General features: G+C 40.1%; 1 protein-coding gene across 1 annotated transcript; it reads right to left on the reverse strand.

The window, feature by feature from the left end:
- Positions 1-72,856: 72,856 nt before the first annotated feature.
- On the reverse strand, positions 72,857-185,957 carry kcnk3a (potassium channel, subfamily K, member 3a). Its single transcript, XM_069888297.1, has 2 exons — positions 185,675-185,957; positions 72,857-73,701 (listed from the first exon to the last, which is right to left on the reverse strand). Exons 1-2 carry the CDS (start codon positions 185,955-185,957, stop codon positions 72,857-72,859), a joined length of 1,128 nt encoding a protein of 375 aa, XP_069744398.1.
- Between the last annotated feature and the right edge of the window lie 102,401 nt (positions 185,958-288,358).

Consider the following 288,358-nt stretch of genomic DNA (forward strand, 5'->3'; position numbering starts at 1 on the left):
GACTGCAGCAGAGAGATTTTCAATAATGTCTGATTGTATTACAGCAAAACAAAATCTACAAAATCGAGGATGTCCAAAATAATTTCAGTCTACCATCCTTCAGAATATTCTATATAAAAGCTAAAAATCCTACGAGAGTCTTAAGATTCAGAAACATCACAGCCAATGTTTATCTCAGAACTGAAAGGAAGACCAATATTTTCTCTTAGAGTTCAGCTCAGTCACCAGGAACAAAAGGAAGGCTAGTGTCTATTGGCTGAACAAACATAAATTCAATGTGTTCAGTGTAATAAAGCAAAAAAATTACCATATAAATAAGCACATCATTAAAAATACCACCCAATCACCAAGAATTAATGGGAAAATAATCATGCAGTATTTACACTGTTTAGGAACATGTTTCTGTATTTGTGTCTCTGTTCATTCATTCATTTAATCAAGTGCAATGTCACAATATACAGTACATTAAAGTAAGTGAGAAATCACTGAATATTGTATAGAGAATAAACAGCAAGGTGATAAAGTGATAATCTGAGAAAAAAATTGCTGGAGAGCATCTGTGTTTGATGTTTAAACCAGACAATACTTTAATGAGGAATTCATTCAATATTCTGAATGCTGTTTGGGTAGAATCTTTGCTTGAAATTAATTGGGCCCTGAGTTGCATTGTTCAGTGCCAGTAAGTGAATGTGCTGAACTGCTGTCCTCTCACAGGAGAAAGTAGCTGCCTTACTGTTGTTTACCACCAGGTTAAATGAAATTCACCTCATCAGACAGACTTTTATTGCTTTAGGTAGTTTTCCAAAATGATTGGTTTTGTCTGATAAATCTGTAAAATGGGACGGTCTGTATAATAAACATATTCTGATAAATTGGTTGTATTTAAAAAAGATAACTGAGCAAATGCGGGTAATTAGAGGTGTGCTGTGTATTTGTGTGCTATACAACAAAAGCAGCATGCAATGCAAACTTTCTTCCATTTGGCAAATCTTGCTCTAACCCTTAACAACTTATCTTTCTATTCCTCCAATTTTCTCCAAATCCAGGATGTAGCCATGGACACCTCATGGGTGCTAGCCCTGCCTATCTTTTTGTGGGATATGTGGACTAGTCCCTGTTCCAATCCTTCTCTTCCTCTGCTACATCGATGACTACTTTGGTGCTGCCTCATGTACCCATGATGAGCTCGATGATTTCATCCACTTTGTTGCCACCTTCCACTCTAGCAACACTTTCACTTTCCTGATCTCCCTGTTTCCATTTCAGGAGGCAAACTCTCAACAGACATCTTCTACAAACCCACTAACTCCCACAGCTACCTCGACTACACCTCTTCCCACCCTGTCCCCTGTAAGGATTCCATTCCATTCTTTCAATTTCCCCATCTTCGTCGCACCTGCCCTCAGGATGAGGAGTTCTATGCCAGATCATAAGAGGTCTTCCTTCTTCAAACAGCATGGCTTTCCATGTACTACCATCAACTCGATGCTCACCTGCATATCCTCCATTACCCATGACTCTGCTCTGGCCCCTTCTGCCCCCACATGCAACCAGGACAGGATTCTTTTTGTCCTCACCTACCACCCCACCAGCCTCCGCAACCGACACATCCTCCTATGCCATTTACGCCACTTACTATGTGATCCTACCACTAGAGAGATATTTCCCTCTCTTTCCCCCTCTGCCTTCTGCAAGGACCACTCTCTCTGTGACTCCCTTTTCCACTCCTCCATCCACACCAATTATCCCCTTGGGTCCTTCCTTTGTGTCTGCAGGAGATGATCCACTTGCGTCCACATCTCCTCCTCATCACCATTCGGGGCCTCAAACAGTCCTTCCAAGTGAAGCAACATTTCACTTGTGAATTTGCAAGAGTCATCTAGTGTTCCTGTTGTGATTTCCTCTACATCGGAGAGGCTGGATGCAGACTGGGAGATCTCTTTGTTGAGCACCTAGACTCTGTCCACTGCAATAGTGTAGATCTCTCAGTGGCCACCCATTTCAATTCCCCATCCCATTTCCTTGCTGACATGTTTGCCAGACTGAGACCACCCACAATTTAGAGGAGCAACACCTCATCTTCTGATTGGGCACCCTCCAACCAGATGGCATTAATATCAACTTCTCTGGCTTTCATTAACACCCCCCTCCCCCTCACCACTTCTTTCCCCATTGCCTTTCCCTATCTCTGTCCCTCCATTCCATCTCTTTTCACACAAACATGATAAATTCTTGCCTTGTCCCTTATCACATCCAATTAACACTTTTTGCTGGTCTGGATTCCTCTCCATTGTTTGAATTCTGAGATTTTCTTAAATTTCCTGCTTCTGGCTTATTCTGCTTATTCCTTGAAGAAAGGCACAGGGCCAAAACATCAGGAACATATCTTTGTCTTCTATTGACTCTGAAAAGATTGGCTGAGTTCCTCCAGTATCTTGATGTATTTTTTACTACAATCACAGCCTCTGCAGAATTTTGTGTTCACTCAGTTCTACTCCATATCACTCCCCATTTTTCTCAATTATATTGATGACTGCATTGGTACTGCCTGTTGTACCCATATAGAACTTAACAATTTCATCAATTTTGCCATTACCTTTGACAAGGTCCCATATGGTAGGCTGGTCAGTGTTATGCTTGTTCTTCACCTGAGAGAGAGATTACTCTTTTTATTCAAATGGATATCATTCTTATCTGAGGATAGATTTATTTTTAATATCAGCCCATCTCCAAGAATTAATTAAGTTGATTATAAAGTAAGAATTTTATCTGATCATTCCCCTTTGTTAATGACAATTTCAGTGTTGGATCTATTTTAATCTTTACCTTTAATATCTTCTATAACACAGCAGATAATTCTATCCAAAAATATTTTACCTTTTCACACAACCATACTGAATGCAAGAAATTACCAACCTCTTTTTTACATCTAAAACATTGAGTAGAAAAATTTGGGTTAATTTTATTCAACTTATATGGTGTATAGTACATTTGATGTAAAAAAATTATATTGAACCATTTTATAGCTGATATTAATTGTATTAGTTACACTGTCTCCACATAGTTTTGTACATATTTCCTCTTGAATTTGTATATTTAAGTCCTGTTCCCATTTCAATTTAGTTTTATACAGATTTTTTTTCCTTTGTTTCTTGTAGTGTATTATACATGGTAGTTATAAACCTTCTAATAATAAAAGTATCTGTTATACATATTCAAATTCAGAAGTCTCAAATCTGTTCCTATTTTCTTCTTCAAATATGATCTTAATTGATAATATGCAAATATTGAATTTTGTAGTATCCCATATTTCTCCTTTAATTGATCAAATGTCATGAAAATTGTACCTCTAAAACAATCTCAATTTTTTAAAACACTTTTTTCATACCAAATGTCAAATGAAGAATTATTCATTGTAAATGGAAGAAGTTGATTTTGTCTTAAAGTTAATTGAACCAACTGATAATTTCTTATACCTTTTTCCACATGTATCCCATTCCATATTCGAAACAAATGTTTTAAAATTGGGATTTCTTTCCTACCTTTAAAAAATTCATAATTCCATTTATACTGTATTTGCTCTGAAATTTCTTCACCTAGATTATTCATTTCAATGTATACCCAAAGTACTTTTCCCCCTCTTTGATAACAGGAGGACAAAAATCCCAATTGAGCTGACTTATAGTAATTTTTAAAATTTGGTAGTCTAAAACCTCCTTGATCTTTTTCCATGTTAACTTTTCCATACTTACACTTGCTGATTTTCCTCTCCATAATAATTCTCTAATACTTTTATTTAATCATCTAAAAAACATTTCAGCATCTGAATTGCTAATGTTTGAAATAAGTATTAAATTCTAGAAAAAATATTCATTTTGACAAATTCACACACCCTATTAACGTAATTCCTTCCATCTTTTTAAAACTTCCTCTAATCTTTTTAAAAGTAGTAAATAGTTTAATTTGTACAAATTATTCAATTGTTTACTTATCATTATCCCCAAATATTTAACCACATCATTTTGCCATTTAAATCTTACTAACTTTTTACATTGTGTATAGTTCGCATTAACCATCGGCATCATTTCACTTTTAACATAACAATTACAGCATGGAAACAGGCCATTAGGCCCTTCTAGTCCGCACCGAACCAAACACCCCTTTCTAGTCCCACCTCCCTGCACAATGCCCATAACCCTCCATCTTCTTCTCATCCATATACCTGTCCAACCTTTTCTTAAATAATACAATTGACTCCGCCGCCACTATTTCTCCCGGAAGATCATTCCACACGGCTACCACTCTCTGAGTAAAGAAATTACCCCTCATGTTACCTCTAAACCTCTGCCCCTTAATTCTTAACTCATGTCCTCTTGTTTTAATCTTTCCTCCTCTTAACGGAAATAGTCTATCCACATCCACTCTGTCTATCCCTTTCATAATCTTAAATACTTCTATCAAATCCCCTCTCAACCTTCTACGCTCCAAAGAATAAAGACCTAATCTGTCCAATCTCTCCCTATACTCTAGATGCTTAAACCCAGGTAACATTCTGGTAAACCTTCTCTGAACTCTCTCCACTCTGTTTATATCCTTCCTATAATTAGGCGACCAGAACTGCACACAGAACTCCAAATTAGGCCGCACCAACGTCTTATACAATCTCAACATCACCTCCCAACTCCTATATTCCATGCAATGATTGATAAAGGCCAGCATACTAAAAGCCTTCTTCACCACCCTATTCACGTGAGTTTCTACCTTCAGGGAACGATGTACCGTTACTCCTAAATCTTTCTGCTCTTCTGTATTCCTCAATGCTCTCCCATTTACCACGTATGTCCTATTCTGATTCTTCTTACCAAAATGAAGCACCTCACACTTATCAGCATTAAATTCCATCTGCCATTTTTCAGCCCACTTTTCTAAGCAGCCCAAATCCGTCTGCAATACTTGAAAACCTTCTTCATTATCCACTATTCCACCTATCTTAGTATCGTCTGCATATTTACTAATCCAATTCACCACCCCATCATCTAGATCATTAATGTATATAACGAACAACAATGGGCCCAATACAGATCCTTGAGGCACACCACTGGTCACCGGCCTCCAACCTGACAGACTATTATCCACTACCACTCTCTGGCCTCTCCCTTTCAGCCAATGTTCAATCCATTTGACTATCTTAAAATTTATACCTAAAGACTGCACCTTCCTAACTAACCTTCCATTTGGTACCTTATCGAAGGCCTTACTGAAGTCCATATAGACAACATCCACTGCGCTACCCTCATCCACATTCCTAGTCACCTCTTCAAAAAATTCAATCAGATTGGTCGAACATGACCTTCCTCCCACAAATCCATGTTGAGTGCTCCTGATCAAACCCTGTCTATCCAGATGTTTATAAGTACTATCTCTAAGAATTTTCTCCATTAATTTACCTACCACAGACGTCAAACTTACCACATTAACCTGTATCCTGATACTAATCCATATTCTGTTAATCTTTCATTTAATTTATTCAATGAGATCTCTGGTTTAGCAAATATACTATAACATCATCTGCAAAAAGACTATTTTATGAGGACCATTTATCTTATGAGATAAGTACCCTCCTCTGCCCAACACCTGACCAGGGAGAAGTACAGACAAAAGTGATTGCATTGAACTGGAATTCACTGTCTGTGTGTTGTTCTGATGGCTGACTCTTCCCTTGGCTCCACTATCACCTACCCCAATATAAACCCTGGTTTTCCCACTTTACCTCAGATTCACCTGATGACTATTTTATCTACCAGCCATTGACTGAAAAAGCATGTTTGTACTCTTCACTTGTCTCTGAGTGCAGTCAGTCACATTACAATTTTAATAGCTTAACTTTGAAATGGGATGGAAACCCTGTTGAAGCCAGGCATGCTCCAGGCCAATCCTCTGTCCCCAGAGGGTCCGGAGGAATTCACCTACTGGCTGGAGTACTTCCAGTCCTACCTGATGGCCATGCAAGACGTTTTTGACTCTGACAACCTCCGGAGGTCTGCACTTCTCTCTCAAGTCAGCCCCATTGGTTTCACTATCATTTGGGTCTGTGCTACTTTCAAGTTTGCCATAAAAGGCTTGAAGGCCCACTACATGAAGCCTCAGAAGAACGTGCTGGTGAGCACTGGCCCTCTCAACATTGGCAATGTCCAGGTAAGTCACTGGATGATTATGTCCTTCAACTGTGGGCCCTGACCAGAAAGTGCCACTAAGAAGTGGTCATTGCCTGGGTGAGAGAGGAGGAACAAATCCGGGACACACTCATAGCAGGAATGAGGACAAGCTATGTGAGGCAGTGACTGATAGAGTTGGGGACCCACCACCGGAAGTGAAGCATCACGATAAACAATGCCACGAATCATGGTCGACGCCACCTAGTCCTCCTTTGGATCAAGATGGAGGGTGGCCATCTTGGTCTTATGGTCAACACCATCTTATCTGCCTGTAGGCCAAGAGGGGAGAGTTGACATCGGCATGGGGAGCAATGGGGTTTCTGGAGCATTGGCATCAGTCATCCTGGATCAGGCAATACCTCATCAGTTGAATAATTCAATGATGGAGGTGAGGGTAAACAGACACTTGACACTTGGTAGTGTTATGAGTCCAGAGGACCCCAAAACTCATCAGCAATAGAAATTCACCAAGACAAATTATTACTTAAACAAAAATTGCTTTTAATTTTCTTTAAACATAAAAACAGGATCAAATTTGAACTTATTACTATTAACTTAACTTGACCTAACGTAACCCCCTTCTAATTCTAAGTACACGTGTATATAATATGTATATGTTCAGTAAAGTTCTTTGCTTTAATAGTCCAGTTATTCACTTCTTACTTCTCCAAGTTCACCAGTATCAGACAATTCTTATACTGGGCACAGAATTTTCACCAGGATCTGGTGCTTAAATGTAAATGATTACCGCTCAAGAAGGTCTTGTTGGTTTTAGAGAGAGATTTGTTGCTCATTGGACATACACACAAACTAATTTCCTCTGATCAGTAACTTGCCAAAGATACTTGCCCCTTCATGGATTTTCCAAATGATAATTTCTTCCAGGTCACCACAGAGTTCCTCGTTTCCTTTATTTCAGGAGAAACACTCTAGCCGGCCACTTCCTCTTGTAAGGACCACAAGGGTTTTCAATAGGCTGAACTCAGAACTCACAACCCATTCTCAAAATGGGGTTTGCAACAACCCTGCCAGTTTGCCATGTTGCAGCCTCAAAAGCCACTGTAGAACTCAGTTCTCTCTCTAATATAAATCCTGTTTGTTCTTTCCTCTTTCTCTGCATGTAAAAAGCAGAACTCCTTGCAGGGCTCCAAACCCAATCTTTGAAAGATCTTATCAGGCTCTGAGCGTACATTGTTCCATTTGCACCTACTTCTGAAGTTCCTTCCAAAGTAGTTTCATTGTCTTAAAAGCATGACCATGGAGTCCTCTGGCCCACTCCCTCCAATCACAGTGCAGAATGGAGGGTCCTAAAAGCCGGACACCACATCTGGTCTCTCCACTCTATATATTGATTCCCCACCACTGTTTCTGAACCTGACTCCTGATTGAAAACCAATAGCTACAAAGAGCAGGCAACACAATGCAGAGGATTGGGAATGTATTAGAGCTGAGACACTGCGGCTGTACAAAGAAAATATAATTGAGCACAGCAACACATGGAGAGCCCAGGTGGTAGTCATGAAATGGCAAGAAAAGTTCAGGCTGGTGATTTACTATAGCCAAACAATTAATCATTTCACACTCCTGGACACATATCCCCTCCCTTGGTAAATGAAATTGCGCAGTACCGGGTCTTTTTGACCACTGAGCTGAAAGCTGCATATCATCAGTTAGCAATCCATTCTGACTACTGCCCCTACACAATGTACGCACAGAGCCTGATAAGATCTTTCAAAGATTGGGTTTGGAGCCCTGCAAGGAGTTCTGCTTTTTACATGCAGAGAAAGAGGAAAGAACAAACAGGATTTATATTTGAGGGAGATGGACGGCTTTATCAGTTCTGGAGGGTCCCTTTTGGTATCAAAATGGTTAATGAATACGGTTGAAGACCACTTTCCTTTATCTCGACAGCATCACCATTTGTGGACACTCTCTGGAAGACCACGACGCCAACATCCAGAAGTTTCTCCACATGACCAAGGCCCTGAGTCTCATGTATAACTCCAGTAAGCATGTGCTCTGGACTAAATGACTGGCGATCCTGGACTACGTGGTGGAGAATGCGTCATTGGCCCTGACCCCGATCGAATGTGCCCCCTGTTAGTCCTACCAATCCTGAAGACCATGAAGGCCTTAAGGAGGTTCCTGAGCTTCTTTTAATCACAACAGATTGTTTTTCTGAAGTGCTGTACACCAATTAATAAAAGTATGCACAAAGCACAAAATCAACAAATACGAAAGACTAGACACTGGAAAAGAGAGTCATCTTGCAGAATAGTAATGGGTTGGAGAAACAGATGGGTGGCGGCATGCTGCCTAAAGAGACTTTTGAAGTTTGATCCTTTCAGGAGAATGAACTGACAGGTTGTTGGACTGTGAAAAATTAAAGGTGGTAGGTTAGTGGAGTGGTCTGCTGAGGTTCTGTAGGGTGAATATATTGCTTGAAGGAGCCTAACAAAAAAGTTTCTCAATGCCAGGCTCCAAAGCTTTGAATTTGATCAGGTGTGTCCCTCTTCAATAATATTTAACTAAGCCTGGCATCTGCTATAAAATATAATTCCATTCACAAACCATATTTCCTGAAATTCATTAATATCTCCTAATATTTATTTTTCAAAGTTGAAACTTATTGTCAGAGTACATACATGACATCACATTCAATCCTGAGATTCATTTTACTGCAGCCAGGCAGAATTTCTACTTCTTGGTAACGGTCAACTCTAAACATAAAGAAAGATACATACACAAAAGAAAGCAACGCAAACAAACAAGGAAAGAAATGTGTACAAACTGATGACGCAATACCGAAAAAAAGTTCAGGAATAAATAAAATGCAAAGTAGGGGTCCTTAAATTAGTCTCTGAGTCTGTTCTTTAGCAGCCTTATGGTGGAGGGGTAGCAGCTCTTCCTGAGCCTAGTGGTACAAGTAATATGGTACCTACAGCTCTTTGCTGATGACAGCAATATGAACAAAGCATAACTTTCATGATGTGGATCCTTGATGATTGCTGCTGCTCCCTGACTGCAGCATTCATGTAGATCAGGGGTAGCCAAACTACAGCCGCCGGGATAACTGCAGCCCATTGCCCATTTTTAAGTGCCCCAGAGTGAATTTTAAATATAAAATGGAATATGGCCCATTAGAACATAGTCTTTAATAATAAATCATACTGCATATACATTGCACTTCTTAGTTTCAACATTAGATGTAACTGCCATTTTGAATAACTGCTAGACTGACCGTTAGAGTACATACATGACATTCACATACAACCCTGAGATTCCTTTTTCCTATGGAGGTGTCAGAACTCCTATGGTGCAAAAATAAACAGTACACAGCATGAACATGTAAGCAATCAAAAGAAATGTAAATAGATGATGTACATAAATAAATTGATTATGCAATACAGAGAGAGCAAAGAAAATCAATAAGGTGCACAATTAAGAGTCCTTAAATTAGTCCTTGACTGAGTTTGTTGTCGTGGAGTCTGATAGTGGAGGGGGAGCAGCTGTTCCTGAACCTGGTGGTGCGGGTCTTGTGGCACCTCTACTTCTTTCCTGATGGCAGCAGCGAGAACAGAGCATGTGCTGGATGGTGAGGATCTTTGATGACTGCTGCTGCCCTCTGAAAGCAGTGTTCCTTGCAGATATACTCAATAATGGGGAGAGTTTTGCCTGTAATGTCCTTAGCTGTGTTCACTACCTTTTGGAGGGCTTTATGCTCAGGGCTGTTAGTGTTCCCATACCAGACCATGATGCAGATGGTCAGCACACTTTCCACCACACTTCTGTAGAATTTTTCCAGGGTTTCTGATGTCATATCAAACCTTTGTAACTCCTGAGGAAGTAGAGGCACTGACGTGCTTTCTTCATGACGCCATTGGTGTGTTGTGTCCAGGAAATATCCTCCAAGATAGTAACTCCCAAGATCCTAAATGTGCTCACCCTCTCCACTTCTGATTCCCCCAATGATCATTGGATTGTGTACCTCTAGCTTTCCTTTCCTGAAGTCAACAATCAACTCCTTGGTTTTGATGACATTGAGTGCAAGGTTGTTGTTGATGCACCATTCAGTCAAGATTTTAATCTCCCTCCACTTCCTTTATATCACCCACTACCGTGGTATCGTCAGCAAATTTGTAGATGGTGTTATTGTCATACTGACCTCCGCAGTCTTAGATGTAAAGTGAGTAGAGCAGGGAGCACTCTGTAGTGCTTTGGTACTGGTGGAGATTGTGGAGGAGAGGTTCTTACTAATCTTCACTGATTGTGGTCTGGAGGTGAGGAAATCCATGATCCAATTACACAGTGGGGTGCTACTCATCAATAAAAATGCTTTCATCAGTTTACAAAAAAACATTTACTTCAGTTGATTAAACATGATAGAACCGAAAAGATGGAACATAGCAAGGGAATGCTGAAAATTTCAGACACTGTGGGAAAATGAATACTTTTTCACAGAATTCAAGGGAAAGTGTGCTTGCAAGGAATCTATTAATTTTAATAGCCTATCGACAGATATACACATGACATCATGATCATTGAAGTGGACACTTGGGCCATGAACTGGGTATTCACCGAGTGTTGTGGAGGAATGTTGGAGACGGCCTCGTCCCTTTCTTAATCTCTTCTCCTGTTCTTATTTTGTGCCCAGCTTTTTATTTTGCGTTGCTTTTTGAATGAAAGTTTTAAAGAGTTTTATTATATTCATTTAAATTTAATAGCAGCAGAAATGCCTACAGTAATATATGAGCTCATCAATAATGTCAACATTTAAATGCTTCAGTACTATTGTATAGATATTTTGATAGAAAATGAATTTTTGATACACAGGCGAAATCTGGTCTAAAAATATCAATTTATTTCCAGTGTAAGAACATAAGAAATAGGAGCAGGAGTAGGCCTACTGGCCCGTCAACACTGCTCCATCATCCAATGAGTTCGTGGCTGATTTGATGAGAGGCTCATCTCCACCTACCTGCCTTTTCCCCATATCCCTTAATTGCCTACTATGTAAAAATCTATGCAATCTTGTCTTAAATATATTTATTGAGGTCACTTCTACTGCTTCAATTTGTAGTGAATTCCATGGATTTATCACCCTCTGGGAGAAGCAGATCCTCTTCATCTCTGACCTAAATCTACTATCCTGAATCTTGAGGTCTCCCCTACCAATGGAAACCACTTGCCTACCTCAACTAGTTGAAAACCGCCAGGCTTTATATTGTTTGGGCCATGACTTTTGTATATTTTTCTGTATGTGGCCCACAACTGAAAAGTTTGGCCACCACTGATGTAGATGTTCTTGATGGTGGGGAGAATTTTGTTTGCTTTTTTTGTACTGGGCTATATCCATCACCTTTTGCAGGGCTTTCTACTCCGAGGTATTGGTGTCCCTATACCAGGCTGTAATGCAGCCGATCAGCACACTTTCCACTACACACCTGTAGAAGTTTGCCAAGGTTTCTGATGACATACTAAACCTCCACAAACTCCTGAGGAAGTCGAGCAGCTGTCATGCTTTCTTCACAATGACATCGATGTGTTGGGTCCAGGAAAGGTCCTCCAAAATAGTGATTCCCAGGAATTTAAATTTGCTCACCCTCCACCTCTGACCACCCCCCCCACCCCCCCCTCCCCCCCCACTGTCAATGATCACTGGATCGTACATCTCTGGTTTTCTTTACCTAAAGTCTACCATCAGCTTCTTCGTCCTGGTCACATTGTTGTTAGTACAACATTCAACCATGTCTCCCTCCTGTACGCTGACTCATCTCCCTTTTTATTCAACGAACTGCTGTGGTATCTTCAGTAAATTTATTAATGGTATGGTATTGTTGTACCAAGCCACACACACAAACCATACGGAGATGTAAAGCAAGTAGAGCAGGGGGTCTCCAGTGCAAACCTGTAGTCCTCCAGTCAGAGTCGGCATCAGAACTAATTTAATTGGAGGGCATTAGGGTAACTATGGTTTGGGAAGGGCACAAACTGCTGTTCGAGAACTCAATCTATGATGTAAATGTTTGATAATGAGTTTGCTATGAACAACCCTCAGACAAACCCAGTTCCAATTGAAAAACATGCTGCAAAGTCTCTCTCTCTCACACACACACACACACACACACACACACACACACACACACACACACACACACACACACACACACACACACACACACACACACACACACACACACACACACACACCACAAAATATAGCCTACATGCAAGTTGTCTTTCTATCTCTCACTCCGTCTCTCTTACACACACATTACACTGTGCACGCTATTAGAACATCATTTGAATTAGACAATATACTCCACACTTACCAAATAAATGCAGAGAGACCCAAAAGTCTGCATCATATGGATCATATGAGAGTATAGTGTTATGACTCAGCAATCCTACGTGTTCAATTGCCCAAACCCTGTTTTATACCATTGCCCTTCCTCACTTTCATACATATGAGTATAAAAACATTAAAATTAAAATCATGACCTGACTTTGAATTGAGAAAACAATGGTTAAAACCAAATACATTTCTACAGTAATAAATTTATCAGTTTTGTACTTCCCATTTCAGATTTGCTATAGAACATGATGAATTAGATGAAAAATGTTGCTGTACAAGCATGTACTGGGTGTTTTTAAACTTTAGAACATTGTCCAACAACAATTCCATTAGAAAAAATAACATATAGTTTAAGAAATAACATCACAATATTCAAACAATTATGGGAACCATACATGAAATACAATAGAGAAATCCTACCACGGGCCTCCACCACCTAAAATGACAGAAGGAGAAGACAATGAAATGAACTGACTCAGTGTGTAAAAGTAAAAGACAAAAATTCCTTGTTTATTTTTATTAAGTGACGACATTGTTTAACAGGTTTAATGTATCATATAGATTGAACTTTGAATAATTGGGAAGGGTGTTGAGGGAGGGAGGGAAGGGAGGGGGGAAAAAGGGAGAAAATGACACTATATATTCAAGAGAAAAATTTCTGTATGAATTTTGGTCAGTATGGTTCATAGTGTGAAAAATAAAAAAATTTAAAAAAAAATATTATGTCTACAACATAATCATAAATGCCTCGTCCTCTATTATTCATTCTTGCAGAGTTAGTATCATCATAGAAAAACGTCCCATCGATAACTCTGCGCCTCCTCAAATCACCACAGTTTAACTTTAAAACGTTTGAATCTACACAACGCGAAACAGGTGGAAGGCAAGATTAGCAAAACACCACTTAATCCTTCAGTTCTTTGCCCAGAGAATATTTGCAAATGACACCCCTGACCTTTTTAACGTAACTATCGATGGTTTTCAGGAAGACTTTAGCAACAAGAAGTGCACTATACTGAGTGTGTACGTTGGCCCAGACCAGATACCCATTATAACATGAGGCAGGAATGTTCCTTCCAACCTCCATTTCCAAATAGATGAAGGTTACTGGTTTCTGTATCATACTTTTCCCTTAGAGCAGATTGCCTGATAACCCTGAAATCCCCGCACATGCACTAATATTGCAACTGTTACCCTTTACTATGCTTGCACATGGAAACTGGGTTGGCAGCACTAACGGCTCAGAGGGGAAGAAAGAGGTAATGCAACCTGAGAGAACAAATGTCAGTTAACATGAGAGACAGTTTTATCGGAAATATGTAATTGTTTACTGAGGATTTTACATTTTCCAGTAGATTGTCGTGTGTTTTTCTTTATCTCTAATTTGCATGTGACAACCTTCCAGTTGCTCTTCCACATAAATTAAATTGTGGGTGGGTGGGTGGGGGGGGGGGGATGACAAGAACTCCTTTAGGGGGGCATGGCCTGCAAATGCCCCCCATGATGCCAACCCTGCTTTCGATACTGATGGAGTTTGTGAAGGAGACATTCTTGCCTATCCACACTGATTGGTGTCTGGAGATGAGGAAATCCAGGATTCAATTACACATTGGAATGTTGAGACCATTTCAAGAATTCAGACAAATGCAGCTCATTACTTTCTGTCCCTTATGGAACATGCTGGGCTGTGGAAGGCAACAGAATGAATAGAGCTCCTCAATGTTCTTGGAATATATTTTTCCTACAGTGTAAGTCTCAAAAGTCTGAAAACGCTGTGATTGTAGTAAAAACACACCAAAATGCTGGAGGAACTCAGCCAGTATTTTCAACATCTATAGGAGACAAATATATATATTGCTGATATTTCAGGCCTGAGCCCTTCTTCAAGGAATATTCTCATCAAGATCATTGATATAGATGACAAACAGTAATGATCTCAGCACTAATCCCTGAGGCACACCACTAGTCACAGGCCTCCAGTCTGAGAAGCAATGATCCATCATTACTCTCTGGCTTCACCCCTCCAGCCATTGTTGAATCCAGTTCACTACTTCACCATGAATATCTAGCATCTGAATTATCCTGGCTAGCCTCTCATGTGGGGCCTTGTCAAAGGCCTTACCAAGGACAATGTAGACAACATCCACAGCATTTTCTTCATCAATTTTCCTGGTAACTTCCTAGAAAAAAAAACTCTATAAGATTGGTTAAACATGACCTGCCACACACAAATCCATGTTGACTATCCCTAATCAGTTTTTGACTATCCAAATAATTGTATAGCCGATCTCTTAGAACCCCTTCCAGTAATCTACTAACTACTGATTTCAGGCTCATCAACCTACAATTTCTAGGGTTACTTTTGGAGCCTTTTTTTAATAGAACAACTGAGCTACCCTCCAATCCTCCGGCAGCATACCCATGGCTAAGGACATTTTAAATATTTCTGCCAGAGCCCCTGCAATTTCTACGCTAGCTTCCCTCAAGGTCTGAGGGAATCCATGGGGATTTATCCACACTTATTTGCTTTAAAACAGCAAGCATTTCCTCCTCTTTAATATATATAGGTTCCATGACTTCACTGTTTGTTTTCCTTACTTCCCACAAATCTGTGCCCATTTCCTGAGTGAATACTGTTGAAAAAAACATTTAAGATCTCCCCCATCTCTTTTGGCTCCATACAAAGTTAACCACTCTGATCTTCAAGGGGATCAATTTCTCCTTTACTATCTTTTTCTTCTTAATATATCTGAAGAAACCCAAAGAATTTTCCTTTACATTGTCTGTCAAAGCAACCTCATGTCTTCTTTTAGCCTTCCTGATTTCTTTCTTTTTAAAATATTTTATTGATTTTAATAAAATACAAAATACAATTTAATAAAATGATAATGATAGTTAAACAATAAACATTCAATATATCAAAAACATACATAAATTGAAAATCTTATCCATTATTCATATTCTAAATGGTATGTAAAAATAATTAAAAAATAATGATAAAAAACAAAAGAATAAAAAAGGAAAATAATAGGAGAAAAACTCAAATCCCCTGTTGAACAGCATTGCCAGATGCTGTATATAATTAATATAAAAATAAAAATGAAAGTAGAAAAAATATATAAAAAGAATGTAGAAAAGACATGAGTCAGACAATTTAATTACATTGAAGTGAAATTGTAAAGTAAGATAGTGAGTAATAAATGGCCCCCATAAAGACTGAATTCTAATATCTGAATTATAACGGAATAACAAATCTCTTCCATATTCAAAAAAGACATGATATCATGCAACCACTGATCATGAGTAGGTGGAGTAGAATCTTTCCATTTAAGTAAAATTCCATGCATTGCCAAAAGAGAGGCAAAAGAAATAGCATGACTCGGAACCAAAGATAAAGATGAATTATTCCCTCCCATTGTACCAAAGGTTTCAGTATTAAATCTATATTAACTTTATTAAAAAAAAATAAAGAATAGAAAACCTCTCTCCAGTATTTTTCTAGACTAGGTGAAGTCCAAAACATATGAATTAATGACACTTCTACTCTTACACCTGTCACAATAAAAATGAGACAATTTAACTTAGACATATGCACTATGTGTACCATATTAAATTATATTAAACTATGACAAGCACAAAATGAAGAGCTATTAACCAACTTAAGAATTATATCGCAATCCACATCCAATATAATCAAATTTAAATCCTGTTCCTATGCATTTTTAATTTTAGCTAATGAAGTCTGATTAAAACATAACAATTTCTCATAAATAACAGATATTAATCCTTTGTGAGAAGACATTAAACTAAAAAAAACTTATCTACAAAATTTGATTCTGACTCTCTTGGGAAATCAGATAATTGTGATTCAAGAAAATGCCGAAATTGCAAAAATCTAAAAAATTGAGATTTGGCAGGATAAATTTAGTTGAAAGCTGCTCAAATGATACAAAATATCCATCAATGAACAGATCCTTAAAACTCTGAATATTCTCTCTGTGCCATCTCTGAAAAATAGCATAGTGTAAAGAAGGTTTAAAAAATTATTAGATTTGATAGGGCTTGAAAGAGAGAAATTATGAAATGCAAAGTTTTTAAAAACTGTGCCTAAATTCTCATAGAATATTTAACAATTGGATTATCTATTAAATTAGTTGAAAATGGAAATGAGGAGGCAAGAAGTGCTAAATTAGAAACATTTTGGGGGGAATTCAGCTCCATTGATACCCATAATGGGTGGTCAGAATGATTATGAAAACAAGACCAAAATGTAAGACTTTGTATATTGACTTCCCAATAGTAAAATATAAGGTTAGGTAGAATCATTCCACCATCTCTTTTATTATTAAGGCGAGGATGTTTACTCTTCCACATGTAAGACGATATGGCCGAATCAAATAAGTCAAAAAATAATTTAGGAACAAAAATTAGAACAGAATGAAAAAGATATAAAAATTTAGGTGAAATATTCATTTTAATAGAATTTATACATCCATCTAGAGTTGTAGACAAAGGTGACCATTGGGTCAAGGAATGCTTCATTTGTTTAAGCACAGCAAGATAATTCCCCTTAAAAAGATGTTTATGATTCTTTGTAATTGTAATACCAAGATAGGTAAATTGTCTTTTAACAATCTTACAAGGAGAACCATCATACAATGTTGCAGAAGGATTCATTGGAAGAGTTCACTTTTATGCACATTGAAATTATATCCTGAAAATTGACTGAATTGTTAAAGTAATGACATCATATGGGGGAGGGAGGCAAATGGATCTGAGATAAAAAAGTAAAAGATCATCTGCATAAAGGGAGACCTTATGTTCAATCCATTTTCTCCATATCCAAAGATGTCCTCACACTCATGACATGCCAAGGGTTCAACCACCAGATCAAATAATAAGACTTAATGGGCATTCTTGACAGGTGCCATGTTGCAAATTGAAAGTCTGAGGTTGTTGTAAATTAGTAATTATTGTGGCAGATGGCCTTAAGTACAATAATTTAACCCATGTAATAAAATAAGAACCAAAATTAAAATTTTCAATGGTTGTAACGAGATATGCCGATTCTGCATCCAAATAAAGAATATACTCAGGAGTTTTCCCAGAGGGCAAGTACAAAATATTCATTAAGCAACATATATTAAAACAGGAATATCAGTTTTTAATAAATCTTGTCTGATCTTCAGAATTTGATTTTAGCCAAAAGTTTGGCATCAACTTCAGTCTATAGGAGGAACATTTGGTTGTGTCTTTACCTTTCTTCACAATTAAAGATATGCAAGCCTCATTAAATGAATCTGCTTAAACATATCTACAAACACCACATTCAAGTAAGATGTGAGCAATTGAGAAAATAATTTTTAATATTCCACAGGAAACCCATCAGATCCAGGGGCATTTCCAGATTGTAATGAGGAAGTAGCAACTGTTATTACCTCTTACAAGCTAGATTTATCCAGTCAGATTGGATGATCTGAAGAAATCTTAGGGATATTCAATCTGTCTAAGAAATGTTTCATCAAATTATTGTCATTTGTACATTCAGAAGAGTTTAGTTTGGATAGAATCTTTTAAAATGTATTGTTTATCTCCGAATGATCTGAAGTCATAATACCATTGCATTTGTGAACCTTTTTAATGTGATGCTTAGCACAAAATTCTCTCAATTGATTACCAGAATTATTATCATGAATGCAAAATGGACTTTTAGATCTCAAAAGTTGGCATTCGGCTAGATATGTAGAGAGAAGATCAAATTTAGTTTTACATTCAATCCATTTTTTTTATACATCTAAGTTTTTAGTTTGAGCTTATTGTGATCTAATTCTGATACAACTCCGATTATCCAAAATGGTCAGGACCAGGCCCATTTCGGTAAATGTTTTTTTTTGGAGTACAGGTGATTTTTTTAAAAGCAGCTCAGTAGCAACTTCTAATAGTGTTTAAACAACTGCAAACAACAAGATAAGGCTTTATAAGCATTAAAATAAAGTTTAAATCTCACCAAAAAATGCTGTCCACCACCGATCATCGACACCATCACCGAGGCCTTGCTTGAGCCCAAGAGTTCTGCTCTTGTTGGGAACCTGAGGTCCATTGCTGCTGGCACCAGGGGCCTGATGTTCGCTTCTGCCAGTGCCAGGGGCCTGAGGTCCGCTGCACTAATGCCAGCACTGGGGGCCCAAGGTCCACTACTGTCAGTGCTGTGGGCCTGAAGTCCGCTGCTGCCCATGCCGGAAGCCCACTGCACTGCTGATGACACAGGAGCTTGAAGTCTGCTGTGCTGCTGCCAGCGCTGAGAGCTCAAGATCCTTGGTCAGTTCAGTTCTGAAAAGAAATTGGATAACTAAGGATTTTGGAGAATCGATTTTGGATAATCGGAGTTCCATTGTAATTTGCTTAATTAACTCGGATCTTTCTTTATTAATCTTCCTTTTTTTATTAACAATATATGAAGCGAATTTCCCCCTAAAAATACTTTCAATCTATCCCATATAATTTAACTAGTATCAAAAAAGAAAACAATCTATTCTTCCATAAATTTAACAAGGTCCTTATCTGGTAACAACACTGAATTAAAGCATCACTCTCTTTTATCTTGAGCAAAATTAAGAAGAGACAGTAACATTGTAACTGGAGCATGACCAAATATTACAATACTATGGTATTCACAAGAATAAGTTAATGAAATTAAATGATGATTAATAAAAATGTAATCAATATGTAAATATGTTGAACTTGGGGAAAAAATGAATACTCTCGCTTAGTAAACAAACCCCACCAAACATCTGAAATGGCATAATCTGAGGGAAAAGAGTCTATTAATGAGGCAGATTTGTTTAATGTAGCTGGGTTAGAAGATGAAAGATCTAGGATAAGGTCCAACCAGCATTTGAAATCCCTGCCTAGAATAAGAAAATATAAACTTAAATCTGGCAAGGAAGTTAAAAAAATTCAAAAAAATCCCAGGTCATCAAAATTGGAAGCAAAATATTTGTGAAAAACCACCATTTGCCTTGGTCACTCAGTTATAAAAAGTATACACCAACAGTAAAACTAATTCAGAAATTCCAATACACATGTGCAAATCTGAGTTTGTGCAGCATGTACAACGGCGTCTGGCTTGCAGATGTCCCTGTTAAATCATAAAGTACAACTCCATAATCTAGGACCAAAAAAAGTTACAAAAAAGCACCATGGCATTTCAAAGCAAGTATAATACCACCTCTCTTCTTCTCCAAACCCACCCCAAAAGCTGTCGGAAAGACCTACAGCATTCTAATTAATTCTAGAAACCCACTATCTTCCAGAAGAGATTACATGATCCTGCTCTAAAGCAAAATAATAAAGATTATCGCCACAGCTATTCACAACAAACCAAAAGAAGCCATAATTAATCCAAATACAATACCCATCAAAAAGGCTTATTGTGAAGTTATTTTTAAATGTGTTGCAGGATATATAATTTTCTTTTTTTAATCTTGTTTTGATAGTACAATCCTAACAGTAAATACAATAAAAGTGTGAATTCTTTTCCTTCAAACACTCCAAATTAAATCAACTCACAATAACATTGCTTTCCCTATGAAAGCCTTAAAAACAAATCAATGTACCTTTAACCTATTAAAATTTAATCATCATTTCAAAGCAGCCATTCAACAACAAAAAAAGAGAAAATGTAATTCAGGAGTTGGAGCGGCAAGGTTATGAGCTTACTCCCAAGTGTCCTCTGAACCAAACCATTTCTTGCTTCCATTAGGAAGAGAGATGCAAAGATATGCTGGGAACAGCAGTGAAGGCTTACACCCATGCTTGTATAACTCTGAAAAAACCTGTCTGTTGATTCATAACTCAGGAGAGTAATCGTCCACGTCTGTAAATTTTTTGCCTTGGAATTGCAGGGTACCTTTACGACAGGCTTTACAGATCAGCAGTTCCTTCATTTGATAGTGATGTGGGCCCAAGTAACCACTGAACATGGTTTTTGCCCCAATTTAGACTTGGGCAATAATAAACAATACGCTCTGTCAAGCTCCAGTGGTGTCGGAAACATCTCATCCCTTAACACCGTTACCAACAAATTAGAGAAAAAATTTAGTAAGCATTCCAGTTTCAGTATCTTCAGCCAAGCCGACAATGCAAAAGTTCTGCTGCCTACTTCAAGTTTTCATATCAATAATTCTCACCGTTAATATCTCATTGTTGTCTTTTAGGTGGCAGACCCAGTCGTTCAAATTCTTTAAAGTAGTTTCTGTTAAGGTCAAATGCTCACCTTGTTCTTCTGGAAAATGACAGACCTGCGCAAATTGATTTTCCAGTGCCAAAAGTCTATCATCTAGATGTTAAAAATCCTGCATCAATAATTTTTTAAAAATTTGTTCAAGAACATCGGAGGAGCCCTCAGTAGTCAGGTTTGCGAGTGGAATAGGTGATTTCTTGTTTCTTTCCATTTTTTCCCCACTTTTACCAATCTTTCCAGTTCTTGTATCCATTTCAAATGTAGAATATAAAATTCGACACCACTTTAAAAGTTTCAGAAAAGGTCAACAGGGGAAAAAGTATACTGAAGGTATGGAGCTGTGATAGAGACATCTATTCCAAATCACATCCTAACTACAAGTCCACCTTCCTGATTTCTTTCTTGAGATTTTTCTTGCATTTTTTATACTCCTGAAGTCACATATACCTATTATACACCTCTCTCTCCTTCTGAACCAGATACCCAATATCCCTCTAAAATCAAGGTTCCCTATGCCTGCTAATCTTGCCTTTAATCCTGACAGGAACATATAAACTCTGTACTCTCAAAACTTCACCTTTAAATGTCCTCCACTTACATCACATAAACTTGCATGAAAAAAACTTATCCCAATCCACGCATTTCCTCAAAATTAGCCTTTCCCAATTTAGAATCTTATCCCGAGGCCCAGATATATCCTTCTCCATAATTAACAAAACTAATGGCATTATGATCACTGGTCCCAAAATGCTCCCCTACACAAACTTCTGTCTCTTGTCCTGTCTTGATCCCTAATAGGAGATCCAGTATTGCATTCACTCCAGTTGGTCCTCCATATATTGATTTAGAAAACTTGCCTGAACACATTTGACAAACTCCAAGCCATCTAACCATTTTACAGTCAATATGTGGAAAATCAAAATCGCCTACTTTCATAATCTCATGTTTCTTGCAGTTGTCTGCTATCTCTACAGATTTTCTCCTCCAATTTTCATTGACTATTGGGCATTCTATAATACAATACCATGAGTATGGTCATACCCTTCCCTTTTCTCAGATCCACTCATGCAGCATCAGTCGAGCCCTGAAGTCTGTCTTGCCAGAGCACAGATGTGATATTTCCCTGACAAGCAATGTCACTCCTCTTCCCCCAACCCTATTCTATCATGTTTAAAGCAATGGAAGCCCAGAACATAGAGCTGCCGATCCTGTCCCTCCTGTAACCAAATTTCACTGATGGCCATAATATAATTATTCTACATGCCAATCCATACCGTAAGCCAATGGTTCTCAACCTTTTTCCACTCACATACCACTTTAAGTAATCCCTATGACATAAGTGGTCTGTGATTGGTAAGAGATTGCTTAAGGTGGTATGTGAGTGGGAAAGGAAGGTTGAGAACCACTGCTCTAAACCCATATGTTACTGAAATATTTTGCATCAGAAAAATTGTCCTTTGGAGGTATGAAACCATGCATATAATGTCATTTAAGTACAATTAAAAGAGTGGTTTTCAAACTTTTTCTTTCTACCCACAAACCACCTTAAGCAATTCCTGCCTAATCACAGAACACCTATGGCATAGGGAATACTTAAAGTGCTATGTAAGTGAAAAGAAAAAGGTTGAGAACCACTGCTCTAGGCTCATCTGCCTTTCCTACTATACTCCTTGCATTGAAATAGATACACCTGAGAATATTTCCATTATATATAACCCGTTGATTTCTAATGGTGCATGCAATTTTCACATCATCTTTTCTCACCTCCACTCCTCTATCTGCTCTGGCATTCTGGTTCCCATTCCCCTTCAAGCCTAGTTTAAACCCACCGGAACAGCACTAAGCACTAGCCAACCTTCCCACAAGAATATTAGTCCCCCTCCAGTTCAGATGTAAACCGTCTCAACGGAACCAGTACCATCTTCTCTGGAGCAGAGCCCAGTGATCCAGAAACCTAAAGCCCTCCCTCTTGCACCATGTGTTAAGCTACATTATCCACCTATTTCTAACCTCACTAGCACATGGCATGGGTAGCAATCCTGAGATCACAAGCCTGGAGGTAGTGTCTAACTCCCTGTACTCTCCTTGCAGGACCTCCTCACCCTCCTTTTCCATGTCATTGGCCCCTGCATGGACCACCACATCTGGCTGCTCACCCTCTCTCCTGAAAATGCCATGAACTCAATCTGAGATATCTCGGACCCTGGCATCAGGGAGGCAACATACCATCTGGGATACTTGATCATTTCCATAGAACCTCTTAGCTGTGCCCCTGACCATGAAATCCCCTATCACTAGAGTTCACCTCTTCTCCCTTCCCTTCTTTCATTTTTTCCTTATATATGCAAATATTAAATAGTCTTATCATGTAAAGCAGTTTTTTAGATCTTTTATTTAGTTGTTTTTTTTCCAATATTCCATAATGGCTTTGTACAGCCATTTGTATTCTGTATCTGTTTCAACTCCAAAATCAAAAATATCTGATTTCATTGAACTGATGGTGGGATATATCATATGTGGGAATTATATGCTGTTTCTTTACAAATTTCTTTTTACAACTTTAAGCTGTTGAAATCCATCTTATGAAATTTTCTTGGCTCTCACTTCAAACCAGATCATGTGAGAAGAGATTATTTTATTTTAAATCACTAAATTGGAAAAGAATAATCATCCAGTAACTTTAGTAGCTATGATCGAGAAGGAAAGTGACAGCACATATACTGTATTTCTTTGCTCTGCAATATTTTAGCATTAAGTTGGGTTAGGTATAAATCAATATATTTGACTTTCTTATGACTTTCTTTTGACTTTCTTATCTTATGACTGATGAGTTATTTTGGCTGAAGTTAAGCTTTTAGGATGGTTGGGTAAAGAAATGAACTACCAGCCCTCCAGCTGCCTTCAATTGCCCTTTGCCAGTCTTGACAGAGGCAGGTTAAGAAGCATCTCACGTGCAAAGACAATCAAGACTCAATGTTTGAATTAATCCAATTTGTAGCTTCATAATAGAAAATTAGAACTGGTTCTCATCAACTCAAATAACTCTTTTTCAATTGGATAATTTTGCATTTTATTGACACTAGTTCATTCCAAAAAATACAAGATGGCTCAGAATGGAAATGAAGATTAAGTGTATAAGCTATATTAAAAGTAAAAGTCTTGTTTTTCTGATGTTGAAATTAGGAACAAGGGAGAGTATTTTAAAATAAGTGCAGGAACAATCAAAATAGAAGAGGAAATGGATCAGCAACTGAAATATTTTTAAAATGGCTAACTCCAATAAGGGCAGTCAGTCAGTACCAAAAGGGAAACCTATACTCTGAGCAGATGACAATGAACTGGGAAGATGGACATTAATGCCAAGGCCACATAAACAAAAATAATAAATGGGTTGGAGCCATTTTTTTTAAGAGGGATCCTTTAGCTTAATTAAGGACCTTTGCGAAGCCATTCGGGAGTGGTACAAATAGGTGGATTGCTTGCACAACTTTTGTGAATAATCATCAATAATCCAAGTGGGCTGTATTGTAGGCCACAATTTGCATATTAAGTGGTGCCTTCTCCTGAAGCAGCTGAATGCAGCCTCAGATGGCATTTTGCAAGGTCATTAAAGGTTACATGCTGCCATTTTCCTGGTTATGTCAAGCAGCCAAAGTGAAAAGTTAATATCAATGTTTCTTTTGCAATATCATGATGAAGTGCACAGAGGAACAATTTTTCTTTCATGCCCTTTGCTGGATTTTATTGCAATAAACAATTAAAAAAAAATGTTTTGATTGATTTTAATGTGCACTAATCTGTCTTACAAAGGCAATTAACATTCACAATGTTTAGATTAATCTCATTAGTAACTTCATCAAAGGAATCAAAACTGGTTCTTATGAAGACATATTCATTTTTGTTCATTCATGTATCATTCCCCACACATACTATTTGACTAGCAATATAAGAATGGAAATAAAGCTCTTTTAAATATTTAAATCTAAATGAAATGTTATAAGTTTGATCCAATAGACATTATTTTTTCTGCTGTGGAGATTATAAACAGGAAGGAGTAATGTTAACATAAATGCTAGAGGAATTCTAGAACAGTCATTCTCAATGGGGGTTGGGGTGGGGACTATGCCCCCCCCCCCCCCCACCCCGGGGCCAGACCACATTTAAGTAATGTGTTTTCTTTTTACTTTGCATAACATATTTTTTATATAGAGTCAGTAGGAGAGAAGTACAGAAGAAACAAAAACTTGACTGTTTCACAGGGAAGGAGCATCATAAACTTTGAACAGTGTTCTGGGGGATTGGGGGGTGCATAGCTGAAAAAAGGGTTGAGAATGGCTGCTCTAGAATGGTTATCTGGAATGAATTGTGGATGTTCAAGGCTGAGACAGAAATGTTTTTTTGTCTTGGTGTAGAGCTCGTCGAAAGAACCAAAGACTTGTTGATCCAAACCAAGGCTTTTATTAGCAAAAGACCGGAGCTCTTCACAGGTGGCCGACCAGTCCGGAATGATCCGACCTGGCTAGGGACACAACCCTTTAAGGCCCAAACAATAGGTGTGGCTTAGCTCTCAGCCAATCGCTGTAAGCACAGTCTAGATACAGTAACTATATACACTATGTACATTGGTGATAGATCTGTACTATCACACTTGGTGACTATGCCAACTGACTAGCAACAGGATTCAATAATTGATTTCCATCTTATGAATTCAGTAAGATTGGAGTTAAGGTTAGCCATGTTGAAATAAAATTTCACGAAACATTTTGGTATTTAAGTGGAAATTGTGTGAATTCATAATAAAAGCATAAAAATTGATTAAACAATGAAAATTAATAGGAGATTAAAAAAGCAAAATAAAAACTTTTTTTTCCTGTTTATCTGAAATAAATGCAGAAAATGATGGAAACAATCCATAGCAAGAAAGAAAAGCAGCGTTTCTCCACAGAGCATTTTCAGCACGCTTTGTAGTCACAGGTAGATGTTGAGGAAATCTTAGTTTTGGTGTGCAGGTACAGTAAACTGTCTTCAGTTCCATATAGCTCCATGTTATAGCAATTATTTGCATTATGCAATCCATCTAAAATGCTCCAATTTACAGATAATAGCAAACTGCAGGCCGGATAAAGCAGACACATGTCTAAATGAGAATAATGTTGGCAATTTCTATAGAAATAGAACATAGAACAGTGCAACACAGGAGCAGCCTTTCAGCCTTTGAACTTTCCTCTTTGTTTAGGTCCATTCAATTCCATGAGAGAGCGGGGAACAATGGCAGCAGAGATCCATTATGTGAGGTCTTTATCCTATCTTTGTTGCTCTGACATATGCTGGAAACACTGACAATAAATTCACTATATAGTGCTCTATATATAGATTAGCTGAGAGGGATTTTTTTTTGTCTCTTGCTAATTATTTTTTTACAGTGGCAGAGCTAGCTATGTCACAGTACCTATTTGACAAATGATGGAGACGTGGGTTCTATTCTGATTTAGTTTATAGGTACTCTCAGTTTGAATTTCCTCTGATTTCCTTCAACATGATAATGATTTTCAGGGTGCCATGTCAATTCTCCACTATAAATTGTCCCTAGTGTGTAGTGAATGTAGAATTTGAGGGAAATTGATGAAAATGTGGGGAAATAAAAATATGGGATTAATGTAAGATTAAATTTTAGATTTCTGATTTATTGTCAGAATATAGACATGACATCAAAAACAACCCTGAGATTCTTTTTCCTGCAGGGGAGAGAGAATTAGCACTTAACCATAACAATTTACGGAGCGGAAACAGGCCATGTTGGCCTTTCGAGTCCGCACCGGTTCACTGATTTTTTGCGCCCTCTTCAGGCATTGGTCCCAGTAGATCTTCATTCAATTATTGATAGAGCAAAAAAAAACTGTACTCAATGAACATCTGTAAACTAACAATGAAATGCAAACAAACTGTGTATTACAGAGAGGGAAAAAACAATAAAATGCTTAAGCAAAAGTCCTTAAATGAGTCCCTGATTTTGTTTATTGATGAGGAGTCTGATGGTGGAGGGGTAGCAGTTATTCCTCAACCTGGTGGTGTGAGTCTAAACTTTTTATATGAGTAAACGATAGGCAGAGCAGATTGGACTGAAAGATTTGTTTCCAAGCTGAATGACTCTCAATGATTCTATTTTCCACATTTCCTCGCCATTGGCTGAAGAAGCCGAATATATAAATAACCTGATCAGGCCTGGAAGCACCAAACAGAAGGAGCATTGCTGGAAATCAAAAGGTAACTGCAGCCTTTTCAGACTTGCAGCTAGGGTCTTGCTGATTCCAAACAAAAACCCTCTCAGAGTTATCCCTATACCTGCAATATCTCTGAACTAGGAAGATTAAGAGGTATTTCCAATGCATTTTATTTGTCAGCTGCCCAATGGAACCAAAAGAGAAAAATCACCAATATGATTTTGAGATCAGAGGAAAGAGAGCAGAAAGCATGATGTTGGGTAAGGAAATGAAGAGAGACAGTGAGTGAGAGAGAGAGAGAGAGTGAGAGAGGGGATAAGAGAGGTAGAAAAAGGTAAAGAGAGGAGAGATACAGAAGCAGAATTTTATGAGCAGAGACAGAGTGGAAGAGGAATAGTTGCGGCAGAACCAGTATGATTGGAGAACCAAGAGAATGCATGGAGAGAAACAGAAATAAATGTAAACATCATTCCTGAAAGTGGTGAGAAACAAAAAAAAAATCAATCTTCTGCCTTCAGGAAATGTTCCTCCTGTGGAGGCTACATGCCACGAAAGACAATGGAAATTGGATACATCCACTGTTTTATTTTTCAATTATGACCAGATTTGCAGTGTAATTTCTGTGTTTCATGTTACATTTATTTGGGAAGTGAATGCATTTTTTTTTCCTTACAGCACTTGGAATGATAATGGTGAGCCATCTTCTAGAAGTTCTTGCTCCAAGCTTTCTTGTGATTCCATTCCCACAGCACCCTTGGTAGTGAATACCAAGATTTAGATCCAGAGACAATGCAGGAACAGGAATGCATTTCCATTTGAATGGTAAACAGTAAGTAATAGTTTACCTCTATGAGGGAGGGAGGGTGAGAAGCCAGATGTTTTGGTCCATTAGAAGGACCAAAGAAGTGGATATGAAATGTGAGGTTCAAGGAGTTAGGTGCTAGGTTGAGGAACAGGGCTTCCAAGGTTGTGATTTCAGGATTGCAGCCCGTGCCATATGCTAGTGAGTTTAGAAATAGGAGGATAGTGTAGCTTAACATATGGCTAAAGACATGGTGCAGGAGGGAGGGCTTCAGGTTTCTGGATCATTTGGCTCTCTTAAAGAGAGGACAGGACAGTTTGCTTCTGAACTGGAGGGGGGCTAAAATGCTTGCAGGAAGGTTTCCTAGTGCTGTTCTGGTGGGTTTAAACTAGATTTGCAGTGGGATGGTAACCAGAGTGCCAGAGCAGATAGAGGAATGGAGGAGCGAAAAGATGATGTGGTAAATTGGATCAGCAAGTTTGCTGATTATACTAAAATTGGAGGAATTGTGGACAGTGAAGAAGGTTTTCAAAGTTTGCAGAGGGATTTGGACCAGCTGGAAAAATGAGCTAGAAAATGGCAGATGGAATTTAATGGAGTGTGAGATGTTGCATTTTGGAAGGGCATACCAAGAAAGGGCATGCACGGTGTAAGGTAAGTCACTGAAGAGGAGACTTGGGAATACAGATACTGCATAATTCCATGGAAGTGGCATCACAGGTGGATAGGTTTGTAAAGAGAACTTTTGGCAAATTGGCCTTCATAAATCAAAGTATTGTCTATAGGAGGTGGGATGTTATGCTAAAGTTGTATAAGACATTGTTGACCCCGTATTTGGAGTATTGTGTGCAGTTTTGGTCACCTAACTACAGGAAAGATACCAATAAGATAGAAAGAGTGCAGAAAAGATTTACTAGGATGTTGCCCAGACTTCAGGAACTGAGTAACAGGGAAAAGTTAGATAGGTTAGGAGTTTATTCCCTGGAGAATGAGGGGTGATTTGATATTTAAAATTAAGAGGGAGATAGACAGACTAAATATAGATAGGCTTTTTCCACTGAGAGTAGACAATTTACAAACCAGAATGAAAGGGGTAAAGTTTAGGAGGAATGTGAGTGGGAACCTCTTCACGCAGAGAGTGGTGGGAGTGTTGAACGAGCTGCCAGCTAAGTTGGTGAATTTTAACATTTAAGAAGAGTTTGAACTGGTACATGGATGGGAGAAGTATGGAGGGCAATGGACTGGGTGCAGGTCAGTGGGGCTAGGCAAAAAATATGGTTCAGCACAGACAAGAAGGACTGAAGCAGCCTGTTTCTGGGCTGTAGTGTTCTATGTTTGTATGGTTCTAACCAGAGATTTATAGAGCTGCAACATTACTTCATGGTACCTGAACTCAATAACCTGAATAATGAAGGCCAGCATACCATAATCGTTCTTAACTATCAACCTACACAGCAACCTTGAGAGATCTATGGATTTGGACTCCAAGATCCTTCTGTTCTTCCACAACGTTAAGAATCCAACCATTAACCATGTACCTGATTCATTCCTTGCAAAAGATGAAAAGATTTACATTCTTTTTACATTACTGATGAATCAATTGTCATTGCATGGTATTCCTGTCTTTGAGTAGGGCAACCTGGATAAGGCAATCAGTGCCATGAGATGAGTCTTGTATCAATGATAGAGGAATTATTGGAGAAATTCTGAAGGGGGTAGGATTAATATACATTGGGAAAGATAAGGGCTGATTAGTAATACTTATTTTGTGAGGGAAATCCTGCTCTGCTAATTGAATAATTTTTCAAGGAGGTAACTAATAAGATTGAATAAAGGGTGGTAGATAATAAATATATTGGTTTTAGGTAAGAGATACGAAGAGGAAGCTATTTAGGTTGCTCACATGGTAGACTGGTCTCAATAGTTAAGGCACATGGGATCCAAAGTGATCTGGTTAATTATTTCCATAATATAGGAAGAACTGGTGATGGAAGCCAGTGACCAGTGGTATTCTTCAGGGATTGGTACTGCGACACATGTTGTTTATGATATACATTTACAACTTTGATGATAAAGTTGGAGAAATAATTAGTAAGTGTGTAGATGATGTAAAAATTGGTGGTGTCAATAGCAGGGAAGATTGTCTTAGTTGCCAGCAGGGTGCAGATCAGTTGGAAAGATGGGCAGAGCGTTGGAAGATGGAATTTAAACTTGGCAAGTGCAAGGTGTTCCATTTTTTGAAGTCAAATAGGAATGTGACATATACAGACAATGGGAGGCCAAGGAATGATGATAAATGGAGGGACATTAGGGTTAAATCTGTGTTTTCCTGGAAGTGAGAAAGGGTGGTAAAGAGGACATATGGCACCATTATTTTCATAGATTATGGAATAGAATATAAAAGTTGGGATAATATATTGAAACTTTATACAACACTGCTCTTGTATTATTGTGTGTAATATTGGTAACCTTATTAAAGGATGGATGTGGTTGTGAAGAGGAGGGTGATGAAGAGATTCACTCAGATGCTGTCTATATTAGAGAACTTTAGCTGTGTAGAGAGATTAGATAGGCTGGCCTTAGATTCCTTGAAATGAAGAATGCCTGATAGAGGGATGAACTAGGAGTGATAAAGAATATAATAGCACAGGTTTAGGGTGAGAAGGAATTTTAAAGGGGATTTGAGTGGAAATTTTTATACACAAAATTCACACCCAGCATTTAGAATGTGCTAAAAGACTAGATGGGGGAATCAGATATAAAAACTTCCTTTAAGACAAGCTTTTGATTAGATAAGGCATTGAGGGATAACGACCTAATGTGGGTGCATGGAATTAGAGCATCAGAATCAGATTTTATTGTCATGGACAAGTCATGAAATTTGGTGTTTAGTGGCAGCATCAGAGTGCAAACGTAGCATGATATGACTGCAGCAGCCTCTCCAGATCGTGATCCTATCAAAACAGTCTAAGTGGAGTGCTGTGCTCAATTTTTAAAGGATGAAGATTGGACAGTAGCACAGTGGAGATGGGAAGCTGAGAAGAAGGTGGGGAAGAAGCAGCATAGCCTGGTCTGCTGTGGTCTGGAGGCTGTGCCATCTTGGAGTGCGGGGTCCTGCGGCGGATGGTGGAGTTGGAGAGGAGGCCATGGGGTTCTCTACCATTATGGGGCCGAAGCAGATGGGCCTGCATGGAATTATGAATTGTGTGGTGGTTCTTCTTTTCAAACCACTGGACTTCCTAAAATCTAAGTCTCTAAAATGTGATTGTCTTCACTGTTTCTATTGTCTAGTTTTTCATCTTTTACTGTATTGTTAGCACTTTAAAAAAAACTCATTATGTAGTTTTGTGTGGGTGTGTTTTAGTCCTGTGTAGTTTTTATCTTTAGTTTTGTCTGGAGCAGAAATGGTTTCTTGAGTTGTCTGGTGTGTAATTGCAGTTATGTGGGTAGTATTGTGGTTTCTGGAGGACAATTTCATTTTTAACTATGTACTGTGTACTGGTTTTAAATGGCAATAAAAGCTATTACTACTACTGCATGAAAGTAAGTTGGTTCATTGATTATTCAGGAATCTGATGGCAGCGGGGAAGAAGCTGTCCTTGTGCCACTGAGTGCTTGTCTTTAGGGTCTTGTACCTTTTCCCTGATGACCTGGGTGGTGGGGATCTTTGAGGATAGAGGCTGCACTTTTAAGACACTGCCTCATGTACATGTCCTCGACGGAGTGAAGTCTGGTCCCAGGCTGAGTCAGGCTGATGTCACAGGCTGAGTTAACAACCCTCAGGAGTTTTTCCTTGTCCTGAGAGTTGGCACCTCCATACTAGGCAGTGATGCAACCAGCCAGAATGTTCTGCACAGTATACTCCTATAAACTTTTCCAAGACATACTGAATCTCCTCCGACATCTCACAAAGTATAGCTACTGCCGAGCCTTCTTCGGGATTGCATCAACATGAGGCTTCAGGACAGATTCTCGGAGATGTTGACCTCAAGGAATTTGAAGTTCATGGTGCTCATGAGCCCCCAATGAGGACTGGGTCGTGTTCCCCTGACTTCCTCCTGAAGTCCACAATCATTTCCTTGGTTCTGCTAATGTTGAGTGCAAGGTGGTTGCCATGACATCACTCAGCGAGCTGATCTATCTCCCTCCTATTTGCTTCCTCATTGTCGCTTGTGATTCTGCCGACAACTGTGATGTCATTGGCAAACTTGTAGTGGCATTGGAATTGTGCCTGGCCACACAGTCGTGGGTGTATAACGAGTAGAGCAGTAGGGTAAGCATTATTAGGGTGTACTTGTGTTGATGATCAGTGAGTGTAGTCTTCCAATGAGAAAGTCAAAGATCCAGTTGTAGTTGCAGAGGCCCAGAGTTTGTAGCTTCTTGACCACCACTGATGGAATAATGGTGTAGTCAATGAAGAGCAGACATACACACGAGTTGCTGTTTTTGATGTGATCCAGAGATGAGTGGAGAGCCAACAATATTATGGCTATTGAGGAGCGTTTGTGATGCTAGGCAAATTGCAGTGGGTCTAGACCTTTGCTTAGGTATGTGTAGTAGAAGGACAAAAAGGTCAACGTAGATGTGGTGGGCTAAAGGATCTGATTCTGTGCTGTATTACTCTGTGACTTTAGGATTCTTAGCCTCTGGATGATCTTGTAGCCGTAGTATTTATATGGCAAGTCAAAGTTATATCAACGATGAGCCTTTGAAAATTAATGATGGGGACCCAATGCAGGCAATGCCATCAAATGAAAGTGATTAGGGTCTCCCCCTTGTGGAGATGCTCATCATCTTCATGGATCAGCCTATTGCTGGAGTCTGGCTAGATATAGACCCAGCTGTTCAATTTGCTCAGGAGTTCTGAAGTGAATTGAACATTACACAGTGAGCAGTGAACATCTCCACTTTTGAGCTTGTGATGGAAGGAAGAATTGAAATGGTTGAGTCTAGGACCAATCCTTGACGTCACCCCAAATGTAACAAAATCTAAACCAGGTCATTTTTTTTAGTTGGCATCTTTATTTCAAAATTGATAGTTTGCTTTATTTCCAAATTTGGCATTTAAAAAAATTCTACTGTGCAAACTACATTTTATCAAGAAGCAAATTGAGACATTTGAGCACTCTGGATGGAGATTTATTGCTTGAAAGAAAAAAATATGTAAATCTATACATTAAATTCAAAGGCATAATTCTCTCGTGGGGTATACAGGGCACCGAAGGAACATGCTGAATATCAAACAGTTTTGTCTGTTAAGATTCAAGAGATATATTTAAATTTACAGACAATGCAGAAATAAATTGTAGCACTCATGAAAATCACAAAGACAAATGTAGCATTTTAATCCATCTAATTCATCCTTTCTTAGAATCACTTTGCATTCTTCAGCCTTTTGTCCTCCAGATTATTTCAAAAATTTTACCACCACTGCTCAGCTGGAAGACCATGCCATATATTTGTTGTGAATAAATAAATGATTTCCTGTTTTGGAGTTTTGTTGCTGAGCTGAGTAGTTCTACTTTATTGCTTCGATAATTTTCACGGGATGGAAAAACATGGAGAGCGACAAATGTATGTGCTCTCCCATGTTTGAAGTAATCAGGGGTATGGCAGGTATTTTTTTAAAAATTGCAGATGGTGTCAGACAAAGCTGATATTATGATGAATGTCTTTCGGCATCTTCAGTTTTAAATGATTCTAACATCCTGGACAGATTCTCTTCCCACTATGAACAGGACGAGGATGGTGATGGGCAAGTAAATCCATGTTTCCCTCAATAGGCTAATTCATGGATATGGTGAAAGCATAATTTCAGAAGTAAATAAATTCAAAGAGAGCCACTCCAAGATTAGAAACATCCATGGAAATTTCATAAGATAGAGAAATAAGAGAGGAATTTTATTCTTGGCTAAATGAAGAAAGATGGATCAAGTAGATGTACAAGGTTCAGCACAACTCTCTTGTTTACTAAAATCAGCCAGGTATAATTCTTAAAACCAAGAATTATATGGTATGTCTATAGCAGAAGTACAAGAGTCATGAATGTAGATTGATTGCAGAACTGGAAAGTAATGTGGGTAGAAGAAGGCCTGTTGGCCCTCTTGAAGCTCCTGGCTGATTGGGAATTGTCTTCCCAACTCATTCACAGTTTCATTGCAGCCTTTCTTAGGTCAGCATCAGCTCCAGAACAAGAAATGTTAAACAGAAAATATAATAGTTAAAAAAAATATTGGTCTCAGCCTACGGAAGTACATTTATAGTTACATTAGAGACATATTTCAACAGTTAGCCATTTTCTCAAACTGCATCTCTGAGCAACTATCACATTGGAAATTTTTAATTTAAATCCAAACCATAGAACACTACAACACAGAAACAGATCTTTTGGCCCGTCTAGTCTGTGCTGAACTATTATTCTGCCTAGTTATGATGACCTGCACCCAGAAAAAAGTCCTCCACTCCTCCCATCCATAAACCTGGATAAATTTTTCATAAATGTCAAAAATTGAACCCGCATTTATCACTTCAGCTGGTAACTCATTCCACACTCTCACCTCTCTGTGTAAGCAAGTTCCCCCTAATGCCCCCTTCAAACATTTCACCTTTCACCCTTAACACGTCCTCTTGTTTCACCTAACCTCAGTAGAACATTTGAATTTGAATGGAAACCTGATCCAAATTTTGCAGAAAAACAATAAATTAATTATAATTCAGAGAGATTGCTGCAAATGTAGACATTAACAGGAAATAATGCTTTGAATTTGAATTAATGGAATCAAATTGCCGTGGCTCAAGTTGGTTCATTCTCCAGGTCACATAATTTCATGGGAACTTTTGAAAGGGCTGGTACAAGGGAGAACTGGGAGCATCTTTGGACAAACAGTATGCAAATTGCTGCAAAATTATTGATAATGTTGCAGAAGAGCAGAATGGTATTAGAAAGCAGCAAGGGGACAATAGGATGAAAGTGAGAAGTAAGATTCTCAATTAGAATCTCTCATGGCTCATCCTTTCGCAAGCAAAGATGAACACGGTGCCTTGGAAACCTTTTGACCTCACAGAACTTTTGTTCTGTTTCCCATGGAGCTTTAGACACCATGTGCCAGGGCAAGGACTTGGAGGTGAGTACTTGCCCAGGACAAATGCCTCCCTCTGGGTCCCATGCCACTGGGCCTGGCAAAGTGCGAGGCATTGCAGCCAGAGTGATGCGGGATTACCCCGCAGTGGTCTGTCTAAGACCTTGCTCGCTGGCCGATGTCCTTACAGATCCGTAACTGAATCCTGGTCCAACTCCTTCCTGCCCTCATCCCGCTCCCCGGCTCTGAGATGTTCTCCTTCCAGTGGCCCGGACTGCAAGCACGGCCACTCGGTGCAATCCAGGAGAAAGCGATGTGAACAGACATCAACAGCTGGGCGCAGCGCTAGGCCCGAAACCTCGAGCCCGAGTAGTTCACGCTGCCTCTTCTCCAAATTACTGATAGGTTTGTGCTCCCTTTAAACACAAAGAATAAAAATAATTGCTGGTCACTGACACTTCCACACTGAGGTCCTGCTCCTGCCCGAGAGCCCGAAGTCCGCCGCTGCTGCTTCCACTGCCAGTGGAGTGGGGGAATGTCCACTGCTGCTGCCACCGGGAGTCCATTACCGCCCCCACCGCTGGGGGGGTTTGACAATTGGTTGTTGCTGCCGCTGGGGGCGACCAAGGTCTGTTGTTGCCGTTGCCGGGGGGAACCAAGATCAATTAGAATCACCAGATAGAAAATAGAAGTACCAGGAAAGTTCAGCACCACCCCCTACCCCCTTCCAAGATGATAGAGAGTGTTTTGGGAAGATGGCATATTTAATATTGAGTCAGAGGCTGCAAGCAGTTTGAGAAAGTAAAGGGAACATGGACTAACAATGGCACAGTCCAGGAGAGGAGGAAAGAAGGGTTGGTGCCAGAATGAGTGTTAGAGGAGGGCATTAGGGTAACAGAATGAGGCACAGTCTGAAAGTTGTATCCTCTGAGCAGGGGAAGAGGGGGGTGCGCTGGTGATGGCCTACCTGCCGAGCAGATGTAAACCTCTTTCGTCCCTCTGATGTAGCAGCCGAAAGCCTTGACTTTATTGCTTGGAGAGTCACTAGCATGCATCAAGCTGGACTCTAGTGATGCTTGACACATGCTAGTGACATGGGCGTGGCAGTTCTGATGGCAAGTGATGGTCACAAGCATATGGAGGCAGAGCACCTCACAAGGGAGGCCATGCTGCATGAGCATATGGGGGCACAGCATCTTGCAAGAGGGGTCGATGTCCGTGAATGCTCCCTCTTGGCACTGACAGTGGAGTGGAACACCACAGGTAAAAGAGGTCATAGATTAATATTAATGGGAGGGCAGGAGAAAATAAAACTGAGAAGTATTATGGGTAGGGTCAGCTCTCTAAATGGAGAGAGAGGGGGTGGGGAACTTTTATATACTGCATTAAAGTCTCAATATCAGCAGACTTTCCTCTTATCCCTTTGTTTCCTATAACCCTATGGTTCTCAACCTTTGTCTTTCTACTCACATACCACTTTAAGTAATCCTATGCCCTGAGTGCTCTGTGATTAGTAAGGGATTGCTTAAGGTGGTATGTGACTGGGAAGGGAAGGTGAGAACCACTGCTCTAGGCCCAATTGTTACTGAAATATTTTGCTTCAGAAAAATTGTCATTGACCCATTTCCTTTGGAATTATGAAACCGTGCACATAATGAGTCAACTTGATACGATTAAAACAGTGGTTTTCAAACTTTTTCTTCCCACCCACATACCACTTTAAGCAACCATTTACTAATCACAGAAAACCTATTGCATAGGGAATATTTAAAGTAATATGTGAGTGGAAAGAAAAAGGTTGAGAACCATTGATGTAGACATAGTAGAACCTATTGAGTTTCTTCAGCACTTTTGTGTATTGCATTACAATCTCAGGAATTCTGTTTAATTCCTTTAGTGGTCACCTCTTTAGGAAAAGCTGTGTACTGTTACAGTTTTATATTAGCTGACAGCCCATTCTAGGCACTTACTTCTCTCAGTGTAAAATATTTGCCCAGCAGATCTTCTTTCCCCTCATCTTAAATGCAAGTCTTTCAATGTGTGATGTGTAATAAATCTGTGTTAATATTAATATTTAGGTTAATGTTAAGCTATATTTCCTATAAATATGTTTTAGCTAATTTAGTGAGTTTGGAACAGGGTTACACACACCCTAGAATACTTTCAGAAATAAGGTAATCTTTCTGAATCATGATGTCTTGCAAGCCAGAGTTATGAAGGTCACATGATTTCCATGAAACTGGAACTGGCAACTGTTAAAGATTCCAGTAAATGGTCACATGGTTTCCAAGAATTAAGACTGATCCCATTGATGTAATGTCATGTGATTTTGAGAAATGTATTGGAAAATTCAGACATTTTGAGCCAGTTCAGAAGTCAAGACCCAGTGGAACACACAGGAAATGGACCCTTTTGAAAGACAGGGTTGAATTGCAGTTACCAGAACAGGTGCTGTTATGTGTTACTTTTAATAAAAGGGGAATACAGAAATAAGTAGATTTGAAAAAGGACACCACTTTGCGAATGGTGTTCTTTTGAAAATAAAGGGTGCAGTCTCATTGTGGAAGGAAACCCTGTGACTCTTAAGAAGATAAGAGGGAGTTGAAGATCATGAGTGTGAGAGATTAACAAGAAATCTCTTTGTGGAAAATAGCTCAACAAGATTTGTGAATTTGGGAAAATTTTAAATGACAATTTAAAGAAATCTGGTGCTTTACTCTTGCTTTATAATTACTTCTGAACCATGATTTAAAAAGGATCCTCTAAGTTAAACAACTTGTTTGAAAGTGGACATTAAAATGGACTTTTTCAGAATAAAGCTGAAGCTGTAATGGTTTTGGACTTTAACACACACACACACACACACACACACACACACACACACACACACACACACACACACACACACACACACACACACACACACACACACACACACACACACACACACACACACACACACTAAATGGCTCCATTGAGAAGACAGAAAAGAACATTGAATGGGAGTGGAACCATGAGCATGAAAAGTCATGGAGCAAACTAAAGAAATTGCTCACAGAGGAACCAGTTCTGAGGTTTTTTGACCCAGCGAGACCCATCAAAATCTCATCAGATGCATCACATAGTGGGCTCGGTGCAGTTCTTCTGCAAAAATATGATGACTGGGAACCCATTACTCATGCATCACGCTTAATGAAAGATGCGGAGATGTAACACATTCAAATTGAAAAGGAGCTGCTCTCATCATATATAACCATTAAAGTTTTCATCAGTTTGTGTTAGGACAAGCAATCAGTGTAGAGACTGATCATAAGCCTTTGATTGCATTGTTCCAAAAGCCATTAAAAGAATGTCCGCTTAGAATACAATGAATGATGATTAGGCTGCAACGCTATACACTGAATGTGGCGTACACTCCGGGTAAGCTAATGTACACAATAGACACATTGTTTAGAGCTGTTGGCATGAGAGAGCCCACAAACAACAAAATGGATGAAGACGTGAATGCCTTTGTGGACATGATCCCAAGTGTACTGCCCATATCAAATGCAGAAATGGACCTTATAAAGTAAGAGACAAACAAAGATGAAACACTGAGACAACTGAGATAAAACATCTTGGATAGATGGCCAAATATGAAGCAGGACTGCTCATCTGACATTTCAGAGTACTGGAACTGAAGGATGGAACAATCAGAGGTTGAAGACATCATTACAAAGGAAGTAAAATCCTTATCCCAAAGAGTCTGAGAAAAGAGATGGCGAAAAGGATCCATGGAAGACATCTCGGAATCAAAAAGTGTAAGAGCACAAGAGGTGATGAACTGGCCAAGAATCAACAATGATATAACAAATGAAGTGTCAAACTGTACAATATGCTGGAAGTATCAAGCAAGCAATCCTGCAGAACCACAAAAGCCACACCCAGTACCATACAGACCTTACCAGAAGGTAGGCACTGACCTATTCAAATATCAAGGGAAGGTCTATCTTGTAGTCACAGACTATTACTCTGTGTATCCAGAGGAGTGTAAACTGAATGCCACCACTGCAGATGCTGTTATAACAGGTATGAAAGCTATACTCTCCAGACATGGCATGGAAGGTGAAGTCTTCACAGACTATGGACCCCAGTTTTGCAATTCAAAGTTCCAACAGTTTACCAAAGAATGGGACTTTTCTAGACCTCATTTTGTACAGTCCAATGGTCTAGGTAAAAAATTGGTAGACAGTGAAAAGTCTGATGTAAAAGGCAAAAGACAATGAAACAGGCTTCTACCAGAGCATGCTAGTATACTGCTCAAAATTGCGGGAGTGTGGTATGTCACCAGCACAACTCCTTATGAGATGTAGGCTAAGATCAAATCTACCCATTCATGAGAACCTCTGAAAAACAATAGAGGGGGAGAAAGTGAGGAAATTCAAAGAACAACAGAAAGAAAAGCTATTACTTTGACAGAAGAACAGGAAACCTACCAGAACTTCACAGTGGTGACCAAGTAAGGCTAAAAGGCAAAACAAATTTATGGATTCAGAAGGGAACTGTCCTTAGTGAAGTCCAACCAAAATCATACACCATTCAGACGGATGAAGGTGCTGTCCTGCGAAGAAATCATCAAGATCTTCAAATGATACCAGTCACAGTAGATGGAAATACAGATACTGTTGAACAACCTGAATACACAGCTGAAAAGACATCGTCTTAGACAACAACTGAGATTCAAGGACAATCAAGTAGGAGATCATCAAGACACGTGAATCCTCCTAAGAGACTCATTGAGCAAATTTAAAGTCTCCTGTTATAGAATGAAGTAGTGCTATCTTATTCGCTCTTCAAGTTTTAGTGTATATGAATGTGAACACAAAAAAGTTTTAAAATGTTAACAATGTTGATAATATTGAAAAAGCAAGTTCCTGTCTTAAAATTAAAATTGCAGAGAAAACATGTTAGTTAAAAGTAAGCTGCTTTTGTTTTAAGAAAGGGAGATGTAATGATAGTGATTGTGGTTGCATTTGCTACTAGCAAGGTCTTAATGATATAGCTCCTGTTTGATTATACTTGGCAGGGACTGACACAGAGCAGGAGATTGCAGTAGTGTAGTGAACTGGGATTCACTGGTAGGATGTTGGATGTAGGATGTAGGATGCTCCACCCCTATCTGCTCACATATAACCCTGGTTTCCCACCTAAACCTAAAACCCTTCTGAAGAAAACCTACCCTTAGTTATAAGCTAATAAAAAGTGTTTGTTCTCCCTCCAGTTATGAGAGCTTTTATGTAAGATCTGAAATGGAGGTTTACATCAATTTTAAAGTAAAGAATTTTTTCATCCATCCACGCATTGTCTAAAAACTCACACAAACAAATACAAGATCAAACAAAAGAAAGGGGAGAAAGAAGAAAATAATAATAATAATAAGGGATTCATTGATCAAGAGAATACTCAGGAGAGTCTGTGGAAGGGATCGAGGATCTTGGATGGTTTGTTGCCTCCCAAATGCTAGGGTCAGAGATGTCTCTGATCAAGTCCATAAAATTCTTGAATGGGAGGGTTGGAAGCCAAATGTTTTGGTGCATTTTGGTCCCAATGACATTGTAGAAGTGATGTGATCCTGAAAGGTGAACACAGAGAGTTAGGAAAGAAGCTAAATATCAGGACTTCAAGGGTGGAAATCTCTGGATTGCTGCCTGTGCCAAGCTCTAGTGAGGGCAAGAATAGAAAGTTGTAGCAGATGAATGCACGGCTGAGGAGTTGGTACAGGCGGCAGGGGTTCAGGTTTGTGGATCATTGAGATCTCATCTGGGGAATGAATCAACTGCACAAAAAGGAAGGGTGGAACCTGAACTGGGGAGAGACCAATATTCTTACATGCAGGATTGATGGATCTTTTGGGGAGGGTTTAAACTCGTTAGGCAGGGATATGGGAATCAGAGTATTTGGTTAAGTGAGCCGTTCTCATCCTTTTTTTGGCTATGGCCCTCCTGGGACACTGTTCATGGGCCCCCTTTCCTTAGGAAGCTGGCAAGTTTGACCTTGCCATGCTTCTCTCCTACAGATTACATTTTTAAAAAATTAAAAATTTGTTATGTGAGGTGAAAAGAAAACAAAGCTTTTATTTAAATGTTCTGTGCCCCCCAGGGTGCCGTTGGGCCCCCAATGAGAATGATGGAGCAGTTGGTGAAATGGTAGCTACTATGTGTAGTGAGACCATGAGGAAGGGCAGGAAGTGGATGGAACCTCAATACAGGATGAATTGAAATATGTGTACTTTAATGCAAGGAGTATCAGCAATAGAACAGATCAACTCAGAGTGTGGGTCAATACATGGAAATATGACATTGTGGCCATTGCAGAGACTTGGCTGTCTCAGGGACAGGAATGGTTGCTGAACGTGTTGCTCTTAGATGTTTCAGAAAGGACAAAGAGGGAGGAAAACAAGCCTTGCAAAAAAAACTGAAGAAAAACTGAAAAATTGCAGGTATTTAAATAAAAAGGGGTAAGGGACAAAAATAACGAGAGCATATTTCCTGCACCACATCCCACTTCTTTGGTCTCAATCGTTTCCCTGCTGGGACAGTTACTTAATTTCCTTTATTCCAAAGGGGTGAAAATTATGTCTGTATACCTATGAGTTTCATATAGGGTTGCCACACTCTAATGAATGGGTCATATTTCTTTCTTAAATCGTACATGATTTTCTCCAGGGGAATAAAACTCTACATTTCCATATTCCATCATGTAATGTTTAATTGGGAGTCAGACTTTCACCTGACCGCTGTAAATTTCCTGGCTACTGCCAAGACGAACTTCACAAACTGAATTTGGTACTTGGACAGTTTAAAACTCATGTCCATAACACTTCCCAGAAGGTACAATTCCAGTTGTTATGGAAAATTTATTTTGTAATTTTTTTCAGTATTTCCCCCAGGACCCCCCAGAAGGATCTTGCCTTTGTACACAGCCAGGTTGAATGGATAAAGGTTCCAATCTTCACACCACACCTAAAGCACATTTCTGAGATTTACGATTTTAGATTTATGTACTTTTTTGTGGAGTGAGGTATAGTTGATGCAAGAAATTGTATTGCACCAACATGTACCTGGCATTAATAACAGCTGTCATGCTGTCAAGACACAGATCTGACCAACACGGCTCATGGATTGTTGTGGCCAGGTCCATCCTTTCCCTGTGTAAGCCCACCTTGGAATATGAAATATGTCATAGAAATTAACTTGCGCACATTCCCCCTTCGAATTAGAATCCCCATGTTAGTTGCAGATAGCAGTAAAATGTTCTATTAGTCAAATCATATTTATTCCTCAATTGTTCAAATGACATGAGCTGCCTTTGCTTGTAACAATCCTCACATCACCTGATCCCCTTCTGGCATCAGGTGCCAAGGATGTTATTGTCCAGAGTCATGGGTATTAAGCTGTTCTGGGTTAAGGGGATTCTGGGAGATATCCCCACCTTCAATCTAATACATTGATTCATTCTTTGTCATGTCTGAAGTGTGGATTTATCTGTTTTCTTTGAAATTAATTTATTGTCCCATTTATATATAAATTCTCCTGCTATCTTTTCACCTACCACATGTAATCCAATTTGTGCCAAGGGTGGGAGGTGGTGGGGGGCGGGGGAGGAGGGCGGTGATCCCCCTTGCCTGGGCCACCCAGTGATATTTTTTTGAAATCTATCAATTTTAAACCCCCAAATTTGTTATCCCAAGTCATCTGTTCCATGGAGATTCCATAGCCACTTTACTGTTCCACAGGAACTTTCTGACATCTCTGCTAAGCATTGTAAAGAATCTCTGGGGCAATGGAATGGGTAACAACTGAAATAGATATTGTAGCCTTGGCATCACCCTCATTTTAGCACAGTTAACTCTGCCATACCAAATTATGGGCAGAATTCTCCATCTATCAAAGTCCTCCTCAATCTTCTGGAGCAAAGGGACATGATTGAGTTCGTACAAGTTGTGTAAATCCTTATCAACTTTTATACCCGGATATTTAATGTCTTCTTGTGGCCATTTGAATTGACTTCCTTGTTGATATTGTCTATAGTCCCCCTTCGTTGAGGCATGATCTCACTCTTGCCCAGATTTACCTTATACCCCAAGACTCTCCCATAATCCTGCAGTGTGGTCCTCAGCCTGGCCAACAACCCTCCCAGTCTATCATATATACTAACACTTCATCAGCGATTAGGTTGATTTTGTGTTCCACCTTGAACCCCTTTATGTCTGGATCCTGCTGAATCTCAATGGCTAGCGTGAACTGCAATGGGGACAATGAACAGCCATGCCTACTGAACCTACTCAATGGAGACATCTGTCAATTTGTAATAAATTTAGCTTGGGGTTTATAGTAGAGTGTCCTAACCCAATTAATAAATGTTTGTCCCAGTCCGAATTTCTCCAGAACCTTCAACAAAATGTTCCACTCCAATCTATTGAAGACCTTCTCTGCAAACCAGAGCTACATCCACCCCTGACTGTTCTAGGTATATTACATTAAGCAATCCAGCTATGTTGTTTGCTAATTGCTTCTTTTCTACAAATCCAGCTTGATCTGGATTCATTAATTTTGGCAATATAAGGCCAACTTATTGGCCAATGCATTTACTAAGATTTTATAATCTGCATTCAATAGCAAGATGGACCTTTAACAGGAGGGTTTTGATGGGCCCCTGCCCTTTTTTGGGAATCACTGTGATGATTGCTGTTGAGAAAGACTCTGGGATGGTATCTCTGCTGTTTGATGCACCACCTTCATAAGAAGGGTCAATAAGATATCTTTGAACTCTATAAAATTCCATGAGGAAACCATCCTCCCCCAGTGATTTATTAGCCTGAAGTGAGCCTATAATGGAAGATTTAAACCATGTTTTTTTTTACTTTTGCACCCTTTGCTTCTGCAAGGCTGAGAACCTGCTTGTTTTTTAGAATCAGCAGACATAAGCTAAATTCCACTGAGGGACCAGAGATGCAGTTATCTGAAGAAAGGACATCTGTGTACCAAGAACATTTAATCTTCCTGCTTGTTTTGGTCACAGACTGTCAGAGGCCTAGCCTTGATGCAAAATAAACCATTGTATTCAAAGTGATAAGCTGAAAATTATGTTATTCGATAGAAGCCTAGCATGCTAGCTTGCTCGCTTATCTTTTTGCTGTGCTGGGAATAGGTACTTGGGTAAGCAGTTTTTGGGTAATATAAGCCATGGTCCCGCTGCTGAAGTTTGAGACTCTCTGAGAGGTGGCAACATCTCTCAGCAAGAAGAAGAACTTCTAGAGTCCAGCCAATGTCCCAGTTAGGGGAAGTGGAGAAGCTGCTACCGGCACCCCGACAACCTACTACAAGTGTGCGGTCATTGCCTCACTTCGGCAATTGGGACCAGTCCAGACACTGATAAGTATAATTGGGAAGGGCTTGCATATTGTAGATTGAAATCAGCTTTTGAATTTGTAATAAACATTTGTATAAACTGAACTGCTCTTGGTGTGTGTGTCTATTTTCTTTCGGTAGCTCAAACACTGTGACCAATCTAAAACGAACAAAGTGAGAGATACAAGTTTACCCAGGACAGAGCCGAAGGTTTTTTCAATCTCCTCTCTAGAGAAGGGGGCATTCAGCCCCTCTTGATCTCCCTGATTTAAATTTGGTAGTTCCAATGTAAGCAAGAAATCATCTGTTTTAGTGGGCCCTCCCCTCCCCATGACTCTTTATATAACTTTCCAAATATTTCATATATTTACTTTGATTTATGTGAAATCTTGCCTTCCCCTGTTTGAATCCCACTGATTGTTCTTGAGATCTCTTCTGCCCTCATCTGCCAGGTCAAGACTTAGGTGAGGCTGTTTTTGACCTGGCATTGGGAAATGAACCAGGTCAGACGTCAAATCTCCCAGTGGGTGAACATTTTGGAGAAAATGATGATGACTCTCTCTCCTATAGCACTGGAGAAAGACAGGAATAAACAATTTGGGAAAATATTAAGCGGGGTAGGGGAAAATATGATGCTATTAGGCAGGAGCTATGGAGCAAAAATGTAGAAAATGTTCAGAGAATATTTGTATGGCCCTCTGTACAAGTATATTCTATTGAGGCAGGGAAAGGATGGAAGGTGAAAGAACCAATGTGTATAAAATCTACTTAAGAAAAAATGAAAACTTATGACAGATTTAAGAAGATAGGAATTGTTAGAGCTCCAGAGAATTACATGATTGTCAGAAGAGAGTTTAAGAAAGGACTTAGGAAAGCTAGGAGGTGCCATGAGAAACCTTGGCAAGCAAAGAAAAATCCCAAGGAATTCTACAAATATGTGAAGGACAAGAAGATGGGTCATGTGAGGATAGGACCCATCAGGGGTGTCAGTGGAAATGTGTGCATGGAGTCGGAGGAGGTAATGGAGGTCTTTAATCAATACTTTGCTTCAGTATTCACCAGAGAAAAATACTCTATCAATTGTGAGGATGACTTTAACCAAACTGAAATGCTTTAGCATGTTGACATAAAGAAACAGGATGTGTTGGAGCTTTTGAAAAGCAAGCAGATAGCTTGCCAGAACCAGATGAAATGCAATTAATGTTTCTGTTGGAAGTGAACGTGATGATTGCTGAGCCATTAATGATAATCTTCACATCGTCACTCGGGGCAGGAGTAGTACTGGAGGATTGGAGGGCTGCAAATGTTGTTCCCCTTTTCAAGAAAAGGATAGGGATAACCTAGGAAATTATAGACTAGTGACTCTTATTTCAGTGGTGGGCAAGCTGACAAAGGCGATCCTGAGAGATAGGATTTACAAGCATTTAGAGAGGCATAATCTGATGAGGGATTGTGGTGAATCTCTGCTAAGATGTCTGTCTTCCCTTTGGCTAGTCTTCCCTTAATAACATTGGCTGTGCATTATCTCTACCATTAAAGACACTCCTTAGGTAAAACTGTGTATGCATCCATTGTCTTTCATTATTGTACCATTAGTTTCTGCCTGCATAGCTTTGTCAGGGGAAGGTTGTATTTCATGAGTTTGATTGAATTATTTGAGAATGCAACAAACCACATTGATTATGGAGGAGAGGTGGATATGGTAGATATGGATTTCTCTGTGATAAGTTTCCCAAATGCAAAGCTCATTCAGAAAGTAAGGAGGCATGGAATCTAAGGAGGCCTTGCTTTGTGGATATAAAATTGGCTTGCCCAGAGAAGGCAGAGAATGTTGGTAAATAGTTTGTATTCTGCATGGTGCATGGTGCAGTGGTGCTCTGCAGGGATCTCCTCTTTGTGATTTTTTTATGAAAGGCTTGATTGGGGCAGTTATTAGAGTAGGCTATTAGGTAGGCACTACATGTCGGATGAAGTCTGCTGTTGATTTATATGTTTATTTTATGTTCTTTCACTCTACCTGACCATCCTTCCCCTGAGCCTCACAGGCCAGCTGTGCTACCAATGCTGTTACCCTATGCTAGGTCTTCCCCCCAGCAGTATATACAGTGGTAAACAGTATTTGTTGTTGTCATTCTGCCATTTTTAATATCTGAATAAATGCAAAGAATTTGTTACATACCCACCAAAAAGAATAATTACTTAGAACAGTCAGTTACTTTTAAAAACAAATTACAGTATGAAGAACCATTTGCAATTTATAAAATCTGTTAAATTATAAATACATTTAAAAAGAACACAGTGTAATTTATTTTATTCACCATTTAGCTAATCTTAAAAATGATTGCTTGCAAACATTATTCCACACTAATTCATACATCTATTCACGTGGTTTGATTTATTTTTCGAAATGTCTGTATATATTCTTTCTTTGCATGGAGAAAAGAGTTGACAATTAAAGTTCAGTCAATTGTGTAGTGTTTAACGAAAAATAGCTGTAATTAAAAACTACCATAATATTCAAGCATTATTAAATCTTAAGAAACCAAAGATCAATTTCTGTGTATAATATTTTATGGAATGGCTCTCTGACCCCACATTGAAAATAGTTCTCACAGGAAGAGAGTTCCAGGATTTATTTTATCCCTATATATATTTTTAAAATTTAGATATACAGCATGGTAACAGGCCATTTCACCCCTTGAGTGCATACCACACAATTTACACCCAATTAACCTACACCACGTTATGTTTTGTACAGTGAGAGAAAACTGTAGCCCCCCCCCCCCAGGGAAAACCCATGGAGACACGGGGAGAATGCACAAACTCCATACAAACAACACTGGATTCAAATCCCGTTCCCGATTGCTGGCGCTGTAAAGGCAAAGTGCTAATCACTACGTCAAACATGCTGCCCTGGTCAGTCTGTGGTTTTTGATGCAATGACCTATTGTATATTTTTTTAGAAACATGAAGTAGGTCTGATGACAATCCCCACCCCATTTATGACACAGTAATTACATATGTATGATGGAATCTGTTGATTTTTTTTTGTTTAGCCCAATGATTTGTGTGGCTCTACTCTTTGATACTGAGTTGCCCTACTTTAGATAACCACATTAGAGTTTAGTGGGAAGTAAAACATAGCTAACATTAATCGCCATCCAAAATTCTTAAAATCAAGGGGCAAAAGTCTTCAAAAGCTTGCAATAAATGTGTTATTTCAGAGCTGCTGGAGTAAAAACAGAATATATTGAAATATTTTGCAGGTCAGACAAAATCTTTGTTAAGTTAACTAGATTGACTGTTTTCCATCAATTTCCTTTGAATAAATTGAAGTCCATTGACTTTCACATCCAAGCCTTCAGTCTGATGAAGTCAACATATTGTGTTAATACTAGATCAGACATTTCCAGGCTGAATTTCTATTTCTTTGTTACCTTGCAGGTCAGCATTTCAGTTGTGTATTTCATTGGTCCAATAGGGCCTAACACTGAAGTCCTGCCATTTCATTCATTGCAAAGGCAGAATATTGCTCGTGTTGACTCTTTACTTTTACAGTGAGCAATGGAGTTTGACTCAGTCAAAGGATTTCCTTTCTCGAGATGAGGAAGGATTTAAACCAGGTCTGCTTTGTAACTTTTGAACCTTTAAGTAAAGTCAGTTTGTTCTGGAGATATTGTGTGGATCAGGAAGTATTGAGGAAAATGGAAAGGAAACTTGCTGATCTGGATCTGATCTATGATATAAACAGCTGAAGATTTTCTCATCCAACTGCATATATATAGCCGGCAATGAAATAAGGCATAAATTAGAGTAGCTTTTTTTAAGTGCACATTACTGTTTAGGAACCCAGCATGTTGGCCTTTCCATATTTATATATTTATATAATTGGCTTGAATGTTAAATTTACCAGATCTGGGTAAAATATTGCATATGTTATGACTTTGTCCTAGTTAAATGAAGGCATCTGTAATAATTATCTGTATATAAGATGGGCAGGAAGAGTGATTTATGACACAGGATATATTGGAAGAGATAAAGGTCATAGATAAAAGCAGAGTGTACAGCATCAAAGAGCTTCCAACCCTGATGGGGTAAAAATACAACATCTTCCTTTGAAGCCAATGCACTTTGTGTCACAGATATAATTTGTTAACAGATGGCTGGAGGTTTTACGAGATGACACAGCTTTCATTTCATTTACTGCACCAGACCACTTCTGAATTAAATCAGTGGCACTGAATTTTCCATTAAGAACATATGCTGGGATTTGATATCTTTTTGTCCCAATGTTAGAAAATCCAAAGTTAATGCAAAGTAGAAGCACCCAAATTTTGAACATTTCTTTCATCAAATATTTGAAAATATCACCATGGTACAAAAGAAACAAGGTAATTTTGAATTTATGCTTCTATATATAAAAACAACAAAAAGTTTTGCTTAGGATTTAGGAAAGCTCACATTTGAATAGATGATGTTTAAATATTATGACTTGTGAAAGGAGAATTCAGCATTGATTAATATGGAGAGCCCCCCCACATCTCCATCGGGCACACAAAACTCAAAACGGTCAACCAGTTTACCTATCTCGGCTGCACCATTTCATCAGATGCAAGGATCGACAATGAGATAGACAACAGACTCGCCAAGGCAAATAGCGCCTTTGGAAGACTACACAAAAGAGTCTGGAAAAACAACCAACTGAAAAACCTCACAAAGATAAGCGTATACAGAGCCGTTGTCATACCCACACTCCTGTTCGGCTCCGAATCATGGGTCCTCTACCGGCACCACCTACGGCTCCTAGAACGCTTCCACCAGCGTTGTCTCCGCTCCATCCTCAACATCCATTGGAGCGCTCACACCCCTAACGTCGAGGTACTCGAGATGGCAGAGGTCGACAGCATCGAGTCCACGCTGCTGAAGATCCAGCTGCGCTGGATGGGTATCGTCTCCAGAATGGAGGACCATCGCCTTCCCAAGATCGTATTATATGGCGAGCTCTCCACTGGCCACCGTGACAGAGGTGCACCAAAGAAAAGGTACAAGGACTGCCTAAAGAAATCTCTTGGTGCCTGCCACATTGACCACCGCCAGTGGGCTGATAACGCCTCAAACCGTGCATCTTGGCGCCTCACAGTTTGGCGGGCAGCAGCCTCCTTTGAAGAAGACCGCAGAGCCCACCTCACTGACAAAAGGCAAAGGAGGAAAAACCCAACACCCAACCCCAACCAACCAATTTTCCCTTGCAACCGCTGCAATCGTGTCTGCCTGTCCCGCATCGGACTGGTCAGCCACAAACGAGCCTGCAGCTGACGTGGACTTTTTTACCCCCTCCATAAATCTTCGTCCGCGAAGCCAAGCCAAAGAGAAGAAAAGAATATGGAGAATTCAGCAGTAAATACTGTGGTGCCATGATGGTAGCAGGGGGAATCAGGGGAATTATTTTTAACAGGTCCAGCAGCTGTTGTTAGATTCTATAAATGAATGCCATTGTCTCCATTGCATCAACCAAACTGACATTTTAGAGGTGAAATTGTTCCCAATAATAACATGTTCAATGATAGATAATGAATGGTAGAGAAATTTTTATGCATGGCTGTATTTTGTCAACACTGTCAATTTATTTTCAACGTAGACCTGATGACATCTGAGTCAAATCATGTTGCTCTAATAATTGAATTAGACTTCTCTGTTAAGTTTCTATAGTATACCACCTTAGATGCTATTAGTTCTGTAGTTTATTTTACTTAACTTCAAGCTCCCCACAGGATATCCAATTTGAAGTTAAACAAGAAAACTGGTGGATGCTGGGGTCAAGTGCAAGACACAAATGTGCCGTAAAACTCAACATGTCAAGTACAATAATGCTGTGTAACCTGTTAAGTTTCTCTAGCAATACTGATGAAGGACCCAGGCCCGAAACGTTAGTTAGACTTTGCTTCTTACTGATGCAACATGCATGACCTGCTGAGTTTCTCCAGCACATTTGTGTAGTACAGTGTAATTTGAGGTGTATTTAACAATCAGATTTTGCTATTGATCCAGTACCAATTTTGTGTTTTCAAAATTTAGATTTCCCCATCGATTTTTTTAAAAGGTTCTGATACGTTAAAGAAAATAAAGGAAATATTAGATAAATTATTATTTTTTAGATCAGTCTGAATTATTTGAAAATCTTATTCCGTATCTTTTTTTCTTTCTAATTTAATTGTTAGATGCTTTCCTGGATTGAAAAATGTCTCGGTACTGATGGCTCCAGCAATATGATAAAGAGAAACCACAATTTGATCACTTCATATGCCTCATTAGTGCCATACTTTTCACGGATAAAGTATGAACACGTTTCTCTTTATTTCCGAGTCCATTCATAACATAGCCTGATAATCTGATCAATTCTGATCATCTGTTTTAATTTTCATTGGGTTTTAAGTTGGCTATTGCCCAGACAAAAATCCATAAAGTTTCTGAACATTTTTACCAAAGTGTAGAAATGGTGGAAATGAATAGCTATGATCAGGGCATCTGATGTCTGGTCCATGGAGACCTTGAGTCTATCTGTTCAAATCATCTTTATAAAATCTAAATAGAAACAAAGAAACATAAATTCTAGAGTAATTTCTAGGGCAATAACAGCTCCATAAATAAAATGTTCTCATATGTACTCCCTTAACTAATGCCCTAATGCCAGAGCATAATAATTAATGAACAACCATTAAAGTAACCAATTAGTGAGCAAAATTGCCTGCAGCCATTGGAAATTATCTAACTGCAGTGGGGAGCAACAATTAAAAAAAAACTAAACCATGTGCATAAGCTTGTTGCTTTCCATTGCTAGAGTCAATATGAGGGCGAAGTGAGTGCCTGTGGTCTTCATGTTTTCTTCCATATGTCATGCAAAAGTTCATGACCTGCAATGCACTTTGCAATTATTTAATGTTATCAGTATCAGCTTCAAGGGGTAATCGTGAGAACACACCAGTTGCAAAATGGAGAGAATAGAAGTAATTCCATCAGAGCATATAATTAAAATATATGGAAATGTTGTGACATTTTAGACATAGGAAATATCAATGGAAAACAATAAATGTATTTTGCTGGATTTGGACACAGAAAATATTTATTTTTGACAATATGATACTGAAGCGAGGTTGCTACAGCTAGGTTATTGCTCTCGTTTATAGCTCTAAGACTGTACCTCGAACCCACAGAAGAAAGGCACACATGCCAGTGGAGTGTATTCGACACTGAGTTTATTCATTAGTAGCTCTGCCTTTTATAGTCAGTTCGGCCGCGTCACCACCAGGACATGGCTTGAGCAGGCCGGCTGCCAATTGGTTACCTCAGATACCCAGGCCTCATTGGGGACCCCTGCAATCCACGTGGTGATTGGCCAATTTCATCACTGCTGCCAGCCTATGGTAACAGGCATTTCTGCCTGCACAATGCTTCGCCGGTCGCCGCGTTCGATGGCCATTTCCTGAGTTGGCCCGAAGCCCGGGCCACGGGCCACGACAAAACTTAATTTAGCTCACCCACTAACATTTTGGAATATTTTGGGTTGGGCAAATAAATAATCTTAAAATGTCTGTTTTACTTCATAAAGTGTTAAAAACATGTTACAATGAAAGCACCCAGAGTGTGACCAGCTATATACAAAGTAATGATTTGAATGAGAATGTCAGGAGTGTTCAAAGGTCTACAACCATCTCAACAATGTGTAACTAGCCAATCATCATTAAACAACTTTAAAGAGCCAGATCAACCACAATAGCATCAAAGAAGAATTGTATCATCAAAGAAACTTCCAGCACAATAGAGGGAGTCCATTTGGGCCATTGTATTAATGCTGACTCTGCTATCCAGTCAAATCACATTTCAGAGACATTGACCTCTGGTGATAGAGTAATACAGGATGAAAACAAGTTCTTCAACCCAGCTTATCTAAACCAACTTCTGGGAGACACAGTTCATAATGTTCATGGGTGAACCAAATTAAGTGTATGGCCCATATCCCACTAAATCTTTCCATTCTTTGGAACCTGTTTTTAAATATGATGTATTAATATCTGCCTCTACAGCTTCTTCTGGGAGCTTGTTCCATATACTCACCATCATTTTTATGAATATGTTATCCCTCAGGACAGTTTTGAATCTGTCCCCACTCACCTTAACGCTAAAGCTTCTAGTTTTAGATTTACCTATCCGGGGAAAAAGATTATTCACCTTGTCTCTGCTCCTTGTGATTATACATGCTTCATTAAGGCTCTCTCCCCCACCCCCCACCACCCTTACACTCCAATGCTTCAGGGAAAAAGAGTCCCAGCCTATTCAGCTTCCATGTATCCCAAACCTTCTGGTCATGGTAACATCCTCAAGAATCTTTTCTGCACCTTTTTTCAACTTAATGACATCATTCTATAGCTGGGCAACCAGAACTGCACAGAACATCTTGCTGTAATAAGACATTCCTACTACTGTGGTCAATGCCTTAACCAATGAAGGCAAACATGCCAAACATTTTCTTCACCCTATTGTCTTCCTGTGGCACCACCTTTAGAGAATTAGGCATGTACCCTTCTTCATTCATGCCATTTAATGTGTAAGGCTTCCTTTGGCTTAACTTCCCAGAATGCTATACTTTGCACTTATCAGAGTTAAAAATCAATCTGTCATTCCTTGACCCATATCCCCAGCTGATCTAGATGGTGTCATAATCTTCTTCACTGTCCACTGTATCACCATTTTTGGTGTCATCCATAAACTTACTTATCAAAAATGTTTTCTTCTACATCTAATCATTTAGACAGTAAACTCTAGCTGTTCCTTCCACCATAACAACAAATCTCTCAGCCCAGTGACATGCCCTTTGCAATCTTTGGATGGATCATGAATAGAGAGTCAATTCCAGTTATTTCCATCAGCTTCCCCCCAGCTACCAATTATCCAGAGCCAACTCCCAGCAGCCACTGAACAAATAGACCCCTGAGTGGAACTGAAGGCCCGAGAGGTGGTGGGGGAGAAGAGTTTGGTTTTGGATCTGATTGCTGTAAAGCAGAGTTTGTAGATGGAAGCCTGTGGAGTGAAAAAAAACAGCCAGGAAAAAAAGTTGGGAGGTGGAAGCTGGGTTGGATTCAGCTCTAGATCAATGGAACAAACTGAAACCAAATTAGAATATAGAACAGTACAGCACAGTGCAGGTTCTTTGGCCCATGATGTTGTGCAGACCTACTGTACGTAACAACTCAGTTTTTATCTAACCCTTTCCACCTTTGCAATCCACAATACTTCTTTATTCTTACATGCGCATTCCTGAGAGTCTTTTAAATTTCCCCATTCTCTCTTCTCCTACCATCACCCCAGTAATGTATTCCATTGCAGAATTTCAAATTGTTTCAGAAAGCAAAGCAAACTATATATTACCAAATAAACAAAGAATTGCTGGAGGAACTTTAGCAGGTCAGTCAGCATCCAAGGGGAGAAATAGTCAGTCAATGTTTTGGGTCGAGATCCTTCATCAAAATTAGTATAGAAAGGTGAAATTATACATATAAAGGAGGAAAGAAGCTGTAGGAGGGCCCACAAGGTACAGGACAGAATGTATCAATAAATGATGCCAACACACAATATGCATGAATATATCAATCCTCGTCTCCTCCACTGTCAGGATGAGGCCAAATGTAAGCTTGAGGAACAACACATCATAATTCTCCTGGACAGCCTTAAACATAATGGTACACATTAATTTTGGGTGACCCCTATCTTCCTTCACCACCCACCCCCCTCATCCCAGTTGTTTCACCCACTATCTGTCTCATCACCTCCCACACCTTCAGGATTGAAAATGGCAGTGCTGTCAGAGGGGAGCAGAGTCACAATGCTCCCACAGGGTCCAACCACCCAGTCCAACTGCCATCAGGTCTGTGCGTGCTTTAAATGGCCCGTAAGTGGAGCTGACGGTGGTTTTATTTAAAAATGCTGCAACCGCGAGGTCTGTGCCCATGATGGCGACACCTATCATCGTCAGCATTCAAGAGGGGTTGTACGCTCCGGGGAGGCAGAGATCTGATGCAGGGCACCAGAAAACAGAGAGACCACCATCTCTTTGAGAAGGAGATGACCCATGGGATGGTGACCATGGTGGTGGACCAGTAAGGGGTCTGATGCTGAAGAATGAACAGTCAGCGAGCTGTTGGTGATTTGAGGTAAGGAACCCATGCAGGCTGAGGGCTGTTGGTGACTGCAGTTGAGGGATTCACACTGGGCTGCAGACTGCTGGAGACTGGCTGGAGACTGGCTGAAGCGGTCCCAGGTATTGGAACTGGATGTGAGAGAGTGCCAAGGACGTTGAAGGGTTGCTGATCATGTCAGAGGTTCTGATCTGGAGTCGGGCTGCTGATGGTTTGGACGGTACTCTGTGTGGCTGCAGGGACTGCAGGAGTGCAAGAGGCGAATCCATGGCCCTAATCCATGGCCCTCTCTAAGGGGCCTCTCTTTTGCTTCTTTTTCTCTGACTGTAAGAGCCAATTCAGGCAATTTCTGCCAACAGCCAATCTGTCTGCCTTATGGCAGATGTAAACAAATTTGTGTAACATTGCAGTCTTTATTAGATGATAATAAATTGAATTTTGAATTTTGAATCTTGAATCTCCTGTCCTATATTCAATGCCCATAGGCCCCCTCCCCCAACTTCTTTTCCCATTTATACATGTAATTTTATTTTTATTAATCTTTGTCTTGATAAAGGGTCCCAGCCCAAAACCTGATGAGTTCTTTCAAGATTCCAGCACCTGCAGTATTTATGTTTCTCTGTTTCAGAAACCAGCCTTGTATGTGAATGGACCAGCGTTGGACTTAGATGGAGCAAAAATGGAAATTCAGTTAAATGCCACTGGAAAATTGACTGATTACTTTGCAGAATGCCTGTGTTCAGTCCAAACTTTTCATTAAAGTGAGACTCTTTAGATCCAAATGAAGAAAATGCTTCCATCCAAATCAATTTCAGTAAAATGTTTTCCAACATGAGCCTCAACATATCATTCCAAATTAATTCAAATCTGCTTGTACCTTGTCCTGCCAGATCTTAAATCCCCCTGTTACTCCGAATACAGGTACCCATCTGTCGGCAGTTGGTGATTATGTTCATTCAGGTCAACATTTATCCCAGCCAAGATAGAAGCTGTAGGGACTTGGACAGGTGGTGAAGCAGAATTAACCCAGAGTACAAGAGTGATATCAATATTTTAGACTTGGCATGGTAAAAGATGGTTTCTACTTTGGTTCCAGTCAATTTACAAGGTAATGCACTTGTTTACTATTCATCAAATGTTAGCATTTCCTTCTCAATAAACATATAAGCAGGAGGCACACTGTCTTTATTGCCCTCTATATTCTGGAAAAGATAGATATTGAAGGAATGGATCCTGCACAACATCTTCAATATTCATCAGGAATTAATCCCAGAGTGAGAAGTTCCTAAGTAAATATATTTTTTGGAGCATCATAGGAAATGTTAGCTGTAATTGCTCATTGCTAATTAAGCTTGAATGTAATGGTTTGTTAAGCCAACTCAGACAGAATTTAAGGGTCGAGACTGATTTATTGGCCATGCTGGGTGAAGATGGTGGATTTCCTCCCCTGAAGGACATTATTGAACCAGATGAGGTTCTCTAACATTGCCCCAGTTTTGTGGCATAGTTGCTGATGGCATTTTTTTTTAAAGTTCCAGACCATTAATTGGGCAGAACAATGAGTTAGCAGTTAGTAGTGTAACCTTGTGGTGCCAGCAACTCCAGTTCAATTTTGACATTGGATGTTGTCCATGTAGATTTTTCACATACTCCTTGTGATTATGTGGGTTTCCCCAGGGTGCTCCAGCATCCCAAAGATTTGATGGTAGATTAACTGAAGACTGTAGGTGGATGTTAGGAGAATAAGGTTAGAGTTGATGGATTACAATGAAAGAGATCGCTTTGACAGTGGAATGGCCTCCTATGGCATAAGCATGCATAAACCACCAATGTAAACAAAAGGATTGGACAAGTGTCCTTTACCACAGTAATCTGAGCTGGTTGAGAGTGGGTAAGGGTGGGGAAAGGTGAGATTTATATGGTGAATCAAGCAGGGAGAAGAAGCATCAGATGAGTTTAGCGTATCCAACACAGTTAGAGCAGAATACATGATGGGTCAACATAGTAAGCAAAGATTTGTGGTGGCCTGCAATTGTGGAGATCGGGCTGGCACATCGCGCGGCAGCAGACGTGGACAGAGATCGCTAAAGCGACACCCAGGACAATGAACAGGCGGGGGGTAGAAGCTGGGGCAGCATCAGACCAACAGTTCTAAAATGGCATTGGTCAAGCTGCCCAGCTAACTCAGCAGAAACAGGCTGGGGAAGAAGGGCATTCATATGCATGGACGTTCCTTCCCATTATTGTTATTCAAAAGGATGACTCAGTCAACCCGCAAAAACAGCAGGGACTTGAAAAGTATAAAAGCAGCCTTTCCAACCCAGAGCGAGCTTAACCTGCCACACTGTGTGTGTATGTTTCTTTGTAGTGGTTGGCTACAGATTGATAAATCTCCCAGGCTGGATGAGGTGCATCTGCAGGTTTTGAAAGAGGTGGCTATGGAAATTGTAGATCTACTGGCAATGATCTTCCAGAGATTGATAGACTCTGGAGAGATTCCAGAGGATTGGAAGCTTGCAAATGTTCCACTGTTTAAGAAAGGTGGGAGACAGAAAAAAGGAAACTATAGGCCGATTAGTCTGACGTCGGTGGTTGGGAAGATATTAGAGTTAATCCTCAAGGATGAGGTGATGAAATACCTAGAGATGCATGACAGGATAGGTCCAAGTCAGCGTGGTTTTTTAAAGGGTAGATCCTGGTTGACCAACCTATTAGAGTTTTTTGAAGAAATCTCAAGTAGGATAGACAAAGCAGAGGGTGTGGATGTTATCTATTTTCAATAGGCTTTTGCCGCATATTAGGCTGCTAAATAAGATGAGGGCCCATGGAATTATAGGAAAGTTATTAAATTGGATAGAAAAGTTGCTGATAGGCAGGAAGCAAAAGGTTGAAATTAAGGGGTTGTTATTGGGGCTGCCGCTGTTTACAATTTATATTAATGATTTAAATTGTGGTATTAATGGTTTTTTGGCCAAATTTGCAGATGACACCAAGATAGATGGTGGAGTGGGAAGTGTAGTAGAAACCATAAAGTTGCAGAAGGATATAGATAGATTAGGAGACTGGGCAAAATTATGGCAGATGAGATTTAACATAGAGAAATATGCAGTTGTACATTTTGGCAGTGGAAATAAACAGGTAGAATACTATATGGATGGGGTGAAAATTCTGACCTTGGATGTGCAAAGGGACTTGGGTATCCTCATGCAGGGAAACCTTAAAGTTAATGACCAGGTGAAATTGGTATTGAAGAAAGTGAATGCTATGTTGGCATTCATTTCAAAAGGAATAGTGTACAAGAGTAAAGAGGTGTTGATGAGGCTCTATGGAGCACTGATGAGACCCCATTTGGAATACTGTGTGCAGTTTTGGGCCCCCTCTCTTAGAAAGGATGTGATGTTGTTAGAGAGGGTGCAGAGGAGATTTATTAGGATGATTCCCAGAATACAAGGGCTAACGTACGAGGAGTGTTTGGCAGCTCTTGGGTTATATTCACTGGAATATAGGAAATGAGAGGAGATCTCATAGAGGCATTTTGAATTTTGAAAGGTTTATATAGGGTGGATGTGGGTAAGATGTTTCCCTTGGTGGGTGAATCGAAGACAAGGGGTCATAGTCTGAAGATTAGAGGTTATCCATATAAAACAGAAATTAGGAAGAACTTCTTTAGCCAGAGAGTCGTGGATCTGTGGAACTCACTGCCTCATACAGCAGTGGATGCCAGATCACTGGGAGTATTTAAATAAGAAATAGACAAGTATCTCATTAGTGAGGGTATCAAGGGATACGGGGAAAAGGCCAGAAATTGGAACTAGTGTAGAGTAGCTTAGTGTAGGTTTACAGAACAGACTTGATGGGCCTAGTGGCCACCTTCTGTTCCTTTGTCTTGTGATCTTGTGATATCAGAAAATATTCAGATGCTACTCTACTCATCGTGCTATTTATCCTATTGAGTTGCATAATGTGACTTCAGACCCATTTGGTAGATTTGTTTTAATTAGTTGCCAGATTTTCTATGATCAATAGATATTGATGAATATTTATATAACTAATTCTGGATGATAATAAATTTATACAGGATATTATTCTACATTTTGGGGAAGCCAGTGGTAATATTCTGGTGGGTGGGGATTTTAATTTTTGTTTCGACCCTTTAAGGGATAGATCGACAAGGACTGTAGTAAAATCAATGGCAGCAAACATAACTATTTCTCTAATGCAAGAACTTAATTTATTTGATACTTGGAGAAAGATGTAGCCTAGAGAGGATTATTCATTTTATTCTCGTCATTCTGATTCATATTCTAGAATTGATATGTTCTTATTATCAGCAACACTTCAAGGTAGAGTCCACCAGGTCCAATACAAATTGATACTTATCTCTAATCATTCTCCATTGTATTTAGTTTTAAGTTTAGAAGGTAATTGAGATGTGACTTTTAGTTGGAGATTTAATAGATTGAAAAGGAAAGATTTTTGTCAGTTTATTAGAGATGCGATAAAACAATTCCTGGCTACCAATGAAGATTTAATGGATAGTAAATTTGTTCTTTGGGATGCTATGAAAGCTTTTATTCATGGTCAAATAATAAGTTTTTCTTCTAAGATCAAAAAGGAATATATAGCTCAAGTTAATATTTTAGAGAAGGATACATTGACCTTGGAGTAAGAGCTATGCGAAAGGCCGCCAAAAGACAGGAAAGCAATTTTGTTGAATAAAAAGTTACAATATAATACATTGCAATCTTATAGAATGGAAAAGATGATTTGAGTAATAAACAGAGATATTATGAACTGGGAAAACAGGCATGGCAACTGAAGACAGGAGTCTAGAGTTATTACTGCTACCTGATTGTGCATCTTACAAATTACAAGATATAAATAATTCATTTAAACAATTTTATATGAAATTATATAAATCAGAGTCAGTGCAGGAAGAGGGTAAAATTGACCAATTTTTAGATCAGGTTAATTTACCAAGACTAAATGGGAAGGAGCAGAAAATTTTAGGTACTTCTTTTTCGGTTGCTGAAGTTGCAAAAGTTTTATCCTCATTACAAAATTATAAATCTCAAGGTGAAGATGGGGTTATGTCTGAATTTTATAAGGAGTTTAAAGATGTTTTGATTTCAGTATTTATGGAAGTTTTATTATAATTGGATCAGATGGGAAATTTACCTGATTCCTTCAGAACAGCTATTATAATGGTTATTCTAAAAATAAAGGTAAACACCCATTAATGTCATCATCTTATAAACCAATATCTTTGTTAAATGTGGATTATAAAATATTAGTTAAATCGTTGGCCATAAGGTTTGAAAATCTTTTGCCAAAATTGATTGATAAGGATCAAATGGGATTGATAAGGATCAAATGGGATTTATTAAAAATAGAAAATCAGCAGATTTTGTGACCAGGGTGCCACTCTAAAGGGAAAAATTAATAATTTGAATTTTGTGACATTTAATGTTAAAGGGCTGTAACGGAGGATTAAAACCATGTGCCCAGATGCTTTTTGCTTACGTGGAACTGACGACACTGGGTCCACACTCTGGTCACCTTACTGTCAGAACTAGCAGATGTAGTTAAACTCAGCCATGGGGATTTATCTGAAGATACACTTTGAAATGGAATTCCACTGTGAGGCCCAGGGAAAGCAGTTGTCAAATGCAACACTCTGAAATTGACGAATTGGTCACAACCTGTCTTGCTCGAGAAGTTTTAATAAGTCTTTGTATCTACGAGATAAACCAGGAAATCATAACATCCTGGTTCCATAATAATTAATCTTCTAAATTGTAGGATAGTATGTTCAGCTTTGATTTTGACTGACAAATGTTAGAAGGAGTTCTTTCTTCTCTTTGGCTTGGCTTCGCGGACGAAGATTTATGGAGGGGGTAAAAAAGTCCACGTCAGCTGCAGGCTCGTTTGTGGCTGACCAGTCCGATGCGGGACAGGCAGACACGATTGCAGCGGTTGCAAGGGAAAATTGGTTGGTTGGGGTTGGGTGTTGGGTTTTTCCTCCTTTGCCTTTTGTGAGCATCTTTTGAGGGGGAGGACGTGGAGGGGGAGGACGTGGAGGGGGAGGACGTGGAGGGGGAGGACGTGGAGGGGGAGGACGTGGAGGGGGAGGACGTGGAGGGGGAGGACGTGGAGGGGGAGGACGTGGAGGGGGAGGACGTGGAGGGGGAGGACGTTGAGGGGGAGGACGTGGACCTGTCCTCGGGCCTGCGCAAAGGAGCTTTTAGGTGGAGTGCAGTGCGCGCAGTACTGGCCCCACCCTTTACACCCATGGTTCGTGTGCCGTGGCCAAGCAAGCTGGGACGTGGCAGCGAGGTCCTTGGGTCGTAGGTTTTATATCGGAGTGGCCTTCTCCTATGCAGGTTTCTTACCCGGGCTGGAGGGGCCTGCCTCCCCTCCTAGGTCGGTCCATACTGCCCGGACCGGGGCCGAGGCCGCTGCAGTTCACCCTGTGCCTGGACTGGGGCCACCGCCTCCCACTCCCTGCCCGGACCGGGGCCTCCGCCTGCCTCACTCGACCGAGGCCGGGGCCGCCGTCTCCCCCTTGCTCCTGCCCGTATCGGGGCCGCCGCCGTCTACCCTTCGCCCGGACCGGGGCCGGGGCCGCTGCTGCTCTCCCTGTGCCTGGACTGGGGCCACCGCCTCCCACTCCCTGTCCGGACCGGGGCCTCCGCCTGCCTCACTCGACCGAGGCCGGGGCCGCCATCTCCCCCTTGCTCCTGCCCGTATCGGGGCCGCCGCCGTCTACCCTTCGCCCGGACCGGGGCCGGGGCCGCTGCTGCTCTCCCTGTGCCTGGACTGGGGCCACCGCCTCCCACTCCCTGTCCGGACCGGGGCCTCCGCCTGCCTCACTCGACCGAGGCCGGGGCCGCCGTCTCCCCCTTGCTCCTGCCCGTATCGGGGCCGCCGCCGTCTACCCTTCGCAATGTAGGAAAGCATGGCATTGCAAAGCCTGAGAAGTTTTAATAAGTCTTTGTATCTACGAGATAAACCAGGAAATCATAGCATCCTGGTTCCATAATAATTAATCTTCTAAATTGTAGAATGGTATGTTCAGTTTTGATTTTTAACTGACAAATGTTAGAAGGAGTAGGCGCATGATTAATTGTTTTTGGGGTATATAAGCCTGTGGACCTGCTGCTGAAGTATAGATTCTCCGAGGGGTGGGAACACCCCTTGTCAAGAAGGAAGAACAGCCAGAGTCCGAGCAACGTCCCGGACAGGGGAGAAGAAGCTGTTACCGGCGCCCTGACAACCTACTACAAGTGTGCAGTCGTTGCCTCGCTTCGGCAGTTGGAACCAATCCAAGCGTTGATAAGTATAGTTGGAAGGGCTTGCATATTGTAGTGTGAAATCAGCTTTTGAATTAATAATTCAGTGGGAAGTCTCCAGGAGAAGGTGGATTCACAATGGAGTTTTACAAAGAATTTTATGATTTATTATTTCCAGTATTTAGCGATGTGCTTAAACAAGCTACAGAAATGGGTTCATTTCCGGAATCAGGGCGTTAATAACAGTTATTCCAAAGAATGGCAGAGATCTTTTAAAAGTGGCTTCATATATACTGATTTCTTTATTGAATGTGGATTACAAGATTGTAGCAAAGGGATTAGCTAACAGATTGGCTAATTACTTACCACAATTAGTACATGTAGATCAAGCAGGTTTTATTAAGAATAGATATTCAGCCGATAACATTGCTAAATTGATTACAATAATTAATTCATCAAGACAGCAATTCAACCAAACAATGATAGTAGCGCTAGATGCGGAAAAAGCTTTTGACTGTGTTGAGTAAAATGTTTTATTTAAAGTACTAGAAAGGTTCAAATTTGGACCACTCTTTACTGGTTAGGTGAAGGCATTATATATGAGTCTGTCTGCATGGGTGGTGACAAATGGATAGGTATCATTGGCATTTAATCTGATTAGATCAACTAGACAGGGCTATCCATTATCACCAGCCTTATTTGCACTGGTTATAGAACCATTGGCTCAAGTGATCAGACAAGATGTTGATATTAAGGCAATCAAAGTAGGCGACCAAGAATATAAAATTAATCTGTTTGCAGATGATGTGTTGATATACTTATCACACCCTAGAAATTCCTTAGGGTCATTACAAAATTTGTTGAATCAATATGGAGAAATTTCTGGTTATAAAGTTAATTGGGATAAAAGTGAGATATTAGCAATATCAGATGAAGATTATTCAGATTATAAACATCTTACAAAGTTTAGATGGTCTAATAAAATTAAATATTTAGGTGTAATAGTAGATAGAGAATATCAGAATTTGTATAGATTAAATTATGTACCATTATTAATTAAGATTAAATTTGATTTGAATAGATGGAAGGATTTGCCTTTAACTTTGATTGGGAGAGTAAATTGTATTAAAATGAAAATATTTCTTTGTATTCAATATCTTTTTCAGTCTATTCCATGTACTGTACCAAAAAACTTTTATAAGGAATTAAATATGGTGGTTTGAATGTTTTTATGTAAATTGTAGAGAGTTTCATTGCAGAAGTTGACATGGCGGTACGAGTTAGGTGGACTTCAATTACCAAATTTTCAGAATTATCATGAAGCGGCACAATTAAAATTTATCAATAGGATGTTTGATATTGATCAAACCCCAATATGGGCTAAAGTCGAGTTGGTTCAGATTTTTGAGAATAATGTACATCATTTTATATATATAAATGGAATCCTTCTCTTTTGCAAAAGTATAAATTGCCAGTATTGAGACATTTAATGGATATTTGGTATAAAAGGGATCAAATCATAGGAACTAAAGGTAAATTTTCAGCTAAGACACCATTATATCAGAATAAAATAATTCTTTTTTAATTTAATAACCCCTATTTGAAAGATTGGGAACTGAAAGGTATTAAGTTGGTGGGGGATTGTTTTGAAGCCAGTATGTTTCTTTCTTTTACTAGACTTAGAGAAAAATTTGGGATATTATTAAACTCTTTATTTGCTTATTATCAAGTTCTGGCTTTACTGTGAGAAAAATTTGGATGGGACTTGGTTTTACCTGGAGAAACTAAATTTGAGATATTAATTACTGATAAGGGAAAGAAAGGGTTCATTTCTGAAATGTATGCATTATTACAGGAAGAAGATGTTTAAAGCTGATTTCTATAAAACAAAGGATAAATGGAAGAAGGACTTATCTATTATACTATCTCGGGAGAAATGGATGAATATGTGTGCAGACAGTGTTATAAAATTAATTAATGTGAGATATAGTTTAATTAATTATAACTTTCTTCATCAGTTGTATTTGACTCCTGAGAAGTTGAAAAAATATGGTTTTAGTTCTTTGGATTTGTGTTTCCGATGTGGAAGATAGACAGGTACTCTTTTATATTCAGTATGGACATGTGAAAATGTTAAAAATTTTGGGGAAAATATTATTAAGGTTTTGGAAGATTTATTCAAGATTTAACTGCAACTTGATCTGTTATTTTGTTTATTGGGTTATACTAATACATAAACAACGGGTTTGCGATTGGATAAATTTCAAATAGCATTTTTATGTCTGGGGTTAGCGATGGCTAGAAAATGTATTGCTGTTACATGGAAGAATGATGTTGAATTGAATATACAAAGATGGCATAATGAACTAAAATCGTGTATTTACTTAGAGTAGGTAACTTATAACGTACAAAATAATTTTTTTTTGTTAAAATGTGGACTTTATATTTGAAACGTGTATGTTTGGATACAAGGTAAATGTTTTTTTACGATGTAAAGGGTTGGCACACCACACAGCAACCAATGATTTCCCAAAATATGTATTTTGCTCCAACACGGGGAAAAGGATGTAGGGAGTGGAATGGGAGGAGGGTGGGGGAGGGGGTAGTAGGGGTTTAGTGTTTTTTTGTAAATTGTTTTGTATGTATTCTATAAAATTCATATTTTTTTTAACCTGAAGAGGTATTATACAAATGGAATGAAGCATTATTAGCTAGATTGATGGGAATGAAGGGGTATGGATTAGTAAATATGCCATTGGTAAAAAATAGACTGATGCCTTTTACGTTGGGCAATAGGAATTTTATTGACTGGTCAAAGAAAGGATTAAAGTTTATAAAAAATTGTTATCAAGGTAGACATTTAATGATGTTCAATCAATTGAAAACTATTTATGGAATACAATATTTGGATATTAACAAGGCCTTTTTACCAAGAGAATTTGATTTTGCTATGTTTATTACCATAAGATGATGAATTTGAAACTACAACTAATCCAAATCTTAAACAGTTTATATCAGTTATGTATCTTTTACTTTTAAGAGGAGTTAAGAAAAAAAGACTTTTATAAATCCAAGCAGAAGTGGAAGGATTATTTAAGTATTAGTTACAAATGATAAATATTGGGCCCAGATATGTTAGATATAGAAAGATTTAATATATATTTTTTACACCAATTCAATATTACACCTCAAAAGCTTAATAAGCTGAAATTAGACCTATCGGATAAATGTTTTGATGTAAACAAGACACTAGTACTTTCTTATATTCCATGTGGACATGCCCTAAATTGAATTCTTTTTGGACAAAACTGATTGATTTTCTATAACAGGTTATAGGGACCCCACTTCCTATGTTATTTTCATTAGGAGATATATTGAAGGTTTACCTGGGGTCTAATTTGGATTGTTCTCAGGAGTTTTTAAAGATTGCATTAGCAGTTGCCATAAAATATATTGCAGTTTCACGGAAATTGGAAACAGATTTAGCATTAGAGTGTTGGATAGCAAAATTCGAAGTTGTATACCTTTGGAAAAATATTATATATAATTTAAGGAACAAGTATGGAGATTTTTTGAAAATTGGTTCCCATATATGCAAAAGATTGGTGTGGTTACTTTATAATCATATTAGGATTATCAGTTAATTTTGGAGTAATCTGTCACTCCCTGGCCTCATCTTACGCTGTAATATGTTTATTTTATGTTATTTCATACTGAATGTGTAATTTGCATTTATTACGATTTTTTGAAATTTTTATACATATTATGTATATAATATGTTCTCTCAGATCATCTCACCCTTTTTATTCAGTCTTTTCTTCCCATCTAATCCCACACTCAGTTAAGTGGTAACTAACAAAATACATAGTTTTACATTGATATCCAGTATTATTATAAAGTTAGCTTAGTTCTTCTTTCTCTTTTTTCTCTATTTCTTTTTCTTCTTTGTTTTCTTTCTTTCCTTTGGTGGGGGGAAAGAAAAATGAAAAAAAAGCATGCATGTTTTTCCTTGACTACATTAACTTTGGCACATGTGGTAATAAAATTAAATTTGAAAAAAATGTTGTAGCCATAGAATTTCTATTAATCAAGTCCTTTTGGAACTATTTCAGCAAATCAATTTATTAAATTGAGAATTTTATTTACAACAAAGTTCTACACAAACATCTTGCGTTTAATCAATTAAACAGCAATACATGGATCTCTAGCTTTATGTACTACATTATTTACAACAAAGTAAGACAATACCAAGTCAGCTAAGTACATCTCAGTACATAGTGGAAATATGCATCATAACATCAAATATAATAAGAAAACATTACCATTTTATTATGTTGTTTGAAAGGACATGTGCACTGAAATGTAGAAAGCTCAATAATCAACAAACGTGAGCATTGTGTATTAATTGTTGAACATCCTTAGAGTTATAAATAGTTTACAGTGCAGAAGATAATCATTCAATCCATAGATCCATGCTCTTTGCTTAAACATCCTTAAACTAACCCTACAATTCCATTCTGATCCCAATGCCTTGTACCTTACAGTATTTTAAGTAATATTGACATTTATATCAATGCCTATTCCATTTGCTGTTCTTCATTATTATATCCTTTATGATCCCACACTCAGTTATAAAGAAACATACAATGTATATTTACAATGTGTTGTGGTTCACTGTGCCTTATTGCACAGATTTTCAATTGGTTTTGCTTTAGGACACCTCAGAGGCCATATGCAGATTTACAAATTTTTCATGCAAAATTCATGCAATCAGTTCATCCATCTTAGTTCTTTTGGCATGAATCAATGTTCTAAATATATTAAAGCCAGAACTCACTGTTCATTTGGCATGTATGAGTTTCAGTAGTTAAATTCAACCATTCAGTAAAGAATTCCACATGAAAGATGCTGTTACATGGCTAAGTCTGAACACACTTTAAAATATGTCATGCTGTCAATCTGCATTTTTTTTTAAATGTTTTGTTAAGGTGTGTTTAAGTTAATTACAGATAAGCCAATATTTGACTGTGAGGTCTAGAGGGAGTTGAATCAGTTGTATGAAATCTTCAGACCAAAAGTACAGTTTAGGCACCACTGGAAGTGAGTATTTTTTTTAATTAATTCATGCATCTTTCTCCAATCCACTGTGTAATGTTCATGATTTTTGATCTATCAAAATTAAGTGTAGTGTGCAGCCTGATTTACCCAGTCAGGAATTCAAACTTCCCATTTAAAACACAGAAAATACATCCTGAAAATACATCTTAGCCAAAGGCTACATTGAAAGATAACCCCAGCATAGTCATCTGTTACTTACACAAGGTTTAAAAGGTTATGAACAGTTGTTTTATTTTTGATACACATCAAGCAATTACTTGTAACACACATTATACTTCCTTAAACTGTTCTCTCAGATCATCTTACCCTTTTTATTCAGTCTTCTCTTCCTGCTTCACGTTTCAAGTATTAAAAGTCAACCTAATTACTAGTGATTCTTTTGTCTCATCTTCCCTTACACTGGGTGTCCTTGATTAAATAAAACAATGCTCTAAACATTTACAGCTGCACAAAAGTATTCTTTTACTGTATGCCTTGGAGTAAAGACAGCTAGGACATTTGCAAAATGATTCCAACTAAATTAATTTTCATTTATCTGATAATTATCCAGTATATTAAATTAAATAAAACTCTAGAAAAGCCATTGTTTTCCATCTTGATTATATTGTTTGGAGCCTAGTTTCATGTTATTTTTTTAAAAATGCATAATCCTTGAAACTGTACTGGTTCAAATCTGTTTGATACCAAGTCAATATATTCTGATATTATTCCACCTTACATTTCATGACATGTTATACAAATTATAAATCTGCTAAACTCAGCACAACAAAAAGCTTAAAATACCAAAATACAAACCTGTTTGTTAGTTAATGTTGAATTAAATTAACAGGTGAATAAAAGGCCATTTACAAATAATATACTAACATATGTGAAACACAAAGTTCAAAACAGAAGACATGACAATTGACAAGGATCCATATTTAAAAATCAATATTTTGAGTGCAGATTATTAAATGGTAAATTTATTCACAATACTTTATTTTTCATTATACTGTATGTACATCTGTGATTTACAGCAGGTGTTCAGCTGGTAGCTTGAAATGAAATGTATGCATTTTTATTCAATTGTCCTAGTCAACTCATTTTGAAGTCCTCATTGGCTGAGATACATCAGCTACAAGACAGGCCAATCATCAGTATGGTCTCTAAAATAAATTGCACAACATTATTGGTTCATTACAATGTAAATTTTGAAATCTAAAGTAAATTTCTGAGATTTTACAGAGGAAGGCAACATGGCTGTGGAATTTCTGAGATATTCATTTTTCAGTCTCATATGTTTTATGGTTTAAGCAATAAAAATAATGATCTTATTTACCTCACACATGTGGATTATTGCTGGGCAACTGCATGAATGTTTTCTTTCTTAATTTTGCATTGATTTGTGGGAAAAAATTCCCATATGCAACTTTATGCTTGTAAAGTTTTTAAAAATCACAACGATCTGCTGCTTATTGTGAACCAACATGTTTGAAAGAATGCACTGATATAATCACAGCATGCAACTTAGATACCAAGCAGTTTTGGAATTGAGAAGATCGTGCTTTAGTGAAGATCTCAGAAAATTCAACACATCAAAGTATTGCATCACATATGCTAGTCTTAGAGAGCTTGAGAAGGCTGTCCATGTTTTGTGGTTGATAAATTCAAGCTATTCATTAGCATCAAATATCATGCTTTATGGTAATTAGCAAACTATCTAGTCTTTGGTTGCAGTAATTTATTGAGTCTTAGTAGTACATTGTATCAAATAATCAGGACTACAAACACATTGAGCATAAAGCAGAAATGTAAGCCACAATTTTATTATGTAGTTTGAACTGTTGGAAAGGTGGAGGGGAAAATGACCTATGTGCCAATAGCCATATTAATTTGCTGAGGAAAAATAAATCAATTTAAATATTAAATCTGAAATAATAAAATAATTTTTTATGAATCATCACTCTCTATAGGATATGTATCACCTTTTAATTTTTCAAGCTAAATCATGCAACAATTGCAATTCAATGCAGGCAGCATTCTCTGAGGGAAAAAATAATTTGGAGATTTAAGATCAGAGATTAAAGCTGGTGTTGGATGAAGAACATACAAGTATGTGAACCTGAACTAGATTTAGGTCAATCACTAATCATTTACATAGAAGCCATAAACCAATGAAAGATAGCTTTACTTCTAGATTTTGTGCCATTCTGATTGATGTTGATGGGGAAGGATGTTGTGCTGTTTGAATGAAGAACTGCAGAGCTGCAATTGCTGGATACTGTGGAAAAGAGTCAAAAGAGTTAAAAGAAAATCAGAAGTAATTAAAAAATGATTTTGCAGGGCAGAGCAAAGAGCAGAGGCTGGAATTCAGAGCACTGGTTACCACACCTCCCATCAGTGTTTCATCCACAGATCTGTGATGGGAAGTGTATGTTTTCAACAGTCCTGCTGACTCATAACAATCATACAAGGTCAAAATTTACCCATAGATTTTAGAGTTCTAAAAAGATATCAGGGTCAAATCCAGACAACAAAACCCCTATGAATATTTGAATACATTTAATTTCTGTAGCAAGATCTCCAGCATAATAAATACAATATAAAGGGGAGTTTAACAATTCAAATTTGAAGCATAAAATCAATACTTTAAGTATATTGTTATCTGACTCTGACCTTTATCAGGCAATTTGTAAATGCAGTGGTAAGATACTATACGTTGATAAAAATCAGTATCACCATTTAAAAAAAATCAGCTGATACGATCCGTACTACTCTGCATTTTGCAGCCATGTATTAATTTCAGGTCATTGTTCCATGATTCAATTTACATTTCTGGCATCTAAATAATGAAATGATATATCTGCTTCCAGTTTATTCACATGTAGGTGAATAAAAGTAGCTAAATATTTTTTTTTGCCTTTGCACTGCTGCAGGGAGTCTTTTCGCTTGTGACTGTGTTGTGAGGTCATTAGGATATATTATCAAATGTGTACTCCTTGGGATATGCATGAACATTTATTGTGTGAACTTGACTGTCAGTGACCTGACATTGTTTGGTGTAATACGGACAAACAGCTTTAAATCAAACACTTTAAACGAGATAAAATCTGAAATGAAATAAAATTGGCAATCCACAGCAAGTACCAGAAAGAGATTCTATAACTTTTAAAAATATGTCTGCTAGAGGATTTAATAGCTGAGTGAGCTTATTTTATTTGCACTTGGGCTGCTGAATCAGACAGAAAATAGTGAAAAATTGCACTTGAAGTATTCAATCATGTACAAAAGTGAAAGCAAGTCATTTGATTTGAATTGGGTTGAATCAATTTGTCAGCACTTTATTTGTGAGATTATTTGTGAGAACAATTACAATTTGCCAAGATGAAAAATTATTATATATGTTGCTTCCTAATTTCAACTGGCTCCCTGTTGTGTACAATGCAGTAGGCATAATAAAATGGCAAAAAATATAATTATTAGATTAGTTAATGTTTCCAGTGGGCAAGTATATCAGTTTAACGTCATCCTCAAGATGTCAATTCTAGATGTACAGATATCAGTGTCTCCTTCCTGTTTGAGTGTTGGCAAAAAGAAGGGGCAAAGAAAGCAGCCTCCTTCCTCAAGGACCCTCACAACTCAGGCCATGCCCTCTACACACTGCTACCATTGGGAAGGAGGTACAACAACCTGAAGATGAACATCCAGCTGCACAAGGACAAGTTTTTCTATCTGCCATCAGATTTCTGAATGGACAAGAAACCTCAGACGGGACCTCAATTTCTCTTATTTTTACACTAACATATATTTTTAAATATAATTTTATAGCAATATTTGCTCTGCAACGCTGCTGCAGAACAACAAATTTTGTGACATGTTCATAAAAATAAAGACTGATTATGAAAATCATTATATCTACAGAAGAAGAGGAAACCTAGATATCTGCAGCATAACAGGTTAATTGGGTGGTTAAAAAGGCATTCAAGATGCTTTGATGTATTAGTTTTCAGAATCAGGATTTATTGTCATGAACAAGTCATGAAATTCGGTGTTTTGCGGCAGTGTCATAATGCAAACATTCATATTATTAACCATCTTACAATAATAATATAAAAAATAAATTAGTAGTGCACGAGAAGTAAGGCAGTGTCATTGGTTCATTGATTATTCGTGAATCTGATGGCAGTGGGGAAAAAGCTTGGTGCACAAATTTAGGCTCCTGTACCTTTTTCCTGATGGTAGCAGCATGAAGAGGAAATGGCCTGGGTCTATGAGAATAGAGGCTGCTTTTTTAAGACAATGGAGTGGAGTCTGGTGCCTATGATGTGGCATTGAGGCACAGAATGCAAGAGCAGGGTGTTTTCCTGCAACCACACATAATTGTGTTAGACCGTAGATTGAGTACTACATACAATACTCTTCACCATGCAACAGGAAGGATTTGATTGCACTGGAGAGAGTGTTGAGGATATGAAAATTTGAAGCAATGAGGAAAGACTGGGTATGCTGGAGTTGTTTTCTATTGAAAAGCAGTAACTGAGAAAAATAATTGACATCTATTAAATTAGGAGGCGTCTTGATGGAGTGAATATGAGAAAGCTATTTATGGTCAAAAAAGGTAGTTGGTAGAAGGATTTAAGGAGAGATAAATCTTAAATTATTTCTTCCACACAGGCATGTATCTGAGTCAGTGCCAGGAAAGGGGGCAGAAGCATAAATCCACACATTAAAAAATCATTCAATGTGTATTTGCTGAGCCACGACCTGCAGGGATAAGGACTTACTGGAGGCTGCAATTATTCTGGATAACTTCTTTTGGACCAGCACTGACCCAAGAGGTAAAATGCCTCGTCAATTGTTGGGAAGCTTCTGGTGTCTTGGCTTTCAATTTACAGAGTCGGTGAACTATTCAGAGCTGCTACTGAATTATAATTGAAATTTAAGTGGATGTTGTGCTTGCATCTCATCTCAGACAATCATGATGGCCTCCCTAAATTATGCTTTGTTCATCATCTAACTTCAGCATATGGAGGGTGAAGCAGTAAGGCATTCAAAGCTCAAAGAGATCTCATAAGAGGCGCAGTTATTCTGACATTTCAACCTGCACACCTACCTCCAGGGCACCTATCTTTTCCATTGCAGTGGTTACTGCAGCACTTTATTCAGTATTTCGGAAGCTCTGGGTAGAACACCTTGCAAAGTGTGATTCTCAGTATGAGAATTTCTCATTCATCACATCATAGCAACAAACTAGGCTTTGCATACTTGAATCTGCACTTCTCTCCCAGAACTTTATTTTTAACTGTGTTTCACTTCAACCCCCACTCCCCCCTCCCCACCTTCCCGCAACTCTCTGATGTGAAGAACAAAGAATGTGACACCTACTTCAGTTCTGACATATTCCCCACTATAGAATAACACTGCAAGCAATATGACACCATGACATCGGAGCATTACTGGTAGTGATTCATCCAATCATGATGCTCATTAAATATTTAAGACCATGTGTCATATTTATTCAAAGTGTTATTTAATTCTAGCACCACTTCCATAGACAGGTGCATTCCTTAAAACCTGTTTCTGCCCCTGTTTCTGAAAGTGTGTTGGCTGGTTTGTTTAATACACAAAAGTGCCGGAGAAACCCAGCAGGTCATGTAGCATCTATCGAAACGAAAGGATAAGCAACATTTCGAGCCAAAGCCCTTCACCAAGGAACTTGACTTACCTCAGGCTCGAAATGTTGCTTATCCTTTCGTTTCGATAGATGCTGCATGACCTGCTGGGTTTCTCCAGCACTTTTGTGCATTGCCATACAATCACAGTGTCTGCAGACTCTTTCCTGGTTAATTTCATCACCTGTTGCTTATGTGTTTTTTTAATGTATTAGTGTGGTCCAATTGAATTATTAACTCTAAATACTGTCAATTGTGTACATGCCATTAATTATTTTTAGAATTAACCGACTGAATCCTTATTACACAGAACTCCTTCTTTTTGTCAACCCTTTGAGGGCAGACAAGCTATGAAGTCCTGTAGACACAGAGCTAATGGTGGACCTGTGCAGATTACACACGCAGCCATTAGTAAAGGTCTCTGGAAGCCTATTTGGAGATGCATCGCTATGCTCAATGCAAGTATCAGAAGTCGAGATGTCTCTGGGGATGATCATTGGTATTGAATAATGCAATTTCTCCCGACTCTTATACCAGAGACATGAACACATGGAGTGAAAATGAAGAACTTCTGCGTACATATTGCGGAAGTTGCCAGAGGTTTCTGTTGTGCGAATGGTAGTTTGTCCATTTCTGATAAGCAAGGCTTTCTGCTCTGCATCCCTTTTTTCATCTTCTGCATTCATTGTCATGAATCTCAGAACTACCAGGTTGAGGAAAGCTCCAATAACTGTCAGGCCTGTCAAAATGTAGACAAAGCTAAATGCCACATAGTGGGGGTTCTTTTGAAGGGCATCGTGTTTCTGCAGAGCCACATAGTCTCCAAATCCAATGGTGGTGAGTGTAATGAAGCAATAGTAGTAGGCGTGAAAAAAAGTCCAATCCTCATAATATGAAAATGCAGTAGCCCCAATGCATAGGGTGCTAATGCAGGAGAAAAAGCCAATAATAACCATGTTTGCCATAGAGACTTCTGTTCGTTTCATTCTAAGGCACTTCTTGATTCTGTGTAGCAGATACTTGACAAAGGTGTTGATTCTCTCGCCCATGCTCTGGAACATGACCAGGGTGAGTGGAATCCCCAGCAAGGCATAAAACATGCAGAAAATCTTCCCTCCATCGGTGCTGGGAGCTGCATGGCCATATCCTGCCAAAGAGAAATGTGCATTATCAAATTCCAGTGGTTATCCTTTGGGGTTCAATATCATTATTATTGTTCAGAATATTCAATCACATTATTCATTATTCTATAACATTAGGCAAGAATCTTCACATTGAGATGCCCAATTATATTTTTAACACAGTCATTTTCCTGAGAGTATTAAATGCAGCACTGGTGACAATTTTGTTGCAAAATCTATTTAGAGAACAAAACAGGCATTTTCGTACATTGCTGCCAATAAGAAACAGAAAACTGAAGGCCAAATAGAAAATTAATTCTTGGAATTACACTTGCAATTCAATAGAAATAGACATGTTGTAATTCTGTCTTTATCACCCTCCTTCATCTACAGAAAATTAAATATTTAAGGAGAACGTATAATATATGTAAATGTCTGGAATGGCTCAAAATATTTTCTGAGGAGATAATTCTAAAAAGTGATAGCATGCCGATCAGCAAACCCACTCACGAGAGTTATAAGCAAAATAAAAATCATAAACCTCCAGCAAGGTTGGAGATTAAAATAAAATATTCTCAAAAAGTCTTACAGAACAGTAAAACACCCCAGGCTCACCATCAAAGGTCTATCTGTACAAATCCCTTTACCAAAACCTGGTCCACAGCCAAGTCTGCCTAGCGATTTAAGTACTTATCCGAATGCTTCCTGAAAGTTGTGAGTGCATTGCATTCCAGATTCCAGCCACCCTCTGGGCAGAGAGAAAAAAATCCTCCTGAGATCTATAAATCCTTTGCTCCTCGCTTGATGTCTATGGCCTTTGGGAACAGTTGCTGATTATCTACCCTGTTCTAACAGGGTACATGAAACAAACTACAAGCAGATATAGGGTAAATTAAGACCTTTAAAAAGATTTGGACCCATATTTATTAAGAATGGTGTTGTGGATCATAGAGATATTGGGCGGCACTGATCTACTGATTCTCTTAACCTTGCCTATAGCCCATTTAACATTATGCTGGCAACAGTTCCAATCAACCTGAAGGCCTCATTGCCATGGCTACCCTATGAGATGGGGAAGTCAGTACATGACGGCCTGACCTCAAGTGGCAGCTCACTGATGTCATTGACATTTGACCAATTTTTATGCATCTCTGATGATCAAAGACATATTAAAATTTGTTCAAATTCATTCTCATAATCAAATTAAATAATTACTTTATTTAAAATCTCATTAGTCTGCAAGTAATTAAACACATCATAATTAAATAAAATGAATGAAAAACATTTACTTGCATTTAACTTTTCAATCAATATGGGAGATTTCTTCAATTAAATGAAAAGTGTGATATTAATGGCATCTGCCAGCTTTTCCTGACTTCTGTGTTTTGATGTGCAAGTCACATCACTAATGGCAAAACACCATTTCCTTACTGACCATCAGCACAGGGGCACCCTTGGGCCGTGTGCTTAGTTTCCTACCCTATTCCTTGTACACCCTTGCCTGTGTAGCCAAGTTCAGCTCCAACTCAATCTACAAATTTGACGACATCACCACCAATTGGCCAAATAACTAGAAATGATGAATGAGAATACAGAATAGAACCAGGTTGGGTGATCCCAGAACAGCAATTTTGCTCTTAGCATCATCAAGACCAAGGAGCTTATCGTTGGGTTTAGATGGGGGAGGCCAAGGGAACATGCACCTCTTTGCATTGATGGAATAAAGATGGGAGTTCATATCTCAAAAGACCTTTCCTGGAACCAGCACATTAAGGCAACCAGGAAGAAGCCACATCAATGCCTTTACTTTCTAAAGAGTCTGAGGAGATTTGGAAAGTCATCATATAATCTATCAAAGTTCTCCAGGGTGCTCTTTGGAAAGTATACTGACTGCAGCGCAGCCTGGTTTGGCAATTCAAATGTCCAGGAATGCAGAAGGTAGCAAACATAGCTCATCTATTGCATCTATTTGAGGTGCTGCCTCAAGAAGACAACGAAGATCATAAAGGGCCCTCATTGACTGGTCACAACCTCTTCTCACTGCCGTCTTTGAGCAAAGGTACAGAAGCCTGAAAACCAGCACCTCTAGATTTAAGAACAATTTATTTCCAACAGCTCTCAGTCTCTTGGACCTCCTTTAATTGTTGTGAGTTTTGATAATGAAAGCAAGTGGATTAACTTCAAACCTAGTTTATTAACTATCTACATTGAGGATGCAAAATAACAGAACCCTGCCACTGGAGTGCAGCAGCATAAAGAATTCCCCCAGAACCCCAGTAACCCAGACACAGAGGATATGAACACAATGGCTGATCTACATCCCCTTTCCTAAGCTCATGTTCCATATCATGACAAAATTACCTTGTTAAACTTCAGAGCTTACAAAGTGTCACAGAATGACCAATATTGAACAGACACATTCAGTAAACGAAATGGCAACCACATTAGGTGAGAAACACAAGAAAACACTCTGCTCCATGTAAACAATATGAAAATCAATGACCATAACCAAACAAATATATATATACTGTAAAACACGATTCAATCCCTGTATTTGGGATTTGACTTACTAACAACCTGAGCATATTCTATTTAGATTTTCAGTTGTGTTTGAGGGTGGCTCAGTTGGAGGCACTCAATCTGAAACCACTCAGTGTCCATCCTTTCCAGTCCTACTCTCTGGGAATGTTGAAGACATTTAACCCAGGTCCAGGATCCTGATAGTCAGTGTCACTTACACTGGGCTGGGCTGGCGCAGGCTAGGCTACAGGTAGAATGTGTCGGCGATTCCTCCTGTATAGCTTTCCTTCTGAGTTAATAAGATAAGATCTGGGCACCTTGCAACTCTGCTTTGCCATGCCTGTCCGGTTGTAACCTTGTGGGGTCTCCAACCTGATAACCTGTCCTTCCATTAAAAGCTGAAGTGATTGGCTTGATCTGCCATAGCAAAACTTTTGTGACAGTCTCTTGTTGATAAGATGGGATTTTACCTCTTGTGGGTTATGCATTTGATGTTCAAGTAGTTTCCTTGAGACAGGGAGAGTAGTGGGTTGCCTTGACATTAGTCTTTGTGCAGGAGACCCTAGCACTGTGTCTTGAGGCACATTTCTGAGACTTAGGAGGTTAAGGAAAACATTAGTTCTATCTGAGAGATTTCTCCATGAGTTGCTTGGCACTGCAGACAGCTCTTTCAGCTAACCCATTAGATTGGGGCTATTCTGGGCTGCTGGTGTTGTGAGTAAAAGTCCCATTGCACAGCAAAGTCCTTGAATCGCTGGCTTGTAAACTGTCTCTGGCATTGACTGATATGAGGAGGTATGGTGCTCCATGAACTGAAAAGTGTCTCTTGAGTTTTGTGATGACCGTTGCTGAGGTAACATTACAAAGCAAGTCAATCTCATACCAGCCTGAATACGAGTCCACTAGCACCAAATACTGCTGACAGCGCCATTCAAAGATATCAGTTGCCAGGGTCAATGAAGGTAGGTCTGGAACTGGATGAAGGAGAAGTCGTTCCTTTTGCTGGTGTGGTTTTGTGCTGTTATAGAGAGAGCATGACTGTATCTCCTTGTTGATGTCATCTGTCACTGTAGGCCAGTCAACTATGTCTCTTGCTCTCAGTTTAGTAGCTTCTGCACCAGGATGCCCTCTGTACATGATGCTGATGTACTCCTTTTGTAGTGACCCAGGAAAGATGGCTTTCTGGCCTGTCTATATTTAGTTTGTCTCTGAAAGGAAAATAAGGAGGAACAGCATGTGGAAGCCTATGCTGCTTGCTGGGCCACTAATGTCTGCAGGGTTATGTCATCTGATGTGTGTCTCTTTAACTCGTCCAAGCGAGAAGAGGATACGTAATTGACTGTCATCACGTCCAAGTTGTCCTCCTCATCAGCTTGCTGAACTGCAAATCTCCAAGGAGCTTGAGACAGAGTGTCAGCCAGGTACATTGCTTTCCAGTTTTATACTTGAAGGTATAAAGTTTTTTAAAGTTGTAACATCATCCTTTGTAGTCTTGCCAGTGCTGCATGTGTGGGTGACCAGACATTTCTATGGTCACCGGCTTGCCATAAATATAGTCATGGAATTTTAAATGTGCAAAAACCACTGCCAACAGATCTTTTTCAACCTGAGCATATCTGGTTTCTGTGTCAGTTAGTATTCGTGAAGCATAGGCTACAGATTTTCCTTCTTGCATACAGGCTGCTCCTAGTCCATACTGTGAAGCATCACTGATAAGTGTCTACGGCTTACTGACGTCGTAATAAGACAGAACCGGTGGGCAGAACGTGCTTCTTTAGTACTTCAAAAGCATTTTGCTGCTGCTCATGCCAAGTCCACTCATTGACCTTGTGTAGTAGTTGTTGCAGTGGAGCGGTTAGCTGACTGGAATTCAGAATAAATTTTCCAAGATAGTTGACTACCCCCAGGAATCTTTTCAGAGCTGGAACTCCTCCTGGTACTGGTATTTCACTGATTGTTTGTGTTTTCGAAGGGTCGGGTTTAAGGCCTTCACTTGTGAAAACGTGACCATCGTAGCTAACGGGGTTCAGCCGAAGCCTCCACTTGAAGGCATTAAGCCTCAAGTTCACCTCTCTAGCTTGGTTGAGCACTTTTCTCAAGTTTGCATTGTGTTCTTCCATGTTTTATTCCTCCAATTATTAAGTTGTCGATTATGATTGCACAGGGATATCCTGCAAAAATCAGTTCCATGGAGTGCTGGAACACTTCACTGAAATCTGTAGCGACCAAAACAATTGCTGAAAGTAGTTAGCAATGACGATTTGTGGTCAAGTGAAATCTGCCAAAAGAAGTTCCTCTCATCTAAGACCGAAAACACAGTTGTATTTGACATTTGTGTGGTCACTTCTTCCACAGTACGCGTAGGGCAATGTGGCCTTTTCAGAGCAGCGTTCAGGTCTCTTGGATTGATGCATATTCTGATTTCTTGTTTGACCTTTATTTTGGCGACAACCATAGATGATACCCAATCAGTTGGCTCAGAAACTGGAGTGATGACACCCAATTCCTGCATCCTGTCTAACTCAGCTTTAAACTCTGTCCTTCACAGCCACAGGAATGCAATGTGCAGGACGAATAACTGGTCTCACTTCCAGGTCAAGTCTCATGGAATAGGTTACAGGTAGCTTTCCAAGCTCACCATAAAAAAGGTTGTTGCATTCAGCTTGAATTTGATGTTGCATATTATTTTCAGTGGGCTTAACTGGTGAACGTCTTTGCTGAATGAGACCAGGCCCATTTGAATGCATACACGTAGCCTGAGCAGTAGCAAAATATCCTCACGAATAACGAAAAACAGCTATGTATATAGGCATCCTTCTAAGTAGCACGACAACTTAACCATACCAACCACCTGGATTTTATTACCCCCATATGCAATTAAGCTTATGGATTTAATACATGGCCTTTTTTTTTCTTCACTCTTTACTCACTCAAATGCCTTTTTTGACAAGATATTACGCTTGGCACAGAGCTATTAACTTGCACAGAGACAAAAGCTTCATAATTTTTGTTTATTTGTGCATCAGTTGAATCAACAGCCATTTGCAGAATTATACCATCGACATAGAATGCCTCATCTGTGTCACTATCAGATTGGTCTGGTTCTATCTGGTGAACTTAGAGCATTTTTAAAAATGATTCCATTTGTTGACCAAAAGCTGGGCATTTGTCTCCTTTAGCTGCATGATCACCTCCACAGTTATTGCAATTAGTAATAAACTGTCACAATTTTTTTTTCTGGCTAGATCTTAATTTTTGTCTCAAACTCCTGTTTCCTCGTGAACCTAGCCTGGACTGCATCAACATTTATAACACTGTGCTGTGGAGAAGCCAGTGTTTTGTTTTGCTTTGGTCATCTCATGAATTTGATGGATGGAGACAGCCTTAGCTAATGTCAAGCCACTATCACAGAGTAGCACCTTTCTCATATTTCTCACCTTTTTCATTATGAATACAACAGACTAGCCTATCTCTAATAAGGTCCTCACAGAGAACTCTAAAACTGCAACTTTTCGCTTTGATTCTTAAATCACTGACATATGAGCCAATTATCTCGCCAACTTGTGTCTTTCCATAGTAAAGTTGGTTTGAGGATTACACATCTCTCTAAATTTTCTTGAGGCATTCAGGATCCTCTTTGGTTTCTGCGCGAATGAGGATTGGTCCTCTCTCACTGACATCTCCCACGTACACGAAAGATCTCTGGTCCCGCTAGATTGAGGAGAATGTATGCTCGAGTACGGGCTGGCTTGTCAGAGAATGCCACCACAATGAAAATATCATATTCTTATTTAAAAATCTGCCAGTTTTCAGCAGTGTTATCGTCAAAGACAAGTGGGTCGGGCCTCCGGACTCCATCCACCATATTCATCCCTGTGCTGACAACTTTTAGTTGTCCCAGACAAAAAACATTAACCTTGAAAAGTCAGGGACATTCCACTTCTGACACCATGTTGAAAGTTTAGATAAATGAAAGCAAGTGAATTAACTTCAACACACAATCTCACACAAATCATTGACCTGCTCTGACAGCACAAAAGGACTGTCTGCATTATTACAAGTCACTGTTTTTGCACTAGGATTACTGTCTATCTGGATTATTATTTAGATATCAGATGTGGTTATTGTCTTTAACTTAATTCAATTAGTTTGTAAGTATAGTTTCTCTTTACCTCTTCGGCTACAACAAGCAAGAATTTGGATGTATATGTACATTTTACAATTTGTATGAAAATAAACTCTGTCATTATCATGTCCCAAAGCCAGAAACAAGCCGACCGTTGTACAGCTGTTTTCCAATAGTTCTTTATGGAACCACCAGCTGATTTGGCCATTTTAAAATGCAGCTTGAATTTCTTTCAGACGAAATACTGCAATGTAGAAGGGATGTTTCTATGCTACAGGACTTCCGATAAGCCCCAAGCTGAAATCCATGATTTATTGCATGCATTCGACCAGAGAGGACCACCCATTCAATAACCATCTTGTGTATCTACACCACCAGATTTCACAGGCTTCAATGAACGCATGACTCCAGCCTCCAGCAATTCCTTGCAACTGGATTCTGCATGCCTCCTGCTAAACTATGAACCTTGGTTTTCGATGATTCTTCTGATGCTATGTCATTTTAATCTGTTTTCCTCTTCCTCTGCCTTTGAAGTGAATGCTGTGGGGCATCAGGCTCAATATCTTTGCTTATCGTCATCACCATCGTTTCCACCTCCTCCTCCTTTATTCTTTCCCCCTGAACTTTCCTTTCCTCCTTCTTCCATATCCTGGTAAAATACTTCACCCGTAATTGGTTGAAATCATTCAAATCTGGTGAAACATTTGCAAAAAATGAAATCTTTATGCAGATCAATGACCTCGATCAAACTTATTGGCAACATTCAAAAATGGCAACAGTGGGGGGAAATTCAGCAATGACAAATGCAACTGTTTAATGGAACCAACATTGTTTATTTCAGATGTTCTTGAAGCCAGTGGGGTAATTTTGTCATTAAATGCTTGCGGAAGATCTGCTTATTTTGAGATATTGCAGTAGACTTGCTGCTTGTTCCCAATGTAACTCTACAGTTAGACCCTCCTGGAACTTTCTTTTAAGTTCTTCTTTTAGGATTAAATCCATGTTGTCATACAATTTCCTTTCCAATAATCTACCAAGTTTTCCAACAGATATTCATTCACAACTTTTAATGGTCAAAACCATGGTCAATACGGCAGACTATTTTTTTCCAAATACCAGACAATTTGTAAAAAAATAGTCAGGGAAGGACGTCAATGGAAGTGTTGTTAATTAAATCAGGTTTATGTACACCTCACTGACAAAAGACAAAGGAGGAAAAACCCAACACCCAACCCCAACCCACCAATTTTCCCTTGCAACCGCTGCAACCGTGCCTGTCTGTCCCGCATCGGACTTGTCAGTCACCAACGAGCCTGCAGCAGACGTGGACATACCCCTCCGTAAATCTTCGTCCGCGAAGCCAAGCCGAAGAAGAAAGAAGAAAAAGAAGAAGAGAAGAAGAATGTACAGAAAATAACGTATCTATATAAGAGGAAGAAATTACTCCGAAAGGTAACCTTTAGAAAAGTAAAAGTAATTGATATAAATGACCATTAGGTTATTTCTGCATAAAAAATGGTCGATGTTAGTTTAAATACTTTTATTTTTAATAACACTGAACCCTTAAGTCCCATAAAATCAGGAAAAGAAATGGAGTTTCATCCTAACAACGTGTCTCAGACTTCCATTAGGTGCAAAAAGAGGATGACCTGAAGACACTGGGAATGCTGAAACTCAAATATCAGTTTTGTTCTGTGTGAGATCATGTTGTGAGAAGAGTCTACATTTAGTGTATTATGCCTAACACACTATTCTGCACAATGGAATTCCACATGTTACACTCCCCGGCAGCAATTGGAAGGCACACAAATGGGTTAAGATTAACACAAAATTTATTAACAAGTTAATAATAATAGAACTAATGTGATAAACTTAACACCTGAACACTAGCCTTAATGGCAACTCTATATCTTCTTTGGCTTGGCTTCGCGGACGAAGATTTATGGAGGGGGTAAAAAGTCCACGTCAGCTGCAGGCTCGTTTGTGGCTGACCAGTCCGATGCGGGACAGGCAGACACGATTGCAGCGGTTGCAAGGGAAAATTGGTTGGTTGGGGTTGGGTGTTGGGTTTTTCCTCCTTTGCCTTTTGTCAGTGAGGTGGGCTCTGCGGTCTTCTTCAAAGGAGGCTGCTGCCCGCCAAACTGTGAGGCGCCAAGATGCATAGTTTGAGGCGTTATCAGCCCACTGGCGGTGGTCAATGTGGCAGGCACCAAGAGATTTCTTTAGGCAGTCCTTGTACCTTTTCTTTGGTGCACCTCTGTCACGGTGGCCAGTGGAGAGCTCGCCATATAATACGATCTTGGGAAGGCGATGGTCCTCCATTCTGGAGACGTGACCCATCCAGCGCAGCTGGATCTTCAGCAGCGTGGACTCGATGCTGTCGACCTCTGCCATCTCGAGTACCTCGACGTTAGGGGTGTGAGCGCTCCAATGGATGTTGAGGATGGAGCGGAGACAACGCTGGTGGAAGCGTTCTAGGAGCCGTAGGTGGTGCCGGTAGAGGACCCATGATTCGGAGCCGAACAGGTGTGTGGGTATGACAACGGCTCTGTATACGCTTATCTTTGTGAGGTTTTTCAGTTGGTTGTTTTTCCAGACTCTTTTGTGTAGTCTTCCAAAGGCGCTATTTGCCTTGGCGAGTCTGTTGTCTATCTCATTGTCGATCCTTGCATCTGATGAAATGGTGCAGCCGAGATAGGTAAACTGGTTGACCGTTTTGAGTTTTGTGTGCCCGATGGAGATGTGGGGGGGCTGGTAGTCATGGTGGGGAGCTGGCTGATGGAGGACCTCAGTTTTCTTCAGGCTGACTTCCAGGCCAAACATTTTGGCAGTTTCCGCAAAGCAGGACGTCAAGCGCTGAAGAGCTGGCTCTGAATGGGCAACTAAAGCGGCATCATCTGCAAAGAGTAGTTCACGGACAAGTTTCTCTTGTGTCTTGGTGTGAGCTTGCAGGCGCCTCAGATTGAAGAGACTGCCATCCGTGCGGTACCGGATGTAAACAGCGTCTTCATTGTTGGGGTCTTTCATGGCTTGGTTCAGCATCATGCTGAAGAAGATTGAAAAGAGGGTTGGTGCGAGAACACAGCCTTGCTTCACGCCATTGTTAATGGAGAAGGGTTCAGAGAGCTCATTGCTGTATCTGACCCGACCTTGTTGGTTTTCGTGCAGTTGGATAATCATGTTGAGGAACTTTGGGGGACATCCGATGCGCTCTAGTATTTGCCAAAGCCCTTTCCTGCTCACGGTGTCGAAGGCTTTGGTGAGGTCAACAAAGGTGATGTAGAGTCCTTTATATATGTTCTATATAAACAACAGATTTTTATACAAAGTATTTGGGGGAAAAAACCAGACCATTACAGTCCATGCTCAAATGCCCCTCCCCCCCAAAATCACCAGAATTCCCAAAACAAACCCCCCACATGAGTCACATCAAATCTGTCAGTCAAGAAAGAACAGCTCATAGATCTGGTTTCCAGGCTTGGGGTTATTTGTTTCCTTGCCCGCTGATCTTTTAGTTTGAGGTTGTCTCAATAGACTGTCAGAGGAACATGAGATTGGCTTGAGTTTTGAGTGTTGCAACAACCACCTTTACTTCACCTGGAAGTTTCAGTGTCCTCCTGGTCACCACACGAGGTTCACTCCTCCGAAGTCCTCTTTAGAGTTAACAAGTGACCTTCTGTCTCACAAGTCTTCTCCTTTGGACACCCTGACTTGAGTGGTCCCATGACTCCTGTCACATGAAGTCCTCTTGAAAGGGGAGAGGAGAGGAACTGGTCTGTCCCACACACTCTCTGTGTATCAGAGTTCTCCAAACTGCTGTCAGGACAACAATGCTGACACCTGTAGTCAAAGTAGCTCAGTCTTCCTTTTCCCACTGAAGCTATTGGGTGAGCACACTGACATACAGCTCCAGATGGCAGTGCTAGCACCCATGTGGCTTGCTGAAGCTGCCGGGTGAACACTCAATCAGACTGACTATTTTACTGCCTGCAGTCCAATCCACTGACTAACCTCTTCAAAATCAATGCGCTGGGGTTTTTTAAACTGCCTAGCGTGTACCTCCAGCTCTCCCCATTGGTGGAGAGAGGTTTTCAGGCTCACTCTCCTGCAAGCCCATGGACTTCCAATGCTTTGACAGCTGTCAAAGTCCTCTAGTGGTAGCCCAGCACTATTACCGCCCCAAGCAGCTGTCAAATCCCCTGCTGTAGATACAGTCCTGTCCTCAGCCAAAAAAGTAAAAATGTCCAAGGTCCGTAACACAAATCTTGTATAAATAAAAATTAAAATTGAGGAAGTATAATTTGATCAATAAGTAGTATTATATATATTTTACAGTAAACAATTCTAACCTCGTAATTATAAACTTATGGAGTTGGTGAATGGTTATGGTGAGGTGACTGGAATTCAGTCATATCCCAGCAGATGTGATATGTTCAACCAGCTCTTAAAGGAGTGTACTTCAATACAAGCAAAGTTCTTCCAGTTACAGGGAAATGCCACCACTGAATAAATGAATGCTACATGGATGGAAGAGGGGTTCAGAGAAGCCTGGGCAACTGTAAGATGACCATGGAAACCATTCTGGTAGGAAATTGCCAGATTATACTTTGTAAGGACATCAAAAAATGTTTGCTTATCACCTAAAGGAAGAGGCAAACAGTCATAGGCAGCAATTCACATTCGCACCAAAAAACATAGGTGTAAGAAGGGATAGGTCCTTCACTGTGAATTTAGGGAGCTCAGTAAGACCTCCTGGGTTATCGTCTCTGTGCCAAGTTTTTGTGAGCATAGGGATTAGAGGATAGATAATATTTGGCCAAAGAAATGGTGAAGGATTGAGAGCTTTAGATTGCAGGATCTATAGGTGTATTTACAGTGAAGATGGATCCTGTTCATGTTGGATGGTGGCACTTGAACGGGAATGGGTGCAATGTTATTGGAAGGTTTGCTGTTGTTGTTGGGAAGTGGTTAAAACTATTTCTGATAATAGCATGAATATAAAATTGGGGTGGGGGAGGTGAGGAATTGGTACCGTCAAATACGATAGTGCAGGAAGATGACATTGGGAACCATGAGAGGCAAGGTGAAAGACAGATGGAACCAGTTGGGGGAGAGAATCTGAACATGAATGTATGATTAGTAGTTGGGTGGATCCTGGAGGGGAAGAGAGATGAAAATAGGTGATGGGGGGAGGGGTGATGGGAATGGAAATGTGAATTAAAATAAGAGGACCAGAGATAGATCTGAGGAAGAGAAATAGAAGGGAAGGGACATAAGAGCTACCTAAAATTGGAAAACTCCGATATTCATATAATTGGCTTAGAGCAGGGGTGGCCAACCGTTTAATTTTACATTTTTAATTTAGACGTACACACATTTTGGCCTATGTGTCCATGGCGCCCAATTAACCTACACTCCTGGTACCTACACGTGGCCTGAAATGGCCTGTTACTGTGCTATATGTCTAAATTAAAGATTAAAAATTAAAAGGTTGGCCACCCCTGGCTTAGAGACTAACCAGACAATAAAAGGCATTGTTCCTCTAGAGGCAGAGTCTGAGGATGGACAGGTTGGTGTGGAAATAGGGAAATGAAATGGGATGCATTTAGCTTCTCAAAATTCTGATGGCATTCATCAAACTAACAAATGTTGCTCATCTCTTGCCTCCCCAAGTTGATTCATATTTGTTCACTCCATCAATGTCTCAAATACTAAATTCTTGCTTAATGTTCAAATTGTTTTATAACCTTCTCCATCTTGGTAACCTTTGTTGGCCTTAATCTTACCACTGGTAGAAATGATCTCTCAGCCTTTGCAATTCTCTTCCTGGTCCACTGACTCTTTCTGTTCTTTGACTTTCATTAAAATACTCACTTTTGCAAAGCTCCTGATCATCCCTGACATCCTATTCTTCATTTCAAAGTCAATTTCTGTCATATTACGCTTCTGAGAAATGCCTGAGGACGTAGTTCTGCTTTAAACCATAAGATCAGTGTAATTTGTTCATACAGTTCCTGTTGCTAAGCAAAAGTAAAGAGAATCTAATAATAAAAGAAGCCAATGGCTTTACTTATAACTTGTTAATTTAACTTGGCAAACACTGCAGTTTTAAAATACATAAAGATGAACAATTATTTGGCTGAAGAATTTACTGGCATTACCATATATTAAAATAGAGAGCATGTGCAATGATAAATGTCAAATCCCCTTCAAGTGTTACATTATTTATAGTGTGGACATCTGACAATAAGTTATAAGGCAGCAGTAATTCAATTAGATGGTTCTGATGATGTCATCAATAACTGTAAACCTTGAGGATTTAGATTATCTGACGAACATTAAGGAAGAAATTGTTCCAAATGCTATCTGCAGACAATTTGATATTCTCTAAAATATATGATGCATTTTAACATGTTGTGTGTATTTGATTTACTGTACTTTGAACCATTATGTAGTTGCCAAGGAAATGGAACAGAATTGATGCTGACATAACCCCAGTGCTTTATGGCAGGATGTGATTAAGGAATCAGTAGACTACCCAGTAATAAACTTGAGCCTTTTTATATAAGAGAACATTTTTTTTAAAATGGCACAATATTATCAAAACAACCCACTGAAATTTGAGAAAGTCTTGTGATCTATGTAAATAGAAGAGATTATATTCAGAAGGTAAACAGATGTGTGGAGTTGCCATTTGCCATAAACTACCAGGAGGGCATTGTCATTTATTTCTCATTCGGTTTATTCAATTCAAAGAGTAAGCAAAAGGGAAGATAATACTGAGCAGATAAGATTAGGCAAATCGATGAAGACAGTTAAATATTGAAAGGAACTACAACGTAATAGGTTACTTGATCCAGAGGCTTAGAGTAGTGATTGGAAATGTGAGTTTAAATCTGACCATGACAGATGGGAAATTTACGTTTGGTTAATAATTTGGAATAAGAAGCTTGCATCAGTAAATGTTCATCATAAAAAAAAAACAATCTGGTTCACTAATTCCTTTTAAAAAGAGGAATCTGTCATCGTGAACCAAATGGCTTTTTGTGTGATTTCAGAACAATGCAATGTGGTTGAATCCTAACAACCCTCAAAAGCGGCCCAGCAGGGCACTGGGTGGCTCCAGGCTGATGACTGCCATGTACATAAGTGTAATGAGCAGATGCAATGAATTCCTGCTTGCAGCTACGCAGGTACATGAAACACACTAACCAATGGTAAGTGTAAATTAAACGAATACAATGCATCATGAGGGAGAAAATAAATATAAAAGAATATATATAAAAATTTGCAATTGCAGTAGTGCCAAAACAATTGCTATTTCAATAATGACAATGGATTTTTAGTCATCTTGGAGTTGTGTTATGGTTATACATGTAGTAAAAGAGGGAGATTCAACTGCTGTTGAAGCTCAAGGTGCTGTACTTTCTCCCAGATGGTGGCAATGAGAAGAGAGCGTGACTAGGGTGTTTTTTTTAAAAGATAAAACATAAGAATACAACTGAATGAACATGCTACCAAAGAGTTCAGCACTGGATTAAAGGATCAAAGGAACATGTAGTCTTCCCAGTCCAAAAGGGATCTGTGTCTGAATTGGGAGAGCTGCTCCATAACTACTTGAGAAATAACTGTATATAATCTTACTCATCTTGCTGCCAAGGTCCAACTGCTCCATCTTGATCCTGCAGTATATCCTTTATTCCAAGTAGAGTGGAGCCTAACTCATGTTAATGCCATAGAAGGATAAAGTTAACATCATAGAAGGAAGTCATTGCACTGATCACATTTATGCATGTTACAAAATCTATCCAGTGTGTTCCAGTAATCTATTCATCACACTACAGGTAATGGATTTTTGCAGGTAAGAAGGAGTTGGCAATCATGAAGAAAATAAGCACACTGTATTAAGGAAACTGCAAACAGTCAAATTAGTGAAGGGTGATGAAGATGCCATGGATGTAAGTAGAAGGTGATGGAATGAGGGAAGAGAGAAGTATCAAGGCAGGAGTTTGAGGGAAAACAATGATTGAGGCCACATACAAATTGGAGGAACAATGGCTGCTATTCTATCTCGGCAGATTTAAACCAACTGACATCATTATCAACCTCCTATTTCTGGTAACCCCTCCCCCATCATTCTCTAGCTCCCCAAACCATTTCTTTACTTTCTCTGCTCAGAGACCATCTTTCTCAGCCCCCTGCCAACTCCCCCCATCTCCTCCCAGTTTCTTCCCCTTCCGACCTATATCTAGGGGGAAGAAACCCTGTCCTCCCCCCCCCCCCTCTTTTTCAGGAATCTACCTGATTTTCAGCAAACCTGAGGAAGAGCTCAGGTCGAAAACATCAGCTGCCTATTGCTTTCTTGGGATGCTACATGGCCTGCTGTGCTTCTCCAGCACTTCTGTGTACTGCACGAGACCTCAGCATATGCAGACTTCTTGTTCAGCATGGTGGACTGCCAGTGATCTCTAGAGTGGGGATGGTGGAGGAGGCAGAAATAAATTGTGTGGTTAAGGGACTATGAGCTTGGTGGCCATGGAAAGAAGATCTCTAGAGGAAATGACGTCAATTGCCTGATATTCAGTGGTACGATCATGATCTATGAGGAAGTGTCTTGTTGATTCTGCAAGGTTCACAGGCAACACCAACATTGCCCTTAATAAAAGCAAAAAAAAAAAATTGCTGGAAACACTCAACAGGTCTTGCGACTTTGTTGGAAAGAGAAACAGTTAACAGTTTTCCAAAACCCTACATTAAAACTGGGAAAAAGAGAAACAAGGTTAGTTTTCAGCAGCTGAGAAAGTGGATGAGGGATGGGTAGGACAAAGCAAATGTGTCTTGAGACCAAATGAGTTAACACCACTTTCAAAGTTGCAGTTAGGACCAGGTTGTGCTTCCTTGTTTGTTCAACATGCTGCTAATAGGAAAGCAGGCTGGACAATTGTAACAGAAAAAGGGGAGCCATAAGCATGGCAGACAGGAATGGCCAATTCTGGTTAAAAAAAAAGATAGAGTTATCCATAGTGGGTTAATTTGATACTAAATTCAGTATGTCACTGAAGTCTCTCAAAAACCTTTGCACGATTCCTGGCTGGATGCATCACTGCTTGCTATGGAGCTGCCAACACTTCAGGGCAAGAAAAAAAACTGGAGTGGGTTATTAGCTCTGCCTGCAACATTACAGGCACCACTCTTCACTACTTCAAGGACATCTACAAGAGGCGGTGCATTAAGAAAGCAACCTCTATACTCAGGGACCCCCATCATCCAGGCCATGCTCTCTTTACAATGCAACCATCGGGTAAAAGGTACAGGAGCCTGAAGCCGAGCACTCAGCAGCACAAGGACAGCACTTATTCCCCTCTGTCATCAGATTCCTGAATGAACATTGAATCACAGACACTGCCTTACTTTGCCTTTTTCTTGCACTATTTTTATTTATTTTGTAAGGTAGTTCATATAAATATTTCCACTGTGAGGCTGGTGCAAAACAATGCCTTTCATGACATGTTCATGACAATAAATTCTGATTCTGATCAAGAGGTCAGCAATATGCCAAAACAGAAGATGAGATGTTGTTCATCAAACTTGCACTAAAGCAACAGACAGAAAATTCAGAAGGGGAGGGAGTTGGGGGATTAGATTGGCATGTAGCAGAAGCTGAGGGCCGCCCCGGTGGATTGAGTGCAGATGTTCTGCAAATCAATCACCTAATTTGTGATTGCCTTTGCCAACTCTTTCTTTGTCAGCTGCTTGCTAATAAGTCCTTTATAAATGGAGTGTTGTAGATTCAGAGCAGGATAACTTTCTTTAAATAAGTGAAGCAGAAAATTTGAGATGGTTGCCATGATCAATGCCAGTTTGTGTCTCCACACTTTCAACATTCTTTCATTCATTATTATTCCTGTGGTCTAATGAACCTCCTCAAATGCTTTTATCTTGCACTTCTCCAGGTTCAATTTAATTTGCTATTTTATTGCCCAAATGACCATTCAGCTTCATCTACTTGCAGTCTAAAGCTCTCCCCTGTCAGTTAAATGCATGACCAATCTTTTTTTGACATACTGCTCTCTCTTAGCTGGTAAATCAGTGCTCCCTCTTGACAATTATTTGAAAGCATAGAGTGAACCAAGTGGACAAAAAGTACTCAGAGAGAAGGGATTCAACAACTAACAGAAAGACCAAGCCACCTATTCCTTGAAAGAGATACCTGTCAGTCTTGGTCTGTGGTAGTTGTGAGCAAACCATCACAAGGGCAGGATGATGTGATTTCATTCCCAACCATCCACCTCTTCCACTTGATTGTCTAGGATTGTTTCAGGAAGAGTGATCCTGGCCCTGACATTTCTGCATAACAAAGGACACCTGGTGGGGGCGGGGGGCTGCATGAATAATTTTAAAACTCTTCTAGAGGTCTGAAAAGATGTCCTGCAAGAAAATCTAAAATACAGACTGCAAAAAAAACAAAAATAGCTATAATTGAAGTTACAGTGATGGAAGAAGCTAGGCCTACCTTGAAGACTCAGCCTCTGATCCTGGTTCCTCTCCAGCCTTGATCTACCAAGCTGCCTCGGGTAAGGATTCAAACTCCAGTGCCACCTTCTCAGGGAGCTGAAGAAGATGGCACTGGAGCCTGAAAGTAAACTAATGAAATGACTGTAGAATCGATGCACATGTGCGGGATTTCGCGCATGCGCTCTGCGAAAGTGATGAGTCGAAGCCTGCAGACCCAACTTTAACTACGGTAGCAGGTCAAACGAGGGCCAAGCCGAAAGCCTGTCTACAATTTCAACCTTTGGCTCCATCTACAGAAGAAGAAGAAGAGGAGGTAGGAGTGGAAGAGGAAAGTCTTGTGCCACAATCACAGGGAGAGGAATCAGAAGAAGAAGGGGAAGATCAATATATTCAAGGTAAAATGGGTGCATATTATGTTACCCCAAAACATCTTGATCCACAGATTTTTGATAAAATTTTTGAAAAAAATTGAATTCGATCAGTTAAAAAATGGATGCAAATTTTGCAGAAATTAAAGCAGATTTTACTACTCAACTGGGAGCTATTAGAGAAGAAATTACTGTAATGAAGACAGATATGGCAAAGTGTAATAAAACTGTTGATAAAATTAAAATTAAAATTCTAATTGGAGGTAGAAGTATGTGAAGATACAGTTAATAAGATAGAAGATTCTTCTTCAGCATGGGAACTTCAGGAAAAGGATTTATTGCAAAAAGTTGCCATGTTGGAAAATCAGAGTAGAAGAAATAACATAAAAATTGTTTGTTGCCTGAGGACTTTGAAGTTACTAATCCAGTACTTTTTTTTTCAAAAATGGCTGCCTGAAATTTTTGGACCAGAAAATTTTCCAAATGTTTGGAACTTGATAGAGCACATAGAGCTCTAAGGAAAAAAAAAACATATCCAGGACAACCGTCATGCTGTATTTTGATTAAATGTTTATGTTATCATGATAGAGAAATGATTTTGAAAATGGCAGTTCAAAAAGTCAGAAAACAACAAAGCCCTTTTAATGATTCAGAATAATAGAGTTTTCTTCTATCCAGATTGGAGTAATGAAATTGTTAAAAGAAGAAAAGAATTTAACCTAGCAAAGTCGGTTTTGTCAAAGAAGGGATATAGATTTGCTTTTCGGTACCCAGCAGTTCTTTAAGTGTTTTTTTTTATGGATAATTTCAAGCACTATTTTTTGTTAATGAATCTGAAGCTTTGGAATTTGCCAATTCATTGCCTAATAATAATTAGACTGGAAGACAACATTATTCATCACAACAAGTGGAAGGAGATCAAGAAAAATTGAAGGGAGGGATTCCAGCAGGAAGACAGGCGACTGAGGTTCAAGTTGAAATTGATGATTATCAAGTAAACAGAGACCTTGAAGAAGCTTATCATACTTGATTGATAGATTAAAATATAATTTTGATATTCTGTCTGAGGGAGGCAGATTTTTTTTTCTGCTTTCCACTTCTGGGGCCTCGTGCCACTAGTGGTGAGAGCCACTTCTTATAATTAAGGGAGTTAGTGCTGACCTAAACAGTGCTTTTTTTTTCTTTTTTCATTTATTATTTTATTATTATTTGGGGTTTCTTACTTTCTATCTTTGGAGATGTTATATGTTTTGAAAGTTGGCTGTGGAGATAGGACAACTGGGGTGGAGAAGGGAGTTGAGTATTTTTTTTAAATTATATTATGGCAACACATAGTTTGAATTATGTAATGTTTAATGTGAATGGACTCAATAATCCAATTAAAAGCAAATGAGTTTTAGCTCATATTAAGAAGTTGAAAGTAGATATTGCTTTCCTGCAGGAAATTCATTTAAATGAGAAAGAACCTCAAAAGTTAAAGAGAAAATGGGTTGGTCAAGTTATAGCTTTGTCTTTTAATTCTAAAGCATGAGGAGTGGCTATATTAATTAATAAAAAGTTTCCATTTAAATTACAATCAACAGTTATTAATCCTGTTGGTAGATTTGTTTTGGTAAATTGTCAAGTTTATTCAGAATCCTGGATTTTTATGGATGTATTTTTATAGATGATGAAAAATTTATTCAAGATGTTTTTCTTAATTTGGCACAAGTAAATGGAAATATAATAATTGGTGGAGATTTTAATTGTTGCTTGGATCCAATTTTAGATAAATCTACAAAGTCTTTAATGAAAACAAAAATGGCTCAAAGAATATTTATGTTAATGGAAGATTTAAATTTGGTGGATATTTGGAGGAAATTGAATCCTAGGGAGAGAGATTTATTCATTTTATTCTTATCAATTTGTTTCTTATTCTAGAATAGATTTTTTAAATTTCAGCTCATTTACAAGGAAGAATTGAATATGTACAATATAAACCTAGAATTGTATCAGATCACTCACCATTCTTGATGTCATGTTTGAACTCTGATAGAATTAATTCAATTTATAGATGGAGATTTAATTCATCATTATTAAAAAAATGTAACATTTTGTGACTTTATGAGAAGTATTTAGATAAAAATATTAATTTTGTTGATAATAAATTTGTTTTATGGGATGGATTAAAAGCTTATTTAAGGGGCTAAATAATAAGATATTCATCTAAAATTAAGAAAAATTATCTTAAGGAAATGGATAAATTAGAGAAGGAAATAACAATTTTGGAAAAAAATACCAAAAAAACTCATCTAAAAAAGAGAGGTTGGAATTTATGAATAAAAAATGCATTATAATGCAATTCAGACATACAGGATTGAGAAATTAATTGATTGAACTAAACAAAAATATTATGAATTCAGAGAACAGGAACATAAAGTATTAGCTTGGCAATTGAAAATGGAGCAAGCTGTCAAAAAGAATTCAAAAATTGCTTATAAACTACAGGATATAAATGATTCTTCTAGAGAGTATTATACCAAATTATATTCACCTCAATCATTGAATAATAAAGGAGAAATTAATGATTTTTTACAGAAGCTTCAACTTCCATCTTTGAATTACCAAGCTTGAAAGCATTTAGCTTCTCCATTTATATTGAAAGAAGTTATTAAGGCTTTAAATTCTATACAAAATGGTAAATCTCCTGGTGAAGATAGGTTTAAATCTGAATTTTATTAAAAAAATTAAAGACTTATTGATGCCTTTATTAATGAAAGTATTAAAACAAGCGACTGCAACTTGTTCATTACCAGAATCTTTTTCAAGTGCTGTAATAACAGTAATACCTAAGAAAGATAAAGATTTATTAACAACAGAGTCTTATAGACCTATATCATTATTAAATGTTGATTATAAGATTGTTGCTAAAGTTTTGGCTAATAGATTGAATGAGTATTTACCTGAGTTAGTTCATTTAGATCAATCAGGATTTACTGAAAAAAAAGTTATTCTCCTGATAATATAGCTAAATTAATTAGTCTAATTCATAGCTCTCAGAAGAAATTGGATTTAGCATTAGTTTTATCATTAGCTGCTGAAAAGGCTTTTGGTAGATTAGAATGGATTATCTATTTAAGGTTTTGCAAAAATTTCAATTTGGGCCAATATTTATGAATTGAATTAAAGCTTTATATAGAAACCCTTTGGCTAGAGTAGTTACGAATGGACAAGTTTCTTCTTCTTTTTCATTAACCATATCGGCTAGACAAGGATGTCCTTTGTCTCCTGCATTATTTGTTTTAGCAATTCAACCATTGGCACAATCAATAAGGCAAGATTTTAGTATTAAATGAATTAAAGCTAATAAGGAGAAGTATAAGAAAAGTTTGTTTGCAGATGATGCATTGATTTATATTAAAGAAATTCTTTAATTTCTTTATACAAGTACGCAATCCTTTAACCGGAAACCTTGGGGGACAGTGTGTTCCGAATTTTGGACTTTTACAGATTTCAGAACAAAAGCCAGCTGCCCCAAATTTAAGCCCACACGAATTGTGCTGCTGTATCCACCTTTTTCCAGTCATGCTGATGTCTCTCTCTCCTACCACCCACCCGAGTTACGCTGCCGTCTCTCTCTCCCCCCTTGTCCACCCAAGTCTCACTGCCATCTGCCCCCCATCCACCCGAGTTGTGCTGCCATCTCTCTCCCCTCACCTGCACCCAATCTAGTGGCACTGCTGTGTGTCTGTCTCTCCCTCCGCTGTACCAGCGCCAGGAAAAAATGCCGGCTTTTGGAGCTTTCCAGATTTTAGATGTCCAGATAAAGGATTGTGTATCTGTATGAAAAGTTACAAGATTATGGGAAAATATCTGGTGTAAAATTAATTGGGATAAAAGTGAAGTTATGCCATTAGTTGAAGGAGATTATGATCAATGTAAATGAGTAGCTCAATTTTAGTGGACACAAAATCCAATTAAATATTTAGATATTAGAATTGAAATAAATTGAGAAAATTTGTACAAGTTAAATTATGTTCTGATATTTAATTAAATTAAATTAAAGATGATTTAATTAGATGGAATTACTTACCTATTGCCTTAATAGGCAGAGTGAACTGTATTAAATTGAATATTTTTCCAAGGATTCAATATCTTTTTCAATCTATTCCTTGTTTAATACCTCAAAAATGTTTCAAAGATCTTAATTGTGGAAGCTTTTATGGAAAGGGAAAATGAATAGGGTACCTTTGGAGAAATTAACTTGGAAATTTGAATTAGGTGGTTTACAACTTACACAATTTCAGAATTATTATAAAGCTGCACAATTGAAATTTATTTATGCAATGTTTGATTTAAATAAACCTTCAATTTGGACAGTTTAGAGTTAGATAAAATAGATGAGAAATCTATACCAGAATGTATTTATTAATGGAATTCAAAATTGTTAATTGGTAGAGACCATCAATATTGAAATATTTAATTGAAATATGGAATAAAATTGATTATGAGATAGGTTGAAAAGGAAAGATTTCAGTGAAAATGCCTTTATATCGAAATAAACATTTTCCTTTTACTGCCAATAATCAGTTTTTAAAGATATGGAATCAATTGGGGATTAAAAATTTGAAGATTGTTTTGAAGCAGGGAAGTTTATATTTTTTAATGGGATGAAGGAAAAATTTAAACTTCCTAGTAATATTATTTTTTGTTATTATCAGGTAAAACCCCTTTAATTAGAAAAATCTGGTCATAGTTTAATATTACCTAGACAATCTGCTTTGGAATTATTAATTACTAAGGAAGAAACAAATAAGTTTATTTCTGACATGTATAAGTTATTACAAAATAAAATGTCTAGGTTAAATGTTCATAAATCAAGATTAAAATGGGAATCTGACTTAAATGGGAAGATAGATGAAAATGTTTGAAGAAATTTGTGTAAGGATAGTATGACTAAGATTATAAATGTAAACTATACATTAGTACAATATAATTTTCTACATCAATTATATTTAACCCCTCAAAAATTATAGAAATTTAATTTAATTTCTTCAGATTTGTGTTTTAAATGTGGAGAAGAGGTAGGTACTTTTTTACATTCGATTCTGATCCGTTCTAACGTTGAGACTTTTGGATACAAGTTAAATTATTTTTGGAAAAACTATCAAAAGTGAGTCTTTCGTTTGATCCAGTGTTGTTTTTATTAGGGGATATTAAGCCGATTGGTTTAGGATTAAGATTGACTATGTATCAAATTGAATTTCTTCATTTAGCTGTAGCAGTTTCTAAAAATTATTTGGCCATCACCTGGAAATCCAATTTAGCTTTAGGAATGCAAAGATTGCATCCTGAAATGAAATACTGTTTTCCTTTAGAAAAGGTAACGTATAATTTGAGGAATAAATATCTTTTTTTGTGGAAAAGTATTAAAACAAGCGACTGCAACTTGTTCATTACCAGAATCTTTTTCAAGTGCTGTAATAACAGTAATACCTAAGAAAGATAAAGATTTATTAACATCAGAGTCTTATAGACCTATATCATTATTAAATGTTGATTATAAGATTGTTGCTAAAGTTTTGGCTAATAGATTGAATGAGTATTTACCTGAGTTAGTTCATTTAGATCAATCAGGATTTATTGAAAAAAAAGTTATTCTCCTGATAATATAGCTAAATTAATTAGTCTAATTCATAGCTCATATCTAAAAATTTTTGCTTTGAAGATTTAATATCTCAATCCACTTCAGTGGGTGTCTCGGCTTATACAGCTTAAAAACTTGAATGCTGTTGTTTTTAAGTGATTGTCTCCTTTCTTCTTTCTTAGTACGTGGAAGGGGAGGTGAGTGAATGGTAGTGGGGTGGATGTGGGAGGTTGGGGGGGGGGGGTTAATTCAATTATATACTTTCTGTATGAATATGTTAAAATTAATGTTATATGATTTAAAAATTATAAATTAAATATTAAAAAAACTCAAAGGATATCTTTCATCTTCTTCTACAGCAATACCTCTGTGCTATGTCAGACATATTCAGAGCAATTCCACCATTTCTAAAATGAAGGTATCTACAGGCACTGTGAGCCATTTGGGGAACATTCGAACATAAGAAATTGGAGCAGGAGTGGGCCATCCAGCTGGTCAAGCCCGTTGCATAAAAAGTTATCACAATTTTCAATGAAATCATTGCTGATCTCCCTCCACCTGCCTTTTCCCCATATCCCTTAATTCCCCTACCATGTGTAAAAAAATATATCCAATCTTGTATTCCATCTCCAACATATCCTTCACTCTACCATTGCTATCAGGCTAGAGGACAATGAGGAATGTGTAAAGATATGCTAACAATAGGTGAAGATCTAACCCATTGAAGTCACAACACAGGACCAAAATCCAAAATTATTCAACCATAGAAGAAGCCCATCGTGTTCATTCTGGCTTTTTACTATGTTAAGCTTCCTGTTCCATTCCCCACTCATTCCCACACACACACAAAAAATTTTTCTCATATTTTTCTCAAATTCCCTTTTGAAATCCCTGAGCTTTCACAATAACATTCCTCTATTGTAATCTAGAGACATGTTTATGAAGCCCAGTAACTTGTACTCTATAACCAACTAATCTTTAACATGTTCTGGGACTTTTGAAGATTTATGGATCTATATGCCTAGACCCGCTGTTCTTGCACATCTTTTAGCAGTGTGACAGATGGGCTATAATAGCTTGCGTCTTTCAGTCTGCAGATCTGTGCTATTTCATATTTCTCTGCACTATATTTCACTTGCCTTTTTTCTGCTAATTTTGGCAGCCCATCCATTTACTTGTGTGGTCTATTGCTTGGAAAAAGAATAAAATTTTAGTTGTTCTGACTAACCAGTACATCATTAAAAAAGTGACAGGGTTGCATTGATAAGTTATCACAATTTTTAAATAAGTAGACTCAAGGATGAAAATTTCTATATTATTGGCTAAGGCTATGGCAAATTTTAAAGGGCTCTATCTAAAGTATAACAAGCACCAATGTCCTTATGGAAAAGGGCAAAATGCCAGTGATGTAAATTCCATATATATTGGCGAACAAGTCGACCTTCAGATAAGTAAGGTCCACATTTTCAGCCTCATTTCATGGTTTTATCATATATCAGGCATATAAGTTGACCTCCAAAAATCACATTGATTGAACTGTTGGGCATTGCCGGAAAGTGGTTGTTATCATGGAACCTGCAGCAAAACAATGAACGTATGCAGCAATTTTTAAGTTGAAAGTATTTTAAATGTGTTTTTTTCAATAAAAATTTCTTTCTAATATTCTGCTAGCTTGAAAATTTATTGTTGGTTGGCATTTCAAGGGTGGTCTAATTTGCCAAAATTGACGTCGAGCATTTTTTTTAGTTGAATTTAAGGTCTCATTTTTGCATCTGGTGTACAAGTCGACCCCTGATTTTAGAGTGCTTTTTGAGGATTTTAATACTTGACTTATACACCGAAATATATGGTGGCTTTTATAGAAATGCATTCAAAATCAATTATAAGTCATGGAATTGAAGCAATAGCATTTGAAGAATTGAGGAAACACTGAGAATGCACACAAAACAAATTGGGAGTAATAATTACATTTTTCACAATATATATAAGATGAAGAGGGAAAAATAAGAGATGGAAGAACTGTTCTCATCCAAAACAGCACAAAATAGAAGCATTACAGAAATAGGATTCCAGTGAATATATATTAAAAATGATGAAGCAATAATTACACTAATAAGGCAGTCTACAGACCATATCAGTAAAGAGAGACATTTGCAAATTGAGAAAATGAGTGGAAAAAAAATGAACAGGCAACTGTTCTAATACTGGTCTAAAACTGAGTTAGAAAGGAGCCTTGAATAAATGATAGTACCCCTTTCACACCGCTGATTCCGTGTGGGTTAACCAGCTAATTTAGTGGGTCTGTTCCCGGTAATCGTGCGGTGTGAAATGTCCCAACCTGGCAGGGCAAGTTATAGTCAACCAGGCCCTGACACTTGGAGGGAGCAAGTGTTAAGAGACAGCAGAGTTAACTCACTAATCACCTTCTGGTGGTGTGAAAGCACAACCTGCTCTTTCATTGTCACTGCTGGAGGCAGGACCCCCCCCTTAAAATGCCAGGCTTCCGATTAACCAAGTAAATTATGGTGTCGTGGGAAAGGTTCCTGAGTGCAGCATCCCCGGTAAGTTTACCTGCTTCCCAAGTGTGAAAGGGGCTGTAGGAGTTCCATTTCCTTTTTTCACCACCTCTTCTACATCTCACCTGCTCACAGATATCCCCTTTATCCTATCCATCCTACCCCCACGTTCTCTACAACTTAATTTTTTCTTTCACATTTTCAAGGGAGTGACTTCAACCTGAAATGTTAACTCTTCCTTTTCTACAGATGTTGCCTGACCTGGTCTGTGTTTCCACCATTCTCTATTCTTTATTTTCCCCAAGGGTATAAACAGAAAAAAAGAGACAAGTTGTTGTTCCTATGAGCTTTGAGAAGAAAAGTAATTTCTCATTGTCCAGATACTGCCTTTACTTTTCATGGTCAACACCTGCTGTACCTTGTATTAGTTTTAGATAATGAATGCAGCCTGATCGTTTAGCGGACAGTGCAGTGCTATTATAATGCCAATAATCCAAGTTTTAATCTGGAGCTGTCTGTAAGGAATTTGCCCATTCTTCTCATAACTGGGTGGCATGGTTGGATTAGGGGCAGCACGGTTAGCATAGCAGTTAGCGTCAGTGATCGGGATGGGGGTTCAAATCCCGAGCTGTCTGTAAAGAATTAGTATGTTCTCCCTGTGTCTGTATGGGTTTTGCCCGGGGTCTCTAGTTTCCTCCCAACATTCAGAAATGGGCTGGGGGTACAGGTTAATTGTGTGTAAATTGGACGGCACAGACTAGTGGGCCAAAATAGCCTGTTATTGTGCTTTATGAATATCTAGGTCTCAACCTGTGTGAGTTTTCTCCAAGTGCTCCAGTTTCTTCCACCCTCCAAAACATATGGGGTTTGATAGATTCATAGGGTGTAATTGGGTGACATTGGTGTCATGAGCCAGAAGGGCCTCTATTTTGCTATATAGTTAATTTATAAAAAAAAAACCCTTTCATGAGAACCAACTCTTCACTCTTAGGTTTACATGAAAAAGCTCCTGTAGAACATTTGCAGTGAAGTACACAAACCAATATGTGGATTCAGAACAACTCAAAGTAGCAGGGCCACATCATGAGATTGGGACATTTATGAAACTCCATTCCACCGAATACTTAGACACGTGTGTTTCATTTGATCAATTGCCTTATAGTCTCAATAGAAGTTGCAGCCAGTCCTCCAAGACTATTTTTCCCTTAGTACATCCTTCTGTTCAGACTTTTCCACCCATGCTCTGGTACCATTCTCCTACAAAAACTCTTCAACAGAAAGACAGCACTCTATGAAGATGTATTTGAAGTATATCTATTCATCACTCCTCTTCCAGGATTCATCTTTCAACAATGTGTTTTTTAAATTATAGATATTGTGTGAGGAATGTTATTTTAATGTGTGGAATAGGTTAGCATCAACAAATCATCCACTCATTGCCAAAACGATTTCAGATCACTGGTTATAGCTTAGCCTTTAAGATTTGACTCTTTGTAGTATCAGTCTACTGTTCTCAGTGTTCTGAGAAAACACTTGTCTCCATGTTAAATCACCAGTGTAGAGGTTTTAAAGATATACAAATAAGTTAAATGAGTGGGTAATTACAAGGCTGGTGGTGTAAAATGTGGAAAAATGTGAAGTAGGAAGTTCAGAAATGTTTTTCTTAAATGATGAAAGACAAGGAAGTGTTGATGTTCAGAGAGCTCTTCACTGCTTCTTTAAAGAAAGTCTAAAAAATATAGAATTATATGTTTAGTGGCAGCGACCTTCAGAAGGAAATCCACTAATGTAATGTAATATCGATGCCAAAAGGATTCATTGATTAAGAATTCATAGTGCCCCTGCGTGTAAAGATACCCTGTACTGTGGAGTAAGGTTGTCCAATAAAATCATGGTTGGCAGATAATAGAAAAGCTTTTTCTGCTGCTGGGGTTTGCTTGGTCCAGCACCTCTTACATCTATCACTCTATCAAGAGGAATGAACTTGCCATATAAGCTGGAGCTCCAGATGCCCACTTCTGGCAATAACATAAGAGCATTAGGAATTGAAGAAAAATTAGATGGTTGACTGGAACTGACATTGCAGCCTTGATAAAGAGGAATATTCGTGGCGTGTCTGTGAGAGTGTGAATGTAAAGACTGCGGCCAGAGTGCACAGCTGAGTTAGTGTTTGAGTAACGAACTGATGCAGTGATAGCATCACTGGGTCAATGCTTGTGTGTTTGAGACAGAGAGAGAGAAATTCAGGGAGCTTGTGAACTGCAAGAAATTTTGTCAATAGAAATGTGGAAATTAAAAGAACATCACAGCATCATTTTTGTGAAAGGCTGTATCTGACTAAAGCCACAGTCCTTTAATGCCTTAGCCCTTCACATTCTTCCTATGTGAACCTAGAGCCCATAACACACTAATTTCCCAGCCATTAGCATATTGTTGCAAGACAAACCTTCCACTCCCTGTTTCTCAACTGCCCTACACCTGTGGGCTCATAATCAGTGTGTTCCCCATTAGAAGAGAGAGCGCTGTTTGGAGGAAAGCTGAGACCTCACATACTGTATGAGTGAGAGGGACAGGGAGATACACACAGGGGCAGACAAAATGAGCAGTTTGATCCAGCAAATATTTGATATTACCCATGTAGAAACTGAATACCTTGAAATATGACATTAATCAATTAGTAAATCCAATCTAAAACAAGTTCAGGGGTCAAACAAATGAAACAATATATTTGCTACAGATATTACTGAAAAGTAATTGATCCAAAATGTTAACCCTGTTTCCCTCTCCATTGACGCTGCTTAAACAATTCCAACATTTTCTATTTTATTTTAGATTTCCAGCATCTCCTGTCTTCCACTTGTCAATTCCAGTATTTCTGCAAAACATATGTCTGAGTGGACTGTGCAGACATTGTCCTTCCTTCTCACTCTGACCACAATTCTTATTTGTATAACTAATTACTCCAAATCTTTTTCTAATGGGCAAACACTATAACACAGATAGAATTAATGCACAACATGAAATCACCATCGGATATAAATTATTTGTGCTTTTGACTTGGATTCCAACTATATTCTGACATTTTAACAGCTTGTACTCTCTGACACTGAGAGTTAATTAACTTCATCACACTCTTCATGGAATAAAGTACTTGCAGAAAGAGTCATCTCCAGGCAGTATCTGCTTTGATTATTTTCATCTCTGCTTATCATGATTCTGAGTAGTTGTGCACTTCACCAGATCAGATGTAGAAGTCAATCAATCCACATGCTTTATGTTTATTGGAATCAGTAACTTTATAAGAAAATCTTAAAAAATAATATTTGACTGATAAATGTATGCACCACAGTTAATGATTGGACACTTACTGCAATAAACCACGTTGAAGTCTAGAAAGCAATACCACAACTTTGTTCTCTTATATATTATTAAGATTTCAGCATCAAGCTAATGCTAACACACAGCACATTGACAAGAGTAAGGCATCATCAAGGACTGCTGATACAATGATTGGTTGGCTACAGATCTAGCTCGTCTGCAATGCTTCGTTAGGCAAGTATCAGTTCAACACTAATGGCCTTAGCACGCAACAATGAAAAATGGGCACAAAAGATAGGAAGACAGGAACCAAAGGTTTCAGACACCATTGGTCAACCAGTTGTTTCTATGGAAATGTTGAATTGCGACACAAACATATCTGGCTCACAGTTATCAAGAAGCAAATCGGCCACCTTGACATTGGCTTATAAGGTTAGGATTAACCCTATATGTCACACTGTGTCTCTCTATCTCTCGCTCTCACACACACACACCAACATTGTTGGCTATTTAACTACCTTTGAATTGATTAGCAGGCTGGTCAGTTGTATTACATTAAAACAGAATAAAAGAGTAAAATGAGATCCACCGCCCAGCATTGATCTAGATGTAACATTTTGACAAAGTCAGTTAACTTTGCAAAATGCCTACCACAAATATTTGGGGCCTGGTATCAACACTGATTCAAGTCAAGTGACAGTCTTGCATGAAGAAGTGTTCACTGGTTCTTTGTATTCCGGTTTACCTAGACTATCAAAAAAGATTGAACAACCAAAAGCATTCTTTATTGAAGACATTCAACAACCAGTCAATAATAGCACCTGGGAACAAGAGTATATCAAAGGTCATCCCACTTGATATACAGTCTTGAAAGTATATTCACATGTTAAGTAGTGCTTTCCCTAAAGAAAATTAACAATTAAATGAAAATGATCAAAAAGATATGTACATTAAATTATGTAACCAGTTAACAATGTGAAATTATATAATTAATTAAATGCTTACATAAAAATTTCTTTCATGTAACATGTATTAGGTTGGATGGCCTACTCCTGTTCCTATTTCATATGTTCTTATATTCTTTGTTCACTATGAATTCTACTCTTAATCCAAAGATTAATAGTGGTTCACTATCGTGGCCATGCAAGTACAATTGACTCATTGTACTTCTCTAAATACATAAATCACTTTTCTTTATGTTTTATATATACCTCATGTCGCAGATGATATTGCAAGTGTTGTTTTAACAATGCATGGCCATAAGCATATTGTTTAAATATCTTCTAAACATTAGCTATAATAATTAGAGTTATCACCTTTTGCCATCCTATTTCCTATGGTTACACTTTAATTATAAATGATTTCAGCTTTTCCGGCTTTAGTTCAGCAATGCATATTGTTCTGACATCACTCGTGGGATCTCCACTACTCAATTCAGCTCAGTTTGAGCCCGATTACCACCACAGTAATTACATAAACGACAGAAGCTCATCCCACTCGTGTCTATTTCTCTGGTTCACAATACTTAACTCTGCAATAAAGGAAAATCAGATGAAAATGACAGATGCTGGAAATCTGAAATAAAAACAGAAAATGGTGTAAAAGCAGCAGGTCTAGTAGCGTATCTGGAAAGAGAAACAGATTTAGCATTTCAGGTTAAAAAGACCCTTCGCCAGACATGGAGAGATTTGACTTTCCATCCTGGGGTGGCTTCTTCTGAGATTTCAGAAATGGATTCCTTCCTTTTAAATATCTTGCAGACATTGTAATGGAGTTAAACAGGAAAGTCTGCAGACCCTGAGACGGTAGTGGAATACACAAAAGTGCTGGAGAGACCCAACACATCATGAAGTAAAAAGTAACCAAAGTAAAAGTACTTTGACGAAGGGCTCAGGCCCGAATCATTGTAGATGCTGCATGACCTACTGAGTTCATCCAGCACTTTTGAGTATTCCATATAACCATATAACCATTTTCAGCACAGAACAGGCCAGTTCAGCCCTACTAGTCCATGCTGTAACAAATCCCCACCCTCCTAGTCCCACTGACCAGCACCCTGTCCATACCCCTCCAGTCCTCTCCTCTCCATGTAACTATCCAGTCTTTCCTTAAATGTAACCAATGATCCCGCCTCGACCACATCTGTCGGAAGCTCATTCCACATCCCTACCACCCTTTGCGTAAAGAAATTTCCCCTCATGTTCCCTTTATAATTTTCCTCCTTCAATCTTAAACCGTGCTCTCTAATTTGAATCTCCCCCACTCTTAATTGAAAAAGCCTATCCACATTTACTCTATCTGTCCCTTTTAAAATCTTAAACACCTCTATCAAGTTCCCCCTCAATCTTCTACGCTCCAGAGAAAAAAGCCCTAGTCTGCACAACCTTTCCCTGTAACTCAATCCTTGAAATCCTGTCAACATTCTCGTGAACCTTCTCTGCACTCTCTCTATTTTGTTTATATCTTTCCTATAATTTGGTGACCAAAACTGTACACAGTACTCCAAATTTGGCCTCACCAATGCCTTGTACAATTTCATCATAACCTCCCTACTCTTGAATTCAATACTCCGAGTTATGAAGGCCAACATTCCAAATGCCTTCTTCACCACACCATCTACCTGAGTATCAGCTTTGAGGGTACTATTTACCATCACTCCTAAATCCCTTTGTTGCTCCGCACATCTCAATAGCCTACCATTTAATTCATATGACCTATTTAGATTTGCCTTTCCAAAATGTAACACCTCACACTTACCTGTATAAATTCCATCAGCTATTTCTCAGCCCACACCTCCAGCCTTCCTAAATCACCTTTTAATCTACGGTAATCTTCCTCACTGTCCACAAAACCACCAATCTTTGTATCATCCGTAAACTTGCTTATCCAATTCTCCTCCCCTACATCCAGATCGTTAATATATATAACAAACAATAGTGGACCCAGGACTGATCCCTGAGGAACTCCACTAGTCACCGGCCTCCAATTGGACAAACAATTTTCTATCACTACTCTCTGACACCTCCCATCCAACCATTGCTGAATCCATTTTACTACCTCCTTATTTATACCTAATGCCTCCACCTTTTTTCCTAACCTCCTGTGGGGAACTTTGTCAAATGTCTAAATAGAAAACATCCACAGCTTTCCCTTCATCAACCTTTTTTGTAACCCCCTCGAAAAACTCAATCAGCTTTGTCCTAAATATCTCTGTTCGTGTCCTTGGGAATATTTTGTCCAGTCCCAGAGATTTATCCATCTTTATCTTTTTCAACACAGCCATCACTACCTCCTTAATTATCCTTATATGCTTCATGACCTCCCCACTGTTTTTCCTTACTTCAACTGGTTCAATATTTTTTTTTTCCCTAGTGAATACCGAGGCAAAGAAATCATTCAAAATTTCCCCCATTTCCTCTGACTTCTCACTCAGCCTACCCTCACTATCTACAAGGAATCCAATTTTATCCCTCACTAATCTTTTACTTTTAATGTACCTATAGAAACCCTTTGGATTTATTTTTACTCTGTCTGCCAAAGTCTCTACGTGCCTTATTTTGGCCTTTCTACTTTCTTTCTTAAGATTCCTTCTACACTCCTTGTAGTCCTCCTTCAAATTCTCAGCTCCCTGCTCTTTATACCTCTTGTACACCTCCCTTTTTCTCCTAACCAAATTTCCAATATTCCTCGAAAACCAAGCCTCCCTATGACTTCCAGCCTTTCCTTTGATCCTCACTGGGACATATCTACTCTGTACCCTCAAAATTTCTTTTTTGAATACCCTCCATTTTTTATTTACATCCTTACCTGAAAATATCCTGTCCCACTCAATACTCCCCAAATCCCTTCTTATTCCTTCGAAATTTGCTCCAGAGCCTCAACTTTAGGCCCCTCCTTGCTCTTCCCTAAAACTACCCAAAAACTAACAGAGTTATGATCACTAGACCCAATTTGTTCTCCAACATTAATGTCCGATACCTGACCTAGCTCGTTCCCTAACAGGAGATTCAGTATTACACCGTCCCGAGTTGGTTCTTCTACTAATTGATTTAGAAATCAATCTTGAACACATTTAATGAACTCTAGCCCATCCAGCCCTCTAACTGTATGGGTATCCCAATCAATGTGAGGGAAGTTAAAATCTCCCATGATCACTACCTTATGATTCTCACACATATACATTATCTCCCTACAAATTTGTTCCTCTAATTTTCTTGGCCCATTTGATGGTCTGTAATACACCCCTATTAGCACCCTCATGCCTCCTTCACCCTTCAATACCACCCAAACAGCCTCACTGGACGATCCCTCCAGACCATCCTGCCACCTCACGGCAGTAACGTCCTCCTTAACAAGCAGAGTAACTCCTCCCCTTTTTTTTAACCTCCTGCTCTATCACATCTAAAAAAAATGTATACTGGCATATTAAGTTGCCAGTCCTGCCCCTCCTGTAGCCAGGTCTCACTAATTGTCACCATATCATGACCCCAAGTATCTGTCCATGCTCCAAGCTCATCTAACTTGTTCACTATGCTTCTTGCATTAAAATATATGCATTTCAGAGAATGACCCTCATCTATATTCTCTTTTCTACCTTTTACCCTAATCTCCATCCTACCTTTGTTATCGTTATTATTCCTATCTAGGTGGCCATGCTCCCTTGACACTACTCTCACACTCTGTTCCCCACCCCCCCCCCCCCGCCAAACTAGTTTAAACCTTCCCCCACAGCTCTAGCAAATCTGCTTACCAGCACATTGGTCCCCCTCCAGTTCAAGTGGAGTCCATCCCATTTGTACAGGTCCGACCTTCCCCAGAAAAGATCCCAATGATCCAGAAATTTTATCCCTTGCCCCCACTGTCATTGTAATGACATTTATATTTTATCAGCAGGAAAAGAAGTAAATTTGAGCAGCTCTTGCTGTCAGACACTCCAACACTGCATACCCAGGGCCTACAAAATTCACTAAGTATTCACTTTATAGCCTGAAAGGTGAATTTCTACGTTGACATGCTGAATTGGTGCCATAACACTATTTCTGGAATATAATTGTCTTTCATTACCATGTGACATCACCATACCATTTAGTTGCACACCATTAAATCATTATTCACTTTAATCTTCTCTTTAGAACTGACAAAGGGGGTTGAGGATGTGTACAAAATATTCTCCTGCTGTCATTCGTGATGAATATAATAGGAACCCAATTCCAGCCATTTAAATAAAAACGCAATGCTAGAGATACTCAACAGGTCAAACAGCATAATTTTATAGAGCAAAGATAATAATACATAACCAAAGTTTCGAGCCTGGGCCCTTCATCAAGGTATGAGAAAAATGTAGACAGGTGTCTGAACAAAATGGTGGGAGGGAGGGGCAGGGTGAGGAGCACAGGCAAAAGGTAATAGGTAGATGAGGGAGGGAGGGAGGGAGGGCATGACAGCAAACAGGGAAAGAGGGGGATGGCTCTGGAGGAAAGAAGACAGAGGAATAGAGAAGAGAAGGAGGAGGGGGAGAGATCTAGAAGAAATTGGAGAAGTCAATGTTAATGCCATCTGGTTGGAGAGCACCCAGATGGAATATTAGGCATCGCTCTTCCAATTTACTGATGGTCCTTTGTTTGGCAGGAAGAGGCCATGGACTGACACGTCAGTGCGGGAGCGGGGTGCAGAATTGAAATGGTTGCCCTGTGGGAGATCCCTGTCACTGATGCAGACAGAGCAAAGGTGTTCGGCTAAATTAACTCCCCGTCTGCGTCCAGGTTCTCTGATGTAGAGAAGGCAGCAATGGGAGCACCGGATGAGTAGCGTTGCTTCACTTGGAAGGACTGTTTGGGGCCCTGAATGGTGATGAAGGAGGAGCCATTTGCAGATTTTTGTGTTTTACTCCTGTCTACTATCTGCTGAGATATTCCCTCCACGTGATAAAAGTGCCCTCTTCCACTTGTCTTCAGGTTCTCTGCTCATTCTTCGCTACCTTCCTGTTTATTTTGGAAGTCTTTCCTCTAGCTAACTGTCACCAATCACCATTTTCCAATAAGATATTTTGCAGAGAAGGTGCTTGTGATTATCAATGACCACATTGGAAGTCCGACAATTTCTAATATTTTTAAGCAATGAGCAAGTAGCAGCTTCAATAATTTTAATGAATTATTTATTAAACTATTTTCACCAAAATCATCACTCAACAATTCAACGATGGAGGGGTAGGAGAAAGAGTTTGGGGAAAGAATCCAGCATTAACAATTCAGGTACACGATCCTTTATCCAGAACCCTTGGGGGACAGTATGTTCCGAATTTCAGAATTTTCCGGATTTCGGAAAGTCAGATTTAAGCCCACCCAAATTGTGCTGCCGTATCCACCCCCACCCCCTTCCAGTCGCCCTGCTGTCTCCCCCCACCCCCTCTCACCCACCCGTCTCACACTGCCAGTCTCTCCCCCTCGCCCACCCAACTCGCACTGCCAATCTCCCCTCCTCGCCTGCCCAGTCTCCCCCCCTCACCCGCCCGACTCGCGCTCCTGCCTCTCTCCCCGCTTTCTGGATTTTGGAGCTTTTTGGATTTTAGATGTCCGGATAAAGGATTGTGTACCTGTACTAAATATGGCTTTTCCACCAATCTATGATGGCTTAGAACTCCCACATAATTTTAACAAGACTAAAATAAACACACAAGTAGAGACACAAAAGTCTGCAGATGCTGAATCTGAACCCAACAAAAACATTGCTGGAGGAGTTCAAAAGGTTGAGCAGCATCTAGATGGGCCAAGGAATTGTTGATGTTTCCAGGCCTGATGTCGAGGTGTATCCGGAAATGCCGATAATTTCTCCCTCCCACCCTCACAGATGCTGTGATAACCCACAGATAACCCACTGAGGTGCTCCAGCAGTTTGGGTATTCAGCAAGGTGGATAAATGCAATACATTCACACTGCTTTGGAATTAGGCTACCTAGCATAATGCCATCGTACTATGGAGTTGGCCTTCAGGGATCAAAGACAGAAACCTAATTATCCATATTTACCCACTGAATAAATCATAGTTCAGCTTATCCAATGGAAGGTACAGTGGTTGGCATTGTAGTCTTGGAGGCACAGTAATCCAAATTCAATCCTGATCTTAGGTAGTGTCTGTATGGAGTTAACACTTTCTCCCTGTGACCGCATGGGATTCCTTTCATCCCACCTGCCAAAGGTACAGTGGCTAGAAGGTTCACTGGCCACTGTTAATTGACCTGAATTGTAGGTGGTCACCAGGGAAAAGGGCTAGGCATAAATGGAGTTGATGGGGTTGCAAGAGTAAAAGGTACCATATTTGATGACATACAAGACCCATGGGCATACAAGAACCCCCCCCCCATTTCAACAGGGAATATTAAGAATATTTTTTAGTGTATTTATGAATAAGCATTTAAAGCTATTGAAATATGTAGCTACGGTATAGCATTAAAAAATCTTGGACAAAACATGGAACTAGGACAGCAGGAAAAATCCTTTCAATAATAATACTGCTGTAACTTACCTTGTTTGCAGTCTGCAGCTGTTGTTCTTGCTTTCTCCATTCACGTATAATTTTTGTTGTAGGCGGTGCCCCCAAACCTCTCTCTGCTGCTCTATTACCATGTTCCTTAGCATAGTTTACCATGTTAGTTTGTATCCAATAGTATAGCTTAAGCACTTTCCTCCTGTAGCCATCTTGAAGGTAAAATGCTATCACCATGCATTTGTATTTCCATTGTTATTTTTATGAAAATACTTCTTGTACTAAGATGCCCTTATTGTGATAAACACAAAATGGCAACAGTGCGTGAGCATGGTTAGAAGTTTTCAGTGCACAATGATAGATTGTGATGATGCCACATGAAGATATTCACCTCCGAACATCCAGCTTTAATTTTTATGATAATTCCTTTTTTAATTAAAGGACCCATAATAATAATTGTCGTCGCCATCGCCGTGGTGATGATGTTTGAGTAAATAATATTATGGAGATAGGCTGGGTACAAGTACTGGAAGTCTACGGCTTCTGGGTAAATGTTAGCCTGCCAGATACCTCAACTTTGCATACAAGACCTTGGGAAAAAGTGGGTCTTGTATGCCATCAACCAGGGATATGTGCAGATGAGTGCTGGTTGTTCAGTACAGTTGTGGAGGGCTGAAGAGCCTGGCTCTATGTTCTAGAATGTACCGTGTTTTTGGGGCTGGTACATCCCAAAGATGTGAAGATTGGTGGGTTAGCAGGTCTCTATAAATTGTGAGTAGATTCTGAGAGGAGTGGAGAAGAATGAAGGAAGAATTAAATATTTATTGGGCTAGTGTAAACAGGTTCTTGGTGGTTAAGATGAGCTAAAGTGACTGTTTTCATGCTGAATGACTGTTACTCTCATGTTCCAACTTAGGCCTGTCTGCGAACAAGAGTGTTACCATGCTCCGGGCCTCTGCATCTGAAACTCCTCGACTTTCTCATTGGAAGACCACAGTCAGTACGAATTGATAGCAACGTCTCCCCCTCAATGATGATCAACACAGGTGCACCTTAAGGATGCGTGCTTAGCCCACTGCTCTCCTCATTATACACCCATGACTGTGTGGCCAGGCACCATTCCAATGCCATTACAAGTTTGCCGATGACACCAGTTGTCGGCAGAATAACAGCAACAATGCATACAGGTGGGAGATAGATCAGCACTTTGAGTGGTGCCACATCAATAATCTTGCACTGAACGTTAGCAAAACCAAGATGATGATTGTGGACCTCAGGACGAAGTCAGGGGAACACGACCCAGTCCTCATTGAGGGTTCAGTAGTGGGGAGGATCAACAACTTCAAATTCCTGGGTGTCAACATCTCTGAGGATCTGTCCTGGAGCCTCCATGTCCATGCAATCGCAAAGAAGGCCCACCAGCGGCTATACTTTGTGAGGTGCTTGAAGAGATTCAGTATATCACGAAGACTCTCGAATATTTCTACAGGTGTACCACAGAGAACATATTGGCTGGTTACATCACTGTCTGGTATGGAGGCGCCAAATCTCAGGACCAGGAAAAACTCCAGAGGGTGGTGAACGCAGTCTGAAACATCGTAGGTACAAGACTCCACTCCATTGAGGACATCCACATGAGGTGGTGTCTTAAAAAAGCAGCCTCTATCCTCAAAGACCCCCACCACCCAGGCCATGCCCTCTTCACTCTGCTACCATCAGGAAAAAGGTACAGGAGCCTAAAGACAAGCACTCAGCGGCACAAGGACAGCTTCTTCCCCACTACCATCAGATTCCTGAATAATCAATGAACCAATGACACTGCTTTCCTTTTAATGCACTACTGTTTTTTATTGTTTATATTATGGTTCAAAGATGGTTTATAATATGAATGTTTATACTGTGATGCTGCCGCAAAATACTGAATTTCGTGACTTGCTCATGACAATAAGTTCTGATTCTGAGACTGGGCTTGTGAATGCAAAGCTCATTCTACATCACAACGTCTGCATATTTTATAATGATAACTTCACAGTGCAAAAACATAATTAATCCCAAAGTATTTCCCACCGTGGATTTAAAAAAACATAGTACGTTTGCAGCATTCTAAAGTGACAGCCAAGCAGAAACAGAAACAAAGTAGACAGGTTCTGATTTTAAAATGACAGGGTTGAAACTTGTGAGCAAAATTGCCGCCAAGAATGCTGAAATATGGTGGACACTGCTAGTGGTGTAGTATTTGGTTGGGGGTGAGGGGGGCAGTTGGATGGGGAAGAGGGGGAGGCTAAAGATTTCCGTTTTAAAAATATAATGGCATATCGCAGGGTTTCCTGTAGTCAACAGCAGAGAAGGTACAAGTTTGTGAGTACAGAGCTGAACCTTGATCTCCGAAGCATTTCCCCCATTTATATGTTTCTTTTTCAAATGTGCAATGATTAAGCTAAATAAGCACCATTTCCCAGATAGCAAAAGTCATGAAATCGTTTAATATCCGAGCATTAATAAGAAGAAACCACTTAATTTGCCTCAAGCTAATTACGGAATCCAAATGTCCACGAGGAAATCATCCATTAGATCAGTTATTACCCATTCAAACTTTCAGTAAGGAGTGCAATGCAGATTTCCTCCCTTGTAAACATTAACATAGCTGGACATAACAGATTGTCTGATGAAGGACAGGACCATGTAGTGACTCAAAGAACAAAATGCATAAAAGCTTCATGCTGTTGTACCCTTCGCTGCTCTCGGAAGAGCTGTTTCTGCTCCAATATTCATTGAAGGTTACCATTATAGCAGATGGTCATATGGAGAGTAAACATCTCAACACAGAGTGCTTCCACCAAGAGGGCTGCTTCTATATTTTACTTTCCATGTAATTTGATGTAACAAGCTACATGCCAGCCTTCCTCATGAGCTGTGATTTTCTCAGGTATTCAGATTCCGGGATAGTAGTAAATAAGAAACAGGAACAGGAGTCTACTATATAGCTCTTACAGCCTGCCCTGTCTTGGAGGATGATTTTGATTTGTAAACAACTCAATTTTCCTAGCTGATTACATTGGACAATGTTGGTTCAGAAACATTTTTGGGTGTATTTTATGGATTTTGGGCTGCTGATCGCAAAAGTCGTCTTCAAACTTTCTTATCTACTGATTTATAGATTTAAACCATTTTTGTGATTACCTGTCTATTAGTAGTTTGCCCATAAAGTAAGCTGTTTTGATCAGTCCAAGCATTCCCGGGCATATACTTAGTGCATGTGCTATGCAAATGTTGTCTTAGGCCTGGGCATGGTTAGACAGGATAGATACAGACAGGCTATAAACACAGCTCACATATAACAGATGCTGCGCGTGACATTGATATAGACTGAACACATGTTTATGCACAAGCTCTTCAGGCAACAATATAGTGAGTGTACATAACAAAAGCATTTATTGTCTTTAGGAAGATTCAATAAAGCAAAAATGTATTGTCAATGATCTTGGTGCAGTCAGTGACAAACGGTGAAATGTTTCACCACGACTATCAAGGGCAACTCGAATCCATCAATGCTGGCCAACTATTGTTAGACATTGACATGAGAGGCTTCAGATGCTGAGTACAAAAGGAAATCAGCAACAAAACATCTTCAGGTCAGAAGAAATAAATCAATATGTCAGCATTTTAATGCAATTAAACATGTCAAATTCAATAAGGGTTAATTTAAAGTTTCTCCAACTTCTTACATGATAAAGCAGATCAGAAATGATCTTTGTGTTCAGCTCGAAGTTGTCCATTATACTTCTCAATTTCTTTTCAGGAAGCAAATCTTTTGAAAAAAATTGCTGTTCAAATAATTATCAGAATGCTTTAATCCATTCTAACCCAAGTATTTCATGTTCCAATAAAGTGCCTGTGATGCACGGCTGCAGCAGAAAGCAGACACAAAACACGAGAAAGACTGTAAAACAGGTTTTATTCAGTTAAAAGTCTTTGCTACAGTGCTAGCTGTACTAGTGACTGGCTCAGGAGGAGCGACTCAGGATTATATCCCGGGTGGTTGATTGACAGCTGGTCGGATGGAGTTAGGTCTATTCAGGTCGGCTAATTGACAGTCGGCCAGGTGTGGTCTGTCCTCCGGTGATATTCCTGCAGGTACAGAGATCGCCCCCTGTAGTAGGTTAATGGTGTATTACCACAGTGACATCTCATCCTCTATATGTCAATGAATATGGGCTGAGGTTATTCAAACTTTCCTCATAAGACCACCCAATCATTACAGGTATTAATTTGAGTAAATTTCTCTGAACAACTTCCAATGTTCCAGATTAACATCCTTCCTTGTACAGAGTCCATGAGATACCCCTCCAACATCAAACTGCCCAACGAACTAAAACAGGGACTAACTTAACGACACAATTGTTTTTTTTCTCCTTTCTGTATTGCATGGTTAGTTGTTGTCTTGGGTAAACTTATACCTCTCATTTTGTTCATTTTAGATTGGTCACAGTGTTTGAGCTACCAAAAGAAAATAGACACACACACCAAGAGCAGTTCAGTTTATACAAATGTTTATTACAAATTCAAAAGCTGATTTCAAACTACAATATGCTAGCCCTTCACAACTATACTTATCAACGCCTGGACTGGTCCCAACTGCCGAAGCGAGGCAACGACCGCACACTTGTAGTAGGTTGTCGGGGCGCCGGTAGCAGCTTCTCCATCTCCCCCGATCAGGACGTTGACTGGACTCTAGAAGTTCTTCTTCTTGCTGAGAGATGTTCCCACCTCTCAGAGAGGCTCAAACTTCAGCAGCGGGACCATGGCTTATATTACCCAAAAACTGCTTATTCCCAACACAACGAGAAAGATAAGCGAGCAAGCTAGCATGTTAGGCTTCAATCGAATAACATAATTTTCAGCTTATCACTTTGAATACAATGGTTTATTTTGCATCAAGGCTAGGCCTCTGACAGTCTGTGACCAAAACAAGCAGGAAGATTAAATGTTCTTGGTACACAGATGTCCTTTCTTCAGATAACTGCATCTCTGGCCCCTCGGTGGAATTTAGCTAATGTCAGCTGATTCTAAAAAACAAGCAGGTTCTCAGCCTTGCAGAAGCGAAGGCTGCAAAAGTAAAAAACACGGTTAGGATCTTCCATTACAGTTGTTCACATTTCTTTACATGTGCACATTGTGTACAGATTTCTTCTTGCACTACCAATAAGTAATAATTCTGCCTGTCCCATAAGAAAACAGAATTTCAGGGTTTTATTTGATGTTATGCATGTACTCTGACATGAACCAGAAAATGTCCTATATATTTAAAACAAAAGTTTCCTTCATTTGTATTCAATAGACAACAATATTCTTGGAAACAAACCTTTGAGAGAAAAAATTCTTCTTCACCTCGTTCTTGAGTCAGAGCTACCAGATCTCATTTTTGCACTAGTGACAACAACCTCACTAAATTTATCTTGTCAAGTGTTCTTAGAATCGTATATATATTTCAATATTATCTCTCACCCTTCTAAACTCAGAGGTTTTGTGGAAAGGTACAAGGGTTCCTCAGAAGATATGTGTACTAATAATTAAACCTTGCAAAAAACTTTTTATTTGGATTTCTTTTGGTGCAAGGCTGGCAGTGTTTTAAAAATTTAAACTGCCTCCCCCCCACCTTTCTTGCTCAATCACTTTCTCCCTAAATGGGGACCATGGTGCATCGGAGGTAGCTTGGCCCACACCAGGGAGCGAGGGGTGGCGGAGGTGGCCTGGGCCCTAGCAGGGAGTAGAGATGGTGAGATTAGCCAGGTCTGTGGCAGGGACTGAGGGGCTCCAGGGGTAGACTGAGCACATGACAGGGCAAAGTTGGGGGGCCTTACTAAGCTCAGCCTAGGGCCTGGGTGGAAGTTAATCCGCCACTGGTGAGTTTATTTACTTTTTTTTTTATATGCATGCATGTGCATTATACTTATCGATATGTTTGTGTATATTTATATCGAGAGAGAGAGAGATATCTGAGCTATCTATCGATCTATATATATCAGTTCTTTTAAACTGTAAATAATGATTAGAGCTCTACAATTTCCAAGTGTTCCCCAAAAGGGTTCCTCAGGTTAAAAGTTTGGGAAGCCCTGGTTCAAACTTTCCTTATGGAAAAGACAATGTCTTGCTCACAGCAATATATCCAGTGTATCTTTTTACTCCAGTGCTTTCAAGGCAAGTAAAACTATTCCTTCTATGAGACTAAAACTGTCCAACAAAGCCTTGCATAGTTGTAGCAAGAATTTTCTCCCCATATTCTATCCCTCATCAATCCATTAACATTTGTAGATATTTGCAATACCAACATCTAACTTTATTTCTTATCTGAAGATATCAGGATCTCTTGGAACATCAAAATTTAATTGCATCATAGAGTCAGTCATACACCATAGTGCAGATCCTTTTGCCTAACTAGTCCACACTGATGAAGTTGGCATTCTGAGCTAATCCCATTTGCCTGCATTTGGTCCATGCCTTCCTGTCTATTCATCTGTCCAAATGTCTTTTGAATGTTGTTATTGTGCTGCTTCTATACTTTTCTCTGGGACTTTGTTCCAGATACATACTACTTTCTGAGTGAAAATATTGCCTGTCAGGTTTCTCCTAAATGTTTTCCTTCTCACCTAAAACCTAGGTCTTCCACAGAATTTCTACAATCATTTACCCTAGGAAAAAGTCTGTGAGCATTTGCTTTAGCCTTGCCCCTCATGATTCTGTAAACCTCCATAAAACCTTCACCCTTCTTTGGCACAGGACCCACCCTTTCTATTCTCTCCCTATGACTTAACCCCATCAGTCCCAGCAACATCATGACCAATCTCCTCTGCACCCTTCCAGTTTATTGATGCCCTTCCTGTAGCTGAGTGATGAAGTTCAAGTTCAAATTTAATGTCAGAATACATAGAGTACATGATATCTCATACAATCCTGAGATTCTTTTCTCTGTGGGCCAGGCAGGATTTCCACTTATTGGTGATATGAACTGTACTCAAGAAAAATAGGAATATACAAAGAAAGAAAGAATTTAAATTGACTGTGCAAATATAGAAAGATAAATATTCAGCAATAAATAACATGCAAAGAGTCCTTAAATAAATCTCTGATTGAGTCTGTTGTTTAGGAGAGTGATGGTGGAGGGGAAGCAACTGTTCCTGAACCTAGTGGTTTGACTCTTGTTCCTCCTATACCTCTTACCTAATGGTAGTAGTGGGAAGAACAGAGTGTGTTCTGGGTGGTATGGATCATTGATGAGGCCTGCTGCTCTCCAATAGCATTGTCCTATATTGATTTTCTTGAAGGTGGGGAGTTTTGCCTGTGATGCACTGGGTTGTGTCCACTACCTTTTGCAGGGCTTTCTGATCAGAGGTTTTGGTGCCTTTATGTCAGTCTGTGATGCAGTTAGTCAGTTGACTTTCCACTACATATCTCTAGAGGTTTGTCAAGTTTCCCAGTGTCAGACCGAACCTCCGCCAAACTCCAGAGGAAGTAGAGGTACTGAGGCGCTTTCTTCTTGGTAACATCAGTATATTGGATCTAGGAAAAGTCCTCTGATGTGGAATTTAAATTTTCTAACCCTCTCCACCTCTCATCCCCCAATGATCACTGAATCGTATACCTCTGCTAAGCACAAAAGCGCATAGAGAGTGTGGTCTCAGAAACACCTTGTATACATAAATTATAAGGTTCCAACTTTTGTACTCAATAAGTGCCTAATGAAGAAATGAAGACCAGCATGTCAAATGCTTTTTTTTTAACAATCATATCCACTTGAGTTGCCATTTTCATGGAACTATGCATCTCTACCCTCAGTCTATCAGGGCCCTATCTTTTATCATTTTGACTTGGTTTGACTTACTGAAGTGAAACATCTCACACTTGTCAAGTCATCTTTATTTATTTATTGTTCATACCATGCTCACACAGTAAAGATGAGAACGTTTCTCCAGGACCATGGAGCACATTTATATTTGCCACTACTTGGCTCACCTACCCAACTGATTTAGATAATGTTGTACACTTAGACCGTTGGCATAGCAGTTAGTGCAATGCCTTTACAGTTCCAGCATTCAGGTCCAGACCTGGGATCAAATTCCATGCCAACTGTAAGGAGTTGGTGTGTTCTCCCCGTGTCTGTGTGGGTTTTCTCGGGGGGCTCCGATTTCCCCCCATCCTTCAAAACTACTAGAGTGTAGGTTAATGGGTGCACGGACTCGTAGGGCCGAATTGGCCTGTAACTGTACTGCATGTCTAAATTTTAAAATTTAAGAAGATATCCTTCCTCACAGTTCAGTGCACCAGCAAATTTGAATTTATCTTCATGTACTAATGAATTTAACTACACTGTCATCTAAATTAATGATTTGATTTAATTAACTTTTAAAACATTTTTTAACCGATACTGCACAGAAGAAGGCACCCACTTACATTGAATTAACCTATGAAAACCTATACATTTTTTGGGAGGGTGGGAAGAAACCAGAACACACTGTAGAAACTCATGTAGGTCACAGGAACAACGTACAAACTTGTAACAGACAATGGTGGATTCAAACCCAGGTTGCTGGGATTAACTGCTTTGCTAGCTATGTACCCAAACCCTGCAGCACACCACTGGACATAGAAAAATATTCTTCCACTTCTAATCTTCCAGTCTTTACAGGACCTTGCCAAAGGCCTTGCTAAAGTCCTTCTATACAAAATCCACTACCCTGTCCTCATCAGCCCTCTTTGTCACCTCTTCAAAAACTATCTAGCAGCTTTATGAGACATGAACATATGAATCCATTCTGACCACCTTCGATCAGTCCCTGACTATCCAAATGCTGATAGATCCTGTCCCTTAGAATCTTGTCCAGTAATTTTCCGACCACTGACTTCAAGTTGAACGCCCTGCAGTTACCTGGTTGTTCTTACTGCTCTTTTTAAATAATGGTGATAGCCACCCTCCAAACTTCTGGCACATCACCTTAGACCGGGAGAGCACGAATAGCATAGCAGTTAATGAAACACTGTTACAGCGCCAGCAACCTGGGTTTGAATCCACCGTCGTCTTTAAGGAGATCTCCTCATGTCTGTGTAGGTTTCCTCTGGGTGCTCCAGTTTCCTCCCACCCTTCAAAGCATGGAGGGGTTGTAGGTTAATTGGGTTGCATGAGGCTGAGAGCTAGAATGGCCTGTTACCATGCTGTGCATCTGCAAGTGTAAATTTAAACTGAAATTTTTTTTAAAAATTAAAGATGATGTAACTATCTCAGCAAGGGCCTCTACAATTTTTCCTTTGCTTCTTATAAAGTGTGAGAATGCTATTCATCAGACTGTCCTGGATTTGTCCACTTTAACGCATTACTAAACTGGTTCAGCACCTCACCACTTGGTTCCTTCAATTCCTTGACATCCATGATCCTTCTCCATATTAAAGATTGATGAGAATAATTCATTCAAAATCATACCTCGCTCCTGTGGCTCCACACAAAGATGGACCTGATGATCTTTAACAGGATAAATTCCTTCCCTAGCCATCCTTTTAATCTTAATGAACCCATAGAATCTCGAGATTTCCCCTTTATCCTGGCCACCAGCTCCATCTCATATCCTCTTTTTCCCTCCTGATTTCCCTCTTATGCATATTCCTACATTTCCTGTCTTCATCAAGCAATTGGTTTGATCTAGACTCAAATTCAACATCTTTTTCCTGACCAAAGTCTCAATATTCCTTCATCCACCAGGGTTCCTTAAACTTATTAGTCTTGCCTATCGCTCAGTGCCTGAGCCCTTACTGTCTCATCTTCAAAAACATTCCACTTTCCATCCATCCACTTACATGCAAATAACCTCTTCTGATCAACTTTTGCAAGTTCCTGCCTAATTGCTCCAAAATCAGTCTTGCTCCAGTTTAGGAATTTAGCTCATGGATGAATTCCATCTTTCTCTATAACTTTAATAGTTTTAAAATAGTTATAGTCATTGGACCCAAAGTTGTCCCCTAAGTGAAGGCCCAGTGTTGAGCCCTCTTAAATACATTTAACAAATTTCATAACTTAATTTAATTTTTAAATTTTGACATTTGGCATGGTAACAGGACATTTTGGCCCACAAGTCCATGGCGCCAAATTTACACCCACCTTACCTACACTCTTGGTAGGTTTTGAACAGTTAGAGGAAACTAGAGGCCCCAGAGAAAGCCCATACAGACATTGTGGTGCACTGTTAGCCTGAATCAGACACACACAAAAATAAAGATTGTACAACTGTAAGACTGGCTTTAATCCACAAAGACTTCCACAGAGCCAGGCTGGCTGTGGCTTCAGCAACTCTGAGTGAGGCCTCAGGAGGCCAGCGCAGGCTTATATCTCGGAGGGTGATTGACACCGTCCGGGTGGGGCTTGATCCATTCAGGCTGACTGATTGACAGCTGACCAGGTGTTGTCCTGTCCCCTTACACTCCTGCAGGTACAGAGGTTGCCCCCTGCAGTAGGCCAGTGGTGTACCACCACATTCACCCCCTTCTTTAAAATTGTCCTGGGGGGGGCAGTAACAAGGAATCGCACCCGCAATATTTACAGGTTGAGACGATTCGGCGGCTGCCAGGGTCTCTGTGACCATCATAGGACTGGCTCCTGATCACTGGTCAGAGGGAAAATGGGGGGCCTGGCGGCAGGGGTGTGTGTGGCTGGTGTGGTGCCGCGTGGAGGGGTGGCCAGGGTCGATGTATGTGGGTCGTATTGGATGGGTGGGGGGGGGGGGCGGGTTTGTCTCCTAAGGCTGAAGCAGGACCCTGGTGGTCAAGGAGGCCTTGCAATCCCATAGCTACCTGGGGACTGGGATGTATGCCCGGTCAGCATCGTCCTGGGTTGGAGGGTGGCGTGGTGTGGTGGGTGCTCCTGCTAGTGCCAGGTCCCTGGTTGAGACGGTGTCCTCCCTGCCACTGCTGAACCTAATGTAAGCATAATTATGGTTTGCATGAAGGACGAAATCCTGCTCTACCAGGGCTTTGGCCTTGTGTGTCCGTACATGCTTATGCAGAAGCACCGGTCCCAGGAATGTGACCTCCTCTAAAAAGTGAACACTACTGGCATTAGACTAACTGGCAGATAATTCTGGTCTTCTTCCTACCTCCTTTTTTAAACAGGGATGTTTAATATATAAATATTAAAGACAATGAAACTCAAAATTGCACTGCCGAAGTGGAGCTGAATTTATTTTTCTCTGCTAAATCCCTCAGTATGTGGTAAACCACAATGAAAAGAACCATTTAAAGTGTAAATTGTCAGTAGCATTGAAAAGATACTGCTGGAGACTGCATTGGCACATTGTGTAAACTATTGAGCCATGTAAGTGCTCACAAAATTGTCTATTTTGTGTGAACAATAATTGATCATTTGCACACAACATGAACATCTAAAACCTTGTCTGCTGTGAGAATTACTTTGTTCCATTTTTAAAAATCCTGTTTGTGAGAAAATCTTTTCTGATGTGAAACAACACAGGCATGGGATCAATGGAACAAATTACTTTCTACTTTAGTGAAATATCTTTGGCAATCTTTTGCATTTTTAAATTTTATAAATATAGAAAATTTCCATCTCCTAAAATCATATTGATGTCAATTTTAGAATATAATTTGCTTTATCTGTAAATATATTTATGCATTTCTTAACAAGTAATTCTTCAAAAAGATTTATTGTCAGGGTACATCACATACAATGCTGAGATTCTTTTCCCTGCAGGCGAGGCAGAATTATCAGTTAATGACTGTGCAAAACAAAATTGACTCAATGTACAAATGTAAAAAATAAAATATAAACAAGCTAAGTGTGCAATAGAGATAGAAAAAATAAAAATGCTAAAGTAAGAATGCTTAAATCATTCTTTAATCGACTTTGCTGTTGAGGAGTCTGATGATGGTGGAGGGATAGCAGCTGTTCCTGAACTGGTGGAGCAAGTCTTGGGGCACCTCTACTTCTTTCCTGATGGTAACAGCCAGAACAGCGTGTGTGCTGGGTGGTGTGGATCTTTAATTATTGTTGATGCTCTCTGATGTTATCATTTCCTGCAGATGTTCTCATTTTACCTGCAATATCTGTGCTGTGTCCACTATCTTTTGCAGGGATTTACACTCAGGGGATACCAGACTGTGATGCAGCCACTCAGCATCATACGTCTGTAAAAATTTGCCAGGATTTCTGAGGTCATACTAAACCTCCACAAACTCTTGAGAAAGTGGAGCACTGATGTGCTTTATTCATGATTGGTGTGTTGGGTCCAGGAAAAGTCCTCCAAAATAATGACTCCCAAGTACTTAAATTAGCTCACCCTCTCCACTTTTGATCCCCCAATGATCACTGGATCACACACCTCTGGTTTTCCCTTTCTGAAGTCAAAAATCAGCTCCTTGGTATTGAGTGCAAGATTGTTGTTGGTGCAACCTTTCTGTCTCCCTCCTGAATGCTGACTCATCACTCCTTTTTGTTAACCCCACTACCATTGTATCATCAGTAAATTTATCATATCGAGCCACACAGTCATAGGTGTATAGTAAAGAATGTAGAAATATCATGTACCTTTGTTTATTTCTATTTCCAACAAAATATCAATGAATTTCACTGACCACCACAGATCAATCCTTATCAACTTGATACTGTTAATACACTGAAGTTACTGCAATTGACTTAATGGTTTTGATCTTGCAGCTGCCAGAAACATACAAGTCTGACCTCAGGGTTCTTCTCACTTGTTTTGAAAACCTGAGCAAGACTTACAGAAGCTGGCTCCTCACCAATATATTGTATATTTTAGTAGTTTCTGAACTGCCATTTTAATTACTGTAGCTTAATCCAACATGATTCATCAGTCAGAGATGCTTGTGACGTCAAACTAAGGTAAAATGGATTCTATTTACTGCCATATTTATACCAAGTGATTCAGCTTGCCAGAATGAAAATACCAATGTTTGGAAATTGCCTTCCAAGTAGGACTTGTATTTTTACCTTTCCAAAATTGGCATGATTTTTCTTCACGTTATTCATAAACATTGGCATGCATCCACATTTCTAATTTAAGCAGATGTGATAAAGGCCTTCAGAAATTAATCCAACCGCAGGTTAAATTCCTTTCTGCCATGGCAACAGTTATACATGTACTGAATGCTGGATGGTATCTGAGAAATTTTAAGATGCTTGATTCAGTTTCCATTCAACACAAGTCTCCATAACATTCAGCATAAAAAGGATAACTGAACCCATGAGACTGTGTTGTCTTCATGAGAACAATCCAAAATTGCTCCAAATTTATAATGGCACACAAAAAAACATTAACTTAGTTTCTTCCTCCCTGTAGATTTTCCCTGGATTGCTGAGTATGTTCAACTTTCAGCCTTTCCCCCACCCCAATCTGTCTGTAGAACAGTATATTTCATTGGTTTAAGTATTTATCTTCTATATCTACCATACAGTGCCAGTCTGAGTTATCAAACCCTTTCAAGACCTACCTTAATTTCATTGCTCCATGCTTGTGTTGCTTAGAAATAAAAACTCACATCCAACTTATTTCAAAGTTATTGAGGCTATCCTCAATAGTACATTGATTTTTCATAATTTTCTGGCTTCACACTGCTCAACCTTTGGCCAAGCTCAAATCCAATATATAATCGAAGAATCGTGGTTGGTAATAGAAGTCATCACACCAGCAGAATCTTTTTTAATAAAAATCCAATTAATCCAATAGCCTTACTCTTTCTCCAAAAACCTGCATTATTTTTTGCATTTATTTATCTAATTTCTTTCTGAAGCCAATATTAGAATTGTTATCCATCACCATTCATTTAACTTGAAACAATCTTTGCTTCCCCCCCCCCACAAAAAAATGCTACTGATCGCCTCTCTTTCTGCCATTATCTTAAATCTGTATCTCTGAATGTAAGTAGTTTTGACATAGAGGTAAACAAGAAGTCTGTAGATGCTGTTAACCTGAAGCAACACAGTGTTGGAGGAATTTAATGGACAATCCACATTTAGAGCCAATTGGGAACAGTCAGAACTGGGCAGACACCAATAAAGGGTAGAGGGGAGGGAGAGGAGCACATGCTGGCAGGTGATAAGTGTATACAGGTGGGAGGGGGAAGAAAAGATATAACCATAGAAAACAGGCCACTCAATCTGTGCTAAACATTCCACTAGTCCCACTGACTTTCACCCATTCCATAACCTGCCAGACCTCTTCCATTCACATATCAATTCAATTTATTCTTAAAATTTAAATGTGACCCTACATTTACCACATCAGATGGCAGCTTGTTCCACATGCCCACCACCCTGAGTGAAGAAGTTCAGCCAATAATTCCCCCTAAACTGTTCCCCTTACACCCTAAAGCCATGTCCTCTCTTATTTATCTCTCCTAATCTCAGTGGAAAGAGCCTACTCGCATTTACTCTGTCTATACTCTCAATTTTGTAAACCTCCCCTCATTCTTCTACTCTCCAAGGAGTAAAGACCCAACCTGTTTAATCTTTCCCTGTAATTCAACCCCTGAAGACCTGATGTGACAGATTATGTTGTGTTTGTATTGTGACAGGGAATATATTTTGGGGAGATAAATTGTGGCAGGTTTTTTTTAGTGTAGGTCACATACAAACACTTCAAAACAGATCTCATTTAAAATACTGGTGCTCTGCTCAAGCCAGACAGGGTGACTCCTGGGGGCCTTTGCAAATGGATTGTTGTTTTGAAAAGCAACAGATGAAAGAGATCGGAGGAGTAGTTCGGAGCTGCAGGTTGTCTGGTGTGCAGCTTGCTGTTCTAAGAGGGTCATGTGGTTTTGCAAGGAGAGAGAGAGAGAGAGAGAGAGAGAGAGAGAGAGCAACAGCTGGGACTGGAACAAGACAAACTGGCAAGCTTGTGGAAAAACCCCATTTGGAAAATGGGTTGTGAGTGCTTCATTCAGCCTGGTCAAAGCCCTTGTAGTTCATACAAGAGGAGAGAACTGGCTGCCTAATGTTTCACTTGAAATAAGAGAAACAAAAATGAACTTTGCGAGGACCTGAAAGAAGGAGGTTATCATCTGGATAACCCTGATGTGGCAATTTTCTTCAGCAAGGCACTGACATGGCTGATTAGAAGGGATCAGTTTGTGTCCTGAAACAACAATTCTCTCTCTGAAAACTGACAAGAACCTTCGTGAGTGGTAACCATTTACCTTTCAAGCACCAAGACCTGGTGCACTTCATAAATGTTAAATTCTGTGCACAGTATAAGAATTGCTTCCAACCAGTTAACTTGGAGGAATGAGAAGTGAGATTGGACTGTGAATCAAATAACTTTTCTGAACTTACATACATGTGCTTAGAATTAGAAGGAGATTAAGTTAGGTTAGTTAACAGTGATAAGTTAAAGTGTGATCCTATTTTCATGTTTAAAGGTAATTAAAAGTAACTTTTATTTAAGTAACCATTTGTCTTGGTGAATATCTATTGCTGCTGGGTTTATGAGTCCTCTGGGCTCTTAACATGGCAACATCCTAGTAAAAGTTCTCTGCCCTCTTTCAATCTTATTGATAACCTTCCTGCAGTTCGGCAACCAGAACTGTACACAATACTCCAAACTTGGCCTTACCAGTGTCTTAATACAACCTCCCTATAACACCCCAACTCCTGTATTCGATACTTTGATTTATGAAGGCCAAGATGCCAAAAGCTTTCTTTACAACCCTGACTACTTGTGATGCCACTTTCAGGGTATTATGAATCCCAGATCCCTTTGTTTCTCCATACTCCTCAGTTCCCTACCACTTACTGTGTATGTCCTACCTTGGTTTATCCTTCCAAAATGCAACACTTCACATGTCTACATTAAATTGCATCTGCCATATTCTAACCCATTTTTCCAGTTGGTCCAGATCCCTCTGTAAGCTTTGAAAGCCTTACTCACTCTCCACAAGTCCTCCAATCCTAATGTCATCAGCAAACTTGCTGATCCAATTTACCATATTATCATCCAGCTCATTGATGTAGACAACAAACAACAATGGTCCCAGTGTCTCTGAGAGCGAACCGGCCGAGTTTGTACCGCCACACTGGCGGGACAGCTGCAGAAGATGGCACCATCAGGGCTTACTCACTGCCTCATGGCTTAGGCCACTGCCCACGCCTCAGGCCACAAAATGATGTCACCGCTGCATGGGGCGGAACTCCCATTGGCCTTAAAGGGGCACACACAAAATTCAAATAAACAGTTCTACTGGAAATCCCACAGAGTCTAGTGCTGTTTTCTGTGTGTAGCAGCCGCTACATTGGTGTCCCCGACAACTCAGATGATACGAGCCCTGACTCATCGGCAATCAGCACCGTCTCAGTGAAGTTCCCTTCATTCTGAACCCACTGGCCCCACGGAGGTTCAGTTTCGACTCCGGCAGATCACTTTGGACTCCACCGTGTTCTACCACATGGTGAGTGTCCTCAATGAAGAAACGGCGGCCAGAGTGGACAACCTGATCCATGATCCCCCCCCCCCAAGGAGGGCAAGTACATTGCCCTTAAAACCTCATCCTCAGCACCTTCAGGCTCTCCCATCGGCAGTGCATGGCCAGGTTGATGCACCTCAATGGCCTGGGGGATAGAGCCCCGTCTACGTTGATGGATGAGATGGTCACAGTGGCAGAAGGTCACAAGCCCTGCCTGATGTTTGAGCAAGCCTTCCTCGAACAGATGCCGAAAGACATCCAGTTCCTGCTAGTTGGCAAGGACTTCTCAGACACCAGGAAGGTCTCAGCCTGTGCCGACATGCTGTGGCGGACGAAGAGAGAGAATTAGGCCTCTATCAACCAGGTTGCCCACCCTGCACCCAGCCAACCACAGCCTGCCCCCAGACAGAAGATCGAGGAGCACCAGTCGATCTGGTGCTTCTATCACCAATGCTGAGGAGCACAAGCTTACAAATGCCGCCAACCCTGCTCGTACCAGGGAAATGACCGGGCCAGCCGCCGCTGATGGCTGCAACGGTTGGCCACACGAACTGCCTCCTCCATGTCATGGACAAGACCAACAGTCAGCGTTTCCTGATGGACAATGGAGCAGAGTTGAGCATGCTCCCCCTGACCGCCCTTGAGACCTGATCCTGTTTGGCATTCAAACGCCTCTGGAGGAAGACCTCCGAGTCTCGTCCGCAGAACTTGTCTACGGTGCACCGCTCTCACTGTAGGGGAGTTTCTCAGAGCAGATGCCAGGCCGGAAGGTGAGACCCTGATACTTCTTGCAGGACTCCGCAGCAAACTCACCTTGTTAACACCCCCACTGCCAACCCACCATGCAAGCACCCAATGAATGCCCCCAAAGAGCTGGACTCAGTGAAGTTCGTTTTTGTCCGGCGAGGCTCGCACCCGGCCCCCTTGCAGCGCACAAATGAGGGCCCATACAAGGTCCTCCAGCGATTGGGCAAAGCCTTTACTCTGGATATTGGGGGCAGGGAGGAACTTTACACCATCGACCGGTTAAAGCAGTGCAAATGGAGGGGATGACCGGCCAAGCGGCGGGACACGCAAGCCAGTTCTGGGGTTGGAACTCCAATCACGTTGATGGATGAGATGCTCGCGCTCATGGGCAATCACACCAACTGCCCACCCTTCCTCGACCATATGCCCGAAGACATCCAACCATTAACTGTTCCAGGAGAGCTTTGATATCCCCAGGAAGATCGCTCAGGTGCTATGGCTTGAACAATTTCCAGAGGGCTCAGCAGTCCAACTGGTTATGAGTCCTGGGCATGACCACACCAAGCCTTCCTCTATCGCTGTGCAAGAACATTTGGCCCCTGCAGGGGCCTCAAAGAACATACCCAGAAGCAAGCCATCCACTTCAGGCTTCTGCTTCTTCCACCAGTGCTGGGGAGCCAAGGCTCGGGAGTGCTGTCAGCCCTGCTTGTTCCAGGGAAATGAACAGGCTGGCTGCTGTTAATGGCTGCGGCGGCTGGCCAAGAACACAGCCTTCTCTACCCGCGAGATGCAATCAGCAGCCGATGCTTCCTCATTGACACCGGGGCCCAGATCAGCCATCATCGCGGCCACAGCCATCGAGTCCCAGATCCAGCCTCGAGGACCTCCATTCCGTGCAGCCAATTCGACGGAGATCTGAACATATGGTAACAAGACCGTCCACCTCCAGCTTGGCCAGTGGAGGTTCTCGATGGAGGTTCACTGTTTCGACCCTCTGAACCTTCATCCTGGGTGTTGACTTCCTCCTCACCCACGGGCTCCTGGTCAACCCCTGAGGAAGGCAACTTGTCGATGCCCTTTCCTTACAATCTGTTCGCCTCAACAGCTCCCACACAGAGTAGCCACAGATGGCCACAGTCAGCACACCCAAGGACGAGTTCCAGCGCATCCTGGACAAGTTCCCTTCCCTCCTCAAGCGCAGTTCTCCGCTGCCTCACCACACCACAGAGTGTTTCATTATATTCGCACCAAGGCCCACCTGTCCATGCCAAAGCACGCCGGCTCCTGCCGGATAAGCTCCAGATAGCAAAAGAGGAGTTCTCGCAAGGTCGACCTGGTGCGCAGGTATTACAAAATCCCGGTGCACCCCAAGGACATCCCCAAAATGGCCATCATCACCCCCTTCGGCTTGTTTGAATTTCTACAAATGCCTTTCGGGCTCAAGAGCACAGCCCAGACCTACCAGCACCTCATGGATATGGTGGGCAGGGACTTGAACTTAATGTTCATTTATCTGGACGATATTCTTGTTGCCAGCAGAGTGGGCACAACACAAGTCTCACCTGAGCACCCTTTTCTCCCAACTGGCCGACTTTGGCCTAATGATCAACCCGGCCAAATGCCAGTTCGGGAAAGAGTCCATGTATTTCCTGGGCCATACCATCACAGCCGAAGGAGCTACACCAGCTGCTACGAAGGTCACCACAATCAGGGAGTTCCTGCACCCGGACAACCTCAAGGGGCTACAAGAGTTTGCGGGTATGGTCAACTTCTTAACTGATTTATTCCAGGCACTGCATGCATCATGCAGCTGCTCTTCGCCCTCATCGTGGCCAAGGACAAGATTCTCGCCTGAACTCCAGAGGCCAGCAGGGTATTCGAAGCCATGAAAGGTGCCCTCATAAAGGCTACTCAGCTCGTCCAGCCACACACCAACCTTCATACAGCGCTCTCTGTCGATGCCTCCGCCACCGCCGTCGGTGCTGTCCTGAAGCAGCAGGTTAACGAACAGTGGAAACCACTGGCATTCTTCAGCCGACTTCTTCATCCGCCAGTGCACAAGTATAGTGCTTTCGACCATGAGTTGCTGGGCATGTACCTCACTGAGCATCATTTTCGCTATTTCTTGGAGGGGAGGCCTTTCACCATTTTAACAGACCACAAACCCCTCACTCAGGGGCTCGCTATGGCTAGAGACCCCTGGTCAGCCCACCAAGAGCATTATCTGTTCTTATCTGTTCACCATCGACATTTGGCACAAGTTGGGAAAAGACAACGTGGTTGCCAACACGCTCTCCCAACCGGCCATTTGCTCACTGACACCTGGCTTAGACTACGACCAGCTTGCCCGGGACCAGAAGTCCAATAAAGAGACACAGACCTTCAGGACTGCCATCTTGGGCAGTTCCAGGACCTCCCGACTCCTCTCGGTGATGATATCGTCCTATGCAATGTCTCCATGGGCACCCTGCGATCAATGGTTCCCTAGCAGTGGTGTAGGCAAGTATTCCACCATATTCATGACCTTTCCCACCCTTCCATCAGGTCCACGGTTCGTATGGTGGCAGAATGCTTCATCTGGCACAGGTTTCAAAAGCAGATTGCAGTCTGGGCCAGGACCTGCACCCATTGCCAACTTTCCAAGTTACACAAGCACAACAGAGTGCCCGGGCATGATTTCGAACACGTCGGAGAACAGTTCAGCCACATACATGTGGACATTGTCGGCCCCTTACCAGTTTCCTGAGGTAACCTTTACCTTTTCACGGTGGTAGACTGCACCACTCGCTGGCCTGAGGCAATTCAAATGCTAGGTGCCTCCACAGACTCCTGCTCCCGAACACTTTTGACCAGCTTGGTTACCCGGTTCGACGTCCCAACCCAACTCACCAGCGACTGAGGTGCGCAGTTCACCTCCGCACTCTGGGCACAACTCGCCAACAGGCTGGGAATTGAGCTGCTTCACACAACAGCCTATAACCCACAGGCCAATGGACTGGTTGAGCAATTACACCGCCACCTCAAGTCGGCACTTATGGCCCGCCTCACCAGCCCTGAATGGGTGGATGAGCTGCCTTGGGTACTCCTGGGCATCCGCTCAACACCAAAAGAGATCTGCAGGTGTCATCGGCCGAGCTGGTCTCTGGTGCACCACTAGCCCTGCCTGGTATCAATGCATCTCACAGCCCTCAACAGTCACCGCACATTTTACTTCCCCACCTCCGGGCTCAGTTGGACTCCTTCACACCCCCCACCACTGCCTAGACATGGCACATGGGTCTCCTAAGTCCCCAGTGAACTGTATTGGAATACAGCATCCCTTCAAAGACCATACAAAGAGCCGTACAGAGTCATCCAGCGTTCAGGATCCACCTTCACACTGGATATCGGTGATAAGAGGGAACTGTTTACTGTGGACAAATTAAAGCCAGCATGCCTCGACCCCAACAAGCCAATGGTCGCGGCCCAGACCAAGAAGCGAGGCCGCCCGGCAAAGAAGGACATTGGCACCTGTTCTGGAGGGGGCTGTGTGGTGGCACGCCATTAGGCAGGTGAACCGGCCCTGCATGTCTCGCACGCGAAGGGGCAGCCAGCCAAAATGGCACCGTCGGGAGTTTCTTCCCGACCTCTGCACCAGGCTCAGAACCCCACACTCTGCAGCCCATGTGATGTCATCATGGCCCATGGCACGGTTCTCAGCCAGGTCCGGGCTGGAACCATAAGACCACCCAGGCAGACCTCAATAAATTGGTTTTGCTCACTGAACTCAACCCGTTTGGTTGTGGAGTTATTCAGTAAGCAGAGTAGCCGTCGCTACAACATCACAAGTTTAATTATTTTTTTTAAACCCGCCATGCTCAAGTGAGACTCTGACATGCTGTTAGCACCACTTTGAATCCAACGGACCTCACTTGTACTCGTGGAAATCTGATTGGCTGGTAGCCATGTATTCTCATGTATTCATTGTACTCAAGGTAAGAATTAAACTTTATTTTATTCTTGAGAAACCTTCCCTTGTCCTTTGTTGTTTTATGCTTATGCTACTGAACTGGGATTAGAGTTGGGACTTCAGGTTCCCAAGCAGGTAAGACTATGGCAGTTGGGAATCGGTGACAGCGACAGGAGCTGGAAACTCAGGCTCCTGGGCAGGATCAGTGATGGTGGTGGGAAGGTGTCTGGTATCAGAGTGAGGATCTTGGGCTCCCTAGCAGGTTCGGCAATGGCGGTGGGAAGATAACCAGGATCAGCAATGACAACAGGTGCGGGGACCTCTGGCTTCCAGGCAGGTTTGACAACAGCTGTGGGGAGGTGTCGGGGATCGGCGACAATACAAAATACAAGTATTCTGCTAATGCTACTGGGAGCTGCTTAAAGCCATTTCGCAGTTATCAGAAAAATCCAGTTGACTGATACAGTCAATGTCTCGAACATTTTTGACAATCAGAAACGTATTGTACTTACATCAGACTCACTGACCTTTAATTTCCTAGCTTACTTTTGGAGTTTTTTTTTAAAATTCGGAACAACATTAGCTACCCTGGAGCCAAGAGGTAATAGGGGAATGGGGCAGAGGGCTGAGAAAGATCCACTTTGACAGGAAGGAGGTAGGGAAAGGATTGGAGGGCTGAAGAAGGCAGGTGTAGGTGATGGGCAAGAAGGAAGGGTGGGAGAGGGGAAAGAAAAGGAGGAATGGGGATAGAGATATAATAAAGTGGGGGGGGGAGGGAAAACAGGAGAGGGACATGAAGGATGGGGGCTGTTGGGAATTGGAGATCAATGTTGATGTCATCAGAGTGGAGACTTTCAAGATGGACTACAAGATGACTTTTCTCAAATTTGTCAATACCATAGCTTTGCCTTATCTGTTGCAGTTTCAATTACTTCTGTCAAAGGTTCTTTTAACATCAATTTCTCTAGGGAAAATACAAGAAACATTTCTGGTATATTCATGAAATAAGGATTTTTTTTTAAATGCTGCAAATCTGAAAATAAAACCAAATGCTGGAAACACTCCACTGAAGCAGTGATTGTGGAGAGAGAAATAGAGTTAATCTTTTAAGTCAGACACATTTTTATCAAAACTGACTAAATGAGATAATAACAGTAATTTTAAGCTGCAGTGAAAGCAGTGGGATGGATAAAATAAAGGAAATATCTGTGGTAAGGTTAGGCCTAGTGAATGGTGTTGATAGAACAGTTAGAGGGTGATTAGGTTTCCTTCTATTATGTAGCTGTGGGACATTCTGAGCAAGTCTGGCTTTACTAACAGAGAGAGAAAACAAGAACTGTATCCCCCCCCCACCCCCCAGAAATATCTGAAAGCAAAATTCTTCATTTTTTTTTCCCCAGTGAATTCATGTCATCCAAAAATCTGGTTCTCTGATTGCTTCAGTGGGTCCAAAATTGTCTTTGATAAGTTTAGCATAACTTGCGCACTTTGGGCACTCTTTGCATCTATTTGTATAGCTCAGAATCACAATTCTTTCATTAAGACTTTTAATTTTAGGCACATCATTCAATTGTATTGTGCGATTAAATGATGTGAGTAAATTCAAGACTTGATGAAGTTTTCTGACCCTAAACATTAACCATCCACCCCCCCCCCCATCCCATAAACATCTCTCGACCCTGAATTTCTCCAGCAGATAGGGTTTTATTGGCTCCAGAATCCAGCATCTGCAATCACTCGTATGTCTCGAAATCGTTATATATTTTATTAGAACATCACTTTATAATTGCAATTTAATTGACAAATTTGAGGAATTCCTGGGTTATAAACACTGAAGCTACATAAGGTTTCACAACTTATTAATGTATTCCAGAAACATCAGACAATAATTAACTCAAATATATGTCTGGCTCCAGCACTCCAGACATTGAGGAAAACTCTTACAATCATGGGGAGGGGGGGGGGGAGGGACAGGACAAAAGAACAAGAGTAGATAAAGAGATGGAAACAGTGATATCAGATGGGGAGGGGTTACTTAAAATTAGAAAAATCAATGATCACGTTGTTAGGTTTAACACTGCCCAAAGGGATATGGTTTTGTTCCTCAAACTTACATTTGGCCACAACCTGTTAATGGATGAAGAGAGACATGTTCCTGTAGGAATATTTGGGGGAGCTAAAATTATTGGCTGCAGTAAGCTTCAGGTTTAGACCCATAAATATGGTAGGTGTTTGGCAAAGCAGTCACCCAACTGCGTTTGGACTTATTGACGTAGAGGAGGCCAGACTGAGTAATACCAAATGCAGTAGATGAGGCTGGATGATGTGCGTGGAAAGCTCTACTCACCAAAAACGTCTGTCTGTGGCATTGGATGAATGGGAGGGAGGGGATGTTTGAAGAAGTTTGCACTTTCTGTTGTCACAGTGCATAGAGGGTGGAAGGAATGTGTTGGAGGCAAAGGCCTCTGTCGTCATTCTGCTTTGGTGGTGGGGAGGGGAGGTTGGGTAAAGGCAGATGTATGGGAAACAGTGGAGATGTGGGCACAGGGTTCAGCAATGATAGTAAGGTGTAATCCAAATTTCTTAAAGAAAGGGGACATTTCAGATATCCTGGGGTGGAAGGTTCATGGTGAGAACAGATGCAGTGGAGGTGGAAGAATTGGGAGAAAGGGATGATGTCCCCACAAGAATCAGGCAAGAGGTATAATCCAGGTAGCTGTCAGAGATGGTGGACTTGTATAGATATCTGCAGATAGTTTGACCCAGAAATGGAGACAGAAAGGCCAAGGGGAGAGAGGTGACCAAAACAGTCCAAGTTAATTTAAGACAGGTGGAAGTAAACAATAACATTTGCAAGTTCTGCACAGGTACAGAGATAGCAGCAGTGCAGTAGTCCGTGTAGCATAGGAATGGGGGGGAAAAAAAAACTTTTCCGCATACCCAACAAAAAGGGAGACATGACCGGGTCCCATGTGTTTACTCATGGCCACACCCTGGATCTGTTGGAAATGGAAGGTGTCAAAAAAAGGTCCAAAGGGTGAGGACAGGCTTCACCAAGTGGAAGAGAGTGTGAATTGCTAAGGACTAAAAAGTGTTCTGCATTCAAGAAAGTGGAGGGCCCTGAGGAATATCTTTTTTTCTTGCTGGTATTCTTCTCCCAACCAAGATTGCTGGGATTATTGAGCCTTGCTGTGTGCATACAATCCCCTACTGTAATATAATCCATTTTGTAACATACAGAAGATAAAATGTAAATGCAAAGCACAAAAAAGTCTCTTTCCAATTGTGTATAGAGAGCTATTGCCTTTTTCAATTACAACTAGAGGGCATCCTGCAAAGCAAAAAAAAAGAATAAATTGGTATGCTTGAAATTATAAATGTATGAATCAGGTTCCCCCGCCTTTTTGAGAAGTACAGTAATTGTGCAATTTCCAGCTTCCTCGCTCCACTAGAATTGATGAGAGTTTATTTTATTATTCATCTAAGGGATGTGCATATTGCTTGCTCAGCCCAGCATTTGATGCTTGTGACTATTCACCTTTCATAGAGTGATAAAGTCAGACAGCTCTGAAATCGCAAAACAGATATTGCCTGACCTGCTGGGTTCCTCCAGGATTTTGTGTGTTGCTCCAGCACAAACGCTTTCGCCCTCAAGTTCTTGTCAAACGTCAAGCACCCACTGACTAACTCCAAGTTTCAATCAACTCCCCCCCCCCCCCATTCTATCACTCACACACGAGGGAGAAGCAACTTACCGCTCAAACATTCAGAATGCGGGAGGAAGCTCAAATGCCAGGAGGAAGTCCATGCGGACACAGGGAAAATGTGCAAACACCACAATATCAGTGGTTAGGATTGATCCCAGACCACTAGAGTACTTGTAGCACAATCAATTAGTCCCGACAGACCAGAAGTCAAGATTAATAGGCATTAATTGCTATAAACTTACAGGGATAGTTTACATGTTGTTGGCCTGATTCCAAGGGAGCACTGAGGGAGGGGATTGGGTGGTATCGCCTTTATTAGGAATCCTGAGCAGAAGGAGTTACAGCATCAGGGGTAGGCCAACCAGTACAATGCATGTATTACAGAGTTCCACCACACTCACCCCTTCTTTTAAAACCATGTCTGGCAGGGGGAAGTATCAGAATCCATTCAGAGTCTATTTACAGGTTCAGCCTGCCCAGTGATTCCATCTGTCAACCTGACTGCCGCAGTGTCTGCTGAGGTGTAGCAGTAGGCTCCTTGGCAGTGCTCTGTGTGAGGGACTGCAATTCAGATGGCTAAACAGAATAAATTGGGGCTGGATCAGGGTTCGGGGGTGGGGTGTGGGTTGGTGCAGCTGGTGTCAATGGTGGAGTTGGATACCTGACTGTGTCCCTGGAAGTTGTAGTGGAAAGGGGGGGGTTTGCTGGACAGTCAACTGTGGGGGAGGGGGGGAGAGGGTCCAGCAAGTGCCTCAGTTGTGGAGGCTCCTGCATGTGCCAGGTCCTGGACACAGATGGTGTCTCTGTGCCCACCCTGGTACTGCTCATAGGCATACTAGGGGTTTGCATGGAGGAGGTGGACCTTCTTGAGCAGGGGGTCTACTTTGTGTCTCCGGAGTAGCTCAGGCCCTAGGGTTGTCAGTCAGACTGGTAGCATTATTCCCAATGCTGACCTCCTGGGGAAAGAGAATAACTTTCTGTGCAGGGGCACATTTGTCACTGTACAGAGGAGGGACCTAATAGCGTGGAGTGCATCTGATAGACTCCTTGCCACTGGGAGACAGGCAGCCCTTTTGACTAGAGGGTCAGGAGGACTGCCCTCCAAATGTTACCATTCTCCCTTTCCACCTGGCAATTTTCTCAGGTATTATAGCTGGTGGTCCAACATGTGGCCAGCAGGTATTGGCGCAACTCATTGCTCAGAAATGAGCCCCCCACCCCTCGGTCACTGTGGATGTAACTCAGGTATCCGAAAAGCTTGAAGAGATTACACAGAAACTTAATGACAGTGGCTGTAGTCATACCTGGGCAGGGGATGGCGAACAGGAACCAAGTCTATTCATCAGCAATGTTAAAAAAAAATACAGGTTCCAGTTCGTGAAGGAGAGGGGACCCTTGAAGTCCATACTTAGATGTTCGAAGGGGCGGGTGGCCTTGATCAGGGGAACTTTCTCTGGCTGATAGAAGTTCACCTTGCACTCTACGCAGGCCAGGCAGCTGTGGGTTAGCTCCTTGATGTCCTCAACCAAGTACAGGTGGTTGCAGGCTCTCACAAAGCAATAGAGCCTAGTGACCCTGGGATGGTGGAGGCTGTTATTGAAGGGCTTGGAGGCAATCTGCTTGCACATTGGCACAGGTACCCCAGGACTGGGCATCAGGAGGCTTGTTGAACTTCCTGGGCCAGTAAAAGATCTCATTGTTGAAGGTGGACAGTTCAATTCTCCACCTCAGGATCTTGTTCTTAATTTTTCCCTGCTGTTTGTTGTTAAACATGAATGCACCAGCACATTGGGCAGCAGGATGAACAGTTTGCTGGCTAGATAAGGCCTCCAGTGGTGCACAGCTTCTACTATGGCCTGGACCTCTTACTCTCAGAGAGGGTACAGGAGAAAAATACCACTGGCCTGCCGACCTGGTCCAACATGGCAGCTAGGTGGGAACTCAGGCACATTGCTCTCCACCCAAAATGGCATGGATTTGTTTTTGGTGTGCATCACTGCCTCGGCAATGTCGTTTTTGATGCAAATGAAGGCTGCTTGCGCTTCTGCCAATGGGGGAAAATAAGTCATTTTTTAACCAGGGGGTGGGCTTTGTCTTCATAATTAGGGACTCATTGGGCATAGTATGAAAAGAACCCCAGGCACATTTTCAGGGGCTTGAGATTATGGGGGAGTGGGAACTCCAGCAGGGGCTGCATAAGCTCAGTATCGGGTCCAATGACTTCATTCTCCACCACACACCCTAGTACAGCCTGATGCGAAGTGTGGAACACTCATTTCTTATGGTTATACATGGCTTTTGCTGTCTGGAAACATTTTTGCAGGTTAGCGTCGTGATCCTGCAGGTCATGGCCACAGATGGTCACATTGTTCAGGTAGGGGAACATGGATTTCAGTTGGTGGTCATCCACCATTCGGTTCATCTCCCTCTAGTAGACCGAAACTCTGTTTGTGACTCCAAAGGGGACCCTGAGGAAATGGTAGAGACAAATGCCATGTATGGGCTGTCCTCCAGGCAGATCAGGAGCTGGTGATACGTTGACAAGGTCAATGATGGAGAAGACCCGGTATTGGGAAACCTCATTCACCATGTCGGCTATGTGGGGGAGGGGATAGACCTCCCAGAGGGTGAATTGGTTGATAGTCTGGCTGAAGTCTATGACCATCCTGTGCTCCTCTCCACTCTTTACCACCACTACCTGTGATCTCCAAAGGTTGGTGCTGGGCTCTATAATGTCCTCTGACAGAAGTCACTTAACCTCAGCCTTGATAAAGGCTCTGTCCCCAGGACTGTATCACTTGCTCTTAGTTGCCACAGGCTTACAGTCGGGAGCGAGGTTTTCAAAAGTTTTGGGGGTGGCAGTGGGACCTGGCAGGTGGACAGACTACAGGTTGTGAGCAGTGCTTGGGTTGCTGGTTGGCTGTGTTCGGGAAATGGGTGGGTGTTTTAAAAGTGTGTGAGGGGTGGGGCCCATCATATTCCATCAGAACACTCAAGTTGGCACTGGAAATCCACCCCCAGTATGATTGGTGCACAGAATTGTGGCATCACAAGCAATTAAAAATTCTTGTACTTGGTGCCACCCACGGTTAACGTTAGAGTGCAGCGATCTCAGATTTCATTTGAGTGAGACTTGGAGGTCAATAAGACATTACACTAGAGTGGGGTCATTGTGAGGGAGCAGTTCTGTACAGTACATGAGTGTATGAAGCTTTCTGTGCTTTCTGTGTCAAACAAGCTGTTTGTAATGCGGCCGTTTACCTCAATGTCCATGGAGGACCTTACTAATTGATGTGGGCTGCTCTGGTCTAAAACAATGGATGCCAGTCTCAGTTTGTTGTCCGACCGGTTGCTTCTATATGAGTGCGTTGGCAACCTCCAAGATGTCCACCCTGAAGATAGCTGCCACCATAGTTTGCACACAGTGGTCACTAGAAGCCAGAAGTGATGTCGACCCCAACCCTCATGCCTGGGTTCCCACAATTAAAAGAGTTGCAGTATCAGGGGCTGGCCAACCAGTACAATACGTGTATTAGTGTTTCACCACTCTACAGCTACACCTCCTGCTGCCCATCCATAAATTGTGTGTTACATTTACATTATCCAGTTCAGTTTTTAATGTGTTTCAGAGTTTTTGCCATCTTATTGAAAGCCTTTTATAATGCAGAATTCTTGCATAATTATTATATTGCAAAGTGCACTGAATTGAGTTTAAGTACATCTTTAATATTAACATGGTCCTGAGCAATACTGAAATTAATGATAAATCTTTACATAAAATTAGATATCTTGTGATCCTCATGTGTGCAATATTTGATCCAGATATTTGAGCCTGATATGGCATAATCACTGGAGAGAAATAAAGATAAATTGCGATGTGAAATTTTCTCACATAACAGATGACTACACCTGAAAATTAGCTACAAATACCATTGTTTATTTATCATTTTAAAAATCAGTGTAACAGGTTGGAATTAAGTTAAAAATCACATCTTGATTTGTGAACAAATTTCCCATCTGATTGTGGCTTCTGTACTGCAGATTAAGTCAGTTTAATCTACTGTGTAAATTGTTCAGAGAACTGATTTTCTATTTTAAAAGAACAACCTCACAGTTTTATCCACTTCAATCAAGAATGCTCACTTAATCTAGAGTTGTCCAAAATAAATTCAATTGTCAAGGTTGGCCAAAGGGCCTCAATATTCCAACTATGAAATTATTTAACCTCCTACAATCTGGTTGTCCACTCATTTTAGCTGTGATTGGAAAAAAAAACTAATAATTCAGAAGGGTTTATTTGCTGAAATTATTTTTTTAAATATATCCTTACGGATAAATCCTGTGTATTTCCTTGCAACTTTTCTTCAGTTTTTGCAATGATCCACTTCCCTTTAAGTTATGAGCAAGGGAACAACATCCGAGAAGTTCATGAAATGTCCTTTGATGCCTCTTTTCTCAATCAAGTAGATCTTACTTGTAAAAGGGGAGATATGTCTTTAGGCTTCAATCCTGGGAAGTCCAGCCCTTTCACAACTCCAGAAAATATTCCAACCACCCTTAAACTGGCACCAGAACAAAGGAAAAGGATAGTGCAGGAACTAGCTTAAAGTTGTACTATAACTCTCAGCATGCTGGGAAGTGATCTCAAGGAGGTCCTGACTATTATAAATATATACCCCAAAAATTAAAGGACATTTGGTTTTTTCCCTCATCATTGCCATTGAACCAAAAAGAGGACATTCATCTTCAGATCCTTCCAATCCATCTGCCACACTCAATTCAAGGATCTTAGAAATAGAAATGAGAATAAATGAAAACAAATAAATTCAAAAAGTTTGCTGAAAAGTGCCATGCAGTTTCAAATTTAAAAAAAAAAACAATTTTTCATCCTAATTCCAATACACAAAAGTGCTGGAGAAACTCAACAGGTCACGCAGCATCTATTGGAAGGGTCACCAATGTTTCAGGCCTGAGCCCTTTGTCAAGGTCTACATCCAGCACATTGCACTACAATCCTAGCACCTGCAGATTTTCTGGTTAAACTCATCATCCTAATTGTCTTTTATAAATTATAACCAATTGGTTTATTATTTCCTTTCTTCTTGAGTTTTCTGCCAACACTTTTAATAATCATTTGGCTTAGTCACCATTCATTGTCACTTCAAAATGCCTCAATATCACTTTCCTACTTGCTGCCTTGCTTTTTTTTTCAAGTTTACCCCTGTAGAGCTCACATGACATTTCCCAACAGTAAAGGAGCTATGATGAAGGGACTAGAGTTGAGTTAAATAACTACCTGGAAAGTTGGTGGGGTCTGATTTTTTTGTTGTTGAGTACTTTAGTTATAATTTTCAACAGTGTCAAAAATCCATAATAATCCACAATAAAAAGCACACTACATTCTCCAATTATAAACAAGCTTCACTATCGAGTCCAATTTTACTCCCCTCCCATCCCCCCTTTTTCACAATTAATACATCCAAAGACAAAATTAAATAGATGGTCAACCTAAGGGGAAAAAAAGGGAGCAATAAATTAGCCCTCGTCCCTTATTTCTGTAAAATTGATCAGTATCCCTTTATCTTCCTGACAAGTTAAAGATGCAAGGACCAAAAAATGGGGACAGATTTAAGTCAGAAATTTGTAAAGTGCCATGGGGAAGAAAAGAAAATCCATCAAAATATATTTGCTGACTCAGATCCATTATTCTATGCCGTACATGTTGTTATATGTTTTAAAAAAGCTTTTGCTTCCAAGCTAATAGACAAAATGACATTTACAAAAAGATTTTCTTGCTTCTTTTGTATGAATTTATGAATTGCTTTCTGGGTTTAAAAAATATAAAAGGTTCAAAGAATGACAAAGGCTAGAAATTTCTTTCAGTAATAACTTTGTATAATAAATAATTATGTTAAGCAATCATTTGAATGATCAAACAGATACAGTAAGAAAGTCATTGGATAAATTTTGGAAGGTAATTAGAATCTTTCTAAATTTTAGTTTGAATTAATTTTTCAGAGGTTTGAGGGGAGTCACTATGTTTTTAATTACATAAATTAAAATTTAATCTATAAGTAATACAACAATTTTAATACATATTGCAGCTGTCTGAGGTAGCTGTCCAAACAATCCTCAGGAAAATATTCAAACTGCAATTCTATTTTATCAAAATGATTCTAACTGCATTTAACCTGTCATGAGGAGAAATATAGAAAGCTTTCCTGTGAGATTATTGTAGCACAGATATTGTCAGGTGGGAATAAAGTTCCCAAAAACTTCCTTTTCTAGTGATCGAAGGAGATCTTCAGAGACAGAGAATGGGAGTAACAGTACTTCAATAGGACCAGCAGCCAAAATCTTTTCACACCTTTTATTGCCACTGGTAATCAGGAAATTAAAATCACAGAATGATTTCTTGCCATAAATTGTCCCAACAACAAAAATCCATTCATATTCAAGGCAAAATTCAGGCAAAAAATTTGGACACACAACAATACAGATATATTGTAGATCAATGATTTTCAAACTTCCCCCCCCCCCCCCACCCCCCTCATATTCCATCTTGTACAATTGGTGCTCTGTAATTAGTAAGAGATTGCTTAAGATGGCATACGAGCAGGAAAGGAAGGTTGAGAATGACTGCTCTAGACCCAATTGTTACTGAAATATTTTGCTTGAGAAAAATGGTCATTGCCCATTTCCTTTAGAGTTAAGAAACCATACACATAGTCAATTAGGTAAAATTAAAACAGCGGTTTTCAAATCTTCTTTCCACTCACATACCACCTTAAGCAATCCCTTACTAATCACAGAGCATTTATGGTAAAGGGATTACTTAAGGTCAAAAGTGAGTTTAGGTGGGCAATTTGAAAGCCATTGTTCTAAATCCATTAAATGTCCATAGTAGATACACTGATTCCCATCTATGTTCGTTTTCTTATAGCCTAAGCTTTGCCCAAGATTGTCTTCTCATTTTCAAGTACTAGACTCCAGCAACATATTTTAAAGAAATCGTCCAATTTTGTTCATAGTTACAAACATAACTATTCCAATGTCAGTACCATCTCAAGTCCACTAATTTGCAATTCTTCAAAACCAAGCATTATACGGATGCACATATTAGACACTCCCATCACCCTGACCACAGAGTAATACCTAGAGAGCTTGGCCTGACATTCTTGCAATCTTGAGTTATTGCCAGTTAGTTCTGAGAAAAACAGTTTTTAAAGTGAGCCAGTCCCATACCAATTAACAAGTCCTATTCAAATGGTCCAAGTGAGGCCTTGTTTTAAAGAATGGCACCGACTCCTTTGGCTCATTAAGTACAAAGAAACCTTCAACCATCCATTTAATTAATCCTACTTTGTTTTATTCTTCACATATTCCAATCAACTTGCTGCAGGGGCAAGCACTAGGCACAATTTACTGTATACCTAACAAGCTGAGATTGATAGGAAACCAGAGTACCCATAGCTAACCATGTGGTCAGAGAGAATGTGCAAACTCCAGACAGGAATACTACACCAGACTGGCACAGGGTTAAAAAAGGACACATGCCAAATCTAAAAACAAACATGACTTATGGAGCAGCTTATATCTTAAGTTAAATGCTAAAATTTTCAGAGGAACTTCTGACAAAACTTCACAGCTCATTTCCTTAATTTGTGAAGAGGAGAGCCACTCCCCAAGTTTTATTCTGGATTCTTTCCATTAAGAGGTGCTATGGATATGATCCTCACTTCACAGCAACTGCAAGAAAAATGCAGGCCACATCGTCATTTGCTACATAGTTATTTTTTGACAAGAAATATTAATTCTGTTATCTGAAAAATTGGAAAATCTTGTTCAATCTTTCTGCTCTTATATATTTGTCTTCATTCTGTTTCTGGTACTTAATTACATCAAAGTCATGATTCCAACTAATAATCCTCTGGAGACCCAAACCAGTGGAACATGAAATCATGCAAGGCCATGATAACCCTCCAATCATCTTCTCAGTCTTCCTCACCATAATAATGAACATCTTCAAAAAAATCCCATTGAATTAGAATTAATCAATAAAGTGAATGGGAAACTGTTCAATCTTCTTTGCAACCTCTCCAGAATAAAGGACATTTTAACATCAGTCATTGACATTCAGAATACAAATCTGGCTTATATGCACTTTCAGGAATTCAAGCTCCATGTCATTGTTGACATATAAAAGAGAATAAATCTTCTGAACTAATGTCCTTGCAGTAAATAAGATCAGGATAAAGGTCTTCTACCAACCTGGCTTTGCCACACAAAACAATAGCAACAGGAGATTATAATGAGCTCCTGGAAAATCTAGATCCAGGAGCATTTTTTTTATATAAAGTGAAGGCCAACATTAGTCATAAAATCCAGCTTTACCTCTGTGCAACAAAACAGCCTTTGTCCATTTGAGAAAAGAAACATTCAAAGATCATAGGCTTAAGCATAGCACTAAGTCTTGATCTATGGAGCAACAGTGATTTACAATCTCATGTATACTTTGCAGATATGGACGATCTATATCTGGCATCTAAAAGCCATGAAGTTATGCCACCACTATTGGCCCTTCAATAAGAAAACACCATCTACCATGCACCTCACTCACTTGCTCGGATCTACTGAAGTGGAGTGGAAGCAAATAATATAATCTTCAAACTCATCCTCAACAATAAGTTGGAAGAGTCACAAAAGAGATTTACAAGGATGTTGCTGGGACTAGTGGACTTGAGGTATATAGAGAATAGATGGACTGGGTCTTTATTCCTACAACATAGGAGGATGATGGGTGACTTTATAGAGATTTACAAAATAATGAAGGGCAGAGATAAAGTGAGTGTCCTTTGTCTTTTTTTCAGGATAGATGATTACAGATGTTCAAGGTGAGATGGGAGAGATTTATGAGGGACCCGTGAGGCAGCTTTTACCATTCAGAGGTGTTCTCTATCTTGAATGAGCTGACAGAGGAAACTGCAGAAGCGGGCTCAATTTCAATGTTCAAACTACATTTAGATTCATATTTGGATAGGAAGGGCTGAGAAATTTATGGACCAAATGGGACTAGCTCAGAATGCCATCTTGATTGGCGTGGATGAGTCAAGCTAAAGGCCCTGATCCATGCAGTAAGACTCTTTGATTATCTAAGTCCAAGGGACTTTGAAAAATAATCATGAAAAACAGCAGTTGATGCCACAAGATGTGTTGTCTGCAAACATCAAGTAGGAATTGAGTGAATAATTTGTATTCATCCACAGTTACACTGAGAAGGTGACTGGCCATGTATTTCACTTGCAATAGGTGCACATCACATGTTTATCTTCAGATAAAACATGATGAAGAGTTTTACTGAGAGCAACCAAAAGACAATTAAGACACCAATGACATAATTTAAGCAGAAGATCTATTATTAATTCAATCGCATTCCATTGGTATACAGCAATGTTTTCACAGGTAGACATTTGCTTTGGAAAATAACACATCTTTCCCAGGGAATATGTACAATGTTTTCAACCTGATTTATTCAAGCATCGACTCCTCAGAGGCAAGGGTTAAGCAGTGCAGCTAAAACATCTGAGTGATCCTCATACTCTGAGTCATAGAATCAGACAGCAAGGAAATTAGCCCTTTGGCTCAACATGTCCATGCTGGTCCTCAAGCACCTCTTCCTACTAATCCCAGCTTTTCATGCTGTTCAACTTGTACATCTATGTACTTAAATGTTGTGAGAATACCTGCCTCTACCTCCTTCACAGTGCATTCCAGATTTAAAACACTGTCTGAAAAAAAACCTTCCTCAAATACCTGCTAAATTTACCACTTATTGTTTGCCTATGCCACTCACTAATCATACACATGCTAGGCTTGGCTGAGGCACTTCTTTTCAGCCTGTTTGACTCTCTGCCTTTGATTCAGACTATGACGGTCTTCCAGACTATTGTGTCTGTCTAAACTCTTCGTAATTTTGTAAACCTCAATCAGGAGCCCCCCTCCCTCCAAAATAAATAGGCATCCTGACTTCTTGAGCTAATAATGCCAAGTGGAAAGCACTTGAAATGGCTGATGCTAGAATCTGAAACAAAAACAAATGGTGGAAGTATCAGTTTAACTTTTGAGATGTTAGGACAGGCCCTGGGCCTAAAATGTTAACTGGTTTCTATTTCCACAGGTGCTGCTTGACTAGCTAAATTCTTCCTGCATTTCTCTTTTGTTAATGAAGGCAAGAACCCTGTGTGCCTTTTTAAACCACCTTAATCAACTGTGCTGCCATCATCAGGGATACTTGGACATATACAACAAAGACTCCATCTCTCATTGTATATACCCTGGCCTGTCAGTCCTTTCAAAGTGATTCACTTTATATATTTCAAGATCAAATTCCATCTTTTATTTCTTTGCCCAGCTTATGAACAGATCAATATCATTCTGCAGCTAAAGACTTTCCTTCCTCACTATCAACATCATTAGCGACTTTCCTATCATCTGCAAACTTGGTAATCATTCCCATCCAGTATGTTAGAGTATGAAACAAACAGAGAAGGACCCAGCACTGATCTCTACAGTAACCCCTGATCACAGGACTCAAACTGTCAAAATAAAAATCCTTGATCCTCACTCATCACCAAGGTAATTGTGAATGAAATTTGCTCAACTGCCCTGGATCCCAGTCTCCACAGGACAATCCACAAAACCCAGGAGTGACCTTTATGTGAGCACCCTGTGGTAAGGTCAGAAGACTTGCAGTTATTCAACCAGCTAGCCTGTCTCCAATCCAAGACAATGGCCTATTCATTTCATGATGTCATTTCAATTAGCACCTACTAGTGGCAGAGAGGATCATTGGAGTCTCCACCCCCCCCCCCCCCCATTGATGAGATCTATTGGGATCGTTGTCTGAAGAGGGCATGCAAAATCATTGAAAATCTCTTCCACACTGCATCTTTCAGCTGCTCCCATCAGGGAAGAGATACAGGAGCATCAGAACCAGCACCACCAGGCTGAAGAACAGCTTCTTCCCATGAGCAGTGAGAAGGCTGAATGACCAAAGGAACTGCTCACACTAATCATCCAAAACTATCATTTGTACAAAATAATATCTATTGCTACAAGTCCAAAGGTCCCCAAAACCCAGCAGCAATAGATATTCACCATGACAAATGGTTATTTAAACAAAAGTTGTTTTTAATTAACTTTAAACATGAAAATAGAATCAAACTTTAACTTATCTCTATTTACTTAACTAACCCAAATTAACCCCCTTCTAATTCTAAGCGCTTGTGAATGTAATGTGTGCGTAAATTTAAGAAAAGTTCTTTGGTTCACAGTTCAATATCACTTCTCCTTCCAAGTTCTCTGGTTGCAGGCAATTCTTATACTGTGCACAGAATTTAACATGTATAAAGTTCACCAAGCTCGAAAGGTAAATGTTTACCGCTCAGGAAGGTTCTTGTAGGGTTAGAGAGAGATTTGTTGTTCCAGAATTTCCACAAATGAGGTATCACCATAAGTCACCTCAATGTCTCACTGATGAAACTTGCCCCATCAGGGTTCTCCAGATGATAACCTCTTTTTTTCAGGCTTCTACAGAGTTCCTTTCTGTTCCACTTATTCCAAGAGAAACATCAGACAGATAGCACTTCCAGCCATCCACTGCTCTGGAGCTTTCTGTTTCCAACCAGCTTTTCCTGGCTTGTTTCAGCTGTGACTGTTCAGTCTCTTTCAGTGTCACACACACACTGGCTGTGAGTTTGTTGAGCTTGTCTCATCTCTCCCTCCCCCTCCCTCTCAACTCCCAACTGCTAGAAAGCCCATGTGACTCTCTCACTTGCAAAAACCCCCACCTTCTTCAGCAAACAACAGGAGTTCTCCTTCTTGAACAAGCTGTTGTCTTAGGTAAACAAAACCCAGGAGTGACGTTTTTGTGAGCACTCTGTAGTAAGGTCAGAAGCCTTGTAGTTCTTCAACCAGCTAGCCTGTCTCTAATCCAAGACAATGGCCTATTCATTTCAGGATGTCATTTCAATTAGCACCTACTTGTGAAATGTCCACAGCATTCTCCATTGTTTCTGTAAATTGCACTGAATATGAATTCTTCAGTCTTTCAAATAAGATTTGTTTTAAAATGTGTGTATGTAACCTACTCTAATCTTAACAAATTCTCCCAATATTTATCTACACCATTACACTATTTATTTATTTTTATAGATATACTTGTCCTGCATATGTATTATTTGTCCGTTTGAGTGTTATGTCTGCATGTTTTTGCACTGAGGACCTAAGAACACTGTTTTGTTGGGTTGTACTTGTACAATCAGATGATGATAAACTTGACTCCAACTTTCTTGCCCAGGGTCCTAGTCAAAGGATTGTTTGAAGTCAATGGTGACAACATCATTGCGCTACCTTCATTGACATTAAGTCACCATCTCATATATATTCAAATTAGTCTTACAGGAATTCCCTATAACAAAGCTGATCAATCCCTGCCTCATGAAGCACAGATAAGTATTTTTCCTCAGTTTTTCCAATAATTTCCAGATCACTATTTTTAGATTTCCTAGTTAAATTCCTTGGTTATCCTTTGCTGCCCTTCTTAATATATGCACCACATTCACTGTCTTCTATTTATCTGACACCGCTTGTTTCCTGTAGTAGCGAAGGATACTCAACAGTTCACAGGGATTATCCACCTTTTGCCTTTCTTTACTTAAGATAACATGTTTTGGACATATTACCACAAATCGTAGAGCACAGAAACTTGTCCATACCAAACCAATGTGCCCTCATGCAGCAGTCTCAGTTATCTGCATTAGGCCTACAACCCTCCAAATCCCTTCCCAGTTATGCAGTTATCCGTGTTCTTACCTCTCCCTGAATTTTCTCACCTCAATATCCTTTTTCATAGTAAATACATATGAAAAGTATTCATTTCAGACCTGCAAAAAGTTTGAACATTCTCCCAGTGTCTGCGTAGGTGTTGCCTGGGGGCACTCGTTTCCTATCACCATTCAAAACGTACAGGGGTGCAGGTTAATTGGGTGGAATTGGGTGGCATAGGCTCATGGGCCAAAATGGCCAGTTATCATGCTGTATATTTATTTATTTTTTAAATTGTCTAAATTTAAAAAAAAATCTCCTCCAACCTTCATTTCCACTCAGATTGTTCATTTGGTTCATAATGGGACTAACTTTCTCTGATTACTGTTTTGGCCTTAACATACATATAACATTCTTTGAATTTTCTTTAATTTTGTCAGCTGGTGCTATTCTATTCACCCTCCTGTTTATTTATTTATTTTTAAGTACCCCCTCACCCCACCTCCAACAGAAATGCAAAGGGCCTTTAGGGCTTCTCCCGTTTTCAGTTCTTTACTCTTGGTGTCTCTTGCATTGTTAGTCTTACCTTTGGCCACTAAGAAGACACACTGTCCCTAACCTCCCTCTACTTCATTTCTGAATGATTCCCATTGACCACAAACAAACTCACCTGAAAGTAGCTGCTCTCACTCCATGTTTGTCAGATCCTGTCTTATCATATGAAATAAGCTCTCCCCCAACTTGGGACTTTTATTTCCTGTCTATTTTTTCCATCTCCCTAACAACCTTAAACATTATATTTTTGGTTATTACTTTAGTAAAGCTGCCTGACATGTATTCCTTCCATTTGTCTGTTGATGTTCCCAAGGATTAAATACAATTCTGCCCCTTCTCAAAAAGGACAATACCAATAGGCTAAAAATAAATGCTTTCCTGAATGGCTTTGAATCTTTCACACCAAGATATTCCCAGTTAATCAAGGGGAAGTTGAAATACTCTTCTAGGATTACTCAATTATTTTTACACTTCTCTGAGACTCGTTTACAAATATGTTTCTCCATCTCCCACTGACTGGTTCTAGGCCTCTAATACACCTCCTCCCCTCCCCCCAGCTGAGCAAGTCTTCACCAGGGTAAGAGATACCACAAAGTCACAAAGTTGATGTGTGAACTGGCTTTCTCAGGAAACCAGCATTCCAAGGAGCTAAACCAATCATTCAGTTCACTGCACTGTTTGCAAAGAGCCAGAACAGCTAACATTATTTAGTAATGTTCATGATTATCTACTTTGATGGCAAGATATTTTGTTCTGAATAGAACTTTGTTTATGCATGTTTTCTGCTTCTCTCACTAGCCTGGTAAATATATACCTATATATCTGACAGCTGAATATTTCCAATATTCTCTATTTTAATTTCATATTTCTAGTATCTGTGGAATACTTCCAACATTGATTTCATTCCTTTTCATGTTATTTCTCATGCCTTTTGTTCTTCAATTTACACATCTTCCAGCAAATTAACACATCTATCACTACCACCACTTGTATTATCCAGTCTCTCCTGGTCTCCGTCCTGTTTATAAATGCTAACATAGAATATAGATAATTGAAATCTGCAGCACAGTCCAGGCCCTTTGGCCACAGCGCTGCATCGATATAATACATTACCAACTGCTTAGAATTTTTCTACTGTGTAACGCTATTTTTTGCTGTTCCACATATGCTCTTCGCTTTTAAATTATTTTTAGTTTCTTCTCTCCTTCCTCTGCAACTTAAAAATAAAACAATTTCAATTTTTTTTAAAATCAGTTGGAATGAAATCCTATCAACCTGAAATGTTAATTCTGTTTCTGTCCCTATAGATCACACATGTCAAACTCTGGCCCGCGGGCCAAATTTGGCCCGCGATATAATTATATTTGGCCCGCAAGATCATATCAAAAATGTATTAGAGGTGGCCCGCTGGCCGCCGTGCCAGTATAGCGCATGCACAGTAACCGCTGTGTCCCAGGGTGAGAGAGAGAGAGAGAAAAATCCTGGTCCTTGAAAAGTAGTGGTGGGTGGTTTTATAAACACGCTGTCATGTTCCCCCCACCCACACCCCCACCGCAGCGCGGCCTGGCCGGTGTCAGGGGAAGCCAAGGCCGCTTCCCAGTGCCTGGAACCCCAGTGGCACAGTGTTTCTTGGAACTGCAGATGGAGTTGGGATGCCGGAGGGAAGATTGGGGCTACCCGCCGGGCGATGGGGGCACTGGCTGCCCTGCGCCTTCCCACCGGACCAGCAGCGGGTGCCCGGAGTACACGTGGAGAGCGAGACTGGTCGGGCAGGTAGGGTGGAACCCCCCGCCAATCTCGGGAGTGGCGTGGGCTGGATCGGAATTAGCCGCGCTCACCTGCTCCTCCACCACTGACCGGGATCCCAGCACGGTCCTGAGCGCGGAGACTGCCCTGGAAAGGTCCTGGGACACCAGCACAGAAAGAAAAGGGGGTCCGGGAGAAACTCAGCAGGTCAAGGGAGGTCCGGGAGAAACTCAGCAGGTCAAGGGAGGTCCGGGAGAAACTCAGCAGGTCAAGGGGGGTCCAGGAGAAACTCAGCAGGTCAAAGGGGGATCCGGGAGAAACTCAGCAGGTCAAAGGGGGATCCGGGAGAAACTCAGCAGGTCAAAGGGGGGTCCGATAGAGAAACTCAGCAGGTCAAGGGGGAGGGGTCCGGGAGAAACTCAGAAGGTCAAGGGGAGGAGGTCCGGGAGAAACTCAGCAGGTCAAGGGGGGTCCAGGAGAAACTCAGCAGGTCAAGGGAGGTCCGGGAGAAACTCAGCAGGTCAAGGGGAGTCCGGGAGAAACTCAGCAGGTCAAAGGGGATCCGGGAGAAACTCAGCAGGTCAAGGGAGGTCCGGGAGAAACTCAGCAGGTCAAGGGGGGTCCGGGAGAAACTCAGCAGGTCAAGGGGGGTCCGGGAGAAACTCGGCAGGTCAAGGGGGGTCCGGCAGAAACTCAGGGGGGGCCTGACCTCGCCAGGACCGTTGCCCACTCCCCCTCCCTGCCGCAGGCCGATCCGCGACTCACGGTGACGGGGCCGATGATCCGCCGAGATGCCGCCCTGCAGCGAGAGCCGATGCCCCCGCACTGTCGTTGTCCAACCCGATCTTCCACAAACCCCGCCCTCCCGCACACAGGCCTGAGTAAGGATTATGAACTTTAATCTCAGGATAAAATGATCTTCCAATAGTTTCATGTCACAGAGATAAATATATTCCTGGTTAAAAATGGTCCTACACCTGGATACAAGCTCATTAGGCATAAAACTTGAAAAGTGTGTAAATCAAAGGATATCTGTACCAATGGAAAAAGGGCATGGCAAATAACCCTGCTAGAGTTCATGCCCACAATCAGTCACCCATTTGATTGTTTCAGGAATCATGTTATTCTCCCACATTCTCAATAGCCCTCAGATTTTACTATTCGACAGCACACTAGCAACATTTGACAAATCCTCTATAGAGAAATATTATTTATTGAATATTTTATTTCTCATTTGTTAATGCTTCTGGAAAGAGTTTATCCAAAACTATTATTAAACATTTATTTTAATAAGAAAAAGTTTAACATTACATTTGTTGAAAGAAGAGAAAACATGCAGATGTTGTTGAAAATTTTCAATAAATATTTAGTTCGGCCATCGACTTAGTCCAAGTTTTTAATTTTGGCCCTCTGTGAATTTGAGTTTGACACCCCTGCTATAGATGGTCCATGCATTACTGACACTCTCACATGTTCTAAACTTATTTCAGTTTCCTAACATCTACTTTTTGCTCTTGAACCACTGGATCAGGGCATTTTTGTGGGCTGTTGTATTCTAAATCATATTAAAGCAAATGAACTTCAATATTATCCATTATAAACAGCTCCAAATGAAAATAACTGATGACCACATGTTGAAACCTAATTATCAAGAGGTAAATCAATCAAGCTAAGTTATAGTTATTTCAGCCTTTATTACAGAATGTCCCCCTCCTGGCTTTGTTTTTTTTTTCTATTCATTATTTCATTTTCAATCTCCCCTGAGACATTTTAAAAGCTTGAAATGTGAATATTAAAAAAAAATGCTTTTGTGAACATTGTGATATTTTTCATTCCTTTCCATTATATGAATCTATTCACACTTTATACTGCCAAATAATATTTAGAAATATTGGAACTCTGCATCCGACCTTCTTAAGACTTAGCTTGTTTTAAAGGGAGCAATATGAAAGAATCAAGTGAGATGAAAACTGACTGTTTAGCCCAGAGACTTATTCCACACATGGAAAAACATGATATCTATTTTATTAAAAAAATTGGTTGGAATGAAATGACAAATAGCCGAAATAGAGTAAAAATTGATTTTCACTGCAATTGTTTTCCAAGAATGGAAAATAGAGGAAGAAAATGAAATTTCAGGGATCCCTCTTCCATGCCTTATAACATATGATCAATGTCTGCAATAATCCAGTTGATTTTTTTAGTGGTCTCTACCAACTGAGGCTGTCAGCTCTTATCAATATTTTACCCACCAAACCCACCTTCAATAATTTTACAATAAATTGGCAAATGTTTGCACAGATGCCTGAACAGTTACCCTCCTCAGCTTTTTATGGCAGTCACCAGGTCAATTGTGCATAAATGAGGTCCCAGGATCACCTGAATAGGTGAAAATCCTGTTTACAGCCCCAAAACTGGGTGCGAGGCTGATTTTATTTTTGTCTTTATTTGTACATTTTTCAATGGATTCATCAGTAATTACCCATCCCCCTGGTTTATGCTGACACTTTCCTTAACTTTTAGCTCTTTCACCTCCATTTCCTTATTCTTCCATCTCTACTTACTGGGTGATCATCTAGAAATTCTTTTCAGCTCTCCTATCACAATTAGTGGTGTAACTGAAGACAACAAGGCAGACACAAGGGTAAAATCTCAAGTCATGAACTAGCAGTCACAGAACATTGAACTTTGACTACAAAGGACATTCAAATTGTTATTCACTATGTTCATCCTCTGTGTCAAACATACATCATTAAAATATGCACAGTGGGTGATACATGTAAGGATGCATAAAATTCTGGGGTTTTTTTTAAACTTAATTACCTTTGGAGATCAGGGAATATTTATGTTAAATTCACTCTGAAGATTCAGAAGCCTGGATGAATTTAATTATGTTAATGATAAATTCATGGTCGGGGTGAGCTGCTGGAAAGAGTCCCTAGTCCATATCTGGAATATTGCATACGATTTTGACCTCTTTATTTAAAGAAGGCATTAATTCCCAGGATGAGGGGGTTGGCTTTTGAGGAAAGATGGTGCTGAATGCCTCTGGGACTTTGGAAAAATGTGAGATGATCTCATCAAAATATATAGAAGCCTGAGGGAGCATTATAAGGTAATGATCTGAGTAATCTTTTCTCCAGTGGAGCCACAATGAGGAGCAATATCTCAGGATTTTTAAAAAATGGCAATCTAAGAATGAGATTGAATGTTCTCTTCCACTAAAAATGGCTATTTGGAAGTTTCCACCCATGGGTGTTGTAACTGCTGAATTATTAATTTTATTCAATCTTAAAACAGTTGATTTTTGGAATATATGGGTATGAAAGGTTATGGGGTACAGGTAAGAAAAAGTGTTGAGAGAACAGTTAGATTTTCCATTATGTTATTGAAAATTGAAATAGGCTTGAAGACCTATTGGCCTATTTCTCTTTCAGTTTCTTATTCGTTGAGAATGATATTTCAATGTACTTTATTCTGTTCCATGCTTCCTTATTTTACTATAACCTGAATTTACATAGTAACTAGATCAATTTGATGGAGAATAGTTGTTATGCAATGGGATGTACAAGCAATTAATCTTGATTATCCTAATAAAAAAATGACTTGTACATTTTCTTCACTTCACATTCCTAACAAAAAAGTTAATAAAAATCTGGAGATGTTTCTCCTACTTTAGCTAAATTTTTTTTGTCCTACTTAGAAAGCTCAAAACAATAAGGGAAGAATTAAGGTCTCCACCTTCTGTTATCCAAACAGCAGTATACCCATTTTTTTAAAAATTCGTTAGCAGCGCAAAGCATCCAAACAGGAAAGCTTTGTCAGATTGAAGAGATCCGATTGCAAATTATCAAAGAAGATAAAATACAACTCTGTCTGAAGAGACAGAAAATATAAACCTTTGAAAGTCTTCAAGCTCCGCAACATATTCAAAAACAATGGCATTTACAGAGCACCAAACTCATTCAATAATTGAGAACAAATGGTGAAATGTAAATTATTAAGGACGTAATAGTGGAGCATATGACTAGCAGAGAAGGGATCGGACGGAGTCAACATGGATTTACAAAAGGTAAATCGTGCTTGACAAATCTATTGGAATTCTTTGAGATGATGACAGCTAAAATAGATGGGGGAGAGCCAGTGGATGTGGTGTACCTGGACTTCCAAAAGGCCTTCGATAAGGTCCCGCATAAACGACTGGCTTCCAAAATCAAGGCTCATGGGATTGGGGGCAAAGTATTGATGTGGATTGAGAACTGGACGGCAGGTAGAAGACAGAGAGTTTGGATAAATGGCTCGTTTTCTGAGTGGCAGGCGGTGACCAGTGGGGTGCCACAGGGATCTGTACTGGGACCCCAGCTGTTCACAATTTACATTAATGATCTGGATGAGGGGATTGGATGTAATATCTCCAAATTTGCAGATGACACTAAGTTAGGAGGGGTTGTGTGCACGGAAGAGGGGGCAGGAAGCTCCAGTGTGATTTGGATAAATTGAGGGACTGGGCAGATACATGGCAAATGCACTACAATGTGGATAAATGTGAGGTTATCCACTTTGGTAATACAAACCGGAGGGCAGATTACTATTTGAATGGCAATAGATTAAGAGATGGAGAAGATGGGAGATGGGAGATAGGGGTACTTGTACATCAGTCTCTGAAGGCGAGCATGGAGGTACAGCAGGTAAATGGTATGTTGGCCTTCATATCAAGAAGGTTTGAGTATAGGAACAAGGATACCTTACTGCAGCTGTACAGGGCCTTGGTGAGACCACACCTGGAGTATTGTGTGCAGTTTTGGTCACCTTATCTAAGGAAGGATGTTCTTGCAATGGAGGGAGTGCAGAGGCGATTCACCAGGCTGATACCTGGAATGGCAGGAATGACTTATGAGGAAAGATTGCACAAATTGGGATTGTACTCGCTGGAGTTTAGAAGATTGAGAGGGGATCTCATAGAGACCTATAAAATTCTGGCAGGACTGGACAGAATGGATGCAGATGGGATGTTTCCAATGATGGGAAAATCCAGAACCCGGGGCCATGGTTTGAGGATAATAGGACCGAGATGAGGAGGAATTTCTTTACCCAGAGGGTGGTGAATTTGTGGAATTCATTGCCACAGAGGGCAGTAGAGGCAGGTTCATTCAATCTATTTAGGAGGGAATTAGATCTATTTCTTCAGTATAAGGGTATTAAAGGTTACGGAGAGAAGGCGGGGACGGGGTACTGAACTTTAAGATCACCCATGATCTCGTTGAATGGCGGAGCAGGCTCGAAGGGTCAAATGACCTACTCCTGCTCCTATCTTCTATGTTTCTATGTTTTCTAAATGGTGAGTCTATTAGCTGAGTAAGCAATTTCCTATCATTGCAGAATTCACCCAGATCTACATTAGCTTTAGTTTTACTAGAGTATGTTAGATCAAAAGCTGTTCATAAAGAATAGTCACCTTTGTACATCAGATCCTCAGTCCACGTATGAAGCAGACTGGTCCAGGCAAAACCCAGCCTGGCATGGTGAGCAGGTTATTGATGAGCAAGTGCTGCTTTGTGACCCCCACCAACTCCTTCCATCACTTACTAATGTCTTGTTATGGACCAACTGGACAGTAATTAGCCAGATCATTTTTTTAAATTATACCTGGGTAATTTTCCACTGTGTTGAGAAAATGTCAATGTTTAAATTATCTGGAACAGGTTAGCGAGATTAGTAACCAGATTTTGAACTTGGCTTCAGTACCAAGAGTGGAATGTTGGTTTCGCACCCTTTGCTGCCTCCAGCGCTTTTACAGTAAAGGCTGAAAAGCATCGCCCATTTTTCATTTTAAGTTGAGCATAGACTCATTATGGTTCAGCCTGGTTTAATGCACTCAGATATTGAAAGGGGATGTTTCTGGGGCTTCCTCCTCCTGTAAGCTGTTTAATTGCCCACTGCTCACCAGTATTGCTGAACCTTCATCTGATTCAATGATTGGATGATCACTTTAATATTTTTTAAATATATAAAGGATCCTTACCCCATGCATTGCTGCAGACATGAAAATAGTCCCATGTTAAAGATCATTGACAGCAATTCTTTTATGCCACAGAGGTGGCAATCTCCGAGAATTAATTTAGTCTGATTTTGCACTATATAGTTTCCCCCATAGATTCATTGAACAGTGGCCTGCTAAGTTTGTAGATAAGGAATTATCTGGAACAGTGATTCTCAACCTTTTTCTTTTCACTCACACTACTTTAATCCCCATGCCATCGGTGCTCTGTGATTTGTAAGGGATTACTTAAGATGGCATGAAAGTGAGAAGGTTGAGAATCACTGCTCTCGACCCAATTGTTACTGAAATATTTTGCTTGAGAAAAATTATCATTGGCCCATTTCCTTTGGAGTTATGAAACCGTGCACATAATGAGCTTTTTCTTTCCACCCACATACCACCTTAAGCGATCCCTTACTAATCACAGAACACCTATGGCATAGGGAATACTTAAAAGTGGTATGTGAATGGAAAGAAAAAGGTTGAGATCCACTGCTCTACAAGGAATGCGCTACAAGTTTATTTTTACCAAGAATCTGCTATATCTATGTTAGCTCTTTGTTACGCAGTGTCTGAAATTCATCTGACTGCAATTAAGGTCAGGTGACCTGAGCAGTGGCAGCAAAGATTTAAAAAGGTCAATCATCACTACAAAAGAACCATGTGGTGGAGCAGTCATTGTAGGAGTGGTCTGAGTCAGAGTGGTAAGGCTTTGGCTCAAGAGGCTTTGGCAATAAGAGGCTGTGGTGGTGGTGCAGGAGTTGAAGTGGGTAAGGGCCACTCTATTTGAGAAGCAAAAAGGATTCAGCAGGTTGGTACAGGAAAGGGTAGCTTTTATTTATAATTTTTTCCTCTCTTCATGGACAGTAAGAATGGCAACCCAAGGCAGTGGAATACTCCTCGCTGAATGTAGGTCATCAGGGAAGTTAGCAGTATCCCTGACAACTTCATGTGTGAGAAGTGCATCCAGCTGCACCTCCCTACAAACCAAGTTTGGAAATTGGAGCTGGAGTTGAATGAACTCCAGATCAATCGGGAGGCAGAGAGGGTGATCTTTATCGGGTGACAGGACAGGGAAAAAGAACAGTGCAGGGAACTCAATAATAAGAATACCATTTTGGATACGGTTGGGGGGCATGGACAAGCCACGGCAATTAGGTCTCTAGCACAGAGTCTGATCCTGTGGGAAGGAAGGTGAAGGTGAGTTGTAGTGATAGTTAGGGGGTCAGATAAGAGGTTCTGCAGAAGGGATAGAGAATCCTAGATGGAACTTTGCCTCCCTGGTGCTAAGGTCCGAGATATCTCAGATTGTGTTCACGGCATTCTAAGGAGGGATGATGAGCATCCAGATGTCATGGTCCATGGAGGGACCAATGACATGGGTAGGAAGGATGACTTCCTGCAAAGAGAGTTCAGGGAGTTATGTGCCAAGTTGATGGGCAGGACCTCTAGGGTTGTGATCTCAGGATTGCTACCCATGCCATGTGCTAATGAGTTTAGAAATAGGAGAACAATGCAGCTTAACACATGGCTAAAGAGATGGGGCAGGAGGGAGGGCTTCAGGATTCCAGATCATTGGGCTCTCTTCCAGGGAAGGTGGGTGTGATAGTACAGACCTATCACCAATGTATGTAGTTACAGTATCTAGAGTGTAATGACTGTGCTTACAGCGATTGGCTGAGAGCTTAGCCACGTCTACTGTCTGGGCCTTAAAGGGTTGTGTCCCTAGCCAGGTCGGATCATTCCGGACTGGTCGGCCACCTGTGAAGAGCTCCTATCTTTTGCTAATAAAAGCCTTGGTTTGGATCAACAAGTCTTTGCTTCTTTCAGCGAGCTCTACAGTGGGTCCTGTTCTGACATGAATATTTGCATCTTAACTATAGTGGGACTAATATCTTTGCAGGAATGTTTCTAGTTCTGCTCCGGAGGATTTAAACTAGATTTACATGGCGATGGGAACCAGAGTGCCAGAGCAGTTAGAGGAGTGGGGGTGGAAAAAGAGGAAGTGAAAATTGCACATAATGTCTTAAGTCAAAGGGTTTCACATGGTGTAAATGTTCTCACCTACATCTACTTCAATGCAAATAGTATTGTAGGAAAGGCAGATGAGCTCAGAGCATGATTGGCATATGGAATTATGATACTGGCCATTGGTGAAACATGGATGCAGGAAGGGCAGACTGGCAGCTCAATGTTCCGGCCTTCCATTGTTTCAGATGTGATAAGCATGGTTGTGGTGGGGGAGGGGGGGGTGGGTGGGAGTGGTGAAAGGGGGAGAGGTAAAGGGGGAGAAGTGGCATTGTTTATCAGGGAAAATATCACAACTGTGCTCAAAAAGGACAGATAAGAGAGCTCATCTAGTGAGGCTATATGGGTGTAGCTGAGGAACAGGAAAGGAATGACTACACACTTGGGGTTGTTTATAGACTGCCCGATAGTCCTGATGAGGTCAGCATGCTGTCGAAGGGTATCCAGATCCGCAGCCGCACTGGAAGAGGAACTATTGTGTCAGAAGAGGAGGAGAGTCCAGCGCTATTGGAATCAACACAGGAAGAATATATGGGCACTGGGACCAGAGGAAGTAGGCCTCAAGGGGAAGTGATAGAACCTGGACTGTATTCTGTGTTTACAATATTGGAAGGGATTGCTCACCAAATGGAAAACATGTCAATGCAGATGTCTACTCAGTTAAATCAAGGATTCATGGATGTGAAAACTAAAATGAACAATATTTGTGAAGAGATTACCTCTATGAAGAAAGATATGACTGTAGTTAAAAGTGATGTTAGTAGATGTATAAAAACAGTGGACACTGTACAGGATAATTTTTTAAAAATTGAAGAAGCTTTTTTTGAAGGCAAGAACCAAATGGATCGTAATAGAGAAAAAAATGTAGGATTCTTTCGTGGATTGGGAGATTCAGAAGAAGGAATTACTGAAGAAGATTGATTCAATAGAGAATCAAGGTCGAAGAAATAATGTAAAAATAGTAGGACTCCCAGAAGATATGGAAGGTTCAGATCCGATAAAGTTTTTTAAGAAATGAATTCCTGAGGTACTGGGCAAGGAATTTTTTCCAGGTGGTTTAGAGTTGGATCGAGCACATAGAGCATTGAGGAAAACACCATTTCCAGGTCAACCACCGAGGGCAGTTTTGATTCATTGTTTGAAATATCAAGATAGAGAAATGATATTACGAGTTGCAGTGCAGAAGGCGCGGCAAAATCAGACTCCAATGATGGTTCAAAAAAACAATGTTGTTCTATGCAGATTTGAGTCAAGAAATTATTAGAAGGCGCCGAGAATTTAATTCAGCTAAAGAAGTGTTGTGGCAAAGGGTTTACCTTTCATTACATGGCTGTACTTAAAGTTTTTTTTAATGGAAATTTTCAGTCTTAATGTTTTGAAAATGATCAGGATGCATTAATTTTTGCTAATTCGTTGTCAGATTTGTGAGGAAATGGTTGGTTGCCATTATCGTCGCCTAAAAGGAGGATAAATGGAAATGGGAATGGAAAGAATGGGAAACACAAAGAATGGAAAGAAGGTTGAATTTATGCAAAGTCTTCTTGATATTGAAGACCCGGAACAATCATTGGGATTAGAATCGTTGGGTTGGATATCTCTGAATAATTATTTTGTGAATATCTGATGGGGGGGGGGGTGAATGACATGAAGACCTGATAGTCGTCTGCCACTAGTGGGTTTTTACCACACCCATATTTTTAGGGAGTTACTACTTTTTAGTAGTTTACTGAGGGGAAGTTTATAAATATTATTTGCTTTTGTGGTATTTTTATATGGGGGGAGGGTTTAGAATATTTAGTGAATTAGAAAGGGGAGTACATCTCCAGAATGGAGGACCATCACCTTCCCAAGATCGTGTTATATGGCGAGCTCTCCACTGGCCACTGTGACAGAGGTGCACCAAAGAAAAGGTACAAGGACTGCCTAAAGAAATCTCTTGGTGCCTGCCACATTGACCACCGCCAGTGGGCTGATATCGCCTCAAACTGTGCATCTTGGCGCCTCACAGTTTGGCGGGCAGCAACTTCCTTTGAAGAAGACCGCAGAGCCCACCTCACTGACAAAAGGCAAAGGAGGAAAAACCCAACACCCAACCCCAACCAACCAATTTTCCCCTGCAGCCGCTGCAACCGTGTCTGCCTGTCCCGCATCGGACTTGTCAGCCACAAACGAGCCTGCAGCTGACGTGGACTTTTACCCCCTCCATAAATCTTCATCCGCGAAGCCAAGCCAAAGAAAGAATATTTTATAGTAGAATTTTTACTGAAATGTCTAATTTGGACTTTGCAACTTTTAACGTCCAGGGATTGAATTATCCTATTAAGCGTAAATGGATATTGGTTATATTAAAAAAATCAAAGTCGATATTGCTTTTTTTTTGCAAGAGACACATTTGACTGAAAAAGAACATATGAAATTGAAGAGAGATTGGGTTGGTCATGTATTTTTCTTTAAATTCCAAAGCGAGAGGTGTAGCATTCTTAATTCAAAATAAATTACTGTTTGAATTAGAATGCTTTGAAGGTAATGAAGGGAGGGTTTTGAGGTTGAATTGTAAAATTTTTGCTAAATCATGGACTTTGTTAAATATCTACACACCTAATGTGGATGATGAAAGGTTTATGTCGGAGGTTTTTTTTTAAAAAATGGATTTGATTAAATGAAAAGATCTTCTGATAACATTAATTGGTCAAGTAAATTGTATTAAAATGAATGTTTTTCCTCGAATCCAATATTTGTTTCAGTCGATACCTTGTTTACTTTCAAAGGGTTTCTTTCAGGATTTGAATAGCGCGGTACAGGAATTTTTATGAAAGGGGAAATTAGCACTAGTAGCCTTACACAAATTTACATGGAAATATGCATTGGTGGTCTTCAATTACCTCATTTTCAAAATTATTATGAAGCAGCTCAGTTGAAATTTGTTAGTAAATTGATGGATATGGACCAACCTCCGAGTTGGGCGAAGGTGGAATTGGCTTGTATTTCTGAAGTTTATAGACTGCCCAATAGTCCTAACGAGGATAGTCCTGACAAGCTCTTAATTCATTATGCTAATGTACTATATTAATCTCCACATTATCTTTCCAAGTACTAGCTACACATTTTCGTGCTACAAATAACACTAAACGTACAAATGCAATTTGAAATTTATCCAACCCCAATCCCTTCAAAGAAACATATAGCCAATAAATAAATAAATTGAATTTTTTTTTTAAATTGATGGGTCTAGTGGTAATTTAATCTTAAATAAATTTTCCCAAGACCTATCTAATTCCTTCCCAAAATGGTTGTACTTTAACACAAGACCAAACAACATGTTAAAAAAAGTTCCAATATATAGTTCACATCAAAAACAAGAATCTGAATTGCTAAACCCATATTTTCTCAATTTCTCTAGAGTAAAAATGATGTTAAAAAATTTTTAAAGTTGTAATTAACCATTCCATATCTTACATTCGTCAATTTAATTACACTGTCATGACACATAACCTCCCAATTGTCTTCAGGAAAAATATAAGTTAAATCACTTTCCCATTTAAGCCTAGATTTTTCGCATTCCGGTTTATCCATACTATCTTGTAACAATTGATAATATCCAAAATATAACCTTTCTTTAGTATAGAGGAAATCAAAGACTCAAATTTCATCATCTCTTTACTATAATTATCTTTTATCAAAACTCTGAGTTGATAGTACACAAATAAAGAATTTACAGATATATCAAATTTCTCCCTCAATTGGTTAAAGAAACTGTCCTTCTTCAAAGCAATCCTGAACCCTTCCTACCTCATAACCCTCCATTCCTCAATGCAAAACATGCAGACACAACTAGACTATTCACACAGAAATAAATAATTCAATAGCAGGACAATGTTTCATCTGCACAAATAAATAAATATTCTTTTGTCCATACAAGAATCTCAGATGGTTAGTGTGAGCAGTTCCTTCGGCTATTCAGAATTCTCACTGCCCGTGGGAAGAAGCAGTTCCTCAGCCTGGTGAGGAACTATCAAATCCAGAATTGTTTTTATTAGATAATATTGTAGGGATAAGACTGAAATTGAAACTAACTATATACCAGATAGAATTTGTTAAAATTGCATTAGGAGTGGCCAGAAAGTGCATTGTAGCTGCTTGGAAATCTGATTTACACTTAAGTTTGGAACGACGGAATGCAGAAATGTTCCCCTCAAGAAAATTACACACAATTTAAGTAAAAAAATGATACATTTTTACAAATTTGGTGCCTTTATCTACAAAGGACTGAATTTTTAATTTTTTACATTTCTAAATACTCTTCTTAACATCTAAGACCTGTGTGAACCCCTATTAATGATGAAATGAATATGAATTTTAAATTAGATGGATTTTTAACATTTTCAGCGGTCCATTTTTTCCCTTCTTTTTATTCTTACTTTTCTTTCTCCTTTTTTTTTCTATTCTCACACTTTATTTTGTACCTTTTCTTTCTTCATCGTTTCTTGGGATTGCAGGGTGGGGGGAGGGGTGTTGGAGAATTATCATCAAGTCTGTAATATTTAACATACTTTTTCCATATTCTGAAATATATTTGAATGTATGCATGTTTAAAAACAAATAAAACATTCAAAAAAGTATGTGCTATGTAAGTGGAAAACTTCAAAGATGACGTTTTGAGAGTGGAGAGTTTGTACGCTCCTGTCAGGATCAAAGGCATGATTAGAAGGATGGATCTGGTTCAGAAGAGAGGTGTATAACAGGTATAGGGAACATGAGCAAATGAGGTACTTGACGAGTATAAAAAATGCATGATAAACCTTAAGTATGAAGGCTAAAAGACACAAGGTTGTTTTAGCTGCTAACATGAAGGAAAATCCTAAGGGTTTCCACAGGTGTATTAAGAGCGAAAGTATAGTAAGGGAAAAATTGGTCTCCTTGAAGATGAGATTGGTTGGCATTGTATGGAGGTAAAAGAAATTGGAGAGTATTAATTTTCTTTCTATCAGTATTCACTCAGGGAAGTAGCACAGAGTTGTGAGAAATAAGGAAAAAAAGCTGTGAGGTCATGGAACCAATACAGATTAAACAGGAGGAAATGCTTGCTGTCTTAAAGCAAATAAGGGTGGATAAATCCCTCAGACCTTGAGGGAGGCTAGTATAGAAATTGCAGGGGCTCTGGCAGAAATATTTAAAATGACAGCCATTGGTATAGTGCCAGAGATTGGAAGGTAGCTCACATTGTTCCGTTGTTTAAAAAAGGTTCCAAAAGTAACCCTGGAAATTATAGGCTAGTGAGCATGATGTCAGTAGTGGGTAAATTATTGGAAAGTGTTCTAAGAGATCGGATATATTATTTGGATAGTCAGAAACTGATTAGGGATAGTCAAAATGCTTTGTGCGTGGTAGGTCATGTTTAATCAATTTTATAGAATTTTTCCAAGGAGGTTGCCAGGAAAGTTGATGAAGGAAAAGCTGTGGATGGCATCTGTATGCACTTTAGTAAGGCCTTTGACAAAGTCCCACATGGGAGGTTAGGAAGATTCAGACTCTAGGTATTCACGGTGAAGTAATGAACTGGATTCGACATTGGCTAAACAGGAGAAGCCAGAGAGTAGTGGTGGATGATTGCTTCTCAGACTGAAATCCTGTGACTAGTGGTGTGCCTCAGGGATCAGTGCTGAGACCATTGTTGTTTGTTGTCTATATCAATATCTGGATGATAATGTGGTAAATTGGATCAGCAAGTTTGCAGATAACACTAAGATTGGAGGTGTTGTGGACAGCAAAGGTTTTCAAAGCTTGCAAAGGAACTTGGACCAGCTGGAAAAAAAGTGGGAGATGGAATTTAGTACAGACAAGTGTGAGGTGTTGCATTTTGGAAGGACAAACCAAGAAAAAAACATATGGTAATGCTAAGGCACTGAGGAGTGCAGTAAAACAGAAGGATTTGGAAATACAGATATATCATTTCCTGAAAGTGGTGTCACAGGTGGATAGGGTTGTAAAGAGATTTTGGTATAATGCCCTTCAGAAATCAAAGTAATGAATACAGGAGTTGGGTTGATATGTTGAAGTTATTTAAGACATTGTGAGGACAAATTTGGAGTATTATGTGCAATTTTAGTCACCTAACCACAGGAAAAAGAAAACGTGCAGGGAAGATTTATGTGGATGTTGCCTGGACTTCAGGAACTAAGTTACAGGGAAAGGTTAAATGGGTTAGGATTTTATTCCCTGGAGTATAGAATAATAATGGGAAATTTGAGAGAGGTATTTAAAATTATGAAGGGGATAGACTGAATAAATGTAGATAGGCTTTTTCCACTGAGATACAAACCAAAAAACATGGGGTAAGAGTGAAAGGGGGAAAAATTAGGGAGAACATGAGGGGGAACATCTTCAGAGAGTGGTGGGGTTGTGGAACAAGCTTCCAGCTGAAGTGTTGGATGTTGGCTCAATTTTAACATTTAAGAGGAATTTGGACAGGTACATGAATGGGAAAGGTTTGGAGGAACATGTACTGGGAGCAGGTCAGTGGGACTAGGCATCAAAACAAAATGGTTTGGCAGACTAGAAGGGCCAAAGAGGCTGTTTGTGTGCTGAATTGTTCTATGGTTTTGCCACCCTTTGCTAGGTAAGGAAAATGACGCCTCTCTTTCGGACAGACTGAACATCTATGCACAATTTGATGAAAAGAACAAGATGACACTAAAGAAAGCTCCATGTCCTCCTGACGAACAGGCCTCCTGTATAGCCGCAGCTGAGGTGAGGAGAACTCACACAAGTCAGCAGGACCTGACATCATACCTGGTCAGGTACTGAAGGACTGGGTAATGTTCTATGGTTCTATGGCAGAGTACAGCACAATAGAGCAGTAGCAGTGTCATGGATTTAGTACCACCAAATAGGGAAATCTTGAAGACAATCGTTTTCTGATCAGAGCAGTGGAGCAGGGAAGATAATAATGCCAGCAGTAAAACTGAAAATATTAGGTCCAAAGAGCAGAACTTCAGAGCTACACCAACATTTAAGAAGAAATTAACATTCTTTAAATCTTATGGCCTTCAGCATTGTTTCTACTTTGCCAATATCGTTTCATCACCAGTAATGCCACTAATGCCCAGGCGTTTGTCATCAGAACAATCTAGCAATATTAGGGGAAGGAAATTTTCTAAACTCCTGAAAATGCTGTTACTACTATGGGTTGGGTATAATGCAGTAGGATTTTGAGCAGAGGGCAGTAAATAAGAAAAAAAATCTGCCTGGGAATTTTGACGCACCGGTCAGCAAATCCAGAAGCAGTAGAATTCATTTCATATATTTTTCTAAATAAAAATATATTTAGCAAAATTATTAAAAAAGCATGAGGTAAATTTTAGTATTTAGTTTTCTTGCAGGATTTTTTCAATAAAGAGAGAGATCAAACAATTTATAAAGATTAGTCCACATAATTTGCAACCCCTCCAATTTTTCCAGTTATTAATTTCAATCACTAAAATGTTATGAGGCCTGATATGCAAACCTCTGCATGCCCTATGCATCCTTTTCTCCTTGAGAGCACTAACTAGCAAACTCCTTTTGTATCTGTGTGCTGGCATGTATTTCAGTGTGTACATCTCCCCATTGCTGCCTAATGCAGCAGAAAACACATTACGTGCATCAACACAGCTCAACATCGACCCATGTTAAACACTTTACACAATTTGTACATACAATTTCCATAGTTTTTCTTTTCAATTTTCCAATCATTAATTCATTTTGGATGAATTCTCCTTGACTAACAAAGTTATTTGTGGAAGCAGCCTCATTGTTTTATGAAAGCTGACAGCATTGTGACCTGGAAGCCAACCCATAAAGATGATTGACAAGGTGCTGCACACGTGTCTGCTGAACTGGCTGACTGGCAGAAGGCAAAGAGTAGGAATAAAGGGAGCCTTTTCTGATTGGCTTTGGTGACTTGTGATGTTCCACTCAAGTCAGTGATGGATCCACTAGTTTTCATATTATATGCAAAAGATCTAGATGATGAAATTGATGGATTTGTGGCCAAGTTTGCAGATAATACGAAGGTAAGTGGAGGAGGGGGAAGTTCTGAGCGAGCAGGGAATTTACGGAGTGACATGGACAGATTGGGAGAATGGGAAAGAATGTGGTAAATGGAATACAACATGGGAAAGTGTATGGTTATGCACTGGTAGAAGGGATAGAGAAGTAGACTGTTTTATAAAGAGGGAGAGCAACCATGAATTCCTCGTGCAGGATTCCCTAAAGGTTAATTTACAGGTTGAGTGACCAGTGGAAAAAGTTAAGTGCAATGTTAGCATTCATTTCATGAGGACCAGCATATAAAAGCAAGGATGCTTTATAAGGCATTGGTCAGACCGCATTTCAAGTATTATGAGCATTTTCAAGGCCAATATCTAAGGGATGTTTGGACATTGGAGAGGAGGAGAGGGTTAACCAATGAGGAGCATTTGAATGGCTCACGGCTGGAGTGCTGCCACTGGTGTGGACCATGGAGAGTGGAGACACTGCGTTCCACGGAGTCCAACCACACAGTCTGACTGCATATAGGCTTTGAATGGCCCATTAAAGGAGAAGACAGTGGCATTATTTAAAATCCCACAACAGCAGGGTCTGTGCCCAAGATGGTATGCCTATGATCGGCAGCAGGCATGAGAGGTTTCAGACTCCAAGGAAGTGGAGCATCAGCACAAGGCACCAGAAATCAGGGAGTCTACCTCCTGTCTGAGAAGGACGAGCAGTGGAGATGACACCCAGGATGGAGTCCACAGCGGCAGACCAGTGAGGGGCTCTGGGGTTGAAAGACACACATGCAACGGGCTGTTGGTGACTCGAGGCAAGGTACTCACAAAAGCTGTGGGGCTGCTGGAGACTACAGTTGAAGGAGTAACACCAGGCTGCAGACTGCTGGAAAATGGCTCAACATTGGCTGAAAGGGCACCAGGCCACAGAACCAGATTACAAGAGGGTGCTGAAGGGTTCCTGATCATGTTAGAGGTTCAGATCTGGAGGTCAGGCTGCCAATGGTTTGGAATGGACTGTGTGGCTGTGAAGGCTGCAGGAGTCCTGAGGCAAATCCACGGATATTTTGTGACTCGGGGAGGGGGGGGCGGGAAACTCTCTTTTGCTTCTCTTTCTCTGACTGTAAGAGGCATTTCAGGCAATTTCTGCCTATGATTAATCTGTCTGCCTTATGGCAGACAAAAGCAATTTTGTGTAATATGACACTTTTTAATTACATGACAATAAATTGAATCTTGAATCTCAATGCAAGCTGCTGGATATTGAAAAGGCTGGATAGAGAGGACAAGGGGATCTTTCCTGTTCAAGTTCCTTTTATTGTCACATGATAATACATAAAAATGTAATATACATGATATACTTCCAACTTTTGTCTTGCTGCAAGGCAAAAAGAGTCATCTGAGCATTGCCTGGCACCCTTAACGATAAGGGAAAGAAGCAAAAGAGAGTCTGGGGATTTGCCTCCAGTGCTCCCACAGCCTATGCAGCTATTCAGACTCCTATTCAAACGATTGAAAGCCCAAGCTCCAGGACTAAATCTCCGATATGATCAGGAAGGCTTCATCGCCCGAGGCCCTTTGGGAGCCCTTCTTGCCCTCAGCACCATATCGATCATTCTCCAGTTTTGAGAGAGTCTAAGACTAGATAACACAGACTCACAATAAAAGAATATCCCTTTAGAACAGAGTTGAGGAGAATTTTTTTCTCAACCAGAGAATGCTGAATCTATGGAATTCATGGACACAGATGCCCATGGAAACCAGGAACATTTAAAGCAGAAGTTGAAAGGTTCTTGATTAGCAAGTGTCAAAGGTTATAATATACAGGTACAAGATTATACAGCTATATTTCAGTCTCCTTTTTGTCGTTTGTATAGCTTTTTTTTTCTTATAAAATACTATTCAGTTGTAGCACCTAAGAATTTGTGTGTATATATACATTGTATGATGTACAAGACAATCACCTCATTATCATTCTGTTCAACCTATTTTATTGCTTTCTCCCCATAACCTTTGACACTCTTATTGATCAAGAACCTCTCAACCTCCACTTTAAATATACCTGGCCTCCATAGCCATCTGAGGCAATACATTCCACAGATTCACCACCCTCTGGCTGTTCTTAAGGGCTGTCCTTTTATTCGGAGGCTGTACCCTCTGGTTCTGGACTCTTCCACAACTGGAAACATCTTCTGCATGTTCACTCTATCCAGGCATTTCAATATTCAGTTGGTTTCAATGAGATTCCCCTTCATCCTTCTAAACTCTAGCAAGTACAGCTGACAGCCATTCAAATGCCCCTCACAAGGACTGTCTACTACTGCTGTTACCTTTTGCACTAGGATAGCAGTGAATATTTATTATCGATCTTTATTTTCTATTATTTATATCTTTTTAATTCAATTAAGTATGCCTAACCTTTAATCCAGAATCGCCAGGTCCAGGCTCCTGCCATTGTTCAGAATCTTCCAGGTTTTGGAATCATTTTGATTTTGGTTCCTTCAAGCCAATGCCTCATTCCTAGCCCTCGCCATCTGTTCCCACCCCAGCCATCTGCTCCCCCCCCCCAGCCATCCATTCCCTCCCCTCTCAGTCAATACCAACCTTCTGTCCGTTGCCTCACCTCCAGCTCCCTCCAGGGCCAGTGCCAGGCTATTTTGTGCCCTAGACCAGGCTGAGCATGAGGGAAGGGGTTGGGGAGTTGGCTGGGCTGAGTGGTGGTTTGATGTGCATCATACAGGAGGCTCTCGACCAACGTGTCGGTCAGATGGAGGTTGGAGGCGATGAGATGGCCCAGGAGCTCGGCCAAATAGGTGGCCAGCACCGACTGCTCAGAGCCAGCATTGAAGCCAGGAAGAAGGCCGAACACAAGGTGTAGAGCTGCAGGAGGAGCAGATGGTCGAGGTAGTGAAGCTGAGCGCCGGCAGCTTTCAAGCGCTCTATCAGCTCATCGAGCCACCACTCAGGCACACCCTGGATGTGCAGCACCATCCATCGCCCCCAACCCCACCTCCCCCAACATCTAACCCAGCGCAGCAACCGAAGTGCAGTGCTGCTGAGCCCAGAGTTTATGGAGCACCACACTGGATCACGATGACGGCTCAATGCTGGACCAATTGTTGTCCAACTCTGGCACTGACAGTGGTTCCAGCTGTGTGGGGAATTATGGGTAACTAACGAAGATGGCCATTACTCCTGCATTGAGCCAGCCATCACCTGCTTCTCTCCCACCGGGTGCTGGGGGCTGAGAGTCATGTTTCCACCGAAGGTAAGAGAGGGCACCCACAGGGGTGGGGACAACGAGGACTTGGGGGGGGGGGGGGTCCTCCCTCTGAAAATGAAAAATAATGTTAATCATGTGTAATGTCATCTACCAAAAAAAAGTGTCTGTTTTTGGAGGTTGCCAGTGTTTGGAATTCCGAATAAAAGGTTGGCACCTGTAGTAGAATTAAAAAGAACTTCGTTAAAGCAGCTTTTTTTTTAAAATCTTCTGTAACATCTTTCTGAAATTCCTTTTCCAACTCAGTAATTTGTTTCTCCAATGTTAAACTTTCCGCCACATATTCCTTTTTAACTTTCGCAGTATAGCTAATAATTTGCCCTCATAAATATACTTTCAAAGCATCCCACAGTATAAAATTACTATGTACTGAATTGACATTCTCAGCCAGAAACATAAAAGTAATAAACTCTGATTTCTTCAATAACATTGTATTGAACCTCCATCTATAAGACGATTGCACCACTTCTTGACTTACACAGGAGAAAAATAACATGGAATGGTCCGATATAACCTGACTTTTATATTCAGCCTGTAGTATTCTACCCTGTAAATGCGCCAAAACCAAGAAAAAGTCTATTCTAGAAAATGAATCATGTCTAGATGAATGAACAAAGTCTTTCTCTGTAGGGTTAACTCTCCTCCAAACATCAATCAGATCTTTCATCAAAGCTCCTATTTGTGTTGCTCCCTTTGATCCATCCAATAAAGGGTCCAAAACACAGTTAAAATCTGCCTCAACCAGATTATTATTGGCCTGATTTAACAATAAAAAAGCCTCCGACATAAACTGTTCATCATCTATATTAGGAGCATAAACATTTAACAAAGTCCATGATTCAGCAAAAAATTTACAGTTAACCATCAAAACCATCCCAGCATTTCCCTCAAAGGATTCCAATTCAAACAATAATTTCTTATGAATTAAAATCGCAACACCCCTCGCCTTAGAATTAAAAGAAGAAGAGAACACATGACCAACCCACGCTCTCTTCAATTTCAAATACTCTTTTTCGGTCAAGTGTGTTTCTTGCAAGAAAGCAATATCAACTTTAATTTTTCTTATATAAGCCAAAACTCGTTTGCGCTTAATTGGGTTATTCAAACCCTGGATATTAAAAGTTGCAAAATTCAAATTAGACATTTCTTAATCTAATAATATATTCCACTACTATAAAATTATGCTCCCCTTCTAATTCCCTTAATATTCTAATTCCCCCCCCTATATAAAAACTTTAAAAAAAAGAAAAAAAAACAAACTACTAAAAATTAGTAGTCCCCTAAAAATCTGGGTGTGGTAAAATGCATTAGTGGCAGGTGACTAAAGGTCTCAGTGTCATCCACACCCCAAACCCCCCCCCCCCCCCACAGTCAGACTTTCACAAGTACTTAGACAAAAGCAGTCAACCCAGTGATTCCAGTCCCAGTGATTGTTCCGGGTCCTCAATATCAAGAAGACTGCGTCAATTCAACTTTTTTCCCCATTCTTTCCGTGTTTTCCATTCTTCCCATTTCCATTTACCCTCCTCTTAGGTGACAATAGTGGCGATCGTCCATTTCCTCATAGATCTGGCAATGAATTAGCAAAGATTAATGCATCATGATCATTTTCAAAAAATTGAGATTGAAAATTCTCAAAAAACTTTCAAAACTGCCGGATAACAAAAGGTAAATTTACATCCCTTTCGCCACAATACTTCTTTAGCTGAATTAAATTCTCAGCGCATTATAATAATTTCGACTCAAATCTCCATTAAAAAACACCCTGTTATTTTGAACCATCATTGAAGCCTGGTTTTGCCGTGCCTTCTGCACCGCCATTCGCAATATAATTTCTCTATCCTGATATTTCAAACAGTGAATCAGAACTGCTTTTGGTGATTATCCTGGAAATGGTTTCTTCCTTAATGTTCTGTGGGCCCGATCTAACTCCAGACCATTCAGAAAAAATTCCTTGCCCAACACCTCAGGAATCCATTTCTTAAAAAACTTTACTGGATCAGAAACTTCTATATCTTCTGGAAGACCTACTATTTTTACATTATTTCTTCGACTTTGATTTTCTAATGAATCAATCTTCTTCAATAATTCCTTCCTCTGAATCCCCCAATCCATGAAAGAATCCTCCACTTATTCAATTTTTTCTCTATTATACTCCACTTGATTCTTACATTAAAAAAAAACTTCTTCAATCTTTTTAAAATTATCTTGTACGCTATCCACTGATTTTATGCATCTACTAACATCACTTTTAACTACAATAATGTCTTGCTTCATAAAAGTCATTTCTTCACACAGTGTTCATTTTGGTTTTCACTTCCATAAATCCTGGAGTCATCTGAGTAGACATCTGCATTGACATTTTTTCCATTTGATGAGCAATTCCTTCCAAGATTGTAAACACAGAATCCAGTCCAGGTTCCATCACCTCCCTTTGAGGCTTACCTTCTCAGATGTCAGTCCCCATTTCTTCCTGTATAAATTCCAATAAAGTTGAGCTCTCTTCCTTCTCAAACACAGTAGGTCCTCTTCCGGTGCCACTACGAGTTTGGACACCCGACGACAGCTCACCGACCTCATCAGCCCGCCGTCACTCGGGCTTCCCCTTAGCCCACACCTTATCCAATAATTCATGGAACCGCGATGCACCGCGCATGCCGGGCAGAACCACTGACCGCGCAGGTGCATCTTCCGATGCTACACTGCATGCCCCCGGACCACCAGGCAATGTTGCGGGCTCTCGGGTCTCTCTTTGCTTGGCCTATCTGCCCATGCGCCCGGACTCACAGATGCATGAGTCAGAACCGGCCGAGCTCATCGCTGAACCGGCACCATCTTACGATCGCCACTGGTGTAATACTTAACCAAGCAGGAGTCCTCTGAGGCTTGGGGGCTCCAGTCGACTACTTCAACTTGATAGGTAGGCCTCAATTCAACACTTTTGTAAGGTAGCTTCTTTTGCAATTGAGCTTTTGATTTTTTCAAGTTTGCTGCCATTTCAATCCTTCACTATTCCAAAATCCGTAGATACTATTTTTAACCACTTTTACAAGTTTTAAAGTCGGGTATTTAGAAGTCTAACTGGGGAAATTGGAACCACATATGTCTTCCCTCTACGCCATCTTGCCACTTATCAGTATGAGCATTTAATTTATCGATCTAAGCAACATTATTATGAATTGGGTGAGAGAGCTCATAAGTTACTAGCATGGCAGTTAAAAACAGAACAGACATGCTGTGAAAAAGAATTCAACAGTTACCCATAAACCTCAGGAAATTATTCATTTTACCAGAAATTATATACTTCTGTGGAAAAGCAGGACACTGGTTCTATTGAATCTTATTTATCTAAATTAAATTTACCTGTTTTAAGGGAGGAGGAGGTTAAAGAATTGGAAGCTCCATTTACAGATTTTGAGATAAAAGAGGCTATACAGGAGATGCTGAATGGAAAGTCGCCAGGAGATGATGGATTCTCAGATGAACTTTATAAAGTATTTTATGAAAATTTTATCTTCTGTATTTGGAGATGTATTGCAGCAAGTAACTGAGGAGCAGTTGTTACCAGAATCTTGTTCGAGTGCTATAATTACTGTGATTCCCAAGAAAGATAGGGACCCATTGAAAGTGTCTTCGTATAGGCCTATTTCCTCATTAAATGTAGATTATAAAATTATAGCGAAGGTGTTAGCGAATAGACTTGCCAAATATTTACCTCAGTTGATACATACATATCAAACAGGTTTCATTAAAAATAGAAATGCGTCTGATAATATCCTCAGATTGATAACATTAGTCAATGTGATGGATGCAGTAAAAGCCTTTGATAGGGTTGAGTGGAATTTTTTATTTAAGGTGTTAGAGAAGTTTAATTTTGGCCCTTATTTTATTGGTTGGATTAAGGCTTTATATACAAATCCAATCGCTAGGGTGGTGACAAATGGCCAAATTTCTTTACCATTTAAATTAATGCAATCAACTCAACAAGGTTGTCCATTGTCACCACCCTTATTTGCATTGGCTATCGAACTGTTAGCTCAGACAATATGACAGAACGATAAGATTAAAGGAATGAAAATTGTGGATGATGAATACAAGATGAATTTGTTTGCAGATGATGTGTTGGTATATTTGACAGAACCGGAACAATCTTTGAAATATTTACAAGATTGTTTGTTAAAATTTTGGGAGCTGTCTGGATATAAAATAAATTGGGATAAGAGTGAAATACTGCCAGTTGGGGATGGAGATTATTCAGAATATAAAAGTATTATAAAATTAAAGTGGTCAGATAGAATTAAATATTTAGGGGTTGTAGTAAATGCCAATTATCAATCTTTATATAAATTAAATTATGTTCCTTTATTAAAAAGGATTAAAATGGATTTGACTAAATGGAAAGATCTGCCATTAACATTGATTGGTCAATTAAATTGCATTAAAATGAATATTTTTCCTCTAATTCAATATTTCTTTCAATCGATACCATGTTTACTTTGTTTTTTTTCAGGATCTGAATATAGCAGTACGGGAGTTTTTATGGAAGGGAAAATTAGCACAAGTAGCTTTTCATAAACTTACATGGAATTATGCATTAGGTGGATTGCAGTTAACTCATTTTCAAAATTATTATGAAGCAGCTCAGTTGAAATTTGTTAGTAGATTAATGGATATGGACGTACCTCTGAGATGGGCAAAGGTGGAAATGGCTTGTATATCTGAACTTGAGATACACCAGTTTATATTTAAGTGGAATGGGAGTTTATTGTGGGAATGTAATATGCCAGTACTAAAACCTTTGTTAAGGATATGGGTTAAATGAAATGTGGTTTTAGGATTAAAGGGTAAATTATCAATCCAAACCCCGTTATATCATAATCAGCTTATTCCTTTTTCAATGTTTAATAATCATTTAAAGAGATGGAATTCTAAGGGTATTAAGATAGTTCAGGACTGTTTTGAAGGTGGCCAGTTTCTTTCCTTTAACCGACTGAGGGAGAAATTTGATATATCTGTAAACTCTTTATTTGTGTATTATCAACTTAGAGCTTTATGGCAATTATGGTAAAGAGATGTTGATGAAATTTTAGTCTTTGATTTCCTCTCTACCTAGGAAAGGTTTTATTTTGGATATGTATCAATTGTTACAAGATGCAATGGATAAACCGGATTGGGAGGAATCTAGACTTAAATGGGAAAGTGATTTAACATATTTTTCCCCTGAAGATAATTGGGAGGCTATGTGCCATGATAGTGTAACTAAAGTGACAAATATACAAAATGGAATGGTTAATTATAATTTTTTGCATCAGCTATATTTGACTCCAGAGAAATTTAAAAAATATTGGTTTAGTCATTTGAATTCTTGTTTTAGATGTGGATTATGTACTGGAACTTTTTTTTTACATGCTGTCTGGTCTTGCGTTAAAGTACAACTGTTTTAGGAAGGAATTAGATTGGTTTTGGAAAAATTATTTAATATTAAATTGCCATTAGACCTATCGATTTTTTTTGTTGGGATATATGGTTTCTTTGAAAGGATTAGGGTTGAATAAATTTCAAATTGCATTTGTACGTCTAGTGCTGTCTGTAGCAAGAAAATGTGTAGCTAGTACTTCGAAAGGTAAAGTGGAGACTAATATAACACGTTGACAAAATGAATTGAGAACTTGTATTATTATGGAAAAAATTACATGTAATTTACATGATAATTATTCACTTTTTGTTAAAATGTGGTTTCCTTATTTGGAGTATATGAATTTGGAAATACTTTGAAATATTCTTTATATTAACTGTTTTTATATTTGGCTCCCCTTAAGGGGGCTGGCTGAAGGGGTGGGGGATTTTTTATATATTTAAAAATTTGTTCTTCACTTTTCTTTATGTTTAACTGTATTTTGATTAAAGTCTTTAAATAAAGTTTTTTTTATTAAAATGAAACATTAAATACAAAATAAAGATAATTATAAATAATAAAATCCTATTGCAAGAAAGTGATAGCAGTAGTGCAGTCGGACCTTTTGTGATGTCGGAGCAGTCCCAGACTAGTTTAGTTTAACCAGGGAAGTCAAGACCCGGATAGCTGTTGGAAAGAAACTGTTATTAAAAGGTACTGGTCCTCAGGCTTCTGTACGTACCCCACCCCCCCCCGCACAACCCCAAAGGTAGCAGTGAGAAGAGGTTGTGACCAGGGTGATGGGGGATGCCCTTTATGATATTGGCTGCCTTCTCGAGGCGGCGTCTCACATTGAATGGGAGATTGAAGTGTGTGATGGACCCCAATCACTAATCGAATAATGGAGCAGACTAAATGGTCTAATTCTGCTCCTAGATATTCATGTTTTATGGAATTTTGGTAGCCTTTAAAGATATGGAATAATGCTACCATAAAACTGCAGACCTTGCATGGCAGAGCTTGATATATCCACACAAGAGAACAAAATTAGGATTTCTCCAACGTACTTCACTACTGAAACATGAAAATTCTATTAATTCCTTCTTTGAATATACATTATCTTTTGTTGCTGGCTGCTAAAATTAAACCATTTCTTTTATTTAGAGTGTAAGACTGCCCTTTTCTTCTTTAATTATCACCCCAAGTTAAGAAGGAGCTCAAATGTTAACCTAGATAGGAGAATACTGTGTGAATGGGTCAGAACTAAGCCCTGAACAAATAGGTGGCACAAGGATTTATGTTCTCACAATAGCACAACTGCTTGAAACTAAAAATAACAAAGCCTTCTTCTGAAGAACAAAGTAAGTAGCTGTTCAAAACAGTATTTTGTTTTATGGCTGCTGGTTTGCAATGCAAATACAGGTTGACGCAGCCAAGATGCACAAGGATTGAATAGACTATTTTGTTTCAAGTATGATAAATTCTGAGTGCAGGGTGGTGGATAGGTAGCAGTTAGGCAGGATGCTTTGTACACTGGATGATGTCAGGCTGTGTGTGGATTTGAAGCTGATCTCATCCTGACAAGTGGAGACTATTTCATAGCTCTTAGGGGAAGGATTTTGACAATGACCTCTGATACGTCCTTCCCAGTAAGGCCTCACACTGCCCCACTGGGCACTCCTTGGTACAGAAGGTGATTTCTGATGTCCCCCTTTCTACAAAACCAGTTGGAGCAGGAGAGTACTGAAAGTGGTGAATCCAGAAGGCAAGTGAAATCCAGTTCAACAAAGGCCATTAAGTAACAAAACCACAAGGTGCTAGGAATCTTCAGGAGGCAAGGCAATATCTGCAGAGCGACAAAAAGAGTAAATGTTTCAAATCAATGACCGTTCATTGAAAGGCTATTAACCTAAAACTTTAACTGTTTCCTTCTCCACAGCTGCTACCTGACCTGGTGAATGGAGTCATAGAATTGCAGAGACACATTCATACAGCACAGAATTCATCGGCCGATTGGACCTACACAGACCATCAAGAGCAGATCTTAGCTAACTCCATTTTCCTTCTTGCATTCCCTTCATATCAAATTGGCCTCCTGATTCTCCAGTCACCCACCTACACGAGGACCAATTTGCAGTGGCCAGTGATCCTGTTTTGTTATGTTGTTTGGCTGTGGGAGAAAACCAGAGCACCAGAGGAAGAGCCGTCACCAAAAGGTAGACTGAGCATTTCCAGCATTTTCTGTTTTTGCTTCAGATTTCTAGCATCTGCTGTTTTGTTTTTGCTTAAAACTTATTGTTTGACTGAGCCAGCCATGTTTCAACTATTACCATAATAATACATTCCTATATAGTCATTTTTTATCTGTAGCTAACCATCTTTGTTCACAAAAAATGTGTATTTGGAAATATGCATTCTAAATTTGTTTTCTTTTTTTTTTGTCTTTCTTATTTCTAATGCTTACGTTGAGTGTTCCCCAACCAGAAGCCCTGGATGAATTCAGAGAATCCGCAACCTGCTGAGGGTGAGAACAAGGGTGTTTAAGGCCAGGGATTGAGATCTTTGCAAGAAGTCCAGGGTACGACCTGCAGAAGGCCATATCAGAAGCAAGAGACAATTCTGGAGGAAGCTAGAGACAAACAGATACATGGCAGCTATGACAGGGAGTGCAAGCCATTACATTCTACAAAGTGAAGGCCAACATTATAGATGACTGCGATGCTTCACTACCCAATGAGATGAACACCTTCTATGCCCTCTTTGAGAAGAGTCAAACAATGCCTACTAAAATCCCTGAAAAAGGCTGAGCAGCCTGTGACATCTGTCTCTGAGGGCAATTTCAGAACATGATTCAAGAGGATGAACCCTCACAAGGTGTCACGCCCTGAAGCCGTACCTGGCAGGGTACTGAAAATCTGCACCAACCAACTAGCCGGAGTGCACACAGACATTTTCAACCTCTCATTGTGTCAAACGTTTTCATCAGCTTCAAAAGGGCAACAAAGAAGAGTAGCATGGGCTGCCTTAATGACTACTTCCAAGTAGTATTAACTTCTACTTGGATTAAATGCTTTGAGAGGCAGTCATGGCCAGAATTAAAATGTATCCAAACAAAGATCTGGACTCAGTGCAATTCACCTATCATCACAGTCACTCCACAGTAGATGTAATATCGTTGACTCCACTCAGCTCTGGATCACCTCGAAAAGAGAAATTCATACAAACAGCTGTTCTTCATCGACTACAGCTCAGCCTTCAATCCCATTATTTCCTCAGTGCTAGTCAATAAGTTACAAACTCTAGGTCTCTGTACCCCCCTCTCCAACTGGATCCTTGACTTTCTCATTGGAAGACCACAGTTAGTATAAATTGGAAACAACGTCTCCTCCTCACTGATTATCAACACAGTTGCACCCCAAGGACATGCACCTAGCCCACTGCTCTATTCATTAGACACCCATGACTGTGTGGCCAGGCACAATTCCAATGCAATCTACAAGTTTGCCAATGACTCCACAGTTGTCAGCAGAATCACTAAACGGCAATGAGAAATTGCGCAGGAGGGGAGTAGATCAGCTCATTGAATGGTGTAATGGCAACAACCTTGCGTTCAACATCAACAAAACCAAGGAGGTGATTGTGGACTTCAGGAGTAAGTCAGGGGAACATGATCCAGTCCTCATCAAGGGCTTAGTGGAGAGAATCAAAAACTTCAAATTGCTGGGGTGTCAACATCTCCAAGGGTTTGTCCTGGAACCTCCATGTTGATGCAGTCACAAAGAAGGCTTGCCAGCGGCTATACTTCGTGAAGTGCCTGAGGAGATTCAGTACGTCACCATAGACCCTCGTAAACTTCCACGGAGAGCATTCTGGCTGGTGGCATCACTGCCTGGTATGGTTGATCTAACTTTCAGGACAAGAATAAACTCCAGAGGGTTGTTAACTTAACCTGTGACATCACAGGCACCAGACTTCACTCCATCGAGGACATGTAGATGAGGCGGTGTCTTAAGAAAAACAGCGTCTCTTCTCAAAGATCCCCACCACCCAAACAATGGCCTCTTCACTCTGCTACCATCAGGAAAAAGGTAAGGGAGCCTCAAGACAAACACAAGGGCAGCTTCTTCCCCACTGCCATCAGATGCTTGAATATCAATGAACTAAAGACACTGCCTTTTTTTTCATGCATATTATTCTTCTTATTTTTTTCCATAGTAATATCGTAAGATGGTTACAATATCTAGGTTTACACTACGATGCTGCCGCAAAACACCGAATTTCACGCCTTGTTCATGACAATAAATCCTGATTCGGATTTCCCCTTTTTTCACATTTCTTTCAATGTTGCCTGCTGATTCATTGCCAAAATAGTTTACATACCATGTTTTTTTTTTGTTATCACATGGAGCAATCAAATTTGGTGAAGAATATGGATGGGAGGATCCTATAAAGGAAGTCAAAGTGGAGCATCTGTCCAACACCTTGGACAGAAGGTGGCCTCAATTGCTTCAGCATTGTCTTTTGTACGTGAATAATGATCCCTGCTATTATTGAGAATGGAAATGCCTTCTCCCATTTACTCTGTTTGTCTAACATATTCCTGAGTGGCTGGAGCATGGAGCTATAAACATATGGATTATTGTTAGAATGATGAGCTTTGTCAATTGTATCCTCCTTTTGCTGATTTAAAAGTATGTACCCTATATTGCAAATTATGCATGCTTTGAACTGTCCACTTCTGCAACCAGAGTCTGGTTTCCTAACTTGATAAATATGTGAACGTTACAGTCATGACAGGTAAAGAGATTACATTGTGGCAAAATATAAAATACTGCCACTGGCAGCCCAAAGCACCTCATGGACCCACATCTTTTAATTGCCATAGCTGCTCTGAATCTATTCCATTTAGCAGAATGCTATGAACATATAATATGGAATGGCATTGAGGTGAAGGATTGGCGCCTTCATTTAGGGGGGATGGTTCATCCAGTTTTATTCTTAATCAGTTTTAACATAGCAATTTAGATGCAAGTGAATACCTTGATGGGCTATTTCATACGCCAGTTAACATGATGACAATCATTGCAGTGCAAATGCTTATTTTTTTATTGTAGCTATTTAATTAACTGAATTTAAATCATTTAGCTGTTGTGATGAGCTCATGTCTTCAAATTGCTAGTCCAGATCTCCAGCTTACTGATCCAATAACAACCGCTACAGAGAGATTTCCTTTCTTGCTGTGATTGATGAAAATTTTAAGTGTTTAATTGTGAAGTAATAAAATTGATGCTGTTTATATGAGAATGTGAGAGTATTTCCTGGAATTCATATACATACTGAATGGTTTTTATTTTATTACTTTTCTTCATAAAGAAACTTGATCACACTACTATAGCTGGTTAAATGAATACATTGTGATACCATCGTGAGATACGAGTCATCCTTGCATCTCAATAGGCCTTCTTATAGTGGGAGGGGGGAAAAGCAAATGTAAAGGTGAATATTCTCCACTTACCTTTATAAAAAGGCTAATGGTGGATGCTAGGTGCAGACTCCCATCCATCCAGAGGGGTAGTCCTAGGGGTGGAAAGAATCTCTTCACCTGGCTCCATAAAGGCAATGCCACTGAAGGCAGCTGCTTAGTGCTGGGCTGATGATGTTGTCAGCCCACGACCCAGGAGCCACCACCTGGACTCCTACAGTGATTGGTGCTGGGGTTAGGGCTCCTTCCTGCCACCCAGAAATGTCCTCTTCCCGTTCCCTCTCCGCCCCTTGCTCCTTCACTGAGCTGGAAGGAGGCAGACAAGGGCATGGTGGAGCCTGGCGGGGTGAGCCTCCTTTTGTTTTAATGCAGGATCAATTGCTGTCTTCGTTACCCATTACCCAGTTTCCCAGAGTGGTTCCAGCTGTGTGGGGTATTGTGGGTAACAAAGACAAGCATTTCTCAGCACACATGTTCAACCTCAAGGTAATGGGTGGTGCTACTGCACTATTTGCCCCACCACACTCAGCTCTGGAGAACAGCTCCCATCACCGGTCTCCAGAAAAGAAACACTGGAGCAGCCTCATAGGCCTTCTCCATAAAAGGTATGTCTGCCATTTTTAACTTGTTCAGCCAGTTGCAACACAGTGTGGGTCCATATAAAGGCATAATGAATCCCCAACCTGGAATATAATCAACCAACTCTCATGTCCAAATATGCATGCAGTTGGGTAATAATGCGATCGGCAAATCATTACATGATCATTTAAAATGATAATGAGTTTATTGTCAGTCATATTGTAGAATGGACCCTAATTTTTTTTACTTGCTGCAAATGAGCAGATAAAGAAAAACTATAATAATAAACTAATGGAATTAAAAGAGAAAATAAATAAATAAGATAGATAATACATTTTTAAAGTAATCCTGGTGCAAAGAAAGGACTTGCAATAGTGCAGATGGTCCATGATTAGTGAACCAAAGGGACATTCAAGAGCCTGATAGCTGTTGGAAATAAACTGTTCTTGAACCTGGAGGTACTGGTCTTTAGGCTTCTGTACCTCCTGACCAAAGGTAATTGTGAGAAGATTCTTGGGGTTCCTTTATGATGTTGATTGTCTTCTTGTGGCAATGCCTCATCTAGATGTCTTCAATAAATGGGATATCAGAGCATGTGATAGACCTGGCTATGTTTGCTACATACTTCAACCTTCTGTATTCCTGGACACCAAACCAGGCTGTCATGCAACCAGCCACTCCATCTTCCACAGTGCCCCAGTAGAAGTTTGATAGAGTATCCAATGAAATGCCAAATGTCCTAATTCCCCTTAGAAAGTAAAGGTATTATTGTGCCTTCACTACAGTTGACTCAATGTGTAGGTAGGGATAGTCCAGCTTATCTGAACACCCAGGAACCTAAAGTTTCAGAGCCTCTCTGCCTCCTTCCCATCAATGCAGACAGGTGCATGGTCAATAATAAGCTCTTTGGTTTTTGTGACATTGAGAGCAAGAGGAATGGTACACAAGGCATCACCCAACCAGGTTCTCAACCTGCATCTTGTGTTCTGATACATCATTTCCAATTATTTAGCCAACAATAGTGGTGTCATTAGTAATTTATAGATTGAGTTGAAGCCAAAATTGACTAGAAAGTCATGAGGATATAGGTAATAATGCAGGGAATTTAAATGCGATTTTTATATTAAAAAAATGGAAGAGTGGTTAAGGCACATAATGAACTAGCCTTCACTAGTTGGGAAATTGAGTTAATGTTGCAGCTCTACAAAACTTTGGTTAGACCACACTTGGAGCATTGTGTGCATTTCTGGACACCTCATTACAGGACAGTTGTTGAAACTTTAGAGAGAGTGCAGAGGAGATTTTCCAGGAAGTTGCTTGGAATGGAGAACATATCTTACGAAGCACAGTTGACCGAGCGAGGGCTTTTCTCTATGGAATGATGAAGAACTAGAGGAGACTTAATAAAGGTGTACAAGATTAGGAAGGGCATAAATTGAGTGAAAAGGGTACTTTTAACCAGGATAACAATGGGAAGTACCAGAGTGCATCAGTTGTGATGAGTGGAGGGAAGTTTAGGGGAGATGCAAGTTTTTACAGAGAGTGGTGGGTGCCTGGAATGCATTGCTAGGAGTTGATGGATGCTGGTGCAATTGAAGAGTTTGAAAGACTTTTTCATATGTCCCTACTCCACCAACATAGGCACATCAACAACATCATCTGCTGAAGGGCCCATTCTGTGCTGTAATGTTCTATAAATTTCAGTCAAGACCATCCCTGATCACTTCTTTGTAATGCTTATTATTTGCATCCCTCACCCATTTCCAAGGCCACTTCTGCTGTAATGTAGTATGAAGAAGCTTCTTGACAGAGTCATGAATATTAAGGGGATAGAAGGATATCTATCATGTTCAAGTGCAAAGTTTTATTTCAAGTTGTTTACTATGTTGGACTGAAGTATGTTACATTCTACTGTACTATTCTCTTGCCAATGAGAACTCTTACCCAAATCACAAGCCATTACAGTTTCAAAGTTCCAACCTCTTGCATTCAGTTTTCTACATCACATGTATGTTTTATAGTCACAGAACTAACTTTGATATCATGGTCCTTCCAATAATATCCTGATTTTTCTCCTCCAATCAGATCCATCTCTTGCTCTGTCCCATTAAAATTCTCATCATACTGTTCATTTGTGTTCGTACCATTTGTTGTTGTGAAACACTCATTCTGTCTTTTGTACCATATCTCTTGCTCAAATAGCTAACACACTCACAACCCTTATAAATTCAGTAGGAAGGTGCTCTGATGCCAAAGCACACCTTGTGCATATTTTTCTGTGTATGTTAATGGATAAGCAAAATATGTGCTTACTTCTTCTTGAAACTGATTGAATTTGCCATTTGATCCTCTCTTAGGATTCTGACTAATATTCAGGTACAAGTGAATATAATGTGCACTGCATATATTCCCTCCATTTGTGCCAAACATTAATGAAGTTATTGAATCTGCTCAGAATAAGAATAAAGGAAGCTTTATTGCTTTAGTTCAGAGCTCATAAAATTTAAATTGTGACTGCAATAATAGTTTTGCTCAGCAGTTTGTGCAAAGACCACTAAGGACGCCAACTGAATTCCTTCCATGTCCCCTCCTCCAACAAACCCTCCAATCTCTCAAGATTACCTCCACCTCCCCAGTCTAGCTGTTAGTGGAAGGTAATGGTCATCTCACTCTTCCATGTCCAGACTTCAGTCATCATTTAGTGAATTCCAGCTCACAAAGTATTTGAAGGAAGACAAAGCCAATGGATTTGTTTAACCAACTGGCCTCCAATTATCTGAATATTCCAAGTTAATTTTCCCCATTTGTACAGCTATATTTCTGTGTCTGATTTCATTTTGGGTGGAAGACAATGATTTTTTCCCCCTCCCTTGTTAATTTGGATGTTAGATTCCATGATTAAATAGAGACTCATTTTCTCACTCTTGCTACCTTTCAGTCACAATATATACTGATAAGTATAATGTAGCAAACCCAAGCCCACTGAAATAAAGCATTTCAAATAAATTACAACTGTTCTTGAACAAAGCAGTTAAAAATAGCTCCACTGAGCACTTGTACAAGATAGTACCTGTCTAAACAAAAGAGTCGTTTTGTTTTTAAAAAAGCAAACAGCTTTCCAATTTCCAATGCAATATTCAGGCAATTGCATTAAGAAGTTACCTAAATAGGTAAAGATGCAGAAAATATTGTTGACAAATTAAATAAAAGCAAATTGAAATTAATACTCCTAAGATTAACAATAATTGCTACATAAATAAAGCAAATTACATGCTTTAATTAATACAAGAATGAGTTAAAGCACTTCCCATTTCACTTCATTTAACACCATCGGCACTTTCTTTCATTCCTTTATCATCATGTGCTTATTGCAAACATTGTTGGCAAATCGCTCCATGGAATGTTGGGATTCAAAATATCCCTGACAAAATCATCTTTTTCAGGATTCCTAATTGAATACATCAGTGAAAATCCCTATATGCTTGATTTTGAGTATCCCTACAAATGTTAGCAAGTACTCTATTATGTCCCAAAGAATCCTCTAATTGTGGTTTTCAAACTTTTCTTTCCACTCATATACCACCTTAAACAATCTCTATGCCATAGATGCTCTGATTAGTAAGGGTGGAATGTAAGTGGAAAGTAAAAAACCTAATTGTCTTGTTATACGCAATTTCACAATTCCAAAGGAATGGGCCAATGACAATTTTTCTCAGGCAAAATATTTCAGTAACAATTAGATCTCAAACAGTGATTCTCAACTTCTTAAACAATGTTAAACAATCCCTTGCTAATCACAGAGCATGTATGGCATAGAGATTTCTTAAGGTGGTATGTGAGTGGAAAGAAAAAAAGTTTTAAAACTACTGCTCTAGTATTTTAAAGACATCTGTTAGTCATAATTCAATCTTCTCTTCATCGGTCGACAATGCTTAGCATTTTCTGACAATTCCAACTTCTTTGTGATGGGATTAACTTTCTTTTATTTTTAGAGTATTAACCAGAAAATCCCCCCAAAAAGCAGTAAATCAATTGCAATGAAACCTTTGTAGATTTATAAATAATAGTATATGGTCCAGTAGCAATACTACTTAAGTCTAAATTCGATAAATGGTGATACATTCAATATCGTAAGGGTAAAGTAGTTTAAAAAATGCTTTTTCTCTGCTAAGTTCAGCAGCCCCAATGCTTCCTTTGACTTCATGTGGAAATCAGAATTGCGGAGTCACTGTCAGTGCTTTCAAAGTAAATATTTTCAGCGATTTCCCCAGTTGTTTTCCCCTTCTCCTGGCGCCCCCAGATATGGGAGGAAGGACTGTTGATAAACAGAGGCTGTGAATTACTGCAGTCCTAGGAATGCTCGACTGTGGCTTTGTTAGAGTCAGACAGAACTATTCACTCAAAGGTGTTGGATCCTCTAACATATCAGACATCTATTTGCCAGATATCTCAACGATACACATGCATGGAATTATTTTATATTTCTTTGATCCTAAACTTTACTTTTATCACCAGCCACTGAAAAAGAGGTACAGCTAGAAATTGCCCTTAAATGAACAGGTAAAAGTGGTACCAATATCAACTTTTCAGTCGAACAGCCTCAAGATTTCCTGCAATTCCTTCGCTATCTCCTCAACGAAACAGGAGAGAGCAAGTGCAGGCCCGTCATTACAAGCAAGACAAAATACCCACCGATAGTTGTAATCACAGTAATGGCGAAATAGAAAGAACCGGCAAATTTCCACTGGACCCCAGCTTGATGCGGCTTGAGTTTCAAGACAACAAGCTCGAGTTCTTCGTATTTCTTCTCGCTCAGGTTGTATTTGGTCATGAGCTCGTACCTCCTTTCTTCCAAATTCTTCTTTTCCGAGGTCTCCTGCTTGGACTCCAGGGCATCGAAGACGGCGGCTCCGACCAGCAGGTAGGTGAATGTGCAGACAATGAGGGCGAGAGTCCGCACGTTCTGGCGCTTCATGGCGCCGCTCCGGGAGCCGCTGGACTCATGATGCACAGAAGACTGACGGGCGCGGCGGAGCCACAACCCCACACCCTCAGCGCGGGGAGCTGTCTTTCAGCACCACCGAGTCCCGTCGCCACGCCTCCTCTCTCCTGCTGCTGCTTCTGGCCGTACGAGGGGAAGGGAGGATCGAGCTGACGCATGCCAGAGTAAGGGTACAAAAGGCACGTCTCCTGAGCTGCATTTTACTCCGAAATAGACGTGCATTGAAGGCAAGTTGATGTGTTACTTTTGGAGACAGAAATTGTTCTATATATCCGCCAAACCCGAACGTGACACGAACGCTTTTGAATATAAAAACACGGACAATTCCGCGTGAATTTACACCCCTGAGAGGAAATATAGGCATTCGCTTACACGGTGAGGTTTAATTTAGCAACTCGTAATTAGCCCATAAACAATGTATTATCATCTATGATGGCAATCATTAGTCCGTGGTCATAAAACCCATCCATGCAGTTCTTCATCCTGTGCTTCCAGCGTTCCTTCCACACAACTTCAGAAGGAAGCGCTTCGAGAGTAGCAATATTTCTTAATGCAGAGTGGTCTTAATCTTTACTCAACTTAGAGGACAATTGCTGTGTAAATTAAGACCTCCACGGAATTTCTAATATTCTACCAGTTCCCCACACGATTAGTATTTCTTTGTCAGTGGCGGATGTATGAGGCGAATTTTTGGCAGGGGATTTTTTTTTACTTGGATATCAACGAGCGGATTAGATTAAGTTGTGTCAACTAATAAATTCGTAAATGCATTCAAATGTGCAAAGCTTTAATCGGCTTTTTACGGGAAAAAGCAAAGTTATCTGGGGGGCTGGTAACAGAGAATGTGATACTGTTCAGGGAGGCTCTATCTTCGTTGGATGTTGGTTCTTTTCGGTCGGATCAGTCAACTTTGTGTACCTACTTTCATTTGAAGGAAGGGTTAACTTCAGAGTTTTCTTTTACAGTATTAATGTTCCAGTGGCTATCCCTTTCCAACTCTCACTATTCTCTCTTTTGTAAGGAACTAGAACATCTATCAAATGCTATTCTTTATTTATTCTGCTTAAAAATCCACAAATACAGTCTGCGTTGACTCATTAAGAACGTGCAAAAAATCCTGATACTTATTTTAAATTATGATTTAATAGATATTTCATGAACACGTTTAGAGAATTCAATGAAAATATTGGAGGGAGGGGCAGTGGGAGGAAATTGCATTGGCTGTTGTTTTGTTAGTAAGTCTGCTCCTCTGCAATTTTTATAACTCGCATCTTCCCACAAAATATCTAACCTCCCCCCATGAAAGGATTCAAATTGTTAACACTGACTAAACAGTCCTGAAACTGAGGCAGCTTTTTACCAATCTCTTTTTACACATGTTCCAATTTCAAAACCTAGGCATCATTGTCAAAGCAGTTGTCTATAGTAAAAACACAATGTTCGAGAGACACATCAGGCCAAACAGTGTCTTTTATACAGATATTCCCTGACTTACAACCATCGGTATATATGACTGAAAAAATGAAAAATATACCATATATACTTGTGTAATTGTTAAAATATTGAACCAATTTTTCAGGCCAAAAAAAGGGGGAGAGATAGACTTTTGCATGGGTCAAACTTTTGACCTTGTACCTGCTTCTTTCAAGGCTTTGGGAGCATGGATGACTGGGACCAGGTGGTAAGTCCGTGTTAAGGGGATTGGGAGTTCAGATGCATGTGCAGCCAGGGCATCGGGAGGTAGTAGACATGAGAAACCAGGGCAAAGGCACAAATACATAACTGATAGAAAAATGGTATGAAAAAATGTTTGTAAGCATCTGAACAAAAGATTAAGTGGGGGGGAGATGTGGTTGCAAAGGTAGGAGGTGATAGATGGAGGAGGGAGGGAGAGGACAAAAGCAATGAAGGGGAGGAGGAATGTCTGGTGAATAGAGAAGGAAGGAGGATGAGAACTGAGAAGGGAAGGGGGAGGTGATTTGGGGGTAAAAAGAGGAGAGCAGGTTAGCAGAAACCATAAAGTGTATGTTAATACCATCTGGCTGGAGAGTGCCCAAATGGAAAATCAAATGTTGTTCCTCCAATTTCTGGGTGGTCTTGGTGGGAGAGTACATAAGGCTATGGACAGACATGAGTGCGAGAGCGTGACACAGAACTGAAATGGTTGCTTACTGGGAGGTCTCTGTCACTGGTGCAGACAGAGTAAAGGTGCTCAGCAAAGCAATCTCCCAATCTGCACCCAGTCTCTCTGATGTAGAGAAGGCTACAAAGGGAGCATTGGATGCACAAAATCTGCCCTGTGGATACACAAGTAAAATTTTGCTTCACTTGAAGGGCTTGTTTGGGGTCCCAAACTGTGGTGAGGGAGGAGGTGTGGGCACATCTGGAACCTCCTGTGACCACAGGGGAAAGTGCTGGGGGGTGAAGAGGGGGCAACAGTTGGTGGGTAGGGATGAGTACATAAGGGAGTCAAGGAGGGAGTGGTCCCTATGGAAGGCAGAGAGGGTAGGGGAGGAGAGTGGAAGATGTGTCTTGTAGTGGGATCCTGTTCTAAGTCCTGGAATGTGTTGGATGCAGAGAAGTGGTAGGTGAGGATAAGGAGGATTCTATGTTTGTTGCATCTGGGGCAAAGGGGGCCAGGGCAGGTGAGTGGGAAATGGAGGAGATATGGTGAGGGCTGAGTTGATGATGGTTAAGGGGAAGTCACATTTGTGGAAGAAGGCCAGACATTTTGGAAGATCTGGACTGGAAGACCTCATCTTGGGGACAGATGGAGTGGAGAGGGAGAAATTGAGAGAAGGGGAGAGAATCCTATGGTGTGAGGAAGTGTAGTCAAAGTAGTTGTGGGAGTAGGTGGGTTTGAAATCTATATCAGTGTAAAGCTGGTCTCTCAAGATAGAGACAGAAAGATATAGGGAGGGAAGAGTTTTGTCAGAGACTGACCAGGTGATTTTGAAATCGGGGTGTAAATTGGCTGCTAAGTGAATGAAGTTGACAAGCTCATCACAGGTGCAGGAGTCAGCCCCAATGTAGTCATCAATATACTGGAGAGAGTTTGAGGGGTCTTGCCATTGTGGGCTTGCAGCATGGATTGTGTCACAAAGCTTACAAACAAACAAGCATAGTTGAAATGCATACAGGTACCTTCAGCTGTTCCTTTGCTTTGGAGGAAGGGAAATTGTTTAAAGTGAGGACAAGTTCTGCCAGGCAGGGGAGGGTGGTGGTTCCATCGCGAAGATGAGGCAGTCCGGTTCCATCGCGAAGATGAGGCATTCCGGTTCCATCGCGAAGATGAGGCAGTGCGGTTCCATCGCGAAGATGAGGCAGTGCGGTTCCATCGCGAAGATGAGGCAGTGCGGTTCCATCGCGAAGATGAGGCAGTGCGGTTCCATCGCGAAGATGAGGCAGTCCGGTTCCATCGCGAAGATGAGGCAGTCCGGTTCCATCGCGAAGATGAGGCAGTCCGGTTCCATCGCGAAGATGAGGCAGTCCGGTTCCTTCGCGAAGATGAGGCAGTCCGGTTCCATCGCGAAGATGAGGCAGTCCGGTTCCATCGCGAAGATGAGGCAGTCCGGTTCCATCGCGAAGATGAGGCAGTCCGGTTCCATCGCGAAGATGAGGCAGTCCGGTTCCATCGCGAAGATGAGGCAGTCCGGTTCCATCGCGAAGATGAGGCAGTCCGGTTCCATCGCGAAGATGAGGCAGTCCGGTTCCATCGCGAAGATGAGGCAGTCCGGTTCCATCGCGAAGATGAGGCAGTCCGGTTCCATCGCGAAGATGAGGCAGTCCGGTTCCATCGCGAAGATGAGGCAGTCCGGTTCCATCGCGAAGATGAGGCAGTCCGGTTCCATCGCGAAGATGAGGCAGTCCGGTTCCATCGCGAAGATGAGGCAGTCCGGTTCCATCGCGAAGATGAGGCAGTCCGGTTCCATCGCGAAGATGAGGCAGTCCGGTTCCATCGCGAAGATGAGGCAGTCCGGATCCATCGCGAAGATGAGGCAGTCCGGTTCCATCGCGAAGATGAGGCAGTCCGGTTCCATCGCGAAGATGAGGCAGTCCGGTTCCATCGCGAAGATGAGGCAGTCCGGTTCCATCGCGAAGATGAGGCAGTCCGGTTCCATCGCGAAGATGAGGCAGTCCGGTTCCATCGCGAAGATGAGGCAGTCCGGTTCCATCGCGAAGATGAGGCAGTCCGGTTCCATCGCGAAGATGAGGCAGTCCGGTTCCATCGCGAAGATGAGGCAGTCCGGTTCCATCGCGAAGATGAGGCAGTCCGGTTCCATCGCGAAGATGAGGCAGTCCGGTTCCATCGCGAAAATGAGGCATTCCGGTTCCATCGCGAAGATGAGGCATTCCGGTTCCATCGCGAAGATGAGGCAGTCCGGTTCCATCGCGAAGATGAGGCAGTCCGGTTCCATCGCGAAGCTGAGGCAGTCCGGTTCCATCGCGAAGCTGAGGCAGTCCGGTTCCATCGCGAAGCTGAGGCAGTCCGGTTCCATCGCGAAGCTGAGGCAGTCCGGTTCCATCGCGAAGCTGAGGCAGTCCGGTTCCATCGTGAAGATGAGGCAGTCCGGTTCCATCGTGAAGATGAGGCAGTCCAGTTGACTCAAACCCAATACATTGGTTATGTATTTTTACCTTTGCTTTCTATATAAAGGGCAATGTTTGACCTGCTGAGTTTCTCCAACTTTGTATTTTTACTTCACCCACGGTGACTACAGATTTTCATGTTTTATATTTGTTGTCTATCCCCTTGAGATGATAAAGTGGTGAGCCACTCTACTGAACTTCTGCAGAGGTATTCATTCCCACAGGAAAGCAGTTTGTTGGAACTCCTTTTGTCAGAAAGGAGGTGCAGCATTTATGCTCAACTATTATAAGGGATTTTCACGTCAAGATGGCATATGATGAAGAGGGAAAGATGTAGGTGGTGGTGATCCTACCTGTTGTATTTATCCTTTTAGTGATAGGTGTTGTAGTTATGGAATGTGCTAGTGCAATAGACTGAAGGCACTTACAGGTGGCCAATTGGCCCGCTTGTAAAGCCGCGTATTTTGTCAAATTGCGGCTGTTAGGAAGGCCACGTGAATGTACAGGAGGCACCTGCAAGACGAGTTTGGTAACCATCCTCCGAGAGGGATAATCCCCACAGAGTGGCCTCCCCAGCCATCTGAATGAAGCCGTCTAAAAGCGTCTGCATTTGGATGACAGTCAGCTGGCCAGTGCCTGACAGCTCCTCTCCCAGTCCCCACACTTTCGGGGAGCTGGTGCGGGCTGTAAGCGCTGGGATGTCCCCACAATGATCCCGCTGCCCCGTTCTCTCCCCACTCATGAAATCAGTCCCCAAACTGTTGGGCAGCCGGCGCGGGCTGTCCCCACACTGTCGTGACTGATTTCGGGAGTGGGGAGAAGTGGGCTGGAGTGGCCGGCAGGGGAGCAGGGGGCTGGCCGAAACAATGCTGGTACCCGACTCAAGCACCTCCTTCTTCCCCGCCGGCCGTGCCAGCCTCGTGAGTGGGGAGAGAGTGGGGCAGTGGGATCAGTGTGGGGAGGTCCCCACACTGATAGCCTGTGCTGGCTGTCCCAGCTGACAGCCTGCCATCCTGAATTGACACCCCAAGGGACAGGAGCCGGAATGCGCTCAGATGCGCATTCCGGTGCAGATGTCCTTTCAGGTGGCCAATGCTGCCACCTGAACTGCAATTTAAAGGGACACTTCTGCTTCTTCAGGCGCATTCTTAGCAGAGAATGCACCTGAAAAAGCCTTAAGTGAGCAATTGTAATGCACTTGTAGTTACTCTACACTGCAGCCATGGTGTATCAATGGTGAAGGGATGAAGGTTTAAATTGGATGGAATAGCAATCAGGTGCTCTGGTAAGCAAATATTAAATTATTTGTGAAGTTATGACTCAAAGGCTATTGTCTGTCCCTTCACTTCCAAGACATCCTGCCAGAAATTAGAGGGCTGTGGAATGCAATTGCTTTCAAAATGCAGTTGATGCCTAATTAATTATCCATCAAGTGTAACCATTAAACATCTAAACATTTTAAGGACCACCTCAACTCATCACCCATGCTTTGCTGCAGAGGATTCCACAAACTTACCATGCTACTTTTTCTGTGGAGATGGGGGCAACATTTTGGAAATCCATCGAATCAGTTAATTGATTGGAAAATTAATAAAAAGGTTAAAATAATATATCTGAAAAATGTTGTGCAAATATCACCAGCATTGCTTTATAGACACATTAACCATAATATTGTGAAAATGTTACCATCTTTAGTTTCTTTGTGTCACATAGCATATCCTGTGCTAATCATTAGGGTGTATTTTCTGATTCACTCTTATTTCAACATTTTTAAAATTTTCTGAACTTATATTCAATGATTCTCACCACATTAGATCAGCCTTGGAACAAATTTTTCAGAAGCCTGATTGAACCAGAAACTTGAACAGTAAATCAAATCATTCAATCTTTAAGAATGTGAAAAGTGTAGTATAATAAGAATATAATTAAATAGGAATTTATGACATTACAATTTAATTCACATCATCTCAACATGTCGGATGCAGACAACATGGCTGAACAAACTGACTACTGAGGCCATGTGATCTCTTGTTTAAGAACAAATAAAAAGTGGTCACCTAAGTCTCGATAGACTGAAGTTGTGTAATATTTTGACACAAAAATTTGACTACTTGTAGTCTGAGGAAAGAAGACTAGGTGTTTGATAAGGTGCCGCATAGAAGACTTGTTCACTGGTGCATGAAGTTAGGGGTAAAATATTAGTATGGATAGAGGATTGTTTAACCAATGGAAAACAGAGCGCTTGGATAAATGGACATTTTGCTGGTTAGCAATTAGTGACGAATGGAATGCTGCAGGAATTGGTGCTGGCACCTAACTGTTCACAATTAACAATATGGAAGGTGGGACTAGTGCAACGTATCATTGATGCTGTTAGCTTTCATTACAAAAGGGATTGAATTTAAGAACAGGGAGATTTTGCTGTAACTACACACAAATCTGGTCTCCTTCCTTGAGCAAAGTCTTACTGGTTTTGATGATGGTGGTTCAACAGATTGATTCCAGAGTAGGTTAGTCTGAGGGTGCTTTGGCAGACAATGTGAAGGAAAATCTTAAGAGTTTCTACAGGCCTATTAAGAGGAAAATAATAGTAAAGAACAAAAGTGGTCCCTTTGAAGATCAGAGTGGTCAGGTTTGTATAGAGCCAAAAGAGATAGGGGAAATCTTATATTTTTTTTCTCATTAGTATTCACTCAGGAAATAGGCACAGATTCATGGGATGTCAGGAAATCAAGAAGTGAGGTCATGGAACCTATATAGATTAAACAGGAGGAAGTGTTTTCTATCTTAAAGCAAATAAAGATGGATAAATCCTCAGGGTTTGACAAGATATTATCTTAGACTTTGAGGGAAGCTAATGTGGAAATTGCAGCGGCTCTGACAGAAATATTTAAAATGTCCTTAGCCATGGGTGTGGGGCTGGTAGCTCACATTGTTCCATTGTTTATAAAAGGCTCCAAAAGTAACCCTGGAAATTACACTATTGTGAGCTTGACCTCAGTAGTAGATAATTTATTGGAAGGTGTTCTAAGAGACTGCATATACAATTATTTGGATAGTCAGAAACTGATTAGGGATAGTTAACATGGCTTTGTGCGTGGTAGGTTGTGTTTGACCAATCTTAGAGATTTTCAAGGAGGTGTTCAGGAAAGTTAATGAGGGAAAGGCTGTGAATGTTGTCTGTATTGACTTTAGAAAGGTCTCTGACAAGGACCCATATGGGAGGTTAGTTAGGAAGGTACAGATGCTAGCTATTCATGGTGAAGTAGTGAAATGGATTTAACAAGGCTGGACGGGAGAAGCCAGAGAGTAGTGGTGGATGATTGCTTCTCAGACTGAAATCCTGTGACTAGTGGTGTGCTTCAGGGATCAGTGCTGGGACCATTGTTGTTTGTTGTGGATGATAATGTGGTAAATTGGATCAGCAAATTAGCAGATGATACTAACAGTGGAGGTGTTGTAGACAGCCAAGGTAGTTTTCAAAGCTTGCAGAGGGATCTGGACCAGTTGGAAAAATGGAAGATGGAAATTAACGCAGACAAGTGTGAGATGTTGCATTTTTGAAGGACAAACCAAGAAAGGACATATACAATGAATAGTAGGGAACTGAGGAGTATGGGTGAACAGAGGGATCTAGGAATACAGAAACATAATTCCCTGAAAGTGGCATCACAGGTAGATGTGGTTATAAAGAAAGATTTTGGCATATTGGCCTTCATACTGAGTATAGGAGTTCAGATGTTATGGTAAAATTAAATAAGACATTGGTGAGGCCAAATGAGGTATATTGGGTGCAGTTTTGGTCATCCAACTACAGGATAGATACAAATAAGATTTATGTTAAAAAGAGTGCAGAGAAACTTCAAAAGGGTGTTGCCTGGATTTCAGGAACTGAGTTAGAAGGAAATGTTAAACAGGTTAGGACTTTATTCCCTGGAGTGTAGAAGAACGAGAGGAGATTTGATAGAGGTATTTAAAATTATGAGAGAGATTGACAGAGTTGGCTTTTTCCACTGAGGATAGGTGAGATACAAACCAGAAGACATCAGTTAAGAGTGAAAGGGGAAAATTTCCAGGGGGACATGAGGGGGAAACCTCTTCACACAGAGCATGGTGGGAGTGCAGAATGAGCTGGCAGCTGTGGTGGTGAATGCAGGCTCATTTTTAACATTTATGAAGTAATTGGACAGGTACATGGATGAGACAGGTTTGGAAGCCAATGGACTGGGTACAGGTCAGTGGGACAAGGAAAAAATGGTTCAGCACAGACTAGAAGAGCCAAAGTGGCCTATTTCTGTGCTATGGTGTTCTATGGAGATATTGAGTCAGCCTAAGAAATCGGTGGAATTCAGAAGAATAAGAGGAGATTTTATAGAAATATATAAAATTATGAAAGGTATAGATAAGATGGAGGCTGGAAAATTGTTTTATTTGTAGGTGAGACTAGAACTAGGGAACATGGCCTCAAAATTCAGGAGGAGGAACTGCTTATCCCAGAATTTGTGAATGCGTGGAATTCTCTGCTTAAGAAACCAGTGGATTCAAGTAATGAAGATAGCATAAGAAACAGTACAAAGTGGATATACAGCAAGTAATTTGGATAGGCACTACAAATGGCACATGGGTTGAGAACATAGCTGGAGTTTTTTTGTGGAGCTTTGTCTCAGTTCAGGATGAAATTCCCAGTGCTAAGGGAGCAGGTGGGAGTATAGCAAATATTGAGCTATTTCACTTCGAAAGGATCTGATATTTAGATCCGAAAACAGCAGGAGCTTTTATGAAAGTGCACTGCACATAAGGGATGGAATTTGCATAATTTTAGCAGTCCATTTCTGTTACTATCACAAGAACATTTCTAGTAGCATAATCTCACTCAATAATCACACCATCCACCTACCCAGCTACCACCACCACTGCCACCATTCTTTGGCTTGGCTTCGCGGACGAAGATTTATGGAGGGGTAAATGTCCACGTTAGCTGCAGGCTCGTTTGTGGCTGACAAGTCCGATGCGGGACAGGCAGACACGGTTGCAGCGGTTGCAGGGCAAAATTTGTTGGTTGGGGTTGGGTGTTGGGTTTTTCCTCCTTTGTCTTTTGTCAGTGAGATGGGCTCTGCGGACTTCTTCAAAGGAGGTTGCTGCCTGCCGAACAGTGTGGCGCCAAGATGCACGGTTTGAGGCGATATCAGCCCACTGGCGGTGGTCAATGTGGCAGGCACCAAGAGATTTCTTTAGGTAGTCCTTGTACCTCTTCTTTGGTGCACCTCTGACACGATGGCCAGTGGAGAGCTCGCCATATAACACGATCTTGGGAAGGCAATGGTCCTCCATTCTGGAGACGTGACCTACCCAGTGCAGTTGGATCTTCAACAGTGTGGATTCGATGCTGTCGGCCTCTGCCATCTCGAGTACTTCGATGTTAGGGATGAAGTCGCTCCAATGAATGTTGAGGATGGAGCGGAGACAATGCTGGTGGAAGCGTTCTAGGAGCCTTAGGTGATGCCGGTAAAGGACCCATGATTCGGAGTCAAACAGGAGTGTGGGTATGACAACGGCTCTGTATACGCTTATCTATGTGAGGTTTTTCAGTTGGTTGTTTTTCCAGACTCTTTTGTGTAGTCTTCCAAAGGCACTATTTGCCTTGGCGAGTCTGTTCTCTATCTCGTTGTCGATCTTTGCATCTGATGAAATGGTGCAGCCGAGATAGGTAAACTGGTTGACCGTTTTGAGTTTTGTATGCCCGATGGAGATGAGGGGGGGGGGGGGGCTGATAGTCATGGTGGGGAGCTGGTGATGGAGAACCTCAGTCTTCTTCAGGCTGACTTCCAGTCCAAACATTTTGGCAGTTTCCGCAAAACAGGACGTCAAGCGCTGAAGAGCTGGCTCTGAATGGGCAACTAAAGCGGCATCGTCTGCAAAGAGTAGTTCACGGACAAGTTGCTCTTGTGTCTTGGTGTGAGCTTGCAGGCGCCTCAGATTTGAGAGACTGCCATCCGTGCAGTACCGGATGTAAACAGCGTCTTCATTGTTGAGATCTTTCATGGCTTGATTCAGCATCATGCTGAATAAGATTGAAAAGAGGGTTGGTGCAAGAATGTAGCCTTGCTTCATGCCATTGTTAATGGAGAAGGGTTCAGAGAGCTCATTGCTGTTTCTGACCCGACCTTGTTGGTTTTCGTGCAGTTGGATAACCATATTGAAGAACTTTGGGGGGCATCCGAGGCGCTCTAGTATTTGCCAAAGCCCTTTCCTGCTCACGGTGTCGAAGGCTTTGGTGAGGTCAGCAAAGGTGATGTAGAGTCCTTTGTGTGGAATTACATTCTCTCTGATTGTTGGCAAGGCAAGGTTTGAGTGGCTCCAACTCTCAGCATCATTTCACATGTTCAGTTTCTCGTGTGGTATAAACTACCAGATTTTGCCAAACATTAAGAATTTGTCCCAGTCTTAGATCCATTACCACTGTTCAAGTAGGCTCATTAAACTCCAACCAAAAATCACTAGAAATGGCCAATGTAATTTTAGCATTTTTTTCCTCAGTCAAGATTATCTTCCTTCATATCCAATACAAGCCGCTCTTATAGTCCTCAGCTCTTTGATTCAGTGCCCTCCCTTTCACACTTGTTTCATCCTGAAAATTGCTAAATATATCCTTTCAGAAAGTTATATGAAAAAAAATCAAGACAGAGTTTAGAAGCTATACTTAAACTGAGCAGTGATTTATGGTTTTCATATAGAAAGCCACAAATATATACAATTCCTGTCTAAATCGTAAAGAGATTGATGCCTGGCTTAGTTAATCATTGTTGATAGATAATGCATTTTATCCCTATACTTCTCCTGAATCATTGAGGAATGCTGCCTGTGCCATGTCAGATAGAACAACAGATTGGTCAAGATCAATTTACTTCTATTTAAATAGCTCATGGAGCTTTAAATACATTCACTTAATGCAATTAATATTTATTTTATATTTAAATGGAATTAAATTATCCATGATAGTTAGCCACAGAGTGTTTATATAAAAAAAAACGCCCATCTATTCAGAACATAAATTTTTAATGAAGACAAAAGCCTGGCCTGTTTGTCTTGTAGAAACGGGATACTGCCCTTCTGACTTGGTATTTGTGATGTTAATGTTGATTTTAAAATAAGGATTTTTCAAGTGAAACTTCACATTTCAAGTGATTTCATCAATATGAGACAAATTAAAAGTTTGAAAAATGATCAATGTAAAGGGTACTTGATATCAACAACAATCGTGCACAAGGCACAAGCATCCATTAAAATGGAGAGTGCGTGGCATTATTTATGGATTAGATGACGGGAATAAAAAAAGACAACTGCCTTGAGACATTACAGGGATCAGTACTGGGACCTCAATTGCTCAGAATCTATATCAGTGTTTTGTATGGGTGGATCAAGTGTGATAATTCCAAGTTTTTGGTGAAGCAAAACTGTATGTGAGGCCTAAACAAAAAGGCTTCAGAGGTTAACAAACTCAATAAAGGAATGGGTGAAGATATGGCAGATGGAATATAATGTGGAAACGCGTAAGATAAGCACATTTGGTCCTTTTGATTCATGTTGAAGGGCTCAGGCCAAAAATGATGGTTACCTTTTACTTTCTACAGATGCTACATGACATGCTGAGTTTCTCCAGTATTTTGTGTACAGCACAGTAAAGCAGGATGTGTAAATAGAAACATAGAAGATAGGAGCAGGAGTAGGTCATTCGACCCTTCGAGGCTGCTCCGCCATTCAACGAGATCATGGTTGATCTTAAAGTTCAGTACCCCGTCCCCGCCTTCTCTCCATAACCTTTAATACCCTTATACTGAAGAAATATATCTAATTCCCTCTTAAACATATTTAATGAACCTGCCTCTACTGCCCTCTGTGGCAATGAATTCCACAGATTCACCACCCTCTGGGTAAAGAAATTCCTCCTCATCTCGGTCCTAAATGGTTTGCCTATTATCCTCAAACTATGGCCCCGGGTTCTGGATTTTCCTATCATTGGAAACATCCCATCTGCATCCATTCTGTCCAGTCCTGCCAGAATTTTATAGGTCTCTATGAGATCCCCTCTCAATCTTCTAAACTCCAGCGAGTACAATCCCAATTTGCGCAATCTTTCCTCATAAGTCATTCCTGCCATTCCAGGTATCAGCCTGGTGAATCGCCTCTGCACTCCCTCCATTGCAAGAACATCCTTCCTTAGATAAGGTGACCAAAACTGCACACAATACTCCAGGTGTGGTCTCACCAAGGCCCTGTACAGCTGCAGTAAGGTATCCTTGTTCCTATACTCAAACCTTCTTGATATGAAGGCCAACATACCATTTACCTGCTGTACCTCCATGCTCGCCTTCAGAGACTGATGTACAAGTACCCCTATCTCCCATCTCCCATCTTCTCCATCTCTTAATCTATTGCCATTCAAATAGTAATCTGCCCTCCGGTTTGTATTACCAAAGTGGATAACCTCACATTTATCCACATTGTAGTGTATTTGCCATGTATCTGCCCAGTCCCTCAATTTATCCAAATCACACTGGAGCTACCTGACCCCCTCTTCCGTGCACACAACCCCTCCTAGCTTAGTGTCATCTGCAAATTTGGAGATATTACATCCAATCCCCTCATCCAGATCATTAATGTAAATTGTGAACAGCTGGGGTCCCAGTACAGATCCCTGTGGCACCCCACTGGTCACCGCCTGCCACTCAGAAAATGAGCCATTTATCCCGACTCTCTGTCTTCTACCTACCAGCCAGTTCTCAATCCACATCAATACTTTTCCCCCAATCCCATGAGCCTTGATTTTGTAAGCCAGTTGTTTATGCGGGACCTTATCGAAGGCCTTTTGGAAGTCCAGGTACACCACATCCACTGGCTCTCCACCATCTATTTTACCTGTCACCATCTCAAAGAATTCCAATAGATTTGTCAAGCACGATTTACCTTTTGTAAATACATGTTGACTCTGTCCGATCTCTTCTCTGCTAGTCATTGCTCCACTGTTACATCCTTAATAATGGATTCCATCATTTTGCCCACTACTGTATGTAAGGCTCACCGGCCTATAATTCCTCACTTTTTCTCTACCCCCCCTTTTTAAATAGTGGGGTAACATTAGCTACCCTCCAATCCATGGGTACTGATCCTGAGTCTATCGAGTTCTGGAAAATAATTCTTAAAGCATCTGCTATCTGAATGGCCACTTCCTTAAGTACCCTAGGATGTAGATTATCAGGCCCTTGGGATTTATCTGCCTTCAATCCCATCAATTTCCCCAAGACCATGTCCTTAGAGATACTGATTTCTTTCAGTTCCTCCCTTGCATTAGTCTCTATGTTTCCCAACATTCTTGGGAGGTTATTTGTATCCTCTCTTGTAAAAACAGAACTAAAGTAAGAATTTAATTGGTCTACCATTTCCTTATTCCCCATTATATATTCCCCTGATTCTGACTGCAAAGGACCTACTCTGGATTTCACCAATCTTTTCCTCTTGACATATTTATAAAAGCTTTTACAGTCGGTTTTTATATTTGCCGCAAGCTTACTTTCATAATTTATTTTTGCTCTCTTGATTAATCCCTTTGTCCTCCTTTGGTGCATCTTGAACTGCTCCCAGTCTTCGGTTGTGGTACTTTTTTTGGCCAATTGATATGCTCTCTCTTTGGACCTAATGCTGTCTCTAATTTCCCTTGTTATCCATGGTTGAGTCACCTTTTTTCGTTTATTTTTATGCCAAACCGATATAAACGATTTTTGCAATTTCTCCATTAGATCTGTGAATGCTTTCCATTGTCTATCCACAGTCAACTCCCCCATAAACACCACCCAATCAATCTTACTCAACTCCTGTCTCATACCATCATAATTCCCTTTATTTAAATTCAGGACCTTAGTCTTGGTTTTAATTTCATCACTCTCCATGTCGAGTGAGAATTCGATCATATTGTGATCGTTCCTACCCAAAGGGCCTCGTACAACAAGATTGTTGATTAGCCCCTTATCATTGCATAATACCCAATCTAAAATGGCCTGCTCCCGAGTTGGTTCCTCGACATATTGGTCTAGATAACTGTCCCGTAAACATTCAAGGAATTCCTCCTCCTCAGTATTTTTACTAATTTGGCTAGTCCAATCTATATGTAAATTAAAGTCGCCCATGTTGACAGCTGTTCCCTTATTGCATGCTTTTCTAATTTCTCTTTTAATGCCTTCCCTCACCTCTACACTACTATTTGGAGGCCTATATACCACCCCCACTAACGTTTTCCGCCCCTTGCTATTCCTCAGTTCTACCCATATAGATTCCGCATCTTCTGAGTTGATATCCTTTCTGTCAATCGTGTCGGTCCCTTCTCTCACTATCAATACTGCCCCACCCCCTTTTCTTTCTTGCCGATCCCTCCTAAATATCGTATACCCCGGGATGTTAAGTTCCCAGGCTTGCCCACCTTGCAGCCATGTTTCTGTAATCCCAATCAAATCATATTTGTTTATCTCAATTTCCACAGCTAATTCATCTACTTTGTTCTGAATGCTTCATGCATTAAGATATAAAGCCTTCAGATTTGCTTTTTTCACCCTCCTTGCTCTTTCTGACTTTTTACTTTCGCTGCCTAACCTAACTTTTCCTGTTTTATCTTTTCTGTCCTTTGCCCTATCATACAGGTTCCCACCCCCCTGCCAAATTAGTTTAAACCGCACCCGACGGCTGTACCAAACCTAGCTGCCAATATATTGACCCCTTTTGGGTTTAGGTGTAACCCATCCTTCTTGTAGAGGTCATGCCTTCCCCAAAAGAGATCCCAATGATCCAAGAAGCCAAAACCCTGTCCTTTACACCAGCCCCTCAGCCACGCATTCATTTTTCTTAACCTTCCATTTTTGTCCTCAGTTGCACTTGGCACAGGTAGCAAACCAGAGATCACCACCCTGGCTGTCCTATTTCTTAGTTTCTGTCCTAGCTCTCTGTAATCATTTTTCAGTACTTCCTCCTTCTTGTTATCTATGTCATTGGTACCCACATGTAACAAGACATCAGGCTGTTTGCCTTCCCCTTTTAGAATACCCTGGACCCGATTTGAGATATCCTACACCCTTGCACCAGGGAGGCAGCACACCATGCGGGCATACCTATCTGGCTCACAGAATCTCCTGTCTGTATTTCTGACAATGGAGTCCCCAATGACCACTGCATTCCTCTTTACTTTTTGGTCCATCATGCCAGGCTCAGTGCCAGCGACCTGGTCACTGCTGCCAGCTTCTGTCAGGTCATCTCTCTCAACAGCATCCAACAAAATATATCTGTTACTGAGAGGGATATTCACAGGTGTGCTCTCCATTTTCCTGGTATTTTTCTTCCCTCACCTGACAGTTACCCACTTACCTGACACATCTGGTCTTGGGGTAACTATGTCCCTGAAAGTTGAATCTATCAACTCCTCACTCTCCCTTACCAGCCATAGGTCCTCAAGTTGCAGTTCCAGTTCCCCAACTCGGTCCTTAAGGAACTGCATCTCAGTGCACCTGACGCAAATGTGGCTATTTGGGAGGGTGGGACTCACCCATGGTTCCCACATCTGACATCCAGTACAAAGCACTAACCCCATAGGCATGACTGAGCTAAAATAATGCCACTTACCTTTCTCCTCACCTGCTTTTGCCTAAGCATGTTGAGCCAAAGGCTGGAAGTCCCACTCCTTCAGTGCCCCACTCACTCAGTGCACCACTCCTCGCTGACCGCTCCCTCGCATTTTACTCCTTTTACTGGCCCCTTGACCAATTAACCTTGACCAATTAACCTTAAAAAGTATAAAAATTATAAAAGTGGTTAAAAATAATATTTACAGTTTTTTGAATAACAGTGATCCATCATGGCTACCAATGGGAGATCCTTGGACGGCATGTGCTTGGAGTTGGGGGGGTGGGGGAAGGGTGGTGCAAAGTGTTTCTGTGCTAAAAGATTCAAAGTCTCTACATCAGTGGTTCTCAACCTTTTTCTTTCCACCCACATACCACTTTAAGTATTCCCTATGCCATAGGTGCTCTGTGATTAGTAAGCGATTGCTTAAGGTGGTATATGGGTAGAAAGAAAAAGTTTGAAAATCCCTGTTTTAATTGTACCTAATTGACTCGTTATGTGCACTGTTTCATAATGCCAAAGGAAATGAGCCAAAAACAATTTTTCTCAAGCAAAATATTTCAGTAACAATTGGATCTAGAGCAGTGATTCTCAACCTTCCCTTACCTTTGTGTACCTAAAATATAAGACATAAGAATTTGTAAGAATAGTGTTTAAATTGAAGGAACTATCCTGCAGAATAGCTCAGAAAAAGGCTAACATCGTCATACAGAATTATAGTTTGCAGGCTACATTACTGTCCATGCATATTCCCTGTCTTATTAGTAAACAAATTTAACAGAGTTGATGGCAACGGAGTATTCAGTCAGAGTGTAACTAAAGATTCTTAACATGGAATTCATGAAATCTTCTAACATCTGGTCAAATATGGGCACAGAAATCTACCATTTATTAACATCAAGTAGCTTCCATCATTTAGGGAATCAGCACTCCTTCTTTTGGAAGATGAAACTTCAGCCAAAAATGTAGAAATAAGACTCACATTTGCATCCCAAAGGAGTGCCATTTACCTTTACCAACTGTGACCTAAATTTGATTACAGAACTGTTGCCATGCATATGAAACATTAAAGATTGTGGTCAAAGAACAGAGAAAACATTCACTCATTAAACTGAGACTATTAACCAGCAAGAGAAAAAAAATCATAAAGTAATAAACTAGGGGGGCGTGGCAAGATGGCATAGATGAAAGACGTGTGTTCCACCTTTCCCCAGCTGGATTATTAAATACCCGATTTTAAAAAGTATAAGAGTGGTTAAAAATAATATTTAAAGTTTTTTGAATAACAGTGATCCATCATGGCTACCAATGTGAAGAAATCTAAAATTCAACTTCAGAAGAAATTACCATATAAAAGCATAGATGATCTGAGGCCTACCTGCACAGCTGAATCCATGGAGTCGTTGTTGGGAGTTTCCAAACCTCAAAGGACTTCTGCCCATTCAAGCTTGACCTTGGCGCCGATCCTGCAGTCGCAAGATGGCGCTGCGACTTTGATGAGTTTAGTCCTGCGTGCACGTGAAGCCGTGTGTGCGGGTGGCCCAACTGACAAAGGGGCCTATGAGCCCACAATATTGCTGGGTGGCCCGGGAGCGCGCAGTGGAGCATCGGAGGATGCTCCTGCGCATCCAGCGGTTCTACCGGGCATGCGTGGAGCATCCCGGGTCCATGATCTTTTGGAAAAAGTGTGGGCATTGGGTGTCCAAACCCACAGCCGCACAGTCAAAGGACCCATGGTGACTGAAGGAGAAGAGGAACTTACCTTATTGGAATTTGCCCAGTAGGAGGACCCTGCAGTTCAAGAAGGTAGACCTCAAAAAGTGGCTATGGAATCTGGATTGGACTCTGTATTCACTGAAATTTTGAAGGTTTTTTATGGAAACTTTCAATCTCGATTTTTGAGAACGATCACAATGCTTTGGTTTTTGCTAATTAATTGCCAGAATTGCGAAGAAATGGGCAGTCTTCACCATCGTTTCCTAAGAGGAGGGTAAATGGGAATGGGTATGGAAAGAATGGTAAGAATGGAAAGAAAGAAGAGCTGACACAAAGTCTTCTTGACATTGAAGATCCAGAACAATCATTGAGCTTGGAATCATTGGGTTGAATATATTTACTATATTTGATTGTTTTTAATTACATAATGAATGTGTATCTGGCTGGGGAAGTGGATGACACTGAAAGATTTGACTGTCATCTACCACTAGTGGGCTTAACACACCCAGATTTTTAGGGTGTTACTACCTTTGGGTGGTTTTTATATTTTTTGTGGAGGTTTTTTTTAAAATATAATTCTTATTGAGGGGTGGGTTTTTTTGTGTTTTTGAAGGATTATAAAGGGGAGTGTTATTTTATAGAGTGTAAATATATTAGGGTTAGTAAAAATGTCTACTTTGAATTTTTGCAACTTTTAATATTCAGGGATTAAATAATCCAATTAAGTGAAAGAGGATATTGGCTTATATTTAAAAAATAGAAATTGAAATTGCCTTTTTATAAGAAACACATTTGACTGAAAAGGAACATTTGAAATTGAAAAGAGATTGGGTTGGACATGTGTTTTTTTTTTCTTTTAATTCTAAGGCAAGAGGGGTGGTGATTTTGATTCATAAAAATTTATCATTTGAATTGGAATCTTCAGAGGGAAATGTAGGTAGTGTTTTATGGGTGAATTGTAAAATTTTTGCTGAATCTTGGACTTTGTTTAACCTTTATGTGCCTAATATAGGAGATGAGTGGTTTATTTCAGAAGCTTTTTTATTGTTAACTCAAGCTAATGAAAATATTTTAGTTGGTGGAGATTTTAGTTGTGTTTTGGAACCTTTATTGGATAGAAACCCAAAGAGTATAAGGAAATCAAAGATGGCAATATAGATTAAAGCATTGGTGAAAGATTTAAATCTGGTAGATGTTTGGAGGAAGTTTAATCCTACAGAGAAAGATTTTTCTTTTTATTCATCACAAAATTATTTGTTTTCTAGGATTGATTTTTTTTTGGTATCAGCACACCTACAGGGTAGAGCACTGCAAGTTAAATATAAAAGTAGAGTTCTATCAGACAATTCATTATTAATTTTTTTCCTGTGAAAGTTCAGAAGTGGTATGAAAGTTAAGAAACAACATATGGCAAAAAGTTTAAAGTTGGAAAACCAGATTGCTGAGTTAGAAAAAGATTTTCAGAAGGATGGGACCGAAGACAGAAAAGCTACATTAGCGAAATTGAAATTACGTTATAATACTTTACAAACTTATCAGTTTGAGCATTTAATTAATTGAACTAAACAACATTATTATGAGTTGGGAGAAAGAGCTCATACGGTACTTGCTTGGCAATTGAAAGCTGAACAGGCATCTCGGATTATTAATGCCGTTAAAAAGAATTCAATAATTACCTATAGACCTCAGGAACTTAATGATCAGTTTTATTCATTCTATCAAAAATTATATACTTCTGAGTGGAAGCAGCATAATGGTTCTATTGGATCTTATTTATCTAAATTAAGGATACCAGTACTAGATGAGAAAGTTATTCAGGAATTGGAATCTCCATTTACAGATTTTGAAATTAAGGAAGCTATACAGGAAATGCCAAATGGAAAGTCCCCAGGGGATGATGGATTTTCTGCAGAATTTTATAATTTTTTTATGATGATTTATTTAATGTATTTGGAAATGTGTTAAAACAAGTTACTGAAGAACAGAAGTTGCTTTAATCTTGTTCAAGTGCTTTAATAACTGTTATTCCAAAAAAAGATAGAGATCCATTAAAAGTGTCTTCATAGAGACCTATTTATTTATTAAATATAGGTGTTAGAAAAGTTTAAATTCAGCCCTTTTTTATTGGTTGGGTTAAAGGTTTATATACGAACCCGATTGCTAGGGTGGTGACAAATGGTCAGATCTCTTTACCATTTTCAACTCAGCAGGGATGTCCATTGTCACCAGCCTTATTTGTGTTGGCTATTGAACCATTAGCTCAGATTATTAGGCAAAATCATGAAATTAGAGGGATATAAGATTAATTTATTTGCAGATGATGTATTGATATATTTGATGAAACTAGAATGGTCGTTGAAGCAGTTACTGGAGTGTTTTTTGAAATTTGGAGAACTGTCAGGATATAAAGCTAATTGGGATAAAAGTGAAATTTTAACAGTTAGAATAGGAGATAATTCGGAATTTAAAATTATTACAAAATTAAGGTGGACAAATAAAATTAAATATTTAGGTGTGCTTGTAAATGTTAATTATCAGTCATTGTATCAGCTAAATTATCTGCCTACATTAAAATGGATTAAAATAGATTTGATTAAATGGAAAGATCTTCCATTGACCTTGATTGGTAGGGTCAATTGTATTAAAATGAATATTTTCCCCCCGAATTCAATATTTATTTCAATCAATACCTTGTTTACTTTCAAAAAAGTTTTTTTTCAAGATTTAAATAAGGCAGTATGGGAGTTTTTATAGAAAGGTAAATTAGCTTGAGTGGCATTGTATAAACTTACATGGAAATATACATTAGGTGGACTTCAGTTACTACATTTTCAAAATTATTATGAAGTGGCCCAGTTGAAGTTTATTAGTAGGTTGATGGATTTAGATCAACCTCCTAGCTGGGCTAAGTTGGAAATGGCATGAATTTCTGAGGTTGAGGTACATTAATTTATATTTCGTTGAAACTTGAATTTGTTACAAGAATATAATATGCCGGTATGGAAACATTTTTTAAAGATCTGGATTTTTTTTAAAATAGGGTTTTGGGATCAAAAGATAAATTATCAATTTTAACCCCATTGTATAATAACCAACTTATTTCTTTTTCAATGTTTAATAATTATTTAAAGAGTTGGGATTTTAAAGACAATGCAGGATTGTTTTGTAGAGGGAGAATATCTTTCTTTTGATCATTTGAGAGAGATTTGATATATCTGTAAATTCTTTGTGTATTACCAACTTAGAGCTTTGACAGATTAATTTACCTACTTTGTCGAGATTTGAGTCTTTGTTTTCCTCTGTACCAAAGAAGGGTTATATTTCAGTAATGTACAATTTGTTACAAGATAATATGGATAAACTGGATTGGGATAAATCTAAACTTAAATGGGAAAGTGATTTAGTGTTTATTTTTCCTGAAGATGATTGGGCGGATTTGTGTCAGGACAATGTAATTAAGTTGACTAATGTAAGATATTGAATGGCTACCTATAAATTTTTACATCAGTTATATTTGACTTTGGAGAAACTAAAAAAAAAATATGGATTTAGTAATTCAGACTTATGTTTTAGATGTGTTAATGTATTAGAACTTTTTTACATGCTCTTTGGACTTGTGTTAAAGTTCAGCCATTCTGGCAAGGAATTAAAGTGGTTTTGGAAAAAATGTAATACTTTACATTACCATTAGACCCAATGATTTTCTTGCTGGGTAATTTGATTTCATTGAGGGGATAGGTTTGGATAAAATTCAAATTGCTTTTGTATGTTTGGTGTTATCAGTAATGTGTAAATATGTTGTGAGTACTTGGAAAGACAATACACAGAGGCAACTGTGAATAAGGCACACCAACACCTCTATTGTCTGAGGAGATGTGCTCTATCAATATATGCATTTAGATATACTTTGAATTGTTCTTAACGTTTATAATTTTATTTTGTATATAATATATATTTTTGGCTCCTCTTAAGGGAGCTGGTTGAAGGGGTGGGAGGGCAGGTCTGGGATTTTTTTTAATTGTGTTGTTTTTTTTTTGTTTTATATATATATTTTTAAAATTAATTTTGACTATTATTGGACTGTATGTTATGTTTTTCTATCTTAAATAAAGTTTGAAAAAAAAAAGTAATAAACTATATGGAGGTCACATTCCAGGTTGCACAGATCAACTAGAGCACGTTATCCTTGAACCTTAAGACAGTCCACTGTGCTCATAATATTTCAGCTACCTGCACTGGATGAATGACTGAGTCTGGAGTGAAGAGAATTATTCCTTCTGCCTATCATGTACAATTTTGGCTCAAGATTAGGTTGCTGGCTTGGAAAAATGGCCAACAAACTGAAAAACCCATCAGAGCCTAGACACCCTCTCTTCTCCCACCTCCATCAGGAAGAAATGTGAAAGCATGCAGCAGCCATGAGGATCTTGAATGAACCCCGTAACAGGGCTCTAATGCTGCACTTGCTCCAAGATCATTGATCTTCCTTTTGTTTACAGTGGTATACTCTGTAAATTGTGCTCTTTAGACATTGATATAAATAGCAGAGATAACCTGTTAGTCTGTTTGTAGAAGAACCCACCTCACTGTATAAGGTATTTTGTGACAATAAAACTCAAAGTTCCCCTCCTCCACCTCTTGAAAAGTCTATTCAGGCACTGCTTGCAACTCAATCTTACCAATCCAGTAATGTTCTTGTGTATCTTTTCTGCACCCTTCCCATTCTTAATGATTTTTTTCTATAATTGAACATGGAACATAGAAATCTACAGCACAGTACAACCTCCTCATCCCACAGCGCAGGTCTGACATCAACCTTCTCTAACAACTGCCATTTTTCTCTGTCCATGAACCTATCTAATAGTCTCTTCGAAAATCCTACTATACCTGCCTCTAGCACTGTTGTTGGCGGTGCATTCCATGCACCCACTATTCTCTGTCTGAAAATCTACCTCTTGTATCTCCTTTGTACTTGCTTATAAGCACCCTAAAACTACACGCCCTCATGATGGGCATTTCAGCCTTGGGAAAAATCCTCTGGCCATCCACTGGATCTATGCCTATCATCTTGTACACCTCTGTCAGGTCATGTCTCATCCTCCATAATTCTAAGGAGAAAAGATAAAGTTAATTCAACCTAATATCATAAAGCATGCTCTCCAATCCAGACAGCATCCTTGTAAATCTTCTCTGCGCCCTCTCTATAGCATCCACATCCTTCCTGTTGTGAGGTGACTAGAGCTAAACACAATTTCCATGTGGGGTCTAACTCTAGCTACAACATTATTATAGCTACAACGTTACTTTATGGCTCTTGAATTAAATCCCATGGTTAATGATGGCCAGCACACCATACACCTTCTTTAAAACATTGTTAACCTGTGCAGTGACTTTGAATGTCCTATGGACATGGACCCTAAGATTATCCACACTGTTCAAAGTCCTCCCATTAACATTATATACTGCCTTCATATTTGACTTACCAAAATGAACCACTTATCATTTTTCTGGGTTAAACTCCATCTGCCACTGCTCAACCTAGCTCTGCATCCTTTTTATGTTCCGCTTTAACCTCAAGCAACCCTCCAGACTATCCACAACACCACCAAACACTGTGTTATCTGCAAACCTACTAACTCACCCTTCCACTTCCTCATCCAGGTCATTTATAAATATTACAAGAACTGTACACAATATTCCAAGTGTGCTCTCAACAATATCATGTAGAGTTATAACAATGTCACAGCTCCTGCACTCATTGCCCCAACCAATTAAGGCAAAAGTGCCAAATTCCTTCTTCACATCCATGTCTACTTGTGACACTACTTTCATAGAGCTATGTACCTGTACCTATGGGTCTCTCTTTTCTTTAGCACTTTACCATTTACTCTGTAATCCTTGCATAACTTAACCTATTTGTCAGAGTTTAATTCCATCTGCTATTTCCAAGATTAAAGATTCATTTATTGTCATGAAATTATACAGCAAAGGTAATATTACACAGAATTTCTTTCTGCTTGCTGTAAGGCAGACAAAGAATCACCAGTAGTGTTGCCTTCAGCACTTTACGGTAAAAGAGAATGACTAGCAAAAGCGAGTCCCATTAGAAAGACAGTGTGTCTGTGGATTCACCTCCAGCAAATGCACAGACTCCTATTCAATCTATTGGCAACTCAAGCTCCAGATCCAGACCTCTGACACAATCATGTTCAGCACCCAAGGATTCTGCAAGCCCTTCTTCTCTTCAGCACCTTCATGATTCTCGGTTCCACAAGTCCTTCCTCTGCAAGTTACTGACAGGCTGTAGGCTATGTTGTCCTTCAGAAACTGAGCCCCTCACTGGTCCATTGCTGTGGTCACTGTTCTGTAGAGTCATCTCTGCTTCTACTTCTCAGTGGAGTTGTTCTCTCTATTCCTGGTTCCCCGCACTGATCCACTAGTCCCCTGGAATCTACAAACCCTTGTGGTCATTGCCGGGTACAGGCACTTCGATCTTGGACACAGACTCTGTAGTTGCAGGATTTTAAAATAAAACACTATCTGCTCTTTTAACAGGCCATTTAAAGACTACACAGAGCCACCAGCATTAGGTCCAGGCAGTTGGACCTTGCGGAGCAGCAGTATGTCTCCACTTCTCCCAGGTCCACACTAATAGTAGCACTGCCATTACAGGACCTCTGGCAGTGCCAGCATTCATTGCCCTTGGTCCATTTAACCACTTCATCTAGATACTGCTGTAATCCCAAATAATATTCTTCACTGTCCAATACATCACAAATTTAGATTTCATCCTCAAACATTTTAGTTCTAACTACATTGGCATCCAAATCATCAACAAAGTTGACATTCAACAATAGACTCTGCACACCACTGGTCACGAGTCTCCAATTTGAATAACAACCCTCTGACTCCTATCATCAATACAATTATGTATCCAATTGGCCAACTGACCCCAGATCAGTGGTTTTCAACCTTTTTCTTTCCACTCGCATACCACTTTAAATATTCCCTATGTACTGTGATTTGTAAGGTATTGCTTAAGGTGGTATGTGGGTGGAAAGAAAATGTTTGAAAATACCTGTTTTATTTGTACCTAATTAACTCATTATGTGCACAGTTTCATAACTCCAAAGGAAATGTCCAATGACAATTTTTCTCAAACAAAATATTTCTGTAACAATTGGGTCTAGAGCAGTGATTCTCAACCTTCCCTTCCCACTAACATAGCACCTTAAGCAATCACTTACTAATCACAGAGCACCAATGGCATAGAGAATATTTAAATTGGTATGTGAGTGGAGAGGAAAAGGTTGAGAATCACTGCCCTTAGATCTTACAGACAAGACTACCATGTGTGACCTGGTCAAAGTCCTTGTAGACAACATCTAACACCTTCCCCCATTAAACTTCCTGATCACCTCTTCAATAAACAAATTCAGGAGTCACAATTTCCGCACACAAAGCTATACTGGCCATCTTCAATCAGTTCTCCTTTTGAAGCTAACAAAAATGAGCCTGAGAGACTAATCAGGTCAAGAAGTTTTGTTGAGACTGATAAAACTTCCTTGTCTGAAAAGGTAACTATCTTTCTCCTTAGATGCCATCTGATCTGTTAAGTCTGTCCAGCTTCTCAAAAATAACATATAATTTAAGAAATAACATCACAGTATTCGAACAAATTTGGGAACTGTACATGGAACACAACAGAGAGGTCCTACCGCGGACCTCCACAACCTAAAATGACAGAATGAGATGAAGACGAAATGAACTGACCCAGTGTGTAAAAGTAGATGACATAATTTTCTTGTTTATTCTCATTGTGTGATGACATTGTTTAATGGGTTTAATGTATTGAATATGTTGAACGTTTAGTGGGTGGCCTGGAAGTCAGCCTGAAGAAAACTGAGGTCCTCCATCAGCCAGCTCCACACCATGACTACCAGCCCCCCCACATCTCCATCGGGCACACTGAACTCAAAACGGTCAAACAGTTTACCTATCTCGGCTGGACCATTTCATCGGATGCAAGGATCGACAACGAGATAGACAACAGACTCGCCAAGGCAAATAGCGCCTTTGGAAGACTACACAAAAGAGTCTGGAAAAACAACCAACTGAAAAACCTAACAAAGATTAGCGTATACAGAGCCGTTGTCATACCCACACTCCTGTTCGGCTCCGAATCATGGGTCCTCTACCGGCATCACCTACGGCTCCTAGAACGCTTCCACCAGCGTTGACTCCGCTCCATCCTCAACATTCATTGGAGCGACTTCATCACCAACATCAAAGTACTCGAGATGGCAGAGGCCGACAGCATCGAATCCACGCTGCTGAAGATCCAACTGCGCTGGGTAGGTCACGTCTCCAGAATGGAGGACCATCGTCTTCCCAAGATCATGTTATATGGCAAGCTCTCCACTGGCCACCGTGACAGAGGTGCACCAAAGAAGAGGTACAAGGACTGCCTAAAGAAATCTCTTGGTGCCTGCCACATTGACCACCGCCAGTGGGCTGATATCGCCTCAAACCGTGCATCTTGGCGCCCCACAGTTCGGTAGGCAGCAACCTCCTTTGAAGAAGACCACAGAGCCCACCTCACTGACAAAAGACAAAGGAGGAAAAACCCAACACCCAACCCCAACCAACCAACCAATTTTCCCTTGCAACCGCTGCAACCGTGTCTGCCTGTCCCGCATCGGACTTGTCAGCCACAAACGAGCCTGCGGCTGACGTGGACATTACCCCTCCATAAATCTTCGTCCGCGAAGCCAAGCCAAAGGTAGAAGAAGAAGAAGAAGACGATAGTGGGTGGGGAGGGGGGTGGGAAGGAGGGAGGGAAAGGAGGGGGGAAAAGGGGAGAATATGACACTGTGTACATTCAAGAGGGAAATGTTTATGTGTATTTTCGTCAATATAGTTCATAGTGTGAAAAATTTTTTACATTTTTTAAAAGTCTTTCCAGCATCTCATTGTTCACTCAAAATATCTGCATTTGCAGTTCCAAATGCATGTAGATCCTGTCCCTCCAAATCACACCCCCCCCGCCCCCGCCCCCCCCCCCCCCCCAGTAACTTATCCACCATTAGTGCTGAGCTCTCTGGCCCGCAGTTCCCTGATGTTTTTGGCTTAATTGTGGACATCTTCTGAATCTTGTGGAGCATAAAGTTCACTTATACCCGAGCAATTAACCATGAGCGGATCCTGACACTCGACTGCACTCGAAGTGTGTAAGGTGCAAAGAAGAGCAGGTGGATGTAAGTGATGGGATAGTTTAGGATAAGAACATAGGATACAGTTCCCTGGTGCCTTTTCCCCCATGCAATGAATTTGAAATAAAATTGGCTGGGTTTTTTTTTGCCTTGGTGCTGTTTTCCTGTATAAACTGTATTTTCCTTGATTCTCTTAATATCTAAACAACATCGATATCTTTCTTTAACTTAGATCTGAAAAGAATATTGCAGATATGGTCTCACCAGAATCCTACATAATTAGAGCTGGACCTTTTCTTTTGTGCTTAAGTCCCCTTGCAATAAAGGTCAACATACTGTTTGACTGTCTTATCACTCGCTGTACCAGCACATTTTCACTGTGACAGTCATGACCCTAGAAACACCAACACCTTTCAATCTGTCACCTTATGAACGCACCTTTTTTCTATTTTTTTCCAGCCTTATATTTTTGGACCTGAGCATCCATCTGACGGGCCCTTTCCTTTCTATCAGAACTGTCCACATCCTCATCACAGCCCACACTGCCATCTAGCTTTGTATCATAAGTAATGTTCGCCTTTCAATACTTGTCCCTCAGGAGTTGTGGCCTGTCTAGATGAGAAAAGCAGATGGATGTTGTCAAGACAAGGAAATATCTGCATTGTTTGTCAGGAGGAACTAAACAATAAAGGAGGAATGAGAAAAAGTAATAAAGATTTCATCTTTATTCCATATTTCAGAAAATATCTATTGGAGCCAGCACACAGAGGCAACTGTGAATAAGGCATACCAACACCTCTATTGCCTGAGGAGATGTGGTATGTTGTCAAATGCTCTATCAAACTTCTGTAGGTGCACTGTGGAAAATATACTGGCTAGTTGCATCGCAGCCTGGTTTGGCAATTCAACTGTCCAGGAACACAAAAAGCTCCAGAAGATAACAGACATAACCAGGTCCATTCCAGGCTCCAACCTTGTATCCATTGAATGTTGGGTGCTGCCTCAAGAAAGCAAACCAATATAGAGGACCCAAATCACCCCAGTCACAACCTATTCTCACTGCTATCGTCGGTCAGAATGTACAGAAGCCTGAAGACCAGCACCTCCAGGTTCAAGAACAATTCCTTTCCAAGAGCTACCTGGCTCTTGAATCTCTCCTTGTTGCATGAATCAGGGACTTCTCTGACACCACAAAAGAAATATTATAGCGGCCTGCTACCAAGGAGGCAACCAAATACACAAAATGTTGGATGAAAGTGGTGACGTCGCAAGGCCCACACAGGCTAATGGCCTTTTCCCCTGCTGATTGCCCGTGTGGCAGGAACACTTACCAATCTGTGGCCGGAGTGCCATTAACATCACTTCTGCTGGCAACGGCAGTAAAACTGGGCCCAGTGGCAGGAAACTGGGCCTATATAAGCAGGAACAGAAAGAGCAATAAAGCTGTCTTGACTATACCCACATAGAGTTTGTGTCACTCTTCCACATAGAGTGTGTGTCGCTCTTCTACTCTCTGCTGTAGCTTCGCTACATTGGTGACCCCGACTGGTCCAAATGGCATTTTGACCCAAAGATGACAGACCAATCAACCCTACATGCAGTTTCATTGAAGCTGCCAATGTTCTGAACAGCACAGCCACTGGGTGGTTTGAGCAGACTGAAGCCCAGTACCGGCTCTGAGAGATCTCCACAGACACCACAAAATACTATTGCATGGTGAGCTCACTCAACCAGGATACAGAAGCAAGAGTTGTCGATTTCTAGCAGCAGCCAGTAGAACAAAGCAAATATGATGCCCTCAAAGAGCTTTTAACCTGAACTTTCAGGCTCTCATGGTATGAGCGTGCCCCCTGACTGTTGCACATGGATGGTCAGAGGGACAGGGCTCCATCTGTCCTCATGAGTGAAATGCTGGCCTTGGCAGAGGGGCACCTGCCTTGTCTGCTTTTTGAGCAGATTTTTCTGGAACAGCTGCCCGAGGATATCCCACTGCTGCTCGCTGATAAAGACTTCATCAACCCCAGGAGAGCAAAAAGGGACAGCAAAAAGGGACAGCAGTGCCATGGTGGAACAGATCGCTAGGCCACGCATGCAGCGAATGCTAAGTCCACAACAATTGATGGAAAGACAACCAGTAATAGTTCTACCATCAGCGAAGGGGTATAGAGGCCTACTGATGCTGCCTCCCTGCACGTTTCAGGAAAGCGCCATGGTCAACCGTCACTAGTGGCTACAGAGCTTGGCTAACAAGACAGCCTTCTCCACATCTGTGATTCCCTCTCGGGTGTTGTTTTCTGGTCAACACAGATACCAAGATCAGCCATGACAACCATGACACCCAGGACAGGAAACCGGGCCTGGCCCTGAGGGCAGCAAATAATACCAGTACAAAGACCTTTGGCCCCCATACCATTCTACTTTGCTTTGGCAACAGCTGCTTCTCATGGACTTTTACACTGGCAGTGATGGCACCACCGCTCCTGGGGGCTTACTTCCTCCAGGCCCACTGTGCTAGTGGACCTCAAAGGGCAGTGTTTGGTGCATCCCAGGGCTTTCCAGACTTTCTCCCTGAGTGAAGCCAAGTTACTGGCCACCCACCTCGACTTTGACACCGTGTTTGACAACAAATTCACGTGAATCCTGGCAGAATTCTCTTCCTTCGTGACACCACCGTTTACATCAACCAAGTCCAAGCACAGGATATGGCACTACATCCTGACAGAGGGTCCCCCACTCTATTGGCAGAGTGCCCCACCTTCCCCCACCCCTAAGAAACTCAGCCTCGCAGAAAAGGGGTTTAAAAAGATGGAGGAGCTGATGTGGGCTGATGTGGGGTTCTGACAATCCCTGGACTTTCCCCCATGCAGATGATACCAAAGGCATTTGGGGGTGGGTGGAGTTAAGGCTACTTGGAGTCTACTGCCTCCTCAATGAAGCCACCACAGTGGACAGGTATCCTGCATCTCATATACAGGATTTGACCGTTAACCTATGGGAGCAGGGATATATTTGAAGGTCTCATCCAGGACTATCATCAGATCCTGGTGCATCCCAATGACGTCCCTAAAAACCCCCTTTGGGCTGTTTGAATACCATGCCCTTCAGGTTCAAAAATGCAGCCCAGACCTTCCAGAGACTGATGGATGCAATAGGCCAGACCTCAAGTTTGCATTCATTTACCTAGGTGACATTGAGACAGCCAGCCTCAATCACAAAGAATACATGGCCAAAAGACAGTTGTTCACCCCAGGACAGAAGACCGAACCACCCTCACATTAGGAAAATACAACTGCAATAGCTTAATTGAATTAAGAAAAAAAAAATTAAAAAGATAGATAATAAATGTTTTTGTAATCTCAGTGCAAAAAAATGTGACTTAGCCAATATTGCCAGCAATGGCAGGTAAACAGGGCCCAGCGGTGGGAAATTTGGCCTATATAACCAGGAGCAGAAAGAGCAATAAATCAGTCTTGACTATAACCACAAGTGTGTGTCATTCTTCCACTCTCTGCTGTAGTGCCTGCTGCAGTATCTGCAATATGGCTGTCACTTTTTTTACACTGAGATTACCATAAACATTTATTATCTGTCTTTTTTAAATTTGTCCTTGGTCCAATATTACTCCTGTACTACATCACATTTTTCTCTGGTACATCGATGACTACACTGGTGCTGATTCATGTATCTCTTCCACTTTGTCTCTTGGAAGGATGGGATCCCCTTCTTCCAGTTGCTCTGCCTCTACCACGCTTGTTCCTGGAATGATACCTACTCCAGGACATCCAAAATGTATTTTTTTAATTCAAGAAAAGCGGCTTCATCCTCTGCTTTTATTGATAAAGCACAAATCACATCTTCTTCATTGCAGGCACTTCTGCTCTCATCCCACATTATCCCAGACTGAACAAGGATAGAGTTCCATTGGTCCTCACTTTCACCTTAGCAGCCCTCATTTCAAGCCTATCATTCTTCAACACTTCAGCCAATTTCAATAAGATCCCTCCATTCTCCACTACTTCATCCCATCGCTTCATAATGATGAAGAGTTTGGGCTCACAATGTTGACCATTCTTTTTCTCCTACCCGATGCTGTTTGACTTGCGGAGTTATTTTTATACATTCTCTCCATGAACTGCATGGGTTTTCCCAGCTGCTCTGGATTTCTCCCACCCTCCAAATATATACAGGGCTGGTAGGTTAATTGACTGTAATTTGATGGAATTGGCTTCTATTGTGATATAAATAATTTTTAAAAATTAAACATTGTGTCAGGCATCAGATTCTAGCATCTGCAATCTCCTATACTCAATGCCCTGAACTATAAAGATATATATGTCCACTGCCTTCCACATACCCTATCCACCAGTGTCATCATTTTTAGGGAACAATATGCTTGTATGCTTCAGTTTTTCTATTCTACTACGCTTTTCAGAGCCCTTCCACTCACCATGCAAGTCCTGACCTGATTTAGTTTTCCAAAATGCAAATCTTTGAACTTGGCCAAAGTAAATTCCACCTGACATTCTTTATCCCACTTTTCCAGTCGATCTAGACTCTGTTGATCTAGGCCCTTTTACAGTGAAAATAGCAATTTCTAAAGACAGGTTTCCTCTGCCTTTAAAATGCTCCATATTCCCTCCATCTGGGCATGGGGTGGTGGGGAGTAGTGTTAGAAGTGGAGCAGTCACTTCACCTCCTGCTGTAAACAGCTCCAAATAGGAAGCTAAGATTCTATGCGCTGTCATAGAGCAGCTGGTGGATTTGTCAGTCTGCGATCCCTCACGCTGCTCTGCTCCCTCACGCTGCCCCACTTCCTCACGCTGGCCACTCCCTCACACACCACTTCCTGCCCTGCTCCCTCATGCCGCCCACTCCCTCACTCACACCACCTCCTGCCCTGCTCCCTCACGCTGCCCACTCCCTAATGCTGCTTGCTCCCTCACTGCCTCCCGTCCTGCTCCTTCACACCACCCACTCCCTCACACTGCCCCTTGGACTGAATAGCCGAAACTTTTCAGGCTCCTAGTGGCGGCAGCACAGCTTCATTCAACGCTGGGTGTACCGGGCTTTTAGATTCAGTGAACTGGGCAATGGGGCTGTCGGGATGGAGTGGGATGATGGGATCGTGTGGGGCTGATGGGGTGAGATAGGGCGAGAGAGGGGAATGGAGTGGGAGGAGAATAGAGGAGGAAAGGAGCGAGGTGTCAGGGCTGTTAGACAGCGGAGCTCAAGCAGCACGGTTGGGGGGGGGGTGGTGGTCAGGCAGCAGGGCTCCGCAACGTGGTGGGGGGGTGGTCAGGCAGCAGGGCTCAGCAGCAGAGTGGGGGGGCAGTCAGGCAACGGGGCTCAGGACGAGGGGCTGTCAGGCAGCAGAGCTCAGGCAGTAAGGTGGGGAGGGCTGTCGCAGGGCAGTTGCTGCTATGCTACACATCCTTCCCCCTTTTGTCTTGAGAAACCAGCACTGCTCTGGGCTACATAAAAGGACTGTGCTATCTGCCTTTTCCATCCTCTGCATAAAAAGTAAATTAGCAGGTGACAACATAACCTTTGTGCATAAAAGCCCCTTTAGATAACCAGATTCTGTCCACCATATCACTAATTTTTGTGCATCTACAAGCTTACTTACAATGTACGATGCTGAATATTGAACTCGTATGCTTGCACCCAAATTATAGTAAAACTCTGCTGCTTACATGTAATACATATCTCTCTATTCCATGCTTGTCCATCTTCTTTGGCTTGGCTTCGCGGACGAAGATTTATGGAGGGGTAATGTCCACGTCAGCTGCAGGCTCGTTTGTGGCTGACAAGTCCGATGCGGGACAGGCAAACACGGTTGCAGCGGTTGCAAGGGAAAATTGGTTGGTTGGGGTTGGGTGTTGGGTTTTTCCTCCTTTGTCTTTTGTCAGTGAGGTGGGCTCTGCGATCTTCTTCAAAGGAGGTTGCTGCCCAATGAACTGTGAGGCGCCAAGATGCACGGTTTGAGGTGATATCAGCCCACTGGATGTGGTCAATGTGGCAGGCACCAAGAGATTTCTTTAGGCAGTCCTTGTACCTCTTCTTTGGTGCACCTCTGTCACGGTGGCCAGTGGAGAGCTTGCCATATAACACGATCTTGGGAAGGCGATGGTCCTCCATTCTGGAGACGTGACCTTCAGCAGCGTGGATTCGATGCTGTCGGCCTCTGCCATCTCGAGTACTTCGATGTTAGGGATGAAGTTGCTCCAATGAATGTTGAGGATGGAGCGGAGACAACGCTGGTGGAAGCGTTCTAGAGCCATAGGTGATGCCGGTAGAAGACCCATGATTCGGAGCCAAACAGGAGTGTGGGTATGACGATGGCTCTGTATACGTTAATCTTTGTGAGGTTTTTCAGTTGGTTGTTTTTCCATACTCTTTTGTGTAGTCTTCCAAAGGTGCTATTTGCCTTGGCGAGTCTGTTGTCTATCTCGTTGTTGATCCTTGCATCCGATGAAATGGTGCAGCCGAGATAGGTAAACTGGTTGACCATTTTGAGTTTTGTGTGCCCGATGGAGATGTGGGGGGGCTGGTAGTCATGGTGGGGAGCTGGCTGATGGAGGACCTCAGTTTTCTTCAGGCTGACTTCCAGGCCAAACATTTTGGCAGTTTCTGCAAAGCAGGACATCATGTGCTGGAGAGCTGGCTCTGAATGGGCAACTAAAGCGGCATCGTCTGCAAAGAGTAGTTCACGGACAATTTGCTCTTGTGTCTTGGTGTGAGCTTGCAGGCGCCTCAGATTGAAGAGACTGCCATCCGTGCAGTACTGGATGTAAACAGCGTCTTCTTTGTTGAGGTCTTTCATGGCTTGTTTCAGCATCATGCTGAATAAGATTGAAAAGAGGGTTGGTGCAAGAACGCAGACTCTACATCACCTTTGTTGACCTCACCAAAGCCTTCGACACCGTGAGCAGGAAAGGGCTTTGGCATATACTAGAGCGCCTCGGATGCCCCCCAAAGTTCCTCAACATGGTTATCCAACTGCACGAAAACCAACAAGGTCGAGTCAGATGTCCATCTAGAAGCTTCTAAAACATTACAATTACATGTGTTTCCACCAATGCTCCTGGTTGCCTATTCCTGTCACCTACCCCACATATCTTCTTTGCTCCCTGTAGCATTTAATACTTTTACCTTGGGAAAAGATTTTGAATAGCTACCCTATCAATGCCTCATCGTTTTATAAACTTACAGCAGGTTCCCCCATCAGTCTCCAATGCTCCAGAGAAAAAATCCACGTTTTGTCCAAACAGCTCCACATCATCAATCACGAAGCCCTTGAATTATGGCAATATCTGGGTAAATCTCTTCTGTACCTTTCCAAAAGCCTTCACGTCCTTCTGAACATTTTGTAACCAGAATTGCACACAATACTCCAAGAGTGAATGGTAGTGCAGACATTAGCAGATATCTTTTGGCACTTGGTTAGCCAAAACATGTGTAATGTTTACTGGCATTGGATCAGCTTTCAGATATCATCTCCTCCCACTGATGCTTAATCTTAGTTTTAGATTTGTGAAGCAGGATGGTTGCACCTACTTCACAGATGTAAATCTCAGTTTGCCTTGGTTGCCAATATTTCCTTTGCTTTAAACAATGCTTCCCAAATTGCACAATGACATTTAACAATCATTGTGTTCTATGATGTTCCTCTTTTAATGTTAATTAGCACACATTTTCCATCTGTAGGGCTCCTTAAATTGCTCCCTCTTTAAGTGCTAATAGAAAATCACAACTCACAATAAATTAAATGCATAAACATCATTAAGAGAAGAAGGGCGAAATGGCATGGATCCACTATGTACCATCATTTTAGCATATTTCTCTATCAATAGAAATCTAGACTATTATTTAGTATTTATTACATGAATGTTTCTTGCAACTTGCAAAGCGTAAATTACTTCCTGCATTTTGAACATTAGAACCATAGAATATAGAATGTTACAGCACAGAAAACAGGCCATTTAACCCTTCTGGTCAATGTGGACCAAAAAAACTAGCTAGTCCCACTGACCTGCTCTCATTCCATAACCCTCCAGACCCTTTCCATCCATGTATTTATCCAATTTATTTTTAAAACTCGAGATTGAATCTGCATTCACCACATTGGATGGCTCATTTCACACTCCTACCACTCTCTGAGTGAAAAACTTTCCCCTTTTTTTCCCCTTATACCTCTCCCTTTTCAGGCTAAAGCTATGGCCTCTTGTATTTTTCTCCTCTAATCTAAGTGGAAACATCTTACTCACATCTACTCTGTCTATACCCCTCATAATCTTATAAACTTCTTCATTCCAAGGAATATAGTCCTAACCTATTTAATCTTTCCCAGTAACTCAACTCAATTGAAGACCTGGCAACATCCTAGTAAATTTTCTCTGCACTCTTTCAATCCTATTGATATCTTTCTTGCTGCTGGAGACCAGAACTGCACACAATATTTTCATGAATGACTTGAATAACTTCAACATAACATTCCAAATTCTGTACTCCATACTTTGATTTATAAAGGCTAAAATGCCAAATGCTTTCTTTACTACCCTGTCCACCTGTAATGCCACCTTCAGGGAAGAATGTATATGTATTTCTAGATCTCTTTGCTCTTCCGCACCCCTCAATGGCCTACCATTTATTGTGTACATCCTACCTTGATTCACTCTTCCAAAATGCAACACTTCACACTTATCTGCATTAGCTTCCATCAGCCATTTACTGGCCCAATTTCCCAGCTGATCCAGATCCATCTGCAAGCTTTGAAAATCTTCCTCACAGTCCATGATGCCTCCTCTTCACTCTGCTACCGTCAGGAGGAAAAAGGTGCAGGAGCCTAAAGACGAGCACTCAGCAGCACGGGAACAGGTTCTTCTCCACTGCCATCAGATTCCTGAATGATCAGTGAACCGAAAACACTGCCTTACTTTGACTTTTCACGCATTAATTTTTATTTATGTTTGTAAGGTGGTTATTATGAATGTTTGCACTGTTATACTGTGGCAAAACAACAAATTTTGCAACATGACAATAAGTTCTGATTCTCAATTTATAATTCTGCAATATGTGGTGTAATTAATGTGAAGATGCTTTTCACTCCAGCAGTACACTCGTTTTTTTTTAAATTCTGGAAGCTGAATCTATTCTCCTAGATCTCCAGTGCCATAATCCAATCTTTTGCTAATCTGGCAAAAGATACAAAAGGTGGTATTAAAGTATTGAAAATTCATCGTGTCTGTGATGGTAAAAAACAAAGATACCTGACTTCATCCCAGCTTCTCGTATTAGGCCAATAGTCCTGTCTTTCTCAATCTTTTTTTTTGTTGCCTATGGCCCCATTAGGACGCTGCTCAAACTTTATGTTCCTCGCTTCCATGTGAGGCAGTCAAGTTTAGTTGGTTTTGCCTATACTTACTACATAAAATGCATTAAAAAAAACCTGTTGCGTGAAGTGAAAAGAAAACAAGGCTTTTACTCTGAGCGTAACAGCTACAGCTTTTAATTCCAGTACAGTCAAATAGGAAATCATTCTTATTTAACAAATTGGAAAGAAAAAATGAATATACATATTAAATAAACAAAAATTCTTGGAGTGAAATATTTTGTACACAATGGGAACCTTAAGCATTCTGTTAACTCAAGGATGTCAAAACTTCAGAAAAAGAACTTAAAAAATAATTTTTATAAAATTAAAAATTTTAGTGAGATGCATGAGCTTGATGTTCCTGAGCAAGTTTTTTGATGTCAGGCTCCAAATTGTATCGTGATAGACGAAGGTCACCTTTTGTCATGTTATGAAGTCTGTTCCTTGATTTTGTCCAAGCAACTACTTTGCTGGAATCCCCATTTCAACTAAGTATGTTGAATGAAAGACAATGAAATATATTTTGGCCTTTTGCCCCCATAGTTTTGGAAATCTATTCAGCAGATCTCTTAATTCAAAAGTCTTTTTTAAATTGATTGAATTTACAATTAGCAATCTGAAGATCAATCAGCCTCACGAATTTCTGCATCAACATCGGTGGGTTGCTATATTGAGGTTTAACAGGCCATTTAATGTTTCCTGCAGATCTGTGTTTATTTGCTTTTTGTGTTTTAAATAAACAGTAATGTCATTGTCCTTCAGCACATCTGCATTTGTGTTCAGATTTGTAAATTGTAAAAAAAATTCCCAATATCTAATATTGCTCTAATAGACTTTGAGAATGTAAAGGAAAGAAATAATGGTTTCCTTACTCTCAATTAGGTTATAGTGTTTACCCTGTGTTATACAGAAGGTCACCTGATATCGCTGTTAAAAACTAGGTTATTAGTCACCTCACCTGACAATCAAATTGATATCGACCCACAGATGATGCTGCATCACAATTTTCCTCGACACTTTAGGTCACATGGGCACACCACCCCAGCTGGATGCAATATAAAGCATGCCATGTGGAGTAACACTTTCTCTTTTTCTCTTGGAATGAACTCTGGATCCACTCCAGCCTGCGAGCCTCGGGTGAAGCTGAAGAACGTATTGCAAGGTGTATTCCAGGTGGAGGATGATTGTGGTGTATTTCCGAGAGAGACTATGGCATCTTCTTTGTTGTTAATTGTACCTTTTAGTTCATCCATGTGCTGTGCCTGCTAGTGAGATAAGGGTGGTGGGTATCATTTGTTTAACCCTGGTGTTGTGAATAACAGCGATTTGTTGGATTTTGCAATTATTATTGATTTATCTGTGATTGATGTGTGAGGTTTTTTTTTAATTTAGACATACAGCACAGTAACAGGTCATTTTGGCCCACGTGTCCGTGCTACCTAATTTACACCCCATTAACCTACACCCCCAGTACATTTTCAATGGTGGGAGGAAACCGGAGAAAACATACAGAGACAAAGGAAGAACATACAAACTCCTTACAGGCAGTGTGGGATTTGAACCTCTGTCTGGTCACAATTGCTGGCACTGTAAAGGCATTGCATTAACCGCTGTGCCAACTGTGCCATCCACGTGTGTGAGTGTGTTCCCTGTTGCCAATTTCCCAATCAAACCCTTCAGACTTGTTCTCACCATCACCCTGTAGGGTCTTGTTCAATAAATTGAGTTTGTCAAACATATCTGCAAGATAAAATATGTCTGCCTTTGCATCATGAACTTTTCTCCATGATCGTTATGAGAAAGAAAGGAAAAAATGGTGTCCCAAAGTGCAACAAAATGACAAAGACAATTTTCTTTGAACAGCCACCTCACCTCAGCATGTAGCAGCAGCATTTGGAAATGTTTGACATTTTCTTCACACAGCTGCCAGAATAGACAGTCTTGAAGGGGATGTGATCTTATAAAATTTAGTCTTTATGACAATTGAAAGCAAAGCATTTAAATGTCTGTCGCCCTACATTTTTAGCTACTAAGTGCTCCTGAAGAATGATGCAATGAACAGTAAAGACTGAAGGTATAACCTTTTTCATATATGTGATGAATCCTTTGTCCAATGATTTTAGCAGTCAGTTACACAGGCATTTATGCTCTCGAATGCAATACTGCCCTCATTTATGTAATTCTTCTTCAAATATAGTCAGTCCCTTTCTGTCAAAAAAACATCTATTCCATCATATTTCCATCAGAGTCTGGGATAAATCACGAGAAGCATTGTTCTCTTGCAGAATGGATTTGTCCAATTGTTAAGAGAATTTCTTAGATTGTAATGAAATGACTAAATGTTTATCAATATCCCTTGCCATCTCATCAATTCTCTTAGAAACAGTGAAATTACTCAAATTGTCTGAATGAATTCTTCAGCATTTAAATTCCTGAAGTCAGATATTTATTATGGACATTTGAAGGCAAAATAAATGACGCAGCAACATTATGAGCACTTCCACATTTATCAATCAATTCATTTATCAAGTATGATGCAAGAAGACCTTTTTTCTAATTTCTGTGACGCTTCAGTAATCATCTGTTTTAGCAGTGGCCTTCTCTCAAAATTATCTCCAGATTCAAGATCATGTAATAATACACAAAATTGCCTTCTGCTTGCGGTAAGGTAGACAGAGTCACCTTTAGTGTTGCCCGGAGCCCCTAATAGTGCAAGAGAAAGAGAAGCAAAGGAGAGTCTCTTCAGAGTCGCTGAGTGTCCATGCATTCGCCTTCAGTGCTCCCGCAACCTCTCCAGCCATACAGACTCCAATTCAGACCATCAGCAACACGAGCTCCAGATTCAAACCTCCGACACAATCAGGAAGCCTTCAACATCAAAGGCCCTTTGGGAGCCCTTCTTGCTCTCAGCACCCTCTCTAATCCTGGCTCTGATATTTGCATTGCTGAGCCATTCTCCAGCAGTCTGCAATCTGTGGAGATACCCCAACAGCAGATTACCCACCATCATAAAAACTCAAAGCAAAATGAGGGCACTTGTCGATGTGAAAAATATGGAGTGCAAGCTTGTTTAGAATTGAAGGCAATAGGCAAAAGAGGAAATTATGTAGAAGGCAATTCATAGCCAAAGCTTGTTCCATGAAAGTCAAACACAATCATGTCAAAGCATGGAATGCCCTGAAAACATTGTTAATTTTCCACACTAATCTAGGTTATTTAGGCTGTCACCAAATGCTTCCAACCTTGTAAATGTCTTTCATTGCTTTGGCAACTGTACAGCAAAGCCTAGCATCAAAGTCCTTTCCTTTCCCCCCAAAAAAGTTTAATCCATTCAGTTTCCATTCTCCCCTGTACATCAGGGTCCCCTTTTGAAGGATTTCAGTCTGTAGCCCCCTTTAAATATGCTGTAACTGCCCGGAGGAGTCATGTGGCCCCCATTGAGAATTGCTGCTGTAGACCATGGGTCGAGTCAAACTAGGGGGTTAGTATATTTTCAAAAAAAGGGGCTGGGAAAATCCTAATGAGGTGTTTAAAATTAAGTGTCAAACATAGGGTAAATTATTTCCCAAGGGATAGAGATATAAAGTAATTAGGATTAGAATGAAGATGGCAGCATTTTTGGTTTTACTCAGAATAAGATGTAAAATGTGATGTTTTTTTTCTTTGGCTTGGCTTCGCGGACGAAGATTTATGGAGGGGGTAAAAAGTCCACGTCAGCTGCAGGCTCGTTTGTGGCTGACAAGTCCGATGCGGGACAGGCAGACACGATTGCAGCGGTTGCAGGGGAAAATTGGTGGGTTGGGGTTGGGTGTTGGGTTTTTCCTCCTTTGCCTTTTGTCAGTGAGGTAGGCACTGCGGTCTTCTTCAAAGGAGGTTGCTGCCCGCCAAACTGTGAGGCGCCAAGATGCACGGTTTGAGGCGATATCAGCCCACTGGCGGTGGTCAATGTGGCAGGCACCAAGAGATTTCTTTAGGCAGTCCTTGTACCTTTTCTTTGGTGCACCTCTGTCACGGTGGCCAGTGGAGAGCTCGCCATATAACACGATCTTGGGAAGGCGATGGTCCTCCATTCTGGAGACGTGACCCATCCAGCGCAGCTGGATCTTCAGCAACGTGGACTCGATGCTGTCGACCTCTGCCATCTCGAGTACTTCGACGTTAGGGATGTAAGCGCTCCAATGGATGTTGAGGATGGAGCGGAGACAACGCTGGTGGAAGCGTTCTAGGAGCCGTAGGTGGTGCCGGTAGAGGACCCATGATTCGGAGCCGAACAGGAGTGTGGGTATGACAACGGCTCTGTATACGCTTATCTTTGTGAGGTTTTTCAGTTGGTTGTTTTTCCAGACCCTTTTGTGTAGTCTTCCAAAGGCGCTATTTGCCTTGGCGAGTCTGTTGTCTATCTCATTGTTGATCCTTGCATCTGATGAAATGGTGCAGCCGAGATAGGTAAACTGGTTGACCGTTTTGAGTTTTGTGTGCCCGATGGAGATGTGGGGGGGCTGGTAATCATGGTGGGGAGCTGGCTGATGGAGGACCTCAGTTTTCTTCAGGCTGACTTCCAGGCCAAACATTTTGGCAGTTTCCGCAAAGCAGGACGTCAAGCGCTGAAGAGCTGGCTCTGAATGGGCAACTAAAGCGGCATTGTCTGCAAAGAGTAGTTCACGCACAAGTTTCTCTTGTGTCTTGGTGTGAGCTTGCAGGCGCCTCAGATTGAAGAGACTGCCATCCGTGCGGTAATCTTCTTCAGCATGATGCTGAACCAAGCCATGAAAGACCCCAACAATGAAGACGCTGTTTACATCCGGTACCGCACGGAAAATGTGATGTACACATGCAGAAAAAGGTTTCAATTCACTGAGGGTTTCTGTCTTGTCCAATCATTCAGGCAGTGAGTTTGAGTCCTTTATCTCCCTTTGTTCTACAATGTTCCCCATTGCTACAAAGTTCCAGTAATGACAGCATCTTCACATATATTCTCTGTACCTTTTCCATTGCAATCATATCTTTCTTATAATGTGATGGCCATAACTATTCATAGTATTCGATCTATGGCCTAACTAATGCATACAACTCAAGAATAATCTGCTCTCATATTCTAAACCTTCATGATTGTTTTTAATCATCTTATTGACCTGTTGTGACCTTTAAACATCTGTGAACATACACTCTGTTCTCCCATGCCACATAATATCCCCTTTTACTGGATATTTCCTTGACTTGTTGCACCTTCCAAAATACCTTGCATTTTCTCTGAATTAAATCCTATTTGATATTTTACAGATTTTATGGTTGAATTATTTATATATTTCTGCAGCCCTTCATTTTCCTCCTCACTGTAAACCACAGCCAATTTTGTATCATCTGCATTCTGTAGTACTAAATTTAGATATCAAATTTTATGGGTATTCTCAGAACCACGATGAATTTTAAATTTATCATTCTGTACTCTGTAAAATAAGAATAAGCTTGCAGCTGTTGAATTCCTTCAGGTAATAATTAGTGTATAATTGCAAATTCCTTATGACATAGCAGGTGGAAATAATGTTCTGCATCTCAACATTGCATTCAACCATAAAATTTTAGCATCAATCTGTTAAACATTTCAAGGACAATTTACATCAGTGCCAATAACTTGGAATTTTAGACCATCTTCATTATAATGAAATATACTAAGGTGCTTCACAGAATCTCTTTCCAAAATTTCTATAGCTCTCTCTTCAACTATTCAAAATCCATATTTTCAAGCAAACGTGCTCATTCTTGCTAGTATCTCTCTTTACACTTTTATCAGTGAGGCTTCTTTAACCATGAAATTTAAAATCTTTTTTTAAATCATGTATAGAACCTTGGAACCATAGAATGCTAAAGCATATAAAACATGCCATTTAGTCCCTCTAGTCTGTGCCAACCATAATCTCCCTAGTCCCACTGACCTGCTCCCATAAAATAGCCCTCCAATCTTCTCACATCCACAAACCTATCCAATTTACTCTTTAAAACACATGATTGAGCCCACATTCACCACCTCAGATGGCAGCTCTTTCCACACTCTCACCACTCTCTGAGTGAAGAACTTTCCCCTAATGTTCCCCTTAACTTTTCCCCCTTCATCTTAAAACTATGACCTCTCATATTTATCTCCCTAATCTAAGTGGAAAAAGCCAACTCACATCCACTCTGTCTACGCCTTTCATGATCTTGTAAACCACAATCAAATCTCCCCTCATTCTTCTTTGCTCCAAGGAATAAAGTCCTAACCTATTTAATCTTTCCCTGCAACTCAACACCTGAAGACATCATTCTAGTAAATCTTCTCTGCACTCTTTCAATCTTATTGATATCCTTCCTGTAGTTAGGTGCCCAGAACTGCACAACATGTTCCAAATTTGGCCTCACCAATGTCTTAAACAACTTCAACATAACATCCCAACTCCTATACTCAATACCTTGATTTATAAAGGCTAATGTACCAAAAGCTTTCTTTACAATTCTGTGCACATACAACAGGAAACAATGTATCTGCACTCCTATATTCCTCTGGTCCTCTGCACTCCTCAGTGCCTTATAATTTAATGTATATCTCCTACCTTCCAAAATTCATCACCTCACACTCGTCTGCATTAAACTCCATCTGCCACTTACTATAATTTGTAACAAGTATGCACTCCTTCAGAAATTAAATCTCTTCTAGAAAATGGTCTACAATTGGAATTTAAATAGATATTAGATTAAAATTAACTTACCATGTTTCCTGAAACAGTAAAGTACCTCAAGACGAGGAGAGAGCATTTTAGTATTTAGCAAAATATATCAAAGAAAATTATGAAATTAATACAACAACAAGAACAGACTGGCAGAGTCATAATGGAAAATTATAAATGCTTCTGCAGTTAGGTTACAAAGAAAGCTTCAAAAATAAGGGTCTCTTATTGGCATAGATGGAACAAATTAAGCCAAGTTTATTGACATCTAAGTGTGCAAGTATAATCCGACAAAACAGCATTCTCCAGTTCTTGGTGCAAAGCATGCACACACACAACCAGACATAACACACATACAGACAACTATCCATATGCAGGAAAAGTATTCATATATACAAATAAATAATCTTTGTTTCATAAATATGCAAGTCTCAGATGGTTAGTGGAAGCAGTTGCTTTGGTCGTTAACCAGAGAAATGGATCTGAGGTCAGTCCACAGGACCATCAGAGCAGCAGAGGGGATCACTGGAGTCTTCCTTCCATACCTCTCTTACCACCCCACCCCACCCCCACCCCCCTGACATGATCTAGCAGGATTAATAACTGAAGAGGGCACTCAAAATCATTGAGGACCCCTTTCACCCTGCACAAAGCATCTTTCAGCTGCTCCCATCAGGAATGAGATGCAGGAATATGAGAGCCAGCACCACCAGGTTGAGGAACAGCTTTTTCCCCATGGACAGAGAGAATGGTGAATGAATGAACTTATGCAGTGGTGAGAGCAATAAGAAAGCAGAATATTTTTTTTTAAATGTAGAGGGAAATTGTAAGAGTCAGAGGGACATGTCTCTTTTTTCATGATTATGGAAAGCTAATATGAAGATAAAGAAAGCAATTAACAATGAGTATGATATTCAGATTTTAGTCAAAAAAATTGAAGTGGAAAATAAATAATTTAATGCAATCTTTAAGGTTCTGAAGTACACCAATTTAGGGTATGGTATATTTTATTGGTCTCTGCCAAAAAGAATTAATTTGTCTTCTGGAGAGATTAAATAAGATTCACTTGACTGATTTCTGGGTTCACAGGATTGCTTTATAATGACTGTGTCAACTTAGCCTAGAGATCAGAAGCAAATGAAATTCTTCTTTTCTTCTTTGGCTTGGCTTCGCGGACGAAGATTTATGGAGGGGGTAAAAGTCCACGTCAGCTGCAGGCTCGTTTGTGGCTGACAAGTCCGATGCGGGACAGGCAGACACGGTTGCAGCGGCTGCAGGGGAAAATTGGTTGGTTGGGGTTGGGTGTTGGGTTTTTCCTCCTTTGCCTTTTGTCAGTGAGGTGGGCTCTGCGGTCTTCTTCAAAGGAGGTTGCTGCCCGCCAAACTGTGAGGCGCCAAGATGCATGGTTTGAGGCGATATCAGCCCACTGGCGGTGGTCAATGTGGCAGGCACCAAGAGATTTCTTTAGGCAGTCCTTGTATCTTTTCTTTGGTGCACCTCTGTCACAGTGGCCAGTGGAGAGCTTGCCATATAACACGATCTTGGGAAGGCGATGGTCCTCCATTCTGGAGACGTGACCCACCCAGCGCAGCTGGATCTTCAGCAGCGTGGACTCGATGCTGTCGACCTCTGCCATCTCAAGTACTTCGACGTTAGGGATGAAAGCGCTCCAATGGATGTTGAGAATGGAGCGGAGACAACGCTGGTGGAAGCGTTTTAGGAGCCGTAGGTGATGCCGGTAGAGGACCCATGATTCGGAGCCGAACAGGAGTGTGGGTATGACAACGGCTCTGTATATGCTTATCTTTGTGAGGTTTTTCAGTTGGTTGTTTTTCCAGACTCTTTTGTGTAGTCTTCCAAAGGCGCTATTTGCCTTGGCGAGTCTGTTGTCTATCTCATTGTCGATCCTTGCATCTGATGAAATGGTGCAGCCGAGATAGGTAAACTGGTTGACCGTTTTGAGTTTTGTGTGCCCGATGGAGATGTGAGGGGGCTGGTAGTCATGGTGGGGAGCTGGCTGATGGAGGACCTCAGTTTTCTTCAGGCTGACTTCCAGGCCAAACATTTTGGCAGTTTCCGCAAAGCAGAACGTCAAGCGCTGAAGAGCTGGCTCTGAATGGGCAACTAAAGCGGCATCGTCTGCAAAGAGTAGTTCACGGACAAGTTGCTCTTGTGTCTTGGTGTGAGCTTGCAGGCGCCTCAGATTGAAGAGACTGCCATCCGTGCGGTACCGGATGTAAACAGCGTCTTCACTGTTGAGGTCTTTCATGGCTTGGTTCAGCATCATGCTGAAGAAGATTGAAAAGAGGGTTAGTGCAAGAATACAGCCTTGCTTCACGCCATTGTTAATGGAGAAGGGTTCAGAGAGCTCATTGCTGTATCTGACCCAACCTTGTTGGTTTTCATGCAGTTGGATAATCATGTTGAGGAACTTTGGGGGACATCCGATGCGCTCTAGTATTTGCCAAAGCCCTTTCCTGCTCACGGTGTCAAAGGCTTTGGTGAGGTCAACAAAGGTGATGTAGAGTCCTTTGTTTTGTTCTCTGCACTTTTCTTGGAGCTGTCTGAGGGCAAAGACCATGTCAGTGGTTCCTCTGTTTGCGCGAAAGCCGCACTGTGATTCTGGAAGAATATTCTCGGCGACACTAGGTATTATTCTATTTAGTAGAATCCTAGCGAAGATTTTGCCTGCAATGGAGAGCAGCGTGATTCCCCTGTCGTTTGAGCAGTCTGATTTCTCGCCTTTGTTTTTGTACAGGGTGATGATGGTGGCATCACGAAGGTCCTGAGGCAGTTTTCCTTGGTCCCAACAAATCTTGAAAAACTCATGCAGTTTGGCATGCAGAGTTTTGCCACCAGCCTTCCAGACCTCTGGGGGGATTCCATCCATACCTGCTGCTTTGCCACTTTTCAGTTGTTCGATTGCCTTATATGTCTCATCCTGGGTGAGGACCTCATCCAGCTCTAGCCTTAGGGGCTGTTGAGGGAGCTGGAGCAGGGCGGAATCTTGGACTGAGCCGTTGGCACTGAAAAGAGATTGGAAGTGTTCTGACCATCGGTTGAGGATGGAGATCTTGTCGCTGAGGAGGACTTTGCAACTCATTGCAAAATATACAAGTTTTACAAGAGAGACAAAGTCAGATTCCTGTCTGTAGAATCTTGGAGTAAACAATCAGAATAAAAAGAGATTTTTTTAAAATTTGCAGCAAAGTGAATCTTTTAAATTCTCTAATCCAGATATTTTTATCTTGCCAGACATTGTACTTTTCTGGATATTAATGAAATTGTGAGATCTGAGATTATTTGGCAGTAGAATAAAGAGATCAGGTATGATCCCTACTGAATATCAGAGCCATCTCAAAGAAACCTCTGACATTCTCTTGTTCCTATTCCTTAAATGTGTTTTTGCTGGACTGAAGTTACTATTGAAACTCAAATTGTTACTTAGAATAATGTGAATATTTGAAATTTGGCACCAGGAAAAATATGGACAGACAACTAAAAGCATGAACAAAAAAGTAGTTATAAGCAGGGACAAAGGAGTGAGGACTGAGGGATTTAGGCAGTCCTTAATACTTAATTTTGTGAAATAATGGATAAACTATGCAAGATAATTTCATTACATTTGGGTGAAACTTTTAAATGAATGATTGATAACTTGCAGGCATATACTTTTCATTCTTCCACTTTTTCTTTCGTGACATGACCTTGTGAAGTATTTAGAGCATTTTTCTGCTTTAATCACCTGTGCACATTTTATGTAGTGCCCTTTGTGGACAGCCTTCAATATTTCTATATGAATTTTTAAAGAAATATCTACATTTAGTGGAAACTCCAGTATAGAAAATTTACCCTCAAAATTTACTTAGCGAGGAAACTACTCTGTCCCTTTCCCTGGTTCACTTAAAATCTCAAGAACATTTTGTTTGCTTCAAGGAAAAAAAGGTTAGATTCATGTAATAGAATAAAAGGTTGATTGGAGGTGATGTAACATGGAAAAAGATCTTTATGTTCGAAAGACAACTCAATGCAAAACTCAGCATGAGACAATAACTGAGGTTGGAAAAGAATAATGAATTGAGGTTGCAATTTTCCTTTGTCTAGCTGATAGCATTGACACAAGTTGTTTGATATTACTGTATACAAAAACCTAGTTGTAAACCTAGAGGAAATTTATGAAAAGTCACGGTATGAAGAATTGTATAATCGCAGAACTTCCTGAAACACTAATTTATTTATTTGTAAAATGTAATTTATAGCAATATTTTCACAATTAATTTTGTGGCATGTTCATGACAATTAATTCTGATTCTGAGCTAGACCATTATTGACAGACACGAGCTAAATGTCTATGTCAAGAACTGATAGGACAAAAGAAGTTTGCTATACAAATGAGGTATGTTTACCTCATTTCATTTAATTGAACTGCCCTGTTATTGACAATGTGGTTTATCTAATTTACTCTACTTCATTTTAGCTATTTCAACATGGTCAGTCACCTAAGTCATTGGTTCTACTTGGTCATAATTATAGTGATTAATAGATCAGAGTTTTGAGCCTAATTTCACACATATAAATATGTTTACTGGCCAGATTCATAATGAAAGGGACATTGCTAACTAGAAGTATTTCCAAACTGAAATTCAGCTAGTTTGATCTGTAAGTGTCCATTTAAATTCATGATAGTTTTATTAACAATGAACAATTAGTTATCTTTAAAAAAGAGGAAATAATTTATCTTTAAAGACAAAACGCTTAGATTTGGAGCACGGGATACCAATGGTGTGGACTGAAGTTGGTGTGGCTGCAAAAGCTGAAGGAATGCTGGAGGAAAATCCATAGACACTCAGTGACTCTGAAGGGACTCTCCTTTGCTTCTCTTTCTCATACTGTACCAGGCAATTTCTGCTGATGGCAAATCTTTGTCTGCCTTACGGTGACTTTGTGTAATATTATATCTGTTTTATTACATGACAATAAAGAATCTTGAATCCAAATCCACAAACACAGTACAGGTCAAGCAATGCCTGTGGAAAGAGAAGCAGAGTTGTTGGAACTTTGGCATAAAACATTAATTTTATTTCTATTTCCAAAATCCTGTCTGACCTGCTAAATAATTTGTTGGTTTCATATTTCAAATTTATGGAGATATGGAAACTTATGAGGGCACAGAATCAGTGATATGGTAAATAACAATACAAATAAAAACACAATTCTGGAGAAACTCAGCAGGTCAGAGTACTTTATACAGTACAGATAAAGATACATAACCAATGTTTTGGGCTTGAGCCTTTCATCAAGGTATGAGAGAATCAAGCCTGAAATGTTGATTATGTATCTTTACCTTTGCTCCATGGTGGAGATATTTAAGGCAAGGTATAAGGTGAGAGGTTAGAGATTTAGCTTGGATCTGAACGGGATTTTCTTTTCGATGCAGAGTATGGTCAGAATCTGGAATGCTCTGCCAGCAAGGTAGTGGAAGTGGGACACTCACTTAATTTGAGAAGCATTTAGAGAAGCACCTGAGTTGCCAGGGCATCGAAAGGCACTGACTAAAAACAGATAAATGAGATCAGATAAGGTCAATGGGTTGGTATAGCCACAGTGAGTCAAAGGGCCTGTTTATGTGATGATCTACAGCACTTGCAGATTTCGGTTTTTCATTTAAATAACATTATTGGGAAATCAAGTTTGTATGATTTATGCAAACATAAATGACTTTATTCAGCATTATTACCATGTCATTATTTTAACCATATAACCACTTACAGCACAGAACAGGCCAGTTCGGCCCTACTAGTCCATGCCGTAGCAAATCCCCACCCTCCTAGTCCCACTGACCAGCACCCGGTCCATACCCCTCTCGTCCCCTCCTATCCATGTAATGATCCAGTCTTTCCTTAAATGTAACCAATGATCCCGCCTCGACTACGTCTGCCGGAAGCTCATTCCACATCCCAACCACCCTCTGCGTAAAGAAATTTCCCCTCATGTTCCCCTTATAATTTTCCCCCTTCAATCTTAAACCATGTCCTCTAGTTTGAATCCCCCCTTTCTTAATTGAAAAAGCCTATCCACATTTACTCTGTCTATCCCTTTTAAAATCTTAAACACCTCTATCAAGTCCCCTCTCAATCTTCTATGCTCCAGAGAAAAAAGCCCCAGTCTGCACAACCTTTACCTGTAACTCAGACCCTGAAATCCTGTTAGCATTCTCGTGAACCTTCTCTGCACTCTCTCTATTTTGTTTATATCTTTCCTATAATTTGGTGACCAAAATAATACACAGTACTCCAAATTTGGCCTCACCAATGCCTTGTAAAATTTCATCATAACCTCCCTACTCTTGAATTCAATACTCCGATTTATGAAGGCCAACATTCCAAATGCCTTCTTCACCACACCATCTACCTGAGTATCAGCCTTGAGGGTACTATTTACCATAACTCCTAAATCCTTTTGTTGCTCTGCATTCCTCAATTGTCTACCATTCAATGTATATTTAAATTTGCCTTTCCTAAATGTAGCACCTCACATTTATCTGTATTAAATTCCATCAGCCATTTCTCAGCCCACACATCCAGCCTTCCTAAATCACCTTTTAATCTACGGTAATCTACCTCACTGTCCACAACACCACCGATCTTTGTGTCATCCGCAAACTTGCTTATCCAATTCTCCACTCCTACATCCAGATCGTTAATATATATAACAAATAATAGTGGACCCAGGACCGAATCCTGAGGAACTCCACTAGTCACCAGCCTCCAATTGGACAAACAATTTTCTACCACTACTCTCTGACACCTCCCATCCAACCACTGCTGAATCCATTTCTCTACCTCTTTATTTATACCTAATGCCTCCACCTTTTTTCCTAACCTCCTGTGGGGAACTTTGTCAAAAGCTTTACTAAAGTCCAAATAGACAACATCCACAGCTTTCCCTTCATCAACCTTTTTTGTAACCCCCTCGAAGAACTCAATCAGGTTTGTCAAGCATGATCTCCCCATGCTGATTACTCCCTATCAATCCCTGTACCTCCAAAAATTTGTAAATAGCATCCCTCAGAACACTTTCCATCAACTTGCCCACCACAGACGTCAGACTTACAGGCCTATAATTCCCAGGTTTGCATTTGGACCCTTTCTTAAACAGAAGAACCACATGCACCACCCTCCAATCCTTTGGCACCACCCCTGTGGCCAGTGACATCCTAAATATCTCTGTTAATGGCCCCACTAACTGTCCACTAGCTTCCCTGAGTGTCCTAGGGAATATTTTGTCTGGTCCGGGAGATTTGTCCACCTTTATCTTTTTTAACACAGCCATCACTACCTCCTCGGTTATCCTTATATGCTTCATGACCTCCCCACTATTTTTCTTTACTTCAACTGGTTCAACATTTTTTTCCCTAGTGAATACCGAGGCAAATAAATCATTCAAAATTTCCCCCATTTCCTCTGACTTCTCACTCAGCCTACCCTCGCTATCTACAAGGGGTCCAATTTTATCTCTCACTAATCTTTTACTTTTAATGTACTTATAGAAACCCTTTAGATTTATTTTTACTCTGTCAGCCAAAGCCTCTTCATGCCTTTTTTTGGCCTTTCTAATTTCTTTCTTAAGATTCCTTCTACACTCCTTGTAGTCCTCCTTCAACTTCTCAGCTCCCTGCTCTTTATACCTCTTGTACACCTCCCTTTTTCTCCTAACCAAATTTCCAATATTCCTCAAAAACAAAGCCTCCCTATGACTTCCAGCCTTTCCTTTGATGCACACTGGGACATAACTACTCTGTTCCCTCAAAATTTCTTTTTTGAATATCCTCCATGTTTCATTAACATCCTTACCTGAAAATATCCTGTCCCACTCAATACTCCCCAAATCCCTTCTTATTCCTTTGAAATTTGCTCTTTTCCAATCCAGAACCTCAACTTTAGGCCTCTCCTTGTTCTTCCCTAAAACTACCCTAAAACTAACAGAATTATGATCACTAGACCCAATTGGTTCTCCAACATTAATGTCTGCTACCTGACCTAGCTCGTTCACTAACAGGAGATCCAGTATTACACCGTCCCGAGTCGGTTCTTCTACTAACTGATTTAGAAAACAATCCTGAGCACATTTAACAAACTCCAGCCCATCCAGCCCTCTAACTGTATTCACATCATTTTTATATAGGTGACTTTCCCTTCTTTTGTTTTTCATTTGGTTAACAAAACAGTATGGCTGTACATGACAATGCTCAGCAGAGGAAAATGTTTGTTTCCCAGTGTCATTTAAAGATACCATATGGTACCGCTGAACAAACAAACAAAATGTTATTTGTTTGACATGCCAAATTTCATGGTTGTTTAATATCATTTGCTTTAATGAAATCAGATTCTGACTTCATAAATCATTTCAAGTTGAAAAGTACTGCTAGTAATTTTATTGTGCTATTTTCATAATTAAAATATAATTTTAAAATATTAGTGTGTTTTCAGTCCTGTCTTCGGTTTTTATTCCTCATTGATTTCCCCATATTTCCAAATAAACTGTGCATTAATTTTACATAAATTCTAAAAGTATACAAATTTGTAGAGATTTCATCTGTATATTTTCCAATCAGACAATAGCTGAGTGCTTTGCATTATTGCCCATACACTGCCAGGCTATTTGATCCCATTCACATAATATGGAATAGTTTAAACCATATACTAATATCTACTGAGAGAGAAGGTGCTTACAAAGAATGATACACAAAGTTATACAGCTGTAGGCACTTAAATGCAAGAGGCCACATATTGGAAACAAACTAAAGGTGATGGTGGAAGTTTCAATGGTGTTTTATAATAAAGGCAGAAGTACTTAAGAAATAGAAGCTGGAGTTTGTCAGATGAACCTAAAGGTTATGCCATCATGGAACAAAGTCATTCATGAACTTTGACCACAATCTCCCTTTCATCAGATCATCCAAAAGATTTTAATGTACTGAATGACTCATCATGACTCGATTACAATCTGATAATAGCAAGGGAGAGATAGTAGTGCTTCTATTATATGTACATAAGGTAATATTATTTTATTCTGAACCTACATAATATATTTACATAGTAAGCATAATTACCCCAATAACCAATGAGAATAATTTTCTTCTAGGGGAAAAAAGAGAAAAGGAAATCAAGAAAATGTCACAAAATTAATAGTTATTCTTGAAACAGGCTTAAAAAAATATTTGGAAGCCTTTCCAAATTTACTTCAGGCTACGACACCTCCCCTAGTAACCCTGGTCACCACCTGAATGAGGTAAGTTAATGACTCCAATGCCCTTCCAAACAAACTCCAGGAGATTGTATATACATCTAAACAAGACAACAAGGCCTCATTAGAATACTACAACAAGAAATATGTCATCATGTTCAAATCTGAACTGAATGTTCAGTGATGTGATAAATTTTCAGAAACATTACATTACCAGACTTCCTCAAATTGTAAGGAATAAAACATGAAAGTCTGCAGACACCATGAGTGAAGTAAAAGCATAATCCTGGAGAAACAATGTACTTTATATAGCAAAGATAGAGATATAGAACCAACATTTTGGACTTGAGCCTTTCATCAAGGTATGAGCAAAATGTGGGCAGGTACCCAAAAAATGTTGGGGTCAAGAGCAGAGGGAGGAGCACAGTCCCACAGGCAGGAGGTATAGAACATAGAATAATACAGCACAGTACAGGTCCTTCAGCCCCCAATGTTGTACCGACCCATATACTCCTTTTAAAAAAAGCTACTAAAATCTCACTACCCCATAACCCTCTATTTTTCTTTCATCCATTTGTATTCTAAATGTCTCTTAAATGTCACCAATGTTTCAGCCTTCACCACTATCCCCAGCAAGGCATTACAGGAACCCACAATTCTCCATGTGAAAAAAAAATGACCCCTGATGTCTCCCCTAAACTTCCCTCCCTTCGCTTTGTATATGTGTCCTATGGTGTTTGCTGATCATGCCCTAGGAAATAAGTGTTGGCTGTCCATCCTATCTATGCCTCTCATAACTTGTAGACCTCTATCAAGTCCCCTCTCATCCTTCTACGCTCCAAAGAGAAAAGTCCCAGCTCTAGTAACCTTGCCTCACAAGACTTGTTTCCCAATCCAGGCAACATCCTAGTAAATCTCTTCTGCACCCTCTTCCACATCCTTCCTATAATGGGGTGACCAGTACTGAACACAATACTCTGAGTGGTCTCACCAGAGATTTGTAGAGTTGCAACATGACATCGCTACTCCTGTAATCAATCCCTCTATTAATGAATCCCAGCATCCCATCTTAACAATCCTATCAAAGTGTGAAGTGGCCTTGAGGAATGTATGGATTTGAACCCCAAGGTCCCTTTGCTCATCCACAATCTTAAGTAATTGACCATTAACCTTCTGGTTTATCCTACCAAAATGCATCACCTTACACTTATCCTGATCAAAATCCATCTGCTGCTTTTCTGCCAAACTCTGCATCCTGTCTATATCCTCTTGTAACCTTCGACAACCTTCAGCTCCATCCAAACTCCCCCAATCTTTGCGTCATCCACAAACTTACTGACCCATCCTTCCACCTCTTCATCCAGTTCATTTATAAAAAATCATAAAGAGCAAGAGTCTCAGAACAGATCCTTGTAGCACCCCACTAGTCATTGGCCTCCAGGTAGAATACTTTCCTTCCACTACTACTCTCTGCTTTCTTCCTCCAAGCCAATTTTTTAAGCACACAGCCAAGGTTTCACTGATCCTGAGCCTCGTGATTTTTTGGATTAGTCTCTCATGGAGGACTTTGTCAAATGTCTTGCTAAAATCCATGTAGATCACATATACAACCCTACCCTCATCAGTTTGTTTTGTTACCTTCTCAAAATACTCATTCAGACTCATGAGGCACAACCTTTCCTTCACAAAGTCACGTTGACTATCTTTGAGAAGACTGAATTTCTCCAAATGCTCAAACCCTTAAGAATCCTCTCCAATAATTTGCACACCACTGACGTAAGACTCACTGGTCTATAATACCCAGGATTCTCCCTATTACTTTTTTTAAACAAGGGGACTACATTTACCATTCTTCAATCCTCTGGCACCTCCCCTGTATCCAAAGAGGATTCAAAGATCTTAGCTATTGCCCTAGCTATCTCTTCTCTAACTTCCCACAGCAGTCTGGGGTATATTGTGTCTGGCCCCGAGGACTTATCAATCTTGATGTTTTTAAGAAGATCCAAAACATCTGCTTCCTTAACCTCCTCATTGTCCAGCATACAGGCCTGTTTAATTTTGACCTCAACCTGATCAAGGTCCTTTTCTCTTGTGAATACTAATGCAAAGTATTCATTTAGGGAACCCCTCAAAAACAACCTCCTCTGCCTCCAGGCACACGTTACCTCTATCTTTTAGTGGCCCCACCTTCGTTCTCTTCATCCTTCTGTTCTTCACATACATATAGAACACCTTGGGGTTCACCTTAATTCTAAATGCAGGCCTTCTCATGCCCTCTTCAAGCTCTCCTGAGTCCTTTCTTAAGCTCATTCCTGTCTTCCGTATACTACTTGTGAGCCTTTCCTGCTTCCTATATCTGATGTATTGTTTCCTTCTTCCTCTTGACTAGTTGTCTAACCTGTCTCATCAGCCATAGTTCCCTTTTCCTATCATCTTTTCCTTGTCCCAGTGGGAAAAACCTATCTTGAACCCTGCATAATTGGTCCCTAAACTTTCTCCACCTTACTTCTGTGCTTACACCCTTAAACATCTGTTTCCAATTTATTCTTGCTAATTCCTGCCTCATCCCTTTATAATTAGCTTTTCCCCAGTTAAGCACTTTCCCAGTTTGAATGTATTTATCCTTTTCCATAGCTATGTTGAAGCTAACTGTAGAGATTAAAATCTTGTTCATGATTTGTGTTTTTTTTAATGTTTTCCCTTTAAAAAAGATAGTAACTATGGTAACACAAACAACTATGATGTCATATGTCGTAATATCCGAGCGGATGAGGAGCTTGTTCTCATTTTTGGAATAACCATGGAAGAAGAGTAAGCTCACTCGAGAAACTTTTCTTTTAATTCATCATTATTATTAATTTGTTATCATTTTAATTTGTTTATATTTGTTTGAAGTTAAGTATTGTTATCATTCACAATATGCTTTGTTTTACTCATCGTTATGAAGTGCGAAACTATGAAAATGTTAATTCGCTTTTATCAATGATAAATGAAAGCTATTTACAGCTGCAATTACAAAGTTTGATTTATTTGGATGATTAAGATGCAATTCGGAATATCGAGGCTTACGTTTTCTTGGAAGATGATCTGTTTTGAGATTGGGAAATATTAGAAGTGTCATCTATACTAAGGGAGTTGTTGCCACTCTCACCAAAATGCTCCCCCACCCCCCCCCCCCACGAGGTCCACCACCTGACCAGGTTCATTCCCCAGAACCAGATACAATATGGTGTCTCCTCTAGTCAGCCAGTCCACATACTGTGTCAGGAAGCCTTCTTGAACACACCTGATAAATTCAGCCTCATTTGTCCCTCATGAAGTCATCAGCTGCCAGTCAACATTAGAGAAGTTGAAATCACCCATAACTACAACCCTGTATTTCTCACTTCATTCCAAAATCTGCCTGCTTATCTGCTCCTCGACCCATTTGAGGGCCTATAGATTACTGCCAGAAGAGTGAGAGCTCCCTTCCTGTTTCTGACTTCCATCCACACCGACTCAGTGGACAGTCCCTCTGCAGAGTCCTCCCTTTCTATAGCCATGTACTATCCCTGACCAGTATTGCTACTCCTACCCCCTTTTTATCTCCCATCCTATTCTTTTTAGACCCCCATACCTGCATCAGCCAATTTTGCCCTTCCTCCAGCCAAGTTTCAGTAACAGCCACAACATCGTATTGAATAGATGGATAAGGGAGGGACAATATACCAACAAACAAGGGGAGGGGAGGTGGAGAGCTATACAAAGGAAGACAGAGGGGTGGGAAAGAGGTGGAGAACAGGGAGAAGACTATGTTAATGCCATCTGGTTGGAGAGTGCCCAGATGAAAAATTAGGTATTGCTCCTCCAATTTACAGGTGGTCTTGGTTTAACAGTACGAGTCCATAGACAGACAAGTGAGCATGGGAGTGGGGCGCAAAATTGAAATGAAGGAATCAGTTGAGGATGTCCTGGGAAAGGAATCTCTCTCTGAAAACCAGCAAGAATCCTTCTGAGTGGTAACCATTTGCCTATTAAGACTGGTGAACTTTGTTAATGCTAACTTCTGTGCCCAGTCCAAGAATTACCCGTGAGATTGGACTGTGATCCAAAGAACTTTTCTAATCTTAAATATACATTACACACACCTGTGCTTAGTATTAGAGGGGGGATTAAGTAGGTTAAGTTAGTAGGTTAAGTAATAAGTTAAAGTTTAATTCTGTTTTCTTGTTCAAATATAACTTTAAAAACTACTTTGTTTAAGTAACCCTGTGTTGTGGAGCATATCTATTGCTGCTGGTTTTGGGGGTCCACTGGACTTCGTAACAATAAAATACATGTAAATTTACACAGCAGATATCAACTTTATCTTAACTATCTCCTGCTCTTATGATTTTACTTACCATATGATATAATTCCATCAAAACTCTGAGCACTGGCATTTGCACAACCAGATTTTTGAACTGGGTTATGTATGGGTATAACATGTATGATGAAAATGGGTCATGCAATGTTTGCCTTAAAATCAGTTATGGTACATTTCAACTACCTTTGCAATGCCAATGAATAGCAATCCTAAGGCATCTCCTTCAAGAAAGTATCCAGCCATCAAATCTTAACATTACTGGCCATCCACTTTCCACAAACTGATTGTCCACCCCCACCTCTTCAGGATCCTCTTCAGCTGACCCAACCATCATCATTGCCACTGCCACTCTGCCTTCAACCTGCTGCCAAAATAGATGCCGAAAGAAAAGTCTTTATGGTCTTGGCACAAATAAGCCCCCATAGAACCCTGCAGCTCAACATTATTTCAAACTATGGTTTTAATCAATCAGAATTTCGAAGCCACACTTTATTTAATTTCTTCATTCTTTGATCAAAATAACCATGGATGTGCAGAATAATCCATTAGAAATGAGCTTCTGGCATCTTTAAATGACAAAATAAACTTTAGTTCTTCACTGTATAATTGAATATCAGGGCAAAGAGAGATGGAGAATTACCTAAAGGTTCGGAGGGTAGAGGAGTTTACAGTAAGATAGAAGAAAACAAGATGCAGGAGTTATAGTAAAGTATTTCTAAAGGGTGGAGCTCTGTATTTGAAATATCAGTCATTAATGATGTTAGAATAAATGCAGGAAAAGAAACATATGTAGATAAACAACACGGGACAACAAAAGTTTGCTTCATGAACTTTTTGGTATGGATTTTATGGATTTTGGGCAGCTGATCATAAAAAAATCACCTTAACATTTTCGTATCATGTGCTGTTTATTAGATATGATCTACTTTTGTGACTTCCTGTCATATTTTTAAATCTTCAAGTATATATTGCTAACAAAGTAAGGTGTTTCGGTCAGTGCAGGTGCTATGCAAATTTTGTCTTAGGCGTGGAAGGCACTTAAAGATGTTGCTGAGAATCTTCTCGGCAACTACAGAGCACCAAACTACATCCAGCTGATTGGCATCATGCTACAAGCCTACAAGACCATTAAGTGCCACATGTAATTGAAAACTCACTTTATGCACTTGGACTTCTTCCCTGCTGATCTTGGTGCATTCAGTGACAATCATGGTAAAAGGTTTCACCAGGACATTGTGACCATGGAAAAGCAGTACCAGAGCTACTGGAATTCATCAATGTTGGCCAACTATTGTTGGGGACTGACACAAGAGGCGTCAATGCTGAGTGCAAACGAAAATCAATCGCAAATCATTTTTAGGTCAGTTGAACTAATGCAATGTGTCAGCATCAATATGCAAATAAACAGGCTAATTTCAATAAAAGTTAATTTAATGTTTCTCCAACTTCCTGTTTAATACAGCAAATCTGAAATTATGTTCAACTAAAGTTGTTTATCATAATCCCCAATTTTTTTTTTTCTGGAGCAAACCTTTTGAAAAAAATTGTTGTGGAGTGTAATCAGTGAATTTGGGAGGAGAAATTAATCCACAAATGGTAGTAAGTGTGATCTAAGCCATTAGAACAAAGATAAGAATGATGATTGAAAATGCACCATTTTACAGAACAGATAACTGGAATATGTTAAAGGTTGATGGGAAAGCTTAGTTTAAAGTGGGTACAGTAGTTTTCTAATTTGTTTGTTGATTATTGAGGTTAGTTTTGAGAAAGGCTAAGAGAAGTGCTTTGAAGAAATTAAAGTGGACAAGGCTGAGAATTATTACAGCTGAAACTGAAACTTTTTGATCAAGTAAAAACACAGTGCTAGAGAAACTCAGCCGCTCAAACACTGCCCTTTAAATAACAAAGATAGAAATATATAAACAACATTTCAGGCTTGAGCCCTTCACCAATCTGGCTGAAAGTATGTCTCCACAATTTCCTAATAGGTGAGCATCCACCCTCAGCATGTGTCCTTTCATAGACATAGACCACAGGAATTATCACGTTCCACTGATTAACTCTTTACTTTACATTTACAGCATGGTAACAGGCCCTTCTGGTCCACGAACCCGTACCACCAAAATACACCAATGAACCTACAAACCCCACACATTTTTATTGAAAGAGGAGATGAGAGCACCCAGAGGAAATGCACACAGACATGGGGAGAATGTACAAGCTCCTTACAGACAGAACCAGATTCAAACTCGGGTCGCTGGTGCTGTAATAGCATTGTACTAACTGTGATGCCTCGTAAGCTAACCATGACATCCCAATATACCCAATGTCTTGGTGTCTACAGCCACCACCCTCTGGCTGAAGAAATTTCTCATCATCTTTGTTCTGAAGAGACATCATTTTATTCTGAGGCTAGACTTTCCTACTGCTGAAAACATTTTCGCCATGTCCACTATATGCAAACTTTTCAATATTTGCAATGTTTCTTTAATCATTCCAAACTCCAGTGAGTGCAGGGCATCAAAGCTTCTCATACATTAATCCTCTGATCCAAAGGATCATTCTCATAAACCTCCTCTGGGTCCTCTTCAATGCCAGTACATCCTTCCTTAGGTTATGGGGCCCAAAACTATTCCAATGTGGGCTGGCCAGTTCATTGTAATGCTCCAGCATTGCATTGTTGCATCATCACTTTCTACACTACACATGGAGCAGGTACAACATACAGAAAGCCATCTCCCGGGCAAAGTGGAGATTCCGGACGAAGAATCGAAACAACAAAAAAAACCTGACAGCGGTAACAGGGCCTAAATGACATAACCTACTACAAAACCAGATTCAGTGCAGGAGGAGACAGCAAAGCATCACTTCCAGATGAACTCAAAGCCTTCTAGGCCTGATTTGACAAGGAAGAACCATTACACAACCTCATGTCCCCTCATAATCCTCTATTGTCAATATCTGAGGATGACGTGCAGGCTGCCTTCAGGATAGTGTTAGGTAAAAACATCATGAGCTGGGAATGTAGAGGGAGTCTCCCAGTGCTGGGCCGTAACAAGATGGAGTTGTGACCTTGTACTCTCAAGATAAGAGTGGGGATGACAAATTGATGTGCAGGAGGCTAGCAGAGAGGGACAGCAACAGTTTATTCATTGGACAATGTCATGGTATGATAATTTACTAAGTACGTATCCTAAGGTATATAAAAAACACCATTTGCTGATAACGGCAGAATGCGCCTTCTCCAACTAACACTGTTAGTTGCAAGTGTTACAATCCGGCAATAAAGAACAAAGAACCTTGATTTCGACTCAGTCTGGTGTTTGACTCACTCATTCATGAACAAAGCAGACCTAACAATTTGGTGACCCCGACGTGATGGGTGAGTGGACACTGGACGACGGTTTCTGTTTTTCTTGACAATCATCTCAGCCGGCTGATAAAAAGGTCCAGAGAAGCCTGTTTTAACAAAATTCTCTCTTTTTTAAAATCTTTATGATTGTCAGTAAGAACTGGAGATCGGACAAATTAGACGACCATAATTGAAGGTCGTCACCTGCCGGGATTGTAACACGTAAGTGGTTAAAGAGAGAAGAAAAGTCCTTAAGGTGGTTGAATGACATTTGATAAGTGCTTCGCCGACAAACTACTAGAGTTTAAAAAGTCTTTATTGTGTCATTGCAAAGTCCAATAGAGTGAGAAGGTGGTCTATGAACAATTGGGGACCTGAGTTTTCTGCCCTAAACTGGTTATTAAGAGGAGAAATCTCCCACGTGAAGGTTGGGCTTTGAAAGAAAACGAAGGTTCAGGCTTATTGGTCTCAATTGTATATAAAGACCCACTTATAAATGTCCGGTAGGTATGATAATGTTTGTACACTTGAAAACTTAAGAATTTATTTCCCCAATTCGCCGTGGTGGAATACCACAGCGGACATAAGAGACCTTGAGACGACAAAAAGAGTACTCAGGGACGCCTGCCTGGTGAACAAGGACGACGACGAAAGGCTGCAAAAGCTGTGTCCGGATCAGGTAGGAGATATCAATGAAAAAGTTGACAGAATCTTGAGAGACACCCGGTTTATTCGAAGTATTTTTGATAAGTTAAATGAGGGTATTCCCAGCATCACCAAGGAGATAAAGTTACGTAAATTCATAGATTGGTACAGGGAAACTGGACAAAAATATACCCCAGAAACTTGGTTTCCTAGTTGTAACCTAACCTTCCGACCTCTTTGGGAAAAAAGAGAGTGGAAGACGGGCATTCAGAGTACACAGGATAGTCTGAGGTCCACCGGAGAAACAGGCTTGGAGACTGTTTCGCTAAAAAACCCTTGTCATCCGGCCTGTAAGGAGACATTTTTAAAGGCGGTTTTTGTTAACATAGATCCTCTTAACGGACAAGAACCTAAATTAAGAGAAGCATTAGGAAACGGTCCCGCAGCAATGGCTACACAGTTGCCTGCTAAGACCTTTGACCAAGTTATTAAGGAAATTAATCAGGAGTTAGGAAAGCGGAATACCAGTAATGTGGCATTGGAGAAACAAAAAATTCTCCGAAAATGTGTAGATCGTTGGAGGAAGAGGGGATGGTTACCCGGGAGCAATGAGATGTTCCTGACAGGTGAGGGAAACAAAATTTTAAAACGTAGAGTCTTAGATAAGCTGGAAGAAACAAAACGGGACATAGAAAGGAAAATCATTAATCGAGAGTCTGCACAAAAAAGGATGAGAGATAAGGAGATGCAGTACCGCGATGTCCTAGCTATATTCGAAGAATTTGGTCTCCCCGATAACCCACCTATTATGGCCCCTGTAGAAATAGCTTGTAGACCCCCGCCCTATGCATATGTGGAGTCACAAGGTACCCCTGACACCCCAGACGGGACCCAAGAGTCACGTCCCTTATATCCAGATATTGAAACACTGGGACATGACAGGAACATCGGGAATAGGGACACGTCAGACAAGGTACAGGCCCCTTTACTAAAAATAGGAGGGGGAGTAATAGATGTCGAGACCCCCGTGGAATCCAAGAAAATAGAAAAAGATTTAGAGACGCAGAAAAGGAACATGAAAAAGGTTCAGGATACCAGTGAAAACTTAAACAAAGATGTGAATGTGCTGGGGCAGACCAGCCAGGAACAAAAAGAATTAATGGTAAGTGTATTGAAAGAAATGGAAAAGATAACTACAACATTGTCAGCAGACTCCAAGCTGGAGGAATAGTAATAGGAATAAAGGACAAATTTAAACTAGCCGATGAGATTGCAGCTGGGTTTGAAAACTTTCCTATATTTAGTGCAATTTTTCCCATCACAGTAAATAAAAATGTAAACAGGATCAACCTAATTCACTATAATGTCCAGCGCCTTGCAAATTTGACCAGGGACGTTGTTGAGGCAGTACACCAACAACTGTCAGAGACTTCCATTATGACACTTCAGAATAGGATAGCGATTGATATGGTCCTAGCAGAAAAAGGTGGAGTGTGTGCCAGGTTTGGAGATCTGTGCTGCACTTCTATCTCTAACAACACAGGGCCAGATGGGTCACTCACTAAGGGGCTAACAAAACTTAGGGCATTGGCGAAGGAATTAAAAGCCCAATCTGGAGTCTCTAACCCTGTTTTGTCCTGGTTACAGGGAGTGTTTGGGAAATGGGGCACAATGTTAGGACAACTTTTCCTAGGATTGTTCATTTCTGTCTCGATTTTTATCACTTGTGGCTGTTGTTGTATTCCATGCATTCGAACGCTGGTCACGAGGACCATTGAGAGAGCCTTTGCCAACCACGATGAGCTGCCTCCGAAATATCAAGCTATGCAGGCTGCGGAGCGGGACTATCTCACGTCACAGGAGGCGTCAAAAGTTGCAGAGATCGATCTGGAGTCTGATGGAGAATGTGACGGGGAGGAGGGTTTATGAAATAGATTGTAACACGAATATTATAATATTGATTGTAACACAAACATTATGAAATAGATTGTAGAACAAACATTATGAAATAGATTGTAGAACAAACACTATGAAATAGATTGTAGACTATATGTTAACCTGGATAATTACTAATATTTGGGGGGTTAGCTAGTTATTTGCTTGGGGGCAAATGGGAATGAAACTTGTAAACGGGCAATGGGATCGGGGAAACGGATGGGGGGTATACGCAAAGGAGGGTTGGGGGGAGCCCTCGCCCGCCAGCCGGACATCCCCGTGAACAGAGCCCGTATAGAGCTTGGCAATAGTAGGTGAACTAATGTAACGTGGTGGTAGCATAGTCAGGGCAAGATTGTCCTCTAAAGAGGACAAAGGAGGGATTGTTAGGTAAAAACATCATGAGCTGGGAATGTAGAGGGAGTCTCCCAGTGCTGGGCTGTAACAAGATGCAGTTGTGACCTTGTACTCTCAAGATAAGAGTGGGGATGACAAATTGATGTGCAGGAGGCTAGCAGAGAGGGACAGCAACAGTTTATTCATTGGACAATGTCATGGTATGATAATTTACTAAGTACGTATCCTAAGGTATATAAAAAACACCATTTGCTGATAACGGCAGAATGCACCTTCTCCAACTAACACTGTTAGTTGCAAGTGTTACAATCCGGCAATAAAGAACAAAGAATCTTGATTTCGACTCAGTCTGGTGTTTGACTCACTCATTCATGAACAAAGCAGACCTAACAATAGTGAATCCAAGGAAAGTATCTGGTGTGATGGAGTACTCAGCTAAGTACTGAAAACATGTGCTGACTAACTTGCCAAATGTATTCACAGATAACATCAACATCTCACCAGCAGGGTGTGATACCCACCTGTTTCAAATAGGCCTTCATCGTACCAGTGCTCAAGAACAGTACGACCACTGGAAAATGCATCCACGGTGAAGAAGTGTTTTGAGAGTCTGGTGTTGAAGCATATCAGCTGTTGTCTGAGCGGCAACATGGATCTGTTCCAATTTGCCTACCACATCAGCAGGTCGACGGTAGATGCCATCTCACTGGCTCTACACAAAGCAAAGATGCACACATCAGAATGTTGTTTATTGCCTACAGTCAGCATTGAACACCATCTTTCCCTCAAAACAGATCACCAAACCCCAAGACCTAGGCTTCAATACCCCACCGTATAATTGGATCCTGGATTTCCTCACCTCCAGTCCACAATCAGTGAGGATTCATAAGAACATCTTCTCCACAATCTCCATCAGTATTAGAGCACCATAAGGCTGCTGTCTTGGCCCTATACTCTACTACCTTTACACCTATGACTGTGTGGCTCAGTATGACACTAACGCCATTACAAATTTGCTGATGATGCACAGTAGTGAGTTGAGTCAGGAGGGAGATGGAAAACTTGGCTGAATTGTTCCAACAATAACCTTGCGTTCAATATCACCAAAACCAAGGAACTGATTGTGGAGTTTTGGAGGAGAAAACTAGAGGTGTATGATCCAGTGATTGTCAAGGGGGTCAAGGTGGACACGGTGAGCAAATTTAAATTCCTGTGAGTCACTATCTCATAGGACATTTCCTGGAACCAGCACACGAATGTCATCGTGAAGCAAGTACGTCAGTGCCTCTACTTTCTCTGGAGTTTGTGGAGGTTTGGGAAGACTCTGAAAAAGCTTGGCAAACTTCTACAGATGTGTAGTGAAAAGTGTGTTGACAGGCTGCATCATGGCCTGGTATGGGGGCACCTGAGCAGAAAACCCTGCAAAAGGTGTGGAGATAGCTCAGTGTATTACAGACAAAATTCTCCCCACCATTGAGAAAATCTACACAGAATACTACCGTTGGAGAACAGCAACAATCATCAAGGATCCACACTCCCCAGGCCATGCTCTGTTCTCACTACTGCCATCAAGAAAGAGGTACAGGTGCCACAAGACTCAAACCACCAGATTCAGAAATAGTTGCTACCCCTCCACCTGGCAACAAGTTGCCAAGTAGTTTCCTGTAAATGCATGGGGGCAATCGAAGAATTTTTGCAATGGGAATAAATTGTCCAGACTGCGTGTTCTGATGGGTTGATGAATGAATAGATAAAATATGATCAGATGAAATATACAATTCCAACTATCTCTCTTATGCTGTACTGATTATCAAAAGTCTCAGTAATATTTAAAGTCAGAACATTTTGGAGGGTGGGAGGAAACCGGAACATCCAGAGAAAACCCTGCAGGTCAGAGGGAAAAGGTACATAAACTTACTGATTTGAACCCCAGTTGCTGGCACTGTTATAGTTCCACCCGATCTGTGTCACTTACCAACAAGTGTGTCTAGAATGACCTAGAAGCTAGAATGGTGAAAGTGAGGATAATATGGAACCTGTAGACCTCATGTCCCCTCATAATCCTCTATTGTAGAAATCTAACCTGTAGATGTTTCATAGACATCTTTTGCACCAATTATTATTCATGCAGACATGTAAAGTTTTGAGATACGAAAATTGTTAATCAAATTTGGTTCAAGATGCAAGAAAACATCAGTATTGAGTGTGAACAATGTGCAAAGTAAGCATGTGGAGTGTTGTATTTCTGAACAAATATACAAACAGGTGTAGGCCATTCAGCCTTTCAGGTGTAAGCTGCTGTTCAATGAGATCATGTTGAAACAATTACCTCAGCACCACTTTCTTGCACTAGCCCCATTCCCATTGATTGCTTGATAGTCTATCAATCTCTGTAAAACAGATAGGTCATGAATGCAGGTTGGCAATGATAGGGCTTTTAAATAACATTTACATTGAGACATCAGCATTGGTAGAAATTAGTTATTCTATTGGTAAATGGCATCTGTCAACATTTACATCTAAATATTCTCTTCTGGAGATGTGTTTGGGTGATAGATGGATTGTTCATATTTTGGGAAAATTGGACTTGAAAAATGAATAAGACAAACCCACACCAAATGACGAATTATTGTCAATAATCAGCATTAATTTATCCGGATATCTGTGCAAAATTGGTTAACGTGGGTTTAACCCAATTTTCCACTTGCAGTATCTGTTTTTCCAGTGTTATGGAAATGAATTTCTAAGCTAATAAGTTTGTATTAAACCATTATCATAGCATTTCTGATTTTCTCTTTTGAATGCTAATATTATTTAAGAAAATAAATCTAATTTTATAAAGAAAAACTAATTAATTTTATAAATTTATAAATGATTTATTTTTGTTGAAATAAGGTCATTTTGCAATGTTGTGCAAATGCCTCTAAACACTAATGTGATCAATAATTCAGAAGTTAAAATAGATAGGGATAATATTCCAACTTAGAGTGGGCCTAATTATTCTAACAAAATGAATGTCAGAAAGGCAAAACAGATTGTAGTACTGTATCATTTATCTTAGAAGGATAACCGAAGAACAGTAGCACTTATAGAACAACTAATTATATATTTGGCTGGATTTTAATTTCCCAAAGCTTGGAGCTGTGTAAGTGAGGAGAGTAGAGATTAGGAGGCTACAGTGTGGTGGCCTATTTTAAGCCCACACATAATTCAATGCATTTGTACAGTGTGTAAATGTTATTCATATATCAATAAACTCTCATCTCAACTCATATCCCTTCCAGGCTTACTAGCCAATTACCATGAAAATATATAATGACATCCTACAAAGTTGATTAAATCTCCAGCATCAAAAGGATCAATAAACATAGTAACACATAATTATGGAATTTCAATTCAGAGCATAATGGAAGTAATTGGTTGAATGGAGTTCAGATGCTGAAAGGTTCTGCAATGTTTTGCTGAGACCTTCGTGGATATGCATACAGAAAGATTCTTGTTTGTTGATAGGATGAAAGAGGATGTAAATGTAACAAAGGATGTGTCACTAGACTCAATACTCGAAATACTTAATTACTCCAAAAGGGCAAAATGGTGGCACATTCGCCAATATGCTGAGATCTGTATCACTCCTCATTTTTTTTAAAAGTTTTTTTGGGATTTCACATCTCAACCTAAATGGCCTTTCGGATATGTTCATCCCTCTTCATCTGTGTATTTCCTCGCATCTATCCAACTACCTCTAATGTTATTCATCTCAACACCATTTCTTTCATCTCCCTTATAGTCACTTCCAACCACTGTTCCCTCTTAGCTGTGCACGTGTGCATGCGCATAAGTGTTTTGCAACGAGCACACAAAGGAAATTAATGTGTGTGCAAAAGGTGAGTTACCTAAATTAATAACTATACTTATTGAATGCAATCATACTTGTATTATATTAAGACATGCCAATACAGTTTTATTAGCCATAAGAGATATGCTGAGCCAAAATTATCTTGAAACAATTTCAAGTTTACATTTGCACTAGCATTCAGTGCACACATACTTCTGCCAATAAACCAGTATCGACTGTATTTACAGTGTGTGGGTGTCTTGCTTTTGTTCCCTGCTGTAGTGCATGCTACAGTTGCATACTTTTTACAACTACAAGTGATGTTGAATTTCTCATCTCAGAGTGCACACACTGAGGGAACAATGCATTCCATCCCTTTGAAAATGCGATCTCATTTTTAGGCCTTCTCTTTTCATCACAGGAGAAGAAAAGGATGAAACACAAATAAAATGTAATAAGCTAGATAGGGTCTTATAACCAACTCACAATTGACTTTTGAAATATTGGTTCTGTAAGATATCGGTGGAGCCATAGCATGCTTACTGTTGCAGATGGAAACATCTTGGATGTTTAACATAGAATCAAACATCAAATTTATGTTGCATGTAAAATTTATTCATTGATGTCAGCTTTACATAAAAACATCTCTAAAAACATTTTTATCTTAACAGTTAAAATTCATTGCCTTAAAAAAATGGATCATGCAATGACTTTTATAAAGTGTAATACATCATTCAAAATCTATTTTGCCTGGAGCAGATGATCACCTCCATGTTAAATTGTGCCATTAACAAAGCGGGCACTCACAATAATGTCTCTGAAGTGTTCCAGAATGACTGCTATAATCATTATGCAGCACATATCTCAGCCAGTACCAAGGCAATTTAGGGTCAAAGATCCAGACAACGACTGAAATGGGTCAGTCTCAGAAGAACTTGGAGCACAGCATATTATGATCTTGCTTACAAAATAAGCACAGTAATATCCACCCTTTTCTGGCCGATCAAGATTTAAATTTCAAAATACTCTGGCACTAGAAGACAGGCATGATATGTGAGTACTTATTGGCATATTTTCAGCTACCTCAATTTGGTCTCACTGACAGGTTCCAAGACACCAAGAAAACCTCTAGAGTTATGATTAAATTGCAAAAGAATGTTAACATTATGTTACTGTATGGCTAAAATATTGAAATTTGCAACCTACCTCTTCTGAGGGAGTGACTTGCATACAATAATAAAATGTAAATGTCATTCAGTTCAAGCTGGCTATCAAATGCACTGACAAGTTCACTGCTTTTAACTTACTACCCACTTCCAAGTTCAAGCCCTCACATACATTAAAATTCAGACCCCGTTTTTATCTGGTGTACTAATTGGTGAGTATATTTGTAGGTATCATTATTCAAGGTAAATAACAAACAAGTCATTTTATTTTCAATTAAAGATGCCTTAATGAGTTAGATAGGATTATAATTTGAATATTGCATAAATGGAAAATTGATTTAATGGCAAAATGCACATTATACAGGTCTGCTTAGCAACAGAATGTATACTCTTAGATAAGTGCAATGAAACATTGGGTGATTAAGAAAACACCAGATCAATCTGCTAAATAGATGAACATCATCCCATCTTTAATTTTTTTGACAATTAGATGATAGAAAATACTAATTCCCTGTACCAGTTAATTTTAAAATTTGAATTCACAAATCGTGCCCTTGCAGTGAACTGGAATTCACTGTCGATGTATTGTTCTGATAGCTGGCTCCACCCTCACCTACCCTAATATAAACCCTCAGATTGAGGCCCAGGCTTTGAAGTTTGTTGTTTGGTTTTGAGGGGACCATAGTGTTGAATGCTTAACTGTACTCAAGAAAAAGCATCCTGATGTATGTGTTTTTTCTGTCCAGGTGTTTCAGGGTTTTGTGTAGAGCCAGTGAGATGGCATCTGCCCTAGACCTGTTACTGTGGTAGGCAAATTGGAATGGATCCATGCCGCCACTCAGACAGGAGCTAATAGGCTTCAACACCAACTTCTCAAAACAGTTTATCACTGCTTATGTGAGAGCCACTGGTCAATAGTCATATGGACAGGTTATCACACTCTTCTTGGGCACAATTGAGGCCTGTTTGAAGCAGGTGGGTACCATGTCCTACTAGGTGAGTTGTTGAAGATGTATATCAATATATTGGCAAGTTGGTCAGCCCTGGGCTTCAGTACTTGGCCAGCAGGTCTATTTGGATTGGATACTTTTCTTGGATTCATTCTCTTGAATGGTATCCAATGGTAGACAATTGAGGAGTGCAGAGCAACAAAGGGATTTAGGAGTTATGGTAAATAGTACCCTCAAAGTTGATACTCTGGTAGATGGTGTGGTGAAGAAGGCATTTGGAATGTTGGCCTTCATAAATCGGAGTATTGAATTCAAGAGTTGGGATGTTATGATGAAATTGTACAAAGCTTTGGTGAGGCCAAGTTTGGAATACTGTGTGCAGTTTTGGTCACCAAATTATAGGAAGGATATAAACAAAATAGAGAGAGTGCAGAGAAGGTTCATGAGAAGGTTGACAGGATGTCAGGGTTTGACTTACAGAGAAAGGTTGAGCAGCCTGGGGCTTTTTTCTCTGGAGCGTAGAAGATTGAGGGGGGATTTGATGGAGGTGTTCAAGATTTTAAAAGGGACAGAGAGAGTCAATGTGGATAGGCTTCTTCAATTAAGAGTGGGGGATATTCAAACCAGAGGCCATGGTTTGAGATTGCAGGGGGAAAATTATAAGGGGAACATGAGGGGAAATTTCTTCACACAAAGGGTGGTTGGGATGTGGAATAAGCTTCTAGCAGAGGTGGTTGTAGCAAGGATGTTATTTACATTTAAGGAAAGACTGGATAATTACATGGAGGGGAGAGGATTGGAGGGGTATGGACCAGGTGCTGGTCAGTGGGACTAGGAGGGTGGGGATTTGTTCCGGCATGGACTAATAGGGCCAAACTGGCCTGTTCTGTGCTGTATGTGGTTATATGGTTATATAAGGAGTTTGCGGAAGAGCTAGTGGAGTTGTTCAAGTGAACCAGTACGGACTTGAAGGGCCGACATGGCCTGTTTCCGTGCTGTAAGCGGTTATATGGTTATATTAGGAAGTGAGTTCAGTAATCTATGAATAACAATATAAGAACTCAAGTTGAGACTACAATCATTTATTAGATACACATGCATATAAAAACATACATCATAATCATAAAAGACATTTTATTAGGAAGTGTATATGGTCATAAATATTTACAGTTTTACACTATGAACTTCTACTTGAAAAACATCATAATCTTAACATATTATTGGAAAGTGTATACAGTCACAAATTTTTACAGTTTTACTTCTTCATAAAAAAGTCTGCAACTTTTTGCTGTTTCTTAGCTTTCTGCTGCTTGGATCTGGCAAACTGAAGCATGGCTCTCAGTTGTATGTTCTGTATGGAGTTGACATCCTGGGTTTCCATCCATGCTTGAGCTCCCTCTAAGAAAGTCACTGCCTCACTGGTGGTAGGTGTGGGCTTGGATGGCTCTGGTTCTGACTCTTCAGCCAGTACTGATTGGGCTTGGCTCACAAGTTCTTTTTGTGGGCCACTGGAAGGTTGTCCTCCTGTTGCTCCCAGACCTCCATCCATTCTTTAAGTGTGAGGTCCTCTCGACATTCCTCTAGCCTGGCTGCACTGTCTGAGGGGTTCACAGACTAGGAAATTGCAAAGTCATCTTCTTCTTTAACTTGGGGTTCCTTGATTGGGAAGACAGCTCGTAGCCCCTTGAGTCAGCAGTTCTCGATGGTTTCTGTTGAAACTGCCTTCCAGGCTCTGTCAACCAGGAACACCATGTCTTTGAGAGGGAATGTCTTTAGGTGATCAGTGATACTGCTGTTGGAGCTGGTGAGCTCTTGCACAAGCTCCCTCCTGTAGTGCTTCTTGGTGGTGTTGTTTTTGGGTAGGTACAGGACAACAATGTTTCCATCTCTGGTCTGGAGGGTGTCACCTGGTGGATGGGCAGGACAATTGTCTAGCAGCAAAACAGCCCTCTCTTGAAGCTTCCTCGATCTCAGGTAATGGCATACACTGGGCACAAATGACTTTTAAAAACCACTCCTTGAAGATGTCACCAGTCATCCAGGCTTTCTTGTTGTTTCTGAAGATGATAGGTAAAGAATTCATGTTAACATGATGAAAACACCTGGGTTGTCTGGACTGTCAAATCACTAGGGGGGTCAATTTGTGGTTACCAGTCTTGTTGCAAGCAAAGAGGAAGGTCACCCGGTTCTTCTGATGTTTGAGCCCCTCATTCTTGCGGGCATCATCCTTGGCTGCCAGAGTGGTTTCAGATAATATCTTGTAGTGGACCCGATTCATCTGCGTTGTAGACCTGTTCCTCGGAGAAGCCCTCTTCTTCTAGGTAGGCCTTGAGTGGCTCTGGAAAGGTGTCAGCAGCCTCACAGTCAGCAGATCTGATCTCCCCTGAGAGCTTCATCTGAGAGATGTCATGTCTCCTTTTGAAGCGCTGTAGCCGACCCTGACTAGCAACAAAGTTTGTGGACTGCCCATGCATCTGCGGCTTGAATTTTTCTGCCTGGGTCTTGACTATGGACCCAGAGATGGGGGTCCCATCTGACCTCTCCTGTACAAACCATATGTACACAGCTGTATCTAGGGGTGCATCTGCAGCTGTTCTGGCTCTCTTCATGGCTAGCCCCTCACTGCCACTGACTATGTGGACAAATGACCCGAGTTTGTCCGCCTCTTTCAGCCACCCTCACAGTGTTGATTCAGGTATGCCAGTCTCCCTGCAGTCTTTGGCCTGTGTCCCTCCATTCCTTATCCTGTCAACCAGATCCAACTTTTCATTGATCTTGTAGCACTTTCCTTTGCTCATTTTGATTTGGTATTTCTGTGCACTGTTGCTGTTGTTATTTCTGATGAAATTCTGACCGATTGATGATGTGACTTCCAGCACCAAGGCTTTATATAGTAATTCCTGACCATACTTGCAGTTAAATTGCAGTTAAATTTTCACAAGGTGAGCCAAACAAAAGAACATAATTAATGCGGCACTATTTGATCAAGCACGGTGTTAAATAGGTGAGAAGTAAATCGACTCGCGATAATAGAGGTAATTTATGCAGATTAACACCTTCAAAGGAACTAAATTCAAGCTGTAAATATAAAAAATGTCAGTCAAACACATCTATTAAAAATAAGTTAAGTATTTAATTTATAATTTCAATTGGTTCCCTTGGTCATCTTGATCAAAGAAACAGATTTTGAGGGCAAAATGCATAGCAATAATCTGTCAAACCAATCCTTTATTCCATCCATCTATCTTTCAAAATTTGCAAAGTTTGGGGTCCACAGCCACCAATGCTATAAGCGATTCCGCGGATTAATTAATTATATACATAATTTTATTCTAATGGAATACAACTTTGAATCTCAGCATGGCATCTTTCGAATGTTAATAAAACATCAGATTTCCAAGTTACAGCAACATATTTCCTTGCTATTACTAGGACCAACTTAAAAAAATCTGACAGTGATAATTCAAGAGCGATATTTTCAAAATGTCCTAACTAAAATAATTCAGAGTTTAAAGGAAAGTTCACCCGTTATCTATTGCAAAAATTTACTAATAGAAACCCAAAAAGGGTTGACCATTGAACAAGACTGCATAGAGTGAAGAAAAGTTCCAATTTCTGTTCCACATCTAAAACATTGATCTGATAAATTCGATCTCCATCTACTCAATTTCTGAGGAGTAATACAGTTGGTGTAAAAAATATTGTACATTAATAGTATTTGTCATAACTTCTTTACACAAGTTTTGCCAGTCTTGTTGATCCATTATCGTGTCCAAATCTTCCCATCTTTCTTTTGAATTAAGCCTACTTTAGATGTCTGTTCTTATAACAATATATATGCAATTGAAATAATTTTTAAAATCATTCCATCAAGTATAATTTGTTCCAAATTTGAAGGATCTTTTAATATTATTTCTGATCCTAGTTTCTCTCTTAAATAAGCCCTCAATTGAAAATAACAAAAGAATGTATTGTGAGATATATCATAATTAATCATTAATTGATCAAAAGACATTAATCTATTATTATCATAACAATCTCCTAATTTAGAAATTCCCTTATAATACCATATATTTAAAATAGGATTATCTTTTGAAAAAATCAATAAGGTGTGGCGGCACACCACCAGGCAAGCAAACCGGCCCCGCTTATAATCCACATGGCACGCAGCTACCCAAAATGGGGCAGTAGGGGGTTTCCCCTTCTTCTCGGCACAGGGCTCAAAAGCCCGTGTTGGGGGACCATGTGATGCACGGGTGATGTCAGCGCCCCCCCAGCGCAGTTCTCAGCCAGGTCTGGGCTCGGAGCATAAGTCCAGCCCAGTGGCCTGCAATAAATCAGTTCTGCTCACTGAGCTCAACCCATCTGGTTGTGTGTTCTTTCAGTAGAAGTGTAGCTGCCGCTACAATTGGTGACCCCGACTGGTTCAAACCTCTTTGAACCCATCATGAGTGAACCTGGGATCAGTGTTATAGCCGTCAAGCTGCCTGACTTCTGGGTTCAGGAGCTGGAGACCTGGTTCAGTCACAAGGAAGCTCAGTTTCACCTCCGCCAGATTTCATCCGACATGACCAAATTCTACATGTGGTCGCTGCCCTGGACCAGGCCACCGCCAAACGCATGCTGCATCTCGTTCAGCACCCACCCGCCGAAGACAAATACGAGACCATCCGGATCCCTCAGACTATCCAGGCACCAGCGTGCTGCTTGCATGCTGCACCTCAGTGCCTTGGGGGACAGGTCCCCGATGGAGGTGATGGATGAGATGCTCGCGCTCATGGGTGATCATACCAACTGCCCACTCTTCGAGCCCATTTTCCTCAACCATCTGCCCGAGGGCATCCGGCCGTTACTGGCCCAAGAAAGCTTTGCCAACCTGAGGAAGGTCACTCAGAAGGCCCAAGAGCTATGGCTCGAGTGATTCCCGGAGGGCTTGGTAGTCCAGCAAGTAATGAGGCACAGGCATGATCACACCAAGCCCGTCCCTAGCACTGCAGTAGAGAATCCGGCCCCTGCAGTGGCCACCAAGAGCATAACCAAGGGCACGGTATCTGCTCCAGGCCTCTGCTTCTACAACCAGCGCTGGGGAGTCAAGGCTCGGAAGTGTCATCAGCCCTGCTCGATCCAGGGAAACGAGCAGGCCGGCCGCTGTTAATGGCTGTGGTGGCTGGCCAAGGTCACAGCCTCCTCTACCTGCGGGACTCAGTCAGTGGCCAGCGGTTCCTCGTCGACACTGGGACCCAGATCAGTGTCATCCCGGCCACGGCCATCGAGTCCAGGAACCGACCTCAAGGACCACCCTCCGTGCGGCCAACAAAACAAAGATCCAGATGTATGGAGACAAGACAGTCCACTTCCAGATCGGCCGATGAAAGTTCTCGTGGAGGTTCACCGTCTCGTCCCTTCCGACTGCCATCCTGGCTGCCAACGTCCTCCTCGCCCACAGGCTTCTGGTGGATATTCGGGGTAGGCACCTGGTGGATGCCCGTACTTTCCAGGCCATTTGTCTCAATGCCTCCCACACAGAGGAGCCACAGATGGCCATGATCAGCATGCCCAGAGATGAGTTCCAGCGAATCCTGGATGAGTTTCCGACTCTCCTCAAGCCACAGTTCTCCTCTGCCTTGCCGCGCCACGGTGTGTTCCACCACATCCCCACCCAGGGCCCACCAGTTCACGCTAAGGCATGCCGGCTCCCGCCTGACAAGCTCCAGGTGGCGAAGGAGGAGTTTTTGCATCTGTTAGAGCTGGGGATCATTCAGCAGTCTGACAGCCCGTGGGCCTCACTGCTCCACCTTGTCCTGAAAGCCTCCAGTGGCTAGCGCCCCTGTAGAGACTATCAACGGCTCAACGAGGCAACAGTTCCTGACCGTTACCCCAACCCTCACATCCAGGGCCAACCTGCATGGTGCAAGGGTTCTCTCCAAGTTTGACCTCATGCACAGGTATCACCAAATCCCAAGACATACCCAAGACGGCTATTATCACCCCCTTCAGCTTGTTCGAATTCCTTTGCATGCCGTTCAGGCTGAAGAACGCCGCTCAGACTTTCCAGCGCCTCATGGACTCAGTGGGCAGGGACCTGGATTTCGTCTTCATTTACTTGGACAATATCCTCGTTGCCAGCAGGGATCTGGCGCAACACAAGGCCCACTTGTGCACCCTCTTCTCCCGGCTGGCTGACTTCGGCCTCACCATTAACCCAGCGAAGTGTCAGTTTGGGAAAGAGTCCATGCAGTTCCTGGGCCATACCATCACGGCCGAGGGAGCCACGTCCACCACTATGAAGGTCGCCGCTATCAAGGATTTCCCACATCCGGACAATCTCAAGGGGATGCTGGAGTTCGCGGGTATGGTCAACTTCTACAACTGATTCATCCCAGGAACTGCGCTCATCATGCAGCTGCTATTCGCCCTCATCGCAGCCAAGCACAAAACGCTCACCTGGACCCCAGAGGCCTGCAGTGCATTCGAGGCCACCAAGGATGCCCTCATGAAGGCTACATGCTCGCCCACCCACACACTGACCTGCATATGGCGGTCTCCATCAATACCTCTGCCACAGCCGTCGGTGCCACCCTGGAGCAGCAGGTGAATGGACAATAGAAGCCGCTGGCATTCTTCAGCCAGCTTCTCCACCCACCAGAGCACAAGTATAGCACTTTTGACCATGAGTTACTAGGCATGTACCTGGCAGTGCGGCATTTCTGCTATCTCTTGGAGGGGAGGACTTTTACCATCTTCACTGACCACAAACCCCTCACCCAGGCACTCGCGATGCCAAAGGACCTCTGGTCAGCCCACCAGCAGTGTCACCTCTCCTTCATGTTGGAGTTTACTACCGAGATTCGGCACAAGGTGGGGAAGGACAACATGGTCACCAATTCTCTCTTGTGACCGGCCATCTGCGCACTTCGACCAGCTCGCCTGGGACCAGAAGTCCAATGAGACGCGACCCTTCAGGACTGCCATCACAGGCCTGTGGTTCCGAGACCTCCCGACTCCGAGTGGTGGAAGCATCGTCCTGTGCAATGTCTCCATGGGCACTCCACAGCGAGTGGTTCCGCAGTAATGGTGCAGGTAAGTCTTCCATCACATCCATGACCTTTCGCACCTGTGGATCAGGTCCACGGTCCGGATAGAGGCAGAGCAGTTCGTCTGGCATGGGCTGCAGAAACAGATCACGGGCTGGGCCAGAACATGCACCCATTGCCAGATGTCCAAGGTACACAGGCACACCAGGGTACCCGTGCAAGAGTTTGAGCACATCCAGGAACAGTTCAGCCACATTCACGTGGACATAGTCAGGCCCTTACCCATTTCCAGGGGCAACCATTACCTGTTCATGGTGGTGGACCATACCACTCTTTGGCCTGAGGCGATCCCGATGCCGGATGCCTGCACAGACTCCTGCTCCCAAGCACTGTTGCATGGTTGGGTTGCCCAGTTCAGCATTCTGAATTACCTCACCAGTGATCGGGGCACCCAGTTCACCTCTGCGTTCTGGGCACAGCTCGCCAACAGTTTGGGGATTGAGCTACACTGCACCGTGGCCTATCATCCGCAGGCCAATGGGCTGGTTGAGCGTCTGCACCGCCACCTTAAGTCGACACTTATGGCCTGCCTCTCCGATCCCAACTGGGTGGACGAACTGCCTTGGGTGCTCCTGGGCATCCGCTACACGCCCAAGGAGAATCTGCAGGCGTCATCAGCTTAGCTGGTCTACGGCGCACTGCTGGCACTGCCTAGTGAGTTCATCAATATGCCTCACAACCCCCAGTGGTCGCCGCATGAGCTGTTTCCACACCTCCGGGCCGCTTGGACTCCTTCGTACCCCCACCGCCACCCAGACACGACACACGGTCATCTCATGTCCCCAGCAAGCTGCTTTCCGCAGAGTACATTTTTATTCAGTGGGGCCCGCTTACGGCACCTCTGCAGAGACCTTACGAGGGGCTGTACAAGGTTGTCCAGCATTCAGGGTCTACGTTCACGCTGGACATCGGTGGCAGGCGGGAATTGTTTACTGTGGACAGGCTGAAGCCAGCGCATCTCGACCCCATCGAACTAGTGATTGTGGCCCAGCCCAAGAAGCGAGGCCGCCCAGCTAAAAAGGACATTGGCGCCAGTTCTGGGGGGGCTGTGTGGCGACACACCACTAGGCAAGTGAACTGGCCCTACTTGTAATCCACGTGGCGGGGCCATAATGGCGCCGTCGGGGGTTTCCCCTTCTTCTCAGCACAGAACTCAGAACCCCGCGCTGGGGGACAACATAATGCCCGGGTGGCGTCAGTGCCCCCCAGCGTGGTTCTCAGCCAGGTCTGGGCTGGGAGTACAAGTCCAGCCCAGCAGCCTGCAATAAATCAGTTCTGCTCACTGAACTCATTTATGTCACAAATATTTACAATGAAATAACATAAACAAATTTTTTAAATGGGAAAATAATTATTGAATAGATTTAATATGACAACATTATCAAGCATTTTGAGGTTGGTAACTGAATCACCACATATCACAGTTCGATTAAATATCCTGATAGGTTTTATGCCAGTATAATGAGTCTTCAGACATCCTGATTGGTTTTACTCCAATACAATTAATTTTAAGGCATCATTACTGTTGTAATGTTCGTGCAAGCAATTGAACTCCAGCTTTTGTAATTCAGTGCAGGGTGTTTAGTTGTTAAACCCATCTTCCCTATTAATAGCATTGATTTTTTTTTTTACCCAGCTTTCTTGATGCATCCATTTTTTTTTAATATTAAAAATGTGGATGATATATGAGACATATAACTGAAAACTGGAGAAAGCCCATTTGGATACTGTGGGCATTGATGACATTAAGTCAGGAGGATAAACTCTTTAACGAATGCAATGGATAAATGATTGGCAGGTTACAGGAAACCATTACGTCATCAATTGGTAGTTTGGAACAAGTGGTGTGCTAAAGGGATCAGTGCTGAGACGAGCTGTAACCTATCAGGTGATGGGCCAGGAGCTGAGATGCAATATTATCGGGAAATCTATTTTGGACTAGTATGGAAACTATGGGCTGAATGGCGTGCATTTCTGATTATTTCTATGAAGTGGGAGTGGCAATTCTTCTGTGTTCAAACGTAGTAAGTCAACAAATTCTGTAAGGATGCAACCGGTGCGGACTCGAAAGGCCAACGTGGCCTGTTTCCGCTCCGTAAATGGTTCTATGGTTATAAGGTCTGAGGGTAACTCACAAAATGGTGTATGTAATCTGAACATCTGATCTCATTATGAGAAACTGAGTAAGTGTCATACTTCGTGCAGCAGCTAAGCAGCAGTTACAGATGTTTCTTTCTTTACATTCATCGAATAGGTCTAGTGGCTATTTGCAAGCCATGTAGCTGTAAATGAAGCGGCACAACAGACTAAGCAGCATAATGATAAAAATTGTGAAGATATACCTGTAGATGGGCAAAGATGCAGTAAATAATGTATAATGTAAGAAAATGTCCAATTAATGATTTTGGCCAGAAAATAAAAAAAGAATATTGTCTAAATGATAAGAAATTGCAGAAGCATAGAGATGCAGAATCTGAGTATACAAATTGCAAATAGCTTTCCATTTTTCTCCCAAAAAGTCCCTTCTGCCACTAGATGCAAATTTAAATTTCCATCTCCCCACAATACCCCAGCAATTTTGTTAAACAAGAAAGTTTGCAGTTGCTGAGATTGAGTGCGACACACAAATGTGCGGGAGAAACTCAGCGGGTCACGCACAAGCAGTCAAACAGGCAAAGCACAGCAAATACACACCTCGTAACTCAAATAGGATTAGCAACATTGAGCAAGCTGACCATGAAACAAGACTGAGTAATTCCCTCTGCGTGTTAAGCCTGAAAGAATATGCACTTCAATTCTGAACCGGCCAAAAAAAAAATCTGTCTAGGTTAATAGCCATTCAGCCTCTGAGATCAATCTTCCCACCAATGAGATCAAGACTAACGATTGGCACCATATCTGAATTTTGCAGAAGAGAGTTATGAACTTCTGCATCTCCATGTTCAAAAATAAGTTTGAAATTCCTGAAGTCCTGGTTCTGACTTTTTGGATGTATCACTGAAGCTGAGACATAAAATAATATAAATTCTTCCTATTTTACCCATAAATTCCCTTAAAGTATTAAACTTTAACCCAAACACCTCTTTGCCATCTAAATTTGAAGGAATTTGACCACAATTTATGTAATCCAAAATTAAAATACTGCAGATACTGGAAATCCAAAATAATATTTAAAACTTTTGTTATAAAAATAAATAAGCCTTAAGATGCAATGAAACAAGGGAAAATAAAAATTGGCTGTGATTACATGAAAAGCAGAAGAAATGGAGAAGTAATAATGTTTCCATGCCATAATATCAGCTCCATCTGTTGTTGCAATAAACATCAGATATTGTTTTGGTGTGATAATTGTAAACCCTCTGAATAAATGATTATGCCTGAGAGAAAATACTCTATTAATTATTGTTTTATATTTCTATAGGCACTAACGTTTTTAACAGCAATGGAAATTGAGTGGTAAGAATGTTTATCTTAACATTGCTTTAAATTTTCAGTCATTGAAAATGCAATAAAATTGGAAATCTAAAATTTAAAAAAACCTGAAAATGCAGGAATTACTCAGCATTTGACAAATGGTCTTCAGCCTGAAATATTACCTGTTTCTTTTCTCACAAGTGAGGCATGATTTGCTGATTATTTCCAGCTTTTTCTGTTTTTGGTTTTCTATTACTTGTGGTCAAGCAGATAATTTCTTACAATCAAGATGTATAAATGCATTGTTAATAGATTATGCAATTGTTCTTCCTTGGTCCTCATATATTTGGTTGTTTTGGGGAAGATAGATGAATGAGCTATTCTTTTAAGTTGTATTTGCTACTAAACCCTCAAAGATTGCATACCTCAGAATTCCACAAAATATCTTTCCATGAGGCATTCCATTTTAATTTTTCAACCACATTCGAATCTATTTCCATCAATCAGACTGTTGGGGGGGGGGTGGGTGGGGTAAAATTGAAGCTGATAGACTTTGCCTGTCATTATATTTTCTATTTTCCTTTTTCTGTTTGTACCTCACTGCACATCTAATCTTACACTATCACTCATTTGTGTGACAGAGTATATAGATATGTTTTGGGGAGATAAATTGGGAAAGGTTTGTTAGAGTAAGTTACATAGAAACACTTTAAAACAGATCTTATTTGAAATACTGGAGCTCTGCTAATGCTAGACATATCAGCTCCACAGCTTTTGCAAGAGCTTTGAAGAGTTCTCAAGAGACTTCACTAATGGATTGTTGTTTACAAAAGGAGCCGCAGATTGACTGGAAGAGAACTTGTTGTTCTAAGAGGGTCATGTGGTTTTGCAAGCAGAGAGAGTCAAACAGGCTTTCTCTCAGAGAGAGAGACACAGAGATCACTTCTACAGTGTTACAGCCAGAAACAGAAGCTGGGACTGGAACAAGACAAGCTGGCAAGTTTGTGGAAAGCCCCATTTGGAAAACAGCCTGGTCAAAGCCCTTGTGGTTCATACAAGAGGAAAGGACTCGCTGTCTAATATTTCACTTGGAATAAGAGAAACAAAAAGGAACTCTGTGTGACCTGAAAGAAAGAGGTTATTATCTGGAGAACACTGAAGGGGAAAGTTTCATCAACAAGACATTGGAGTGACTGAACATCAGTTGGAGATGTCCTGGAACAACAAATCTTTCTCTGAAAACCGACAAGAACCTTCCTGAGTGGTAACCATTTACCAAAGCCTGGTGAACTTTATAAATGTTACATTTTGTGCACAGTATAAGAATTGCCTGCAACCAATGAACTTGGAGGAATGAGAAGTGTGAACCAAAGAACTTTTCTGAACTTACACACACATTACATACACGTGCACTTAGAATTAGAAGGGGGGATTAAGTAAGTCAATAGTGATAAGTTAAAGTTTGATTCTATTTTCATGTTTAAAGATAATTAAAAGCAATATTTGTTTAACCATTTGTCTTGGTGAATATCTATTGCTGCTGGGTTTTGGGATCCTCTGGGCTCATAACACTTGGTATTGTGCACTAACTCAATGTAATTGAAGTGAAAAAGAAGAGTGTGCATTGAGTGAAATACAAAACATGCAGCAGTGAGTAAAATGGAGACTATGTTTACTCCATGATGCTTACAGATTTAAGTATTTTAGGTACCACTCATGAGAAGATTCACATCCATGGAGGTAACTGTATATATGTGGAGGGATATATTAACCTTCACTAAATGTTGAATTTTAAACAAACAAAGAAACCATTTGCATTGTTCTGACAGTTGACTTCTCCATACTCTAGTTCACCTTGGGTGAATTAGTGAAATCTGAAGTCATGCATGAGAGAATTTTTTTTTATTCTATTATTCCTCAGGCTTGTACTGAAGGTACAATCTTGAAGGGGGCTGTACATTTCAGTCTTCAAATAACTGTTTGAGTTGCAGATTGTGCCTTATGGATTCAGTGATCAATACAGTATTGCCAGCTTTTTTTGTGTGTCATGGGCATTGTTGAAAAATAATTTACCACCCCAAATTTCCCTTGAGAAGTTGATGGCAAATTAACTTTTTGAAGGATTAGTGATTGGATTCTTGCTTGTTAAAAATTTTCATTGCCAGGTGTTACTCACTATTCATCAATGTTGTCCAGGTTCAGAGGGATACAGGCAGGCGCTGTTTCATTTGCTGGAGAATTTTTAATTGAATTGAAAAGTGAACAACCCTAATTCTGACATTATGATAGAAGACAGTCATTGATGAATCAGCTGAATATCTAGCTTGCTGCCTTGCAGTGAAGTCCTGAGCTTGGGATCATTCGCTTCCAACAACCACAATATTTGTCCTTTGTGCAAGTTATGACTCAATCTGGAGGTTTTACCTCAATGCCTTGTTGCCTTCTTACATTGGCTCTCAACTTACATAGAACAGGCCCTTCAGGCCCCATGTTTATGACCAAATTTAACAAACTTTACACATGTACATGATACATAGCCCTCCATTTCCTGCATTTTCATGTCTATTTAGAAACCTCTTAAATGCTGAGATTACATCTGCTTCCACCACTATCCCTAGCAGATTCCAGATACCTACCACTATAAAAAAAAGCTTAACTGCCTACATGCCCCACTGTCCCCTCATTTAGATGCATGACTCCCAGCATGTGACATTTTAACTGTGGGGCAATGATTCTGATAGTACACCCTCTTGTACTTTTATAGACTGACACTTCAGAGAAAACAACTTTTCTCAGAGTAGGGGAAACTCAGCAGGCCATGCAGCAACTATAGGAAGAAAAGAGAAACCAGTGTTTCAGGCCTGAGCCCTTCATCAAGGTATGAGCAAAAATCAGTCAGATGTCTGAATTAAAAGGTGGGAGGTGGAGAAGAGCAGAGGAAGGAAAGGGAGGAGCACAAGCTAACAGGTAAGAGGCCATAGATGGATATAGGTGGGTAGAAGAGAAAAAAACTGAGAATTGATAGGGAGAGGAAGTAGGTCTCTGAATGGAGAGGGAAAGGGTTGGGAGCTGGATGAAAGGAGACATCGGGAAAGAGATACTAGGTAGAGGATTTTAATGGAAAATGGAGGTCATTGTTAATGCCATCTGATTGGAGAATGCCTGGACAGAATTGTTGTACCTCCAATTTGTGGGACATCACTGTTTGGCAGTGCAAGAGGCCATGAATAGACCTGTCGGCGTGGGAGTGGTGTGTAGAATTTTAAAAGTTGGCCAGTTTTCTTTTCTTTGGCTTGGCTTCGCGGACGAAGATTTATGGAGGGGGTAAAAAGTCAGTTTTATTGCAACAGAAAGAACATAAATGCTGCATGACAGGGTTGGCATCATGGGGGAGGGGGGGCATTCTTGATATTGTGCCCCCCCCACCAGAACAGGAATGGCACACAAAACTCTGTTTGTGCCCCCTCCGCGGTTACCATAATGCCCCCCGATTAGATTTGTTCTGATGCTGTCTCTGCTGAGTAACCTGCTAAGTTCCTCTAACACTTTTGTGTATTGCACTACAATCCCAGCTTCTGCAGACTTTCTTGTTTAACAATATTCTGTTAGATCTCTTCTTTTCCCTTTCCAAAGATTCCATATTCTTCCTGCAATGGGGTGGCCAGAGTTGCTCACAATACTACCAAGTGCAGCCTACCCAAAGTTTTATATTACTCCAATGTGACTTCCTTACTCTTATGCTCAGTCACCTGGCCAATAAAGGTACCTTCTTTACTACCAGATATACTTGCATTTTACCTACATTTTAACCATCTGTATGCAACCTTTCACAATCTACTATTGAGATTGTAGAAATGGGCATGTACTAGGCTGTTCCGCAAGAACCCCAGCTCCCTCAAATATCACAGCTGAAAGTGCTCTGATGAGAAGCAAATTTTGCATAACATCCTTTTCAGGATTTAGCTGTCAATTATGTAGAATTGAGATCAATGTGATGCAGTCATGCCACAGGCAATGGAGCATTAACTAATACAACCTGGAAGGTTCCTAGTTACTGGAGATGTATGAAAATATATGTATAATATTTTACTCACACTGGCATCAAGGGCAGAGGTAAAAAGTTACAGGAGCTCATGCAGGGATGAATTTTAGAGCTAAGTCCCCAGTAGTTATAAGGTGAATAGTTCAAACTATTTTTGTTATCTACCTTCTTAGATCCCGATTATTACTCATCATAATCATACAATTTTGAATAATATTCAGGTTCCCACCTACAGCAAATAAGATTTGATGCTTATGTACATTAACGTAATAAACCACAGTATAAATAAGGAAAATGACAATTCTTTGCTACACTAAAGTAAACTTACTAAAGTAAGTTTTGGATTCGACTGCAAAAATTAGGTCATTCACATAAACTGGTAAAATCTCTTTTTTGGACTAAAACTAGCAGGGTTAATTCCTGAAAGACCCTACAAATGATACTTCCCACCATTTAAGGACAATGTATACCACTCTGTCTTGGCTACTGATAGCTGCACTGGGAAGCCGCCAGCTTGTAGTTAAATGTTGAAGAGCATATATAGGAGGGTCTTTTAATGATATAATAGGGAAGGGAAGATGTAATACTGATTTGTTTAATCCCACACATTTAGACCTTCTTCTGCTTAGCAAGAAACCTTGGCATTTTCCTTATTTATACCTTGGTTTATTATGTTCATCTGCTTAAACACAGGACTTCACTTGCTTTAAGTTTAATTTCAATTATTCTTCAAAACAGAATGTTTATTATGGGAAAGACTATTAAAAAAAATCAGGGTTGTTTAGGTTCATTTTATCAGAATTGTAGAAACTGTGCAGTGCCAACCTCAAAAATGGAAGGCAAATTATTTTCTCTTAAATTTCTCTTTCATGGTACCAGGAGCACCTTATTGTCAATGCAGTAATTTCAAATTGGACTATTTGATGTGTGTTGAACAATTTGTATCCATCACATAATCCTAACCAACAGTGTGAAAATGGCTCCTCTTACTGCACAATATACCTCATTGCAATATTCATCTTACATTTATGTGCTCAAGTTTCTGAAATAGAAACTAAACCTGTAAGTTTGACAGAGGTGAAAATGCAACCATGACTGGTTAGGGAATTTTTTGCCTATTTGACTCTGCAATTCACAATGCTACAGAACATGAAAAAAAATTAAAGCAAATATCTTGTACATATTCTGATTATTTTTATATATTTTCAAACTTGCTTGCTTTTTCAAAATATATTTATTGAGCATCAAAAACAGCTTTGTACACATTATATAGATGTACATTATGCTCCTGTTTTATTTTTTAACAGAAAAAAACACTCATACACACAAATATTCACATGCCCCCTCAAATGCATGCCTGGGACACCCAGTTCCTGATCACCTTTGCTGATAGTATCATTGGTACATTACCGATTGTTCTGGTACATCCGTCACATTTAGTCTTTTACTCCAAAAGCACTCGTAATTCAGAGAAGTAATGCATAAAGGGTTGCCATTTATGGACAAAATTTCCAGAGGACCCTCTTGATGTGTATTTGATTTTGTTCAGTTTAATAAAGAAACTGATATCTTATTATCATACTTCCGCTGTAACAAGATTAGATGCATGGCTAAGAGGAATGTAAATGCTATCATCCTTCTGCAGGAAATTTAGAGGTTTGTCGGAGATTCCAAATATTGCAGTCAACAGGCAGGGTTGCAAATTAGCTTTAATTTCCTTGCTTATTCATTATCTTATTATTCCTTATTATCAATAAATATCATAATTAATGTATGTTTAATACATTCGTATCATTTCAAATCTTTTTTTTCCAAGATGTCCTAGTTTGTCCTTTGTTCTTCATGTAAACTTGTATTTCTATTCTCATCATTCTTAATTTATGTTTTGAAGACTAGTCTGCCCCCTAGTGACACATATCACACAAATTCTATTACAGTTAACATGCTTAACAGAACTGGAATCAACTGAACCATTAATTTTCAAAGTGGGCTTCTGACTGGTGGGTGTGTCGCAGAATGTTAAAAATGTTGCTAGTTCTGCTGCTTTAATTAAATGTCCATGCATGAGCAGACAACCAATTATTTTGTGATGCATGGGTGCACCATTCCATTCAAGTGATCTGACTGAAAAAAATTCTAAAAATACTGAAATAAAATATATGTGAAGAAATAAACATAGATAGGATTTGTCTGTTGCATAAATTATTATTCTATGCCTTGCTGTACAAAGTGGTTGTACAGTCCTGCAAATATATATGGTCTTCTCGTTCCTACCACTCAAATCTGGACCTAAACTATATTAGAGAATACAAAATGACAAGTAAATTTTGAGGAAAATAAATCAAAAATTATATCATTCAGAATCTGGAAAAGATTACTTTTTTTTACCATTATACACAAAATGTATTTAGCAAGTTTTTTTTCCAGCTCAGCTCAAAATGTTTCAATTCCCCATAACACTAAAAACAGAGAAGCAGGGATAACAGTCCCAACTGACAGAATAAAGTTGCCTGAATTTCCCATAGTTGCCCTTCAAATCCTGCGCCTTGTATTGGGTCTGTCCACAGAACTTGTATTCAAGAGAAAGGAAAGCAAATGTGTAACTGCAACTGTTAAGAGTGCATCAAAGAAGAAATCATTGAAGAAATAACAGACCTTCTTTGCAATATATTGATGAGGCCTATAAATACAAAAATGGTGGTTTCATCTCTTTGATATACCATAGCATCTTCTTCATAGTACAGTATATGCTACTCTGATACCAATCATTTCAAAGGACAACTTAAGAATGCAACCAAATTCATGAGATGCACATTTAATTCCATGATTTAAAATGGATGCAGATTAACCATTTCAACGCATATTATCTATTCCAACAAATATTCTTTTCATTATATATAAAGTATGATTAAGAAATATAGATATACAAATTTGGTCATGTGGATGATAGTAAAGAGGAAACATCCAATGCTGCAGGAAAATACTAATAACATAACATAACAATTACAGCACGGAAACAGGCCATTAGGCCCTTCTTGTCCGCACCGAACCAAACACCCCTTTCTAGTCCCACCTCCCTGCACAATGCCCATAACCCTCCATCTTCTTCTCATCCATATACCTGTCCAACCTTTTCTTAAATAATACAATTGACTCCGCCGCCACTATTTCTCCCGGAAGATCATTCCACACGGCTACCACTCTCTGAGTAAAGAAGTTCCCCCTCATGTTACCTCTAAACCTCTGCCCCTTAATTCTTAACTCATGTCCTCTTGTTTTAATCTTTCCTCCTCTTAATGGAAATAGTCTATCCACATCCACTCTGTCTATCCCTTTCATAATCTTAAATACTTCTATCAAATCCCCTCTCAACCTTCTACACTCCAAAGAATAAAGACCTAATCTGTCCAATCTCTCCCTATACTCTAGATGCTTAAACCCAGGTAACATTCTGGTAAACCTTCTCTGCACTCTCTCCACTCTGTTTATATCCTTCCTATAATTAGGTGACCAGAACTGCACACAGAACTCCAAATTAGGCCGCACCAATGTCTTATACAATCTCAACATCACCTCCCAACTCCTATATTCCATGAAATGATTGATAAAGGCCAGCATACTAAAAGCCTTCTTCACCACCCTATTCACGTGAGTTTCTACCTTCAGGGAACGATGTACCGTTACTCCTAAATCTTTCTGCTCTTCTGTATTCCTCAATGCTCTCCCATTTACCACGTATGTCCTATTCTGATTCTTCTTACCAAAATGAAGCACCTCACACTTATCAGCATTAAATTCCATCTGCTATTTTTCAGCCCACTTTTCTAAGCAGCCCAAATCCCTCTGCAATCCTTGAAAACCTTCTTCATTATCCACTATTCCACCTATCTTAGTATCGTCTGCATATTTACTAATCCAATTCACCACCCCATCATCTAGATTATTAATGTATATAACGAACAACAATGGGCCCAATACAGATCCTTGAGGCACACCACTGGTCACCGGCCTCCAACCTGACAGACAATTATCCACTACCACTCTCTGGCCTCTCCCTTTCAGCCAATGTTCAATCCATTTGACTATCTTAAAATTTATACCTAAAGACTGCACCTTCCTAACTAACCTTCCATGTGGTACCTTATCGAAGGCCTTACTGAAGTCCATATAGACAACATCCACTGCGCTACCCTCATCCACATTCCTAGTCACCTCTTCAAAAAATTCAATCAGATTGGTCAAACATGACCTTCCTCCCACAAATCCATGTTGAGTGCTCCTGATCAGACCCTGTCTATCCAGATGTTTATAAGTACTATCTCTAAGAATTTTCTCCATTAATTTACCTACCACAGACATCAAACTTACAGGCCGATAGTTGCCAGGCTTCCTCCTTGAACCCTTTTTAAATAACGGAACCACATGCGCAATGCGCCAATCCTCCGGCACTATCCCCATATCTAATGAAGTTTGGAAAATTACCGCCAGAGCCTCTGCTATTTCCTCCTTCACTTCTCTCAATGTCCTGGGGAAGATCCCGTCTGGTCCCGGAGACTTATCCACCTTTATATTCTTCAAAAGCCTTAAAACTACACCTTTTGTAATCTCTATATTCCCCATATTTACCCAATTTGCTTTTTTTGTCTCACATCTCCCAATATCCTTCTCCTTAGTGAATACCGAAGAAAAGAAACTGTTCAATATCTCCCCCATTTCTCTAGGCTCCACACACAGTTTTCCGCTCTGATTTTCTAAGGGACCAATTTTGTCTCTAGCTTTCCTCTTACCATTAACATATTTGTAGAACTCTTTTGGATTAGTTTTCACCCTGCTTGCCATAGTTTTCTCGTACCTTCTTTTAGCTTTCCTAATTCCTCTCTTAAGATTCCTCTTACATTCAATGTATCTTTCAAACATCTCCTTAACTCCATGCTTCTTATATCTAATGTACGCCTCCCTCTTTCTTCGAACCAAGTTTCCAATATTCCTTGAAAACCACTTCTCTCTCAAACCTTTTTCCCCTCCTTTTAACCTAACAGGAACATAAAGCTTTTGCACTCTCAAAATCTGATCTTTAAAAGACTTCCATCTCTCTACTACAGCTGGATAGAAAAGTGGCAAATGGAATTCAGGCAGAAGAAATATGAAGTAATACATTTTAGGGATCAAAACAACACAGCAGGACAGTAAATTAATGCTGAGGAATGTAAAGGGACAGAATGATTTTGGAGTGTTTGCCTGCAACTCTCTACAATTAGATTAGGTTGTGAAGCATCTGAGATACTTTCCTTTATGGTTTAGGCATGAAATATCAGAACTGTGAATTGTATAATACTTAGCAAACAATGTTTCTGTGGAAAGAAAAAATAGTTAATGTTTCAGGTCCAGGAACCTTCATTAGGATTGAAAACGTGGGAAGCTGTAAGATCTGCCCAGCAAGTGAAAAAAAGGAAAAACTGACCCAAAACAGGGAAGGGAGGCTTACTTGTTGCTAGCATGTAGATCTTCTCGGAACATCTCCACTAAGATATCAAGGTGTGTACTTGTGAAAGTAATGTTTGCTCCATGCACTTTTCAGATTATCATTCAGTATTTAGCATCCACTTTTGGAATGGTCACAAGTGTAATGTAGAGAAAGGTATCAGGGAGAGGAAACTCAGGAGTAAAAAAAAGATATCCTTAAACTTCAATCGACAAATTAATTTGAAAATCAATTTTATGTTTCAGTATTCATGAGGCATTTCTTGATCTGTCTCATGGAGCAACTGACAGTGGAGAACAATTGCTTTCACCTGAGCAAGTCAGCAATATTCCAGCTTTAAGGGTGAATATGAAAATCTTTGTAAATTGTGTTTAATTCTGTATTTCTATTATGTTGCATGGAATATGAAGATTTGCTGTACTTGAGTTATAATGGAAAACATGTGACCTTAAAGTGATTTAGTTTGAATCCCAGTGTATTTATATAAACAGTATAGAATTTGACCAACAACGCTGGCATTCTGGACTAGTCCCATTTTACCCATATTCTTCTAAGCCTTTCCTAACAACATATCTATCCAAATACCTTCTGAATGTGTTAATTGCACTCTCTATAGCTTTCTGCTGAGTGAAAGAATTCCTCCTCAGATCTCACTTGTCTTTCCCCATTCAACTTAAAAAAATTTATGCCCTCTATCTAGGAAATAGACTGTGAGTATTCATTTTATCCAAGCCCATTATGACTTTATGAAACTTCTTTGCTCTTAATTAATGGACCTACCAAGACCTTTTTTTTTTACAAACAGTATTATTTCTTCTGTCGTCAGGACTAAACCCCTGTAGTCAGTTTCAACCACGATTAGCAGCATTTCTCTTTACTTACAATAAATTGTTTCTGTGATGACTCATAGCTCATAGCTACAGCTAAAAGCAAAGAATCAAATCATCCGTGTCCTGACATTATCCAGAACAATATATATTTGCAATTTTTCAGGACTGCACTGAAAATTAATCACTAATCCTGCTTCAAAATGGAACCTTCTCAGACGAAACTGCCATTTAGAACCAGAATTGCTTAGAGTCTCTTCTGAAGATTAAACAAAAAGCAAGAGTCTTACCAGCCTGTGCCTACTAACTATACAGATGCATCCACATGTACTGGAATCACACTTTATTAAATGCCATTCTTCTCTGCAAACTCTGCATGTTCTTTCTCTTTTGCGAGACACTTAACCCATAACTTCACATGTTGTGAGTGTAAAGAGCTTCAAGGAGAAAAGTAGACTGAAGAAAAGGAATGAAAAAAATGAGACAGTAGCAAAAGAAATGCACAGAGCATTATATGAAGATAATTTATTGCAGCACCAAAGGAAATCAACGAGCAATTAAACAAATATTTCAGCCTAATTTTTTTATTGTTTATTGCCCTGTCTGAGACATTAACTTCTCAGCCTCGTTTTCAGCTTGATAAGGTACTTTGGTCTCCTTTTCAGTTCTGATGAAAAGTCTCTGGCCTGAAAGGTTGACTCGGTTTCTCTTCCCACAGTGTTACCCTGATCTGCTGAATATTTTCAATTTATATTTTAGATTTTCAGCATACAAAGTTATTTGATTTTCATGTATTTTAATTGCTTGAATTATTTTAAGAACTGAAATTCAATTCTTTTCTCCCTCTCTAAGTTTATGTGTCATTAACACCAATTTACCCAAATACCCATTTTCCTACCTTGAGCCTGGAGATTGATTTCAATAAGTATTTTATTAAGGAGGATTAATGTGATAATATTTTATATGATCTGTTTCCCATTATTTTCTGCCTTTGTGAACTCCATCTTTAAATTGAAACTGCTCCCCATTTATTCTCTATGTTTCTGTTCTCACTCAAATGCGTACCTGCCTTTTCCATCATTACTCTCTGGCATTTTCTGTTTCTATTAATCTAATCCCAACTTCAGTTGCCGGAAAGAAAACTTGCCACATTATAACATATGTGAGCCGCTTTCACTCAATCAACTGCCAGTTAAGGGTCTATTGAGATCATATGTAGCAGACAGTTTGTGATCAACAAACTTGGTAACTTTACCTAAATTGATTAATATGGACCAAACAGGTTTTTATTAAAAATAGATCAATGGTAATATTGTTAGATTTTTAAGTTTAATAAATATAGCTCAGAAAAGAAAAAATACCATCAGTGGCTTTAGCTTTTGATGCCAAAAGGTGTTTGATAGATTAGAATGGATTATTTATTTAAAGTACTGAAAGTTTTTGGAATTCTGACAAATTTTATAAATTGAATATAATTTTCCAATTTACAAATAGGTAAATATCAAAATCTTTTTTGTTGGAAAGATCATCAAGATAAGGATGTCCATTATCTCCTTTTTTATTTGCATTAGCTATAGAACCTTTCGCTGAAGTGATAATGAGATTGAGGGATTTAATATACATGATAAAGAACATAAACTTAGTCTTTTTGCTGATGATGTAATATTATACCTTACAAACCCTGAAAGCTCATTACAAAAAGTAAATGATCAATTGGCGGAGTATGGGTTAGTATCAGGTTACAAACTAAATATTGATAAAAGTGAAGTGATGGCAATGATCGAGACATTATGTTCAAGTTAAGAAAAGGACAACATTTAAATGGCAGATTGGTGCAATTAAATATTTAGGAATTAATGTTGATAAGAATTTAATTTATTTATTTAAATTAAACTACATATCTTTACTGAGGAAAATTAAAGAACATTTATTAAGAAGGAAAGATTTTGCTAATTTCTTTAATAGAAAGGATTAATTATGTGAAGATGAATATCAATCTTTACCAATTTTTGTACCAATAATGTTTTTTCAGGATTTAAATAAAAGTGTAAGAAGATTTATTTGGAGGGATAAAATGCATCAGATAACATTGGAAAAATGAACATGGAAATTTGATCAAGGGGGACTTCGATTGCCTAATTTTAAAAATTATTATCAAGTGGCTCAACTTAGATTTCTGTCTTCTTGTTATCAGACTGATGAAAAGATTGCATGAGTGCAAATTGAAATGAGTAAAATGGAGAAAGTAATTGTGAACACATTTTATATAAATGGGATGAGGGGTTATTAAAAGGAAAATCATCCAAATTTGAAGCATAAACTCAAAAGTATGGAACGGAGAACATGTAGAAAGGAATGAAGAATTATCAGTTGGCTGAAATGATATTAAATCAAAATCCTTTAATTCCTTTTATGGTTAATAATCATTATTTTGATGTTTGGTATAATCTGGGGTTTTTTTTAAACTTTTGATCAATTGAAAGATAAGTATAATACTATAATACCACATAATACTATTTATTTTATCAACTTAAATCATATTTTAAAAGAAAATTAGGGAGGAATTTTAAATTGCAAGAACAAAGTCTATTTGAATATATAATAATGGATATGTTTATTGAAAGGCTTATTACTAATATGAGTATCAAATTACAAGAGACTATTCTGAAAAAGGATTTATTCAAATCAAAGTCTAGATGGGAAAAAGATTTAAATATACAGATTCAAGACCAAGTATGGTCAAAATTATGCTACGAATGTGTAACTAATACAATTAATGTTAGATATCAAATGGTACAATTTAATTTTTTACATCAGTTATATTACACTCCATACAAATTTCATCCACTTCATTCAAATTGTTCTGATCAATGTTTTAGATGTAATAAAGAAGTAGGATCTTTCCTGTATGCATTCTGGCAATGTGAAAAAAGTAGTGTAGTTTTGAAAGGATATAAGTATATTGGAATGAGTTTTTTAAGACACAAATTTTGAAGGATCCCAGTGTATTTTTATTGGGAGATATTTCCCAATTGAAGTTAGATATTTATCAAAAGAAGTTTTCAAGTTCAGCAATAGCAATCTATAGCTGTAGCATGGAAATCTGGTGATATTGTGGGGTTGAATAGATGGTGAATGGAATTATTAAATTGTATACCATTAGAGAGAATAATGTATAATTTACAAAATCAACCAGAAAAAAATTGATAAGATTTGGAAACCCTACATGGATCTTATTGCTAAAACTCTACCTGCAGCGTCCACCACACCCCTGTCCAACCTGCCCTAATTACTTATGATTTAAGATTGTTATGCAAACTGTAATTAATTAATTAAAAGATATAGGAGAAAAGTAGACTGAAGAAAAGGAATGAAAAAATTAGATAGCAGCAAAAGAAATGCACAGAGCATTATATGAAGATCATTTTTTTTCCTACTTTTTTCGGGAGGGAGAAAATATATAAAAATTGTATTAGTTTTATCATTTTTATGGCACGGTTAAATACTGTATATGTTTTGACGCAAATGGAAAATAAAATTTAAAAACAAAACAAACTTAATAACAACCAGTAGAGAATGACAAAAATTATTTTTATCTGCATAGCTTACAATTACAATACAGGCAGCACTAAAGGTTGTAATGCCAAAAGAAGCAACTGATACATCATTGTACTGTTTGAGTGAGGTTCAGAATATTGTTATTTTGAACTGGAATATAATTATATATTTGAGATTAAGGTGGGATTTTCCTTCACATTCTTGATTGAGAATTCAGATAATGAAACTTGCATCTAGCTCCTTTAAATGTTCTGAGAGCAGAAAATTCTCTTCAGAACATATAAATGATAAAGTGGGCAAAATTTTCCCTTCCTTAAAATGTAGTATATTGCTTCAAGGGGTGATCAAGGTAAAGCTGTGATTGGGATCAGGAAAGTAATCATAATGGCCATGATGTGTTCTCCTGGTAAAAGATGGCCTTTGTGCAGGTCTTTCCATTCAATTTCACGTCCAGCACTTATTTCCTGATAACCTTTTGTATGCTCCCAGTGGTAAGTGAATCATCTCATATCTGTGGGCATTTGTTTTTTGTTACATTATTATCTCTTGTGTGCTTCAGTGACAGATTTACAACTCTGCCCAATCCAGATCCACACAAAAGAATTTTTTAAAATTAAGCACCAACTATCTGGTTTGAAACTAATGTAACTCACAATAGATTTGGCTGAATAGTGAACTTGCCAGTTGAATCAAAACAAACTGGTTTTAATTGTAACTGATATACTCTTTTAAAGTTAAGCCTAAGCCAGATGTTCTTGCTGCCTTCATTATAAAATCATAGTTGATCAGATCAGTGCAGTAAAGAAGTGGATAGATGTTCTGAACTTAAATGTTCTTCAAAAGGATTTCCACAGGCAATGGAAGGTAAAATCAAGCTCTTCCTAATTACATTTTACTTATGCATAAATGAATTTGATTGCAGTTATACCTGTAATTAAGTAATTTCAAATTGTGTTCTACCCATCAGCATTTTAATATTGTGTTACATAAGGAGAATGAGGCTTCTTTGATCTGCTGGACAAAGAAATAATTACTGCCATATCTGTAGAGCCAGAATTAAATTAATAGTGGACAGGAAGTCAGGCAGAATGATTTATAGATTCAGAAAATGGGCCAAAGGCTGCCTTTAGGCTGTTTTATTGTTATTACCAATGGAAGCTGAGACTTTATTGAAGTATAATCTAAGATTAGAAACTGCTCGATAAAATAAATCTATTGTGTTGGATGTACTTTGACCGGACAGTGGAGCAATCCCTGTTGAGATGCAGCTGCAATCAATTGTATTATTTAGTGTTCACTGACAACACACAAGTGCAGTTAAAGCATTTTACCATGTTTTAAGATTTAAAAATCCATTTTATTTAACTCCTAAATCACAGAAAGTCATCATCCATTCAAAAGAGATAGCATATCAACTGTTGAACATACACCACTAACAGAATTTCACAGAAAAGACTTTTCACTATGAAGATAAGAGCATGAATGTCAGCAAGAACCAACATTATCTCTGCTCTGTTTCAATTTCTCTTTGACAACTGGTCTACCATTCCCTTCATAATCAGGTCTAACGCCCTGAATGTTGGGGATATGGCTTGGAGAGACTGAGGCATAAATCAAAAATTGGTTGGAGCAGATAGCCGAGATTCACCAGAAATTGAGATTGTAGGAGCGGTGCTCCTTCTCAATAATTGGGAAGAATCTGGTTATCAGGTATGAGGTGCTCTTCATAATAAATGCCTTGTTATGGTAAATACAGAGAGCTGTTTCCATATAGAGTTATATATACAAGGTTGTCACCAATAAACCTTGTATTTTACACAGAGTTTTTTAGATGCATTAATGTGAACACTGAAGAAACACCTGAGACAGTCAGAGCTAGGTGAAGTAAGGCTGGTGGAGATTTGTAAAGTGTAGATGCATCAGTATGACACCAGTATTAATGAGAATTCTTTATTTGTTTATTATCAACTTCGATCTCTAGTAAAACAAATATTTGGTAGAGATATGATTTTACCTAAATTGACTAAATTTGAATCTTGTGATTGCATCAAAGAAGGGATATATTTCATTGATGTATCAAATATTACAGGAAAGTATGGAAAAAAAGGATGAAGTAGATCTAAGATTAAATGGGAAAGGGATATCAACTTTACTTTTTCCGAGGATGATTGGTTAGATATTTGTCATGATAGTGTTACTAGATTGATAAATGTTCGTTATGCATTGGTTAATTACAATTTTTTACATCAATTGTATTTAACACCTGAAAAGTTTAAAAAAATATATATATGGTTTTAGTGAATCAGATTCTTCTTTTAGGTGTGGTAATTTGGTTGGAACTTTTTTTTCATGCTGTTTGGTTATGTGTACATATACAATCTTTTTGGAAAGCATTTCAACTGTTTTTGGAACGTTTGTATAAGATCAAAATACCTCTGGATCTGACAATATTTTTGATGGGTGAGTTGAATCCTTTGAAAGATTTAGGATTAGATAAATTCCAGATTGCTTTTGTGTATTTAGCTTTATCTGTTGCAAAAAAATGTATAGCAAGTAGATGGAAAAATGCTAATGTGATTGATAGTAATAGATGGCATAATGAGATGAAAACTTGTTTAGTAATGGAAAAAATTACGTATGTTTTACATGTATTCTTTTTTTTTAATAAGTGGTCTTTATATTTAGAATATTTACATTTAGATTTACCTTGATTAGATTTTAGTAAATATATTTCAGTTCTTTTTTTTTTTCTTTTTCTTTGGCTCTCCTAAAGAGAGTAGGCTGAGAGGGGGAGGAGGGGTTCTTTTTTTAATATAAAGAAAATTTTTTATCATTCATAATATGTATTTTTCTTATTGTATTTAATAACTTTGTTGAACAAATAAATAAAGATATGAAAAAAAAATACATGGAACAAGTCCTTCACAAAATAAATGTGTAGGTGATATCAGGTAATAGGAGTGAGTGAAAGCTTCTGGGCTCCTTGAGAGCTCAGTGATATGAGGAAAATGGTATGATTTGCATACCTACTCCTTCATCAGCCCTCAAACAAATACCAGATAATTTTAGGAATTCAACAGTGCAAGATTCCCCTGGCAACAGTAAAGGTATCAGCATTATTAAAATAGATTTAAAGTAAATAAATTGCATAGGATTTGGTAAGAATGTTTAATTGTTAATAATTGTTTATTTATCAAGAGCTTACCAAGTGAAAAAGAGACAGTTTATTTTGTTCCTGCTAAAACAAACAAAAATTTAATAATTTGTAATATCATTAGTTTTAGTTAAAATTTTAACGTTTAGGACATGAGTGATTAAACTATGGCCCCCGGGCCAAATATGACCCGTTAACACTTGTAAATGCTGTAACGGCAGCGTTGCCACTGGTGTGGACCTGCAGAGAATGGAGAGTGAAGTCACATTACTCCCCTGTGGAGTCCAACTGCCCAGTCCAACTACTATTGACTCTGTACAGGCTTTAAACCACCTGTAAAGGAGTCAGTGTTCATTGAAAACTGTTAGACTTAACACTGTTTGACTCCTTATATTTTTCTGAATGTGCCCCATAAAAAAATGTTTGGCCTCCCTGGTTTACGATATGGTGAAATTTAACTATAATTATCTGAAACAGGTAAATCCATTTCAACACCAAATCTGTAAGCTGTTTAGTACAAATGAAAATGGATTATTTTCATTTGAAGACTTCCTGGAGATGTTTTCAGCCTTAAGTGAAAGAGCATCACTTGCTGTAAAAATTGACTACGCATTTCAAATCTTTGGTATATCTTCACTGTTTATTTGTCTTAATCTGAGCAAGAACAAATGAGGTTAACCTTTTTTCTTACATGTCAATACTGGGTACAAATCATTACAATCTATATTATGATTTTAAATTCAAGTTTATTATCATCCAATTGCACAAGAACGACCCGACAAATCAATGAAACCAAATTTAGTAATATTAATTAGTTTATTCTCATACACATTAGTACAATGGACATATCCACCATAATTCTTACATGTTGCAGCCAAACATATACTTTGTAAAAAAAAATTTATAGTAACATACATTATTACTGTACAAAAAGAGATTTAAAAAAATGCAACTGGCTAGGTCCGGAGCAACATTGGCTATGGATTTAGTTGCTTTTTTATACTTTATTCATTCTAATATGATGACTTGATTGCAATTGTTTATATTACTTTATTTTATGAATTAGTTTTGATGATTTAATATTAGAAATAGCTTTGGCAGTGATAAAACATTTCTAATTTACAAGTCTATTCCAGCAATTACCACATGATTAGACTTTAAAATATTTATTTAAAGTAAATATTTTGGTTAATTTTATTTTTCTTTTGGTGTTTCTTTTGTGTTAGCTACAATGTGATAGTACTGATATTAAATCAGAATTGCAGTATAATGGCCAGAAGAGTTTGTTTAAGAATTGGGTGTGGGAGTAGGCTAAATGGACCATTCATCAAGATCTTTGTCTGATTTTTTTAATATATCTCAACACTTTTTTCCTGGATTATCTCTGTATCTCTTGATTTCATTGATATATAGAAATCTATTTAGCTCTGATTGGAATGAATTCAATGACTGAACTTCAATAGCCTTCTGGGATAGAGAATTCCATATATTCTCACCACACTCAAAAAAAATTTCATTGTTAAATGGCCTGTGCCTTATTCTAAGATTGTGACTCCTGATTCTGGACTCCAGGTAGGAGAAGCATCCTCCCTGCCTTCACTTTGTCAAGCTCTGTCAGAATTTTATACACTTCAGTGAGATCCTCTCTCATTCTTATAAATTCTAGAGAATACAGGCCTAGTGTATTCAATCTCTCCTCATATGCAATGCTGAGCTGGTAGATCAATTAGCTACTGTAAATTACTACTTGCGTTGGTAGGTGGGAGGAGAACTGGGAGTTGGGACACAGAAGGGAAAATGAGCATGTCAGAAAGAACAGAGCCCAAGTAAGTTAAATGGGGGGGGGGGGGAGAGATTGTTCAGAAAGCTTATTTCAACACAATGGGCTGAGAGGCCCCCCTTGTATGTGATAAGCAAGTATGAAATATCAAACATTCCACCCTGGAACCAATCTGATTAATCTTTGTTGCAGTCCCTCTATGGCAAATATATTCTTCTTTCAAGATAGTAGACCAAAACCATGCACAGTACTCCAGGTGCAGTCTGATCAAGTCCCTATTTAATTTTAGGAAGATATCATTGCCTCTATATTCAAATCCTGCCATAATAAAGGCAAACGTTAACACTCCCTTTCCTAATTGCTTGCCCCTCATATTAACTTTCAAATCTGCATATACACTGGGTGCCATATTGGAACCAAATATGCACCCGTATCATCCAAACAATGGGCACAGAGTTGAAAAGTTTTCATTATTAATATTTTCCAGTTTAAACATTTACAAATATAAAGCACAATCTCCATAAAAGTAGAGGTCTTAGTAATATGCAACATTATTAATGCACTTTATATTATATTTCTTTGCAAATTAGTTGTGACAATATAATTGACGCAAGATATCACAACATTGTCTAGCTTTGCCAAATAGGATTTTGTAATTATTGATAAAATATTCCATTAACAACTATGGCAATTGGATTTAAATAATAAAATTAAAGCAGACATTTTATTTTTATCACATTTTTCTTCTTTGTGGACTAATTTTGCAGCAATATTTATTGTAAAGTTCAATGTCAATATTTGCTGCTCCCTTTCCTTAGCATGCCATATTTTAATAATGTCCTTTTCACAGATTTAAATGGAAATAACTATATTGATCAAGAAGACCTATGGAATATTATATTTCATTTAACTAATGGATTGATGGAAAAATCAAACATATTAGCCTTGATTCAGAATGTAAGTAATAATAATTTAAATTTGATATAATTTAATGCAATAGTACACGTTTAAAGTCAATAAAACTACTAAAGATATTTTAAGTGAAATATACTGAAAGTAAAGGGAATTGTTTTCATCCTTTGCATGGATGTGTGTTTTGGTCCTTTGTTCCACCTAAATCTACCCAAACCATCACTTTGTCAGCATTATCTCTTTTGTTTGGATAAAGTTCCAGTAGTCTTATAATACTTAATCTTATTTCAGGCACTTCTCCCACCTTTCCTTTAAAATGAGCTGTTATCCTGTCAAACTTCTCAAGGTCATCCACCTTAGATCTTAGTTCTCTTCTTAATTCACTAATATCCTGCCCTCCCTAAATATTTCCCTTTTATGAGCATTCACGGTCACTTTCGCAGCCTCAGTCACCTGTGGTATCTTCATTCTAAAGAACCTTGATCTTCCACAAGATCAGTTCCGATCGCAATTTTGTATTTCACTCAAGTCACAAATTAAGTTTGAAATTCCTTCTGTTTGAATCATTTCCATACATACTCTCAAAGATGTTGAGATTGTATAAGACGTTGGTGCAGCCTAATTTGGAGTTCTGTGTGCAGTTCTGGTCGCCTAATTATAGGAAGGATATAAACAGAGTGGAGAGAGTGCAGAGAAGGTTTACCAGAATGTTACCTGGGTTTAAGCAACTAGAGTATAGGGAGAGATTGGACAGATTAGGTCTTTATTCTTTGGAGTGTAGAAGGTTGAGAGGGGATTTGATAGAAGTATTTAAGATTATGAAAGGGATAGACAGAGTGGATGTGGATAGACTATTTCCGTTAAGAGGAGGAAAGATTAAAACAAGAGGACATGAGTTAAGAATTAAGGGGCAGAGGTTTAGAGGTAACATGAGGGGGAACTTCTTTACTCAGAGAGTGGTAGCCGTGTGGAATGATCTTCCGGGAGAAATAGTGGCGGCGGAGTCAATTGTATTATTTAAGAAAAGGTTGGACAGGTATATGGATGAGAAGAAGATGGAGGGTTATGGGCATTGTGCAGGGAGGTGGGACTAGAAAGGGGTGTTTGGTTCGGTGCGGACTAGAAGGGCCTAATGGCCTGTTTCCATGCTGTAATTGTTATGTTATGTTATGTTATGTTAAGAAGGGTTCTACACATTGCTTGCTTCTGACACTTAACAGTTGCGCCCTAGATGATACAGCATCAGAACTGTGTCAGTCAATTAGTCTTAAGAGGCTCTTGGACATTTACTGCAAGGATATAACCTAAGCTGGAGGGAACAATGTTTGTGCACTTCCTAGAAGAAATGATACATTCAGCTTTTCAGAACCAGAATTAAAAGATTTTATCATCTTGAGAGATGTCAATGTATTTGTTATACATGATTCTGATAGATTTGGAGTAGAATGGGTCATAGAAGATGTGTGCTCCAATGGGAAACCATGTCTATTTGTTCTCCCAACTTTTCCAAAGCAAATAAGCTAGTTAAGTGTAAAGTCTATATGGCTCCATTGTAAGTTTCCTATTACTCATGGCACATTCACCTCAAGGTTCTCAACTGCTGCATGCAGGAAGCTGTTTTCTATGATTGCTACAATACTCTCCTCTTCTCTCTTTGGCTTGGCTTCGCAGACGTAAATTTATGGAGGGTTAAATGTCCACGTCAGCTGCAGGCTCGTTTGTGGCTGACAAGTCCGATGTGGGACAGGCAGACACGGTTGCAGCGGTTGCAGGGGAAAATTGGTGGGTTGGGGTTGGGTGTTGGGTTTTTCCTCTTTGTCTTTTGTCAGTGAGGTGGGCTCTGCGGTCTTCTTCAAAGGAGGTTGCTGCCCGCCGAACTGTGAGGCGCCAAGATACACGGTTTGAGGCGATATCAGCCCACTGGCAGTGGTCAATGTGGCAGGCACCAAGAGATTTCTTTAGGCAGTCCTTGTACCTCTTCTTTGGTCACAGTGGCCAGTGGAGAGCTCGCCATATAACACGATCTTGGGAAGGCGATGGTCCTCCATTCTGGAGACGTGACCTACCCAGCGCAGTTGGATCTTGTATTGCCCTACAATACTAACGGGCAATAAAAAATACACCAATATACAAAAATACTGTGGACTCCTTAGTTCTCCAAGATGCCTGGTATGTCAGAACATTATTTTAGACCAACAACATCACTTCTTTAAATATAGCTCTACCAACTACCCCATTGAATTTTCTGACTGCCCAAGTTGCAAAACTCAAATTGTCTGACAGTTCAGCAATTCAAGTTAAATGAACCTGGACTAAAAGTATATTCCATCATCCTGAACTTGCACAGCAATATCACTACACACATCACACACAATCTCAACTCTAATGTTGTGTTGTTACAACAATTTTTTTTTAAATTAAAGAGGACCCAATTAATCTACTCCTGCACTTATTTCCTTATGTTCTTCTCAGGTAGGATGAACAAGGGAGAGACTGTGGATGTTGTGTATTTGGATTTTCAAAAGGCCTTCAATAATGTGCTGCTTAAGAGGATACTTAATAAGATGAGAGCCCATGGAATTACAGGAAAGATATTAGATTGGGTGGAACACTGGCTGATAGACAGGAAGCAAAGTGTGGGAATAAAAGCGTCCTGTTCCGGTTGGTTGCCAGTTACTAGTGGTGTTCTGTAGGGGTTGGTGTTGGGGCCGCTTCTTTTTATAATATATTTTGACAATTTAGATTATGGACTGAACGGTTTTGTGGCTATGTTTGCAGATGACACCAAGAAAGGTGGTGGAGTAGGAAGTGTTGAAGAAACCAAAAGGTTGCAGAGAAACTTGGACAGCTTGGCAGAATGGGCAAAAAAATGGCAAATGAAAAACAGTGTTGCAAAATGCACAGTTGTAGATTTTGGAAGTGGGAATAAACAGGCAGATGATTATTTGGATGGGGAGAAAATTCAAAATTTGGAAGTGCAAAGGGATTCAGAGGTCCTTGTGCAGCATAACCTAAAAGTTAACCATG

The sequence above is a fragment of the Narcine bancroftii genome, chromosome 6, assembly GCF_036971445.1.
Source record: "Narcine bancroftii isolate sNarBan1 chromosome 6, sNarBan1.hap1, whole genome shotgun sequence".
Lineage (NCBI taxonomy): Eukaryota > Metazoa > Chordata > Chondrichthyes > Torpediniformes > Narcinidae > Narcine > Narcine bancroftii.

Coding starts and splice junctions, on each gene's coding strand:
- kcnk3a (XM_069888297.1), bottom strand. CDS start 185,957: ATGAAGCGCCAGAACGTGCGGACTCTCGCCCTCATTGTCTGCACATTC. Junction 73,702..185,674: donor TACTGTGATTACAACTATCG/GTGGGTATTTTG, acceptor TCTCTTTGGCAG/GATATGGCCATGCAGCTCCC.